The sequence below is a fragment of the Mesoplodon bidens genome (assembly GCF_964165515.1).
Source record: "Mesoplodon bidens genome assembly, chromosome: 13".
NCBI classification, from domain to species: domain Eukaryota; kingdom Metazoa; phylum Chordata; class Mammalia; order Artiodactyla; family Ziphiidae; genus Mesoplodon; species Mesoplodon bidens.
Genome location: NC_138169.1, coordinates 89,450,203 through 89,670,501, shown reverse-complemented (window position 1 = coordinate 89,670,501; position 220,299 = coordinate 89,450,203). Strand labels below are relative to the sequence as shown.

The following is a 220,299-nucleotide window of genomic DNA, read 5'->3' as shown; positions in this document are numbered from 1 at the left end:
TCATTCATCTAATATACTCTGGTCAAAGCACACAATGAATAACAAAAATCTTTAATCCAGCAGCATCCACCCTCATGACAATCACCCTTGTCGCAAAAGTAGGGCTTTCCCCATTTCACTTCTGGGTGTCTGAAGTCACACAAGGCATCCCATGAACAGCAGGTCTGATGCTATTTACATGACAAAAGTGCACCCCTATCAGTTTTATACCACATGTCACCATCCATCAATCTAAATATACTATTAATCATAGTGATATTATAAATCATAGCTGGAGGCTGAGGCACACTAAGCCATACTCACCTGGAAAAAATTACACCCTCCTCATCAATTGCCCATAGAGGATGAATAACAGCTATTATAATGTATATTCAGATTATAACAATCCAAAACATACGAATTTATATCATAACAACACTCTCTTCTTATTTATGCCCAGATCATGTACTACAAGAGTACCATTATCACACACATGAGATAAAACACCTCCCATCACAATCCTTTTCCTCACCATTATAGTATCATTAGGACATCACCCATCACTATCAGCGTTTTTACCCAAATGAATAATTACCCAAGAGACAACAAAAATGATAACATCATTCTACCAACACGGATAGCCATCATAGCAGTCCTCAGCATATATTTCTACTTGCAGCTAACATACCCCACATCACTATGTTCCCTTCATTAAACAACACAAAAATAAAACAATTTGAACATACAAAGAAATAACCTTCCTATCATTACCAATCATAATATCCACACGATTCCTACACATAACACCCATTCTATCAGTGCTGGACTAGGAATTTAGGTCAGTTCAGACCAAGAGCTTTCAAAACCCTAAACAAGTAAAATTTACTTAATTCCTAAAAATAAGGATTGCAAGACTTCATCCTACATCAATTGAATGTAAAGCAAACATTGTAATTCAGCCAAATCTTTAGGATATTGATGAGTTTTAACCCCAGGAAACTTCAGTTAACAGGCAAATCCTCTAGTCAACTGGTTTCAGTCTACTTCTCCTTCATTTGAGAAAGAAAGAAAAAAAAAGGCAGGAAAGCCACCGGCAGAATTGAAGCTGCTTCTCTGAAGTTACAATTCAATTTCTTGATTCATCACAGGGTTTGCCAGAAAGAGGGCTCAATCTCTGTCTTTAGATTTATAGTCTAAAGCTAGCTCACTCATTTTACCTCTGTTCATACACTGCTGATTATTTTCAACAAATCACAAAGATACCAGCATTTTATATTTACTATTTGGTGCTTGAGCTGGAGTAGCAGGCAGCACCTTAAGTATATTAATCCAGGCTGAGCTATGCTAACCTGGAGTGCTACTTGGAGATGCCCAAATCTGTAAGGTAGTCATAACAGTCCCTCCACTTGTAATAATTTTCTTTATAGTTGTACACATTATATTGCAGGGTTTGAAAATGGACTTGGGCCACTAATAACTCAGACACCTGTGGTAGCATTTTCCCAAAAAAATCATGTAAACTTTTGAGTACTTCCCCCATCATTCTTACTCCTATTCATATCACCAACAGTGGAAGCTGGTTCTGGTACCAGTGGAACCGTGTATTCAGCTCTAGCCTGCAATCTGGCCCACGCAGGAGCCTCTGTCGACCTAACCATTTTCTCCTTACATTTAGCAGGTGTCTCTTCAATTCTTGGTATTATTACTTTTATCACTATAGTCTTTCATACAAAACCAGCAGTCATATCCCAATACCAAACACCATTATTTGTTTAATCTTCCCCAACTACAGCCATATTACTATAATTACCAACGTCAGTCCGAGCAGCCAGAATTGCCACACTGTTAAGAGATAGAAATCTAAACACTACTTTCTTTGACCCTGCAGGAGGAGACCGAATCCTATACCAACACCTATTTTGATTCTTTGGTCACCATGAAGTCTGTATTCATGGCCTACCAGGGTTTGTTATAAACTCACATATCATTACATACTATTTAGGACAAAAACTGCCTTTCAGCGATTTGGGAATAGTATGAGTCACGTCTACTGGCTTTTTAGGATTTCTCTTGTGGGCCCATCGTATGTTTACCATAGGGATAGCTGTTGACTCAGGAGCACACTTTGCATCAGCTACCATAATTACTTCTATCCATACAGGAGTAAAACTATCTAGCTGATTAGCAACTCTTTCTTTAATTGTTCTTTTTTTTTTCTTTTGGCTGCGTTGGGTCTTGGTTGCTGCACGTGGGCTTTCTCTGGTTGCGGTGAGCGGGGGCTACTCTTCGTTGCGTTGCACGGCCTTTTCATTGCAGTGGCTGCTACTGTTGCAGAGCACGTCCTCTAGGCACGTGGGCTTCAGTAGTTGTGGGTTGCGGGCTCTAGAGGGCAGGCTCAGTAGTTGTGGCGCACGGGCTTTTTGCTCCGCGGCATGTGGAATCTTCCCACACGAGGGCTCGAACCCATGTCCCCTGCATTGGCAGGCGAATTCTTAACACTGTGCCACCAGGGAAGTACCTGATTAGCAACTGTTCACGGAGATAATATCATATGACCTCCCACCATATTATGAGTTTTAGGCTTTAGTTTTTCTTTTTACAGTAAGTGGTTTGACAGGAATCATTTTAGCCAACTCATCCCCAGACATTGTCCTCCAGGACACATACTATGTAGTAGCACACTTCCATGACGTAGTGTCCATGGGAGCAGTCTTCACTATTATAAGAGGCTTCCTACACTGATTCCCACTATTCTCAGGTTACACAGTTAACTCAGCAGTAGCAAAACTCACTTCACAGGTATATTGTACTAGTAAATATGACTTCCTGCAGCACTTTCTTGGCCTCTCAGGGATGTCACTACGTTAGTCTGAGTACCCTGAGGCACACACAACATGAAGTGTTTTGTCTTTCGGCTCATTCTTCTCAGTAGCAGCAGTAATGCTAATAATCTTCATACTTTGAAAAGCATTTGCGTCTAAACAAGAAGTCTCAGCAGTGGAAACTGCTACTCCTAACGTAGAATGGTTGCACGGATGCCCTCCACCATATCCTATATTTGAAGATCCTACCTATGTAAATGTAAAATAAGGTAGGACTCAAGTCCTTTTCAACCAGTTTCAAGCCAACACCATAACAATTATGTCTTTCTCAATAAATGATATAAAAGTAAAAAGTGATGTAGCTTTGTCAAAGTTAAATCATAGGCTAAAATTCTGTATATCACTAAGGTATATCAATTTCATCTAGGCTCTCAAGATACAACATCACCAATTGTGGAAGAACTTTTACATTTTCATCACACACATTGTGATTTTAAAAATAAGTTCTCTAGTCCTCTATTATTTCACTAATATTGACATCTAAACTAACTCATATACATACAATAGATGCACAGGTAGAGAAAATGTGAACAATTTACTAGCCATTATTATAATCTTAGTTGCCCTATCATCATTGTGAATCCTTTACATGATACATGAAATCAATAACTCTAACCAAACCATAAAAAACTATGGGTCAGTAATGATACTGAAGCTACAGATTCACAGATTATGAAGATTTAAATGTTGATCCTCTGTAATCCCCACATCAGAGCTAAAACCAGGAGAATAATGACTAATAGAAGTCAACAACCGAGTATACATAGTCAATGAATATTAGTTTCATCTGAAATTGTTGTACACTCCTGAGCTGTTCCTTCTCAGGCCTAAAAAGAGCTGCTCTCCCAGGACGCCTAAATTAAAGAATCCTAATACCGACAGGACCAGGCCTATGTTGTGGAAAAGAGAGCTCGTTTTCCTGAGGTCAAAGACAGGACAGAGGGATATGGCTGAGATATGGGGGGAATCTGGAGCCCATGGGGATGCACTCTCCAAGCTCCAGGGTAGGAATGGGGCCTCTGGAGTCCCAGGCCACCCACCACGCCCTCCCGAGCAGCATCTTGGCAACATTCCCTGTCAGTGATGAGGCAGCCCTAGCACTTGTCACGCCCCGATGTTGTGTCCTATGTGGGTCCCATGCTCTTGGGACCACACCCACACTCTGCAGGTCCACGCTGCAGGGCCCTTCCTGCCTCAGGAGTACAGACCCCACAGCAAGCAGTTTCCTCCCCAACCAGCAGGAGGAGGGGAGGAGAGCAGGGGCACCAGGGGAATCTCACTCAGACAACACCCCAGGGGTGCCAGCGGGAACAGTGATGATGCAGATGAGGCACAGACCAAGAGATGGGTCCAGAGGACCCAAAAGGCAGCTGGTCAGGTCCTGGCTCATCTGTACCCCAGACACCTTTGTCCCTCATACAGCCCCTTCCTCATACACACTCTCCTTAAATGCAGATTCTTCAGATGCAAACAGGCAGAGCTTCAGACTGAAAGTCAGCTCTTCCAAAGTGACCCCTCAGCAAACACGGCAGGATTCCACTCCAGTGGGTGCCCTGGAGTCCACAACTCAGGGACTGAAGTGGATATCGGTGCCAGGGGAAGTGGGAGAGAATGGGGAGTGAGACGTTCGTGGTTGTGGAATTTTGGTTTTGCAAGGTGCAAAGTTCTAGGGATGGTGGTGATGGCTCCACGAGAAAGTGAATAGATCTGATGCCTCAGAAACGTGCATTAAAATGTTGAAGATGGTAAAGGGTATGTGACGTGTGTTTTATTTCACTTAAAATAAATTCTTAAAATAATGTCTTGTTCATTGAGATTCCATTTCCACTCCCCTTCATCACAGATGTCGGAGGCCCAGACACAGTCCCCTACCTTAGGGGCCATCACGGTACCCTCACATGTCACATGGGAGACCATTCTTAGGGGGGGCTAGCCTGTGCTCACCTGACCTCTGTCCAGGGGGACCCAGGCAGTGGTGACCCGCATATATTAGACTTATGATATGTGATGATATTAATATGATACCACCAAGTGTTGTCACTCACTAGAACACAGAGCAGCAACCCACTCAAACATGCCTGACCTCATATGAATGTGAGAAGATTAAGAGAAGAAAAGGTACCACAGGTTAATCAGGGCAACACCCTGGAAATCTCAAAGGGGAAAAGACACACTGCAGGCAAAGAGCAGATATGGGGTCTCCCCGTACATGTGATCCCGACCCATGCAGATGTGGTGAGACCCACACAGTCTCCGCACCCTTTACCTGGAGTCGCACATCCACACTCACCACGGTGACCCACCTCCCCAGACCCTGCACCTAAAGTCACTCGTTCTCTCTCAACAGGTGACCTCTCCTCCCCAGACACTTCCACCTGGGTCACATGTCCACAGTCCCAGTGTGACCTCACCTCCCCAGACCCTGCACCTGGGGTCACACGTCCCCTTGGTCAGGACACCATGGCTTTGCTGGTGGCTCCCCTACTGTGGAAACAAGCTGCGTCCCTGGGACCTCCTGGGATGGAAAAAAGTGTAAGGTGGGTCTCCTCTCCCCACATTTGTCCCAGAGAAGTCCTCCTCTTTTCTCTTTGGTTCTGTGTGATTTTACCTGTTTTTAAAGCTTTCATGCTAAAGTTGAGCACACTACTTGGTTCTGGCAGGCTCAGTCCTTTCTCGTCTCACATACTTGTTGAGATAACTCACAGGACAGCAGGGCTGAAAGCAGGGGGCAGCTCTGGACGCTTCTGAGTAGGGACGGTAGACTGGAAGGAGAGCTCAGCAGCAGCCTCAGCTGTTACCCATCGGGCTTTTGCCCGACCTGCGTGCCCTGCAATCAATTCACCAGCTAAACCTGCCTCCCTACGCACCATGCACGTGCTGGTGAATTGGAATTATTGCCAGGTAGCCCTCCTGCGGATTCTCCAGGAGACCCAGGGAAGGTGAACCTTGCAGGGATTAAGACTAAGGCCCCGACCATAGCACTGACCCTTGGGAGGGCCAGGTAACCACACTCAGAGGAGAGGCTGTTACATAGACAAGCCCACCTCAGCTCCAGACCCCAGACATCTAAGCACTGACCTTCAGATGCAGGCATGGAGCTTCCCAGTACTGAGGCTAGGCCAGGTTTCTGCCCAGGTTCCCATAGTCCTAGCACACACAGAACATGGTCAGCTCTAAATCTTCTTATTATAGATAACACATGGTCAACTCTAAACAGAATCAGTAGACAGGACATGCAGAGGTCTAAATCTACTCTGTAGACAGAACTTGATCATGTTTAAACTAGCTTAGGGCTGATCTCATAGGAGGTACAGATCACACCCAGGGGTCTCTCATCTTTGGACACCCACATCAGGAAAGTGAACAAAATCTTTGTCATTAAACATTTCAACAGGCAAAACAGAAATGTTACCAATATCTCTGGCCACCAGATGGTCAGGATCCACGGGTTAGCCACGAACTTCTTAGAGTGCAGCCCAGTCTCCTACAAGGACAGACAAGAAGTGGCCTGATTCCAGCTTCCCAGGCTTCCAGAAGGAGGCGGCTGCACTGGAAGCCCAGGCAGGACAGTCCTGCATGGTCTGGGCCGGGAGATCCGGTCTGTCCATTCCGCTGGCCGATTCCGGGTGGGGCGTTCAGGGCCGCTGAGAACCCTGCACTCAGGTCCTGCTTCCCTGCAGTGTGTGTGTGTGTGTGTGTGTGTGTGTGTGTGTGTGTAGAGGGGGCAGTGGCTGACGGCTCCTATGGCTCCCGGTCAGGTGACCTCATGCCCTGGGGCTGACACCCAGCACGGGCACCGAGCTGTCTTCAAGGGGAGACACGGGGAGAGGTTGGGGCACAGAAGCCACTGGAGAGGAGAACCCACCATGGAACTCCTTGCACATTGGCTCCTCCCCACCCAGGGAACTGCCTGCCCATCGTGGGCCCCATGTCACCCGCCAGCTCCCCCCACAAGGGCAGGGTGCCTGCTCTTTCAAAAGCACAGGGTCTCACATGAAGAAGACATGGGTGTGCTGTCACCACCCCCCACTCCTGATGCTCAGTTTGGGAGAATGCACTGCCTTGACTGGGCAATGGGACCCTGTGAGGAATGGCGGCCCCATCTAAGTTGGGGCCTGGTTGAGAAATGGGAACACAGGAGCCAAGTTCAGGGCCTGGAGGCCAGGCCAACAGGAGGGACACCTCAGGCCCTGGTCGGGCTCTCCCACTGTGACATTGTAGCTTATAGGGCCCTGGGACAGGTGACTGAATGTAATTGAGGCCTCAGCTGGACCCTGAATGGGGCTTAAATAAGGTGTGAAGGATGTTACTGAGACAGTGACAGTCATTGGAAGACAGACTCTGTGTCAGGACATCCTGCTCCATCCATTTAAATCCCTGAGATCTGTGATACATTAAACAAATTGACTTAATTGATATTTAATTGATAATTGATATTTATAGGACATTCCATCAAGAAACAACAGAACACACTTTCTTCTCAAGTGCTCATGGAACATTCTCCAGGATAGATCATATCTTGGGTCACAAATCAAGCCTTGGTAAATTTAAGAAAATTGAAATCATATCAAGCATCTTTTCCAACCACAATGCTATGAGATTAGAAATAAATTACAAGGAACAAAAGGTAAAAACACAAACACATGGAGACTAAACAATACATTACTAAATAACCAAGAGATCACTGAAGAAATCAAAGAAATTTAAAAATACATAGAAACAAATGACAATGAAAACATGATGACCCCAAACCTATGGGACACAGCAAAAGCAGTTCTAAGAGGAAAGTTTATAGCAATTCAAGCTCACCTCAAGAAACAAGAAATATCTCAAATAAACAATCTTACCCTACACATAAAACAACTAGAGAAAGAAGAACAAAGAAAACCCAAAGTCAGTAGAAGGAAAGTAATCATAAATATCAGAGCAGAAACAAATGAAATAGAAATGAAGAAAACAATGACAAAGATCAATAAAACTAAAACCTGGTTCTTTGAGAAGATAAACAAAATTGATAAACCCTTAGCCAGACTCATCAAGAAAATAAGGGAGAGGATGCAAATCAATAAAATTAGAAATGAAAAAGAAGAAATCACAAGTGACACTGCAAAAATACAAAGGATTATAAGAGACTACTACAAACAACTATATGCCAATAAAATAGACAACCATGAAGAAATGGACAAATTCTCCGAAAGGTACAATTTTCCAAGACTAAACAAGGAAGAATTAGAAAATATAAACAGACCTATCACAAGTAATGAAATTGAAACTGTAATATAAAATCTTCCAACAAACAAATGTCCAGGACCAGATGGCTTCACAGGTGAATTCTATCAAACATTTAGAGAAGAGCTAACACCAATCCTTCTCGAACTCTTCCAAAAAATTGCAGAGGGAGAAACTCTCCCAAATTCATTCTATGAAGCCACCATCACCGTGATACCCAAACCAGAAAAAGATATCACCAAAAAAGAATATTATAGACCAATACCACTGAGGAACATAGATGCAAAAATCCTCAACAAAATACTAGCAAACAGAATCCAACAGCACATTAAAAGGATCATACACCATGATCAAGTGGGATTTATCCCAGGGATGCAAGGATTCTTCAATATACACAAATCAATCAACATTATACACCACATTAGCAAATTAAGGAATAAAAACCATATGATCATCTCAATAGATGCAGAAAAAGCTTTTGACAAAATTCAATACCGATTTATGATAAAAACCCTCCAGAAAATGGGCATAGAGGGAATTTACCTCAACATAATAAAGGCCATATATGACAAACCCAGAGCAAGCATCATACTCAACAGTGAAAAACTGAAAGTATTTCCACTAAGTTCAGGAACAACACAAGGACGTCCACTCTCGCCACTCTTATTCAACATAGTTTTGGAAGTCCTAGCCACAGCAATCAGAGAAGAAAAGAAATAAAAGGAATACAAATTGGAAAAGAAGAAGTAAAACTCTCACTGTTTGCAGATGACATGATGCTATACATAGAAAATCCTAAAGCTGCCAAAAGAAAACTACTAGAACTAATCAATGAATTTGGTAAGGTTGCAGGATACAAAATTAATGCACAGAAATCTCTGGCATTCTTATACACCAACAATGAAAAATCAGAAAGAGAAATTAAGGAAACACTCCCATTTACCACTGCAACAAAAAGAATAAAATACCTAGGAATAAACCTGCCTAAGAAGGCAAAATACTTGTACTCAGAAAACTATAAAACACTAATGAAAGAAATCAAAGATGACATAAACAGATGAAGAAATATACCATGTTCTTGGATTGGAAGAAACAATATTGTGAAAATGACTGTACTACCCAAAGCTATCTACAGATTCAGTTCAATCACTATCAAACTACCAATGGCATTCTTCACCACTGAATTAGAACAAAAAAATTTACAGTTTGTATGGAAACACAAAAGACCCCAAACAGCCAAAGCAATCTTGAGAAAGAAAAATGGAATTGGAGCAATCAGGCTTCCCGACTTCAAACTATACCACAAAGCTACAGTAATCAAGACAGTATGGTACTGGCACAAAAACAGAACTATAGATCAATGGAACAGGATAGAAAGCCCAGAGATAAACCCATGCACATATGGTCACCTTATCTTTGATAAAGGAGGCAAGAATACACAATGGAGAAAAGACTGCCTCTTCAATAAGTGGTGCTGGGAAAACTGGACAGCTACATGTAAAAGAATGAAATTAGAACACTCCGTAACACCATACACAAAAATAAACTCCAAAGGGATTAAAGATTTAAATGTAAGACCAGACACTATAAAACTCTTACAGGAAAACATAGGAAAAACACTCTTTGACATAAACCACAGCAAGATCTTTTTTGACCCACTTCCTAGAATAACAGAAAGAAAAACAAAAATAAACAAATGGGACTTCATTAAACTTAAAAGCTTTTGCATAGCAAAGGAAAACATAAACAAGACAAAAAGACAACCCTCAGAATGGGAGAAAATATTTGCAAATGAAACAACAGACAAAGGATTAATCTCCAAAATAGACAAACAGCTCATGGAGCTCAATATCAAAAAACAAACAATCCAGCTAAAAATTGGGCAGAAGACCTAAATAGACATTTCTTCAAGGAAGACATACAGATGGCCAAGAGGCACATGAAAAGATGCTCAACATCACTAATTATTAGAGAAATACAAATCAAAACTACAATGAGGTATCACCTCACAACGATTAGAATGCCCATTATTATTATTATTTATTTTTTTTTTTTGGTATGTGGGCCTCTCACTGATGTGGCCTCTCCCGCTGCGGAGCGCAGGCTCCAGGCGCGCAGGCTCAGCAGCCATGGCTCACGGGACCAGCCGCTCCGCAGCATGTGGGATCTTCCTGGACCGGGGCACAAACCTGTGTCCCGTGCATCGGCAGGCAGACTCTCAACCACTGCGCCACAAGGGAAGCCCTGGAATGCCCATTATTTAAAAATGTAGAAACAGTAAATGCTGGAGAGGGTGTGGAGAAAAGGGAACCCTCTTGCACTGTGGGTGGGAATGTAAATTGATATAGGCACTATGGAGAACAGTATGGAGGTTCCTTAAAAAACTACAAATAGAACTACCATACAACCCAGCAATCCCACTACTGGGCATATACCCTGAGAAAACCATAATTCAAAAAGAGTCCTGTACCAAAATGTTCACTGCAGCTCTATTTACAATAGCCAGGACATGGAAGCAACCTAAGTGTCCATCGACAGACCAATGGATAAAGAAGATGTGGGGCCTCCCTGGTGGCGCAGTGGTTGAGAGTCCGCCTGCCGATGCAGGGGATACGGGTTCGTGCCCCGGTCCGGGAGGATCCCATATGCCGCGGAGCGGCTGGGCCCGTGAGCCATGGCCGCTGAGCCTGCGCGTCCGGAGCCTGTGCTCCGCAACGGGAGAGGCCACAGCAGTGAGAGGCCCGCATACCGCAAAAAAAAAAAAAAAAAAAAAAAAAAAAAAAAAAGATGTGGCACATATATACAATGGAATATTAGTCAGCCATAAAAAGAAACAAAAATGACTTATTTGTAGTGAGGTGGATGGACCTAGAATCCGTCCTACAGAGTGAAGTGAGTCAGAAAGAGAAAAACAAATACCGTACGCTAACGCATATATATGGAATCTAAAATAAAAACAGAAAAGGGCTTCCCTGGGGGCGCAGTGGTTGAGAGTCCGCCTGCCAATGCAGGGGACGCAGGTTCGTACCCCGGTCCGGGAAGATCCCACGTACCGCGGAGCGGCTGGGCCTGTGAGCCATGGCCGCTGAGCCTGCGCGTCCGGAGCCTGTGCTTCGCAACGGGAGGGGCCACAACAGTGAGAGGCCCGCGTACCACCAAAAAAAAAAAGAAAAAAAAGAAAAGACAAAAAATGGTTCTGAAGAACCTAGGGGCAGGACAGGAATAAAGACGCAGACGTAGAGAATGGACCTGAGGACACGGGGTGGGAGGGAGAAGCTGGGACGAAGTGAGAGAGTGGCTTGGAGCTATATACACAGCGAATGTAAACTAGACGGCTAGTGGGAAGCAGCCACAGAGCCCAGGGAGATCAGCTCGGGGCCTTTGGATGACCTAGAGGGGTGGGAAGTGGAAGGTGGGATAGGGAGGGTGGGAGGGAGGCTCCCGAGGGAGGGTATATGGGGACATGTGTATGCATATGGCTGATGCACTTCGGTGTATGACAGAAACTAACACAGTACAGTGAAGCAATGACACTCCCACAAAGATGTATTAAAGGAAACTGAACCAAGGATGTGAAGCACACTGAGACATGTACAACCCTGATGACAGGGATGAACAGACACGAATACGTGGAAAGATGCAAAGAGCACCGTTAAAATGTCCAGTCTGCCCAAACCAGTGCTCACATTCGAAGCGAGCCTGCTCAAAACTCCAATGGCATGTGTCACAGAAACGGAACAAACATTCCCGACATTTGTGGGGAAACACAAAGGACCCTGAATAGCCAAAGGGATTGTGAGAAAGCAGAACAGGCTGGAGGCATCTTGCTCCCTGACTTCACACTTCATTACAAAGCTACAATCACCAAAAAGTGTGGAATTGGCACAAAAACAGGCACGTGGACCAGAGGAACAGAGCAGAGAGCCCAGGAATCAACCCACAGGTATGTGGTCAGTTAATTCACAAGAAAGGAGCCAAGAACATACACCAGGGAAAGGACAGTCCCCTCAATGAACGGTGCTGGGAAAACCCGACGCCACACTCCAAAGAACAACACTGAGCTCTGTCTACACCACACACAGAAGTGGCCAAAAACCCAGTTTTCCACATCAAGCCCCTCCTCTCCTGGGTCCTCTGAAGACAGACACCCTCAGCGGTCAGCCACGCACAGGAACCTTCTCCCCACTTTTCCTCACCTTCTCCCTCAGCGGCATCACCTTCCGGCAGGTCCTGAGGAGACCACGGTCCTGTCAGCATGAACTGCACCCCACAGTGTCCCAAAGCCAAAGCCCCAGCGGGTCCTGAGGAGACCCAGCTTCTGTTACTGTGGACTCGACCCCGGCTTGTCCCGAAGCCAGGCCGTCAGCGTGGACTCGGCCCTGCGTGTCCCAGAAGCCAAAGCCCCAGCGGGTCCTGAGGAGGCGAGGCTCCCGTCAGCTGCGCGCGGCGCCAAGTCCGCAGGCAGAATGCGCCTTCCCGCGGAGGGTCAGCGGGGCGGGCTCGCGTTCCCTGCCAGCCAATGGGAACGTGCAGACCAAGCCACCTCCCAGTTCAGTGGAGGCCCCGCCCCCCTGAGGGCACTTCTGCAGCATTCACTAAAATGTGGAAATTCAAACTGAAATACAGTCAAGTATCCCATGACTTCTCCAAAATAGTTAAGGAACAATTAACTGGAAACTGTATGAAATGAAATGACTGTAGACACAAACTTTAAAACTTACACCAAATTCATGCAAATTTATTATCAGACATTTAAAATGCAAAGCTATCAAAATTACATAGAAACACAGAAGAAAATCTACATGACCTTGGATTTGGTCTGTAGATCATGAGCTTTGAGTTTTAACACACAAACAGCCAATCCACAAAAGAAAAAACTGTCGTGGACTTTATAAAAACTAAAGATTTCTACTCTGAAAGACCTTATTCAGAAAGTCAAAAGGCAAGCCACAAACTGGGAGAAAAATATTTGTAAACCACATATCCGATAAAGAATTTGGACTAAAAACAGGCAAAGAGTTCTAAAACAATCCCATTTAAAAAAAAAAATGGGTTAGGATTTGAACAAGACACCTGGCCAAAAAAGATATACAGATAGTAAAAATCATACAAAAATATCATATACTATTAGGGAATTACAAATTAAAATCATGAGATATCACAGCACACCTATTAGGATTGCTAAACTCCAAAAATATGACAATATCAATTGCTGGAGGGTGAAGAACAACAGAAACTATCCCTCATAGCTGGGGGGATGCATGTACAGCCACTTTGTAAGACAGTTTGGCAGTTTTATTTTCCAAAGCTAAACAAGTCTCACCTTGGGATCCAACAATCATGCTTCCAGTATTTAGGCAACTGCTTTGAAAATCTATGTCCAAATTCAAACAAGGATGCAATTATGCACAGCAGCACTATTCATAATGGCTAAAAACCTGAAGAAATCAAGATATCCTTCCATAGATGAATGCATAAGCAAAGTGGAGTACATCCATGTCAAGGTGAGTGGAATATGCCACCCCAAACTGTGCCTCTCTGTCATAAGGATTATTTCAGTCTGGTTGAAAAAAAGAAAGAAAAAAACCGAGTAGAGATTGTCCTTTTGTGAAGGACATTTACAATAGAGCAGTCTCCATTTATAAGGGTATGTCCCTCTTTGTACCAGAAATAGAAGGATAATGAAATCTCAAGTAACTCTTATCAGTGGAGAAGTCCTGACTTAAATCTGCAAACAACCATACCTTTGTTTACTGTGCTTTGCATGATAACCTGCCATAACTGGCTTCTCCCCTTCCTCAGCATCTTTCTTCTGTTTTTAGCTGAAGATGATGGTATTTAAGGGGATGGCTTTGGCCATCTCAGGGAGTGACTCAGTTTTTCTTGGTATGCCCCCTGTATTCAGAAGGTATACATGTTTTTAAACTTCTGCTTTTCTCCTGGTAATCTGTCTTTTATTACAGGGGCGGGGGGGCCTCAACCAAGAACCTAGAAAAACAGAGTGAACATTGCTTTTCCTCCCATACACATGCAGTGGAATACTACTCAGCAATAAAAAGGAATGAACCATCGACCCATGGAAAGACATGGATAAATCTTCAGTATATATTGTTAAGTGAAAGAATCCAGTCTGAGGAGGCTGCACACAGTATGATCCCATTTTGGGAAAGGCACAGCTACATAGATGAGATGGGGTGGGGAGTTTGAAGTAGCCCACGTGATACTCTAGGATGGATACCTGTCACTATGCATTTGTCTAAGCCCATAGATTTGTATAGCCCAAGGAGTCAATCAAAATTTATTCAAATTTAGTTATTTAGGGTGTAGGAATATTGCAGGATGGAATATTCAATGTGACAGAATCTAACTGTATTAGAAATGCATGGAAAAAACTCACTGTAGAGGATGGGGTAAAAGGTGCTGACCTAAGTTAACTTTGGAAATGAACAGAATCTGTAAACTAAAGGCAAAATGGACCATATATAAACAGTGGGCTTTATTTTACGAAGTTCTTTCCAGGGTGTAGTAGCTAACAATTCTGAAACCTCTGCACATGTAACCTGGAAAGGAGCACTGCACACGTAAATGGCAGATGGTGGGAGCCAGGCTCCTTGCTGTGGGAGCGGGAAGTTACAGATAAGCAAGGGGAGAGCCTCTGCCCTCGTAATCCTGGATCTGGGCTTCCTGGGAGGATGCTGACTGGCTGAGGGAAACATACACATGTTCACACTGGAAAGACCCTGCAGACATAGGAAACTCACACCCCATATTTCCACCATAACTGCTGGAAACACTCATCCCTCCATAATCAGTCAATTGCAGCTTTTTAGACATTCTCACCCCCAGGCGGATAAAGGAGCATGAGGGTCTTTCTTACCCCTCAGCTGTCCCAGAATCCAGGCCCTGGGGGTGGAGCCAGGTTGGGGGTTCCTGGGCCTCTGACCAGCAGGTGTGAGGAAGGAGGAAGACCAGTCCTGAGGACAGAGGTTCCCTGAAGTCTGTGAGCCCTGGTGCCCTGATGGGATTCATTCCCAGTGAGGACATGGGCAGGGCCTGCAGTGGTTCTCTGTTCCCCCCTGGGGCCTTTGATGAAGCCATGGCAGCACTGGGCCCGGACGTCTCCTGGAGGTGTCTCAAACTCTGACACAGTGGTTTTACAAAGGAACAAGAGAATGGAGCTGAGCCCCTGACGGCCACTCCTTTCTGGCTCTAAGTTGCTTCCAACAGGACTGCAGTCACCTGCACATAGTCTGCTGTGACCTACCTGCCTCCATTGGCCTTTCCTCTCCCTCCCTGTGATGATTCCCGTGACATTTCCAGCCTGGACCCCTCTCCGAGGCCAGACGCCTCTGTCCAGCCACTGCACCCCCATCTCACCTTGGGGGCTAACAGGGCCCTCAGAGGACTGGGATCCCGCAGCTCCCCACAGCCAGGAGCAGCCCCACCTTCCCAGGTTGCTGAGCCCAGGCACCGGGTGTAACCAAGCAGGACCCTATGGGGCCTTCCCAGGACAGACCCCTCCCCCATATCCTCTGCTGTAGGTCCTCTCTGAAGTATCTGATAACAGTGTCTGATGCACGCTTCCTGAGTTGTTTTACAGAGGCTAAAACCACCACCAAGTGGAAGGAATTAACTACTTGATGATCATGAACAGGTAGCCCTGGAGCTTCTGGTGCCTAAGAATTTACAATGTTAACCGCCTGTTACCTCACCATCAGCCAGAGAATTGTGCACCAGCTGATCACATACCCTGCGACCCCTCCTCCTTCACCTGGCCTTTAAAATTGCTTTGCTGAAAACTTTCAGGGAATTCGGGGTTTTAGAGCACAAGCCACGTGGCCTCCTTGTATTGGCGCTTTTACAACTAAAGCTGCACTTTCCTTCACCACACCCGGTGTCAGTAGACTGGCTTTACTGCACTCGGGAGGGCCGATCCAAGTTTGGTTCAGTAACACTGGGGTCTCCCAGGCTCCCACCCTCCTTGTACCCCAGTGACTGTCAGGTCCTCCTCCAGAGTCTGTGGCCCGACCCCACACCGATTCCCCTCTACACCCGCAGCCCTGGCCCAAGCCCGATCTTGTGCCTGGTGCCTCCGTCAGGCCTGACAAAGCTCCCTGCCCCCACGGTGCGTCTCACATCCCACCCCAACGTGGTCTTCCTGAAGTATAAACGAGACTGTGACTCTCTCCCACCTGTAATCCCCCAAATGTTTCCCCACTTTCGCTAGGGTATCTGCCGGGAGAGACATCTGCCAAGGCCCTGAGAGTCCCCGGCATCCCCACTAGGCTGCTGGCTCCTGAGTTCCCTGACAGTGAGCACCTCAGCAGGCCAGGAGACACGGCAGGAAACCCCAGAACTGCTCACCTCAGGAGGGGACTGGCACTGCCACTGCCTGATCAAAGAGAGCAGAGAAGGGCTCCCCTGCTGGGACACAAACTCTGCACGAGTGGCCTCTCCTTGAGACATTACATCACCTCGTGTGACTTGAGGGAAGGAAGGACCGAGGCACCCTCGGTTCCTGAGGAGGATGGAACAGGCTCAGCCACGTCCCCCCAAATTCACATGCTGAATCCCTAACCCCCAGGACCCCAGGACGTGGCTGTATTTGGAGATGGAGTTTTTAAAGAGGTGATCAAGGTAAAATGTAGTCACTATGGTGGCTCATAATCCAATAGGATTGATGTCCTACAAGAAGAGACTAGGACACAGATAGGCACAGGGGGAGACCATGTGAGGACCTGGGGAGAAGACAGCTGTCTAAGCACCAAGTAGAGAGGCCTCAGGAGAAACCAGCCTGCAGACACCTTGATCTCAGACAGCATCTAGGACTGGGAGATGTCTGTTGTTTAAGCTGCCCTGTCTGTGCTATTTGTTACGGCGGTCCCGAGCAGACTCACATGCAGGGTACCTCAGGGCTCAGACTGGACAGAGCCCACTCTCCATCCCCCTGTACATGAGTTACAGGAGCCCCAGGAACTGAGGAGGGGGTCCCTGATGGGAGGCACGAGATAGAAGATGCCAGGCATTAACATGAGTGCATTCATGTTAAACGTGCCTGAACTACATTCACACGAGATGGTCTTGTCCTGTATGTACATCGGCACCTTCAGTCTGAACTGCGGATCTTTGGCTTCACCAGCTCCACCGAGAGCATTAGCTTCACCTGCTATGAACCACCTCCTATAGGATTTCCAGAACCACAAAGCATCGAAGAGCTCATGCTGATGTGTAATCATGTTTCACAGGACCCAGAGTCTGTGCGCTAGCTTCCGGGCAACCTTCACAGCAGAGCCGCGCAGCTGCCCACCAGATCCCATTTCCCTTTTTCCTGCTCACAGCTACCATGCCCCTCCCAGCTTTCCCACCCCTGGCAACTGGGACCCAGTGTCTCGTGTTACCAAGGGGAAATGGTGGAGGTGGTGAGGACCTTGACAAGCCTGCATCCTAGGACGGAGGACATGATGCCCACGTGGACACCCCACCCTGCTGGGGGGGACAAGGGGGGACAGAGCCTGGGCCCTGACACCCACCTGCCCTGGACGCTTACATGAAGCGGACAGAGACATCTTGAGCTTCAGCCCATTTCTATGGGGGATACTTTGTTCTAGTAACAAACCTTTGCCTTAAAAGCCAAGGTGCTTTACAAACCCCTCCCCAGCTTTAACAGAAAGTAAGGCTTCTTTTCATCACACAATAAACTTATGAAGAATTTACAAGTCAAAGAAACTTAGGTTTTGGATATTCAATTCGTGAAGAATCTGAACAAAGTTTGGGCTTGGGGCAGTAAAGTAAAGAAGTACCAAGGGTTGTTTATATAGGCTTCTGCACCTTTCACATGAGAGATTTATTTCCTTCTTTCAGGGAGATAGAGAGAGCGTTCCTCTTGCATCAGCAGTTTATTAAGTAACTTTAATTCAAAATAATCAGTACACCATTGTGAAGCAGCCCTCTCTGAGACCCAACAATACACAGAGGTGGGAATACATGCATATATTTATTTTCCTTGCATTATCAGCTGAGCACTTTTACCTCCTATATGTAACTTTTTTTTTTTTTTGCGGTACACGGGCCTCCCACTGCCGTGCCCCCCCACCCCCCCCGCCCCCCGCTCCCCGCTCCCCGCTCCCCGCTCCCCGCTGCAGAGCACAGGCTCCGGACGCGCAGGCCAAGCGGCCACGGCCCACGGGCCCAGCCACTCCGCGGCACGCGGGATCCTCCCAGACCAGGGCATGAACCCGCGTCCCACGCATCGGCAGGCGGACCCTCAAGCACTGCGCCACCAGGGAAGCCCCTATATGTAACTTTTTTTTTTTATAAATTTATTTATTTATCTATTTATTTTTGGCTACATTGGGTCTTCGTACGTGCTTTTCTCTCTAGTTGCGGCGGGGGCTACTCTTCGTTGCAGTGCTCGGGCTTCTCATTGCGGTGGCCTCTCTTGTTGCGGGGCACAGGCTCCAGGCGCACAAGCTCAGTAGTTGTGGCTCACGGGCTCAGTAGTTGTGGCTCACGGGCTTAGTTGCTCCGCGGCATGTGGGATCCTCCCGGACCAGGGCTCGAACCCGTGTCCCCTGCAGCAGCAGGCGGGTTCCTAACCACTGCGCCACCAGGGAAGCCCCCTGTAACTTTTTAATACCATTCTCTAGTAAAAGGAACCAGAGTTCTTTGAAAAAATGGCTGACACTAAGACTGACACAGTAAATATATGAGCCAGGAGAATCTTGAATCTTATATCAGAAAGTAAGGAAGTACCAAGAAAAAAAAATCCACAGGATGGAATTATGTCAAAGGAAAAGAGGAGCCAATGGAAAGAGCTCTCAGTAGCCAAAGTGGGAATGAACTTAGCAACCAAGTCTGTACTGCTGGATTATAACACAAATTCTAAACAAACAAACAAAAAAACTATCCACAGGTGTCCATGCTGGTAAAAATAAGTAACTGCATAGAGTTTTTGTGTTTTTTTATTTGTATGTTTGTGTTGTGAATGGGGTTGAATACAAGTCTCCTATGTAGAAGAATGCCAAATAATTGATGTGGACACTCAGCCAGCCATGGAGTGTGGAGGTGGAGCTAACTCCTGTCTCCATAGTTGCTGGTTCCCAAAGTGACTTCCTCCTAAAGAACGCACACAGTATGGAAATGGGAAAAAAATTAATTTCATTATGGGGAAATGTGACAAATACTACCTAGCCAGGTGACCAACGTTCACATTAACAGTGATAAGTTGCCTTGAGAACCTGTTGCCTTGATAGAAAGTGATGAGAAAGCAGTTTACCAGGCTCCCCTGGTGGCGCAGCGGTTAGGAGTCCGCCTGCCAGTGCCTGGGACACGGGTTCGAGCCCGGGTCTGGGAAGATCCCACATGCCGCGGAGCAACTAAGCCCCTGCGCCACAACTACTGAGCCTGCGCTCTAGAGCCCGCGAGCCACAACTACTGAGCCCGCATGACTAGAGCCCTTGCTCCACTACAAGAGAAGCCACCGCAATGAGAAGCCCGCGCGCAGCAATGAAGACCCAACACAGCCAAAAATAAATAAAGTTTAAAAAAAAAGAAAGCACTTTACCTCTGTGATCTGCTTACTCAAAACCCATAACTCATACCTAATCATGAGAAAAACACCAAGTAAATCCCAATGCGGGACAGTCTACAAAATACTGACCAGTCCCCCTCACCAATGTCAAGGTCATAGAAAAAAGCGGAGTCCGAGAAACTGCTAAAGCCGAAGAGCCTAAACAGACATGATGACTAAATGTCACATGATACCCTGGATGGCATCCTGGAAGAGAAAACGTTAGAATGAAGGAAACCCAAATGAAATATGGATTTCAGTTAATAATAAGATATCAATATTTGTTCATTAATTGTGACAATTCTGTAGAAAACTAGAACGAGAGGAAAAAATAAAAGTGAAATAGGAGAAACCTATTGCATCGCACTAGAAATCTAGAGCAAATGGGCAACTTCCTAGTAAAAACACATTAACAAAATGGAACGTAACTATGGAAACTACAAACAGAACAATTTGCCATCAAAGGACCTCTTCCCCACGCTGCTCCTCCTCTCATTGTTCTGAGACTTCACTCTCCTGAGACGGGAGGAACAGAGAACAATTGGCAGCTCCCCTAACATCTGACCACATTCAGGGTCTTCCTCTCCCCCAGCCATGCCCCACCCAGTAGGACACCCAAGGGAGTCTCAGGGATTATTGGTTCTGATGTGTCAGCTATGAACTTTTGATTCCAAGGGACTGGACACACTTACTAAAGTAAAATAAATCAATATTTTTTTTAACAATTTATTTATTATTTATTTACTTTTGGCTGTGTTGGGTCTTTGTTGCGGGCTTCTCTCTAGTTGTGGCAGTGGGTTTTCTCTTCTCTAGTTGTGACGTGCAGGCTCCAGAGTGCGTGGGCTCTGCAGTTCGTGGCAAGCAGGCTCTAGTTGAGGCAGGTGAGCTCAGTAGTTGTGGCACGCAGGCTTAGTTGCCCCGCGGCATGTGGGATCTTAGTTCCCTGACCAGGGATCGAACCCACATCCCCCGCATTGTAAGGCAGATTCTTTACCACTGGACCACCAGGGAAGTCCCCAATATTTTTAAATGATAGAAATAAATTAATAATGGTAAGAGACAGGTTTAAGAGTGGATTTGGACCTGGCAGTTTCGGGGGCTCACTCTCTTGCAGTGTGATCTGGTCTCTCTCCAATCCTTTGTCCTGCTAAATGCCTTTGGGTGGCCCCATTCACAGGAACAGTCTCTCTCACTCCATCCAGGGCTTCCTGGAGCAACTCCAGGCTGACACCCAATCAATGTCCATTTTACCAGAAAGGAAGAGGTTCAGTTAAGGTCATGGGCTGTGGTCACCCATCCAGGGCTCTTGCTGTCTTCCCTTGATGGCAGGAAGCTCTTCCACTTGCTAAAATAGCAACTTTGCTGTTGGTGGTAAACTCAAGGTTCTTGCTTTGGGCATCGGCGCCTCACATCAGGGGCTGGCCCTGGTTGCCTGTGTACCTCAAAAGGCACACAGACTTCATTCGTGTCCCTGGGAGCTGGAAGCCCAGAAGTCACACCTGCCCTCTGTCTGTATGAATCACCCAGCTCCACAGAACACATTTGCTCATTTTCCAGTTTCTGCTCTCTACTTTACAGAGACCAAAAACCAAATGGTAGGTGGTAAGGGAACTGTTACTCAATGGAGCATTGTCTCAAGGATTATTCTATACCATGGAACCCACAGTTGGCTGGCTTTCCAGAGGCCACAGGGACTGGGCCCGAGATGCACATGGCTCCTGGAAACCACGTGGCCTCAGTGTGAGAACACCGGTTGGGTAGCCACTTGCTCCCATACCTTTGATTTTTAATGAGTATGAATGTCAAAGGTTTGCAACAACCCGAAGGCCAGAGGATTGCAGGGCCGCGGTCTGCTGTATGCTGGTTGTGGCCAGGGCCACACTCAATGTCTGGAGGGTTATTTCCTCTCGGAAGGCTAGGAAGCTATGAGGGAGGAGGCCCTTTTCTCAATCACATAGATGTAGGGAACTGAAACACCCCAAGGGGCCGTGTACCCTGACCAGGTAGCTGTTCAATTGCCCAGCAGCAAGGTCAGCTCAGTGATTGGCCACAGGGGCTTGACAGGGCCCAGGCAGGCCTGAGCTGGAGGACCACAGATGCCTGCTTGGATGGTCAGGGGTCAAGGGATATTCTGAGATTTTATTATCTACTACTGCCCACTCAAATAGGATGAAGGATGCAGCCAGTCCTGAAGGGCACCACCAGCCCTCAATAAGGCAGCATAGGGGGGCTGGCAGCGCCACAGCCTTGCATACATGCCAACACGTCCCACTGAGCGCACTGCGTGTCAGGGCTGTGCTGGAACCTGCGTCCAGCCCCACCCTCCTCATGTTGGCGGCGGCGGACCTTCCTGACTTCTGAGACCCTCCACAACCACAGACTGAGGTTAAGTTGGAGATGAAACGGTCAGCAACCAGAGCAGACATTTCATTCATCTTCTTTAGAGTCCCGGATGCGGAGAGGAAGCAGAGGCGGAGCAGAAAACCAACAGTCCAGCTCGACCCCGCATCACTTGCGCCAGGTGAGTCCTGTCCATCGTGGAGGCTCAGATAGACGAGAGAGGGCAGAGCGAAGCAGGCCCATCAGATCGTGAACACTAGGTGTGTAAAGCACGAGTACTTTCTGGTTTTCTTTTTATTTACAGGAATTTCTATTTTTCAATCATTAAGATGTACTATCAGTAAAATAAAAAGATTAAAATTGTGTACACCTTTTCACATGCCCCTCACTAAATGTGAATTCTGTAGAAGGTACATATCTTCAGACATCTCTTCTTACAAGAGTCATGGATTTACTTACTAAAAGCTGGCTGGAATCAATACAGGTGACTTTGCAGTTTCAGGAATGCCTGGGGCCCTGGCTTGCTGGGCTGCAGCTCCTACTTTCCACCTCTGTAAGATGCAGGTGGAGAAGCAAGGGTGAGACCTATCTCCCTATTAGCTGTTCAGCCAGGACTTTGAGGTACTTACCTTGTGCAGTATGTTGTAGAAGAAGCACGGGTCACAGCAGGAACAGAGTACTTGGTCTCGGCCCTTAGATGACCCAGGGTGGACATTACATACTCAGCCAACAACTAGAAAAGAGAGTCCACACATCCTTCCCCCCTTCTACAAGTACGTGCCGCTCAAGAACACAGGACACAGAAACTGGGTGGATATAGAGTTTAAATGCAGAATCTCTGGGACTTCCCTGGTGGTCCAGTGGTTAAGCCTCAGCGCTTCCACTGCAGCGGGGGCAGGTTCAGTCCTTGGTTGGGGAACTAAGATCCCGCATGCCGCACGGCCTGGCCTAAATAAATAAACACACAAATGCAGAATCTCTGTTCTCAAGGTGCTGGCTGATGGGGGAGACAGAGAATAATTCATGTTCGCCTCCCCAGAGTGGAAGAGTCGGAGCTAGCCACAGACGAGCATACCTATATGGGATGCCGGGGTAGGAGCGGGCAGCTGCAGGGGGAGGAAGTTTGATGAGGAAGGGAAGCGACCCAGGGGTCCAGCCAGCGAGGCTGCCTCACAAGGCAGGCCCGGGAGACCACTGTGTGGACAGGACCACAGGTCCCCTGAGGACTGGGGCTGAGCTGCTGGTGGGAACAGGGGGGCAGCCCTGATAGAGGGTTGGGAGGCTCCAGAGTTTAGAGAGAGCCCTGGGCCCCTGTGAGGAGGATGCAGGGGAGCAAGGCCCTGCAGAGACCAGCTAGGAAAGGCTGCATGGATCCAAGCAGATGCCAGAAAAAGATCGCGCCAGGGGACCATGTACAGGCGGTAGAGGAGACTGGGTGACTGCTGGGCAGGTGGGGTGGGATGGCCGACAGGGGGCGCATCACGGGGAGAGCCTAGGAGCAGCAATTTGGGGAGAGAGGAGGGACGGCAGAAACGATGAGATCGGCTGTATAGGTCAAGCCATAGTGACAAGTATCCAGACGGTCTGCCTGAGGCCTGAGTGCATGATTTAGATCTTGCGAAATATGAGTAGGAAGGAAGGAGGAGAGAGGATCCCAAGTTCTGCTACTTGCTTACCACTTTGAGGGTATGAGGAATATGAAGATCCCGCAGTGAGTGAAAGTCTGGGCAGTTATTCTCCCAGTAAAATGGGGAGATCCAGGACTAATCAAGGAGAAGAAGACACCAGAAGGGGATGCAGACATGTGGATATGGGGAAATGAACAGGACCAGAGATCAGAAGAGGATGGTCCGAGGGAACCCAGTGGGCTTCCAGTTTGTCCTTGGGGTTTTTAGTAGGACACGCGAGAACAGCTAGATCGGGTGCATATTGAGGACAGAAGGGCCTCTGGGTAAAGGACTGGGCATCAAACTGGGTGTTGCCTGAATCCAACCCTTGTCTTCCTTAGGCTAAGGAAGTTCCTTGTTCACTTTCTGCATGTGCTACTGTGAGTTTTATAATCGCGTACTGGAGCACCACCTCCTAGGAAGATTTCCACCCAGTTCTAAGAGTGCTGGGTTAACCCATAACAATCTAGAATGAATAAACTGTATCCAGACAAGGACAGACAGAGAGACAGAAAATGACAGTGTGGTGTGACGAGTGCTATGACAGGGACCATTCAGGGGAACAACGAAGCCAGCAGGAGGACCAAGGGGCTGTGCTGGGCTGGCCAGACCGGGGTGTGGGGTGGAGAGCCTCTGCGAGGAAGGACGCAGTTGTTTCCTTGAACAGCTACAGGTGTTGGTTTGGCGGGAGGTCACCGGACCAGAAAATGACCAGCAGGGGGCGCTGAGGGGAAGACCAGGCACCAGGAAAAGGCAACTGCTGCCCCAGCTCAAGACATTCAGCCGGCACCTCGGGTTCACCCAGGCCTGCTCTGGCCTTCTGTTCCCCCTCTAACACAGGCCACCAAGACAGCTCTGGGCAAAACTGTGCCCTCGCTCACCTCCCACCCAATCCCCTCCTCACCCACTTTGGGTCTTGATGAACCCAGAGCAGCAGGGATGCCTACCATCCTCCCAGCGGGGGCCAAAGTCTATAAGCTCATCCCAGCAAGCCAGCCCACTCCTTCCAGCACACTCCCGAGGGTAGCGATGGAGATGCAGCTGGAATCCAAATTGCACAGCCTGCTCACTTCACCTTCCGTCGTTAAGAAAAAGGTCTTTACCCGTGGAACATACTTTGCATTTACACATTCACCCCATTTTTGGTCCTTTAAAAAATACGTTTTCTTAGGGACTTTTACAGCAAAGTATCTTCTGGAAAGCAAACCTTCAGTAATAAGATTTATTTTCAGTACAGTTTCATTTTATGTACATATATGTGTACTTAAAGAGGGCCGTGTATAAAGTGATATGCTTAGTTTTGCCATTTCTTTCAAGTCTGAGGCATCTGACGGTGAGCGTGCCTGGTGTTTATGATTGTTGCTTTCATAGAGTACTTTTTCCCGCCTTTATCTCCAGACCCAAGGATGGGGAACAAAGGCAAAACAGGTCTGCACACTGCAAAATGTCTTCAGGAATCTGCAAACCCCGCTTCTTACAGGAGCTAAAGGTTAAGGACTGGGACAGTGAAAGGGTGTGCGGGGCAGGGAATAGCAAGGAACCAAAGCAAGGTGTCTGCGACCAGCCCGCCTCCCCCATCAGGAGCTGCACCTGGAGCTGGTCTCTGTGTTTGGGCAGCCCTTGTGCTTCACAGAAGCAGTGCTGAGCCAGAGTGGAGCAGCTGGCCACAGACACCACCTGCCAAGCACCCACTCTCAGTCCTGAGCTAAGGTTAAAACATAATTACATTTATTTGCTTACTTACTGTGACAGGCAATGTGCTCAGTACTTGGAGTGACTATATTCTCCCCTATTTTATTTTTTTAAACCACTTTATGAAGGTATCATTGACATACGGAAAGCTGTACATAATTAATATATATGCAACTTCGTGAGTATGGAGACAGATTACACCCATGAAACCATCACCACAATCTACACCGTAAACATATCTGTCACTCCAAAGCTTTCCTCCTGACCCATTCATTCCTTTACTTATTATTATTCCTATTATCATCAGCATTTGTGTGTATGGTAAAAACTCTTAAGAAAGGAACCACCCTCTTAGTAAATTTTAAGCACACGATACAGTATTGTTAACTACAGGCACCGTACGACTCAGCAGAGCTCCAGAACTTGCTTATCTGGCGTAACTGAAACTGTGCGCCCTTGGATTAGCAGCTCCCAATTTCTCAGGGACTCAGAAGGGGTAACCTATTGCCTCGGACCTTGACAGCTGGGAGGAAGCAGAGCCTTGGTGTCTTCCTGCTCTGTCCAGACCTGTGCATGGTCGGTAAATGCTCTGTCCTGGCTGCAGCCCCTTGCTCACACGCCCTAGTATAAAACCCCAAGTTTGGATCCCAGGCCACCCATGCATGAGTGGCAGAAACCCTTCCCAAGGACCTCCCTCTGCCAAGTTTTCTTAGTCTTCTCCCTCCCACCCTCCCATGCCTTTCCTTGCTTCCCCTAAAGAAGGAGTTAGTGGAGAAAAGCGAAGCCCCGCGGCTACAATCATACACACACACACACACACACACACACACGCAGTGCTCCCTGCTGTGAGCCTCATGACAACCTTGGGAGGGGAGTCCTCACTGTACCCCCATTTCACAGATGAGGGCCCGAGGCAGAGAAGAGCAGTAGCACATCCACCTCACACAGGATGAGGCCCAGACGCCCCTAACCTGTGGCTCACCTGGCTCCAGCCACAGCCACCTCGGATTCTAGGAGACTCTGCTGGGTCTTTTCCACAAATCCCTTCGAGACCTACAGGCTCTTAACTAATCTACTAGGGCAAGCTACTCAAAAACGCCCCTGGCAGGTTTCTAGCCAGCTGTGAGCACATGAAAAACTGAAGACAGAGGGGAGAGCCCAGGTTACAGAAGAGGACGAAGCAGCTGCTTCGCTGGCAAAGCAGGAGACAGGGAGCTTCTACACGCTTCCTTCAAGGAAAAGATGTGTGGCTGGGAAGGAGGGGCGTGTGGACCCTCTCAAAGCCCCGTCCTGAAGAAGGCGTACACCCTGGACCAAGGCCAAGTTCCAGCCAATGTCTTCAGAAGGGAAGAAAAATATAAAATAGGTAGCTCTGCTTGGAGTGTTTGAGATTGAGCCGTGAGGGGCAGACACCAGCATCATCACACTCCAGCACATGTTCATGCCCAGAGGTACATTCTCCACGGGGAATTGTGGACATCTGTAGAACATACCTGCCCTTTTTCTCCACAGATGAAGAACCTGAGAATCACAGAACTGAAGTCTCCTGTGGAGGAGCACGCACCGTTTACAGGTTGTAAATAGTTTCAGGAGGTCACCACTGCTGACAAAGCCCCCAACTTCACGTGCATTTAGGCACACAGGTGGGTCAAGAGTCAGGCAGGATCCTTTTGCAAAGCTGTCCCACTAAGCTTCCACTCTAGTAAGGTTTTGTTTACAGAAATGCATACTTATGGCAGAAGTTTTTAAAATGCAGAAGATAACTGAGAAGAAGTAAAAATTCCCTGTGATTCCCTCCCAAGAGATACCTGCCACTCACCTAGTGATCCATCCACCGCCTTTCAGCCTCAGGCTGAGCCCCTCTGACCTGGACTTTAGTCTGGCGTGGACACCACACCCCGCACTACCCCTAGATGTCCAGTGTAGAGTTGGCAGCATGCTGGGGCTTGCGGATGGGGTTGTCTGTGCCTGGGAGAGCCTTCTGAAGAGGTCAACTCTGAAAGGCCCAGGCTGTGGAGTAGGGTGTGAGGCTGTGTCTTCGTCACACCTCTGCTACTTCTCAGTTGACCCTGGAATCTCGCGACTCAAGGGTGCTCCACAGAGCAGGCACCACCTCACTACTAATTGGCCTAATTTGTCTCTTTCTACCCCAAATATACATTGTACATTACCAGTGAGACCAAGACCAAGCCTGCTAGTGCCAAATCCAGCAGCCACTCCCTGTTTTTTCAGACCCTGCTCTACAACAGAGGGGAGGGTGGGGTAAGGTGCAGTCTGAGTCCATGGAATTCAGGGAGCTGACAAGGCCCTCAGTTCCCAGCTCCTAAGGCCAGGGTACCGGGTCACTCACCAAGAGTGGACAGCAAAAGGTGCTACAGGAGAGGACCATCCCCCCCTTGTGGGCAGGAAGAGGGGTGGGCTGTCTCCTGAGCTTCTCCTGGAGGCCAGCATTACCACTTACATAGGTTTCTCATCCTCAGCACTGCTGACATTCTGGGCTGAATCATTCTCTGTGGTGGGGTTTGTCCTGGGCATTGTAGTGTGTTTAGCAGCGTCCTGGCCACCTGCCACTAGCCCACCTTCCAGACATTGCTAGGTGTCCCTGAGGAGGGAGGGTAAAACTGTTCTGTTCAGGAACCCCTGCACTTATCCTGCTGCTCTGGCCAGCCCAGGGGCCACCATGTATGCAGGACTCACCTCCTAACCAGGCATACTGGGGAGGGTGGGCAGGGAGGGTACAGGCTGGAGTCTCTTCTCCACCAGAGTTGACATCCAAAAATCCTAACTGCTGATTCTGCAACTCCCATGAGGTTGACATTTCTCTTCTCTCTTTTCAGGGTCTTGGAAACAAATTATCTCTCTGTGCTTTCATTATTAAATCCTTTTTCTTTCTGATGAAAATGCCTTTGGTCCCCGAGTACCTAGAAGTTTAAGATTTTAAGCCTACTGCTACTTCCATTTTAGATACTGATGACTGTGAGGGCAAACCTAGGCCTTTTGGGAAACACATTTTCGGGGTCTATAGCATGTTTCCTTTTTGGTACTGGGGGGCTCGGCTACCAGTTTGGGATGGATTATTTGAAGCCAAAGATTTGAGGAGGACTGCACCCTTACACCTGCTTATTTTCCAGTCTCCATGTGAAACTAGCCTGTGTACATGGCAAGTGTGGACCTCTGCAGCCCGGGCCTCAGTGAAGGAACACCTCTGGCTGGGCTGTGTTCGTTCATCTCAAGGACAATGTGCTCACTCCTGACACCCGCTCCACCCCAGACCAGGTGGGGCATTGCTGGGAAGGTGCAACCTCCAGCCACTTTTATTGGCAGACCGCTTTAAAGATTTCAAAGTGGGCCCACATGGTGTCCTCTTGTCGCCAGGATATCGCCTTGAAGTAGGCGAGGGAAGCACTGCGGTGCCTACCTTACGAAGAAAGAAAGCTGAAGCTCAGTTAAGTGACCTGTCCAAGTTGACCTAGATCCACGTCCTTCATAAGATGCCTGCAGGACGCACGATGGAAATATAAGGCCTCCACACCCTCCCAACACTTCTGCTGAGAGACTCCAAATTTAACTTCATTTCAATCTCTGGACACCTGACTGAGGCAGCTAGCTCAGAGACAACTAACGGAACAGCAATCAACATCTTGTATCTGGCCTGTGGGGCAAGCATGCACCTTCCAGCCATAGACAGCCTCCCATCGAGGACTCCCAGGGCTCTGTGACCCCATGGTGTATGTCAGGCCAGGACCTGTGGAGAGCTTTTCAATTATGCTTCTGAACTTTGAAGAGATTTTTCCACCTGAAGGCTCCACTAGGCAAGTTGGTTTGTCTACACCCAACCCACTCACAGACTTGAAGCCCTAAAGGACCCTGTTCAAGTCTCAGCTGGACACTCAGGTTCCACATGCAGCCAGGCAGCTTTCCCAACCTTTCCTCCTGCTGACCACGCCAACCAACAAGTGACCGGCAACAGATGAGATGAGAGACGGGTGAGAAAGGGTGCAGATGTTCAGGTGCAGATCGTGCTGCAGCGGGCCTGGGGGATCACTAACAAGTGCCACGGGATCACGTGTTATGGGGCCTCGGACCACACGGGCCACAAACGTGGCAGAGATGATCTCTCCTCCACCAAGCCTGGAATCCTGTGGCTTCCAGCCTTTCCTCTCTTCTGCCCCAAGGGTGCTGCTCATCCCCCCTCTGCCTCTATCCCTCCTTCTTAAAATGTCTGGGTGGGAGTTCACCGTGAGCATGCCCGGAGCCTCTCCTACCCACACCAGATGAAGATGCCCACTGTCAGCCATAACCTGTGACTCTCCTCGGAGCCAAAGACCTGCATTCAGTTTAGGAAATTTCCCTTTGAGAGAAAGTCAGCACCTCTGTACACAGTTTACTCTCCCACTTGCCCACTGTGTATCTCTTTGACATTTTTTTGTTCTACCTGGAATTTATTAAGTTTTGCATAGATGGCAAACTAATATACCAGGTCCTTTCTAGCTTTCAGACATCCTCAACCTGCTGTCTGGAACAGTTTTCTCCTGACTTCCTGTGGAAATTTCTCAGCATTTTGTTTGCATGCTTACTTCACTTGTGCCTTGTTGTGGAACTCTGTCTACATGTCTGGACCACTGGCCACCCTTCCCTTAAGGGCAGGGACCGTGAATTGTTGCCTCTCTGATCGTAGTCCCTGGCATGTAACAGCATATTTAGTGAAAGGAAATGAAAATTAAATTTTGCGTACTGGAGCTTGGCAATCTATATCGAAGGGTTTAGGGATAGGTGTGCTTTATGGCCTAGAAATTCCACTTTTAGGAGTTGATTCTAATGAAATCAGAAGTAAGAGAATTCAACAAACACAGCATTATATAAAACCTAAACATTGGAAACATTCTAAATATTCAATAATGGAATGATTAAAAATTATATCTGTATTCACATATGCAGTTGTTAAAAATTATATTTTCTAAGAACATTTAATGAAAATGTTTTTTATATAACATGAGGTTAAAAAAAAAGCAGGTTGCGAAGCTGGTTAAACAGCATGATCAAAATTCTGTGAAATATATAAATATATATGCAGAAAAATGAAATAGAGGTAAAATATACCAAAAAGGTAATAAATACAGTTGATTGCTGAGTAGTATGATTATGGGTGATTTTAACTTTTTTCTATTATGTGTTTGGATTCTCCTGATTTCTTTTACAATGAACTTATGGTACATTTATAATTACATAACTTATAAATTATAGTCATTTATAGTATATTTGATAATAATTTTTTAATCGGTTAGGTTACCTAATATTTATTTGTTTTTTTCAAAAAGCCACCTCCTGCATTTATTTATTGATTCTATTATTCTTTTCCTAATTCAATCTTTCTACTTCCCATCCTACAATTTTATTTTATTGTTATTGTTTTAAAATTTTTAATTTGATCTTTTATTCATTTATTTTCATTCTCACTTATTTATTAGCATAATTACTTACTATAACATTTTCCTCTGAGCACTACTTGAACTATATCATATACAGTCCAATCTATGGTTTTTCATTATTACTTTAGATATTTTAATCTGATTTTTATTTACTCATTTATTCAAGGTGTGTGTATTTTCGTAACAGTTTGAGTTCATAAAATTAGCTTCCAGACAGTAAGGGTTTTTGTTGTGGTGTTTATTTTCTAATTTTTTCTTTCATTCCTATTTTTAAAACATTGTGACCACATATACATATCAATATCTATCTGTCTATTGATACGTATATATTAATACTCTTTTTATACTTTGGAATTATTAGTGTTTACAAACTAATTTAGGGATCAGCAAACTTTTTGTATAATGGGCAAGACTGCAAAAGTTTTTGAGTTTGTGATCCATGCAATCTCCCTCTCAGCGATTCAGCTTTGCACCTGGAGCACAAAGCCAGCCACAGACATGAAAGAATGAGCATCCCTGTGTTCCAATAAAACCTTATTTACAAAATCAAGCAGCAGAGCAGATTTGGCACATGGGCCATAGCGTGTGGCCCTGTCCTAACATATGTCCTGATACACAGTTATTTTGTGGATGTTCTATGAAAACTGCAAAAGGACCATTGTCTGTATTTAGGCACAGAATTCAATAGTTATATAAGTTCAAATGACTAAGTTTACTATTCTTTACCTATTACTGTGCATTTTAACAAAGGCACATTAGTTAATTTCTCATTCTATTTCCTGCCATGTTATTTTATGAATGCTGATCCATGTAGTGTTCATATATATTAGATCTTCATGTTGGCATACCATTTTTCATTATGAAGGACCATTTTCATTATGAAGGCTCATTTCCTTTTGCGTGTGTGTCCAAAATATAAGCCTTTTATTTAAATATCATGTAAGAGATGTCTGAAGTCTGTACAATGACTGAGTAAGCTTAATATAACAGGAGTAAGGAATAACATTATTCCTAAAGAAAAATTTTGCCCATATGACTTGTTTTCCTCAAAAAAAAAAAAACTCCTCTCATCTGTGGTATCTGAAGGCTCATTTTCATTAAATGAGGTAATGCCTTTGTCCCTAAAGCGACATAATCTTAAATTAAGAACCCTCATTTTCTCCCTTTTACTGATATTTTAAATTTCATCCTTTCTATGTCACTTTGTTGTAGTTACGTCTCTTGTTTACCGTTTTTTTAGAAAATATTTATTTATTTATTTGGCTGCGTCAGGTCTTAGTTGCTGCACGCGGGGATCTTTGTTGCCCCTTGGGGATCTTCGTTGCAGCGTGCGGGATACAGTGCCCTGACCAGGGATCAAACGTGGGCCCCCTGCATTGGGAGCGTGGAGTCTGAGCCACTGGACCATCAGGGAGGGCCCCTCTTGTCTACTGTTTTTGACTGGGTATTACTTAGTGAACAAATCTGAAAGTCTTAAAATAGGTGAATTTTATCTCACTCACATTTATAGGCATGACAGATGTATATATATATACTCTCAGTTCCTATCTACTTTGTTATTTTTTCTGTCTATAGAATTTAATAAGTATTTCACAACGTGTTTGCATTCATTTCTCTCTCTCTCTCTCTCTCTATATATATATATATACATAAAATGTTCTGAAAATTTGAGGGGTTATATTGTTTTCTATATTTGTTCTTGATTAGATTTATTTTTTTACCGTAGTTTAATTTTTTTTTTTAGAAATTTATTATTTATTTATTTATTTTTGGCTGCGTTGGGTCTTTGTTGCTGCACGTGGGCTTTCTCTAGTTGCGGCGAGCCGCGGCTACTCTTCGTTGCGGTGCGTAGGCTTCTCATTGCGGTGGCTTCTCTTGTCCCGGAGCACTGGCTCTAGGCGCACGGGCTTCAGTAGTCGTGGCACGCGGGCTCAGTAGTTGTGGCTCACGGGCTCTAGAGTGCAGGCTCAGTAGTTGTGAGGCATGGGCTTAGTTGCTCGGCGGCATGTGGGATCTTCCCGGACCAGGGATGGAACCGGTGTCCCCTGCATTGACAGGCGAATTCTTAACCACTGCGCTACCAGGGAAGTCCTTGATTACATATAAAACCATACATTTAACTAACCCTTCTGTATGTATAATAATTAAATTAGCATGTGTGTACTTCCTCTTCCTTTTCCTCCTATGAATTTACACTAAGAAAAATAATATAATAAACTAAAATTGGATTGCGAACTCGTATAGTATACTTTATAATAATTTTGAAACACCTATTTGTCCTGTGTTCTTAACTTCATTACAAATTCCTCAAGAGCGAGGATGTTGGTTTTGGCAGCCCCGCTTCCAGAGCTCTCTAGATAATAAGTACTCATGTCATTGCTAACAACTGATGACCTCTTTCTCCTAACATGTTCTTTTTTCTACCAGCCGTGGCAGAAGTCTTCCTTCTCATCAGACAGGCCTATGAGATGCTTCTGACCCTTCCCTATCCCTTTACTTCGGCCTATGCTAGACTATGCCTTAGGAGTTTGCCTCCGGCAGAACCTTCGCCCAGACCAAATACCACCTGGCAGCTCCTACGGACACTTGGACCCAAGGGCGTCACGCCTCCGATGATTCCCCTATTATCAAAGACAACGTTAAAGATCACCCCAAGTCAGCCCCCTTCCCTGGCCGACGGGTGGAGGCAAACAAAATCTTGGCGGGAGCGAGCAAGGGAGAAAAAGCGTGGGCGCCGAGGTGGGAATGAGGCGCCCCGCGTGGGTCAGCGCGGCGTCTCTTCCCCGCTCTTGATTTTGCGGACTGGAGCACGCACCTACCCGGGCGCGGCGTCTTTGGGGGCGGGCCCGCGGGGCGGGGCTGGGGGAGGGTCTTCGGGGCACAGGGCGGGGATTGACGGCGGGTTCGGGGGGGCGGGTCGGCGAGCCCTGGGCGGGGCGTTGGGTGAGTCCTCGGGGCAGGGGGCGTGTCCTCCAGGCTCGGGAGGTGGATCCTCAGGGCGCGAGTCTGGGCCTTGAGGCTCGTGGGGCGGATCCTCGGGAACGTGAGCCGGTTTTCTCGGCGTGGGGCGTGTCCTCGGGGAACAGATCCTCGGGTCGGGGGGCGGGGATTGGCGACTGATCCACGGGGCGCGGAGCAGGACGTGGGCCCTTGGGGCTCGTGGGGGCGTGTCCCCCGAGCTCCGGGCGTGTCCTCGGGGTACGAGTGCTGGCGACGCGGGGCAGGTCTTCGGCGCGCGGGGCGGGGCGTGGGGCCGGGTCCTCTGGGTACGGGGCGGGGATTGGCGGCGGATGCTCTGGGCGCGGGGCGGGGATTGGTGGCGGATACTCTGGGCTCGGGGCGGGACGTAGGTTCTAGGGACTCGGGGGGCGGGTCCTCGGGGCGGCGCGCGCCGGCTTCCCCTGCTCCTCCCGCGCGCGGCCCCTGGAGTGCCTAAGGCGCGCGGCCAGCCCAGCTCGGGCCGCTGCACTCGAGCTGCCCCGCGGCCGAGCGAGCGCGGGCCGGGGTCGGGGCCGCGGCGGCGGGTATTGCACCCAGGGTCCTTCTGCAGCCCCCGTAGCGAGGAGCGAGGGCGAAGACGAGGCTAAGCGGGGCCGGAACCATGAACCGGAGTTTCCACAAGTCTCAGACCCTGCGCTTCTACGACTGCAGCGCGGTGGAAGTCAAGAGCAAGGTGAGCCGGGGGCCGGCGATCTGCGCCCCCCACCCCCGCGAATGAATGGGCACCCCGAAGGGGACTGGGAGGTGCGAGACGGGCCGGCGCCAACTTTGGAACGCGGCGCCGTCCGTGGGATGTGCAGGGGTCCCGCGATCCTTCCCGCCCCTGCGCGCGCACAAAGCCCGGCAGCCCGATAGGGTTCAGCTGGAGCCCCGGCGCTCGGAGGGCCGCGCGGCCGCCTGACCCTTCGCGAGAGCGGCTCTTTTGTTCCACAAGCTGGCGGCGACCCGGCGCGCCGCACGGTGGAGGGGCGACATTTCCGGGGCGACCCGGGGGCTGCTCGGACTCAGGGCCGTGGAGGGGCCTCGGGGGCCCGGGCCAGGGGAGGGCCCTCGCCGCGCCGCCTCCTTCATTGCGGAGGAGTCTCGGAACCGGTGAGGGGAGACGGGCAGCCGGTCCCCGGTCCCCGATCCCCGGACCGGACCCCCAGCCCCCGGCCCGGCCCTCTGTACCAGTCCCTCAGCCTCCCGGCTCGCCCCAGGCCCAGATTGCCCGGGCGCGCCGGGCCGGCGGCCCCTCCCGCTGCCCGCGCCCCGGCCCCAGCGTGCCCGAACTTGCGGGTTGCTGTGCGCGTTTGGGTAATTGGCTGATAGGATCTGGCGCTTCTACCCTTTGCGGGGGCGGCTACTTCGCGGCAGACGCTTTTGTCTGCGAGGGTCTCAGTGGTGGACCCCGCGGCAGAGGAGGAGTTGCAGTTGTTCAGGGTCCTGGAGGGAGGGGGCCCAGCTTACCGCTGCCTGGGATCCGGCTCTCGCCCGTTCTCTGCGCGCCCCCCGCCTCGGTCAAGCAAGGCGGAGGCAACTGAGTGGTTGGTGGGAGGGGGCCGGACCCGAGGGTGGGCTCTGACCTCCAACTCTGCGCACGCTTGGGTCGCGGGGCGTGTGTGCCCCGGTCCGGTCTCTGGGAAGACGAACCCGGCGGCCCCCTGTCTGGGCTGCCCCTGCCGGCCAAGGGGGGTGCTTTGGCGTAGGAGTCCAGGGCTTCCTCCGAGGATGGGGGATTCTCTGCGGGAACCCCACTGCAGTGAGTTGCGGCATTTCATCACCATCTTGTTGGACAGTCTTTTTAGGAACCCCTCATCTCTAACTACCCCGTGTGCTAATTCTGGGACCCTCGCCCCACACTCCTCCCCGCTTTTAGCCCCAGAGTGCCTACACCCCGGAATCAGAAGTGCCCGCTGTGAGTTGCGTGAGGGAGAAGAACCGACAGGCGTGAGTGGGAGCCCCAAATAATTGACGTTTCTTCAACTCAGTGGGAAGGTGGCTTTGTGGAGCTCATTGTCCCCTGCAGTAGCCACTGAGCCCGTGTGGTGTTTCGTTTTAATTGTTTATTTTGAGATCATCATAGATTAACAGGCAGTTGTGAAAAAGAATACAGAGGCTTCCCCAAAAGTAACGTCTTGTATCACAATGTCACGTCCAGGACTTCATCAGACTTGTTCACTGGGTGTTTTGGGGTCACACACTTTTGTCGTGTGCTCATTCCTGAGACCTAGCACGGTCACAACACAGACCACTTCGATCGCAAGGGTACCTCCTGCTGCCCTTTCACGGTGGCAGTTTGGTTCTAAGTGATTAACATCACATGCTGTTCCTGAGTCTCACTGGCCACGTTCCCTGTGCTCAGTAGCCACAGGCGGCTTGCAGCTGCCTGACCAGATTCAACTCCGGAGGGTCCGTCCAGAGGGACAGCCCTGGAGGAAATGCCCTCACCAGGCCTTATCTTGCAGTTCTGCACTGTGGACACTGTGAGGACCCCTGGGGACTGGAGAATAGGCATCTGCCTTTGCCTCTCCTGGGGAACTGTGGGCTGTGGGCGTTCGGGGGGCCCAGCGGGTTGCCTCAGGCTGCCCCACCTTCTTGACTCCCCAGTGAATGTTTGCCGCATGGCCCAAGCCTGGGTTCAAGTTCAGATGCATTGACTGCTCCACCGGGGGTGAGCGGCAGAGCGAGAGTTTTGGTTGGATTTGGGAGCACCCCTGGCAGGCCACACCAGCCTGGGCCCTGCTGGGCTGGCTGGTTACACACACACCACCACGACCGACCCCCGCCCTTTTGGAAGAGGGGGCTTGCCTTACTGTTTGTCCAGAGGGTCCACGTGGCTCATCTGTCTGTACACGCCCTCCCACCCACCCACCCACTTGGTAGGGAATACGTGCATGGAGTCCATCTCTACAGGGAGCCTTAGTCCAGCTGCTGATGTCAAAATATGGGAGGCCAAACGTTACGACAGTGATGTCTTTCTACCATCTAAAGGTAGCACCGTAACACCTGGGTTTGTATGTGGAGAAAGTGGTACCCGGGAGCTGAGTCCGGCTGGTTCTGCCACCTACCCTTTGGAGTTTTCAGGCAAGTTATTTAACTTTTCTGAGCCTTAGTTATTTCATCTGTAAAATGGTCGTTGAACCTATTCCGCTAGCCTCCCAGGATCAAATGAGGTAATGAATGTGAAGTACTTTTAAACACAGAGCACCCACAATTGTAAGAGTTAAGCACTGCAGGTCAGGATTCTGTGGCATTTCAGGATATCAGCTCTGAAAATCTGATCCTCTCAGAATTTTTGGCCTTAGCCACCTGCCACAGCTGGTCAGTTCCCAAAGCCTCGGAGACAGAGACATTGTCTTGACCTGGTGGGTCTTCCCCATCGTATAGCCCCGGCTCTTCCCCAGCATTTCTGCTTTAATACCTGTGATGTGTCTATTTCTCTACCCACCAGCTGCATTTCTCAGCACTTCTTTTTTTTTTTTAACATCTTTATTGGAGTCTAATTGCTTTACAATGGTGTGTTAGTTTCTGCCTTATAACAAAGTGAATCAGCTGTATGTATACATATATCCCCATATCCCCTCCCTCTGTGTCTCCCTCCCACCTTCCCTATCCCACCCCTCTAGGTGCACGCACTTCTGATTCCCCAGTTTTGGTTAATGGGGCCGCCATTTCACACTCACTCTGACTTTTTCCTCTCTCCCTGTAAGACCTGCAGTGGGGAGGGGCTGTGCAGCTGTCTGAGGGAGCATGTTTCAGGCCGAGGGGAGCAAGTCTCGGCCCATCAGAGGGGCAGCAGGACGGCCAGTGCTGGGGGGGTGGTCCACAGGGGCAGAGTAATTGGGATGACTGGTTTGAGGAGAAGGCAGAAGGCTGCCCGGGGCCATTGTGAGCCACATGCCCGAAAAGCCTGGAGGAACACAGCTACCCGTGTCCGCAAGTTGCTGTTCACGGAGCCCTCACCCTTTGGCTGGAGGCCCCTGTGTTAAATGAGGCCCGTGTTGTCCCGGTTTCCTTACCCCTCAGGCCTCATCCGTGTTCTCTTCAGCCTCTGGGCCCCGTTTATGTGGCTTTCCCCCCACCTGAAATGTTTTCTCGAAGAATCTGCCCTATCCTGACGACCCTTTCCTGCAAGGCCCATCTGATGTCTTCACCAGGCCAAGCTTTCTGCATCCTCTGACCCCTTCCCCGTGTTTCTCTCATCTTATGGCCTTTGTCACGGTGCTGGTGACAGGAACCCAGGACTGTGTTTACACCCCCATGACTTGTTGTGTTCATTGTGTGAGGGGAGAATAACACCTCTAAAGGTTTTAATCCAGTTTTGGCTGCTTCGTTTAGATAATGTTGGAGACTTTTCTGCATTCTAGACAAATACATTATCACTGTAGAAAATGTAGAAACCATAACAGACGCAAGGGGATAATTCTCACATCCAGAGTGTGGTCGCATGTCCTTCTGACCCTTTATATGCATGTATACATGCAGATGTCTTTGTTTTACAGAATCAGAGTCATATTTTATAGGTATATTATTCTGTAGCCTTCAAGTTTCCACCTTGAACTTAACAGTGACGTGTTAAGTGTTTTCTCATGTCATTAATAATTTTAGAAAACATATTTTTGAAATGATTACATAGTATTCCATCTTATGTGTAAACCATAATTAATCTAACTAATATCCTATTGGGTTATTTCCAGTTTTTTCCTAGAATAAACAATGCTGTGAATAACAACTTTGCATTTAAATCTTTATATAAAGAGTACATATAGAATGTATATCATAAAAAGTATACAGAGAATACTGATTCCCTTAATTCAATGCAGAACTTTTATTATTTCTTTAGGACAGATTCCTAGAAGTGAAATTACTAAGTGAAAAGTATGCACATTTTTAAGGCTTTGAGTACATATTGCTGAATTTCCTTCCAGAAAGTCTCTTCTGTAAATGTGTATACCTTGTTTCATGTCTAGCCCTCTCTCTCCCTCCAGTACTGGGTATTTTCTTATTCTTTCCCATTTAGATAAGTGAAACACTACCCCATTTAATTTGTATTCTTGGGTTATTAGTGAATAGAAAATTCTTATATTTGTTAGCTATTTGTATGTCTATTTTTAGCTGCCTGTTTCTTTCCACCCTTCTCTTTTTTTTGGTTAGTGTTCTTATTTTTCTACTGAATGGAGCTGCTTGTCCACAGGAGATTTTCCAATCAGTGCAGATGGTGCTAGGTGACAGTGTTCCCTGTGGTCCCAGATCTTGTCTCTGCTGAGGTTGTTGGCTGCCTGGCCATGCCCTTCCATCTGGGGGCTGGAGCCTGGGCCAGGCCCTCCCCATGGGGTGGCTGGGCACTTGCCTCCTGTGGGCCAGTTGAGAACCGCCTGACACAGTTTGACTCACCTGTGTGTTTGGCTACACCCTTTTAAGATTCCGGTTTTGTTGTATCTGTGCATGTCTGTGTTTAAACAGGTTCGGTAACTTGATTTGGGAAGTTGCATCTAGAGGAGGCTCTCATCAGGGACCCAGGTGGGGAGTGTCAGTCTGGTGGGCATGGATGGTGTTGCTGCCCACCTCCTGTGGGTCTGTGACCCGTGAGCAGCAGAAAGCCCTATGGGCCTTCCTAGGGGCACCCCAGTTAGCAGGGGTTCAAGCCCTTTCCTAGGACCCATGACATTTCAGATAGATAGAGGGCTCTTCCAACTTTAGGGAAGGAAAGGAGTGTCAGGGCCTGGGAGATGCAGCCATTCAAGGTTGCTTCTAGGTGTCAGAAGCTCAAATGTTTGTGAATCATATCCTGAATCGGCGAAAATAGAGAGGCATCCTGCCCCTTTCCCATGAAGGGGCCTCCTGGACTTTTAGAGGCAAGCAAGGAAGGAGCTTGGAATGACTAGGGCAGAGGCATCTGTGAAAGGGGCCTCAGGGGTCTGGGAGTTGCATTTGGTCAACTGGCTGTTTCCATGTTTATAGGCTCCCCACTTCCTCTCGGCAGATTTCTCCTCAGCTGTGAACCTGGGGAGCAATGCAAGGTGCTGTGCCCCTTTCTAGCCCAAACACACACCCTGTAGCCCTCCTCTGAGGCTGCCCTGAACACACTGGGGGTATAGAGATGGTCCAGGCTGGACACTGCCCTCTGGGTATAGGTTGCATTCAGAAGTATTTCTTAATATTTGGTTAACCACATACATATATATTCTAAATACATTACAAATAATAATTCATTAACAGATCGGTTCTGTTATAACCTCCGTTACACAAGAGAACGCTGAAAAATCAAGGTGGTTCCACTAAGCTGGCCCAGGTCAGAGAGCCCAGGCAGTTCGGCTCGAGACCCCGTGATCTTTACCATGAACGGTCTGTGGCCCCGTTGGAGGAGGGCTGCTGCCCCTGCCCCTCTGACAAGCCCTCAAGTCCAGGTCCGGATACTGACGCAGGTGCTCACAGCTCACCCCGTGTAGAATGAGCCAGTCCCTCTCGGGCTTTCTGGATCTGGAGTTTGGAAGGGTTAGGCCTAGTGCTTTGGGGGAGGAAGTTCTACTTTTCTTCCATCCCGGGAGCAGTTTCTAGCCGTGTGGCCTTGAGGGGAGTCCAGTGTTCAGTAGTCATTCTTAAAAGCCTGTCATCCATTGATGTATTCATGTATTGAGCAACTACAGTGTGACAGGTGTGGGGTTTGTGCTGGGGTACAAAGGTAACCAAGACAGCCAGTATCCCCACCTTAAAAACGTAGGATCCAATGAAGGATCAGTCGCTGATGGGCATATCGGAGTGGGTGGATGCGGGGGTCCTTCATTCTGATATCCAGAGTGTCACCAAATCCACAGTTTCACATCTTGAGACCAGAGGTTTCCGGTGCATCCTGGCCATCTTGCCCATACAGCAAGACCAGTCATGGTGCTCGGGCACCCAGGACCTGCTCTTGTCTTCTCTGGCGTCAGCAGCAGCGGCGCCTGCGCGGGTCGCTTTGAGGCGAGTCAGAGCATCTTCCGCCCTCCTTGCTTCCAGAAGCAGCTGGGCTCTGGTCCCCACTTCTACGCATCTGGGGACTCTAGCTCTCCCCCTGTGCTGCCTTTCTCAGTAGCACGCTCCAAGGAAAAAATTCAGTGGCTAAAATGTGACAAGCAGTGCTTTGCATGCAGTAGGTACCCAATAAATATTAGTTGAGTTGAAATCAGATGATTTTCCTGATAGCTGCTAGTGCAGAAGTGGTCTGTCAGGGTACTTTCAAAAAGAACTGCTTTTTGAGGAAGGTGACCAAAGCTGGATTCACCAATTGACTTATTCCCAGGGCATCTCTGAGAGGGGTCAGGGGCCTTGTCCCCTGCCTGCTAGTGCCACGGAGGGGAAGGGAAAGAATGGGGTAGAAGATGAGCTGAACAAAGACGAGAAAGTTTGGAAGTGCAAAGGAAGCTGATGTAAAAGTCCACGTGGACATTGCTGCTGTGGTTAGTGTCTCCTTATTTCCTTAGTGCTAAATTGTAGGCTGAGAGCTGCAGGGGCCCAGCTCGGGGCACGTCGTCAGAGCCAGCTCCTGTGCATCTCCACGAGCGGTGCTCACCCCTCTTCCTTGTAAACCCCATTGGCCCTACCTGCTTCCTCCGCCAGAGCCGCCTGGGCAGCCCTGTGTTACCCATAGGATAGGGGGAGCAGGACAGGGCACTCACTGTTACAGCTGGGACAGCAGTTACCTTTGATGCCTCCTTTCTCTGTCCCCTAAATTCAGTGCTTCTCAGGTTCCTGGGGTCCAGGGATATGTGTCCCGCACCCCGCCATCCATCTGTCCGACTCCCCAAGACTGTTCCTCTGGGGCTCTGCAAAGATGCTTGCTGGCAGAGGAGACCACGGGGGTGGGCTCCTCTCAGCATCCCCAGCCAGAGCATGTGCTCTGTATTTTGGGGTACATGTGTAGCATTTTACTTGAGGAAAGTGAGAAAAGCTTTTGCCGCTTAAAGAGTGTGAAAAGCACCCAGAGCCTCCTGCGTGGCCCATCCCTGTTAAATTCTTAGTTTGTCACCCTCCCCGGGTCCACGGTCTGACCTTCTGCAACCTGATCCTCTCCTACACTTAAGCAGGAAGCTCTGCCATGCCTCAAGGCTGAAACAGCTGCCTTTTCAGGAAACTGTTCCAGCCCCACCTCACACCAGGGAATCTCTCCTGTGTGGAGTGCGGTGTGTGTGACAGACAGTACAGTAATCTCAGGCGTGTGGCTTGATGAAATTTTACATGTTTGCACACCCGGTGAGCACTGTGCACATCACAGTGTGGAGCATTTCGGCATTCAGGAAGTTCCTTCGTGCCCTATACAGTCAGCACCCATCCCCATTGTAACCACCATCAGGGTCTCTGTCACCAGAGATGAGCGTGCCGGTTCTCAGGCGCTATGTCACAATGCAGTCTGTGTCCGCGGGGTCCATCCGTGTTGTGTGCATCCAGAGATCTGTTTTTTATGGATTCAAAGTATTCCTTTGTGCAGAAGGTGTGGCACATATATACAATGGAATTTTACTCAGCCATAAAAAGAAATGAAATTAAGTTATTTGTAGTGAGGTGGATGGACCTAGAGTCTGTCATACAGAGTGAAGTAAGTCAGAAAGAGAAAAACAAACACCGTATGCTGACACATATATATGGAATCCAAAAAAAAAAAATGGTCATGAAGAACCTAGGGGCAGGACAGGAATAAAGACGCAGATGTAGAGAATGGACTTGGGGACATGGGGAGTGGGAAGGGTAAGCTGGGACGAAGTGAGAGAGAGGCATGGACATATATACACTACCAAACGTAAAATAGATGGCTAGTGGGAAGCAGCCGCATAGCACAGGGAGATCAGCTCGGTGCTTTGTGACCACCTAGAGGGGTGGGATAGGGAGGGTGGGAGGGAGGCGCAAGAGGGAGGGGATATGGGGACATATGTATATGCATAGCTGATTCACTTCGTTATAAAGCAGAAACTAACACACCATTGTAAAGCAATTATACTCCAATAAAGATGTTTAAAAAAAAGTATTCTTTTGCATCCGTCTGTGTGCTGGAAGTCCTGGTGGCCAAAGCCTCCTGTGAGCTCCTTCAGCGTGCTTGTGAATTTCACTAGCCATTCTCGATGCTGCTGGGGGCCGGCTGGTGGAGGCCCTGGTCAGGCTAGCGCACAGCCCACTGTGGCTCTTCTGGAGTGTCAGCTGTGCGGGCTCCAGCCCTGGACTTGGGTGGATTTGGGTGGGGCAGCTGTTGTAGGGTTCTGAGGGTTAAGGAGTTCCTGAAGGCCTTGAGCCACAGCTTATTAATTAGTTGTTGATTACTGAATCCAAACAAATCAGGAATTAGTCTTACAGAATTGAAGGGCCTTCCTAGTCCTTCCTGTATTTATTTATTTTAAAAACTATTTATGTATTTATTTATTTGGGTTGCGCCAGGTCTTAGTTGCAGCGCGCGGGATCTTTAGTTACAGCATGCAGACTGAGATGCGGCATGCAGACTCTGAGATGCGGCACGCACGCGGGATCTAGTTCCCCGACCAGGGATGGAACCCGGGCGCCCTGCATCGGGAGCGTGGAGTCCTGCCCACGGGCCTGCCAGGGAAGCCCCCCCGGCCCGGTCCTTCATTTAATTCTGCAGTTTGAGCTGTTGCCGTCCTGCCTTCCCCTGCCCCGCTCTACCCCGTATTACCTTGTGTGGGCCCTTCTGGTGGGCCAGGTGCTCGGGGAGAAACTGAGACATGACATGAGCAAGGATGGGCCTGGTGCTGCTCAACGGGTCCAGGATAGCTCATGCCACAGTCTCTTTTTTTTCTTGAATTTTATCTTATTTATTTTTTATACAGCAGGTTCTTGTTAGTCATCTGTTTCATACACATCAGTGTGTACATGTCAATCCCAATCTGCCAGTTCATCCCACCACCGCCCCCGCCACTTCCCCCCTTGGTGTCCGTACTCTTGTTCTCTACCTCTGCCACGGTCTCTTTTGTGACAGTGCACAGTTGTCCTTTTGAAAACTGTCTGAGTTTCCCACACGGAACGAAGACCCCCCACGGCGGCCTTGACCGTGGCGGGCTGTGGAGCCAGGAGCTTCACGTGGCCTTCACCTAGGGGTGTCCCTGTGTCGCCCTGCAGCTCACCACTCGCACACCTGAGGATGTTGGTGAACCGCACCCTTTGCCTTCGGGAATTTCTTCGCTCTCCCTAAAAGTCCTGCCTAGTGATCCGGCTTGTTTATTTTCCGTTTCATGGCGTGAGTGTGCCTGTCGAAAGCTGGATTGTATGTCCGTCAGTCTATAGAGCAGATCTCTCTGTGCCTTTGCTTCCGAGACAGGATGTGGGGCACTGATGCACAGGGGCAGAAAGTCCCCCCGACGGCCTCCTTTGGGGGTGTGTTGCTGTGGTCCACCTGGGGTCCCTGGTTAAGGGCTGTGGAAGAGAACTGTGAGGTCCATTAAGTGGCTGTCTTTATGTGGTCAGCTATGCTAGAGGAATTGGGAGACTAAAGTAATGTTCGTGTCCTGTTTTCCACGCTTGGGGGCCTGAGCGACTGCTTCCCCACCCACAAGCCCTGCCCTTACTTCCCTCGCTGGCCTGGAATAATAACGGGCTGCTGCTATGGGGCAAAGCAAACTACTCTGCCTGCAGGAAGGTCCTTCACACAGAGGAGGAGGTGGCCCCTGGCTCCTGGCAGCAGCTACAGGTGCAGGATGAGCAGGGCGCCCAGATTTCACAAGAACGTGCTCCTTTGGCCTGGAAGGGGATGCAGAAGCCCGTATGTCTGGACGCTCTTGTGGGAAGCAGCATGTCGAGGGTTCTCCGGAGAGGAGATGCCCTGGAGCAGCTTTGTCCCTGCTCGTCTGGAGCTCGGAGTCACCGGTCCTGTGCGCCGCCTCCCCGAACTGGGAGCAGTTTCCCAGGAATGCGACCGCACTGCTGATCAGTGGTGCCTCCTCTCAGCCCACCCGGTGGAGGGTCACAGACTCTGGTCACCGCCAGGCCAAGGATCAGCAGGGACCAGCCCTTGAGAGTGAGCAAGCGTGTGCTATCGGGGTTGCCCTGCAGTCCTTCCTGGAGCGAGTTTCTGGGGAGCACACAGTCTCTGGGCTCCCTCCCTGCCCTAGGAGCTAGGTCCAGACTGGTGGGAGCAGTTGCCACCCAGGTCACCTCACCTGGAGGAGAGTCCGGGCAGGCGTGACCTTCTCTCGTCAGTTTCAGTGGCGTCTCATGGTTGCAGCTTCCTTTCTTGGAGCATCAGCTGTGTACCAGCTTCCTGCCAGCCCTTCTGCGGGGTACTCGTCACAGATGTTTTCCTTGATGCTCATGACACCTTATGCATGGGCTGTAGAGGGGAGGACCTGGAGTCTTGACCAGGCTGTTAACTCGCCCAGCCAAGGCCCCAGCCAAGTGGCAACATCAGATCTTAAACCCTCAGTTGCTATGCCATCCTGCTTCCCATCTAGTTCTCATTATCCACCTCATGGAAAATAGACAGCACCTACCTGGTCGAGACGTGCTCTGAAGTCACAGCATGTGTCACTCCACCTTCCTCCCCAGCACCTCCTGGACACCAGCTCAGGGCTGCACTGCTTCTTAAATATCCCTCCTGCACCCTGTGAAATCCCCTCTCCTAGGCAGCCCCATGAGCTCTGGCCCGTGTACAGTCTGATTGGAGGGAGATGGGGAGGGTATAGGGAGGGCCTTTTCCTCTGTAGCACTGCAGAGGCTCTTGCAACTGTGGTCAGTGTTAGCGGTGACCTCCCAGGTACCTAGCACACTGGACATGTGACTCAGTGGAGGCCCCTTGGATTGCAAGGCTGGGGGTGGGCAGCGCCTGCTCAGCTTAGCTCTGAGTCCCCATCCAGAGATCGGGATTAGGGTCACACTCCTGAGCACAGGTTTTCTCTCACAGAGTTATAAAAAGGTGGTTTCATTGTGAAAAATGCCCTGAAAAATAACTGCCTGCCAGTGACGGAAGGGACAGGGCCTATGGCAGCCGTGACTCGTATTCGGAAGTTAGGAAGGTGGCTCAGCTGAAGGAGGGAACGCTGCCATTGGGGGCCCACGAGCTTCCTGCTCTGTCTTTTATAAACCCACGCCGGCAAAAGGTCTCACTTTATGATGCTGTGGCAGGTCTGGCTCTTTGAGGAGGGCTCAATACAGCCCTGGGAATGCGTGTGGAAGGTCTAGCTCAGTGCAAAACGTGTGCACCTTCTCCACGCGTGCTTGGCCGAGAGGAGCAAGAGCTCCGGGAGCAAGCTGGTGAATAGCTGCTGTCTGCTGGTATCTCGCTCAGAACAGCACGTGGTTGTGGAGTCGGTTCTCACAACAACCCTGTGAGCAATATACCTTGTCCCTCTTTTACAAAGGAGGAAGTAGGCTTGGAGAAGTTGAAATTATCGAGTCCCCCAGCCAGTCAAGGTGAGTCAGGAATTTGGACCTAGTACACTGGTCCAGAGCCTGCCTCTCGGTGACTCTGCCTTTTGTGTGATAAGCTACCCCCCTGACCCAGGCAGCATCCCGCCTCAGCCCATGCCCTCCCTGGACACTGACTCTTTTCCGTGCATCCTGAGGTCGTGTCCGAATGTGACCTTGCTTCCCTGCTCAGGCTGGGGTCCCAGTCCTCTGCCTGAGTGGATTTCTGTTCCAGGAAAGTTCTGTGGAGGCAAAGACACATGAGGAGCTGGCATTTGCCTCCACGCTCTGGCCCAGGTGGACCTTCCAGTCCGCCAGCCCCACCTCAACACCAGGCTCTCCCTGCACGTCTACCCCCAGCTTCGAGAGCAGCCCGGCTCTGGTTCATGCTGCTAGCCCCACCATGGCCCCCCTTTGTCCTCGCTCTCAGCTGGTCTGGGTGCTGTCCCTTCCCACGTAGGGCGTCCCTGTCCCTTGGAAGTCTCACCCGCACCATGGGCGCTCTTTAGGTCTTGTCTAAATTCTCCCCTGTATTAGCCTCAGTTCCTTCATTTACTAGCCTTGTACCCGTGCACTGTTATAGAATCCTTCCAGGCCTCAGTCTCCTGGTCTGTAAAATGGGAACAGTGACACCTCGGGCTCGCTGTTAGGGTCACGTAGAGCATGCACGCAAAGCTTGGCGCCCACCACACCTTCTCTGCCACAGTGGAAACCCCTGCCAGGCAGGCACCACAGGCCATATTCCTAAATCTCTCTGGCCTCTATTCTCAGCCCTGCCCCACCGCTACATTTAGCAGCACTGGGTCCACGGGTGCCAGTCACGCGTTCGTGAGCAGAGGAGTGTGTGCCCACCTGTCTGGAGCACACGGGGGGCTCATAGAGGTGACCACAAGCGCAGTGGGCTCTCAGTCCCCAGCAGCTGTCTGGCAGCCTCATGCGGGAATCGGTGCTTGTCTGAGCAGTCCTGCAGGTGCTGACAGCTGTGCCATCATTGCTGTGGATTGAGGTGGGTGGACGGGGCACAGCAAGGGGCCAGGCTCCCCTGTCGGCTCCACCCCATCTGACTCACAGGCCCGTGGCCCGATTTTAACCTCTCCCAGCGTGTCAGCCCAGGAGGTCGTCCCTTGGCGGGTCCCACGCTCTGACAGATACCTCGTTAGGACGCCAACCTGTGCTGCCTGACCATCCCATAAAGGGAGGTCTCTCCGCAGTTTTCCACGTGGCATGCTTGTGGACACATGTCCCTTGGCCCCGCCCTGAAATGGTCCCGAGGTGCTGGCATCGACCCTATGAGTGTACGCTCCTGAGATCTTTTATGGTTGGAATGCCATGTTGATTGTGACTCCAGGACCCACCCCGGCGGAAAGCAGGACATAGGAGGTCACAGCCCACAGGGCCGCCCTGGCAGCCTCCTGGTGCACACAGTGAGGGCCTGCCCCCCCGGTGCCTGGGCTGTTGGGAGCTCCTTCGGGCCACGTGTGGGTGATGTGCTGCAGCCCTTCTCCATCCATCTGTTTGTTGCTTTCCTCATGCACACAATTTAAACCAGGGCCTGTGTCATGCGGCTTCTTTGTTTACGTTTCTCAGCTTGTCGTTACACATTTGCACATGTGATTACTGTTCAACGTCTCAGTGCTGGGCTCTCAAGCTAAAGCATCAGCCTCACGAAGACGCTCATCACTGGCGCAGGGCCTGGCCCGTACTGGGCATTCAGTGAAATCTTGTTGAATGAATGAATGAGTACTAAAAAGTAGCCCATAGTGGTTACTGGCATGATGCTTACTGGGATGTTTATGACACTGCTTTTGAGACTTTAGTGTGCACCTGGGTTACTGGGAATCTTGCTAGAATGCAGATTCTGATTCCCTGTGCCTGGGCCCAGCCCAGAGAGCCTGGCTTCACTGGCCAAAGGTGGGCCGGGTGTACACAGCTCCCTGGGCTCTTGGCTTAGGCAGGAGTCCCAGGCCCGGGGTGGGGCCTTGCTGCTTTGTTCTGTGTTGCACCCAAGTCATTTTCAACCTGTTGGGATCACATTGTGGATTTTCCGATGGGTTGTGTTTTCTTTCACTTTCCATATTGTAAAGGCTTCCTTGAGCGCTAAAACAGCACTTCTGTTGGCTTCATCGTATTTCATCCTGCGCGTGTGCTTCATCTGTCTGACGAGCTTTTACAGTTTCCGTTTTTCACCATATTTTGATGAAGATTTTCCATCAGAATCTACCTGTGCTTCTGATGACTTCCTGTGATTGCTCTCACCTGAGAGGCGGGGGCGGGGGTGGTGGCCTCGGTATGGGGTGGTGCCTCGGGGTGGGGTCGCCTGGGGGCGGAGCCTCTACCGCAGGGTCCAGAGTGCTGGGCTGGGTCGCTTCCTGCATTGAGCTGCTCAGAAGGCTGGGTAACGTGTGTGCGTCGCTTTAAGTCTGCGCTGTAAGACAGACTTGACTTATAAGGGGTCGTTCGTGTGTGGAAGAACATAGTAGCCCCCTGGATAACCCTCAGGAGTATCTTAAGAGAAACACAACATTTTACAATAGGAAAATGAGCCGAGGAATCCTGGATGCTTCAGCCCCAGGCCCCTGCCAGGGAGCAGTCAGTGGGTATTGGAATGAGAAGATTTAGCATCTAGCGTCCTCCTTGGTCCCTCAAGATTAGGGCAGAGTCTCGGGATCACTGGGAAGAGTCTAGCCCTGAAGATTTTTCAAGGAAAGTACTGCTTTCACAGTAATGGTTAAATTGTTACAGTGGTCAGAAGCAGCTAACCTGCTCTGTGTGCATAAAACCTTACGGTAGCCCCATCCTACAGATGGGGTAACTGAAGCCCAGAGAGCTGTAGCGCCGGGGCGACCTGTCCAGGCCCTGTGGAAGGGATCCAGCAGGCCTTTGAGCTGCCATGGTCTGTGCTCCCATGTAGCTTCCGGCAGGTTATGGAAAACACGTGGCTTCCATCAGCCCATCTCCTTACCATTCTCTCCTCCTCCCCGTGGCGCTCACCACTTCCTCACACACTCTAGGATCTGCTTATTCACTATTTGTACTGTTTGCTGTCTGTCCTCCCCACTGGTATGTAAGTCTCATGAGGGCAGACATTTTTTCTGTTTTGTTCACTCACGTGCCCCAGTGTGAGGGGTCGTACCTGCTTCTGGGAACCTCTCCGTGGATATTCTCTGCGTGACTGAGAGCAGGGGCCATGCCTTATTACTAGCTGTCCACTCGGCGGATGTACTTTGAGTGCCTGCTCTATGCCAGGCTCAGTGGGGATAAAATGGAGACCATATTTTTCTTTTTGCAGCTATAAAGTCCAGCTCATGAAAATATTTTTTCAATGAATAAGTTCCTCCTTGGGGTACTTCCCTGGCGGTCCAGTGGTTAAGACTTCGCCTTCCAGTGCAGGGGGTGCGGGTTCTATCTCTGGTCGGGGAGCTAAGATCCCTCACACCTCGAGGCCAAAAAAACCAAAACATAAGACAGAAGCAATATTGTAACAAATTCAATAAAGACTTTAAAAACGGTCCACATCAAAAAAAAAAAAAAGTTCCTCCTTGGTAGTTTGGAGGAGTGAGTTCACGTGAATGAAGAGACACATGTCACATGAAACGACACTTCTGTAAAAGTGTCCTGGTGGTTCCTGGGGCCTCTCTTGTGAAAGGGAGCAGCAAAAGCAAACGATGCTTCTTGGATGCTCTCCTCTTTCTAGGGTCAGTTCTGCTGCAGGGAGGGTGTGGGGCGGGCAGTGGTAGGAGCGGCCTGGAGGCTCGGGGTCTACCTTCCTGCCGCAGGTGCAGGGTGCCCACCGCGTGGTCTCTAGCAGAGGGTACAGCTTCAGGCAGCCACTGGGTCTGAGACCCACTGAGCCTCTGTGGCCTAAAACTGGCACTTGATGTTGAGCTGTGCCCTCTGAAGCAAAGGCACAGTCAGAGTGTGTTACACCTGCCAGGTCACACCCCTTTGCAAATATGCATTGAAACAGTGCCTTTGCTGGTGAAGATGTCTTCACTTTTGGGCTGACACGTGGTGGGCAGGGGCGGGCTGGCACTCAGCTTCAGGTTGCTGGGATGCGGCAGGGCTGGCGTGAGGCGCGGGGCCTGCTTCGTGACTCCGTGCTCACATCTGCTGCATTCCTGTTTTGTCCCGTAATGTCAGCTTATAGAGTTTTATTTTGAAACTGGTTAACACAGGTTTATTTCATTAATTCAATAAAGATTTGAGCGCCTACTGTATACCAGGGACCGTGGTAGGCTGCAGCAACCAGACCCTGCGCTCATGGGTTTGTGGTCTGGTGGCAGTTTCCTGCTCCCGCTCATATGGTAATTGAAAGTTTGTGGCTGCTTGGGGTTTGGGGGGTAGCTTATAAGTGACTCAGTTACTAAGCAGATTTCAACAGGTAAAGAAAGACTCCTCCTTAGTGCCTGGCTCCTCTGGCCTTGCCTGGTGAGTCTGACAATACCTCATCACGTCCCTGTGGGCACCTTGTGGGCACCTTACAAGCCAGCAGCCAGATGACGTGCAAGTTTGAGGTGCCTACCTCACAGGACCTCAGCATTCAGTAAAATAATGTTTTTCAAGTACAGCAGATAAGTGGAAAATGTGTACAGTAGAGCAGTGCATACGGTACAGTACTGTTTAGAACAGAGGGCCCATGGACACAAGTCACAGATACTGCTTTTACATGCAGGAGACGCCTTTTGAAGGCACATACAAGGGAAGTCATCGGTTCCTGTGGAGGGGACACTGGGTGGCTGGGATTCCTTTTGAATTTTGGGCTGTATGGTTCTATCCCCTTCAAACCATAAAGATAAATGTACCAAACAGTGTAATCCTAATTGTTTAAAAGCACACACGTTGGAGAAGCCTGGAGGAGCGTCCTCTCCCCCAGCGCAGAGCTCTCTCAGTCAGCTGTCCCTCCCGGCCCAGGCAGCACTGGAACGGCCGCAGGACAGTGAGCCCTGGGCTCCAGCGGCACCTCAAGTGTCATACCAGACACCAGCCCTTGGCGTGTCCGCCTCTTTTTCGGTCCAGCATGAATCTTGCTGGTTTCTCCAGAGTGACGGTGTTCACAGGCACATGCGGTCGGCTTTGCTGACTGCCTCTGAGGCGAAGATTACCGTGAGTTGCATGCAGGAGAGGAAAGGATGCTTTCTTAAGAACAGCAGAGTATCTTAAGGAAATGATGAAGAAGGATAGAACTTCAGAGTTATAGACCTTTGTCCTGAAAGTTCAATTCCCCCTTTTTGTGAAAGCCAACCTGAAAGGGGAGGTGAGCTGGGGCTTGGGGGTGGCTGACTCAGACACTGTGGCAAAGAGTGACCAAGAGCACCTTCGCCTCTGGGTTTTAGCTGCCTACATCTAGGAGGGGGCAGCTTGAAAGTAACAGTAGTGTGGTGCATTTCCTGCCCCCAGATAGTTGTTAGAGACACAGCCACGGGTGTACCTTTACCTCCCACGGCCTTTCCCCAAGTGATGGAAACGGTGATTGGTTGGCCCCCCCTGGGGCCGTCGGGGGACATCACGTGGGGTTCAGGCTCTAGGAGCTGTCCCTAGTTAGAAAGACAACGGTGGGAAAGGACCTAGGTGAGAAGAGAGTACCATTTATAATTCTCCTACCCTTGCCTTTGGCGTTAGACCACAGGAGATGGCAGCTGCTTTTACTCAGACTCAGTTTCTTTGGGAATGGTATTAAGCCAGAGCTGCATCTTAATTATCAAAGCTGTGCCATTTTAGAGTTTTTAAGTAAATAGTAGCTAAGTGAGTTTAAGATGAAACCTGGGACCATGATTTCAGTTGTAAAAAGAATGAACTTTTTGGTTGGCTTGAAGTGGCAGCAGGTGGAACACAGGACCAGAGTCAGGAAATGGGGTTTATTTCCAGCCTGGAATCAAGTAGCTCTATGGCTTTGGGCAAATCTCTCTCTCTGAGACCCTCAGCATAGGAGCTTGGAAGTGCACTTCCACTGGGGAAGCTTATGATTTAATTGTGGGCGTGAAGACAGCTAACAAGACTTGCAGTGCACACCAAATGAGCCTTTCACGCTCTGAATTAAATATGTTTCCATACCAAAGGGATTTGTTTAAACATGTGGATAACTGTAGAGAGAACTCCTTAGGTATCAAGAAAAAGAAAATTTTACATTTTTAATATTTTTAACCTGGAAAGTAAGAGAGAATTATGGTAATGGTAATCAACTAACCTTGGAGTCACGTGACATTGAATGGTGAAAATACATTTGTATTGCCAGAGCCTTGTGGCCCCAAAAACATCATTCATGTGAAGTTTTAGCTTGTAACTTGGATGAGAGGGATTGAGGGCCTTTTGCAGTTTGGGGTCAGGGTGGAGATGGGCGTGTGAAGGAGGCAAGTTCTGCCCTGTTCAGAGTGCCAGCCCTCTGTCTTCCCTACCAGTTCTACGCTGTTGGACCAATTCGAACTGGAAAAGCTTGCCCTACCAGCTTGGACGAAGTCTCACATCCTGTTCTCCTCTGCAAGGGCCAGCAGTAGTGGCGGCGGGGCAGGGGGCGGGCTTCCCTGAGTTCTTTGTAAGTCTTCATCTTCTAAACTGAGGTGTGCTGGCAGCTGATGCTTGGACCCTTGGTCTCTTGGGATTTCCTGGGGCACAAGCAGAGCCTCCGTGTGCACCAGCCAGTCCACCGCCGTCTTCCGGGGTTTCCATATTTCTTAACGTAACTGCCAATAAGCCTTCAATTGGCGGTTTAAAAAAATTATTCTTTGAAGTGAAAGTTACAAAAACAGCTCTATAAGCTGTAATTTGTATGAAATAAAATTCATACCTTTAAAGTATAAATTCAGTAGTTTTTAGTATTTTCACAGGGTTGTGCAATCATTACCATTATTTAATTTTAGAACATTTTCTTCACCCCAAAAAGAAACCCCCTACCGATTAGCAGCCGTTCTCAATTCCTTTCTACTTCTAGTCCCTAGAAACCACTAGTCTACCTTCTTTATGAATTTGCCTATTCTGTACATTTCATATAAATAGAATCATACAGTATATGGTCTATGTGTCTGACGACTTTCATTAACCATAATGTTTTCAAGGTTCAAATTTGTTGCAGCATTTATCATACTTCATTCCTTATTACGGCTGAGTAATATTCACCAATAAGGGTATATACCACTTTTTGTTTATCCATTCATCAGTTGATGGACATTTGGATAGTTTTCACTCTTTGGCTATTGTGAACAATGCTGCTGTGAACATTCATGTGCAAGTTTTTATGTGTTCGTTAATCTTGGGTACATACCTGGGGGTGACATTTCTTGGGCCACATGGCAACTCTTTGTTCAACGTTTTTCGGAGCCACGCTGATGACCAGAGCAGGCACGTGTTTTATATTCCTACCGGAAATGCACGAGAGAGTTCAGACCCCTTCACATTCCACCAGCACTCATCGTCTAGCTCTTTTTTTTTTTTTTTCTGGCTGCACCTCATGGCATGTGGGATCTTAGTTCCCTGACCAGGGATCTAACGCATGCCCCCTGCAGTGGAAACGTGGAGTCTTAACCACTGGGCCGCCAGGGAAGTCCCTGTCGTCTGTCTCTTTGATTGTAGTCATCATAGTGGATGAAATATGGTGGCTTATTACAGTTTTGATTTGCATTTTCCTAATGACTAATGATGTTGAGCATCTTTTCATGTGTTTATTGGCTGTGTGTATATCTTCTTTGGAGAAATGTCTGTTCAAGTCCTTTGCCCATTTTAATAGGGTTGTTTGTCTTTTCATTGTTGAGTTTTAAGGGGTCTTTATATATTTTTGGTACAAGTACATTATGTATGATTTGCAGCATTTTCCTCCCAGTCTGTAGATTATCTTTTCACTTTGTTGATGCACAACATTTTCAGTTTTGATGAAGGCCAATTTATCTAATTTATTCTTTTGTTGCTTATGCTTTTAGTGTCATATCAAAGAAATCATTGCCTAAGTGAAGTAATAAATTTAATCCTATGTATTCTTCTAAGAGTTTTATAATTTTAGCTCTCACATTTACGTCTGTGATCCAGTTTTAGTTTAGCTGTATCTGATATGAGGTAGGAGTCCAACTTCATTGCTTTGCCTGTGAGTATCAGATTGCGTCAGCACCATTTGTTGAAAAGACTGTTCTCTTCCACTACTGAATTGCCTTAGCATTCTTGTCAAAAATCAATTGATCACAAATATAAGGGTTATTTTCCTTGACTCCCAGTTCTATAATATTGATTATATGTCTACTTCTTTGCCAGCATTAGTCTGTAACTTTTGAAATTAAGAAGTGTTGAGTCCTCCCTGTTCTTCTTTTTCAGGCATCTTTTGGATTTTCTGGATCCCTTGCATTTCCATATAAATTTTAGGAACAGCTTGCCAATTACTGCAAAAGGGCAGCTAGGATTTTGATAGGGCTTGAAATGAATTTGCAGTCAAGTTGGGGATTATTGCCATCTTAACAGTATTAAGTCTTGCACTTCATAAGCATTGAATATCTTTTTTCCTTCCCTCCCCGCTTCCTTTCATGCCATAGGTAGCCATCTGCTCCCTGGAGACATCTGCCGATAACTTTGAGAAAAATATTTGACAAAATGGGAACTCATCAGGGAATTGTTGTTAATGTGTTGGAAATGAAGAGCAAGATGACTAATATTCCCAGTCGTCTTACTTTATGAATTAAAAGCTGTTTTGTTTTGTCCTTTTTACATGTCCATATATGTGCTCACACTATTTATGTCTTCTTTAACTTTTCAGCAATATTCTGTACACTATTCTGTAGTTTTCAGCATGCAAGTCTTTCACTTCTTTTGTTAGATTTATTCCTAAACACTTTAATCCTTTTTGATGCTATTGTAAGTGAAATTTTGTTAATTTCATTTTCAGATTGTTCCTTGCTAGTGTACAGAAATAAATTTATATTTGCGTGTTGATCCTGCAACCATGCTGAACTCATCTATTAAGTCTAATAATTAATTCTTCCAGATTCCTTAGGACTTTCTACATGTAAGAACATATCAGACGGGGACAGACGTATTTTTAATTCCTCCTTTCCAATCTGGATGTCTTTTATTGTCTCCCCTAAGCGCCCTTGGTAGCACCTGTAGAACAGTGTTAACTAGTAGATGTGAAAGTGGAAATTCTTTTCTTGTTCCTCATCTCAGGGTGAAATCATTCTGTCTTTAACCGTTAAGTATGAGGTGTTAACCTAAAACAATCAGTTATTTTACCAACAAATAGGGTTTGCTTGGGAACAGCAAAAAAATTTGCAATTTGAGACATGCAGTCTATGGCAAACCACAGGCATGTCCAGAGAACAAAGGGAGTCTGCCTTTATGGGGAAAATGGGGAAGCTGCAGGGGTTGTTCTAAATGAAAGTTCATTGGAGGAAGGAAGGAGTTCAGGATGGTGATGGCTTCTCCTTGGTCGAGCTGTGATGTTTCTCATTGGCTGAACTGTTGCCGAGCGAGGAGAAATTCTTCCTTTCGGATAGTGATGTAGTCACTTCCTGTCTGCTTCTTCCTGTGGGGCAAACACATGACGTTCAGGGCATGCGAATGATGGTGAGTGAGAATGTGTGAGCGCTCCCTCTACAGGTCATTCCTGACTCTAATTTTAGTTGAGGTCTCCTTTATTAATTTCCAGAGGTTACCTATGAGTTTTCTTGGATGCCCTCTATCAGGGTGGAGAAGTCCCCTTATATTCCTAATTCCTTGAGTATTTTAGATCATTAAAAGGTGTTAGATTTTGTCAAATGCTCTTTCTGCATCTATTGAGATGATCACGTGGCTTTGCTCTTTATTACTATTATGTACTACATTGATTTTTAGGTGTTAAACTGACCTTGTGTTCCTGTGATAAATCTCACTGGTCATGGTGTATTGTCCTTTTTATACAGTCCTTTGCTGGATATAGCTTGCTAGTATTTTGTTGAGAATTTCTGTGTTTCTATTCACAGTGGATATTGATTTGTTGTTTTCTTTTCCTGTAATGTCTTTTTCTGGCTTTGCCAGGGTAATACTGACTTCATAGAATAAGTTGGAAAATGTTCCTTCCTCTTTTACTTTTTAGAAGATTTGTGAAGGATTGGTATTATTTTTGTAAATGTTTACTAGAATTCTCCAGTGAAGCCCTATGGGCATCGGATTTTCTTTGTGGGCACTTTGAAAATTAAATAAATACCTTACAGTAAGTTTAATCAGATTGTCTATTCTTGAGTCAGTTTTGGTAATCTGTGTATTTCTAGCAATTTGTCCTTTTCATCTTGGTTATCAAATTTGTTGAGACAACAGTTATTAGTAGTATTCCCTTGTCATACTTCTAAAAAATAAACTTTTAATTTTAGGACAGCTTTAGATTTACAGAAAAGTTGCAAAGATAGTACAGAGAGTTTCCATATATGTGCCACATCTAGTTTCCTCTGTTATTAATGTCTAATGTTAATAAAATAAAATCTAATGGTACATTTGTTATAATCTGTAAATATTGATACATTTAAATGAAATACATACTTTATTTTTCCTTAGTTCTCACCCAGTATTCTTTTTAGCCTAATGTTTCAAAATCCTGTACAGGATACCACATCATATTTGTGTGATGTCTCCTTAGGCTCCTCTTGACCATGACAATTTCTCTGACTTTAATTGTTTTTTATTACCTCTATGAATTGAATGTTGAATTCAGTTCATATGTTGAAGCCCTAATCCCCCAATTTGACTGTAGGCATTTCGAGGTATTAGGCCTTTGGGAGGTAATTAGCTTTAGATTAGGTTATCAGGGTAGAAGCCTCATGATGGAATTAATGTCCTTATAAAAAGAGGAAAAGATGCATGAGCTCTCCATCATGTGAGGACACACAGCAAGAAGGCGGCCATCAGCAAATCAGGAAGAGAGCTCTCACCAGATACTGAATCTGCCAGCACCTTGATTCTGGACTTCCCAGCCTCCAGAACTGTGAGGAAAAAATATTTGTCGTTTAAACTACCCAGTCTATGGTATTTTGTTTTAGCAGCTCAAGCAACGACCTCAGCAGTTTGAAGGAGTAATGGTCAGATACTTTGTGGATTATCCTTCAGTTGGGATTTGCCTGTTGTGTTTCTCATTATTATACTGCGATTATAGGTTTTGGGGAGGAAGACCATAGAGGTAAAGTGCCATTTTCATCACATCATATCAAGAGTACATGCTGTCAACATGGCTTATCACTATTGATATTGACCTTGATGACCTGGCTGAGAATGTTTGCCAGATTTCTCCACTTAAAGTTATTCTTTCTCTCCCTTTCCACACTGTATTCTTTGGAATGAACTGTGTGTGCAGCCTACTCTTAAGGAGTTATGTTCTATTTCCTTGAAGTTGGTGTATCTACATAAATTATTTGGTGTTCTTCTGCATGGGAGATCTGTCTCTTCTCCCCCATTTATTTATTCACCATTTATTATGTCATTCTGGACACATGAACATTTATTTTGTATGCTGAGTTATAATCCAGTATACTTTATTGATTTTGTTGCTCATATGGTTCCAGCTTCAGCAATTGGGAGCTTTTGCAATTGGTTCCTGTTTCCTTTGACATACCCCCGTGATTATGTGTTTTGTTTCTGTTTTCGGCACTTTCTTACTTTCTGGTATTATAAAATTTCCTAGGCTCATCTTATGTGTTTTGTGTACCAGTTCTAGAATCAGTCAATTCTTCAGGGAGTTTCTTGGGTGTTAGGTGTGATTGTTACTACTGGGATGCTTATGATCCTTCTTAATTCCTTAAGCTCAATAGTAATGTTTCCTCCTCTTTCATTCCTGGTTTTAGTAGTTTGAATCTTCTTTTTTTCTTGGTCCACCTACTTAAAGATTTGCCAGTTTTGTTGATCTTTTCAAAGAACTGATTTTTGGTTTTGTTATTTTCTATATTTTTTTCTATTCTCTATCACATTCATTCTGTTCTAATCTCTATAATTTCTTACTTTCTGCTTGCACTGGGTTATTTTTGTGCTTTTTTAGTTTCTAATGGTGGTAGTTTAGGTTATTGTTTTGATATCTTTCTTCTTCTATTACTATGGGTGTTTATAGCTGTGAATATCCTCTAAGCACTGCTTTAGCTGATTTCCATAAATTTTGGTATGGAATGTTTTCATTTTCTTTAATCTCTCTGCATTTGCTGATTTCCCTTGTGATTTCTTCTTTAAACCATAGGTTATTTAGGAGTATGTTGTTTAATTTCCACATATTTGTGAATTTCCCCAATTTCCTTCTATTATTGATTTCTAATTTCATTCCATTTTGGTTGGAAGACATATTTTGTATAATTTCAATCCTTTTAAATTTATTAAGACCTGTTTTAGGGTCTAAAATGTGATCTATCCTGGAGAATGTTCCATGTTCACTTGAGAAGAATGTGCATTCCACAGTTGTTTGGTGGCATGTTGTATAGACTGTTAGGTCTAGTGTTGTCTTCTATTTCCTTTTTGATCTTCTGTCTAGTTCTATTCTGTAATGAAAGTGGGATATTGAAGTTTCCAACATTCATTGTTTTTTTAATAGTTTTTTTAAATGTTTATTTATTTATTTATTTGGCTGCACCAGGTCTTCGTTGTGGCATGCAGGATCTTTTAGTTGCAGCATTCGGGATCTTTGGTTGCAGCATGTGAACTCTTAGTTGCGACATGTGGGATCTAGTTCCCTGACCAGGGATCGAACCTGGGCCCCCTGCATTGGGAGCTCGGAGTCTTAGCCCCCGGACCACCAGGGAAGTCCCTCCAACATTCATTGTTGAATTGTCTATTTCTTCCTTCAAGTTTGTCTCTTTTTGCTTCATGTATTTTGGATCTCTGTTGTTCGGTGCATAAATGTTTAAATTTTTATGTTTCCCTCATGAAATGACCTTTTTATGATTGTAAAATATTTTTCTTTGTCTCTAGTAACAATTTTCGTCTTAAAGTTTATTTTGCCTGCTGTTAGTATAGCCACTTAGCACTCTTTTTGTACTGTTTGCATGGTATATTTTTTCCCATCCTCTTTCAACCTATTTGTTTCCTTGAATTTAAAGCATGTTTCCTGTAGGCACCATCTGTTTGGATCATGATTCTTTTTAAAATTCATTTTGCCAATCTCTGTCTTTTAACTGGAGCATTTAACATTTACATTTAATGTAATTATTGATAAGCTAGGAGGATATACTCCTGTCACTTTGCTTTGTGTTTTCTATACGTCTTATGTTTTTTTCTTCCTTTCTTCCTGTATTACTGCTGTCTTTTGTATTAACTAGATATTTTTTAGTGTACCATTTTAATTCCCGTTTTGTTTCTGTTACTGAATTTTTTCTGATTTGTTTACTTAGTGATTGCCCTGAGGATTACAATTAACATCTTAATTTAAAACAATCTAGTTTAGATTAATAGCAACTTAATTTCAATAAAAAACAAGTACTTTGCTCCAATATATCTGTTTCCACCCCTCTCCTTGGTGTTATTATTCTCATACAAAGTACATTTTTATTTAACTTTATCAAACACTTGTATAACTATTGCTTTCTGCAGTTGTCTTTTATTTATTTATTTTTAAATAAATTTATTTATTTATTTTTGGCTGTGTTGGGTCTTCATTGTTGCACGTGGACTTTCTCTAGTTGCAGTGAGCGGGGGCTATTATTCGTTGCAGTGCACGAGCTTCTCATTGCGGTGGCTTCTCTTGTTGCAGAGCACAAGCTCTAGGTGCTTGGGCTTCAGTAGTCGTGGCACTCAGGCTCAGTAGTTGTGGCTCATGGGCTCTAGAGTGCAGGCTCAGTAGTTGTGGCGCACAGGCTTAGTTGCTCCACAGCATGTGGGATTTTCCCGGACTAGGGCTCGAACCCGTGTCCTCTGCACTGGCAGATAGATTCTTAACCACTGCACCACCAGGGAAGTCCTTGCACTTGTCTTTTAATCAGAGAGAAGAAAAAGTTACAAGCAAACAACAACACATTTGTACATACCTATGTAGTTATTTTTTTTCTATGTAGTTACTTCTAACAGTGCTCTTTATTTCATCATGCGAATTTAAGTTAATATAGAGTGTCCTTTCCTGTCAGCCTAAAGGATGGCTTTAGTATTTTGTAAGGCAGTTCTGCTAGTGACAGATTCTCCCAGTTTTTGTTTATTTGAGAATGTCTCATTTCTCCTTCATTTTGAAGGATAGTTTTCCTGGATATAGAATTCTTGGTTGACATTCTTTTTTCCACCCACAAGTTGGAACATGTCATTCCGCAGCGTTTTAGCCTCCGTGGTTTCTGATGAGAAGTCAGTTGTTAATTTATTGAGGATCCTTTGGACATGACAAATTGTTATTCTCTTGCTGCTTTCAAGATTCTCTCTTTGGTTTTGGGTTTGGTAGTTTGACTATGATGCATCTAGATGTGGGTCTCACTGAGTTTATTCTCCTTGTAATTTGTTGAACTTTCAGATATGTACATTAAACTTTTTCATCAGATTTGGGAAGTTTGGGGCCACTATCTCTTCAGATATCCTTTAGCCTTTTTCTTTCTCTCTCTTCTCCTCTAGGATTTCTCCAAGATGTGTTTCTTGGTATGCTTGAGAGTATGGCACAGATAGTATGTCATTGAGACTCTGTTCATTTTCCTTCATTCCTTTTTCTTTTGCTTCTCAAACTGGATACTCTAAATTGACCTATCTTCAAGTTTGCTGATTCTTTCTCTGCCACCTCTAATCTACTGAGTCCCTCTAGGGAATTTTTTATTTCAGTTATTATAATTTTCAACTCTAAAATTTCTGTTTGGTTCTTTTTTAAAAAATGATTTCGTCTCTATTATTTTCTAGTGGTGAGACATTGTTTTATGGTTTCCTTTAGTCTTTATACGTGGTTTCCTTTAATTTGAACATGTTTATAGTAGCTTATCTAAAAATGTTTGTCTAGTAAGTGCAACTTCTGGGCACCCTCAGGGACAGTTTGCATTGACTGTTTAATTTAACTCTGGCCATTTTTTCCCACTTCTTTGTATATCTCATAATTTTGTTGGAAACTAAACATTTTAAATAATATGACATGATAACTCTGAAAGCCAGACTCTTCCCTCAGGGGTTTGTGGTTGTTGCTGCTGCTTGTTTGTTGAGTGACTTTCCTGGACTAATGCTGTAAAAAAGTGTATTCTTTCTCATATGTGACCACTGAAACTCTGCTTAGTTAGCTTAATGGTCATCTGATGATTGGACAGAGATTTCCTCAAGTGATTTTAACCAATAAGTCCCCATTCCTTTTGGTTATATGTACCAAAATGGGCACATATTGGGGCACATATTCAACACTTCAGTAGTTTACAACTTTGCTTTAGCCCTCACTTCCTGATTGCACAGAATCTCAAAGTCAGCCAGATATGAGAGATTACAACCTTCTCATGTCTTTCCTGACCGTGCACACAGTCCTGCACATGAATGTGCCCTTATATTTCCAGGAATATATCAGAGCTTATCAAAGCCTTCTATGGATACCTCATTCCCCAGCATTTGAAAATTTTTCCTCCATTTTTCTATTGTAGTAAAATATACATAACATAAAATTTACCATCTTAGCCATTTTTAGGTGTACAGTTTAATGGAATTAAATGCAATCACATTGTTGTGCAATCATGCCAGTATTTATCCTCGTAACTCTTTTCATCTTGTTAAACTGAAACTCTATACCTGTTAAGCAATAACTTCTGGGAATTCCCTGGCGGTCCAGTGGTTAGGGCAGGGGGCACAGGCTCAATCCCTGCTTGGGGAGCTAAGATCCTGCATGATGCATGGCGCAGCCAGACAACAAACAAACAAAAAAGAAGGTGTACTAAGTGACCTCCCTTCAAAAAAAGAAAAAACCAATAACTTCCAATTTCCCCCTCCCCCAACCCCTGGCATTACCATTCTACTTTCTGTCTCTATGATTGTGATAACTCTAAGTACATCATGTAAGTGGCTCATTTCACTGAGCATACTGTCTCCCAGGTTCATCCATGTTGTAGCATATGCCAGAATTGCCTTCTTTTTTAAGGCTGAATAATATTCCATTGCATGGATAAAGCACATTTTGCTTATTCATCCATCTGTTGATAGAAACTTGGGTTGGTTCTGCATTTAAACTGTTGTGAATAATGCTGCTATGAACGTGAGTGTACATATATCTCTTTGAGACCCTGCTTTCAGTTATTTTGGATGTATACTCAGAATCTGAATTGCTGGGCCATATGGTAATTCCTGATTTTTTGAGGAACCTCCATACTATTTTCTGCAGTGGATGTATCATTTTACATTGCTAACAACAGTGCACAAGGGTTCCACTTTCCCCATATCCTCACTAATACTTGTTTTCTGTTTCTTGACAGTAGTCATCCTAACAGGTGGGAATCCCCAGCATTTCTTTTTATTGTGTTTGTCCCAGCTGGTACTTGACTCGGGTACTTTTGTAGAGATTCCTATACCCTAATGCAGTAATCTTCATATGTTACAACCCCCCTAAAAGAATTTTGAGAATTACCTCTATAGAACAGATAACATATGTTGAAGTTTACATCTAAGTTTTCTTGTATTAAATATAGTTACAAAGGATATAATTTCCTTCATGTTGTAAAAATTCCATTTAAAAATGGAACTTTTATTGTATAATCTTTAATCATTAAACAATTGCTGCTGATTGTTCTTAACAAATGTCCTGAGGAAAGGGCTTTTCCCAGTGAGTGATCTCTGACTCAGGTCACATAGAGACAAACCCTGTGAACCGGGCTTTTCCAGGGACTTGTGAGACAGGTTTAAAGATGACAGTTATATAAGGATGGGGCTTTTGGGTGAGCTCCAAACCAGTTCTGCCCCCTGTAAAGCTATTAGGCTGCTGGTTTTCAAAGCTGAGGAACGGGGGAAGTTCAAACACTGTAAAATTTGCTGTTCTGAGATTCAGCTGCTTTTCTGGAATAAATGCACCTTGGATTATTGCTTGCAAACCTTTGGTTAATTTCCAGAATTCTCAAAAAGTTGCTTTTTTACTATCTTTGCCAGAGTTCTCATGGCTTTTATGGAGGAGCAGATTTTTGCAGATCATGACTCCACTGCTCTAGAAGTACTTCAAGATTCATTTAGAACAACAAATAACTTGTACTTCCCCAGCTCTTAGCTATCTTGGGTTTCTACCACTCTTTTTTGTCTCCTTGCTTCTTGACCAAGGAAAGGCTTCTTGTTGACAAAGAACTTTATCAGTAACATAGGGCACTCAATAGCGTATTACTTGTGTAGCAACCAAGTTCTGGGTATTATTCATTCAACAAGCATCTGTCAGAAGTCTCCCTTCTTCCTGAAGGGAAGGAGCGTCAAAAGAGATGTGTAAGTAAATCTTGGTTTTCTAATTATAATGATCATTGTATTACTTATGTAATATTTTTAAAGGAAATAAAAGTAAATTTCATTTAGAGGCCAATTCAGTTTTGCTTACTGACTTCCTTATTTCATATTTGAGATAACTAAAAAATTTAAAGAGGTGAACCCCCTCCCCCATTTTTACTATCCTGTTGTAGGAATAACAGGTGGGGTCAGCTGTAAAATTCAGTAAATATTATCAAGATCATAATGGAATAACAGTTTATTTATCTGCAAGCTTTGGGAAATAAGGAGTTGTTACATCTGTTAATTTCCCAATAATTAATGATGTTTCTTTGGGGAAAATGCTTGATTCTTTCCTTTTATCTACTTATTTTCAAAGTAGTAGGTTGGTTCCCTGGCACCCTCCAAAAAGTAAAAAATAAAATTGTGGTTCTCATTATAAACAAATATGCATTATTTATGCATATTGGATGTGTTCCAATCCATAGCAGTTATTATCCTTATGGATGATAAATGCACAAATGTCCCATCTTCAGCTGTTGGGAGATCATTCAAACTAGTTCCTGAGTCCTTTTGATATGACCCTAACAGTCTTTGATAATTCCTTGCTTCTTAGAAGGATGAGATTCATGGGCTCATATAAAGTTCTTGACTCATATCTAGAATTAGCCATTTTGACAAGGAACCCTAGATCTTTTTTAAAAAATTTGTGTTAAAATGCACAGAACAGGGACTTCCCTGGTGGCGCAGTGGTTGAGTGTGTGCCTGCCAATGCAGGGGACACGGGTTTGAGCCCTGGTCTGGGAAGATCCCACATGCCATGGAGCAACTAAGCCCATGAGCCCAGGTGCCACAACTACTGAAGCCCGCACGCCTAGAGCCCGTGCTCTGCAGCAAGAGAAGCAACTGCAATGAGAAGTCCTTGCACCACGACAAAGCATCTCCCCCGCACTCGCCGCAGCTAGAGGAAACCAGCGTGCAGCAACGAAGACCCAACGCAGCCAAAAATAAATAAATAAACAAACAAACAAATAAATAAATAAAATTGAAAAATACACAGAACATAAAATTTGCCATCTTAATCATTTTTTAATTTAGTGATATTAAATTCATGCACATTGTTGTGCAGCCATCACCGTTCATCCCCATAACTCTTTTTATCTTATAAAATTGAAACTCTATACCCATTAAACAATAACTAACCATTTTCCCCTCCTCCTAAGCCCCTGGCTACCACCATGGGACTTCCTATGATTTTGACGACTCTGAGTACCTCATATAAGTGGAATCATACAGTATTGTCCTTTTATGACTGACTTATTTCATTGAGCATGGTGTCCTCAAGTTCCCATGCTGTAGCAAATGCCAGAATTTTGCTCTTTAAGGCTGAATAACATTTTGCTTAGGAATTCTTTATATATTCTGAATACAGTGGACCCTCAGTATCCACAGGTTCTGCATCCATGGATTAAACGAACTGTGGATAGAAAATATTCAGAATAACAACTACAGAAATTTTCAAAAAGTAAAACTTGAATTTGGTGTGCACTGGCCACTATTTACATTGTATTAACAACTATTTACATAGTGTTTACATTGTATTAGGTATTATATGTCATCTAGAGTTGATTTAAAGTATGGGGGTGGGGCATGTGCGTAGGTTATATGCATATAATGTGACATTTTATAAGGGACTTGAGCTTCTTAGGATTCTGCTGATAGAGAGGTACGACTGTATTTATCACTGTTGAAAGCCTTTTTACTCTGTGGATAGTGTCCTTTGATGCACAAAGTTTAGTTTTTAAGAAGTCCAACGTCTATTTTTTTAATTCTGTCACCTGTGCCTTTGGTGTCATATCGAGAACGCATTATCCAACCTCATGGACTGAAACTTTTGCCCTACGTTTTCGTCTAAGAATTTTATAGTTTTAGGCCTTACATTTAGGTCATGGATCCATTTCGAGTTAAGCTTTGTAATGGTGTTAGGTAGGGGTCCAGCTCTATTCATGCAAAACTATTTTATTTGTTAACACTCTTGGCATGTGGCACTAATTTTATATTGTTACTTCCCCATTCTATCATATCAGACAGGTTGCCTTTAAATGAAGGAATTAGCCGGCACAATTCATTGTCGTATAATTCTTGGTATAGTTACCAGAAATTGAAAAAGTGAAAATGGCTCTAATGACGGGGCAATAAATCTTCCAAGTCAAGTATTTTCCAATTCTTTGTTTTCAACAAACTTGAAAGTGGTCCTAATTGAATTGTCAGCTAATAGATTGTTTGAAATAATTCTAATGATAGGCTGCTCTGTGTTTACTTCTGGCCCAAGACTTGGTGAGACTCACAGGGCTGAGCATCTTTGTGTCTATCTATGTCCTGCTTCATGTGAAAAGGCTTCTCAGTGCCAACACCACAATAAGAAACAGCAGAAGAATCGATGCTACCCTTGCCTCATTTAGCAATAAATACTTTCTATTAAGCAAAAGATTTTTTAAATGTTTACTTTGGAAGGCTAATAATTATTTGTCAAGTTTTATAACTATGTTCCAACTTGATTTAATTATTGTCATGACTCAATCTAGAAACTTTTTTACTGTAAAAATCTATTTTTGTTTATTTTATATTACTTGATTTATAAACGTGATAAAATACACATACATAAAATTTACCGTCTCAGCCACTTTTTAGTGTACACTTTAGTAGTGTTAATTACATTCACGTTGTTGTGCATGCACTCCAGAACACTTTCCGTTTTTCAGAACTAAAACTCTATACCCATTAGAAACAACTTTGAAATATTTTTCACAAAGAGAGCCTTATGGCCTTGGGGAAAATGTTTAATTTCAATTTATCTAATTTCGTTGTAGAGAAGAGTGATAGGGTAATCAAGCCTAAATTATTAGGATAAAATATCAGGGTTAAATTCTCTTGGAGCATTGTAATGGAAACAAGAGATCAAAGAGAAAAAGGAACCTTGTTGAATTTCTTTTTTTTGGCTGCGTTGGGTCTTCGTTGCGGTGCATGGGCTTTCTTTTCTCTAGTTGTGGCGAGCAGGGGTTTCTCATCCTTGTTGAATTTCTGATTTTTATAAAAGAGCTTGTTCATTCTATTTTAAAATGCATGATAGTAGTATCAAATCACTATGGCATTTAGATTTCACTGACTATATTTAAAAGATCATATGATAAAATATTTTTAAATGAAATATTTACAGCATGCTGGAAATTATATCCTTTGCAACTATTTATTTTTCTTATGAAGAATTTAGATGCCAACTTAAAAGTATATTATCCTCTTCATGGTGGTAGGTTTTCCAAAATTCTTGAGGGGATATGTGACATTTGGAGACCACTGCATTAGGGTAGAGGGATCCCTATGAAATGCCTGAACCAACATTGAAGTTCACTGGAGACTCACCACCCCTTTAAGGTGTTCAGCGTCTCACTGGACTGTGTTCCCACGGCAGGACTCACGAAAGGGTGACCGCTGAGCTTCACTCCTTCACTTATTATCCGATAACCAGAGCCGTAAAAAGGCTCACTCCATTACCAATTTCAAATGAAGTTCAATACTTACTAAGGAAAGTTTTAAGAAAAACTTGCCTTAACTGTGCCTGACCTAGGTTAGGAAGCAAGTTACAGAACTGTGTCAAAAGTCCAGCTTTAAAATAAATAAATAAATAAAAAGTCCAGCTTTCCCTCCCAGCACCCTGGTTACTTAAAGGACCCAGATCCACAGAGTAAAAGACAGAATGGGAGGAAATGTTTACAAAGCATGTATCTGATAAAGAATTATATGCATGTGTGTGTATGTGTGTGTGTGTGTGTGTGTGTGTGTGTATGTATATATATATATAGAGAGAGAGAGAGAGAGAGGGAGGGAGGGAGGGAGGGAGGGAGGGAGGGAGGGAGGGAGAGAGGAAGCACAGTGGTGGTTGCCAGGGTCTGGGGGGCAGGGAAATGTGTTGTTATTGCTTAACGGGTATAGGCTTTCAGTTTTACAAGATAAAGAGTTAAGGCAGATGGATGGTGGTGATGGTTGTAAAACAGTATGAATGTACTTAATGCCACTGAATTGTACACTTAAGAATGGTTAAGATGGTGAATTTTTTGTATATTTTGCCACAATAAAAAAAAGCTTGAAAAAATGCTTTTATCATATTACATTTCACACCTCTTTGCCCAACTGTGGAACTCATTCAGCATATGAAGCATATTCAACATATAACTGGATTGACAGAACCAGCCTCTTTATCCAACAGAAATCAGACTTCTGTCAGGAAGAAGTCAGAGCTCATTTGCACTTCAAATTAACATGTATTTTGAGGAAAATTATTAAAAGAACTGAGAAACAAATTAAATTTCATCTGAAGTTAATTACCAAGTACAGTTAGGACTAAAACATCGCAGAACTAACTTATTTAATGCATGCTGTTTCTCATTACTTAAATTGCAGGATGCGGCGTAAGTCTAGCATGAGGGAGAGGAATGAGAGTCCCCTGGTGTCCCTTGGATGAAAGTGAGTGTGTTGTGTCCAGTTTGGGGGAATATTCAACTGGGAATCATATATAAGTCAAAAATACCTGGTTTCATTAGACATGATGAAGCTCTTCTCGTGTATTTAGTGAAAATAAGGCATATACTGATAAAAACTAATTGCTCTGGAAGTCAGCATGTGTGAGATATATGAGACTGGAAAGATGGTGGTTGACTGCTATTGAAATAAACATTCGTGATGTGACTGGATAACTGATTATGAAAAATCCCATTAACCTTGTGTCGTCTGCTTGTCTCTTGTGTCTGGAAAAGTTTTGCCGGCCGGGATGTCTCCCCTGTGTGTAAGGGGTGGGGTGTGCCTTGCTTACTGTGAGCCTGTTCTTGTGAGTGCTTGGAGAAAATACTGAGAAGGAGAACGGTGCTCGTCTTTTAAGTAAAAGGGAGAGGGACCCCGTCTCAAGGGGAGGCATCTCTGGCAACAGCAGGGGACGAAGGAGAGTGCTCCCCTGGGCCCTGGCTTGCGGAGCCAGGCTTTCGTTTCGATTAGCCATTGAAGGTGGTTTTCCCAAACTTGAAGTTTTTCGTTCCTGGGGCAGTGCAGGATGGGTGTTGTCCTTTGCTTTTTAAAAGGGAAATGGGATCTGAGGCTCCGTTTCTAAGAGATCTGTGGAGGTTGAGGTCTGAAGGCTGATTCCCTTTAAATCTGTGGTTTTGTCTGTGTGCTTTGCAGACCAGTACCATCCGCTTCTCCTGGGAACTTGTTAAAAATGCACATTCCTGGGCTGCATTCCAAATCAGGCAATTCCAGAACTCTGGCATCCTCCAGGTGATTCTGATGCCTCCCCAAAGTTTAGAACCACTCACACCTGTATGGTTTGAGTCGCATTGCCCTTGAGTAGTTGACATAATGTCTAGATGATGTAACTATTGGTTTGTGTAAACGTTAGACATTTCATTTTTATGTATTTTGGAGCCAGTATAATTAGTTGTCAGTTATATACAAGGGCACAGAATCTGTCCTGCCTGTTGAATAAAGGCCCCTTTGGCAAGTGAGGAACAACAGCATGTCCTAAGCCAGCAGCCTCAGGCCAAACAAACAGGCGGTGTCCTGAGATCGCTGGACAGTCCGGCCGTGGGAGCTGACCCAGGGTCCTCTCCTGAGATCGCTGGACAGTCGGCCCATGGGAGCTGACCCAGGGTCCTCCCCTGGCAGGTGGCCTGGAGGTCTGCAGGCAACTCTGTGGGCATCTGAGCCAGAGCCAGGGGCTGACAGGAAGGAGGTGGGCCCTGCGTGTTTCCTACAACAGGAGAGTGCATAGCATCTTTTTTTGAAAAGACCTGCTCTGTCCTTTTGGCCAGTCCAGAACCCATCCTCCTGCCCCAGAGATTTGTGAAGCATCTGATCCTTTTGAAGGGCAGCCGTTTGGTCTTTTTAAAAATGCAAATCGTATCAAGTCGTTTCCTTAATGTTACAATTGTTCCAGGACTTCCCATTGCCCTTAGGAAGGAGTTCAGAAGCTGCAGCTGGCCTTTGCTTCCCTCCCACCTTTGAGTGTCTAAGGCTGCCCCAGGGTTGTGCTGTTGCCTGGGCCTGGAGATGCGCCCCAGCGTCCTCAGATGAGGTGAGGGTCCCCCACAAACGGAGCTCCAGCGCCTGTCCTGCACTCAGGACGTGGTCCATGCTGAGTGAGCTGGTCTCTCCCCTCTGGGCTCGCGTAGCCCTGAGGACTGGGGTGCCGTTCGCAGCTGTGTCCCAGGCCTCCTGGTGGCTCTGTAAATGCTCCTTTGTCAGGTGAACAAGCCACAGCTCTGCTGCCCTTTCCCTGCTGTTCGCGTACCCGCTGTCTATTTCGTTGTAGTTTGGAGCCGAGTTCCGAAGGTTCTCCTTGGACCGTCAGAAGCCTGGAAAGTTCGAAGACTTCTACAAGCTGGTTGTGCACACCCACCACATCTCCAACACTGAGGTGACCATCGGCTACGCAGACGTGCATGGCGACCTGCTGCCCATCAACAACGATGACAACTTCTGCAAGGCGGTCTCCAGCGCAAACCCCCTGCTCAGGGTCTTCATCCAGAAACGAGGTACCGAGGAGGCTGAGCTGTTGCTCTTGCTCGGCGCTCATTTAAAAAATAAATACAGTTTTCTATTTTGTCTGTCATTTCAGAACCATGTTATTCTGTTTTCTAGCCTTTGGTGGGAGACTAAAGAAATTAACATCTGTTGGGTCAACGTTAATTTCTTAGAAAGGCTTAACAATATTTGAGCTGCATTTTCCACCTGAAATCGTGTTGACTTATGATTTTTAAATACCGAGGAAAAATAATATCGATATTTTCAGTATTTTAACTGGATGCATTAGCCAGTAACCCAAGAATGAAACTTCAGGTTATTAGTGTATGTTTTCCACTGCCTTTTTAGGGTTGGAAAAAATGTTAGCTTTAGAGTATAACTTTGGTTAACTTTTAGCTCTGAAGGCCTAGCTTTGCTGTAAGTAAGAACAGTATCATTTTATGTGAGAATAAGTCACTAACACAGGTTAACGGCTGACAGGTGGGGCACTCTGCTGTGGAGTCACTTCTCAGAGCTGCGTGTTAGATTTGTTTTATCGTCTCTGAACTTGGGAGAACCCTAAGGATTCTACATAACGTACTGGAGAAAAGAGCCACCTGCAGGCGAGGCCTGAGGTTAAAGAAAGAGGCACCTTATGATTGCCCTGGTCACAACCGTCCCTCCTTCCCTGAGCAGACCTCTGTGCCCCCAGCAAGTGCTGACCACCCCGGGGGAGCAGCATGGCGGTGGGGACACCGTACTCGCCGTCGTGGACTTCCGGCGTAGGGGAGGAGAGAGAACGGTCTTAGCCTCTGGGGCAGTGGGGCAGCTTCACGGACACTGGAAGCCGCAGCACAGCGTGCTGGGCGGGGCGCCCTCCCGGCTGCGGGAGCCCGAGCCAGGCTTGGTAAGCGTGAGACTGCGGGAGGCCGAAGCGCGGCCCGGGTGCCTGGCGCTCTCTGCTCCGCCCGAGTCCCCGCCCCCGCCTTGCGTGACGGTGTTCGAAGAGTGCTCGCCCGCCGAGCCGTCCCGAGGTTGGGAGGCCGCACGTGCCGAGCGCTTAGAGCGTGCTGGCCGGCAGCCCGTGCTCTGCACGCCGGCTGCTGCTGTCCTTTCGTCTGCGGCGCTGGAAGGGAGTGCGTAGCAAGGGACCGGCAGGGGTCTGCTGACCTCACTTCGGGCTGGTCCCCTGGCACTAGAGCAGAGAGCTCTGCATCTGCAGCCCTGGTTTAGCCTGGGTGTCCTGCTGATGGCACCGAAAGTCAACACAGTTGTCACTTCCTCACGGTGGCGGGGGGAACTGGCTTTCGCCCTCCTGTGGAGTTGCTGGGGCCGCAGGGAGCCCGCCGCCGCTCGCGCCGTTTGGGTGCCTCTTCTCGCCCACCCTCTCAGCAAGGCCTGGTCTCGATCGGCCTGTGGCCCCCCCGCCCCCAGCCCCTTGTCTCTTTATTCTGCTCTCTCTGTGTCGTATCATCAGTTGCTCCCAGGGCTGGCGCGTGGTCCAGATCCCACGTCTACAGCTGTGCCCCGGCCATCCCAGGTCGCGGCGTTGTCTCACAGGGTGCGGAAGGATGAGTAGTGGGTGTGAAGCCCTGTGAGTGACGGACGTGCACACGGGCTTTGCCACCTGTGTAGGAAACAGGCCGCTCTGTACGGCTGCACTGGGAGCACCGCCGCAGGCACTCCTGCCCTTTGTGAGGGCAGCCCTAGGGACACTCGGCAGCCTGTGCCGTCGAGTCACCGAAGCTCAGGTGAGGTAGGAAGCCGCAGGCGGGGACGTGCCAGCTTGCACGGGTCGCTCGGACGGCTTTGCTGCTCAGCTTGCTGGCTCAGGCCCTGCCCCCTGTCTTTATTATTTTCTTTCCTCTTTCCCTTGGCCTCAGAGGAACAGCCCAGAGTTTAACTAGCTGCCTTAGGGTTTCTAACCGTCCTGTGTTGTAAGGGTGCAGGCTTCGCCTCCAGCCCCTGCCTTTCTCTGTTAGGTGACGGCAGGGAGCCGCATTCATACCCTGCCCCCAGCACTTTCTCGCGGCTCGACGACCCCCGACCCTAATGTTCTCACATCTGTACAGTGGGAGAACCTACCTCAGGTTATTGTCAGGCTTTGAGAGGAAAATGTTCCTGATGTTCCCAAAGCCTGGCCCCTCGCTCCGTCACTGGGGAGACTGGGGCTCTCCTCTCACTCTCCTCAATGGAGTCCAACTGTAAAGACTGCATCGCAGTGGGAGAGGCAAGGGCAGTCGTGTTTCTGTGGACGGTGGCAAGCAGGAGCCATCCTGGTGCCCTACGTGTTCAGGAAAGACTCGCTAACCGTGTGACAGGGGCTGTCCGTCACGGGTGGGGCCGAGCCGAGGTCCCTCTGGAGGTGGCACTCAAGTCCCATGTCCTTGTCCTACAGCGCGGGTCCTGAGATTTGGGTCACAGTGATGCCATTCTCATGATCTTACTGTAACCACACCCGGTCTGTAGTTTACTTAATAACTTTCTGTACATTGATGTGTATTGTAAGAGGAAATTGTTTGACCATCACAAATGAAGAGTCATTCTTCTAATAGGTGTTGAAATACACCCACAGTGATGTTTAGGAAAATGAATTTGTTTGCCACTTACTAATCCCCTCCCCAAACCACACAAAGACACCACAGTAAAACTACAGACCAACACCCCTTATGAATATAGATGTAAAAACCCCTCAGCAGAATACTAGGATATGGAAAACATGTTTCCGTGGTGGATGAATAGATAAACAAAATGTGGTATATCCATCCAATGAGATATTATTCAGCCATAAGCAGGAACAAAGTACTGAAGGGTCCAGACTGCAGTACAGATGGGAAAGAACGCCAGGTGGATGAAACAGCCGTGTTATAGGATTCCATTTATGATCTGTCCTCATCCTGTGCAGATTCTGTGTTTGTGAACTCAGTCCAGTTTCAGTACGCGGGGCCCTTTCACAATCGTTTGCAGACGTGCACAGGTTGCCAACGCATGTTCCAGACGAGGCTAAGTAGGCACTGCTCTGCCTGCTTGTTTCAGCTCACGCTGTGAACAAGCGTGCTTTTCATGGTCTATTTAGTGCCACATTTTCCACATTTTTGTACTTTTTTGTTTTGTGAAATTGTATTAAAATACATACAACATAAAATTTAGCATCATAACCATTCTTAAGTGTTCAGCTCAGTGGCATTAAATACATTCACAGCGCTGTGCAGCCGCCACCATCCGTCCCCTTTTCATCTTGTAAAACTGAATCACTCTGCCTTTTAAACAGTAATTCCCCACTTCCCCTCCCCCAAACCTGGCAACCACCATTCCACTTTCTGTCTCTAGGATTTTGACAACTCTGAGTACCTCCTATAAGTGAAGTCATACAGGATTTGTCCTTTTGTGCCAGCTCATCTCATTGAGCATCATGTCCTTCAGGTTCATCCATGTTGTAGCCTGTGTCACAATTTAGTCCTCCTTCCATTCCATGACAATACCACATTGTGCTTATCCACTCATCTGTTGATGAACACGTGAGTTTCTTCCACATTTAAGCTATTGTGAATAATGCTGCTGTGAACATGAGTGACAAATATCTCTTTGAGACCCTCTTTGAGTATAAACCCAGAAGTGGAATTTCTGGGTCACGTGGTAATTCTATTTTTTATTTTTTTTGAGGAACCCTCATACTGTTTCCCACAGTGGCTGTTCCATTTTCATCCCCACCAACAGTGTGTAATGGTTCCAGTTTCCCGACATCCACACCAGCACTCGTTGCTTTCTGGTTTTTGGATCATAGCCATCCCGGTGGGTGTGAGATGGTAGCTCATTGTAGTTTTGATTAGTGTTTCCCTGATTACTAGTGGTGTTTAGCATCTTTTCACTTGCTTAATGGCCATTCATATGTACTCTTTGGAGAAATGTCTATTCAAGTCTTTTGCCCCTTTTGTACGAGGTTGTTTGTTTTTGGTTGTTGAGTTTTAGGAGTTCTCTATTTATCTGGATATTGATCCCTTATCAGATATATTATTTGCAAACATTTTCTCCCATGCTGTGGGTTGCCTTTTACTCTGTGGATTGTGTCTTTTGGTGTACAAAATTTAAATTTTTAGGGGCTTCCCTGGTGGCACAGTGGTTGAGAGTCCGTCTGCTGGTGCAGGGGACATGGGTTCGTGCCCCGGTCCGGGAAGATCCCACATGCCGCGGAGCGGCTGGGCCCGTGAGCCATGGCCGCTGAGCCTGCGCGTCCGGAGCCTGTGCTCCACAGCAGGAAAGGCCACCATAGTGAGAGGCCCGCGTACCGCAAAAAAAAAGAAAAAAAAACCAAAATTTAAATTTTTCCCGAGGTCCAATTTGTCTAATTTTTCTTTTGTTACCTGTGCCTGTGGTATCATATCCAAGAAATCGTTGCCAAATCCAATGTCATAAGACATTTGTCCTACGTATTCTTCTAAGAGTTTTATAGTTTTAGGTCTTCAATGTAGGTTCTTGACCCATTTTGAGTTAATTTTTGTGTACGATGTTAGGTAAGCATTCAACTTTATTCTTTTGCATGTGGATATCCTATTTTCCAACACCATTTGTTGAAAAGACTGTCCTTTAAACATTTAGTGGTCCTGTCACCCTTGTAAAAAATCATTTGACTATATGTGAGAGTCTATTTCCAGGCTCTCTATTCTATCCCATCAGTCTCTATGTCTGTCTTTATCTCAGGATCACACTGTTTTGATTTCTGTAGCTTTGTAATAAGTTTTAGAATCAGGAACTGTGAGTCCTCCAGTTTTAGTCTCCTTTTCAAGATTGTTTTGACTACTCAGAGTCCTTTGAGATTTCATATGAATTTTAGGATGGTTTTTCTATTCCTGCAAAAAAAAGTAGCATTGGGATTTTGATAGGGATCACTTTGAATCTGTAAGATTGTTTTGGGTAATCTTGGCATTATAACAATATTAAGTCATCCAATCCATGAACATAGGATATATTTCCATTTATTTATGTCTTTAATTTTTTTCAGTAGTGTTTTAAAGTTTCATTGTATAAGACTTTCATCTCCTTGGTTGTTAATTTCTAAATACTTGATAAATTTTGATGCTCTTGTAACTGGAATTGTTTTTGTAATATCCTTTTCAGATTGTTCCTTGCTTATATATAGAAATGCCACTGATTTTATGTGTTGACTTTGAATCTTGCTACTTTGATGAATTCATTTATTAGATCTAACAGCTTCTCTGTGGAATCTTTAGGATTTTCTGCATATAAGGTCATATCATCTGTAAACAGAGGTTATTTTACTTCTTCCTGCTCCGTTTGGATGCCTTTTATTTCTTTCTGTTGCCTAATTGCTATGGCTAGACTTCCTGTGCTTTGTTGAATAGAAGTGGTGAAAGCAGGCATCTATGCCTTCTTCCTGATTTTAGAGGAAAAGCTTTCAGTCTTTCACCATTGAGTATATGTTTGCTGTGGGTTTTTCACATATAGTTTATTATGTGGAGGTAGTTTCCTTCTATTTCTCATTTTATGAAGTGTTTTTATGATGAAAGGATGTTGAATTTTGTCAGATGCTTTTTCCGCATCATTTGAGGTGATCATGTGTTTTTGTTCTCCCTTCATGTTGTTGATTGATTGATTTTTGTGTTTAACCATCCTTAAATTCCAGAAAAAAATCCCACTAGGTCATGGTGTACAGTCCTTTTACTTTGCTGCTGAATTCTGTATCCTAGTATTTTGTTGAGTATTTTTGCATCAGTGTTCATAAGGAATGTTCATAAGGAATGTTGGTCTGTAATTTTCTTCTCTTGTGGTATCTTTGTCTGGCTTTGGTATCAGAGTTATGCTGGCCTCCTAGAATGAGGTGGGAAGTGTTCACTCCTCTTCAGTTTTGGGGAAAGTTTGAGAAGGATTGGTATTAGTTCTTCTTTAAATGTTTGGTAGAATCCACCACTGAAGCCATCAGGTCCAGAGCTTTTTGGGGGGGGAGATTTTTGGTTACTTATTCAATCTCATTACTAGTTATAGGTGCATTTAGATTTTCTGTTTCTTCTTGACTTCGTCTTGGTAGGTTTTGTATTTCTAGGAATTTGTCCATTTCATCAGGGTTATCCAATTTGTTGGTGTAAAATTGTTTATAGTACTCTCTTATAATTTCCTTTATTTATGTAGAAATGGTAGTACTGGTAGAAGTGGTAGTCTGCACTGTCATTTCTTATTTTAGTAATTTGAGTCTTCACTCTGTTTTCTTAGTTTATCTAGCTAACGATCTGTCGATTTTCTTGATCTTTTTGAAGGACCAGCATTTAGCTTCAATGATGTGTTCCACTGGTTTTCTATACTCCATTTCTTTTAGTTTTGCTCTACCCTTTCCTTCCTTCTGCTAGCTTTCAGTTTAGTTTGTTCTTATTTTTCTAGTTCCTTAAGTTGTAAGTTAGGTTGTTGATTTGAGACTTTTCTTGGTTTTTAATGCAAACATTATAGCTATAAATTTACCCTTAGCACTACTTTTGCTGCATCCCATAAGTTTCGGTATGTTTATTTTCATTTTCATTTGTCTTTAAGTATTTTCTTTCTTCCCTTGTGAGTTCCTCTTTGACCCATTGGTTGTTTAAAGGTGTGTTGTTTACCTTCCACAGTTTTGTGAATTTTCCAGTTTTCTGTTTGGTTTGTAACTTCATCCCGTTGTAAATAGAGAAGATTCTTTGTATGATGTCTTTTTAAAATCTTCTGCGACTTACACTGTGGCCTAACATATGGTCTATCCTGGAAAATGTCCCATGTGCACTTGAGAAGACTGTGTATGTGGTTGTTGTTTGGTGGAGTGTTCTGTGTGTATCAGATCTATTTGGTTTATTGTATTAAGTCCTCTATTTCCTTAGTTATCTTCTGTCTGGCTTTTGTATCCATTATTGTGAGACGGGTATTTCAGTCTCCAACTATTCTTGTAGAACTGTCTGTTTCTTCAGTTCTGTCAGGCTTTGCTTCATATATTTTGATGATCTGTCATTTGGTTTATAAATGTTTATAATTGTTATATCTTCTTGCTGTATGAACCTTTTATTAGCATAGTGTTATACTTTGTCTCTTGTAATCTTTTCTGATTTAACATCCATTTTATTTGCTATAAGTATAACTACCCCTGCTCTATTTTGGTTACTCTTTGCATAGAGTACCATTTTTCATCTTTTCACTTTCAACCTGTTTGTGTCCTCGGATCTAAGGTGAGTCTCTTGCAGACAGCCTATAGGTGGAACATATGTTTTTATCCATTCTGCCAATCTCTGTCTTTTGATTGAAGAGTTTAATCTGTTTTCATATAAGGTGATTACTGATAAGAGGGGCTTACTTCTGCCATTGTGCTATTTGTTTAGTATATGTCTTATAGTAATATATAAGACATATGTATGTCTTATATGTTACTCATTTTCTGTAATCCTATCTTTTGTGGGGTTTTTTGGTTATGAATGTTTAACTTCACTTCTCATTTCCTTTTGTGTATATTATACAGCTATTTTCTTTTTGGCTACCATGACAATTACATTTAACATCCTAAAGTTATAACACTGTAATTTGAATTCATACCATCTTACCTTCAGTAACATACAGAAACTCTGTCCTTTTACAGCTCTATCCCTACTACTTTTGTTGTTGATGTCACAAAATTACATCTTTTTACATTGTGTGCCCCCAGACATAAATTAATAATTCTTTTAAATGCATTAGACTCCTAAATTATGTAGAAAAAAAGATTTGGAGTTACAAATCAAAGTTACCTTACTACTAGCTTTACACTTACAATTATTTTCTTTTTTTAAAAAATGTGTTAGGGCTTCCCTGGTGGCGCAGTGGTTGAGAGTCCGCCTGCCGATGCAGGGGACACGGGTTCGTGCCCCGGGCCGGGAAGATCCCACATGCCGCGGAGCGGCTGGGCCCGTGAGCCGTGGCCGCTGAGCCTGCGCGTCCGGAGCCTGTGCTCCGCAGCGGGACAGGCCACGGCAGTGAGAGGCCCGCGTACCGCAAAAAAATAAATAAATAAAAATGTGTTAATGTTTTGAATCATGTAGAAAACAAAAAGTCCAGTCTGAAACGTTGTCACAATACTATAGCATTTATAATTGCCCATACATTTAATTTTATAGAGATCTTTACTTCTCCAGGTGGCTTTGAAATTCTGTCTACTGTCCTCTCATGTCATCAGCAGGACTCCCTTGAGCACTTTTTGCAGGGCAGGTCTAGTGGTAATGAACTCCCTTAGCTTTCGTATATGTTGAAATGTCTTGATTTCTCCCTCACTTTTGAAGCACAGTTTTACCAGGTATAGGATTATTCATTGACAGGTTTCTGTCTTTCCACATTTTCAATACATTGCCCTTTGTCTACTTGCCTCCAAAGTTTCTGATGAGAAATCTGCAGGTAATCTTATTGAGGATGGCTTGCGTGTGATGATTTTGCTTCTCTCTTGCTGCTTTCAAGATTCTCTGTTTGTCCTTGGCTTTTGAAAGTTGGATTAAAATTTGTCTCAATGTGGGTGTCTTTGAGTTCATCTTATTTGGAATTTGCTGTGCTTCTTGAATTTTATATTCATGTCTTTATTCAAATTTGGAAAGTTTTTAGCCATTCTTCTTCAGATAGTCTCTCTGCTCTTTTCTATCTCTCTTCCTCTTCTGGGACTCCCATAATACATATGTTGGTCCTCTTGATGGTGTACCACAGGCCCCTTAGGGTATTTTCTTTTTTTCCCCCCAATCTTTTGCTTTCTAGTCCTCAGCCTTGATGATTTACATTTCCCTGTCTTCTGTTCACTGGTTCTTTCTTCTGCCTGCTCAGATCTGCCTTTGAATCCCTCGAGGGAATCTTTCAGTTCAGTTATTGTACTTTTCAGCTCCAGGATTTCTTTTAGGTTTATTCTTAGGTTTTCTATATATTTGTTGATATTTCCATTTTGTTCATACTTTGTTTTCTTTACTTTCTCCACATATTCCTAAAGTTCTTTGAGCATTTTTAGGACTGTCGTTTTAAAGTCTTTGTCTAATATATCTGCCATTAAATCTTTTCAGGGACAGATTTGGTTTAATTATTTTCTCCTGTGAATGGGCCATACCCTCTTATTTCTTTGTATGCCTTGTGATTTTTTGTTGAACACTGGACATTTTAATCTAATAACATGGCAACTCTGGAAATCAGATTCTACCCCTCCCCCAGGGTTTGCTGGGGGGTTTTTGTGGTTTTTGTTTTTGGTTTTTTGGTTTTTTAAAATTATTGTTGTAGGCTTTCTCTGCCAAGCCACCTGCATGAGGTGTAAAATTAATAACTTCGGAGGTCTTTTCTGAGACTTTCCTTGGGCACGCACAGTCACTTTCTGATTTTCGCAGTTGTCCTAGTCTTTAATGTCTGGTTCATGAAAGGGGAAAAGAGAAAAAGGGGGGATAAAAGGGCACTCACTTTTGAAATCCCCTTCAGGTCACATCAGCTTCTTGGGGAGGGGTTTGCAACAGTGGGGGAAAGTGTAACAACAATGGCCACCTGCCTCTGGCTGCAGCTTTGCAATCAGACGCAACAGTCAGCATCAGAGCACAGATTCCTGGTATTTGCAGGGCAGAGTCCTCTTTGCCCACCCTGGCTCCTGCAAGCTGCTCCAGACATACATGCGGAGCTGCCTGCTGTGTGGCTGGGGGTGCGATGGGTGGGTGCTAAGACCTGAAATGAACCAGAGTTGAGGGCAGTAACCTTCTAGTTCTTCCCCTTGGAGTCGTGAGCCTTCAACAGGCCTCAGATTTCCAGATTAGTTACCCCAGCAGGTCCTGCCGTTGTTGTCCAGGTGGGGGGTGTCCCTGGTGCTCCCTTCTCTACCGTCATCCCAGAACTCTTCTGTGTGTGCGTGTGTGTGCGTGTGATTTCACTGTTTAAAATTGCCCCAAGCATAGTGCCAGAGTGCTGTAGGGCTTCTCTGAGCCCAAGGTGGATGGGATGTGCTTTACTTAGGAAATGCTCTTGGCCATGAGTTCGATGTTAATGAATCAATAGTATATATGAAATCAGGCGTCTCAGCCAGAAACACACTAACGCAAGTTTACTGCTCAGTGGATGAAAATGTTGTGATCAGAGGCTCACAGGACCCTGTATTTCCTGGCAGCCGTGGTTCAGTATTCAGTAATGCGGTGTTCATGGAGACGCTGTGAAACGTAACTACTGTGGATAACGAGAATCAACTGTATATGAAAAGTCTAGAATGGGCAGTCTGTAGAGACAGAAGGCACATTCATGAGGGTAGGAGGTACAGGGTTTCTTTGCTGGATCATGGAAATCTTCTGAAATTCGATAGTGATGCTGGTTGCACAGCTCTGTAGATATACCAATAACCATTGAATTATACTCTTTAAATGGGTGAACTTTATGGGATGTAAATTATATCCCAGTAAAGTTGTTAAGAATTAAAAGTATGAGATGCAAACCAGACTCTCCTGGATCTGAGTCTCGGCCCTGAGTGAAGTCATCTGGGCTCGTCTCCAGCCTTTATTTCCAAACTTCAGCCATCCTCAATCCGTGTGAATACTTTGACTTTTTAACTCATTTATTTGTGCAGATTTTTTTTTTAAATCATCTTTTCCCCGGGTAATAGGGACTTTTGTTCTTCACTTGTGGCCTCAGCTGTGAGCAGCACCTGCTGTCCTGATGCACTGGCTTTGGGACTCAAGATAGCGCTCAGGACACCCAAGTTGGCTCCCAAGGGGCTTCCCTGGCTGCCATCCTTGAACTCATTAGGAATGTCAGTGGCAGGCACAGTAAAATTAGCAGGACCTGCAACTTTGTTACCAGTAGAAATCACAGATAGCATTCTCATAGGATGTGATCATATCAGCCAGAGACCTTGAATATCATTTACAGTAATTATTTTTAAATAGTGCAGACTGTTATTGTGAATGCATTAGTAAGAAAGCATATGTAGCGTTGTATCCCCCACTTGCTTTAGTGTTTTGATCATTGCCTTCAAAGTAATTTCTTTCTTTTATCATCCCATGTCTCTTACTTTATGCGTTTAAGAACATTATTCTGAGAAGGCATTCCCAGGCCTCGTCGGATTGCGGAGGGTTCTTGGGACTCAGAGTTAAGAACCCAGCTGTGGATAGTCTGCATTCGGGCGCTCAGACAACAGGCCAGCGCTGACTGGGATTTTGCCCTCCTGGGACCCAGTCAGGGGCATCTGTGTCCACAGGGGGCAGAGAACCGCGCCTTTGGCCTTCACATCTGCAGACTTCTTTCCTTCCGCATTTAGTAGACTTTGTCAGTCCTCTGTCCTGGGCTGGCTGCTGTTACCAGCTGTGGGGTTTTTCCCTTGGGTAAATAAAGGATGTCATTACGCCTTTCACGTTAATGCTCTGCCCATTTAAGTGAAGAAGAAGAGCAGTTACCAGGATGAAGTAGTCGCAGTGGGGAACCCGGACCACAGATCCTCTCCATCCCCTGCATACCCCTGTCCTCCCCGAGCATGCAGGAACCCTGGGGAAACGGCCCAAGTCAGAGGGAATGCAGGATGAGACCAGCAAAGGAGCTGGGAGTCTATTTTTAGCAGAATAAACAGGAAGTGCTGACACTCACTTGTCACCACTTACCCACCAAATAAACCCTCCCAATACTAGCGACCCCTGTGTTCTCATCATTTAAGAGATGGCCCTTTTACCCCCAGGTCCCAGCCAGGACCAGGGGAGGAACCCTGATGGAATTTCAGTTGCTTTCTGTCCCTGGGGTAAGGGGCCTCCCAGGGTGTCAGAGGAGGCTTGTTGAAGACAATTATACCAAAAGATTTCCAGCACAATTAGAGGGCTCTCAACTATTTACTTTTAAAATAAACATAAATGTTGCTCATTTACATGTGTCTGTTAACTGCTCTTGGCATTCTAGCATTCTTTGGGGTTTCTAGAATGAGGAAGACACATTTTAAAACTTTTGACTTATCAGAAGTGGCATGACTCAGGGCAGGGTGGGGAGGTAGGGGTATTTGCTTGTGATGTCACTTAAGCGTGTTGCCGGAAAAAGTAATTAAGGGAAGTTCTTCAAAGTAAAACGTATAGAGTCATTGACAATTTGGTTATAGACACTGGCAGACTCTTAAAGTATCAGGCCTGCAAATTCTGCCTATAAACGCTTTCCTTGGATTCGTCCTTAATTGGCAGGAGGCGTGTTTGACTTTTACGTTGGTGGCTTTTACTGCTCAGCAGGAATCACTCAGCGGGTCTAACAGTTTAGCTGCCACAGCCGAATCTCTCTATTTCTCTCCCTGTTTTACTCTCTTTCCTCAGATGCTGCCTAAGGTTTTGAGGCTGTGTGTTGAGGGCAGGGTAAAGATGTAGTTTGGCTGAATTAGCTGCATCTATGCGCCCACGCGTATAGGAACAGGTGTGTCAGAACCTGCAGTTAAACACCCCTCTGCTCTGGGAGCTTTTTCATGAGACACATTTGCTTTTTTAATTGTCACTGATTCCTGGAAGTTCGTGTGTTTGGAGAATTTCCTTTTTTTTTTTTTTCCAACTGTGAAAAAGGGCAAAAACTCTCCCACTGCTCTACCGTGGGAACATGCAGAAAACAAAATGCCTGAAGCCGGTGTTCACCCCTGGAGTGGGAGTGGATGGGGGGAGAGAATGTGCTGATGTTAGCTCATTAAAAAGCAAACAAAGCCAGAGCCGCCCACCGTCCAGAAAGAGCTTGTCCTGGAAAAGCTGGCCACTCTGTGCAGGCGCTGTCAGGCAGCCTGGGCCTCGCCGTGTCCTGGACGTGGCTCACGCCACCCATGTCACTGGGTCTCCAACTTCCCCTCCAGTTGAGCCTTTGGGAGGGAGGGGAGAACATCAGAGGCTGATTTTATTCTTTGTCCCACAGAACACCTTGTGTATAAACAGTGAGAGTTTACACAGATGGAATTTTGGATTCTCCTCTTTCCTTATTTATTTGCAAGTCATATATACTTTTTTATGTATTCAAGCCCATAGTATACTAATAATTTGGATTCTTTTTAAAATCCTTACATATCATAAACATATCCTATGTCATTAAACCCTTTGTGAAACTTTTGTTTTAAAAGATGTTTTTTCTGTTTATAACGTGTTTGTAAAAGAAAATTCAAACAACATGGAAATAACTTCACTGCCCTGAGGTGACCATTGTTAGCAGTTTGGTGAGCCCCCTCCAGACCCCTTGGTGTAGATACAACTAGTTGGATATAGTTTCACATAAACAGGGTCATAATACACATACTATAGAGATTATTTTAGCCTAGCATCTTTTTTTTTTTTTTTTTTTGCGGTACGCGGGCCTCTCACTGTTGCGGCCTCTCCCGTTGCGGAGCACAGGCTCCGGACGCGCAGGCTCAGTGGCCATGGCTCACGGGCCCAGCCGCTCCGCGGCATATGGGATCCTCCGGACTGGGGCACGAACCCGTGTCCCCTGCATCGGCAGGCGGACTCTCAACCACTGCGCCACCAGGGAAGCCCCTAGCATCATATTTTTGACTCCTTGTAGGTACATAGATATACACCATCTTTTTAACAGACATAGCAGTTGTATGAATTTAACAAAATGTAACCAATCCCATAATAATTTATATTTAAACTGTTCCAATTTTTCATTATAATAAACTGTGTTGTACCTTTTCATGTACATGTCAGATTCAGGATTAATTGGTAGAAATGTTCTTGCCGGATTAAAAGGCATGCATATCTTTAACTAAAGTATATTTTTGCCAGTGGACCTCTCTTTAGCAGGGCATTAGAATGACATTTGAATTGGGTCTTTTTAAAACACATCTTTGAAGGCCGTTCTTGTGTGGCATGGAAGCTCGTGAGCTTTGAATTTACTGTCTTGAACGCTGCAGCAAAGGCCAGTGAGGGGCTGGCAAACGGTGTGGGGGGAGGGCTGCCCTCCTGCTAGGACAGCAGCCGCCGTGGACTCGTGAGTCTGGTACCTTGCAGGTCCCAGCCTGCCCCCGCGAGCTGATTATCCTGCTCCAGACTCCTGAGCTCAGGGAGCCCCTCCCAACCTGGCCTCCCTGGGTGGGAGCTGAAGACCGGCAGGACGTGAGCTCCAGGGGGGGAAGCCGCCCGGGGGGGTGGGGGTGGGGCGGACGGTACCAGCTGAAGCCGTTTGCTTCCACGGAGGCCAAAGGACCGTGTGGCTGCACGTGGGCGTCGTATCGTTTCTTTCCTGTCTTATCAGTGTGGCTCGTTTGTGAAGATCCACACATGTATTTAAGCCAGCTCAGTGAGGACGAGCTCAAGGAGTTCTGCTTTGATGGGAAATAAGGCCAGGAACGGAGGCACGGTTTGGGGCTTTCTTTTCCTGTTTCAGCTGATAATCCTGGTTGTCAGGCTGCCTGTGTTAGTAGGATTTCTTTTTTTTTTTTTTTTAACATCTTTATTGGAGTATAATTGCTTTACAGTGGTGTGTTAGTTTCTGCTTTACAACAGAGTGAATCAGCTATACATATGCATATGTCCCATATCCCCTCCCTCTTGCGTCTCCCTCCCTCCCACCCTCCCTATCCCACCCCTCCAGGCGGTCACAAAGCACCGAGCTGATCTCCCTGTGCTATGTGGCTGCTTCCCACTAGCTCTCTATTTTACATTTGGTAGTGTATATATGTCCATGTCGCTCTCTCACTTCGTCCCAGCTTACCCTTCCCTCCTCCCCGTGTCCTCAAGTCCATTCTCTACATCTGCATCTTTATTCCCGTCCTGCTCCTAGGTTCTTCATAACAAGTTATTTATTTATTTTTTAGATTCCATATGTATGTGTTAGCATACGGTATTTGTTTTTCTCTTTCTGACTTACTTCACTCTGCATGACAGACTCTAGGTCCATCCACCTCACTACAAATAGCCCAATTTTGTTTCCTTTTATGGCTAAGTAATATTCCATTGTATATATGTGCCACATCTTCTTTATCCATTCATCTGTTGATGGACACTTAGGTTGCTTCCTTGTCCGGGCTATTGTAAATAGAGCTGCAATGAACATTTTGGTACATGACCCTTTTGAATTATGGTTTTCTCAGGGTATATGCCCAGTAGTGGGATTGCTGGGTCGTATGGTAGTTCTATTTTTTGTTTTTTAAGGAACCTCCATACTGTTCTCCATAGTATTTCTCTTTGAAAACTCTTTTTAAACGTAAAGCAACATACTCCTCGGGTAATGTAACAGGGCTGTGTTTCTGTTTCCAGGGTGGGTGAGGGTTATGTGGTGTCACCTGCTTTTAGAAGGGAGGGGTTCTTTGGCCTTCTGGAGCAGCCCAGCCTGTACACCCTTGCATCCGCACCCCAGCCCCACATGTGTGCCTGAGGCCTTGGAGGTGCTCAGAGCCTGGCACTCAGGCACCTCCCGTGGGGCCCGCCTGCGTTCAGGCTGGCAAGTGGTCATTCCTTCTTGGACTCGCTGACTCTCACGCCCTGCCAGTGCTGCGGCACGCAGGTTGGGTCATGTTCCTGCTCTCTGGGTGCAGGTTCTACTAGGAGGCATGTTGCAGGGAGGCATTGTAGCCCCAGGGATGGGCTGGCTGCTGCAGGGCCGTGTGGGTTGCTCCAAGGCTGATGGAGAGCCGTGGGGAGGTTGAAGCAGACGCCCTGTGGGGCCAAGGTGCCCTGTGGGTGGTGCCTTGCCCACCGCACCTGCTTCCCCTGCGGCCCGAGGGAACCCGTGCCCGCTGCGTGTCCTGGGCCACACTCTCCGTGAGGTGGGGCCCCGCTCCTTTCCATCCGGAAGGCCTGCTGTGCTGAGCAGGCTGGCAGCGTCCCCGCAGCAGGTGTGCAGCTTTGGGGGGGCCCTGTGCCTGGAGTTAAAACCGGGTTTTACCGAGTGTTTCTGAAGGCCAGCAGGTCGAGAAGCGCCAGCCCCCGTGGGCGTTTGTAAGCAAGGGGTTAAGGTTGAGCTTTCCTGGCCCTTGTTGGGGACGGGTGTCCACAGGTGTCAGCACAGAGATCTTGGAGAGGTGACCTGGCCTCTGGCCGCTTCCAAAAGTCAGGTCCTTGCTTCATTCCCCTTTGATCCGGATAGTGGTTCCCAGGTCAGCCAGCCCTGGCTCTGCACTGGGAAACGCAGAGCCCCGGCTAAAGACGCGGCTTCCAGGCCGTCATTCCTAACGGTCACAGAGCCTACCAGCTCTTTGCTGACTCACTCATTCGGCTGACGTGACCCACGGACGGGCTCACCTCGCTGATGGGCACCTGCTCTGTGCTCAGCACAGCCAAGTCCTGGGGCACAAGGTCAGGTCGTGGCTCCTGCACTAACAGGGGACCCGCAGCCCCACAGTCTGCCGTGAAAACAGCGACCACCCAGGGGGTTGTGCTCCGGGAACTGGGAAGAAGTGCGTTAGGTGGAGAGTCCAGGAGGGCTTTGTGAAGAGGCGGTGCCAGAGCTGAGTGTCGACTAAAAAGCATGCGCAGGGTCACGGGAGAAGCAGGAAGTTGGTGGGCTCCGTTTCGCAGTGCCAGGCTGAAGTCTGTGACGGGAGGAAATGGTGGGAGGTGACCAGGGGTCTCTGAGCTCCAGGAGAGCCTGGGGATTGCGTATCGCCACCTGCAAACAGGAGGGGCTCACTCGTGAGCTGGTGGCTACATTATGAGCTTCTGGCCAAGGATGCGGTCAGATGACAGATCCCCCTCAGAACCTGCAGATGAGAGAAGGGTGCACGTAGGAGAAGCCCTTCAAGGTCTTGATAAGATCTGGGGACCAATCACACATCCCTTGTGAGATCTATATTCCAGTTGCCTTCTGTCGAGACCATTTTTTTTTAGCGTGTTTACAAAGTGGCTGGCTAAAACATCTTTTGTGTAGGTGAGAAGTAGTTGATCGGTATTAATCTTTTTTTTTTTTTTTGGCTGCAGTGGGTCTTCGTTGCTGCACGCAGGCTTTCTCTAGTTGCGGCGAACGGGAGCCACTGTTTGTTGCAGTGTGCGGGCCCCTCATGGCAGCGGCTGCTCTTGTTGTGGCTCACGGGCTCCAGGCGCACGGGCCTCAGTAGCTGTGGCGCACGGGCTTAGTTGCTCCGCGGCATGTGGGATCTTCCCGGACCAGGGCTCTAAACCCATGTCCCCTGCCTTGGCAGGCAGATTCTCAACCACTGCGCCACCAGGGAAGCCCGGTATTAATCTTAAATTGTGTTCTTTTAAGCATTTTGCATTTGACGTGTTTTTGCTAGAAAAAAGCTCCAGGTTACTCAAAACAGTGAAGTCTTCCCTCTTAGCTAAAGGCTAGCCCATCTAATCTACACCTACCTGTATCCTTAGGGTCACTGGGCTGGGGAAGCTGTTTATGTTCCTGTTAGTAGTCATTTTGAATCCAATTAAATGCCACTCCATTTGGAAGAAATTCTTTTGGGGAGAGAATGAAGACAGCTGGAGGAGAGCCTGCAGTTGGTGTGGGCCCCATGGAAGCCCCAGGAAGGAGACTGGACCCCGGGTGCAGCTCCCATGAAAGCACACCACACGGAGATGCTCAAGGACACTCTTGTGACAGGTTCCGCTAGGTCTATGTGGCCATTTCTGTTTAAAAGGGCTTCGCATTGCAGAGGACAGCTGTGGAGACTGGAAGCTGGTGGTAATCCGGGTGGGCTCGTCTGAAGCCCCCCCGTCCGCTGTGATCTGTCCTCAGTGGAATTCACCAGTGAAGAGGAGGGAACCATTCTAAACAGGCAGCTGGAGGCGAAGAAGGATGCTCTGTTGTAGACAAATGGTTCCAAAGCCCTGAATGAAATTGCTTTGGTGCCACCTTTGTCCAAGGCCCTTAAACTCACAGCTCGGGAGATGTTTCCTTGCTGGTTTGTTCCTTTTCAACTCTCTTTCTCCTTTCTTCCCAAACTCTGGCCTGTCTTCCAGCTCTGTTGACTACTTCTCCACGTTCTGCCTGCCTGACCCCTCCTCTTGGTCTCTGTGGCTCCACTGGGCAGCCTGTGGCACCCCCGGTGGGCTGAGCTGGCCTCCTACCTGTCACTCCCTCCTTCTGCCCAGACACCTGGTTCAGCAGCTTAGAGGCTGGACTGACCCCTGACGTACAGCTCACGCCCCACAGCAGCTGCGAGCATCCTCAACACGTTTTTCGTTACAGCGCATCATGGCTCCTTACGCCAGCATCTCGCATGTTGGCTTCTGTGTTTGTTTATGTCATTCCCTGGCTCAGTCATAGCCCGCTTGTTTCCCTTTACCGTCCATTCCTTCTTAAGGTCCACCGCTGTTACCGTCTTACTTGAGGAGTCCTTAAAAGTAATTCCCATGTGGCCTGGGGGCCACCGGCCTCAGAACCCCAGGGAGGGGAGGAAGCTTGTGAGATGCAGATTCTGGAGCTCATCCCAACCCAGGAACCAGAACCTCTGGGGTGAAGGTCAGAGCCGGCTTCTCCAGTGACTCACGCACACAGCCTCAGAACACATATATCCCTTCTGCTCTCAAGACAAATGCTCATTTAACGGTCTACTGTTGACCAAGGACTCTGAAGCTATCATGTGCCTGTCACAACAAACCAAGTTGTGTAATTGTTCTCGTTTTGAAACTGAAGCTTCAAGAAAGGTTAAACATTCCAAATATGGTTCTCAATTGAAGTTGTTTGGAATTTATTTAAAATACCCCCTGGTGAGGGCTTATCTGGCACCTTTCAACAAAGGATGTAGAAGCGGTGACATCCAGCCATTTCACTGTAATGGGTGTGCCATGTGACTGTCCACAGCTCAGAACAAGCAGTCAGCCTTGGGAACTGGAATTGATTAAGACCACATTAAAGACCGTACTGCGTTCCCAGAGCCAGAAGAATCCTTATTTAGAACACAGTAAACTTCAGTGGTGCCTTAGTGCCAAGTAGTTTACTGTACGAATGATTTACCTGTACTCGTTTGGAGTCCAGAGGTTAAAATTTCCATCATGAACTTTTTTCTTTTCCAGAAGCGTAAGCAAGATTTGGATTTCCTCTTGCATAGTGATTTGTCTTCCTGTTTTTGCCCTGTATCTCTGTAGTTTCCATCCTCTCCTGTGGGAAAGTGATTCAGCACAGAGGCCACCATCTCTAGCAGACTCCACCTGCACCCGGGCTCTCGTAAAGCCCCGAGCCACTTTGTGGCATTTAACAAATGCAGGCAGAGAATTAGGATGAGACTGACAGTTGGATTTGGAGCTGTTTACTCCTGTGTTGTTTTCTCTGGGGACGTGAATGCAGGATACGCCCCCTAGGCCCTGCCCCCCGCCCCCCCCCCACCCCGTATTCCAGCAGCCCTCTAGAACCACGGACAGGGAGAGGCTGCGGCTGGGAGTTCTGTACCTTGTTAAACTGTAAGGGAGAGTGTTGATACAGTACATGCCAACTAAGAAAGGCTGTTTTTATTGTGGTAAAAAGTAAAACATATGTAACGTAACATTTACCATTTTAACCATTTACGAGTATGCAGTTCAGGGGTGTTCAGTACATTCGCGTGGTTGTTCAGCCACCGACCACCTCCTGAACTTTTTCATCTCCCAGCTGAAACTGTACCCACAAAAACATTATGTGTTTGGGTGAGTTAAAGTCAAACGCCAAGAAGTACCTCCGTCTGTGAAAGTATGAATGCCTATAAAATGCCCATGGGGCACATTTATAACTGAGTGTCTATGGTCTTCTTAGAATTTCAGATCAAAGGGTGAGGGATTATACTTTTGCAAAAAGCAAATCACTTAGGAAATAATTGTCACTTGCTAGTGGCGTCATCGTGTCCCTGCAGTGACCCCAGGCCTTCCCTGGGGGCTGTGTCTGCGGCCCACCCTCATCCCTCTGGTTCCCGTGCACTGACCACGCCTGGACCGGAGGCTGGCAGTGAGGGCCGGGCTTCTTGGACTTCAGATCGCATGTGGAGAACCTCAGGTTAAATTAATCCAGCTCCTCTGGACACGTCAGGGCATCAGCAGTGACTCAGAAGGGTCAGCCAGCCTCACTTGTCCTCCTCCTGCTTGGGACCCCTCTGAGCTGGGAAGTGCAGCGTGCAGCGTGACGGGTGTCTGTGTGTTGGGGGCGGGATGCCCTCTGCCAGGGCGGCAGCAGTGTGGCAAATCTGCTTTCCTGCAGACGTTTCTCCCTGTGCCTCCCAGACTCCAGTGAGGGGAGCCTGGAGATGGCCGGGCCCCCGTGGCTCCTCCTGTGGCTAATAGGCCTGGGACTCCCTGCTGGCAGACAGAAGAGCAGGAGAATGGGGAGGCTGGGGCTGGCGGCTGTCCTTGCCCAGGCCAGTGTGCTGGTCGCGTCTTCCTGGTCCTCCCTGCAGCCCAGCCTGTCCTGGCGGTGGTGGACGCCGGGGGGGGGGTGCGAGCATGTCCTCACTCCCAGCCCCAACAGCCACTCTCCGCAGCCTTGGGCGTGCGCCCACCCCTGGCCTTGGCTGGCTCTCGGGTGGACTTTGGGTGGGGTGGACGTTTGGTTGAGGCCCCTTGGGGGGAGGGGGGCTCCAACACAGATCTGCCCCACGTGGCCCCTGCCCATCTCCTGCCAGCTTCAGAGACCACCAGAAAGTGTGCTTGCCTTTGGGAGCAGGTGCCAAGCAGAGGGTGCGTTGTCTCCTGATGTCACCTTTGACCTTGGAACCATCCCAGTCTTTTTGAGCATCATTTAGTGGATGGAAGTTCTTGGTGCGGTTGACACTGGAAACACGGTTCTGATGCTCAGGATCATCAGAAGGCAGAGCCTGAGGCTGGCCCACGTTTAGATTTGGGGTGTGTCCGCCCGAGGACGCGACCCTCCTAAACCCTCCCTCCAGCAGCTCCTTCTGGCGGCCCTCACTGCCGAGCGTGGGGGCACGCTTAGCTAGTGAACCCTGATGGGTCTCCTGCGCTGTCAGGGTCCATCAGAGGGACTGCCAAAGCTTGACAAGCTCTCTGGCCCAGGCACTCACTGACCGGCAAGGAAGACCCTGAACTTCGTGCTGCAGGTTCCGGGGCTTCACACAGGGAGATTTACAGGTCCTTTCGCTGTGGATCCTGCTCGAGTTCCTGGGGGATTCCTGCCGACCGCAGACCATGGCGAAGGCGCTTCTGAAATGAAAATGCGCCCTCCTGACCCTTCGTTCCTCTTTAAATCCTCGTCCACCTGGCGCTCCCGACCCAGTTGATCCTCTTGTGCTGTGTGCTGCCTGCGTTGCTCTGCCAGCCCCCTGGTAACGGGCAGACGTTCCCAGGACAGTGGGTGAAGGGAGCTGCAGAAGTGGTGTCTGTTTCACAGGGGCTTGGGAGTATGGTTTCAGGGTCCGTTGTTACAGTGGGAACTTAATGAGCCCTGCTTCCTGCGTCAAGATGGTGGTTTGGCGTGTGGGCCGCCGGGACCACTGAAGACTCCAAGGGCTGCGGAGCCCTCACGGTCGAGGCAGGCATCCTCAAGTCCGTGGTCTCCCTGAGTGGGGTGAACTGTCCCTTCTACAGAGGACAAACCTGAGTCCCAGAGAGGTCCACACGACTGTCCAGGTTTCTCTGGTTTCCTCCCACGGCTGAAGTTGGGAGTGAAGAAGGAGGCTGCAGCTCTCCGGAGCGGTCAGCAGAGGACCTAGGCACTTGCACAAACCCAGCCTGCAGGCTGCGTTGTCCACTGGCCCGAGGGGCGGCGTCAGGAAGTGCCCCCGGACGGACCACAGATTCCTCTGGACGGGAGAAAGATGCGCACTGTGGTTCCTGGTCCCCATGGTTTGCCCATCTTGGACAATCCTGCCGGTCAGGACCCTCTCCTGACCCAGACTGTCGCTGGTGAACTGGGCAGCTCCATAGAAAGAGCAGGAAGATGACTCGTTCAGCTCTTAAAATCCAGGGTCTTCAAGATGTATTAAATGGAAAACCTAGGTGCAAAATTGTGTGTATAATTTGTTACGCCCTGAAACAAAATGAGGGAGTACGAATCTTTGTTCATATTTGCTTGTAGTTGCATAAATAGACCTGGAATGACGGATAAACTAGCAAAAGTCACAACCTCGAGTACGGGCTGGGGAGTGACTGCTGACGTGTCTGGGGTTTCCTTTCGGGGTGATGCAAGGGTTCTGGAATTAGGCAGTGGCGATGGTTGCACAGCCGAGTGCGCCAAAACCGTTGAACTGTACCCCTTAACGAGGGGCACTGTGGAGGCCAATCACGTGGCGTGTATCTCAGCCCTGTGGTTAAAGCATCTTCCTGAAGCAGGCATCTCGCTTGGCTTTGAGCCTCTCTGAGCCAAGTGTGTAACACTAGCGGAGCTGCACTGGTCTCCGCCCCGTCTCGATTCGTGGACTGAGGGCCCGTGAAGCTGTGTCTCTTGCAGGGTCTTCGGGGGTGAATCAAGCGGAGGGCCCAGGGCAGGGCTGGCCCCTGGGTGCTCTGTGGTAGGGTCCCGGGAACTGCTCCCTGGGATTCACGCTCAGGAGCTGTTGGTGAGAGAGACAGCTGGAGCCGGGGCCTTGGCTGTGGGCTCGCGCAACAGAGACCTCTCCCCATCGTCGTCACTGCCCAGCGGCCGCTGCTGCAGAGGCGCAGCTGCCGTGGGTGGGACTCAGCTGACCGGGTGCTGTGAGGCTTGTAGTGCCGGGTGGCGCAGAGACCGGCGCAGAGACCTGGCCGCTGAGGGCAGGGGTGAGGACCTGTGACCCTCCGCCAGGCTCCCGTGGAGCTTCCGTGACCCCCTCTGCTGTGCTGGCCGGGCCTGCAGTGTGGAGGGCTGGCCATGGGAACTGCTGAAGGAGGTCTGCCTTAAGTACAGGCTTTCCTGCCAGCAGTTATTTTCGGCTGTTTCAATTACAGTTGTCCCCTCTGGTAATCGCTGTAGCGTCCCGTAAATACAGGCTGAATCACAGCCCCCGGCTGTGGAGCCAGCGCGGGGAGGGTGGACACGTGGATGGCCCCGCTCCTCCTGGAGGGGACGGCGACCCCGTGGGGCTTTTGAGTGGCCGCTCGGAGGAAGGAGAGCCAGTGCACGACGCCCCCTTGTCTCTGATTCGATCACGCTGTTCTTCCCACATCCTCTGCTCAGCACCTGGAATCACCTTGTGTTCAGGAGCCCGCTGTGAGCTGGGGGCGGAGCCACCGACTCTGTTGGGCGTCGGGAAGCTGGCTTTTCGGAAATGCCTGACCCTGTTCTGCCCCCGGCGATCCAACCCTGCTCCTGAGACAGGCTCCTGAGAGGCCCTGTGTTTTCCTTGGAACTTGGGGGTTCATATTTCCTTGCTTTTTATCTGATCTCCTTTCTCCTACGTCATAACAAAGGTTAAGTATGAGAGGGCGGGGAACGGGGAGAGCTCTTCCTCGGGCCGACCTCCGCGAGGCTGAGGGACTGGGAAGGGCTGCCCGCCGGGGGCCCGAGCCGGGCTTAGCCGCCAGCGCACCGCCCTGGGGCTGGTGAGGCCAGGCCGTTACTGTTAATCACGGGGGGATCGTGTCTGGGCCGCGGGTCAGCACAGCAGCCCCGCTTGGAGGTGAGGGTGGACTTGAGGGTGGAGGGAACTGCCGCTTGGACCCTCAGAACGGCTGGCATCAGTGCCCCTCGAGTCTAGGTTTCTGAAAGTGTTCTACTTGGGAGAGACACCAGCCCTGTCCCCTGGGTGTCCAGAGATGTGGTGGGTCTACAGGAGGGCCTGCTCACGGCCCACTTCTCGGTAGTTACTGAGTCTGGATCTTAATTACACCGGACCGCAGACTCGGGAGGGGCAGGAGTCCTGCAAAGTGAGTGGGACTGACCGAGTCCAAGCCGTCTCGCTTCTGGTGCTGAGCTTTTTCAGTTAAGCTTCTCGTCTGAGATCAGCCCCCAGAACTTGGAGTTTTTTCAGTCCGGCTCCCTTAGGACCACCAGCGTCCTCGCCCTTCTGGGTTAGTCAGTCGTGGTCCTCGGACGTGACGGTGATGAAAGTGAGTCCCCGTTCCTCACCCCACCAGCCACGTGGCCTCGGGCAGATCACTTCATCCCTCTTGTGCCTCAGTTTCCTCATCTGTTAAACCTCAGTTTGGGAGGATTAAATCTTCAGAACTGTGCCTGACCCCCTAGGGCATTTTGTGAGAGTTAGCTGTTACCACCCTCCCCTTGCCCATGGCACCTGGCTGAGGTGTGAGTGACGACGGGGTGTGTGTGACGGGGTGTGGGCCCAGGGGTCCTGGTCCTTGAGCATCTGGGGCGGGGCTGGGTGTCCTTCAGACCAGCAGCAGCCCAGCCGCTGCCCAGCACCTCCCTGGGTGCCGAGCAGCAGTGAGCCTCCCCCTCGAGAAGCTGGTTGTTTGGCCCGAGGGTTACGTGGCTCTCACACCACCCATCTTCCGTGTCCTGCCCACAGGACACAGTTCCCTCCACTCTGGGGCACAAGTTAAGAGCGGTCAAGGCTGGTGTTGCACACCCAGGGCTCTCTAGGAAGGGGCCCATTGAGCAGAACCCACCCGTGTGTTGCCGGTTCCTCCCAGAAGCCAGGCTGGAGCCTGGGGCAGTCCTGCGTCCTGAGCTGTCAGCCAGGCAACCCCACCATGGGACGCATTCTAATTGGGCTTCAGGGACATTAGAGTGACTCCTGTTGGATTCTTCCCCCATTCCTTAAGCTGGTTCTGAAGACCAGAAAAGATGAAAAGCCACTGGGCATGAAACAGGCTTTAGGGATGGAGGATAACATTTTATGCGTTAACTTCTGAAACAGTTGGAAGACGAGCAGCTGCAGATGAAATGCTTATTAGCGCTTGATCACAGCCAACGGTTGGCATGTGCCTGCGTGTGCACGTGCCCCTGTGTGTGTGTCCTGTTGTGTCCCGAGGTCTTTGGTTGTGTGCCTGGAATGATTTTGCCCCCCGGTGGTGTGACACTTAGGTACCTTTGGGCCCAAGTGTAGCTAGATAGGAAAGACAGTGAAAGTTAATTTACCTTCATTAAAATTAGTTTTAAAATCACTTATTCCTAACACACTGAACCTTAAATCACCTTCTGCGGATATAATTGGCCATTCAAAATGGATTTGTAAGTAGAGACATTGCCACCTGTGTGCTCAAGGGAACTGATTACTGATGTCAGCAAAGCGAAGCAGCATTTACTAGACTTTTATTAATCAAGATCAGTTACTGGAAAATACCCTGAAGAGGGCAGGACCTTCTAATTTCATAGTGACTACCTGATTTTCTGATAATGCACCAGAAAGACCAGTCTCCTTGGGTCCCAAGCAGGACCTGGGAGGACGAGACGCCCTGGTTTAAACACACTCACTGTCTCACGTCAGATCCTGAGCTCGACCTGGACCCACCGTGCACTTGCAGCCCGCCCAGCACAGGCAACGTGAGGAAGTAGCCCGAGAACAGGCCTGGCCCCGGTCCCCTGGGGGTATCTCCCTGGCTTTGGCTGTTTTCCCACCACGCCAGCAGGTCAGTCGCTGTCTGATCGGGCGTGCTCATTCTCGCTCAGCTTCCCAGAGGGCTGTGCCGAGGTGGGCAGCAGGGGTGCCAGCTCAGACCTGCCCCTGTGGGGGGTCAAGGCCAAGTGCAGGCTGCTTTCCAAGGCACGAGGAGTGGGCTCGGGCTCTCGGGGCTGCCCAAGGGGAATTCAGAGTGAAGGAAGCACTGGTCCCTTGTTTGCTGATCATCGTTCTGGCCTGTGTCAAGTCTTAATTTTTGTCTTCAACAAAATAAGGATTATTTTACTTGTCAGTTGCTTATCTGATAAAGGTGTTGTTAGAGTTAATGAAATAATGTTGGCAAATTACGGCGAGCTCCCGAGCGGCGAGGTTCTGTGTCCGCGTGAAGTGTCACTGAAGCTGCAGTAGTGAGCAGCTCCCTTACACCCGCCTCTCCTCCCGGGGACTGAAAACAAAAGCAGACGTTTGGGGTCACCCCTCAAACTGCTGCTCCTTCCTTCTGCAAAGCCCGCGGTCCTTACCGTTGCCTCCTCAGAGACCTGCACAGAAGCCAGAATGACCAAAAGCTCCAGGTTTGTAGCGAAAATGGAAGCAATCCAGAATAGTCAGGAGGAAAAAGAGCCTTCAGCGAAAGTGAATGGCCACCATGTTCACGAGCGTTACAGAGCCGTCCAGTCGTGGCGTGTGGAGCCTCACCAGGGGTCTCCTGGCCCTGCTCTTGCAAGGCCTCATCCTGGGGGATGGGTGCAGGTGAGCCTGTCTGGAAGCAGAGAATGTGGACAAGCAAGCTGTGGACCCGATAAAACGCAAAACCAGATAAAGGCAAAATGTTCAGGTTTTAATTCGTTAGTGTTGATTGTAGTCTAACTGGAGGGAGGAGAGTAGATTAAAAGTAGGGAGAAGATGAGAATGTCTCACAAATGTCTTCTTCTTAAAAGGCGTTCTGAGGATGCAACAACTAGGAAAGCGCTGGGCTGTATCTAGTATTTCTTTTTCTTCCCCCAAAGCTGGAAGGAACCATTTTATTTTTTGTTTTAATAAAAACTTTATTGAGAAGTAATTCCTGTCTCATATAATTCACCCATTTAAAGTGTGCAGTTCACTGGTTTTTAGGGTGTTCACAGAATTGTGCAGCCATCACAACAATTGTAGAACATTTTCATCACCCCAAAAAGAAACCCTGAACCCAGAAAGCGGCTTCTTCCCAGCCCCTGACAACCACTGATCTGCTTTCTGTCCCTGCAGATTTGCCTATCCTGAGCATTTCGCATAAATGGGTCCCATCACGTGTGGTCTTTTGTGACTGGCTTCCTTCACTTGACATCGTGTTCTTGAGATGCATCCATGTTGTGTCCTGTGTCAGTATTTCAGTCCTTCTTTATGGCTGAATAATATTCCATGTATGGATGTGCCACACGTTTTTCATCCATTCCTCAGTGGATGGACACTGGGGTCATTTCCCCCGTTTGGCTGCTGTAAACATTCCTGTACAAGTGTCTGTGTAGACATATGTATTCAGTTCAGTTTTGTGCTTCCTCAAAAGGTTCAACGTGGCATTACCACGTGACCCAGCAGTCCTACTTCTAATGATGGTTGTACTTCAAATTTTCCCACCTGAATGAATGCCTTTTCTTTCTTTTTCTTGCCTAATTCCCCTGGCTGGAACCTCCAGGTGCAGTGTTGAGTAAAAGAGTAGGTACTCTTGTCCTCTTCCTGATCTTAGAGGGAAGCACCCAGCCTGTCACCTGAGTATGAGGTTTGTGGTGGCTTTTTCATGAATGCTCTTTATCAGGCTGCAGACCTAGTGTTTCTTTTTACATCAGGGGCAGATGCATCTGGGAGTGGGTTCTTAATTTCATCTTCTTCATTAAAAACGACCAAAGAGAACACAGCTACTTGACTACTAACATATTTATAAGAAGAAAATCCATAAAAACAAGAGTTAAAGCACTTTTATCAGCGTCAGCATTCACGGCACACACGTCGTTGGAGTTACAGTTCAGTGTGTGTCTGTACTTGTGGTTTCGTTGTGTGCCGTGGGCTCTCAGCTAAGCCTAGGAAAACTGAGTTGATTTCCTGAGTTAGGGAATTGAAACTTTATACCACAGCTCCATTTAGAGGATTCATTTTGTTGTATTTTCCATTCTCTTTTATTTAAAAGTTGTGTGAAAGGTCGTTCAGGCTGGGTTTGATATGGAAAGGTCATTATGCCTGGTTTGGCTAAATGCATATCTTTGTGGTCTTGGGAACGTGCTGTGCTCAAGCCTAGGAATGTCTGCAGAAACAAATGTGGGGTTTCTCCCAGCACAGAGATGGAGGGGAGAGACGGCCCTGCCCTGGCGTGTGCAGCCTGCTCAGCTGCAAGTGGGCTTAGCTGGGGCCGCCCTCACCTCGGGAGCCTGCACTGCCTCTCTGACCAGCGTGTGCCCTCAGGGCCAGTGAGACTTGTCTGACTGCAAAGGAAGGAGAATGGTGCTGGCAATTTTGTCTTCTGGGTGTCTTTGTTTTCGTTTTTAGAAGAACCCGTGGGAAGAGCGGCGTGCTTCTCCACTCTGCCCGCGAGTGGCTTTCCCCGAGCTCTTTCGTGCTGTTTCACAGCATCGTCCCCCAGCCTGCGTCTCTCTGTTGTCCTCGGCTTCCACTCCTTCCTCAGTTTCCCCGCAGGTGCTCCTTCAGACGGCGCTCACGAGGGTGGGCTGGGTGCACCCCTTGAGCGCATCCTGCCACCTCCAGGGGAGGACGCCTGTGACGCCCCCCAGAACCCTGCCAACTGCCTCCCGGCCAGCCCGTCAGGGAGGCCCAGCCGCACGCGGCAGGGGGACACGGCAGGAGGGCCTTCGGCTCCTGGGCGAGTGCCACCTTCAGCCGGGTGTCTAGCCCTGCGCCCAGAGCTAAAGCATACAGCTGTCTTCTTGGATGTTTGTCCTGCCCAAACAATAAGTGTGCATTTTTAAAGAGTTAACCCAAGCTTTGTAAGCGCTGAGAATGTGCTTTGTCTGAGGCACTGCTGATGTGGAACCGGCTTCAGGCTGTACCTCCCAGGTGATTTCCAGAGAATTGGAAAAAGTGTTAGATTAGCACCTTTCTTTCCCTGTGAAAGCTGTCTTTATGCAGTTTCTGTTTGTTCTCAGAACACATTGGCCAAAATCATTACCTTAAAGTGTGAATTAATTTTTAGTGTGTATTTTCAGATATCGTTGGAAATAAATTCAGAGTGGAGGTGTCTAAACGTGGAAGATTCCTCAGCCATGGACAAACACATGTGTTTGTTATCGGTAGAAAAGCTAATCGCTTTCTAAGTGCAGTTCCAGAGTCTGCACAGCCACTACTTTGCAAGTAGAAGGAGGGGAGAGGGGGAGACGAGCCGCTGCACACCCACCACAAAGCCACCACCACCTGCAGGGACAAGGGCACGACCAGGGAGTCCGCCGAGCTGTGAGGACCGGTGGCCACCCAGCCAACCGCAGGACCCCGCCGCTGACTCCCCGGGGTGCCACCCGTGGGCGAGCTGGAGCCATGGCTCGCTCAGCTCAGCGGGAGGGAGCCCAGGTCCCTTGCTCACCCTCACAGCCACCCTAGCCTCTACCCACACCGCCTGCCCTTGACCTCCACACACACACTCACCAGCTTCTGCTGGTTACGGTAAAAGAAACACATAGAATTAGACACAGAACCTGTCCTTTGGCCAACTTCCCTTGCCTGGCGTACGTCTGCTCGTGGGGACGTCGGGGCGCGGAAGGGAAGCCAGGGCTGCTGTTTCTCCGAGGCCCTCAGCAGAGGCGGCCTGGGTGTTTCAGGAGAGGGACGCAGTGGCTCGAGGTCCAGGGCAGCTGTCAAGTTGCAGACAAAGGAGGGCTTTGAGTGCTCTGGGTGCCCGCTTCCAGCCTCAGGTTCCCCCTGACAAGGGGCAAAGGGGGCGGAGCCAGGGGCCAGGCTTCCCGCGGCCACGCATGGGTGCTCCCGGGTCTGGTTCAATGCGGGTACCGCCGGGCGGGGCCTGGTCTGATCTCTGGGGCAGCTCCACGGGCCAGCCCGCTCAGCAGACCCAGGGCCTGCTTCCCACGTTCATTCCGCACGAGGAGGGTGCCGGACCAGGCCCCCACCGGGAGGGGGGCGACTCCCGGCAGGCGAAAGGCCAGGCGCCCCTGTCTCGGCCTGCCACGGCCCCAGGCTGTGGCGAGCGGCTCTGACACTGGGTGGGGCACCGGGCCGGGAGGGCACCCCTGTGTCCCCAGTCACGACCCAGCACAGCTGGGGGGCGGGTCCTCAGAGGGTGGCCCGGGCTCACAGGCACCCGAGCGCTGCCCCCGTGTGTCCCACGTGTGCCGCCAGGTGGGGAGAGGACTGGGCGGAGGACGGCCACGTGCTGGTCGCCCGTCTGTGCCAGCTCGTCCGCCGCAGACGGCTTCCAGGTTTGCCCCCCAGCCCCCTTGGCCTCAGGTCCCGCCTGCAGGGTCGCCCGCTGGCCCACAGTCTTCTCCATCACATGGATATGGTGCCCCCGGTTCCCAGCGCTAACGGCAGCCCGGGGGCCCCCCGGCCCTCTCGCTGTTTGGGGTCCTGGCGGCAGGGAGCTGTGAGTGGACACGGCAAGGTCTACCCTTCAGGGAGCGTGCAGAGGAGAAGGGGTCTCTGGACACAGTTTTGGTGAGACTGCTAAATCTGGGGGGGGGCAGGAGCAAAGGCCTGCGGACTTCCTGGGTGCTTACGGCCCCACTTCGGCCAGTTCCTGGTGCCCAAGTGCGTGTAATGCACACGTGCGCCCCAGGCCTGATGTCCACCTCGGGCGTGTGCAGGACATGCCCGTCGGGGTCACTGAGGCCACAGCACCGGGAAACCAGGGGCCAGTACAGAGCCCAGTGGGGATGCCTCCCTGTGCCTGGCCTGGGATGCTCGGCCTGCCCTGCAGGCCCTGGTGTCAGCACCAGGGCTGGTCCTCACAGCGACCTGACCACAGACAGACCCTCTAGGCTGCACCTTCCCCCCGCCCACCCAGGCCGGCTGTCTCCTGTGACCCACATTTTCACGTCGCGACCACTCGTGTGTTACCACGCGCCTTAGATGGCCTGACTCTCCGGGGGCCCCTCCCAGCTGCCGGAGACGTGTGCGTGGCAGGTGTTGTCCCCTGCAGCACTGCTGACACTTGGGCCAGATAACCCTTTGCTGCAGGGTGTCTGTGCTTTGCGGGCACTTACCGGCGCTCCTGGCCCTCACCTACACGGCGCCAGTAGCACCCCTGCTGATGACAACCGCAAGCGTCTCCACCGTCGCCACACGTCCCCTGGGCGTCGGGACCCTCGTGGCCGTTCCCTGCATTGGGTGTCATTTTCTGTGCTGCGGTGATGAAGAAGGGGCTGTGCTCTCAGGCTGAGGGTCTGGCCTTCCCAGGAAAGGCTGGCCCTTGGGGTCTGGGGCGTGAGGAGTGTGTACTGACGTGGTAGGTAGGAGCTGGGCCAGGCCTACTTCTTACAGAGATGGAGCGGCCCCATCACACTGGGCACCCTGTCACTGTTGTGTGACAGAGACAAGCAAGCTTAACGTGAGACGGTCCTGCTGGAAACTTCTGGGGGCAGCTGCCTGCCCGGCCACGGGCGGCTCCTAGCTGAGCTTGGAGGGAAGTAAGTCCTGGTCCCCACCCAGGGACTGGTCTGAGGAGAGCCTGGAGCCCATGTTTCCAAAGACGTGGGCACAGACGTGGGCAGGGGTCCCACCCCTCGCAGGGCTGCCAGGGAGCCCGTGTGGACCGAGCGTCCCACTCCCCAGGGTGAGAGCTGAGCGCTGCACCATGGGCCCTGCTGCGAACTCCCCCAGCAAGAGCTCAGGCCGGTAGGGCTTCCAGGACCGTACCTTCAGGCAAAGTGAGCTCCAAGCCCTGAATCCGGGGCTGCCAGACCAGGCCTTCCGGTCACTTCCGCACGGGGCACCTCAGTCTCCTTTCTGCATCTCTCGGGAGGGCGCTGGACTTTGTTACCTCTGCCTATCTCTGCGGGGAGAGAGGACCAGCTGAGTGCAGCTCTGACAGCCAGGCACACCCCTACCGCTGCCGCCTTGTCGCACCTTCGCAAAGGCCCCCGCAGCCTGCTTTCTCCTTGTCTCTTGGGGCCTCGGGGCAGCTTCCTTGGCCCTCAGACCACAGGAGCATCTGTGTTAGCTGTGTTCCGAACCAGCACGCAAGCAGTGGAGGCTCGTTCTGAAATTTGCGTTACCCAGGCCGTTTGCTCTAACGAGACAGTGTTGGGCCTCTGCGTGTTCCACGTGGTGGCGGTGAGCACCAGGCTTCAGGGGCAGCCACCGGACACTCAGGTAGCCCACGGCATTGGGGTTTGTTGCCGTGCTCACATACCCAGTGAGAAAACGCGGCCTTGGGGCCGAAGTGGCTCCCAGGGTGCTATGGTTGGTGCGGTGCCTCAGGCCCAGAGGCAGGAGACCTCAGACGAGACCTGCCTGGGGACCTGGGGATGGGGGAGCGGGGCATTCACTGGCGGCTCCCACCCCCGTCAGCCCTTTCGCAGTGACGTTGAAGCCCGTGGCCTGCAGAGGGCAGGACATAGTCCTGGCGAGGAAAGGGATATTCTCCCTGCAACGGCCAAGGAGACGGGAGGCGTGTTGCTGCAGTTTGGGGCACGCGAGCCTGGTTGCAGAGGGGTGACTTCATCCCGCCCTGGCCTCAACGTGCGTCTGAGGCTGCTTCACCGAGACACACCTGAGTGACTTCAGTTCCCTGGATTTCCGAGTGAAAATGTTCCCCTCTAGTTAAAACTACGACTGCAGTCCTCCTAGAGGCCCCTCCCGCGGGGGACAGGCCACGGCACGAGGCCGGGAGGTTTGGCCAGAAGTCCTCCCACGTGGGCTTGAGGCGGGAACGCCGAGCTCCGATTGGTGCTTTGTGATCAGCCCCCCTTCGTGGCTTCTGCAAAAATGTAAGAATTCGGGGGGTTGGCTGTGTCTCTCCCTTGACTCGGCATGTTCTTTACTAGCTGTCTGCCCAGGTTGGGTTCGCCCTCCTCCTCCTCTCCCTCCCGAGGAGACACGGTCCCATAGGTGGCAGGACGGGATTGGGGCCACGGAAAGGGAGAGAGAGGACGCCTGATTCTCAGCATTGGCAGGCTTGGCTCGGGGAGAGACATTCAAGGAAACCATGCTGGATGCCCCCAAACGGTGCTTCTCACCCCTTCTGTCTTAGATCCGCGTCCTCTCGAAGCAGTGCAGAGCAGTCAGCCCTCAGCCCCTCCCATGGACCCCTCCCCAAGGCTGTTTCTCCACTCACCCGTATTTGTTGACTTTTGCTTCCCACTCTGTGTTATGTACGTAAAGGCTGGTTTCCCACAAGGGCTGGATAAGCGGGTTGTGCTGAAGGCGATGCTCCTTCGTGCTCTGAGGGCCTCCACCCTGCTCCGGTGAGCGGGGCAGCCCTAGAGTAAAGATGACCCGAGAGTCTGGCAGGAGCCTGTGTGTGTGTGTGTGTTGGCCGGGGCGGGGGGGGGCGGGGAGCTGGGAGCTGGCCAGCAGGACACGTTAGGAATTCTCCAGGAAGATTTCTGTGGGCTCTGGGCGTCTCTGCTCATCTTTGCATTGCAGAGAACAGAAGGTTTGGGAGAAGTTTTCCTGCTGTGAATGCAGCCGGGAGTGCGGTGCTGGGGCCTTGCAGCGGGGGCCCAGGGGCCCTCATGGCAGCACCCGACTCTCCCGAAGACACTGAGTTTGCAGAGCCTCAGCCGGAGTGGGAGGCTGGGCATGCGGGACCCTCCCCCTGCTGGCATGGGGTCTTATTGAGGTTTTTATTGAGATGGTTGCGGTTTTCAGAACTAATACAGAGATCCCCGTGTACTTCACCCAGTTCCCCCCAGTCGTGGTAGTTTACAAAACTGTCACAGGTCTCACACATGACACACCCCGCACCTTGTTCAGGTTTGCCTAGCTTTACTTGGCACCCAGTTGTGGGTGCTGGCATGATTTTTAAGAGCAAATCACAGCAATATCTGGTAAAATTGGACACAAAGACAAGCCACTTTCCCACCTGTGGCAGGATGTTCTGCCCCGTCAGACGGCATTTTACGCGTGCTTCCTACATCTTAGGGCGCGGTCACGGGCTACTCACATCAGCAGTGTGTGTCTGTGGGCCATGCCCGATACCTGTCAGCCCTCGCGGCCGCGGCCTCCCAAGAGTGCTTTCCACCCGCGTGGAGCTGTCCTGGGGCCTGCATCCCACAGCAGGCTGCAGAAGCAGCCCTCCGAAAGCAGGCAGGCAGCAGCTGTAAGGCTGACTGTGCTTTACTCCCTCCCATTCTCCCTGCCGACCCCTCACCCCCGTCACACAACCACAGCCCCTTACCCTGCTCCCCAGCCCGTGTTACCTGCTGTGCCCTCTCTTAGGCGAGGCCCACGTGGGCGCTGAGATCTCAGAGCAGATGCTAGGTTTTTTTCTCTGGGGTTTGGGGGCAGTTTTTCAGCTTTGAAGGAAGTGGGAAATACACATTATAAGTAGGATAACTGGTTCTGAAAAACACTTAACGTGTTGGAAGTTTAAATGTAACTTACAGGTATATATCCGTCAGTCTTTTCTCAGGGCGTGAAGTTTTCCAGGTAGAGACACTAGGAAAAACTTTATTAAAAAGCAGGTATGCTCATGCAACCCAATATTAAAAAAACAAACCACCCAATCCAAAAATGGGCAGAAGACCTAAATAGACATTTCTGCAAAGAAGACATACAGATGGCCAAGAAGCACATGAAAAACTGCTCAACATCACTCATTATTAGAGAAATGCAAATCAAAACTACAATGCGGTATCAACACACACCGGATAGAATGGGCATCGTCAGAAAATCTGCAAACCACAAATGCTGGAGAGGGTGTGGAGAAAAGGGAACCCTCTCGCACTGTTGGTGGGAATGTAAATTGATACAGTCACTATGGAGAACAGTATGGAGGTTCCTTAAAAAACTAAAAATAGAATTACCATAGGACCCAGCAATCCCACTACTGGGCATATACCCAGAGAAAACCATAATTCAAAAAGACACATGCACCCCAATGTTCATTGCAGCACTATTTACAATAGCCAGGACAATGGAAGCAACCTAAATGCCCACAGACAGACGAATGGATAAAGAAGATGTGGTACCTATATACAATGGAATATTACTCAGCCATAAAAAGGAACGAAATTGGGTCATTTGTAGAGACGTGGATGGACCTAGAGACTGTCATACTGAGTGAAGTAAGTCAGAAGGAGAAAAACAAATACCGTATATTAACGCATGTATGTGGAACCTAAAAAATGGTACAAGTGAACCGGTTTGCAGGGCAGAAATAGAGACACAGATGTAGAGAACAAATGTACGGACACCAAGTGGGGAAAGCAGGTTGGGGGTGGTGGTGGTGGTAGTGGTGGGATGAATTGGGAGATTGGGATTGACATGTAGACACTAATATGTATAAAACAGATAACTAATGAGAACCTGCTGTATAAAAAAATAAATTCAAAATGAAGAAATAAATAAAAAGCAGGTATGCAGCTACTTTAAGCGTGGTCGGGTGTCTGCTCTGATTTCTGTTCCTCACCTGTCCCTTTAGGCCGATATTCCCCCCTCTTTTAGACACTTGCTTCTGTCACCAGTCCTTTCCAGGTAAAATGTGAGCTCCACCCCCTCGCCGCTTTCTCTCTTCATCACGACCGTAGCTCTTCTCTCCTCGTCCACCTTCAAGGCTGGTCCTCATAAACCACAAACCTCTCCTCTCCTTGCAAAGCTCCTCCTCCAGGAAGCCTCTCAGGATTTACTGTCCTCTGACCGGAAAGACGTCACAGTGTCGCTGGTGCCGGTGGACCGTTGGGGTCATCGGATTTGGAGGCGCTGCCTGCGGCGGCGTCACAGAAGCAGGCCCGGCGTGGCCCGTTGTAAACGTTGACCCAAAGCTCGCAGCCCCGCTTCCAGGAAGAGCCCACTCAGAGGCACAGTGACGGTCTTAGGGTCATCGTAGAGCGGTTCGAGCGTCCAGGTGGGCATGCGGAGGCCTCTCCCTGTGGTGTGCACCTGATGACTATGACAGAGAGAGACCTGCCCTACCTGGAGAGCGCCCAGGGTACGGTAAATGAAGGAGCCAGCTGGGAACCGGGCACCAGCAACACGGACCGAGCTATGTCCCGAAGCCACACGCCGAAGCCCTCACCCCAACGCGAGGGTCTTCAGGAGGCGATTAAGGTTAAATGAGGTCCTGGGAGGGGGTCTGTGTCCTTCTAAGAAGAGGAGAGGACACCAGAGCTCCCCCTCTGCCACGAAGAGGCCTCATTAGAACCCACCACGCGGCGCCCCGAGGGCGGACTCCAGGCCCCAGGACTGTGCGAAGTAAACGTCTGCTGTTTAAACCACCCGGCTCGAGCTAGCGTAGGAAGTTCCCAGTTACTGAAGTGCTGTTTTATGTATTTTCTGTATGTGGTATCATGATGGTTAATTTTATGTGTCAACCTGATTGGCGTAAGGGATGCCCGGAGAGCAGATAACACATTATTTCCACGTGTGTCTGTCAGGGTGTTTGCAGGAGAGATGAGCGTTTGAATCCGTGGACTGAGTAAAGCAGGTCACCCCCGGCCCCCTGCAGTCGGTTAGGGGCCCAAATGGGACCAAAGGTGAAGGAAGGGCAAATTCTCTCTCCGGGACCTGTGGGGCATCGACCTCACATGTCTTTGCCCTCAGACATGGAGCTGCTGGGTCCCCAGCTCGCCTATGGCTGGGGGCCGCCTTGGCGCCCATAACCGCCGGAGCCAGTTCCCGTGAGAAGTCTCCTCTTACGTGTGTGTCTGTATGTGTCCCGTCGGCTCCGTGCCACCGAGAACCCCACGAGTACGGATACGTTTTAGTCGCGCTCAACAGCCTGGGAAGGTGTGCACGAGACAGTGACTAGGAAGGAGGGCCGTCGGGCCTTTTCTTTCTGTTTTGTGTGTTTAATCCGCTTGATCCACCCTGCGTGCTGTCCTGCCGCCAGCGCGTGCTGAGCGCTTTCTGTGCACGTTGTTTCAATGAATGAACCAGCAGAGGAGAGTGACTTTTCACGATGCTGCCTTTACCCCTGCCGAGGGGCTCACGCTGCTCCCAGCCACTGGCGCAGTGCCACAGGCGAGCACCTGGGTCCCGTGCCTAGTGGCGTCTGCCTCTAGCCTCAGTTTCCCCGTCTGTCAAAAGAAGGTACCCTGGGCCTCGGGAGCCGTGAGGCCTGAGGAGGACGGGGTGGGAAGCGCTTAGTCGGCTTGGCCTCCAGGAAGGTTTGTTCCCGGCTGACCCGGCCTCTCCAGGCCTCAGGAAAGCCGCCCGAGGGGCTCCTGGCCCGCCTGACTTGCCCGTGTCTGTGGGCCTGAAGGGTGGGCTCTGAGCACCCACAGAGGGTTGGAGAGGACGGCTTCCACTTCCTGGCTGCAGGCGTCTTTGCGTTCTTCCTCTGGAGCCCTGGGGGAGGTCGAGCATGGCTCAGAAACGGCAAACAGCTCTCCGGGCTGACCGGGCTGAGCGGGCTGAGCTTCAGCCCGGGCTTCTCCCGTGTCCTGAAGACATAAAGCTTCACTTGTCATTGACCTCAGTGGTTCTGCCAGCAGCCTGGACCCTGCATCTCGGTGGAGACTTTCGCGTGCTGCCCAGAACTGGCCACACAGGACCCGGCACTCTTCACTGTGGGCTTTGAAAGCATCTCAGCAAACCCTTCGGGGAGTGGCCCAAACATCTCCCAAAACTCGGGCATGGCTTCCTTTGGCAGAGAAAGGTATTTCAGAGTTGACTTTATTTTTACTTTGAGGTGGCTTTCAAGACCCGATCCATTGTTTGAGGCAGCTTTTAACAGAAAATACCAAGTGTTGGTCTGAGTCTTGTTTTCCTGGTAAACTTGTTCAGGCTCCCGGTGTAAACCACCCTCACACGAGGCTGGGAAACTGGAAGCTGAGCGCCATACTTAGCGTCTCAAATTAGGACTTTCTACATTGTGTGGTTGGTTTGTTCATGTTTACATCATGCTGGTTCCAGACAGCTTCTATTAACGCCTGGTATTTTGTGTTGGGCCTCTTCTCCAGAGAAGCCAGAAAAGAGCTCCTAAGACCAGACCCCACACACAGGGTGTTATTTATGTTTCTGTTTTTTCAAACCAGGGCCACAGCTACTTTTGTTTGCTGCTTTACTTAGAAATACACAGGGACATGACCTTGGGTTAGGGAATGGTTTCCTAAATATAATACCAAAAGCACAAGCAACAAAAGAAAAAATAGATAAATTGGACTTCATCAAAATTTAAAACTTTTGTGTGTCAAGGGACACTATCAAGAAAATGAAAAGATAACCCACAGAACAGAATATTTTAAAGTCATATATCTTATTAAGAGATTTGTGTCTAGAATATGAAGAACATTCTCATCAATGATAAAAAGACAAATTGAAATCTGAATTTGTCAGATTTGGCAAAGGATCTGAATAGATGTTTCTCCAAAGAAGATATTCAGATGGCCAGTAAGCACATGAAACGATGAAAGACAGATAAAAACAAATGTGGAGAAGCTAGAACTTTCGGGCACTGCTGATGGAAATAAAAAATAGTGCAGCCACTGTGGAAAACCATTTGGTGAGTCCTCAAAAAGGTGAAAGTATAGTTACCATACAACCCAGCGATTTCACTCCTAGCTATCTACCCAAGAGAAATGAACATATATGTCCACACAAAAACATACATAGCAGCATTATTCACAATAGCCAAAAAGTGGAAACAACCCAAATGTCCATCAAGGAGGCATGGATTTTTAAAATGTGGTCCATCCATACAGTGGTATATTTCTCAGCCATAGAAAGAAAGGAAGCACTGATAAATGCTACAGTGTAGAAGAACTTGAAAATATTATGCTCCGTGAAAGAAGTCAGACACAAAAAGCCACATACGGTATGATTCCACTTACATGAAGTGTCCAGAATTGGCAAATCTATAGAGATAGAAGGCAGATTAGTATTTGCTCGGGGTTGGAGGGAGGAAGCCGTTTTGCAGGGCGGTGTTTCTTTTTGGGGTGATGAAAATGCTCCAGAATTAGTGGTGATGTTTCCACAACACTGTAAATTTACTAAAAACTTCGGGACTGTACATTTTTAAATGGTCTAAATGGTGAATTTTATGTTACATGAATTTTATCTCAATTTTTTTTTAAAAAAACACCTTTTTTTAAGCCAGATGCACAGGGAGCAAACATGGGCTGGTGAAGTAAACAGCCGGGCGGTGCCTGTTTCATGGACCACTTGGTGCTCCCTGCTGACACCGCCCCCATGGACTGGGGCAGAGTTGGGGGCCTGGAAGCTCCTCTGTCTTAGAGGTTTTCTTGGGTGGGGTCGGGGGCCTGTGGGGGGTGTGTGTGGAAACACCCACCTGGGATGACGATGCCCTCTAGCTGTGTCCATGGTTACCTGCTCGAGGCTCACAGAGGAGCAGGTGGGCGTGGCCTGAGTCTTTGCTGAGACAGTTCTAGTGGGGAATGCTGGCACTGGTAACCTAGGAGTGGGGCTACAGCTTTGGGGGTTTTCTAATTATTCTTTGCTTCCATTTTTTCTATAATGAATGTGGATGGTTTGGGTTAGCTTTTTAATAGAATGAAATACTAGATGCCCAGAAGCAAAAGAAAATGTAAACTCTCTTCCTTTCCTTGCCCTGGACTTGGGGTGGGGGGCATTCCAGAAACAGCATCCTAAGTAAGCTAAGAATTCTATGCCCTCGTTACAGAAGACACTACCCAGGGGAAAACTAGTACAGTCGACCCTGTGTATCCACGGGTTTCACATACATGGATTGAACCAGCCGAGGATCGAAGGGGATACGGATGCAGAACCCACGGATACGGAGGGCCGACTGCACTGGGCCATTTTATGTAAGGGGCTTGAACATCGCAGATTTTGGTGTCCACGGGGGGCCCTGGAAGCAGTGCCCCTTGGATACTGAGTGAGGAATGACTGTACTGTGTTTTGTTTTTTGGTTTTTTGTCAGAAGAAAGCTTGTTGTCAAGCACCCAGGCTCTCTGAAGCTCATGTGAGGAGAGTTCATTTTGAAAGAACGTGCTTTAACGTGAGAGGGAAGGAGGGCCGGAGGACTGGCCACGTGACTAGCGAGGTTTCTCCCCGAGGCCCCTGATCGCGCGCTCATGCCTCTTTCCCTTCCTCCATCTGTGGCGAGTCCGAGGTGCCCCTGTTCCCCCACCTTCCAGCTCTCACTGGCACCTGAGTCCCTGCCTGTTTTCAGCGTTCTTAGACTCTCTGTGCACACCTAGCAGACAGGTGTGTCTCGGACCACCTGCTGGGAGCTTGGCCTTACCTGAGCACCGCATGGCATCCTGCTGGACCAGTCGCCTGCTTGGCAGATACAGGCCCCGGGGTCCTAGTCCACGTTGAGATGGGTTACAGATAAGTTAGTACTGCTAAGAACAAAGCACTGAAGATGTTTAGAGTTTGCCGAAAAGGGTGGACCCACAGATATGATTCTAAGGAAACTGTGTCGGTCAGTCAGCCTTTGGGGGAGGGTTATAGCCCTCCCAGACCTGACCCAGGTGGGGACAGAGGTGCTGGGAGCTGCTTGGGGTCACCAGCCTGTCTCCCAGTGCCAGCGGCTCCCAGGCTGGGGTGCCCTGCCGACCACCGTCTGCAGCTCGGCCAAGCCACAACCAGCCTCTGCGTGAGATGCACAGTAGAGCTCGTCCCGGTGAAGCTGGGACAGGAGGGCGGGAGGGCAGCTGGCGGCTGGCGGCTGTGCCGTGGACAGAGGCAAAGACCCAAGAAGAAACAAGCGCCTGGGAACAGAAAACAAGCACAGGAGACCCCTCTATGCCCGTTAGGACAGATCTCCTCACCTGAGAAGCACAAGCCCCAGAAGCCGACTCTAGTTCATGGACACACCCTGCCCTGGGGTGTCAGAGAGCTCACAGCCACGAGAAGGCCCCACCCCAGGAGCCCTGTGAGTGATGCCCAGGCCCCGCCTCTGGGTGCCCTCCTTCCAAGCCTCCTGACACTGGTCTGGGGGTCACTGCGGCCAGGGCTGTCTGTGGCGTCGTAGCATGGATCTGCCGCTCCCCGTCCCCTAGATGGGCCTCAGTGACCCAGAACTATCCGAGTTTCTCTGCTGGGATGAGTAGCAGACGCTCAAGACACATGCGAGTGGCCGTGCCGAGCCCCCCAGAGCCTGTGTGCAGCCCTGGAGGACAGGTCTGTGTCTGCTGTCGGCAGGGCTCCTAGGACCACGACTCTGAGAGGGGCCCCGAAGCTGTCAGGAGGCATCTCGCCCTGAAGCAGCGCCTCACAGCCTCGTCCCGAGAAGGACTGAAACGCGTGTTTACCTTTGGAAGGGGTCCTAGGACCACAGCTCCAGGGGGGCCCTGATGGCCTGAGCCCGACCCAGCCCCGCTCAAGTCCTTGTTTCCAGAACGGGCTGAATCATCTGGGGCAGGAAGAGACAGCCTGACACACACCGACGGGTGCTGGGCTGGAGCTGTGGGCTCCCGAGCCGCGCGTTCCTTGATCCTCCATCCCTGGAGCTGTTTACCGCCCTAGGCCTGATGCTGCATTCGTTTTGAGTCATTTCTTAGAAATGCTCTTTAAACTTCCTTTGAAGCCGGAGCCAGCCCCGATAGAAGCAACCGTGATGCCAGGACCGACGCTCAGAGCACATTCAGCCAGTTCCTGAGCTGTGGGCCCCCGGGTGCCCTGTGGAGCCGTCCCAAACCCAGAGGACTGCACTCCTGGGAAAGGTGGGGGACCAACCGGGACGGTGTCCTTTGAGGAAAACTCAGGGGGGTGGGGGGACAGCACCTGGGAGTGGCCCAGCTGAGTCCCTCAGCCCAGCAAATCGGATGAGCCGGGAGTGGCGAGAGGGCTGGGGGCGCCTGGGGAAAACAGAGCAAGGAGACAGGTCCCAAGTCTGCTCGACAAGGTTTGTGGGAAGGGAGAGAACTGCAGGACTTCCGGATTCCTTTTAATATGTGGCATGTTTTGTTTTTCAGCTTATGTGGCAGACTTTTAAAATGTTGACATTTCCAGTGTCTCTAAGAATGAAATCTTGCTCTGACTTGTGTTTTGATCTAGTGGTGCCGTTCTTCCGGGATGTCTTTTGTATGTGTCGGCAGTGTTTGCTTAATTGTGGGAAGGGGACCTGTTTGGCCGTAACTACCCGTGGACAAGCCAAGACTGGAGGAGGTGTTTGCGTGCAGCCAGGCTGATGGCTGATTAAAGTCACCCGTGTGAGCCTCCCGTCCCCGGTGTGGTACGTCACTGAAAGGCCCCCAGCTCTCTGCGGCCTGTTCTCCGGCCTCCCCCCCCACATCCCCCTCCCTCCTCTCACTTTTTGTTTCTAGAATCCTTTTACGTAGACGCCAGCAGCCGTTTGCTGGCACCACTTCCTGCACCACGTGGCCCGGGATGCTCCTCTGGGTGGCCACGCAGCAGACTCGCAGCAGCTCTTGTGATCCTGGTGGCAAATCGGGCTCGTTAGGGAGCGGTTCCTTCTTCTCCTCGTGGTGCTTTAAAGTCGGGTAACTGTCCTGGGAAGGAAGGAGGCCTCCTCAGCTTGTGTCTGGAGAAGCTGAGTCAGCGGCAGCAGGATGGGGGCAGTGGGGGCCAGCTTACTGGACAGAAGGCAGGGCGCCTGGAGAGGCCTCCCCTCCCCACAGCCCTGGTCTGTCTGATCCTGGAGGAAGGGCGCCACTGAGCGCCCGATGGGGCGGACGGTTTCTGCCAGGCTGAACGGCGCCTTGGTTTCTGCATCTGTCTGGCGTGTCCCCCCTCGAGCAGTTACGGGAACATAAGGGAGCTGTGGCTGGAGCGTGGCCTGCAGGCTCGAGGCGTCCAGGCGCTGAGGTCTGGCACTGCCTGGCCGAGGCCGCGCCCCCAGCCCCCTGCCCTCGGCCTGCCCAGCTTGCCTTCTCTGGACGCAGCCCGGCTCTGCGGAAAGTGCACCCTGAGCCGTTTCCTTGTACCACCGGCAGACACACAAGACCATTCCTGGAACTGCAAATTAAAGCGGCATGGGTGGTGTTTTCTCACGTTTGTGCTTCCATTGTGAGGCGCTGATTGAGTGCCTTCAGACTGGGAGTCCTGGTGATGCGCTGGCCAGCTGACCTGGCGACTCACGTCCGGGCATCTGCCCTAAGGAAATAGTCAGAGGAATGTACAGCCACCTCGTTGTTATTTGTAGGACTACAAAGTAATATCAAACCAAATATCCAATTGTGAGGGATAGATTAGACAGTTGCAGGCAAATCCATACACTGGTGTCTTATGTAGTCTTTAAAAGCAGAATATTTACTGAACAGATGTTCCTGACGTGCAGCATTAATAGGGAAAGCATCACAACAGGGATGCTGCACGAGCCACACACACACAGGGAAGCAGCACCAAAAGGTCAGAAAGAGCATCGCAGCGCCGGGGGCCAGATGAGCTTGATGCTGTGTGTGTGCACGGCTTGGGAAGTGTAGCAGTGAGCATGTATTGCTTCTGAAATCAGAAGAAAAAGTGTTATTGAAAGCACAACCAACACCCAAAAGAGCAGTGGTAGGGAAAACGGGTGTCCTTTCAGACAGGGATCCCCCAGACTCGGCCTGGGCTGGAACCGCAGGCCTGACCTCTGCTGGCCAGCTCGGACCGGGTTTCTTCCACGCAAGGGGCAGCCGTGGCAGTGGTGGTAGTTCACCGCCGCCCCCCGTCCAGTCTGGGTCAGTGGGGCCCCTGGGCGTGGACAAGGCATGACCACTCGGCACCGTGATCCGGCAGGTTGTGGTTCGGCCTCAAGCTGTGTCCAGGGTGCTGGGCAGTGTGGACTGAGGTTGGGCTGGAGCTTCTCGGGGCCACCGTGGACTGACCTCGAGGGCCCACACGAGGCAGCAGGAGAACACACAGACGCAGGGAGGTGGAGCGGCCCGGGGGCGCCCTGTGCTTCCCAGAGGGGACGGGGTTCCAGGCGCCGAGTGCCGGCCCCTCCGCGCACAGGCCCCTTCTCCAGGTCAAGCGTGTTAGCAAGCGGCCTGCAAAGCCAGACCCAGGGAGGGGGGAGGTTGGGTGGGAACTCTTTGTGGGAGAGGGGACGGAGAAGGGTGTGTGTGGTGACTCCTGGACTCCCACCCGGCTTCTGTCTGTCTCTTGGGGGTCCCCTGCCCACCTGCCGTGCATTACTTTAAAAGGAAAGCAGGCCTTTAACTGTGCCGCTGCTTACAGCACAGTGACTTGCAGCCTCCTGGCACTGCCTAGGCTAACGGCCTGTTCTGCCCGTCACAGAGAGCTGCTCCGGACCCTCTCCCGGGCCTGTTTTCTTCCTGGCACAGTTGCTGGACGTTGCTCTCAGCTGCTTGTTCTCCTGACTCTGACGCTGGACTGGGGCTCTGTGACATGGAGGTTCTGTCTGTCTGTCCTGTGGTCACAGGTGCGGGCAGGTGGCGGGGAGTGAGGGACCATCCCCCGGCCTCTGGGGCAAACCGAGGTCTCCTCAACCTGCCAGTCTGAGCCCCCATCTGAGCTCTGTGTCTGGGGTGCTCGCCCGGCCAGCTGGCCAGGGCTGGCCCTCAAGTCGGGGCTGCGAGGGCCACGGGGAGATGGTTCCAAGCAGTTCTAGCTGCTTCGACGGCTTTTTGACCACTAATACCTAGTTTACTTTTAAAGAAAATGGTCGGTGCTACTGAGGGAGTAGTTTGTTTTGCGTAAGAACCATAGACGGATTTCTAGCCTTTTATGCTTTAAGGCATTTTTTTAAATGAACAGACTTTATTTTTTAGAGCAGCTTTAGATTTATAGAAAAATGCAGCAAAAGTACAGAGAGTTCCCATTGCCCTCTCTCCCTACTGATGGCATCACATATTAACGTGTTACACTGTTACAGCTGGTGAGCCAGTATTGCTACGTTACTGTTAATTAAAGTCCGCAGTTTACATTAGGGCCCCCTCTCGGTGCTGTGGTGTTCAGTGAGTTTGCCACGTGCACGGTGACCCGTGTCCATCACAACAGTTCATGCAAAGGATTTTCACTGTGCTGAAGACCTGTGCTCTGTTTCTCCCTCGCCCACTCCATCCTGGGCAGCCACGGGTCTGTCTCTTCAGTGTCTCCACAGTTTTGTCTTTTCCCGAGTGTCGTCTAGTGGGAATCACACAGTGCGCAGCCTTTTTGGATTGGTTTCTTTCGCTCAGTTATAGTTATAGAACTTTTTAAAGTTCCTTCTTCTCTTTTCATGGCTTGATAGGTCATTTCGTTTTATTGCTGGATAATTCTCCATTGTCTGGCTTTACCACGGTTGATCTACTCACAGTTTGGTTGCTTCCAAGTTTCGGCAATTATGAATAAACCTGCTGTAAACATCCACGTGTCAGTTTTCGTGAGGACATAAGTTTTCGGTTCATCTGGGCAAATACCAAGGAGGGCTGGATCATATAGTTAGATTATGTTTAACTTTGTTAGAAACCACCAAACTGTCATCCTGCAATGGCTGCACCATTTTGCGTTCCCGCCAACAGCGAATGAGAGTTCCTGTTGCTCCGCGTCCTCGTGGGCATTTGGTGTTGTCAGTGTCCTGGAGTTTGGCTCTTCTATTAGAATGGCCAAACTGATAGGGGTGTGGTGGTATCTCATTGTTGTTTTACCTTCTATTTCCCCGACGATGTGATGTGGAGCATTTTTCAGGTGCTTATTTGTCATTTGTGTATTGGGCGAGGTATCTGTTCACACTTTTTGCCCATTTTTTCATTGGGTTGTTTGTTTTCTTATTGTTGAGTTTTGAGAGTTCTTTGTGTTTTTTAGAAACAACTCCTTTATCAGATGTGTGTTTTGAAAATATTTTCTCCCAGTTTGCGGCTCTTTTTTTTTTTTTTTTTCCGATCTCTGTGTCTTTAACGGAACAGAAGTTTTTATTTCAATGAAGTCCCATTCATGCATTCTTCCTCTCCTGGATCATGTTTTGGTGTTGTATTTAAACACTCGCTGCCAACCCAGGGTCACCAAGATTTTCTGTGCTGTCAGCTTCTAGGGGGTTTACAGTTTCACATTTACATTTAGGTCTGTGGCCCCTTTTGAGTTAGTTTTTTGAGGGTTGTGAGGTCTGGGTCTGAATTCACCTTCTGCATGTGGACATCGAACTGTTCCAGCACCGTCTGTTGAACAGACTGTCCTTTCACCATTGAATCACCTTTGCCCCTTTGTCAGAAAGATCGGTTGAGTGTCTTTATGTGGGTCTGTTCTGAGCGCTCTGTTCTGTTCGGTTGCTGTTTCTCTATCCCTTCACCACAACCTTATGGTGAGTCTTAAAGTCGGGGCGTCGGTCCTCCGGCCGTGTTCTCCTCCTTCAATTCTGGTCCTTTTGCTTTTCTGTGTAAACTTTAAAATCGGTTTGTTGACATCCACACAGTAAAATGTTTACTTATACTAAGGGAATAACTTGGTTTGATATATGTACCGTCTGATGATTTTTAGCCTTTTATACTTTAAGACATTGTTTCCTGTTCTTCTAATCAGAGGGTTTGGGGCTTTGGCAGGGGGCAGTTGCTAATCTTTATGAACTCCGTGATTGTTTTTTAAGCATTTTTACTGGTCATCTGGATTTTAAAAAAATTCTCAGTGAATTTTTAAAATAAAATTTCAATTTAATGTCCAGTTTCTAGTGAATTGCCAAAAAACAATTTGCTTGAAAGTTCCCGTATTTATAACATGGAAAATACCATGGATACCCTACGTGATTCTGCGTTTTCCAAATTTAAAAGTTTCAAGTTTAAAAATTTTAAAGTTCCTTTCATGTAACTTGGTCGATTTTCCAGAGTAGACCTGTCCCAAATGTGCATGAAACAGGGTAGCCAGCGGAGCTGCCCACGGCACGGCGCCTTCCCCGGCCGCGCGGGCGCCTTGCCGCTTCCCTCCCTCTGCCCGGCCCCCCTTCCTCCTACTGACCCTACCCCGGGGGCCCCGTCAGCCCCTCCCCAGCCTCCCCTCAGCTGGCCTGCGTCCCCGCGTTTCCCGGACACGGCTCCCTCCTCGCGGGGGAGGGCCGGTCCCTAACCAGCGCCCAGAGGCACTTCAGGTCACGGCTCAACCGAGCGGGAAGGGACCCCCTTCGCCCTCACCCTGCCCGTCTCCTCTCCGTCGCCTGAGGAGTGCTCCCGACGGGGCCTGCGCCCGCCTACCCGTGTCCTCGCATCCGCCAGGCCCTCAGGGCCTGAGCGCGCTCCACGCGGGCAGAAGTGGAGCACGTGCAGGTGGCGGCTCTCCGGCGGCTGTTTTGTGGCAGCGGGTTTGCGGCCGGTCAGCCGGCCCTCAGACCCAGGACGGCCCCAAGGAGCCCCCTCGCACCACGAACATGTGTCACGCGCGGCGCGCTGAGTGGCCTTGTCGCCCGTGAGGAAGGACTGCAGAGCCGTTCAGCCGGCCCTCCGCCCGGACACGAGCTGCCCGGCTGGACCTGGGCCGAGGAGGGAGACGCGCTCGGGAAGCGGCCAGGCTTCTGTCTCCCCTCCTCCGAGGGCGTCTGGAAACAGAGGAGGGGAGGGGACGTCGTTTCACGTGAGTGTAAAGGTGAAACAGGAAAGGGGGAGGGCGGGGGCCATGCGCCCAGAAAACGGGGGCCTCCCTTCATGGCTGACTGCGTGGAAAACATACGATCGAACACGCTGCGGGATAAAGAAGCCGTGACCGTGTTGCTCTGGCGGAAAGGTGTTCCGGGAACCAAAGCCGGGGTCTTAGGAGCGGGACATTCTAGACAACAAGTTTCGTGTTTGAGATGCTGGTGCCCGTGCGACGGCTTCTGTGTGAAACCACCTGAGCCGCAGGGCTGCCCCGCCGCTGTCGGCGCCGGGCGTCTGGCCGGAGCTTTGCCGTGCTGCTTAGGACGTGGAAGGACGGAGGGAAGCCGCCTGGGACCTGGGCGCGGGGCGCTGGCCACGGGACTCGGGGTGAAGCCTGCGCGCCCCGCCTCCTCGTGAGGCCGCCTGCTCTGATGCCGCCGCCGCCGAGACTCGTTTGCCTTCCGTTCAAACCGCTTGCCGGCCTCACGCCAGCCGCCTCGTCGTTCAGAAGCAGCCGTGAACCACGTGCATCACCTGAGGCTCTCGGGCTGCGTCCCAGGCCAGGGACGGAACCTGCCCGGCACAAGTCCCAGCATCAACCTGCCTGAAAAGCAGGTCCCCAGGACCCCGAACGCGCCCACCCGGGGTTGTGTCTGGCCCGCCTCACCTCGCTGCGAGTCCCCGCCAGCCACACCTGCGAAAGGAGGACAGGAGTCCCTGAGCCTGGAGGACACGTCGACGGCCGACTGCGTGTGCCAGCCTGGCCAGGCCACGGGGCCCAGAGGGTGGGCGTTTTGGAGCGTTTCCGGAAAAGGTGAGCATTCGAGTCAATAGACTGAGTGAAGTAGTGTGGGCTTCATTCAGTCCTCTGAGGCCTGGATGGAACGAAACGGTGGAGGAAGGGAGAATTCTCCCTCTTTCTGCTTGGCTGGGGAATCCTCCTCTGCCCTTTGACATCAGTGCTTCCGGGTCACCGCTGGCTCACCTGGGTCTCCAGCTTGCAGACAGCAGGTGGGCGACTTCTCGGTCTCCATAATTGCCTGAGCCACTATATAATAAATTGTTCTCTCTACCTACCCACCCACCCACCCACCCACCCACACACCCACACACCCACACACACACACACACTCTCTCTCTCTCTCTCCCCCTCTCTCCCTCTCTCTCTCTCTCTCTCTCTCTCTCCCCCCCCTCTCTCTCTCTCTCTCTCTCTCTCTCTCTCTCTCTCCCCCTCTCTCTCTCTCTCTCCCTCTCTCTCTCTCTCTCTCTCTCTATTGGTTCTGTTTCCCTGGGGAACCCTGACCAACGTTTCAGGGATCTGAGACACCTCCCTTCCAGAGAGAGGATCTGCACTGGACAAAGCACACAAGGACAGGGTCACTCCTACCCGATTCTCGCCAGCATCCTCTCCCAGCCCCCGGGAATGTGGTGAAGGCTCTCCTCAGGGCCCACCTCCCCCAGGCCGTTCTGGACCCCGTCCCACCCTCCAGGGTGCACTTCTCGGGGCCCCTGGACCCAGGCTTACTGCCCCATCCCCAGACCCCCGAGTCTTCATGCTTCCGTGCGTGTTCATATGTGTTTCCCGGTAGACGGGGCGCTCCCAGGATGGGAACCACACACCAGCACGTCCTCTGCTCCTGACACCCACAGGCCCATGAGGTCCCCAGATGGACCTGCTCACTTTGGACAGGGTCTTTGCTGGAAGGAACGAGCACCCGGTATGGTACCTTGGTTCCCTTTAGATTTGCTGACGCTCCTTTGGAGGCACCGCTGAATAAACCAGGGCAGTTGGGCACACAGGGTAGGGTCAGCATGAGTGTTAGTTTTCAGCCAGCATGATCCGGGTCAGATGCTGGGCCTTCCAGTGTTTGTGTTCAGAGGCTCCTCAAAGGAAGGAGGCTGAGTGGTAGAGAGGGGGCCGGGTCAGCCTCCAGGCTCCAGCCCCACCAGCTAAGCCCCTTCCCACTTCCCCCTCCATCCTCGGAGGTGAGCAGGCCTCCTCGCCAGCAGATGGAGAAAGGCTAGAAGGTGCTGCAGCTGGGACCCGGTCTGGCTAACAGTGTGATCAGGGCCCACGAGGCGGCCGCCCCCTCCGGCCCTGGGCCCGCAGCCCTGACCTCATACTCACTCCTGGTCTGCTTCTCTGAGGTCACCAAGACGATGGGAACAGGCTTGTACATCATCACCTGTGGCTGCAAGAAGCCGGAGTGGGCTGAAATAAGCAAGTTTCCCCCCACTTGTCTGATGATCTCTACTGAGGACATTAGCAGAAAATGGAAAATACTGTTTTGTTTGTAAATAATAAGCCACCACTGAGCAGCTGTGTTTTCTCATCTGGCAGCTAATTAAACCTCAGGATGGAAGCGTGGTTCCAGACCCTACCCTGAACAGGGAGATTGTAATTAATTGCTTACGATAAACTTTATTGAACTCTTTAGATTCTAAAGGAGCAGGGTGGTATGTGTAGGAATGTGCCTTTAGTTTGATAACACCGAGATTCAGTTTCAAACATTCATCTGGTTCAGCTTGAGAATTTTATCATTTCAAACAGATTAACAATCTTAGTGTTGAAAAACTAGTGTGTAACAATAACATGTTCACGGGAAAAAGTGTCAAAACAAAAACTGTGTCAAAAATGTCAGGGTCATTAAGGAAGTAACCATACCCTGCTGATGATATGCTTCCTGGATGGAATTAACAGCGATTTGAACAAAAAACCTGTGGCATATTATTTGAAAGTAAGGGCTGCTTTTTCTTACAGGAACTTTCTGACTTACGGTTAGACAAATATGAGAAATACTTAACAACAAACGGTAAAATCTCCCATTTCCTGAACTACGTTTTCATCAGTGACTGAGCGTGCCAGCTACGGCTTCCAGCCCTGAAAACACTAATAATTCACCCACGCCGAGAGGGTGCAGCTCTGAGGCCTTCCTGCCAGCTCTCCACCCTTCTCAAAACTATCTAATTCCAGGACATTCCACCAAGCTGAGGAGTCCTCCTTATGCCTGCAGGCTGGGGAGGCAGGTCAGATCAGCAGGGGCGTCCGCACACAGGTGCCCCCGCACACAGGTGCCCCAGGCTGTGTTGCCTCCTTGGGTTATCCAGGGCATGGGGCCAGGACTGCTGCGGAAAGACCTCGCAGTCGCGCTCCTGGGCTTGTTCTGTTTGGGGTGGGCGCCACTGGCTGGAGGGACACAGCGGTGATGCTTGGGCGGCGTGTGGCCTAGTGCCCGCCTGGCCGTACAGCCTCAGGTAGCGAGGCTGTGTTGTGTGGGCAGCATTGCAGGCGGGCCTGCCTTCATTTCAGAAGGAAAAATACAAGCGGAAGAGTCACAGCATTTGCTTCCACGTCCAGATGGTGACAGGGGTAGCTTTTTCACTCAGGAAATAAGTAGCGATGATAAATGATGGTTTCTGGCAACTTCCTAGAGGTTAGTCATTCAACACCATTAAAAACATTTATCAGCGTGAAGTTGGCTGGGATTTTTATATTGTTGTCTGTGGGCCAGCGAGGCCCCCTCATACCTGTCCTCTCCGTTAGGGTCCGGGAGGCCCAGGACCAATGGTTCTGTGCCCTGAGGCTGAGCAGCACTCACACACGACACTGGTGGGGAACAGTACGGACCCTTCAAAAAACACTCCCCGACAGCAAAGTGAAAAGCTGTAGCCCTCTAGGAGAAGAGAACGTGCCATGGAGGGAATGCCCTTGGACTCTGAAGGGTTTGGGTTCCAGAGGAGGGGGGACGTGCATCTGCTGTAGTTTGGCCTTGGCATGACGGTGGGGTGAGCGTGTCAAGAGCATGTAAGCAGGTAGGGAGGAGAGCTGTGGAGGACGCGCTCAGGCAGCTGGGCGTGGGGGCGGGGCGCGATGGTGCGTGAGCGCGGGGGGGGGCGATGGTGCGTGAGCCCCAGCAGGCCTGGAGCGCAGATGGGGACGCGGCCCAGGGCAAGGGCCGAAGGGGAGGGGGCCGGGACCACAGAATGAGAGCACCCCCATCAGACTGTGACGGACTCAGCTCCTAGTGTCATGGATTTTCTCTGTTGTTTTCAGGCTTGTTGAGTCACTTCTTATCTTTATTCCTTCCTTCCTTCCGTCCCTTGGGTTTGTTTTGCTCTTTCTCTAGGTGTGGGCCCTGACTGCTGACCAGAGGCTGCTCCCCTTGTCTGACGTGTTCTGGGTGCCTCTCCCGTCCCTGCACCCCGCACTCCTCTCCCCCCAGGCCATCCCGGCCGCCCCGTCTCATGTGCTTGGACGGCTGCACTTCGTTTCCACTCCAGCCAGTGCCGGGTTTTCTCCTCAGAGACGTCCGGTTTACCTGTGGATTATTTCCCCGCCGTTTGGAGACCCTCCCGTGGCCTCCCCGGTGCTGATCTCTGCTTTGATCGCACACTCGGTGTGACTCCAGCTGTGAAGATTTGTTGAGGTCGGGGCGCGGCCGTCCCGGCACGGAGCCCTTGGGCGCTTGGAAGAGTGGGTGTCCCCCCGGTGGGCTGTCCCCAGAGGCTGTCCTGCTGGGTCCTGTGCTGGGTCAGGAGGGTCGAGGGCCAGTCTCCAGCTGTGACGGGGCTTGTCGGTTTCTCCTGCAGCTCTTCTAAGGCGTTTTGCTCCGTTTTCGTTCTGTTGGTTTGCTCCGCCTCGCTGCAGCCCCGCTGGGGCACTTGGGGCTTCCCGGGTGGACTGTCTCGCGTGTGGCCCGTCTGTCCCTCTGCCCGAGGTATACGTTACCTATCAGAGCAGCTTCTGCTTTCCTCTGATTTAAGTCTGAGCGGCTCCTCCGTCCTTTTAACCCGCCTACATTAGGACATTGGATTGGACTTGCAGCTGACCCTGGGCGGGTCCTGTTCTGACGCTCCCGCCCAGGTTGGACATCCAGCCTCCGGGCCTGGCCTTCACCGACCTGCGGGGGCTTCTCCGGCCTGGGAGGGGCCCTCCTCCCTCCGCCTTTGCTGTCGGATGGGGGTAAAACGGCATTTTTCGCTTGGATTTGGACTGGGAAGAGATTCCTGAAAGTGCCGTCCCTTCAGGCTGCCCCCTTCCTGGTGCTTCGGATGGGAAGAGCGGTTTTGCTGGGCTTCGAGGTCTGTGCACACTGGCGTTTCCGGCTGCGGCCTTGGAAACAGAAAACCCAGGCACTGGACAGCGAGTGGTCCCTGGGGCCACGGTCCTGGGGACGCCTTCCCCTCACCACCCTCGGGGTCATCCTGCGGTTTGTGTGACAACGGTGAACCCGGAGTAGGGTGGGCAGGTGGGCATTTCCCCCCACCCTTGGGAGGCAGAAGCCCACTCCGTCTCGTGTGGGGGCCTCGTCCATCTGTGTACGTGGGGAGCCCTGCTGTCCTGTCCCCCGAGTCCTGGGTGGATGCACAGGGACACAGCCCTCGGGCCTCCGTCCGGTGACCGCGCCTGGAGTGCCCACTGCCCTGGGGCCACCCAGCCTGGGGACGCGGGGAAGGGAGCCTGGGGGAATGGGGGTGCTGGAAGGCCAGCGCCTCTGATGGAATCACAGCGCAGGTCCTGAGTCCGGGGCGAGGATGCTCTGAGCAGCAGCATCCGGTCCTCCACAGGCTCTGCCCCCGCCCCCGGCCCCCTCACCCCGCCCCGAGTCCTTCACACGTGGAATTGCCCAGGATGTTCCTGAGGGATATTGGTCTGTAGTTTCCTTTCCTCTTAAGTGTGTTTGTCTGGCTTTGTCAGGGTTATGCAGTCCTCATAGAATGAGGTGGAAAGGTTCCCTCCTCTTGAATTTTGGGAGAAGTTTGAGAAGGATTGGGTATTAGTTCTTCTTTAAATGTTTGGTAGAATTCACCAGTGAAAACATCAAGTCCAGAGCTTTTCCTTGTGGGAAGAATTTGGACTACTGGTATAATCTCCTTACTAGTTACAGAACTATTCAGATTTTCCATCTCTTCATAATTTAGTCTGGGTAGGTTTTGTGTTTCTAGGAATTTGTCCATTTCATCTAGGTTTTCCAATTTGTTGGTGTGCAGTTATTCATAGTAACTCTCTTAAAATCCTTTTTTTTTTCCTGTAGAAATGGTTGTAATGCCCCACAGTCGTTTCTGATTTTAATCATTTGAATCTTCTCTCTTTTTTCCTAGTTCATCTAGCTAAGGGTTTGTCAATTTCATTAATCTTTCTGAAGAACAAATTTTTTGTTTTATTGATTTTTCTCTATTGTTTTTCTGTTCTCTATTTCATTTATCTCTGCTCTAGTCTTTATTATTTCCTTCCTTGTGCTAGCTTTGGGTTTATTTTGTCCTTATTCTTCTAGTTCCTCAAGTTGTAAAATTAGGTTGTAGATTTGAGATCTCTTGGTTTTTAATGCAAGCATGTAACTATAAATTTTCCCCTTAGCACTGCCTTTGCTGTGACCCTTAAGTTTTGGTATGTTGTGTTTTCATTTTTATTCATCTCTAAGTATTTTCTAATTTCCCATGTGATTTCTTCTTTGATCCATTTCTTGTTTAAAACTGTGCTGTTTAGGTACACATTTTTGTGAATTTTTCAGTTTTCTTTACATTACTGATTTCTAACTTCATCCTCTTGTTATCAGAGAAGATAATTTCTGTGATATCTATCTTATTCAATCTACTGAGAAATAATTTGTGGCCTAGTATATGGTCTATCCTGGAAAAAGTCCTGTGTGCACTTGAAAAGACTCCCTATGCTGTTGGGTGGGGTGCTCTGTGTGTGTCTGTTAGATCTCATTGGTTTATTGTGTTACGTCCTCTATTTCCTTACTTCTGCCCAGGCATTGTATCCACTTTTAGGAATGGGGCACTGAAGTCCAACTACTCCTAAGAACTGTCTCTTTCTCCCTTGAATTCTGTCAGCTTTTGCTTTGTATATATGTAAATATATTTTTTACATGGTTGATTTACAAAATTATATTAGTTTCAGGTATACAACATAGTGATGCAAAATTTTTATAGGTTATACTCCGTTTAAAGTTATTATAAAATACCAGATATTTTCCCTGTGTTGTACAATATATCCTTGTAGTTTATTTATTTCATACATAGTCATTTGTGCCTCTTAATCCCCTCTCCCATCTTGCCCCTCCTCCTCCTCACTGGTAACTACTGGTTTGTTCTCTACTCTGTAAGTCTGTTTCTGTTTTGTTATATACATTAGTTTCTTTTATTCTTTAGATGCCACATAAAGTGAGAACATACAGTATTTTGTCTTTCTCTGTCTTATTCCACTGAGCATAATATTCTCTACATCCATTCATGTGGTTGCAAATGGCAAATTTTCATTCTTTTTATGGTTGAGTAATATTCCATTGAATATATATACCACATCTTCTTTATCCATTCATCTGTTGATGTACACTTAGGTTGCTTCCATATCGTGACTCTTGTTAATAATGCTGCAATGAACATTGGGATGCACTTATCTTTTCAAGTTAATATTTTTGTTTTCTTTGGATATATGCCCAGGATTTGAATTACTGGATCACATGGTAGTTCTATTTTTAGTTTATTGAGGAAAATCCATAGTGTTTTGCTCAGTGGCTGCACCAATATACATTCCCACTAACAGTGAACACTGGTTCCCTTTTCTCCACATCCTCACCAACATATGTTATTTGTGATTTTTTTGACGATAGCCATTCTGACAAGTGTGAGGTGCTATCTTATTGTGGTTTTGATTTGCATTTCTCTGATGATTAGTGATGTTGAGCATCTATTCATGTGCCTGTTGGCCATCGGTATGTCTTCTTTGGAAAAATGCCTATTCAGGTCTAATGCCCATTTTTTAAAAGGTTGTTTGTTTTTTATTGAGTTGTGTGAGCTGTTTATATATTTTGGATATTAACCCCTTATCAATCATATCATTTGCAAATATTTTCTCCTGTTTAGTAGGCTGTCTTTTTATTTTGTCAATGGTTTTCTTTGCTGTGCAAAACCCTTGTAGTTCACTAATGTCTCCTTTCTTTGTTTCTGCTTTTCTTTCCTTGGCCTTAGGGGACAGATCCAAACAATCATTGCTACAGTTTATGTCACGGAGTGTTCAACCTGTGTTTTCTTCCAAGATTATTATGGTTTCTGGTCTTACATCTGGGTCTTTAATCCATTTTGAGTTTATTTTTTTATATAGTGTGAGAAAATCTTCTACTTTCGCTCTTTTACACGTGTAGCTGTCCAGGTTTCCCTGCACCGCTTACTGAAGAGACTGTCTTTTCCCCATTGTGTATTCTTGCCTCCTTTGTTATAGATTAATTGACCATAAGCATATGGGTTTATTTCTGAGCTTTTTATTCTGTTTCATTGCTCTATGTGTCTGTTTTTGTGCCACTACCATACTGTTTTGATTACTGTAGCTTACAATAGTCTGAAGTCAGGGAGCATGATACCTCCAGCTCTGTTCTTTCTAAAGATTGTTTTGGCTGTTCAGGGTCTTTCGTGTTTTTATACACACACACACACACACACACACACGTATTTGGCTGCACCAGATCTTAGTTGCAGCACATGGGATCTTTAGTTGCAGCACGTGGGATCTTTAGTCTTGGCAGGCAGGATCTTAGTTGTGGCATGCATGTGGGATCTAGTTCCCTGACCAGGGATCAAACCCAGGCCCTTGCATTGGGAGTGTGGAGTCTTACCCACTGGACCACCAGGGAAGCCCCTCCATATATAATTTTAAATTATTTGTTCTAGTTCTGTGAAAGGTCTCATGGATATTTTGATAGGGATTGCATTAAATCTGCAGATTGCCTTGAGCAGTATGGTCATTTTAATAATATTAATTCTTCCAATCCATAGCACAGTATATCTTTCCTTCTGTTTGTGTCATCTTCAATTTCTTTCATTAGTGTCTTCTAATTTTCCAAGCACAGGTCTTTTACCTCCCTGGCTAGATATATTCCTATGTAATTTATTCTTTTTTCATATGATTATAAATGGGATTGTTTGCTTAACTTCTCTGATAGTTCATTGTTAATGTATAGAAATGCAACGGATTTCTGTATATTAATTTTGTATCCTACACCTTTACTGAATTAATTGATGAGCTCTAGTAGTCTTTTGGTGGCATCTTTAGGATTTTCTACGTATAGTATCATGTCATCTGTAAATAGTGACAGTTTTATTTCTTCTCCAATTTGGATTCCTTTTTTCCCTTTTTCTGGTCTGATTGATGTGGTCAGGACATCCAGTACTGTGCTGAATATAAGTGGTGAGAATTGGCAATGTTGTCTTGCTCCTAATCTTAGTGAAAATGCTTTGAGCTTTTCACCGTTGAGTATGATGTTATTAGCTGTGGGCTTATCCTACATGACCTTGCTTATGTTGGGGTAGGTTCCCTTTATACCCACTGTAGAGAGTTTTTATCATAAATGGCTGTTGAATTTTGTCAAAAGCTTTTTCTGCATCTACTGAGACACTCATATGATTTTTATTCTTCAGTTTGTGAAAGTGGTATATCACATTGATTGATTTGTGGGTGTTGAGCCATCCTATGTATCCCATTTAATCATGGTGTATGATCTTTTTACTATATTGTTGGATTTGGTTTGCTAATACTTTGTTGAGAACTTTTGTGTCTGTGTTCATCAGTGATACTGGCCTATAACTTTCTTCTTTGTCTGGGTTGATGTTGGTATCAGGGTGGTGCTGCCCTTTTAGGACAAATTTAAAAGTGTTCCTTCCTCTGCGGTTTTTTGGAAGAGTTTGAGAACGACAGGTGTTAACTCTTCTCTAAATGTTTGGTAGAATTCATCTGTGAAGCCATCTGGTCCTGGACTTTTGTTTGAATTAGTAATCAAAAAACCTCCAACAATTTCATTACTGGTAATTGGTCTGTTCATATTTTCTGTTTCTTCCTGGTTCAGTCTTTGCAGATTGTACACTTCTAGGAATTTGTCCATTTATTCTTGGTTGTCCATTTTATTTGCATACAGCTGTTCATAGTAATCTCTTTATGACCCTTTGTTTTTCTCTGGTGGCAGTTGTAACTTCTTTTTCATTTCTGATATTATTGATTTGGGTCCTCTCTTTTTCCTGATGAGTCTTGCTAAAGGTTTACCAATTTTGTTTATCTTTTCAAAGCAGCAGCTCCTAGTTTGATTGATCTTTTCTATTTTTTTAGGTCTCTATTTCGCTTATTTCTTCTGATCTTTATTATTTCTTTCCTTCTACTAACTTTGGGTTTTGTTTGTTCTTTTTCTACTTCCTTTAGATGTAAGGTTAGGCTGTTTGAGATTATTCTTGTTTCCTGAGGTAGGCTTGTATCACTGTAAACTTCCCTCTTAGACCTGTGTTTGCCACGTCCCATAGATTTTGGATCATTGTTTTTTCATTTCCATTTATCTCCAGATATTTTTTAATTTCTTCTTTGATTTTTTTCAGTGATCCATTTGTTGTTTAGTAGAATATTGTTTAGCCTCCACATGTTTTTGTTTTTTGCAATTTTCTTCTTGTAGTTGATTTTCTAGTCTCATAGCATTGTGGTTGGAAAAGATGCTTGATATGATTTCTTAAATTTACCAAGACTTACTTTGTGGCCCAGCATGTGATCTATCCTGAAGAATGTTCCACATGCACTTGAAAAGAATGTATATTCTGATGCTCTTGGATGGAATCTATATATATATACAAAAGTCCATCTGGTCTATGTGTCACTTAAGACCAGTTTCCTTATGGATTTTCTGTCTGGATGGTCTGTTTGTTGATGGTAGTGGGATGTTCAGGTCCCTCACTATTACTATGCTACTGCCAATGTCTCCCTTTATGTCTGTTAATATTTGCTTTATGTATTTAGGTGCTGCTCTGTTGGGTACATGTATATCTACAGTTGTTATATCTTTCTCTTGGGTGATCCCTTGATCAATATGTAATGTCCTTTGTTACAGTCTTTGTTTTAAAGTCTATTTTGTCTGATGTAAGTATTGTTATCCTGGCTTTATTTTCATTTCCATTTGCATGGAATAACCTTTGTCCATCCCCTGACTTTCAATCTGTGTGTCTCTTTAGATCTGAAGTGAGTCTCTTGTAGGCAGCATATACATGGCTCTTGTTTTTGTATCCATATACAGCCATTCTGTATCCTTTGATTGGAGCATTTAGTCCATTTACATTGAGAGTAATTATTGATAGGTACATACTTATTGCCATTTTAGTTGTTTGAGTTGTTTTGTAGTTCTTTTTTGATACTTTCTTCTTTTGTTCTCGTCTTGTGATTTGATGAGTATCTTTAGTGTTATGTTTAGAAACTTCTCTCTTTTGTGTGTATCTATTATAGATTTTTGGTTTGTTGTTACCATGAGGGATGGTAAGTTGCTGATCTTGTAGTTTCAAACACATTTAAACAACCCTGCATTTTTACTCCCCTCCCCTCACAATTGTTTTGACATTATATTTTACATTTTATTTTTGTATCCCATAACTACTTATTGCAGATATAGGTGATTTATTACTTTTGTCTTTTAACCTTCTTACTACCTTTGTACATGGTAGGTTTGCTACCTTTACTGTATATTTCCTTTTACTGATGAGCTTTTTCCTTTCATAGTTTTCATGTTTCCAGTTGTGGCCTTATTCTTCTTTGCTTAAGGAAGTCCCTTTAACATTTCTTTTTTTTTTTTTTTTTTGCAGTACACGGGCCTCTCACTGCTGTGGCCTCTCCCATCGCGGAGCACAGGCTCCAGACGCGCAGGCCTAGTGGCCATGGCTCACAGGCCCAGCCGCTTTGCGGCATGTGGGATCCTCCCAGACCGGGGCACATACCTGCACCCCCCGCATCGGCAGGCGGACTCTCAACCACTGCACCACCAGGGAAGCCCCCCCTTTAACATTTCTTGTAAGGCTGGTTTCATGGTGCTAAACTCTTTTAGCTTTTGCTTAGCTGTAAAACTTTTGACCTCTCCATCAGATCTGAACGAGAGCCTTGCCAAATAGAGTATTCTTGGTTGCAGGTTCTTCCCTTTCATCACCTTAAATATATGGTGCCACTCCCTTCTGGTTTGCAGAGTTTCTGCTGAAAAGTCAGCTGATAGCCTTACTGGAGTTCCCTTGTAGGTAACTTGTTGCTTTTCCCTTGCTGCAGTTAATATTCTCTCTTTATCTTAATATCTGCCATTTTAATTACAATGTATCTTGGTGTGGTCCTCTTTGCATTGATCCTGCTTAGGACTCTCTACCTCCTGGACCTGGATGTCTGTTTCCTTTCCTAGGTTAGGGAAGTTGTCAGCTAGTATGTCTTCAAATATGTTCTCTGCCCCTTTCTCTCTCTCTTCTCTTTCTGGGACCCCTATAAAGAGAAAGCTAGTACACTTGATGTTGTCCCAGAGGTCTCTTAAACTGTCCTCATTTCTTTTCATTCTTTTTTTCTGTTCAGCTTCAGTGGTTTCCACTCCTCTTCCAGCTAGCTGATCCATTCTTCTGCATCATTTAATCTGCTATTGATTCCTTCTAGTGTATTTTTCATTTTAGATATCGTATTCTTTGTCTCTGGTCCTTCTTTGTGTTTACTCTCGGTTAAAAACTTCTTTTTACTCTGCTCATCCATTCTTATCCCAAGTTCTCTGATTATCTTTATGATCATTACCTTGAACTATTTATTGGGTAGATTGCTTACCTCCACTTCTCTTAGTTCTTCTTTTTTCATTTGGAACATGTTCCTCTGTTGCCTCATTTTACCTAATTTGCTGTTTTTATTTCTGTGTATCTCATATGTTGGTTGCATTTCCTGATCTTAGAGAAGTAGTCTCTTTTAGGAGATGTCCTATGTTCCCTGCGGCACACTGCCCTCTAGTCACCAGAGCTGTTTGCTCTAGGGCTATATGAGGGCTGCGTTGGTCCTTCTGTTGTGGCAGGATGACTATTGTGGGCAGTCTGGTAGGTGCAGCTGGCCCCGTCTGGTGGTTTGCCAGGCCCTGCCTTGTGTGGAGGCTGCTGGCCTCTGGTTGACAGGACCAGGTCACAAGGTGGCTGGCTGCAGAACCCAGGGTGGTCCCAGATCTAGTGCTCACCGTTGGGCAGAGCCTGGTTCTCACACAGATGGCTGCAGGACCAGGGCTCCTGGATCTAGTGTTGGCCTGTTGGTGGGTAGGTCCTGTTCCTGACATGGCTGGCTGTGGGTTCTACAGTATCCCAAGGCTGGTACTGGCCCACTGTATCCCTGGGCAGCTAGCTGAGGATTCTAAGGTATCTCAGAACTGGTGTTGGCTTTCTGGTGGGTGATTCTGGGGACTGGGGGGTCCACGGGCTAGTTCCAGCTCACTGCTTGGTGGAGCCAGGTCCCGAAACCTCTGGCTGAAGGGTCCTTGGGGTCCTACAGCTGGTGTCATCCCACTGGTGGGTGGGGCTGAATCCTGGGGTATCCTGATACTGTTGCCAGCCTGCTGACATGTCGCCTGACACCTGAAAAGGCAAGCTGCAGTGATCCTAGGGCCAGCGACCTCCCACTGGTGGGTGAAGCTTGGTCCTGGAGTCTCTGGCTGCAGTGGTACTGGGGCTGGTGTCTGCCTGCTGCTGGTCGGAGCCGGGGCCCAGGGAGTTCTGGGGCTGGTACTTACCCCACTGGTAGGCAGAGCTGGGTCCTGCAGTCTCCGGCTGTGGATCTAGTCTCTAGTCTCTGGCTAGATCCAAGACCCCCTCTGGCAGGGCTGTGGGGGTCTTGGATCTAGTTCCAGGGTGTGGTGCCAGGGCCTAGGCCCTCTGGTGGACGGGGCTGTCTGCAGGAGTGGCTGGGGGCTCGGGAGGTCTTAAGGCAGCCTGCCTGCTGGTGGGGGTGGGGCTGTGTCCCTGCCTGGCTAGTCGCTTATCCTGAGGCCGCCCAGTACCAGTGCCTACAGGATGCTGGGCAGGGCAGGGCTGGGTCCTAAAGCTGATAAGCTATACGGAGAATTCAAAAACAGCAGTTTCCAGCACGGGTGTCCATGTGGTAGGATGAGTTCCCCAAGGTGGCTGCCACCAGCGTCTGTGTCCCCAGGGTGAGCTGCAGGTGCCTGCTGCCATTCCAGGGGGCGCTCTGAGATCAGCAGGTGGGTGTGACCCAGCCTCCTTTCAAATTACTGCTCCTGCCCTGTGTCCTGGAGTATGTAAGATTATATTGAGTCTAGTTTTTTTTTTTTTGATACATCTTTATTGGAGTATAATTGCGTCACAATGCTGTGTTACTTTCTGTTGTACACCAAAGCAAATCAGCCATATGCATACACATGTCCCCATATCCCCTCCCTCTGGAGCCTCCCTCCCACCCTCCCTATCCCACCCCTCTAGGTGGTCACAAAGCACCAAGCTGATCTCCCTGTGCTATGCAGCTGTTTCCTACTAGCTAGCTGTTTTACATTTGGTATGTTTTTATGTCCATGCCACTCTCTAACTTCGTCCCAGCTTACCCTTCCCCCTCCCCGTGTCCTCAAGTCCATTCTCTACCTCTACATCCTTATTCCTGCCCTGCAGCTAGGTTCATCAGTACCATTTTTTTCTTTTCTTTTTTTTTAGATTCCATATATATGCGTTACCATACGGTATTTGTTTTTCTCTTTCTGACTTACTTCACTCTGTATGACAGACTCTAGGTCCATCCACCTCACTACAAATAACTCAATTTCATTTCTTTTATGGCTGAGTAATATTCCATTGTATATATGTGCCACATCTTCTTCATCCATTCATCTGTTGATGGACACTTAGGTTGGTTTCATGTCCTGGCTATTGTAAATAGAGCTGCAATGAACATTGTGGTACATGACCCTTTTGAATTATGGTTTTCTCAGGGTATATGCTCAGTAGTGGGATTGCTGGGTCATATGGTAGTTCTATTCTTAGTTTTCTAAGGAACCTCCATGCTGTTCTCCATAGTGGTTGTATCAGTTTACAATTCCCACCAACAGTGCAGGAGGGTTCCCTTTTCTCCACACCCTCTCCAGCATTTGTTGTTTGAAGACTTTTTGATGATGGCCATTCTGACCGGTGTGAGGTGATACTTCATTGTAGTTTTGATTTGCATTTCTCTAATGATTAGTGATGTTGAGCACCCTTTCATGTGTTTGTTGGCAATCTGTATATCTTCCTTGGAGAAATGTTTATTTAGGTCTTCTGCCTGTTTTTGGATTGGGTTGTTTGTTTTTTTGATATTGAGCTGCAGGAGCTGCTTGTATATTTTAGAGATTAATCCTTTGTCAGTTGCTTCGTTTGCAAATATTTTCTCCCATTCTGAGGGTTGTCTTTTCATCTTGTGTAAGGTTTCCCTTGCTGTGCAAAAGCTTTTAAGTTTCATTAAGTCCCATTTGTTTATTTTTGTTTTTATTTCCGTTACTCTAGGAGGTGGGTCAAAAAAGATCTTGCTGTGGTTTATGTCAAAGAGTGTTTTTCTCCTCTAACAGTTTTAAGTGTCTGGTCTTACATTTAGGTCTTTAATCCATTTTGAGTTTATTTTTGTGTATGGTGTTAGGGAGTGTTCTAATTTCATTCTTTTACATGTAGCTGTCCAGTTTTTCCAGCACCACTTATTGAAGAGGCTGTTTTTCTCCATTGTATATTCTTGCCTCCTTTATCAAAAATAAAGTGACCATATGTGCGTGGGTTTATCTCTGGGCTTTCTATCCTGTACCATTGATCTATATTCTTGTTTTTGTGCCAGTACCATACTGTCTTCATTACTGTAGCTTTGTGGTATAGTTTGAAGTCGGGGAGCCTGATTGCTCCAGCTCCATTTTTCCTTCTCAAGATTGCGCTGGCTATTCAAGGTCTTTTGTGTTTCCATACGAATTGCAAAATTTTTTGTTCTAATTCTGTGAAGAATGCCATTGGTAATTTGATAGGGATTGCATTGAATCTGTAGATTGCTATGGGTAGTAGTCATTTTCACAATATTGATTCTTCCAATCCAAGAACATGGTATATCTCTCCATCTGTTTATGTCATCTTTGATTTCTTTCATCAGTGTTTTATAGTCTTCTGAGTACAAGTCTTCTACCTCCTTAGGCAGGTTTATTCCTAAGTATTTTATTCTTTTTGTTGCAATAGTAGATGAGATTGTTTCCTTAATTTCTCTGATTTTTGTTGTTGGTGTATAGGTATGCCAGAGATTTCTGTGTGTTAATTTTGTATCCTGCAACCTTACCAAATTCATTGATTGATTAGTTCTAGTAGTTTTCTGGTGGTATCTTTAGGATTTTCTATGTATAGTATCATGGCATCTGCAAACAATGACAGTTTTACCCCTTCTTTTCCAATTTGTATTCCTTTTCTTTTTCTTCTCTGATTGCCGTGGAATAAGAGTGGCGAGAGTGTATTCCTGATCTTAGTGGAAATGCTTTCAGTTTTTCACCATTGAGTGTGATGCTTGCAGTGGGTTTGTCATATATGGCCTTTATTATGTTGAGGTAGGTTCCCTCTATGCCCGTTTTCTGGGGAGTTTTTAATCATAAATCGGTGTTGAATTTTGTTGAAAGCTTTTTCTGCATCTATTGCGATGATCATATGGTGTATCACATTGATGGACTTGCGTATACTGAAGAATCCTTGCATCCCTGGGATAAATCCCACTTGATCGTGGTGTATGATCCTTTTAATATGCTGTTGGATTCTATTTGCTAGTATTTGGTTGAGGATTTTTGCATCTACGTTCATCAGTGATATTGGTCTATAATTTTTTTGTGACATCTTTTCTGGTTTTGGTATCAGGGTGATGGTGGTTTCGCAGAACGAATTTGGGAGTGTTTCTCCCTCTGCAATTTTTTGGAAGAGTTTGAGAAGGATTGGTGTTAGCTCTTCTCTAAATATTTAAGAGAATTCACCCGTGAAGCTGTCTGGTCCTGGACTTTTGTTTGTTGGAAGATTTTTAATTACAGTTTCAATTTCATTACTTGTGATAGGTCTGTTTATATTTTCTAATTCTTCCTTGTTCAGTCTTGGAATATTGTACCTTTCCAAGAATTTGTCCATTTCTTCCAGGTTGTCCTTTTTATTGGCATATAGTTGTTTGTAGTAGTCTCTTATTACCCTTTGTATTTCTGCAGTGTCAGTTGTGATTTCTCCTTTTTCATTTCTAATTTTATTGATTTGCATCCTCTCCCTTTTTCCTTGATGAGTCTGGCTAAGGGTTTATCAATTTTGTTCATCTTCTCAAAGAACCAGCTTTTAGTTTTATTGATCTTTGTTATTGTTTTCTTCATTTCTATTTCATTTATTTCTGCTCTGATCTTTATGATTACTTTGCTTCTATTGATTTTGGGTTTTCTCTGTTCTTCTTTCTCTAGTTGTTCTAAGTGTAGGGTTAGATTGTTTATTTGAGATTTTTCTTGTTTGTTGAGGTGACACTGAATTGCTGTTAACTTCCCTCTTAGAACTGCTTTTGCTGTGTCCCATAGGTTTTGGGTCATGTTTTCATTGTCATTTGTTTCTATGTATTTTTTAATTTCTTCTTTGATTTCTTCAATCATCTCTTCGTTATTTAGTAGCTCACTGATTAGCCTCCATGTATTTGTGGGTTTTTTACAGTTTTTTTTTCCTGTAAGTGATTTTCAATCTCATAGCGTTGTGGTCAGAAAAGATGTTTGGTATGATTTCAATTTTCTTAAATTTTCTGAGGCTTGATTTGTGACCCAAGATGGGATCTATCCTGGAGAATGTTCCGTGTGCACTTGAGAAGAAAGTGTATTCTGCCACTTTTGGGTGGAATGTTCTATAAATAATCAGTTAAGTCCATCTCATCTATTGTGTCATTTAAAGCTTGTGTTTCCTTATTTATTTTGGATGATCTGTCCATTGGTGTAAGTGGGGTGTTAAAGTCCCCTACTATTATTGTGTTACTGTCGATTTCTCCTTTCATGGCTGTTAGCATTTGCCTTATGTATTGAGGTGTTCCTATGTTGGATGCATAAACATTTATAATTGTTATATCTTCTTGGATTGATCCTTTGATCATTATGTAGCAGCCCTCCTTATCTCTTATAACAGTTTTATTTTAAAGTCTATTTTATCTGATACAAGTATCACTACTCAGCTTTCTTTTGATTTCCATTTGTATGGAATATCTTTTTTCCATCCCTTCACTTTCAGTCTGTATATGTCCCTAGGTCTGAAATGGGTGTCTTGTATACAGCATATATATGGGTCTTGTTTTTGTATCCATTCAGCCAGTCTGTGTCTTTTGATTGGGGCACTTAATCCATTTAGATTCAAGGTTATTATCGATATGTATGTTCCTATTACCATTCTTTTAATTGTTTTTGGGTTTGCTTTTGTGGGTATTTTTCTTTTCTTGTGTTTCCCACCTAGAGAAGTTTCTTTAGCATTTGTTGTAAAGCTGGTTTGGTGGTGCTGAATCCTCTTCGCTTTTGCTTGTTTTTTGGGGGGTCTGTTTGTTTGGTTTTGGTTTTTTTGCATTACGCGGGCCTCTCACTGTTGTGGCCTCTCCCGTTGCGGAGCACAGGCTCCGGACGCGCAGGCTCAGCGGCCATGGCTCACGGGCCCAGCCACTCTGTGGCATGTGGGATCTTCCCGGACCGGGTCACGAACCCGCGTCCCCTGCATCGGCAGGCGGACTCTCAACCACTGTGCCACCAGGGAAGCCCCGCTTTTGCTTGTTTGAAAAGCTTTTGACTTCTCCATCGAATCTGAATGAGATCCTTGCTGGGCAGAGTAATCTTGGTTGTAGGTTTTACTCCTTCATCACTTTAAGTATATCCTGCCACTCCCTTCTGGCCTGCAGAGTTTCTGCTGAAAAATCAGCTGATAACCTTATGGGGTTTCTTTTGTACGTTATTTTTTGTTTTTCCCTTGCTGCTTTTAATATTTTTTCTTTGAATTTAATTTTTGTTAGTTTGATTAGTATGCATCTTGGTGTGTTTTTCCTAGGGTTTATCCTGTATGGGACTCTGTGCTTTCTGGACTTGGGTGACTATTTCCTTTCCCATGTTAGGGAAGTTTTTGACTATAATCTCTTCAAATATTTTCTCAGACCCTTTCTTTTTCTCTTCTTCTTCTGGGACCCCTATAATTCGAATGTTGGTGCGTTTAGTGTTGTCCCAGAGGACTCTGAGACTGTCTTCAATTCTTTTCATTCTTTTTACTTTATTCTGCTACTTGGCAGTTGTTTCCACCATTTTGTCTTCAGCTCACGTATTCGTTCTTCTGCCTCAGTTATTCTGTTATTGATTCCTTCTATATATTTTTCATTTCAGTTATTGTGTTGTTCATCTCTGTTTGTTTGCTCTTTAGTTCTTCTAGATCTTTGTTAAACATTTCTTGTATTTTCTCAGTCTGTGCCTCCATTCTATTTCCGAGATTCTGGATCATCTTTATTATCATTACTCTGAATTCTTTTTCAGGTAGATTGCCTATTTCCTCTTCATTTATTTGGTCTTGTAGGTTTTTACCTTGCTCCTTCATCTGGAAATATTTTTTGCTGTCTCATGTTTTTTGTTGTTGTTGTTGTTTTATGAGTGAGATTGTGTTCCTTTCTTACTGGTTGTTTGGCCTGAGGCTTCCAACAATGGAGTTTGTAGTCTATTGAGTAGAGCTGGTTCTTGGTGCTGAGATGAGGAACTCTGTGAGACCTCACTCCGATGAATATTCCCTGGGGTCTGAGGTTCTGTTAGTCCAGTGGTTCAGACTCGGGGCTCCCACTGCAGGAGCTTCGGCCTGACCCCCAGCTCAAGAACCAAGAGCCTGCAAGCCGTGTGGGGTGGCAAAAAAAAAAAAGTACAATAACAAAGCCCAAAATAAAATTAGACTAGGAAACTAACAGATATGTTAGAAATAATATGAGTAAAAATATAGATGGATCAGCAACCAGAAGGTACAACAGTACCACAATAGTAAAAAAGAGGAGGATAAAAGGAGGAGAAAGGCCTCGGCTGTGGAGGGCAGGGCCTAAGCAAGAGTGAGGTTTGGGTGGTGGGAGGGGCCTATGCTTAGGACCCACAGGGCTGGAAAAGGCCCTGGGGGCTGTGCGGGGTGGGGCTTAGGCTCAACGGAACAGAAGGGGCCAAGGCGTGCCCCCCACTCCTGGTCTCAGAGGGCAGGGGACTTCACCTTGGAGCACAGCAAGCTTCCCGGGCTTGAGTGGGTGGGGCAAACACCCTCCTCTCCTCTCCTGCTCCTCCCACAGGGCCCCTCCCACCTGCCTCTCCTGTTCTCCTCTCGGCCTCCTTCCTATGCCTCCAGGACCAATGCAGCCGGTGGGGGGGTTGCCCTGGAGTGCAGGGACCAGCCTGGGAGCTCAGCAGTCTCCCTGGCCCAAATGGGCGGGCGATCTCCCTCTGCTCCTCTCCTGCTTCTCCCACAGGGACCCTCCCCCTGCCTCTCCTGATCTCCCCGGCCTCAGGGGCCCCATCCTGTCTGGCCTCCACTTCTCCTCCCCTCTCAGCCCCCCCACATCCTACCGGTTCACTTGAGGGTTCCTCCCGTCTCCTTGGGCATCAGGGTCCCCCATCAGTGGCAGGCAGGAGCCCTAGTTGTGGGGAGACGCTAACTTGGTGTCTTCTCATGCCACCATCTTGACTCTGCCCCCTATACTGTGTCTTTATTAAGTTTGATTATTTTTTAATCTTGTGTCTCTTTGACTTCATCTTACTTAGAGATTGTTGAGCTTGGATGTTTACATTTGCACACTTAATCAAGTCTGGGGGTTTTCAACCATTATTTCTTCCAATATTCCCTCCACCCCTTTCTCTTCTCCTTCTCAGACTCTCACAAGGCATATATCAGTTTGATTAATGGTTTCCCAGTGATTGTTTACTCTCTGTTCTCTTTTCTTTAACCATTTTTTGTTGTTGTTCCTCAGATATGATCATTTCTATTGTCCTATCTTCAAATTCACTGATTCTTTCTTCTGCCTGATCAAATCTGCTTTTGAGTCCCCTGTTCAATAATTTCCATTGTACTTTTCATCTCCAAAATTTCTATTTAGTTTCCTTTTAGGTTTTCTGTCTCTCTGTTGATATTTCCATTTTGTTCACACATTGTTTTCTTGACTTTACCCACATCTCTTTTTTTTTTTATCATGTCTTAGGCCATTGTTTTAAAGTCATTGTCTAGTAAATCTGCCATCAGGTTGTTTCAGGGACAGTTTCTATTACTGTTTTCCTTTGGGGCTCACTCTCGTTTCTTTGTCTTGTGACTTTTGTTGTTGTTGTTGAACACTGGAGATTAATCTAATAACATGGTAGCTCTGGAAATCAGATTCAACCCCTTCCCCAGGGTTTGCTGGGTTTTTGTTACTGTTTTGGGGGTGTGTTTTTTTTTTTAATTGTTGGAGGCTCTTTACTGAGTATCAACATTAAGGTGTGAACTTAAGGTCTTCTAAGGTCCTGAGTCTTTCCTTGAGCATGCACAGTCACTTCTAACTTTCCCCATATATGCAGTTGTTTTTAATGTCCTAGACTTTAAGGTCTGGCTCCCAAAATGAAAAAAGGTGAAAAATGAAAGGAGAGAAAGCGTGCCAGTCCTTTAACTCTCCTGGACGTTCCTTCAGGTAGAAGGGGAGGGGCTTGCAACAATGCAGGGAGGTGCAATAGCCACCTACCTCTGTCTACACCTTTGTGATCAGAAGGAGCAGTCCGTAATCAGAGCACGGATGCCTGATGCTTGGAGAGCGGGGTCCTTTTTGCCCACACACTCTCCAGGAACAGTGCACAGCTGCCTCCCAGGGTGCTGGGGGGTCAGCTAGGTAGCTGCTACTGTGCTAAGAGTTGAAACTGAGCAAAATTGACTGCAGTTACCATCCAATTCTTCCCCTGGAAGTTGAGCCTTCAACAGACTCTCAAGTTCCAAATGAGTTACATCAGACAGATTCTGCCCCTGCAGCTGTTGTCCAGGTTGGGAGACGTTCCTGGTGCTTCCCGCTCCACTGTCATTGCAGAATCCAGTCAGGCACTTTTAAACCTTTCATCTATTGTTAATTCTCTTAACCTTTCAGCCATTCTGTTGGTTGCCTGGAGAGCTAATGTTAAGGAGGTGATTGTGCTTGAACTTGGCATCAAACATTTACCTGAATATTTGAATACTGTTTGAATATTGAATATTTGAATATTGTTGGGCCAGCTCACCTGAGGCCAGGATTGCTGTGGGCTCAGCAAAACAACCCATAAAGTTACTGCATTGTGTTTGCATATCATCCAGGAGGTTGAGACTTTCCCCAAAACTGAAGTGTGACAAAATGAACCGATCATTCAGCTCCTGGGCATATGTGGGAGACTTGTCTTTCAGTCAGTTCTTTATACGGTTTGATTTGCCCATTGCCTCAGTCTTCCCTGGGGTCACATCACAAGTCAGAGAAGCGGTGGGAAGGTGAGCTGCAGAAGGCCAGGCCTTACCTGGACAGCCAGCCTCAGGCTCCGGGTGTTCGATGCTGTTTGACTTGTGCTTCCCCGTTGCCCGCGGGGTCTCTCCTCTGACTGACTCCTCTGTGCTCTTCCAGAAGAGGCCGAGCACTGCAGCTTCGGGGTGGGCTCACTGTCCAGGCGGCGGCGCCCCCTGGCCCTGCGGGAGGACGGCCCTCGCCGGCGCGCACACCTGCACATCGGCCTGCCCCACGACTTCCGCCCCGTGTCCTCCATCATCGACGTGGACATCCTCCCCGAGACACACCGCCGTGTGAGGCTGTACCGGCACGGCTGCCAGAAGCCGCTGGGCTTCTACATCCGCGACGGCACGAGCGTGCGCGTGGCCCCGCAGGGGCTGGAGAAGGTGCCCGGCATCTTCATCTCCCGTATGGTGCCTGGCGGCCTGGCCGAGAGCACTGGGCTGCTGGCCGTGGACGATGAGGTCTTGGAGGTGAACGGGATTGAGGTGGCCGGGAAGACACTGGACCAGGTCACGGACATGATGATCGCCAACAGCCACAACCTCATCGTCACGGTCAAGCCGGCCAACCAGAGGAACAACGTGGTGCGTGGCAGCCGTGCGTTGGGCAGCTCCGGCCGCTCCTCGGACAGCACGGCCAGCCGCCACAGCCTGCCTGCAGCCCACGTCCTGCAGAACTTGCCCCCTGACGAGATGGAGAGCGACGAGGAGGCCGACGTGGTCCTCGAGGGCGTCCTGGAGCCCCGGCTGGTACCCAGGCTGCCACCAGGCAGCCTCACTCGGGTCAACGGCGCTGGCCTGGCACCTGGCCTGCACAGCCCTGGGCGGGAGGGCAGTGTCCAGAGGCTGCTCAGCTCCCTCCGGTCCGACCCCCGCCACAGCCTGGCCCTGCCCCCTGGAGGGGTGGAGGAGCACGGGCCGGCAGTCACCCTGTAGGGCCAAGCGTCAGACAGGTCAGTTTCCCGAGGGGAAATACTTCTTAAAGTTTTATTCCAGTCTTAAAATAAGAAAAAATTGTATACTGCACGCCTCCTTTTTGTTGTTTTTACTTATCCCTCCCTTTTCTCCCACAACCCTACTCTTTATTCCAACTTATGGAGAGAAAAGAATATTGTATTTTTGTAGAATTTCTCCACAGAACGTAAAATACATACACATGCACCGTCTGTACGAGGCTGGGTGAGGGTCTAGCACCTTTGTCAAGTGGTAGAAAGGATCTGACCAAGTGCAGAAAATACTTCATTTTTAAATTTTAAAAATATACTTTTTTAAATGAAGCTTTAAAATTACTTTTTTAAAATACTCGAATTCATGTTTTCACTGTGCTTCCTGCCGACTTGCACTGATTCTGCTGACGGGCCAGAGGCTATGAAGATGGGACGTGGCAGGAAGGTGGAGGCAGGTTTTCAAGAGCAAATGCACCCACACCTGGAGTAATAATCATGGCGGTAGAGGATGAATTTCAGAACGTTGCACTGTTTGCAGTCCTGTCTCACATAGCATGAAGTGGTCGTGGTGGCCGCAGCGGTGGACCCTCCCTGACAGGCAGTTTTGTGAGGCCGTCAGAGGTGGCCTGTTTAGCCTCTGAGGTGAATTTAATTTTGGGAAGAGAGTGGAAGGCACAGCGCACCAGTACCATCTGTGATCAAAAGCCAGCATTTACTCTGAGGTAAAAACCAGCCTTTTCCTGTGGATTGTGACTCTGAGGGCAGTTTTTGAAGTGTTTCCAACACTTCACACAGGCCTTCGAAAGGTCAGTCATTTGGATGTATGGGTTCTGTTATCTTTGATTTTAAATAACAAGTCACATGGAATGTAAAGATTTTTAACACAGGTTAAATTCATTGTCACTTCGTTTGGTATCCTAGCAATATTCACATATTTAGTAATTTTAAAGGTTTATTCATGTTTCAGCCAATCAAACTTTATATGACCTATATTTTCTACTTGAATCCAGTGTCGAGGAGAAAATGTTACACTTGTACTTTGGAAACTAAACTTTCACCCAAAAAAGTTTTCATGTAAATACAGGTAAACGTATTTTTGTAGGTTGCCTTTTGGGAAACTATGTGGCTGCTTCTCCTGTGGTCAGGCACCCCCTGCTGGTAGTGGCAGAACTGACGTTATGGATGGCAGGTTGATAACAGGTGGAAAACAGTGTATCTCAATGTGTTCATTTCTCTTGAATTCATTTCTCCTGAATTCATTAAGTGAAAAGCAAATTATTTTTCTTTCGGAAACTATTTATTGGGCATAAATAGCTTTTATTGAGTAGTTGTGGTCTCCTGCACCTTTGTTTTTGTTATTTGTATGCCAGGATCACTGTCTGTTTTGGTCCTAAGTACAGGGAAGACCAAAGATGCTCCCCTTTGAGGTCTAGGACTCCCAAATTTATGGGCTCCAATGAACTGTACGAGCATTTTTGGGCCCCAGGAGTCAGAAGTTTTTTTTTTTTTTTTTTTTTTTTTTACTATGACACATATTGTAGAAGCAAAACTCTTATGCTAACTTACTATCACAAAGGAAATGTTCTTTTATTAAGTTATTGCTGGTTATTGAATATCTTGTCAAATAACTAGGTGTGTTTTTTAAGTAAATGTGAATACTTTTTTAAAGGAAAAAAAGGCTTATGCTGAGATTTGTGTGCTATTGTTCATAATTTTAGGAGTTATGAATTGTCTTGAGCAGCTGCTTGAGTGTATTTTTCTACCCAGGTCTATATTTCTGCAATTTTCTTTTTTTAAAAAAAAAAGGACAAAAAAAAACTGTGTTGTATACACATTAAAGTTTTCTTTTATATCAAAGAATAAAACTTTTTCTTTGCTGCTTTCAGCTGTGTTCTAAATACTGGAGAGAATGTCTGTTAACGATCAGCAGAGATAAACTCAGCCTCAGGATGAAACACCTAATATTTACCAAGTGCCTCTTGTGTGCCTTATTTTTCTTTTTTCACATAATCCTCACACTTCCTCCACAGGCAAGTAGTAGTAGCCCCATTTTACAGATGGGAAAATGGGCTCAAACTCAAGCAGGTAGTAGGGCATTTCAGATAACCAAATTATACTCGTATTTGATAGGAGATAGATGCGTCGTCGGTCCAGAACCTTCTTTTGAAGTCCTTTTGAAAAAGCTTTTCTGAATACTTACTATACAGCTTTTTCTAAATATACCCTGGTCTGCAAAATCTCCGTTAACACTGTATCATCACTGACATTACTACATGTATAATACATCAAGATCTACTCATTCAGTAAATTACAGATGTCAAAGTAACAGCAGCAAATAACTTCCAATAACTCTTGGAAGAAAGAGGCGCAGCTACCTCAGCTTTACCAGCTGCACCACCTCGCTGAATCCCCTCACTGACGCTGATCTGCAGGCAGCCCTTTTCCATTTAGAGTTGGGGGGACGCGAGCATTGGGACAGTCACCCCTGCAGCCTGTGAGGTGGAGCTGAGGCAGGGAGGTACTGAAGCTGGATATATGCTCTGAGTTAGCTCCTGCAATGGAGTCGGAGATGCAGGGGCAGATACCTGGCTGACCAGCCAGGGAGCACAGGTCACTTGACCTCGTAGTAATGCACATTGCCAGCCCCAGAGCCTGTGACATCTCAGGAGGGCCAGCCTTTCAGGTGATAAGGAGACCCTGTCCACGAATCAGTGAGGTTATATAGTATCTCACAGTTTTACACAAAGTAGCCAGAGACAGGGAGCGGGGTCTTGTTGCAGGTCACAAAGATACCTGGATAATGCTGGTACTGAGACCCTAATATCAGGTAGCCTGCAAAAAGTATTTCCTGATGGGCAGAAATACTGTTCTGTGGTTTACTTTTTATTCCAGCTACACCTGTTCCTCCTGTCTGCCTCTGACATCAGTCTCCTAAGTATTTCTTATCCCAAACTCATCCCAAGTCAATATACAAATTCTTTTTCCCTCTTATGTTTCCGCACTTATTTTGTTTTCTTCTTTATCTTCACAAAAAGATAACTTTCAGGGATTGAGAACTTTGCATTACTGAACAACGTTTCCAAGGAATGGCATAAACTGTTATTATGTTAATAAAAAGCAAACAAAATGATTCACCATGGGCGTCCCCAGCCCAGGAAACAAGTGCCATTCTCCACATTCCCTTCCCCAGGGAGCTCTGAAAGTAAGCACATTTCTTAACCTGAACCCTCTTGACCCCAGGCTAATGTGCAGGGGGAAGAGCTCTTTTCACACACGTTTTACTTCTAGTAGACCCCAGTGATCTGTTGAGCAAGACTACAGGTGTTTCATGGCAAACTGAGTTGTCTGCCTTATTGCTCCAGGACCAAGTTACATTCTTCATATGAACCCCACCCGAAGCCCAGACCACAGGTGAGAAGCAGCTTCCACAGATCAGCTACCAGGGACTCCAGGGAAGCACTGCAAACCCTACGCAATGTCCTCAGGTTTTTGCTGTTTTGGTTCTATGTGCTCCATCTCCTAAACCAGCATGAGCTCTTTGTTCAGAGGTTGTTACATTCTCTTAAGTTTCTTATTTAGTGAGTGTGAGCATACAAATGTTTCCATGGACCTTACACTTTAGAAACAGATAGTAACAAATGAGTATAAGATGCAATATTTTGTTTGCCAGTAACTGCTATGAATAAAAACAAAACCAGAAGGAGGATACTGTAAATTTTTACCATTACTTTTTAAAACGAGGAAGTAAAGGTAGACTGGTATTTCCAGGATCACATGGTAATTTCAGAGCCATAATTCACACCCATATTTTTTGACATCCAGTACTTTTCCTGCCCCATCTATCTGCTTTGAGAAATGCAACATTCGGGGCTTCCTTGGTGGCGCAGTGGTTGAGAATCCACCTGCCAATGCAGGGGACATGGGTTCGAGCCCTGGTCCAGGAAGATCCCACATGCCGTGGAGCAACTAAGCCCGTGCGCCACAACTACTGAGCCTGCGCTCTAGAGCCCGCGAGCCACAACTACTGAAGCCTGCGTGCCTAGAGCCTGTGCTCTGCAACAAGAGAAGCCACCGCAATGAGAAGCCCACGCACCACGCCCCTGCTCGACGCAACTAGAAAAAGCCCGAGCACAGCAATGAAGACCCAACGCAGCCAAAAAAGAAATGCAACATTCATCCACACTAAGGAAAAACACCACTCTCCTCCTTGAATTATTCTGGACTGAGCCATAAACCTCCAGTCCATCTAACAATAGTAGTTCCAGGATCTGTCATCCAGCGTAAGTGACATCAAGAATATAAACTGAAGGGCTGCTCATACCAGGATCACTCAGGTAGAAAATATCAAAAGGAAATTTCCCTGTTCTGGGCCACTGACCATAAACATCCTTCCTCTTCCCTTCTTCAGAATCATGATTTCTGTGTTTAAAAGCACCTTCGAGAACTGAATGCTGCTAGGACGGTAGCCTATTTACGAGGCCCAGCCGTCCTCCGCAGCAGCCAGCTTACCCTAACCACGGCCCATCTTCCTCTGGCTCACTCACCCCGGCTCCTCCTCATGCCCCAGGGTCAGGGGTCAGGCTCCCCCGCGTGGGACAGGTGTGTTTATTAGTGATAACTTTCTTACTCCTGTATGTTGTTCCTCATTTGCTCATTCTGCTCCCTCGGGGGCTGCGTGGTTTCCACTCCCACCATCCCGGCCCCTTGTCAATATCCCAGGTTGAACTCGGGTTCAAAACGCAGAAGAGGCTACGTTCGTGGTCAGGATGTTTAGTGCTGACGAAACATCATCCCACTGCAGCCGCAGCTCAGGGCTGGGATCAGTCTGACCTTGCGGGTGAGCCACACAGAGCCCGATTTTCCCAGCCCTGCACTTGTGCAATGTGAAAGTTCTCAGACTATAAATGCAGGTTCGGGTACAAATTAAGATCAAAGAACACATGCATTAAATAAACACAGTAAATGAGAACGCACACGTGGGGTCGGCAGTGCCTTACTGCTCCTAACTTAGGACACTCACCCGCCAGGACTGGTGACACTGTACTAGACATGGAAAAGGCCAGCTTTGTCCACACGGGTAGATGGTGGAGCTCCAGGCCACGTGCCGCTCCAAATCCAGCATTAGCCAGGGCAGTGGGGGTGGACCCTGGATGTGGAGTCCATCTTCACCACGATGGGAGGACTGGCCACCCAAACAAAACCGGGGCTTTGGCAGCGAAGAGGGACGTACCACACCGGCCGCCTGGCAGCAGTGCCGCGACCTGAGGTGAGTGGACACCACCTGCAGTTGCTAGTGGCTCAGCTTCCGCTCTTCGGGTGCAGGCCCGCCCTCCCACGCTCTGTGGGGCCGCGGAGAAGCGTGCCAGCCGGCGCTGGACCCCGAGACACCGGCCTCCATGCGGTCTCTGGCGTTCCCGTCCTCGTCACCTGGCTTCCTGCCTCTATAGCCCAAACTGGTCATCACCCTGTTCTATTCCACCTGCCCCGGCTGGCGGTGGGGTGGGGGGCAGCTGTAATCAGTTCCCCATGTGAAATCTCCTCTGTTTGAAATGTCTGGCAGAGTGAAGACACTTTGGCAGGGAACCTGGAGGTCCCTGTGGACCCTCAGGCTGGCGGTGGGGTGGGAGTGACGGAAACAGCGCCTCCCGGGGCTGCTGGCAACGGATTAGACCCCCGTGGACGACCCCCTGCTGGGAGCGCGGAAATGGCGCTGCTGGGACTGCACTGCCAGCGCTGCTCCGGTGGGAAACACTGTGACCCCAGGACAAGCCTCCGCTTGCCGACTGCAGCTGTTCCCTCCGTGCAGACGCTTCATCCCCATCCCCACTCACCGTAGCAGCTTCACCAGCCGACACAGCCGACAACGGGACCCCTCACGGCCCTCACAACGCCTCCCTCACTGCCCGGCTGAGCGAGGCCAACCGAGACTAAGTCGAGGCTTCCGGCTCAACGTTCGTATTCCTGCCCCTGCACAGACCTGGTGCTATCGGAAGCCTCCCCTGCACCTTTTTCCACTCGGGCTCTCTGGGTGTTCAGGCGGGAGCCCTGAAACGCCACAAGTACCTGAGCCCATTCAGAAGTGCACATCAGACACCTTCAAATGCTGAACCTAGATTTCTACCCACAGAGCCATTTCCTTCCCCCTTGTCTTCAAGTGTACCAACCCAAACTATCCACAAAGTGCTTCACAAAGTGTGACTCTCAAAAATATAACCCCTGAAGAAAGATGGCCCCGTAGGCATCTGGACAGTTCAGCACTGAAGTAACAAAGTGTAGACACACGAAAAGCACAAAGGCCCTGAGATACGGGGTTATTTACAGTGTTTATATTACAAAAAGTATGGAAGCTTTACACATCAATTGTGGCTTAGATTTCTGATTATTTCTCTAGGATAGATTCCTAGATGAAATCACTGAATCAAAGGGTATGAACATTTCTGAAGTTCTCTTTCTCTTTGGAAACAATCTCATGGAAAAGTTGCAAGTACAGCAGGAAAAAAAAAAAAAGCTGAAACGCTGCCAAACTGCAGCCATCGGGACCCAGAGTGGGGTGACTCAGGAAGACCCTGAGCTCACCTCCTCCAGACACGCGTCTACAGCTGCAGGTGCGACCATCTCCTCTGAAAAAGACCTTCAACTCGCCAAGCGGCTACCTCACGTTGACAAACGAGACAAGAGCCACGTGGAAGTGGGTGGGAGAGGCTGACGCAGTCTCCCCATAAACCTACCCCTGGCACAGCTGCCCACCACCGGGAGGGAATCACAAACCCGGTGCTTCTCCCTGAGGAGCCAGAAGTTGCGCCCCACAAAGGGCACCCCGGCGAGAGACAAGCCCCCAAAACATCTGGCTTGCAGCCCACCCAGCCCCGCATCCGCGAGACCCAGCGGGCTTCAGGAAGCCCAGAGGCACCCTGACACGCAGGCTCACTCAGCCCAGGGCCCAGACTTGACAACAGAGGCTCACTGGCTGATCTCAGAGCCTCGGCCCGAGGAGCCAGGCCTGGCGGGACACTCTCCAGCGACAGGGGACTAGCACTGCCGCTGTGCTTCCTCTTGCTAAAGCTGGGGGTGACCTCTTGGTTAACTGAGACCTTTTTCCTTTTTCTCTCTGTGGGAGCCATCTTGGCGCTCTCTCTCTCTGCCTCGCGAGAGCCTGCAAGCTCCACCATTTTTCCTGTTTCCTGGGAGGGTGCACGTCTTCACCGCTCTCTCTGCCACGCCCACAGCACCAGCACCTCTGGGAGGGGAGCTCTTGCACACGCCAGTGCCCTGGTTCTTACGTTGGGTGCCTGGTTCTTGAGGCTTCAGCCCAGGGGATGCCCCTTGATCCCCTGGCTCTGAACACCGAGGGCTTGCGTTTCTGGGTCCCCTGGGACTGTAACATTGGAGAGAGTTCTTGGCAGGCTACAACCCAGGGCACTGCACAGATAACAGACCAAAACATTCGCCCATCTTTGTGAGATAGAGGCCTATTTGCTGTCCAGGGGCTCTGGCCTGAGGGGCAGGCCTCTGAAATGGCAGGCTTGCAGGGGCCCAAGAGGTGCTCCAGGGAATGGAGGCTGGTGGATGCAGTCTTCGTGCCCGCCCCCTGCCTTGGGCACCTCACTGGTATCTCCCAGAGAGGAGTTTATACCCTCTGGCGCCCTGATTTTTGCAGCTGCTGCCGGGCAACACCTCCACATCACCCGGCTCCAGCTGCCAGTGGGCCTTACATGGGCAGGTCCCGCACTATAACCAGTGGAGGGAGAGTCTCAGACAGCTGCCACCCCAGGGCACGACGCGAGGCGGCGGGCTCAGGAGCTCAGTCTTCCTGTGCAAGAGGCCCCACCGGCTCAGCAGCGAGGCTGAGGCCTGAGGAGCAGGCGTCGAATGACACACAACATCTAAGGGCTGAGCGCAAACCTTTCCAGAGGCCTCGAGAGCCGGGTGTTTGCATCCTCACTCCAGCACGTCCAGAGCCCACGGCTCGGGGGGAGCTCCTACATGCCGCTGGTGTCCCACTGTGGCTGCCCCGGGATGCCCGTGAACCCCTGGCTCTGGCGGCCAGTGGGCTTGTGCTCCTGGGCCCAGAGGACTGTGACGGTCAATGACAGCTCTTGGCAGGGTCCCACCCCAGGACGCCGCACAGACACCACACCGGAACGCACCCCGACTCTCTCCGTGAAAGAGGCCTACTTCCTGTCCCGGAGCTTCGGCCTGAGGGTCAGGCTCCAGGTGTGGCTCAGCCCGAGGCCCTGGAGCAGAGGTGCTCTCAGGGACCGCGGGCTGGGACACCATCCTATGCACCCCCTCTGCCTCACTCCCGCTCACCAGCATCTTCCAGAAAGGAGCTTATAAACTCGTCTTGAGCCCCAGTTTTTGCAACTATTGCCCAGGGGACACCTCAGATCACCTGTCTGGTGGCCAGCAAGGCCTCCGCAGCAGTCCCACAAGACTACATAGTTCTATACTTCAAAAGCTACTGCCACAGATAAACAAGGTCCTACCGTAGAGCACAGGGAACCATATTCAAAATCCCGTGTCAAACCATAATGGAAAAGAACTGAAAAACAATATATATATGTATAACTGAGTCACTTTGCTGTACAGCAGAAATTAAACACAACATTGTAAATTAACTATACCTCAATACAATTTTTTTAAAAAGCTTTTTCCAGAGGAGACCAAGACGGAAGAGGAAGAGGACACGGGGCTCACCTCCCCCCACAAACACATCAAAATATATCTATATATGGAGCAATTCTCACTGGAAACCAGCAGAAGGATTCTTCTATAACCAAGGCTGTAAGACAGAGCCCTACAGGGCTGAGTACGAAGGGGGGAGAAGCGACGGGGTCGGGACCTGTGCCCCTGGGAGGGGACACAAAGGAGGAGGGGGATTACACTGACTCGGAGATCCTCCCTGGGAGCGAGCAGTTGGAACCACATCTGGGCACCCGAGCCCTGGGTTGCAACACGAGGAGGACAAGTCCCCTTAGCTGGTTTGAAAACCAGTGGAACCAGCAGTGGGGACGTGACAAACCTAGACTCTACTCGTGAAGAGTGGGCACATGCTTGCTCACTCCCAGGGAAAGGTGGAGGACGCAGACAGAAACTGCCCGGGCTCTGGTCAGTTTCCACAACCAACCCGGGCCACGCCCCGGCCCACACTGAGCACCCCACCCCCTGCAGCCCCTCTTGCTCTGCGGTGCAGCCCCTCAGGAGGGTGAAGGCCGCCGCAGCCGAGGAGAGTGCTTGGTTGAGGAGCCAGAGCTGACTCAACCAGCATAGCACCTGAACAGGGCGAGGATGGCTATTACTGGCATTCACAGCAGGTCAGGATTGGCTGCAACTGTGACTGGTGCCCATGCTGCTCAGGCACCCCCCAGCAAGCCCTGGGTGCCCGCTCCAGTACGCTCCCCTCTGGAGCAAAGGTGCTGATGCCCGGAGGGGAGGGCACACACCTACAGGGAATGAACCAGCTCAGACTGACCCTCAGGGTCTGGGATCCTGCCTCACCCCTGAAAGGTGGTGCTGGCCACTGAGCAGAGGAGTGGCCCCAGCTCACACCTGACTCTGCCACCTCCACTTCCAACCCCACACCTCCTACCAAGGTGGTAGCTGCCAGCACACCCTGGGGGAAGATGTGACTCATGCTCACATCAGACCCAGCTCTCCCAGCAAAGCAGCTGGCACACGCAGACTGTGTCGGGACATCCCCACACAAGGCCACCCCTCCAAGACTGGGATCGGTAACTGCTTCATCTAGTTTCATAGAGATAGAGAAAGATGAGCAAAATGAGAAGACAGGAATTTGTTTCAAATGAAAGAACACAAAAACCCTTGTGAGAACAACTAATGTAACACAGATAAACAATTTACCAGATGAAGAGTTCACAGCATTGGGAATAAGAATACTGACGGAAAAAAAGAGATGAACACATGACAAATTTAACAAGGAACTAGAAAATATTAAAAGAACTCCTCAGAACTGAAGAATACAGTAACTGAAATGAAAAATACACAAGAGGAATTAACAGCAGACTAGGTGATACAGAAGAATACTAAGTGATCTGGAGGATAGAATAATGAAATCACTCATTCAGAACAGCTAAAAGAGAAACATAAAAAAGAAAACAGTTGAAGGAACCTTTGGGGCAACATCAAGCATACCAACATTTGAATTATAGGGGTCCCAGAAGGAGAAGAGAGAGAAAAAGGGGTCAAGATGTGTTTGTTTATGGCTGAAAACTTCCCAAACCTGCAGAAGGAAACAGATATTCAGGTACAGGAAGAACAGTCCCAGACAAGATGAACCCAAAGACACCCACACAAAAACATGTCATAATGAAAACAGCAGAAGTTAAAGATAAAGAGAGAATTCTAATGGCAGCAAGAGAAAAAGCAAGAGTCACATACAAGGGAACTCCTAAAAGGCTATCAGCTGATTTTTCTGCAGAAACTTTGCAGGCCATAATGGAAGGGCATGATATATTTAAAGTGCTGAAAGGGAAAAATCTACAAACTAGGATACTCTACTCAGCAAAATAACCAGTCAGAATTGAGGGAGAGATCAAGAATTTCTCAGATAAGCAAAAACAAAAAGAGTTCATCAATACTAAACTGACCCTAAAAGAAATGCTAACGGGTCTTTTCTAAGCAGAAAACAAAAGGCTACAAGAACAAAGAATCCATCGGAAAGGAAAAATCCCACTAGTAAAGTCAAATGTATATTAAAGGCTGTGGATTGACCACTTCAATAAGCTAGTACAAAGATTAAAAAGCAAAAAATTGTAAAATGAACTATAATAAACAGTTAAGGGATAAACATGAAGATGTAAAGTATGACATCAAAAACTCATAACATGTGAAAGTTAAAAAAATGTAGCTCTTTCAGAAGAATCTTTTAGATCTTTTTGAACTTAAATGACTACAAGTTTAAAACAGGTAGATATAGTTATAGGTCGAAATATATGAACCCCATGGTAACCACAAATCAAAAACCTACAATAGATACAGAAAAACTAGAGAGAAAGGAACACTAAAGCAAATCATCAAACCACAAGGGAAGAAACTAAAGGAAGACAGAGAAGAACTACAAAAACAATCAGCAAACAAGTAACAAAATGGCAATAAGTACATTCCTATCAGTAATCACTTTAAATGTCAATGGACGAAAGGCACCAATCAAAAGTCATAGGTTGGCTAGGGACTTCCTGGCAGTCCAGTGGTTAAGACTCCACGCTTCCATTGCAGGGGGCATAGGTTTGATCCCTGGTCTGGGAACTAAGATACCACATGCCACACAGCACAGCCAAGAAAACAAAGACCCATATGTATGCTGCTTACAAAAGACTCATTTCAGAGCTAAAGACACACACAGACTGAAAGTAAGGGATAGAAAAAGATATTGCATGCAAATGGAAATGTCAAGAAAGCTGGGGTAACAATACTCATATCAGGCAAAACAGACTTTAAAACAAAGTCTACAAAAGACAAAGAAGGGCATTTTATAATGATAAAGGAATCAACACCAGAAGAGGATATAGGGACTTCCCTGGTGGCACAGTGGTTAAGAATCTGCCTGCCAATGCAGGGGACATAGGTTCGAGCCCTGGTCCGGGAAGATCCCACATGCCGCAGAGCAACTAAGCCTATGCACCACAACTACTGAGCCTGCGCTCTAGAGCCTGCGAGCCACAACTACTGAGCCCGAATGCCACAACTACTGAAGCCCGCGTACCTAGAGCCTGTGCTCCACAACAAGAGAAACCACTGCAATGAGAAGCCCGCGCATCACAACGAAGAGTAGCCCCCGCTCGCCACAACTAGAGAAAGCCTGTGCGCAGCAACAAAGACCCAACGCAGCCAAAAATAAAATAAATTTATTTTTTAAAAAACGAAGAGGAGGGCTTCCCTGGTGGCGCAGTGGTTGAGAGTCCGCCTGCCGATGCAGGGGACACGGGTTCGTGCCCCGGTCTGGGAAGATCCCACATGCCGCGGAGCGGCTGGGCCGTTGAGCCTGCGCGTCCGGAGCCTGTGCTCCGCAACGGGAGAGGCCACAACAGTGAGAGGCCCACATACCGCAAAAAAAAAAAAAAAAAAAACGAAGAGGATATAACATTTGTTAACATAAATGCACCTAATATAGGAGCTTCTAGATACATAAAGCAAATACTACTTCTAGATATATAAAGCAAATACTTCTAGATATATAAAGCAAATACTGAAATACATAAAAGGAGAAACTGACAATAATAAAATAATAATTAACACCCCACTTACATCAATGAATATTTCATCCAGACAGAAAATCAATAAGGAAACAGTGGTTATAAATGACACAATAGACCAGTTGAACTTAATAGATATCTACAGGACATTCCATCCAAAAACAGAAAAATACACATTCTTTTCAAGTGCATATGGAACGTTTTTGAGGACAGATCACATGCTAGGCCACAAAAAAGCCTCACAAATTTAAAAGAAATTATATCAACATTTTTTTTGGACCACAACAGTATAAAACTAGAAATCAATCACAGGACAAAAAATAGGAAAAGCACAAACATGTGGAGATTAAACAACATGCTACTAAAAAAACATTGGGTCGGGCTTCCCTGGTGGCGCAGTGGTTGAGAATCTGCCTGCTAATGCAGGGGACACGGGTTCGAGCCCTGGTCTGGGAAGATCCCACATGCCACGGAGCAACTAGGCCCGTGAGCCACAACGACTGAGCCTGCGCGTCTGGAGCCTGTGCTCCTCAACAAGAGAGGCCGCAACAGTGAGAGGCCCGCGCACCGCGATGAAGAGTGACCCCCGCTTGCCACAACTAGAGAAAGCCCTCGCACAGAAACGAAGACCCAACACAGCCAAAAATAAATAAATAAATAAATTTAAAAAAAAAAAAAAAAAAAAAAAAAACATTGGGTCAATGAAGAAATCAAAGAGGAATTCAGAAAATACCTCAAGACAAATGGAAATAAAAACACAACTTTCCAAAATCTATGGGATGCAGCCAAAGCAGTTCTAAAAGGGAAGTTTAAAGTGATACAGAAACAAACAAACAAAAATCTCAAATAAACAACCTAACCTACCAGTGAAAGGGATTAGAAAAAGAAGAACAAAGACCAAAGTCAGCAGAAGGAAGGAAATAAAAAAGATCAGAGAGGAAACAAATAAAAATAGAGGCAAAAAAAAGAAAGAAAGAAAGAAATGAAAGAAGAGAAATAACAACCAATAACACAGAGATACAAAAATTCATAAGAGAACACTAAGAATACTTATATGCCAACAAATAAGACAACCTAGAAGAAATGGATACATTTCTAGAAATATACAATCTTCCAAGACTGAATCGGGAAGAAATAGACAATCTGTGAAACATTAATAGTGAAATTGAATTTGTAGTAAAAAACAAACAAACAAAAAAACAAAAAAACTGCCAACAAACAAAAGTCAGGACCAGACAGTGTCACAGAGGAATTCTACTAAACATATAAAGAAGAGCTGATACATATCCTTCTCAAACTATTCCAAAAAACTGAAGGCAGAACACTCCCAAATTCATTCTGCGAGGCCACCATCACCTGACACTAGAACCAAAGACAATACAAAAAAAGAAAATTACAGGCCAATATCTTTGATGAATATAGATGCAAAAATTCCCAACAAAGTATTAGCAAACTGAATACAACAATATATAAAAGGATCATATACCATGATCAAGTGGGATTTATTCCAGGGACATAAGAATGGTTCAATATCCACAAATCAATCAATGAGATGCACCACATTAACAAAAGGAAGGATCAAAATCACATGATCATCTCAATAAACACAGAAAAAACATCTGACAAAGTGCAACATCCATTCATGATCTCTCCTCAAAGTTGTAGACAGAATATATCTCAACATAATAAAGGCCATTATGACAAACCCACAGCTAACATCATACTCAATGGTGAAAAGCTAAGAGCTTTTCCTCTAAAATCAGGAAGAAGACAAGAATGCCCACTCTCACCCCTTATATTTAACATAGTACTGGAAGTCCTAGCCACAGCGATCTGACCCAAAAAGAGAAATAAAAGGTAACCAAATTGGAAGGGAAGAAGTAAAACTGTCAGTATTTTCAGAAGATATGATACTATCCATAGGAAACCCTAAAGTCTCCACCACTAAATGATTTGAGTGAAGTTACAGGTTACAAGATTAACTACAGAAGTCTGTTGCTTTTCTATACATTAATGATGAACTATCAGAAAGAGAAAGCCAAAAAAATCCCACTTAAAATTGCATCAAAAAGAATAAAATACCTAGGAATAAACTTAACCAAGGAGGTGAAAGACCTATACTCTGAAAACTATAAAACACTGATGAAGAAAACTGAAGATGATACAAAGAAATGGAAAGATACCCCGTGCTCTTGGATTGGAAGAATTAATATTGTTAAAATGGCCATCCTACTGGGACTTCCCTGGTGGTCCAGTGGTAAAGAATCCACCTTACAATGCAGGGGACACGGGTTCGATCCCTGGTCAGGGAACTAAGATGCCACATGCTGCAGGGCAACTAAGCCCGTGCACCACAACTACTGAGCTCGTGCACCGCTACTAGAAAGCCTGTGTGCCGCAAACTACAGAGCCCATGCACTCTGGAGCCTGCACGCCACAACTAGAGAAGAGAAAACCCGCACACCACAACTAGAGAGAAGCCCGCGTGCTGGAACGAAGAGCTCACGTGCTGCAACAAAAGATCTCACATGCCTCAATGAAGATCCCGCATGCTGTGACTAAGACACAATGCAGCCAAAAATAAATAAAATAAAATTTAAAATTTTTTTTAAAAAAGAGCTGAAACAGCTATAAAAATAAATAAATAAATGGCCATACTACCCAAAGCAATCTACAGATTTAATGCAACCCCTATCAAAATAGCCATGACATTTTTCACATAACTACAACAAATAATCCTAAAATTTACATAGAAACACAAAAGACCCCAAATAACAAAAAAAATCTTGAGAAAGAAGAACAGAGCTGGCGGTATGATGCTCCCTGGCTTCAGGCTATACTACAAAGCTACAGTAATCAAAATAGTATGGTACTGGCACAAAAACAGACACATTGATCAATAGAACAGAATAGACAGCCCAGAAATAAAACCACTTACTATGGTCAATTAATCTATGACAAAGGAGGCAATAATATACAATGGAAAAAAGACAGTCTCTTCAATAAGTGGTGCTGGGAAAACTGAACAGCTACATGTAAAAGAATGAGATTAGAATATTTCCTCATCATATACAAAAATAAACTCACATGAATTAAAGACCTAAATATAAGTCCTGAAACCATACAACTCCTAGAAGAGAATATATGCAGAACATCCTTTGACATAAATCATAACAGTATTTTTTGGACCTGTCTCCTAAGGCAAAAGAAAAGTATTAAACTTAAAAGATTTGTACAGCAGATGAAGCCACTGACAAAACGAAAAGACAACCTAGTGAATGGAAGAAAATATTTGTAAATGATATGACTGACAAGAGGTTAATATCCAAAATATATAAACACATCATACACCTCAATATCAATAAAAACAAACGTCTCAATCAAAAAAGGGGCAGAAGACCTGAATAGGTATTTTTCCAAAGAAGACATACAGATGGCTAACAGGCACATGAAAAAATGCTATCACTAATTATTAGAGAAATGTAAACCAGAACAACAACAGGTGAAATATCACCTCACACCTGTCAGAATGGCTATCATCAAAAAGTCTACAAATAACAAATGTTGGCAAGGATGTGGAGAAAGGGGAACTTGTACTGGTGAGAATTTAAATTGGTGAAGCCACTGTGGAAAACAGTACAGAGCTTTCTCAAAAAACTAAAAACAGAACTATCATATGACCTGGCAATTCCACTCCTGGGTATTATCCAGAAAAAAATCAAAGCACTAATTTGAAAAGATACATGCACCCCAACGTTCAGAGCAGCATTATTTACAATTGCCGAGATATGGGAGCAACGTAAGTGTCCATCAAGAGACAAATGGATAAACGATACAACACATACACACACACACACGGAATATTACTCAGCCATAAGCAAAAAATGAAACACTGCCATTTGCAGCAATGTGGATGGACCTAGAGAATATTATGTTTAGTGAAATAAATCAGACGGAGAAAGACAAATACCGTATGATGTCATTTACTTGTGGAATCTAAACAATAAAACTAATGAATGTATATATCAAAACAGAAACAGGCTCACAGATATAGAAAACAAACTAGTGGTTACCACTGGGGAGAGGGAAGTGGGGAGGAGCATGTTAGGGGGATGGGATTAAGTTATAGAAACTATTGAATACTATGTGTAAAATAATAAGCAACAAGGATATATTGTACAGGGAATTATAATCATGATTCTATAATAATTTTTAATGGAGTATAATCTATAAAAATATGTATTCACTATGCTGTACACCTGAAACTAATGTAATATTGTAAATCTACTATACTTCCAAAAAAAGCGGCAAGAGAAAAACAACTTATTACATACAAGAGACCCCCCCATAATACTATCAGCAGTATTTTCAGCAGAAACTTTGCAGGCCAGTAAGGGGTAGCACAATATATTCAAAGTGCTGAAAGAAAAAAATTTCTAACCAAGAATATTCTACCTGGCAAAGTTATCAATCAGAATTGAAAGAGAGATAAAGAGTTTTCCAGACAAGCAGAAGCTAATGCAGTTCATCAGCACTAAACTGGCCTTAAAAGAAATGTTAAAAGGATGACTTTAAGCTCTAATTATTAAGAAGAAAACATATGAAAGTATAATTCTCACTGATAAAGGTAAAGGTAGTGCAGTAATCACTTACAAAGCTAATATAAATGTTAAAAGACAAAAGTAGTAAAAGCAACGATAACTACAATAATATTAAGGGATATACAAGATGAAAGATGTAAAATGTGACTTCAACAACATAAAATGTTGGGGGGGGCTTTAGAGATGTAGAGCTTTAGAATGTGTTCAAAGTTAGGTTGTTATCAACTTAAAGTAGACTGTCAAAAATATAGATTGTTAGATGTGAGCCTCATGGTGATCACAAAACAAAAACCTATAGCAGACACACAAAAGATAATGAGAAAGGACTCTAAGAACAGCACTAAGGAAAGTAATCAAACCACAAGGGAGAGAGCAAGAGAAGAAGAAATAGAGGAACTACAGAACAGCTAGAAACCAGTTAACAAAATGGGAATAAGTACATACCTATCAATAATAACTTTAAATTTAAATGGATTAAATTTTCCAACCAAAAGACAGAGTGGCTGATGGATTAAAAAAAACAGACCCATCTATATGCTGTCTCCATTACACACAGACTGAAAGTGAAGGGGTGGAAAAAGATGTTCCATGCAAATGGAAACCAAAAGAAAGCTGTGGCTGCTATACTTATATCAGACAAAAGAGACTTTAAAACAAAGTCTGTAATAAGAGACAAAAAGGGCATTACATAGTGATAAAGGGGTCAATCCACAAGAGGATATAACATTTGTAAATATTTATGCACCCAACATAGGAGCTCCTAAATATATAAAGAAAATATAGACAGGCCTAGTGTAATTATATACATATAATTCTCATTAATATATATTTACATAAATACACACACATACATACAATGGAATACTACTCAGCCATAAAAAAATAAACTCTTGCCATTTGTGACAACATGGATGGACCTTGAAGGCATCACACTAAGTGAAGTAAGTCAGAGAAAGACAAATACAGTGATCTCACTTATGTGTGGGTCAATTGGATTTAATCACCTTTCCCAACAGTAGCACTGTTAGATGATACACTCCTTGTATTTTTAAAGAACTAAATAAACGCACTTTAATTTTAGAAAATTTGTAAAATACAGAAAAACACAAAGAAGGGAGTCACATCTCATCTCGCACCAGGTGCAGCAAGGGCTTCTGCAGCCCATCTCCCCGGACACATAGAGGTCACAGCTGAGCCTCACAGGAGCCCAGACATGCTGAGCGTTAACTGAAAGCAAATGAGCATGGCATCTTGGCACCCATGTTCACAGCAGCTTTGTTCACAGTAGGTAAACCGTGGAAGTAACCCCAGTGTCCATCAAAGGATGAACAGATAAACAAAAAACGGAAATACATGTGACCAAATATTCAGCCTTTAAGAGGAAGGACACTGTGACACACACCACAACATGGATGAAACTGGAGGAATTATGCTGAGTGAAATGAGCCAGTCACAAAAGGACAAATCCTGAATGATTCCATTTAAAGGAGATCACTAGAGTTGGCAAAATCATACATAGAGACAGAAAGTAGAATGCTGGGTTCCAGGGGCTGGGGGAGGGGAAATATGGGAGTTAGTGTTGAATAGAGACAGCGTTTCAATTTGGGAAGATAATAATGTTCCCTGGGGCTTCCCTGGTGGCACAGTAGTTGAGAGTCCGCCTGCCGATGCAGGGGACACGGGTTCGTGCCCCGGTCCGGGAAGATCCCACATGCCGCAGAGCAGCTGGGCCCGTGAGCCATGGCCGCTGGGCCTGCGCGTCCGGAGCCTGTGCTCCGCAACGGGAGAGGCCACAACAGTGAGAGGCCCGCGTACCGGAAAAAAAAAAAAAAAAAAAATTCCCTGGATGGATGGTGGTGACAGTTCCACAACAATGTGAATGTATTTAAATGCCACCAAACTGTACACTTAAGAATGGTTAAGATGGTAGATTTTATATTACAAGTATTCTAACAATTTTTTAAATTGGGGGAAAAAAGGAATGAGTACAAATTTCTGGTCATAAGCAGTCTAGAAATAATGCTTTGGATTCTTAGCTGATTTGTTCATCCAGGCTCCTTCCCTCTCTTTTCAGGTGCCTGTGTACAAACATTCTTTTGCACACACACACTGCCCTGCTGACCTGTGGTCTGATAAGAATATGTGGAGCAATGAATAATTTTGGGGTCTGTGCATGAATGGGCCTTAAAGGTCACAAGACACGTTCCCAGATTACATTAATTTCTCGACAATGAATATAAGGATCACGCTGGTCTTAGTTTGAGGAACGAAAGGAGTAGCTGCTTTAAGTGTGGTTTGGAGCGTTCCAGGCAGAAAGGTGAGGGCAGTGAGGTCTGGGGACAAGGAGTAACTTGAATGCGATGCTTCCTAACTGAATGCAGAATTCATTACCCAAAGGAGAAGCACGGGATGAACCCCAGACCCTTGCAGCAAAGACAGGACTCATGTGCCACTTACACTCTACAGGTTTGTTTTTTTTTTTTTTTTCCCCTGCGGTACGCGGGCCTCTCACTGTTGTGGCCTCTCCCGTTGCGGAGCACAGGCTCTGGACGCGCAGGCCCAGCAGCCATGGCTCACGGGCCCAGCCGCTCCGCGGTACGTGGGATCTTCCCGGACCGGGGCACGAACCCGCGTCCCCTGTATCGGCAGGCGGACTCCCAACCACTGCGCCACCAGGGAAGCCCTACTCTACATGTTTTAAAGAACAAAGCCTTTCACACTGTCCTTGCACAAGCCCAGCTGGCACAGCGATTAGTGAGACACCATCACCCACCTTGGAAGGGCAGCCTGTGTCAGGAGAAGGTGCTCCAGCCACCCTTGGAGGGGTTCCTCCTCGCCACTGGGCTGTGCCTCTGCTGAAGGGGTGGAGCTAGTGTCGTAGGGTTTTGGTGGAGCCGGAGACTTGAATTTTCTCTGAACCTGAAATGAGGTAAGGCCGAGGTGTCAGAGCAGGCAGGCTCCAGGGCCACGGAATCACTCACATCCTCTCAGACAACACTTATCCTGACCTCTTCAAACAGCAGAACGCTTTCTTCAAGTAAGTTCTGGGCCGTCCAGAGCAGAATCCGTCCTTGCTGAAGACCACGGGAAGGTTTGCTGACGTCAGGGTCGGGGGTGGAGATCCCGCAGTCACGTGCACTGCTGATAGCAGCTTGCGATTCGCTTGGGCTTTAGGGCTGTCCAGCTTTGAAAGTGTTTCTTTCTCACCCTCCTTAATCTTTGTAGGGTGTTCAGCCCTTCCCAGGTTGAAAAACACTGTTGGAGAATCTGAAAGTCAAATACAAGTTGCGTCAGGTTGCCGTTTCCTTCAATTTGTGGGAATCACATCAGTTTGAAGCAGCAGGCCTGTTGGATTCCTGTTCCAAGGACCCCACTCTCAGGTGCTGCTTCAAGTGCTCCCAGGTGTTGCCGGCCTCTTCTCCCTCCCCTCCACCAGTGAGCAGCCTCGGCTGCACCTGGGTTGATTGAGCAGCTTCCCCATTTCTCTCTCACTGAGGTCATCTGTTATCACACGTTAAAACATTATTTTTTAAAGACTTATCTTCATGGGGAGGTAGCGCATGCTAGAAAATAAGTCAGTAACTCCAATTTAGATCTGGCTCTGCCAACCACTGTATCATACGGCCTAAGAAAAGTCGTTTACCTCTCTGGGCCGGTTTGCTCATCAGCAAGAAGCAAAGCCTAACTTATCTCTTCCACAGGATTGTCAAGAGACTCAGGTGGGCAGACTGCAGGTACTAAGCAAATGCAAAATACATACTCTCAGAACCATTTTCTATTGAAACATCAAAAAAAATCACACCTATTTCTTATTGGAACTCTCAAAACTTGCCTTTAAAGAAAGCCTCATTTACCATCAAACAACGCATAGGGCCCAAGGAGTATGAACCTTCGTTAAGGAAGCAGCTCAGGAAGGCACGGTTCTTAGTTGACAGGGCACAGGTGCTGGATTCGGGCTCAGGGCACACCTGAGGCAAGTCTGCTCCCTCTGGCATCACCACTGAAGTAGCTGGGAACGACGAATGGATGAGTGAGGTACCTCGTGGCTACATGTGCCCATCTACAACCACACTGGTCGCCATCTTCAGTGGCTGCATCGCATACTTAGCATGGCACCATTGCACGTGATCAAGAGGTTTTGAAAATGTAGCCTTTAAAATTAATACAAGTCAGAAAGCACCTCAGCCCCTGCTCATTTGTAAAATTCCTGTCAGGTTTTACAAGTGGCGATAATGGAAACAAGTTAATCAAACTGAATTAACAGTTACTTCTATTAAGCAACGCTATCAACTTAAAAACATAAGCACTCCATGTAAAAAGTTTTGCAATTCAAATTACCAAGTTAATAACCAACATTATTCTTTGCACAGTCGTTAAAAACTTAAAAAAGAATTTTTATTCATAAATCAAATGCACAAATTCAGTTAATCCTAAACTAATAGTTTCTTTATTACAGAACAAAGATTCAGACAGGAGTCTTGAAGACTTCTAAGGACAGCTGATGAGTTTGCGGGTATGTTGGATTATATCTCAAACATTGCTGTGATTTAAACACTAAGACACAGTCATATATTTAAATTACCAAGATATTTGGATTTTTAATTAATCAATCCAGATATTCAGATGCCAACCGAATTTGCAACAGAAAAAAAGAGCTATTTGATCTATTTACCATCTTTTCATTTCAGGTTATGATTTTGTAACTAGCACCTGGCAGGGAATCAATGTTAGGATTTAAATCTCTAAGGCAGTTCACGCTTCAGTCTGTGGCAATTTAATGCCAACTCACAGGTGGGCTCAGGTGAAAATATGAGAATGAACCAGGGGGAAGGGGCTGAAGCCATGTAAACACAGACCCAAGTCACACATGCGTGAACAAACCCCCGGAGCCTCCAGTGACGAGGGACGGAACCACTGAACGCAAAAGGTCCAACATGAAAGGCTGATTTTGACAAATTTTAGAAACCTATAATACGTTATGCAGTAATGAAGACCACATTTATCCAAAATTATGTAATCAGAGTAACTTGTTCTAGCCTCACCCTTTTCTTTTAGATTTTAGGTTTGTAGGGACTCTGCACGTCTTGTACGTGAAAGTGCACCTCCCACTTCCCTAGAGCCCCTGAAGTGAGGCAGACACACTTGATGTGTGTAACATATTCTGACAGCTTCAGATGAACTCAACAGTCAAAGCACTTCACCTTGTTTTACTGGGACTCAAGTTGCCCTTTGCATTTTTATTAGCATCTTTCTACTACTGGACATATCATCTCAATCAATATAAACTATGATAGGCAGACAGATATATATAGCACATACCCAGGAAAACCTGGTCCAAAGGTACTTTACTGCTTTAGGAAGAAAAGTCTACAATACTATCCCGATAGTGAAATACTTACAAAATAATGTTGCTGATAATCTTAGACTATGCACACAAATAGCGTCTTAGCAGTGAGAAACCACTACTGGAAGAATATAACATTACCAAATGTAGGTAGCAGCTTAATTTTTTAAATAAATGAATATTAAATTTTAAATCAAAGAAAATTAATCATTCTGCCACTGTCTTCCTTCACATTGCTTATCCTCATGGGCAAAAGGTCCTGACCATGCGGGGTGCGTGGAGAAATGTAATGAAAGACAATCCCTTAGACTTTTATGCCAGTCTACATAGTTTGAGTTACAACCAAATGATCTAGATTGAGGTGGACTTTATATTAGAAGGCAAAAGACTCTTATGGTTACCCTCAAGAATATACTGTGTTCTGAACTCTTTGTCTGGTCTTTTTTTTAATTGAAGTATAGTTGATTTACAACATTGTGTTAGTTTTAGGCATACAGCACAGTGACTAGGCTTTTTTGCAGATTATATTCCATTATAGGTTATTACAAGACATTGGGTGTCTAGTGTTTTTTGTAGACACTCTGGCAACCCTGCAGGACAGGAATGCACTGATGCCAACTAATAATCTATCCTTACACAAGTCATCGCAAGGAAGCAGTTAATTACTAACTGTCCAGGAATTGGCAAAGACCCATTCTCTATTTCTAGTGCATTGAAAATAAAACATATGATTATACTGAGGCCATTTCTTATGACACACAGAAGGAATCACCTCTCCCCACCTGCCATTTTGTGAATGGAAAAACAGGCACAGTACAGCCAGAACCGGCGTAGCTTCTCAGATGGCAGAGTAAGGTTAAGTAGTTCACACCCTGAACTTCTTAAGTGTTGAGAAATTAGATTGAGGATATCATTTAATTACACTGCAACCCTCAGACATTATGGGTATTTTGATCCTGGAAATAAGATATGTTTCATTTGGACAACAGTGTACAATTCTGGGAATTCCCCAGTGGTACAGTAGTTAGGACTCCATGCTTTCACTGCGGAGGGCGCAGGTTCAATCCCTGGTTGGGGAACTAAGATCCCACAAGCCGTGTGGCACAGCCCCAAAAAAAAAAAAAAAAAAGTGTGCAGTTCTAAACATATATTTAAAGATTCATTTCTAAGTGGGACTCAGATAGATAAGAACCTGTAATCACAGTAATGTCAATCTACTTTGATTACTGAATAGATCTCATAATGAATTTACCAAGATTTTCCATTTTCGTTTTTAAAATTCTGAGTTGATTCCATGTTGTCAATAACAATACATCTATTTTTAGTATCCCAGCTTCACCTTTAGTCATCAAATCATGTAACACAGAATGTTATGTAGAGGCCAAAAAATTGGCAATGCCAATAGCTAGGATATGGTTAGAAAACTCTACGTACTGCGTGTTGATATATGTGTATCCTGCTTACTTCTAAATTAGTGACTTATTGGACCAAGATGGTCACTACCACCACCTGTATAAAAACAGGTATAAATAAAATAAAAACAAGGTCAGCAGTGAAATATATGGCAACAAGGAAACAGGGCACCAAGAACTACTGTGATAACAATGTGAGTTCTGGTGCGAGGCTACTGATCTTCTGATAAGTTATTAGAAGGGCACTCACCTTAGAGCTGAACGTAGTGAGAAGGCCTCTGCTAACATGCCTGGAGTCATGTGACTGGAGTGGGGAGCAAGCCACTGGCAGGGCTAAACTTAGGCTTCCCCAGTGAGCTTCAGAAATTCCTGCATCAGCTGCCCTCCTTCTCCTGTGTAAGTTGTCTTACTGGTGTACGTAGCCACTCCAGTTAGTTATTTGAAAGCACATATAAAATCTAGACAAAATTAAATTTTAAAAATAACCAAAAATTACCTTCCCTGCAAAATGCATAATTTCTTTAAAATGATCTCATGACTTTCCCAGTGTTTTCTTAAGTCATCTTCCACAAGACAACAGCAAACTGAGGGTAAATCTCCTGTCCTTTTTAGGACCAAAGGTGCTTTCCTTGTAATGAGAAGACCTTAAATCTAAGTCTGCATAGAAACTCCTTCTAGAATCTGTGAGATGTAGTCTAAGTTTGATATCATATTAACTTGTGTATGCATTTGTGTGTGTGTATGTGTGTCAGTATCACTATTTCATAGACAATGTAGGATTTTCTGGGTCTTCAGTCTAACAATTCTGAAAGCTGCTCCACAGAGGATTGGGGAGGCAAAATGAGTCAACTTATCTATAAACTCTAACAAAACTGTTGTTTTTACGGATTTTACAACTCAGCTAACGCTCAAGATAGATCTATATAGAAACGTTGTTTTAAGAAAAACTACCGAACCATTATTCGTTGCTATTATTCAATTTTCTCTAGATTATGTTTAGGCAAATGGTAAATTAATACATTAAACTTTCCATATCGTGGATTGTAAACTGTAAGCAACTAATTTCTGAAAAAATATATTCATTTATGACAACTAATTCTGAATTTGCATTTGATAGTATGACCACAGGATCTTATAGTTTGTTCATAGCAAACATACCTATATGGCTGAAGTTTGATTTAGAATTTAAATATTATAAAATTCTAAATTTTAATTGTTAAAGTTTTCCTTCTGAAAAGGAATTTATGTAATTTTTTGTTTGTTTAAAAGCAAACAAACACTGCTCATGATTTTATGAGTGGGATAAAGAAAAGTGGTTTGGGAAGCACCTTCTTTAACAGGCTGTGAAAAACAAATGTCAACTACTATTTAGCAGCGTTATATACGTTTTCCCTCTCAAAATGTGAGCTAGGGGACTTCCCTGGCAGTCCAGTAGTTAAGACTGCCTTCCAATGCAAGGGGTGTGGGTTTGAACCCTGGTCAGGGAGCTAATATCCCACATGCCTCCTGACTAAAAAACCAAAACATAATACAGAAGCAATGTTGTAACAAATTCAATAAAGACTTAAAAAAAAACAAAAAAGTGAGCAAGGTCATCTGAGTGAATGGTGTTAGTATTTGTTTTCCACCTGCCAATATGGTGGCCTTAAGAGATCCCTGTCAGATACAACAGATTTTGATTTGGATTTTAATCTACTTTACAAGGTAACCCTCCTAGATATCTGATCCCAAATAAGCATAAAATTTAGGCTGTTTTCCTGTGTCATTAACATAGGCCTTTGAGGCTGATAGTGCCAGTAAATTGTAATCTTATCTGTATATTATGAAAAATCTGATAATATAATCTAGACTTTAACTTTCATCAGTGTTTACACTTTTTACTCAGATGGTTCATGGACCACAAATTAAGAAAATCCTAGGTTTCGAATCTGAAAGAAAGTAACTACTCGGCACTGTTACAAGTAGTATGTTCTTAGGGCACATTCACTTACTATGAAGAGTTTCCCTCTAGAACATCTTTATTGCTAAAATGATTTTTAAACTTTTAAATTTTAAAAACTAAGTAGTAATTAGGACAGGTTATCAAAAACTAGAAAAATTCTAAAGCTGAGAGTTAATAACTGCATAACAGAAAAAATAGATTCCATAAGTATAAATCAGCAGGTGTGCTACAAGGTGAAGCTTTATGTTAAGGAATGCATGTTTAGATATTTACTCTCAGCACCTATGAAAAAGGAATTGGTTTGAGAACATTAAAATTATAACTATCAGTAAGAGAATGAAATTAAGTTTTTAAGACTAAAGAAAAGTGGGCCTTCCCTAGTGGTCCAGTGGCTAAGACTCTGAGCTCCCAATGCAAGGGGGCCGAGTTCAATCCCTGGTCAGGGAACTAGACCCCACATGCTGCACCTGAGTTCGCATGCCGCAGCTGAAGATCCCGAATGCCTCTACGAAGATCCCGCATGCCACAACTAAGATCCGGCCCAGCCAAATACATAAATAAATAAATAAATATTAAAAAAAAAAAAACTAAAGAAAAGTTTTCTGGCAGTACCTCATAGTTGGAATTTTTATTCCTTAGTTGATAGTTCAGCAGAGACTCTATTTAGTAACATGGGGAGACATTCTAAGGTATCTAAATAGCAAATCTGTGTGTACTTCTTTTATTGTTGCTCTAACCAGGACTTCCCTCCTTTCACTTTTCATTCACAACATACCATGTCATTGAGTTCATTACGCAAAGCATTCAGAACACCACCTGGCACCCGGAGGGCACTGTTACTGTTGGTGCTGTAACCATTTAGGATCAGGAGACCCTGTATCTCTCGACACCTAAAGGGCTACGTGTGCGTCTAGAGAGAGCAGACAGAGATTTATTACAACCAGTACTGCATCCGTTAAGGGACATGTCACCGTGGGGGGTGAACTGACCTCTGAGTAGGGTGACCAACTTATCCCCACCTGCCTGGATGCTCCCAGTTTTGGTACTGAAAGTTCAGAGAAATCCCTCAGTCCTGAGTAAACTGGTACAGCTGGTCACTCTACCTTGGATCCCATTTCTTCATCTTTAAAATGCAAGTAAAATAAAACCTACATCCTAAGAGTATTATGAGGCTTAAGTGGGGAAATACGTGGACAGAGGAATGTATCATCCCAGCTAAGAGCGGCCCTCAGGTATCGCCCTATAGCTCCTTTCACCTAACTAGCTCCCTGCCTTGGGCAACTTACTTAACCTCTCCATGCCTCGGTTTCCTTTTAGGCAAAACGAGATACTACCATTTACCTTGTAGGCTTGTTGAGAGTTAAAATGCATGTCAGCTGTGCACAGCCTGAGTAAGCACTAAGTAGATCATTATCATTGTCCTTAAAATACTCGGCCCATTTCCTAGCAATAGTAAACTGTTGATAAATGTTTATTATCTACTAGGAAGGTCTGTTTAAAAACAATGTAAAAACTAGGTTAGTGTTTGGGCGCCGTTTTTTCTTTTCTTAATTGGTCAGGGTTGTTGCTTTCTTTAGGGAACTCTTAAGACAGCTGCACATAACCATATGTGAAGAGCTGTTGGAAAAGGGTAACAGGAGGTGGGCGACTGCCCTCCCTGGCCACACACCCCTGGGAACTCGGGGGCAGAAGAGCAACCGTCTACTGCAGGCCTGGCCCAGCTGCTGCCCAACTACAGCACAGCGTAGGATTTCCAGAGGTCTTATTTCAAAACGGAATGAAGAACCAGAACCACATGGCTTCTGCAAGGGAGACTGAACTGGCCTGAGCTTGAGGGAGAGGATGATGTGTCCACAGCACCAGGGAGGCCAACTGACAAGTCTCATATGATCAACAGCCCTTTCCTGAGAACCACCCGGACCAGGGATTCCTGGAAGAGCCCCTTGGCCCGGGAGTACCAGTCCAGTGTAGTGACACAGAAGGCTAGTTTTTTTGTGGTTATCTGGTGGTATGTGGATGAGGGTCTTCTGGCCCCCGTTGGCTTTTCAGGACCGGCCTGGCTTCTTCACTGATTGGCTATGTTTTGTTTGATCTCACTGATGAGGGTGAAGGGGCTAGAGTGGGCGGACACCACCTATACCATGTAGTCTTCAAGCCACTGTGGTACCAACACTGCCCTCGCACCCAGCACTGTCCTCGACACAGCCATCTCTGCTGTCTGCCTGCCCTCATGCCAGCCCTGTGGCCCACATCACAGAAACTGAAGGCAGGCACTCCTGCAGCTGTGTCGGAGTCCCACAGCTTCTTGCACGGTCAGACTCCGAGGCCTACTGTCCTCGAGAGCCGTAGGGTCCACACTCAGCCCTTCCTACCTCACTCGCCTGCAGCTTTCTAAAGAAAACATTCATGGGCCTTAGGACAAGGTGAAATCAAAGCCGACTTGTTCCTCAGCTCAGTTGCTAAGGCAATCCGACAGACTGAGATTTGCTGGCAGTTTCATTCTGGAAGCAGCATGCTGAGGGACACGTGGGAGAGCAGTGACCAAAAGAATTAACCCAAGGTGTGGGTGGTGAAGGTGCTTATCCTATTTGGTGGATGAAAAGCTTTCTGGAGCACTCCTGAATTACTGTCTCTCATTTATTAGTCACTGTAACAAATGAAGTGATGTGGTTCCTAGTTATTAAAAACTAACACATCCAAAACAAGGATGTGTTAACAGAATTCAGAAGCTAAAATAGTATCCTACATTCTAATTTGTCTTTCACTGAATAGACTTCAAATATGTAATCTGGGGGGAAGAGGGTAGGAGAAGGGAGGATTTATTACTTGCAGCAAGGAGAACACGGAGGATCTTTCCCAAGCAGTGTCTCCAAATATGAAATATTTTTAGAGTTCATGCTACATAGATTAAAAAATTTTTTTAAGTATACAACTATTCATAACCGTGGTCATAAAAAGGATTGTCTCCTTTCCTTCTCAATTTCTAATCTTTTAATGGAATACTTTTAAAAGCCTCCACCACTATTAATCTATAGTTTTTCATTTTCAAATTATACATTTAGGGACTTCCCTGGCAGTCCAGTGGTTAGGACTCCACGCTTCCACTGCAGGGGGCACGGGTTCCATCCCTGGTCAGGGAACTAAGATCCCGCATGCCACACGGCAGAGCCAAAAACAGTAATAAATTTACTCATTTTTCACATTTGCAAGAACTCCCATGTGCTTTTTGAAGCTCAGCTTATATCAGATTTTGATCCATAAGCCTAAAACCTTATTTAGTAACCAGTAACTAGCATACTATGAAAAGACTCCACATCAAAAGCTGAAATCCAATTAGAAGTCAGAAGTCCTTCATCACAGTGGTTCTCCTCAGGGGCTGATGCAGCCCCACAGGGACACCTGGCAGGGACACATCTGCCAGCCCGGGGGATGAGTGGAGGTGCTACTGACTTGGAGGGCAGAGACCAGGGATGCTGCCCCGATCCTGCAGTGGGCAGGACAGTCACCCGAGCAAAGAATGATCAGGCCCCAATGCCAACAGAACCCCTAACGTGCACAGCTGAAGGAGGGTCAAACCATGCAGACGGCAAGCTGCGCCGTTCGGCACAGAGCACAGCCTGGAGAAAGGCCGACTCCCAGCCACCGCCAGACACGGCAAGGATCTCTAGCCACATCTATTTTGTGACCCTGTAATTAGTTAGCCCCTCTGGGTTGTGCTTATTTTCACAATGACAAGTAATGTTTTTTAGAAAGTAAGTATGGTATCTACTTCCACGTTTAGATTGTTCCTGAGTCACCGTGATGTTTTAACAGTTAAAAGAATTAAACAATTCTACTTGCAGTGGTGTAACAAGTTTTAATTCAAAATAGACACTCTGAAAACAATAGGTAAAAAAAAAAAAAAAACTTGAACAAGCTCTTTGAATTTACAACAGAGCACACCAACAATCACACACCAGTTTCACGACTGCCTCAAAAATGCACATTATAGCAATGACATGCAGCTATTATATTTTAAAAATCCGTACGGTAACATTATCTTATTTCCCAGAGACTGTCTTATCTTCTGAGTATGTTGCACAGGTGCCTCTGCTGTGTATCACCAGCACTACGACTTAAGGTCTAAACTGGATGGTCTCCATTACTGCTTCTGGTGCTTTAAGTTATTTTATATTGTGTGAAAAAACCGAGGCTTAGCTGTCCAAAGGAGAGTAATACACTTGAGCTCCTTGGCAATACCCCAACCCACTAACCTGGACAACTAGGCTATGGGAAAGCCCATTTCCCCAAAATGAATACATTTACCTCTAGGAAACTGTCAGAGATTTAATACACCAACCAGGAGCCTCGCTCCGGTCTACTCATTTCACCTTGACCCCTGAAAACCTGTGTTTAAATTTCAATTAGTAGCCACACCCAGGGGCCAACATTTTATTCCTGAGTAACAACACAGTCCTTCCCTTTCACTGGTTTATGAACAGTTAGGTTAGGAGGAGAGCTTGTGTGTGTGTTTTCAGTGTTTGTTCTAAAGGCACTAAAGATTTATTGTCATATCTTTGAATGGAAAAAAGACTTATCAGCGTATCAAAAAGAGGGGAAAAGTCTACACTGAGAAGTATTTTTGTACCTACAGAATTACTTTATTTGTAAAATAACTCTTGACTTGTGAGCTTTAATACCAGACTTCAGGTTCAGTATATTTTTAACAAATGAAAACATTTGGTTTTCTGAGTTACAGTCAAAAACAGCTATTAGGACAAACCTGAAAAAACGTAAATCAAAAGTATAATCTAATAAGCAAATACCTTACAAGAAGAAATCAGCATAAGTTAATGCAGTGCATCCTTAAGGAACCAGACATGTCACAGGGGCTTCTACTCACTTCTCTAAACATTTACTGTATCATCTGCTGCTACTTGTGAAGCTGAGGGAGAGCAGTTTTAATTCGCAGTTAATCAAGTATTCTGAAACAAGCTGAAATTTCCTTAAATGAAAAACAAACATATATAGATTTCAGTTTTTATCATACGATACTGACACTACTGGGAAAACAAGGCATGCATGAAATATCAAAAGATTTCGTTTACATGACAGGAAAAAATGAAAAACAACTGTTACAAAATCAAGCTGCAGGAAACAATAAATTTGAAAGAACTATTCAGTTCTTTATATAGAAGTCTTTCTGAGCACCTGAAATAAATCTAAAGAGCAGCATAAAGACCACTGAAATTGATTAGTTCAACATACAGTGAAGAAAATAACATTTTAAAAAATCTCAATTGAAAAAGACTACTAATTATCTAGTACTTCAGATTTCCTAATTTTTTTTACAAGTTTTGTGGTTAATAGTCAAATTTCAATCTGTGTTTAACATTTTTAAGTTCAGACATATCAAAGCCTAACAGTACAGAAGGCTTATGACTTTTTATTGCTTTCATGCAAATATACCTTCTTTTTCCAAAAAATGAAGCCACGTCAATTTTCCACACCCATAAGAGTGAGGATAACAGTTCTATTTCCTTTTTACTGGGATATGGTCTCTTGTGGAAATAATCTCTAAGAAACTGCTTTTTTTCTTCGTAAGAACGGTCTTCGTATCTTTTGGGATTTAACGCTAAAACCTGGAGAGCGTCGTCGTGCACAAGGGGCGCCTCCGTCCTGCCTTCGTTCCTCTGTCTCTTAGAAGGCACGGCGCTCGCCTTCTCCGGGGACGGCTCTGTGTCAGCGTTCGTGACGAGAGGCCGCTCCGCGCCGTCCCTCTGCTCTTCAGCCCCAAACTGGCCATCAGGCATCTTCCTCTTTACAGAAAAACTGGAGTCGTGTATCACCTCACCGTTGACTAAAAGCAGTTCACTGTTCTCAATAAAATTAGGCTGGACCTGCAGGCCTGAGCTGCTGTCCTTTGGAGCACTGCGGCAGCGCAGCAGATGTATGGCAATGGCTGCCAGAGTCATGTTGCCCGTGTAAACCCCACAGCAGTGGATGCACTTGAAAGCCGGAGATTTCAAAATCGTGTGGACTGTTGGCATGATGTGGTGCCGCTCCTTCAGATGCAGCTCGTACGCCTCAGCCGTCACAAAGGTGCCGAAGCAAAAGGGGCAGGTCAGCGCCTGGTTGCCAGGCCTCCCGGGCGCACCCTCGGTCTGCGGCCTCACTTTGATGTACACGGGCACCAGCGACTTGGAGTGTATCCCAGCCAGGACGGCCAAGTAGACCTCCCGCTCACCCAGCTCCTCCCTGGGCAAGATGGTGATGAAGTCAAGGTGGGGAAACAGCAGGCTGCCATTGGCATCAACATCCAGCTGAAATCCTTTGTCACTATAGTCCCCGGGCAGTCTCCTCTTCCCGAGGTGCATAGCCCTACTATGCTCTGAGAGGGCTTTAATATCGTGGAAAGTGCACGGGCAGAACACGCACCCCAAGCCGTGCACCAGTAAGTGGCGGATAAGCTCCTCCTCAGAGACTAAGCACTTACAGGACAAACACCGAACTGTTTTCTCTCTCATCCACTTTAGAAACGGTGCACATGCCGCCAGCTTTTCCGGCTCCAGGGTTTCGGCGGATTTGGATTCGCTGTGCTTATGTGCCACTTCCATGTGGACCTGGTAGACATTGGAAGGGAAGAGCTCGTTGCAAACTGGACAGGTTTTCCACTGCTTTGCCTGTCTGAGCACCTGATTTGCCTCTGCCACAGACGAAGAAGGCTGAACGAACATATTCTGAGTGGCATTTACCACCACTGGTGGGGAGGGCAGGCTGGCCATGGAGCTGGCCATCTGTGCAGCCGTGCCCGACTGCAGGAGCTGGATGGGCATCTGTGGGGGGGCAACAGTGGCGACACTTCCAGGGGGCACAGGCAAAGTGACAGATACTGGGGCAAGTGTGTATGTGGGGATCCCATTCACTTGTTTCCCTGTGGGTATCAGCTGTCTGAGAATAGAGCCTGACGTTAGGAAAGCGGTGTTTGGTGAAGCCCCGGGTCTAATGGGCTGATGTGCAGGCAGGATGTTGGTACTCACGGACTGATTAAGCTGCAGGACCCCCGGCCTCACCGGCTGGCCCACAGGGAGGACCCCTGACACGACAGGCTGGCTGAGCTGAAGAACACCAGAGTTCATGCCCTGGTTCACAGGGAGAACCCCTGATGAGACCGTATGGTTGGGAGGAAGGAGCCCAGGTGGGACCACCTGGCCTGCAGGGAGAACCCTCAGTGGGACCGTCTGGCCAGGAGGGAGCACCCGCGGCGGGACCGTCAGCCCCGTGGGGAGCACCCCCGACGGGGCCGTCTGGCCAACGGGGAGCACCCCTGACTGAACCACCTGGCCAGCAGGGAGAACCCCGGAAGTTGCTGTCTGTCCTGAAGGGATAACCCCAGCAGGGGTCATCTGTCCCGCAGGAAGGACCCCTGACGGGACTGTCCGACTCACAGAAATCACCCCTGGAGAGACCGCCTGAAGAACTCCAGGGGTGACAGAGGGGTTGACAGGAAGGACACCAGACGCAACAGGTCTATTTACCGAAAGAACTCCAGGCCCAACTGGTCTGCTTATGGGTCCAACAGGCTGGTTGAGGGGCAAAAGCCCCGGGCGGATGGTCTGGTTTATGGGGAGGACACTGGCTCCGACAGACGTATTTACAGGTCGCACTGGCTGAGTCAAGGGAAGCACGGGAGGCTTTGCTGCCTGATTCAGCGGAACTCCACGAGAGAGAAAGACAGGCTGAGGCGCTGCGGGCGGCAGAGGGAGGCTGCTCTGGCCCACCTGCAGAGGACTGGAGACCAGAGTCACGTGAGACTGGGCAACAGCAGGCGGGGAGTGGGTGAGGCTTCCAGAAGCACCCGAGGCCACAGTCACCGGAGGGGGTGCACCCTGAACTGGCTGTACCACAGTCTGGCTCTGACTGTTCGGCGGCAAGGCAAGGTGGAAGCAAGGAGATGCGGCTGGGGTGCCCGGAGCACTGCTGTTGGGTGGTACAGCCACACGTGCAGCTGGTTTTGGAGCAATATGCATTTGCTTCAAAAGTCCAGTCTTCTTAATATGTTCTGAGATCACAGACCTAAGCTTATTCTCCAAATCCCTGTGTATATCCGACGTCAAGATGTGGTACATTAAAGCATCCTGGCTGCTGGCATTGGCATTGCACTTTTTACAGTAATACCTGTCGGATAGGGGCATCTTCTCTGTAGAACGGGGGTCGTCAGCTCTTGGTTGCTCACCCATCTCCTCAGTTTTCAGGCCAAAGTAGGAATTAATTAAGTGGTGAAAATGGGCTACCAGCACATGCTTCTTCATGCTGTAGTACAGAGTGTTTGAAAAGTTACATTTTAAACATGTAAAACTTATCACATCGCTCCTAGATGATTTAGTTTCACCTAAAATATTCACAGTGTAGTTCTGGACTTTCCGAGCAGGTGCATGAAACATTCTGAAGTGCCTTCCCACAACTCTGGGTTGAGAGGAAAACACACAGTTTGGACAAGGGATCACCAGCTCTTGGTCAATTTCATCTTCATGGTAACGATGTAAATGATTTTTGAATGAAGTAAGCACTTTTGTGGAGTATTTACAGAGGCTACAACAGTATGGTTTTGTTCGATATCTCTGTTAAAAGAAAAGAAAGTCAAGCATAGTTTAATAAAACTATCAGATGCTACACCTTCTACAGTTGACAAGTATATGATTCTTTTTCTTCGAACTGTCTAGATCTAGTGCTGTGTTGTAAGGGAAAAGTACCCACGGATAACGTGTAAATAACACTAGAGACCCTAATTCAAATTTTCACATGTCACAAAACAGTATTCTTTTCATTTTCTTTCCTTCTCAAACATTTAAAAATGTAACAACTATTCTCAGCATGTAGGCCATACAAACAGTTTGGTCCCAAAATCACAGCTAGCTGAACCCTGTTTCCAAGCCAGCCATTAAACCACAAATCTCATCACTTAGTCCTATACTTTGAATTGATGCAGTCCTAACTGCAATAATTAAAATAAACTCAATTTTCTGCATGAAAAAGTTATTTTCTCCCCTTCTCATCCCACTTCTCTTACTTCCAATGTCGTTTTTAGTCCAAATTCTAAAACTCCTGGAATTTATCTAATATAACCAAACCTGCAAACTGTTAACCCCATCACCACTGTCTTCCATTTCCCAGATTCCTGGAGAAGGCAGGAGACACACAGACGGCGCATGGCACAAGCAAGTAGCCAATAAACCATGCGACAAGCTCTGAAGAAAGAGGGACTGTGCCTAACTCACTGTGAATAATCCTGAGGTAAGTTCAGGCCACGCTGTAACTCTGACAGTATGGTAATTCTCTGTAAGGCAAATACGGGAAATTCAACAAGCTTGGGGCACAAGAACAGACATCTGTACAGCAGCTGGCCAACTGAGGAGCACAGTCTGTTCGAGCATCCAGGAAACCTTGCTGGTCTGACAACCTGGAGCAGTATGACAGCCTCCGGACCCCAGAGCTGGTGCCCCAGGAAACACGGGCCCTAGTTTCACAAAGGAGGAAGGTTAAGGTGAGGACAGGTTAAACGCTGGGGCAGAGGCCTTCCCGTTCTGCAACCCTTTTTCCAGCTATTGCAGTGGCCACAGGCCACCCCGCTCCCTCTCAGATCTGTGCTCTCGTGACCACTTTCATACACACACACGCACATACTCCCCTCCTGTGGGTTTTGTCGCCTTCTTTCCTAGTCATGCCGTTTTCCTCTTGGGTCACTGCTCAGAGGAATCACCCAAACTCATTCAACAACATGTTACTACTGCTTTCCCAGCAATTAGAAATCCCAGGTTCTGGCACTTCCAGGAGGATCTATAATAAACCTGGGCAACAGCCAACCACAGATCCCCAAGTAAGAAAAACATTTTTCACTGATTCTGACACACTCTTCCCCCCATATTTTAATATCTCTGAAATCTGAAAACACCTTACAACTGACAGTTCAATGCTGCAACACAGCTTCAGTGTGAAGTATTACTTCAGTTTCATTAGTGGTTCATTTTAAAACGGTGCATCTTATACTCCACAAAATGCTATACTGAAAAACCAGATACCTAATGAAAATTACACCCAGTTAAAGAGTCAATAGCACTTACTAACAACTTGTTACTATCTGTTAGTATTGAACACATCTTTGGGTTAAGAAAAGGTTTCTTAAATATGACACCATAAGTATGATCCATAATAGAAAACAATGATAAACAGGACTTCATCAAAGTAAGAAATCTGCTCTTTGAAAGGCACTGTTTAAAAGATAAAAAGACAAGCCACAAGCTAGGAGACAGTATTTGCAAACCACATATCTAATAAAGGACTTGTGTCCAGAATCACTTTTGTGGACATGTTCAAGTCTCAATAAGAAAACATATAACCCAATTTTTAGAAAACTGGCAAAACATTTTAAGCATCAAATACTTTAAAGTAAAGAGGGATCCAGATGCCAAACACACGAAAAGATGCTCAACATCATTAGTCACTAGGGAAATGCAAACTAACACCAGAGCAGATACCACTACAAACCTATTAAAATGGAAAATAAACAGTAAGTCCATAAGCACAAAATCCCTGACAAAATGTTCAGAGAAAAGCTTGTATGTGAAAGTTCTAGGACAGTGACCAGTCAGAAACAATTTGAGCGTGAGACCTTGGTTCACTGTAACAGAGTTAGAAAAAATAACCAAGGAGAGCAGCAGAAAAGAAGTGGAGCCAGGTGTTCTGGGTGCTGGTGGAAATCCTGTCCCCGTGATAGTCCCTGTCTCCCCGTCAGCCTAAGGCCTCAGCCTCAGGTCCCACAACAGCTGGGCTCCATCACCTGATATAACCTGAGCATCTTCATCCCAAACCCAAAAGTCCAGCACATCTCATTTCTGTGCAGCATGAGCCACATAATCCAGCAGGGTCACACTTTTCTGCTACGGTGCCCGAAACTGTCTCTGTTCACACATCCTATTACCCAGAGACAAATTAAAGCAAGAAGCTACCTACGGCACAGAGAGGGGTAAGGGACTAAACCGAGCAGACAACACAGCCTCCACCAGGCCAGGCAACGGTGGTTTATGGGTTTTTTTCTCAATATGGTATCTACTTAACAAATTCAATCTCCACTCTTTCATATTGTTATTTAACTTTTTATGCCAGGCCCTATTCACCCGAACAAAAAGATAAACTCCCTGAGGAAAAGAACCCTAACTTTCACCTCTTTGTATCAAGCACTCAAAGTTTTACCTACTTTGTAACAGGAATTCAAAATATGTTTCTTGATGAAAAGCATATCATTATACATTATACTGCATGTTATGTTACAGAATCTTTTAAGAATTTGGATGAGAAAAATCAGGGAGGCCCAAGAAAATATTCACAAAGCCAGGGTCTTCAAAACAAGGCATATTTGAATAGCCATGAGCTGTTCTGAGCAGAATAACCAAATCAAAGCAGTTTCAAGGAATCCTGTATCTGTGGGTAGAAAGGGGAGTTCCGGGTTAAGGAGGAAAAGAGACACAAAATAGAGGCAGAAAGCAGGACTCAGGAGGACAAGGTGACAACGGAAATTTTTTTAAGTAAAATTCTGACAGAAAAATGACTCACTGGCTACAGGAATTTGTTTTTAAAGCCAAAATTCTTAAGGTCAACACGATCTGGCCAAATGGGGTGGGGGAAGCGGTGAGGGGAGACAGTGAAGTCGTATCAGGGACACGCTGGTTTGATGCTGATGAAGGTGCTAGTCCAGCGGCTGGGGGGTAGGAAGGGTTTTCCAGAAGAAAACACTTTAAGGAGGAGAATTCAGCAGTATGTCACATATTTTACCTCGAATCTGCTTAAGTATGAGGCTTCAAATTATTATAAACTGTGTTCCTCGATTCAAACTCCATATTCTTATTTTAATTTTTGAAACCAGGATGTACCTTCATTACATATAAAGTCATGACATTTCTTTTTACTGAGAATAGTTATATAAATCAGAAGCCCTTCTTACATCAGGGACATATAATAATCAAGGACAAATAATAGTTTCACTACATCACTTTACCAACTTGATAGGCGGAAAACTCTCAAAGCATCAATAATCCTATATTACAAAACGTTTAACTTTGTTTTTCTTTCTACTTCCCTGAATATTTACACTACACCTCCTCCTCCTCCCATTCATTCATCTGCAACCCCAAAACATATGATGTTCCTCAGAACCAAGTTGACACTTACCCCCAGGTTCTTAGGAAACATGAAAATCAAAAATAAAAATACATACCACTTTCTTTCCAGAAGGTTCCCAGAGAGAAATATCTCCCCATGATGTGTTATAAAAGTACTTCTCTCCTGGATCAAAGCCTTTAAGGTCCTTTTAAAAAGGGAGAAAAAGAGAGATTATTACATAATTTCAGAAGATAAAGAAATATTTAATTAGGACCTGATGGGATTACGTGGCACCTAAGAAATCTACTTGGGAAGAGTGAGATGAAAATGCAGCCCATGGCAAGTTGTGACAGAGTTCCCATCAAGTTGGAGACCTGGAGAAAATGTTGAAATAATCCAAGTTAATATTACAGTCTTTGTACCTCAGCAGCGGCCTTTTAATTTATGCCAAGTACTTACTGAGTTTACACTTGAATAGTAAATGAATATGTCTTCCGAGTTTTTACAGTGTCTTAAATTCAATGCACATTTTTTTCTTCCTTTCCCATCCTTTCTTGTTTGTAGTTCATTAAGTCCTATTACAGAGTTGATTTCCTTCCTGGCCGTACTTGTTAGGGTGCTGGATTTTTTTCCATGTCTTTAGTCTTCCGTAAATTCAAAAATATATATAAATATATATATTTTTTAAAGAGTAACAGTTTTGTAAGAAATAAACAGATGAGATTTCCACAAGTAAGTTCTGAAAGACAGAAACTGCATGAGCAGACACTGTCTTCCACCAGCGCGAGCACCACAGAGAAGAGTGTCAGGGTGGGGAATGACGTAGGGGCTCAAGTGTGTGGCTAACACCACCACAGGGACGGCAAGAGGGAAAGGGACGTGACTCTAAGACCGTAAAGCCAGATGCAGCAGGGTCCAGACTGAATTCCATTTCAAAGAGACAGAGTGTGAAAAATATTTGGGGGGAACTGGAGAAATCTGAATATGGACTGGGTATTAGACAGGATGAACATTTAATGACACAGAAAGATGAAGGTAACTGAAAAAAGCATGCAATAAAAGAGTGTGAGCGATATGAGCTCACTGTGGTAAACACTACACACATTTACATTTATATGTTTACACATATAAAGAGAAAGCTAAACCTCTGAATGGTAGGTACGTGGCATTTAATATTTCTATTTTCTAAAGAAATGATAGGGCTTCCCTGGTGGCGCAGTGGTTGAGAGTCCGCCTGCCGATGCGGGGGACACGGATTCGTGCCCCGGTCCGGGAGAATCCCGCGTGCCGCGGAGCGGCTGGGCCCGTGGGCCATGGCGGCTGGGCCTGCGCGTCTGGAGCCTGTGCTCCGCAGTGGGAGAGGCCACAGCGGTGAGAAGCCCGTGTACCGCAAAAAAAAAAAAAAAAAAAAAAGAAATGATAACCTGTACTTTCTAACTTTCACAGTATATATTACTGGGGTTTTTTAAATAATAAGATTATTTTAATATAAAATAATTAGTTAAGCCAAAGAATGACAATATCACATCTGCCTTGGACTACACCTAGGCTAATACACTGCTACCAAGTCAATTCAGAACTAGAGAAAAGTGCAAATTATTACAAGGATTTAAATTGGATAAAACACTGCTTTTATTGCGAGGTTTCTAACATATATAGAGGTAAAATATATGACAGCAATAGCACAAAGCTGGAAGGGGAAATGAAAGCTGCTTGCTGTAAGGTTCTATACTATACATAAAGCAGTATTATATGAGGAAGGTACCCACAACGTACAGCTGATAAGCCAGAAATGGAGATAATATGGAATCATAAAAATATTCATCCAAACGAAAGCAGAAAAAGAATAAAAAGCACAAAGAACAGATGAGATAGGTAAAAACAAACAGCGAGATGGGAGATTTAAACCCAATCATGTCAACAATCACATTAAATAACAGGGGTTGGTAAACTGTTTCTTAAAGAGTCAGACGATACATATTTAAGGCTTTGACAGCCATGCAGTCTCTGTTTGATACAACTACTCAATCCCACCATCGTGCACAAAAGCAGCCATAGACAATATGTAAACACTAATAAGTATGGCTATATTCCAAGAAAGTTTATTTACAAAATGGGCAGCAAGCCAGATTTGGCCCATGGGTCATAGTTTGCCTACCTCTGGTCTAAACACTCAAACAAGAGGTAGAGAATGTCAGATTGTGTTAAAAACCACAATCCAATCATGTGCTGTCTACGAAAGTCTCACTTCAAATACAAAAACAGCAAATTTATCAATGCCTGCAACTTTCTTTAAAATGCATCAAAAAATAAGATAAAATGATGAGTGTAGATATATATTCATGTTAATTTTGTAGACTTTACGTGGTAGGTACATGGGTTTTCACAGTACAACCCTTTCAGTATTTCTGTAGGCTTAAATTTTTCATAAGGAAATACTGCAAAAGGAAGAGGGAAGCAGTAATGTTCTATCACAGGCGATGAGAAGGGTTTAAAGGAAAGAGCGCTTTCCATTCTCAGATGCAGGAAAAGAAGAGCAGTAAGAAAAAAACACAATTATTAGGAAATAAATGGATTAAGAATATTTCAATATATTTTTGTACATAAGATGTAGAAACATAGATGAACACATTTTTAAAAATCTGTTTATACATATATAGGTCTCAGAAGATTGACATGGGGTGGGTTCAGTGCACTCTTTTTGTTTAAGCTTCCCTAATTTAGATGCAGCAACCCCAAATTTGTAAACATTGGTTGAAATGTTCTCATCTAATCTGTAACTTGATGCAAAGAAGTTAAATGCACGAGTTGCCTGAGAAATGGCAGCTCTGAGCAGAACAGCACAGAAAGGAACGTGGTGCAGTGCAGTGAGAAGCAAGTGCAAGAGTGGTCAAGCTTTTGCACCGAAGGCAGACCCTTGGGGCTTCTACGAGGGGAGAACAGTACCTCCAGGAAGAGCCTCAGAGTAGACAGGATGCAACAGAAGACTGGTAGGAAAAAAAGGCTTACAAGGTAATAACCCACAAGGCGACAAAAAGGCGAAAATGATCATGGATCCAAATTTCTACTAGACAGTCAACATTAATTCCTTCTATCTCATCCTCCCTCAATAAATCTGATAGATACTTTGAAACTCTAACCTAGGGACCTTCTTTTTTTAATCCCCTTTTTCCCTACCGCTTCTTCAAAGGTTTCTGGCCTCCATGTGACAGTATTTGTATCTCTGATAGCTGTTAATTGAGAAAACAGAGGATGACAAAAGCTGATAGGAAGAGTAATACTTTTAAATAAATTTGGATAATATTAATCACCTCAGTATCTATGAACATTTGATATATAACAGTAATTTAATGGGAGAGATTACTTTCAATTCTCAGACAATGCTTCATTTGAATTTGCAGCCACCAGAGAAATTGGAGTAACTCCCTAATAACTTCATGATTCCTCAAGGGTCCACATCATACATTAGAAATCTCTCCTCTAAGCAACATACACATCATACACAGAAAGAACATCCAATGTCTCTTCCACTTTCCCACTGATTACATTTGTGGTTTTTTTTTTTTTTTTTTTTAATCAAGCAACCCAGTACTAGTTTCCTGTACATTTTAATGAGATTCAAGGGATGGGCCTGCCTAATGAGGCTGACCAAGCAATGAAAAGGATGGTCAGGACTGATCCCTGATGTGGGTCCAGCACACTCAAGACATGCCACATACTCTCCTAGCACGAGTTCTGAAAAAAAACTTCCTTTAGGGTTTTACATGGGGAAACCTGAGTAAAATAATGAAGGTAATCGAAAACACACTAAGGGCAAGTGCAGAAGAAACTAACACACCACTGTAAAGCAATTATACTCCAATAAAGATGTTAAAAAAAAAAAAAGAAAAAAGTTGGAGAGCTCACACTTCCCAATTTCAAAACTTATCACAAAACTACGGTAATCAAAACAGTGTAATACTAACATAAGGATAGACACATAGATTAATGGACTAGAATTGAGAGTTCAGAAATAAATCCATGCATCTATGGCCAAATCATTTTCTACAAGGCTGCCAAGTCCATTCAATGTGGGAAAAATCAGTCAAATAAATGGCACTGAGACAACTGGATTTCCACATGCAAAAGAATAAAGTTAGACCCCTATATCACACCATATACAAAATTAATTCAAAATGGATCAAAACCTAAACAAAAAGAACTACAACCATAAAACTCTTAGAAAAAAACAAAGGAGAAAATCTTCTTGACTTGAATTTGGCAATGGATTCTTAGATACTACATAGAAAGCATTGCAAACACAAAAATAAATTGGACCTCATCAAAATTTAAAACTTTTGTGCATCAAGATATTGTCAAGAAAGTAAGAAGAATGGGAGAAGATATCTACAAAACATATCTAATAACGGTTTAATATCCAGAACACATAAAAAACTACAACTCAACAACAAAAGGACAAACAATCCAATTTAAAAATGGGCAAGAGTTGAATACAAATCTCCAAAGATACACAAAGGTGCAATAAGCACATGAAAAGATGCTCAACATCATTAGTGGCCACAATGGCGAGGACGGGAGAGAAAGAGGGAGAGACTGAAAGAGAGAACAAATGTTAGCAAGGCTGTGGGTAAACTGGACCCCTCATTCATGGCTGGTGGGAACTGAAAAAGGTGCAGCCACTGTGGAAACAGTTAGGTGGTTCCTCAAAAAGCTAAACAATTATTACATGACCCAGCAATTCTCTGAGGTATATACCCTAAAACTGAAAACAGGGACTCAAACAGATACCTGTGAGCCAAAGTTCACCGCAGTATTATTCACAACCGCCAAAAGATGGAATCAACCCAAGTGTCTATCAACAGATGAACTGATAAAATGTGGTATATGCTTACATAATGCAATATTACTTGGCCATAAAAAGGAGTTAAGATTTTGACACATGCCACACATAGATGAACTTTGAAAACATTAAGCTAGTGAAATAAGCCAGTCACAAAAGGACCAATACTGCATGATTCCACTCACATGAATTATTTTTAATAGGCAAATCTATAGAGACATAAAGTAGATTACAGGTTATCAGAGGCTGGGGTGGGGCATGGGGAGTTACTACTTAAAGGTTACTGAGTTTGTTTGAGATGATGAAAATCTAGTTGCAAAATAGTGTGAATATAATTAATGCTACTGAACTGTACACTTAAAAATAGCTAAAATGCGGAATTCCTTGGTGGTCCAGTGGTTAGGACTAAGAGCTTTCACTGCCAGGGCCCAGGTTCGATCCCTGGTCAGGGAAATAACATCTCACAAGCCGTGCAGCGCGGCCCCAAAAAAAGGCGAAAATGGCAAATTTTATGTTATATATATCTTACCATAATAAAAAAATTCTATAAATACACTTGGAGGATTTAAGAGAAAAAAGAGGTTAAAATGTTTCATTACTTATTTTATACTGATTACATACTGAAATAATATTTTCAACATGAGGTTAAATAACTAAATTTTTTTTAACTAAATTAAAAAAATAAAGAACTGGGAAAGTTTTCAAAACGACCGATGCAGTTGCACAGAGCCCTGTGCTCACAGGCCAGTGCTGGGGTGTAATCCCTGTTGTCAGCATTTTGAAAGTGTTAATAATTTCATCTTTGAATTTGTTTTATAAAGTGAAGTCTAATAGGACCATGGAGCGTGTGTCAGGGGCCTGAAGCATCAGCTCACGTGTGGTCCTACCTCCACTGTCCTAGGACAGATTCTGTCCCTGCTCTCGGTCTCCACAACCCTCCAAACTCCCCTCACCCTGCAACCACTCCTAGACTCTTGTCCACCACCTGGGGCAATAACCAAGTTGTCAAGAGGTCCATATTCCCCAGTCGCCCTGGTGGGAGCCAGGCATAGACTCGGGGAGAGGAGGAGGAAGGTGGTAACCAGCCCAGCCCTGGACTGGCAGCACCAAGGTGTTTGGCAGATAACTTGGGGCCTTGAGCCCACCCTGGATCCAGGTAACAGAAGCATCCTGACACAGAAGTTGCAATCTCTTGGGAGTCACCCATCTGCTGTGGGTTGGGACAGTGCGCCTGTGGGGCCTGTCCATGGCCCCGCATTTTCATTTTGCACAGTGCCCTCCAAATTATGTAGCTAGCCTTTAATTTAACTGATCAAATGTTAACTTTTTTTAAAATATCTTGATCTAATTTATTTTATTTTTAGAATTTTTATTTTATTTATTTATTTTTGGCTGCATTGGGTCTTCATTGCTGCACGTGGGCTTTCTCCAGTTGCAGTGAGCAGGGGCTACTCTTCGTTGTGGTGGGCAGGCTTCTGGTTGCGGTGGCTTCTCTTGTTGTGGAGCATGGGGTCTATGCACGCGGGCTTCAGTAGTTGTGGCACAAGGACTGGTAGTTGTGGCTCACGGGCTCTCGAGCGCAGGCTCAGGAGTTGCGGTGCACAGGCTTAGTTGCTCCGCGGATGTGGGATCTTCCTGAACCAGGGCTTGAACCCATGTCCCCTGCCTTGGCAGGCGGATTCTTAACCACTGGGCCACCAGGGAAGCCCCCAAATGTTAACTTTTTAAAAAACCCCTCAAGATACTCTAAGGAGTAGCAGGGTTTAGATCTATTTTTAGAAAAGGAGATAAGGTTCTTGGAAGAGCCTATTTCCCCTAAGATTCACTTTTCTCAGCCAGGCTTTTGACAAGAATTGTACAGCCTACAATTTGAGGGCCTAAATCTTAGGATAAGTGGAGTTGTATACACCTTGGAAATCAGAGAAGGCAGAGTGATTTCTCACTATGAAACCTGAAATGCTGGCTAAGGAAACGGAAAGGACCACGTGGGCAGGTGTTCCCAGGGCTGACTCTCTGTAAGCGCCCACAGACTTCAGATAAATTCCCTCTTGCTTAACTTGGTCAGTACTGGTTTTCGTTGCTTGAGACCAAGAGACTCTAAATAATACAATGGATTAAGAATAAATGCATTTGACATGGAAAGAAGTTCTTCATATGAGATTCAGTGAAAAGTAAGAACAAAGCTACTAGGACAGTATTTTATATAGTTAGATCAAGTCCTGTTTCTAAAAATCTGGAAAGATATAACAGTGTTTACCATGGAGATTCTGGGGTAACGGTTTACAAGTGAGTCATTTTTTTCCTCTCAGTTTGTGTATATTTTCTAATTTTTCTATAATGAACTTCTACATTGCTTGAATTTTCAAACATTTTTCAAAATATAGGACCAGCTACAAATTAATAAAACAAAAATCTTCCCCCAAAAGAATTAGTAAAATTTAACCCAATAGTTAATTAACTAACAATTCTGATATGCCATTCAAATCTCTTACTTTTCTCTTGTGAAGTATGTACGTTTCTGTGTCACTATAGTCTTGGAAAGAAAAAGTAAACAGTCCTGAACAAATTCAGATGAGTAAACAATTCTTAGGCTGACTGAGGAAGCAAGTTAGTGAGGAATGTCCAGTTTTTACGCCATGTCAAAAACAAAGGACTCCAGGATGAAAAATTTTAGTTGTTACTGGCATTTTACCTAAAAATAAAACTAATTCTGTAACAAAATTCCATTTAAAAAGTAAATTCACATTAAAGGAGACTAAAGACAGATGACAACCAAAGGCAACACCTGACCCTAGATTGGGTCCACCAATGACAGGGGGAAAAATGCTATAAATGATGAGACAAAAATGTCATACCAATGTTAAATTTACCGAAGTTGATAACCATCCTGTGGCAATATAAGAAACTAATCTTATTCTTAGAAAACACACACTTTAGGTATTTAGGTAATAAGGGTCATGAGATAAGCAACCTACTTAAGTGGCTCAGGGAAAAATACTACACACACAGCACAAGCAAGAGTGTGCAAATATTAAAGCAAATGGGAGAAAATGTTAACAACTGGTAAGTCTGGGTAAAGGGTAATGAGTGTTCCCTGTACTATTTTTATTCTTGTAACTATTCTGTAAGTTTGAATTATTATTTCCAAATAGAACACTTTTTTAAAAAACTGAATTCACTTAGCCTAGTTTGATGGGGGTTAATCAACTGGGTTGTGATTCTAAATTCCATGTTCCTGAAATACTCTTTCTAATTCCACTGGAGAATCCTACCCTATCTTTAAAAACACGGGGACTTCCCTGGCGGTCCAGTGGTTAAGACTCTGTGTTTCTATTGCAGGGGGCACGGGTTCTATCCCTGGCTGGGGAACTAATATCCCTCATGCCATACGGCACGACCAAAAATAAATAAATAAATACACAAATAAAAACAAACAAAAAACAGTTCAAATCCCATCTCCTCCATAAAGGCTGTTCTAGCCTCCTCAGCTAGAAGTGATCTGTCTGTTTCTCGATTGTTTCAAGTTTGTCTCAGCTCCTGCTAGACTGTCAACCCCCTTCAACGGTAAGTATCCTGACTAATTCTCTACATTCCTTAGAATGAGGACACTGAGGCCCAAAGAGTAACAGATTTGCCCAAGGTCACACCATTAGCTACTAGCCAGGACTAAAATGAAAGCCATGCCTTTATCCCCCAAATATTCCAAAAAGAGTTTCAGTCTGTTACTGAAGGCACTGCTATACCTTCAGGGTACATTTTTTGAGCATCTACCACGTGCCAGGCACCATTCCAAAAACTTTCTCATACGTTATCATTTGAAATTTCCTCAGTCTATACATGTTGTGCTCTTAGCTTGTTATTTTTATATTCTCTGCAAATATTAAACTCGCATACTTATCTATTATTAATGGACAATGTGTCCACTATCTACCTTCTCAAACCTGTCTCCAAAAAATTATCCTGCTTTCTTCCTCATGCATAAAATATGACTTACAGACAGAGCTACAAGAACAATGACAGTACTCTCACTTTAAGGCTGTTCTTGAACAATGTGTCTAAGAGCTTCCAATTCAGTATCTCTCCCAACCTTTTATTTCCAAATAAACTTTCAGGCACAGTCTGCGATTAAAAGTACTTCTCTACTTGGGTTTTACTTTCATTCATTCATTTGAAAAATATTTGTTAAAAAAATATATATCTTAAGCATGTACAGGTAATAGAGTGGATAACAAAACAATGTGGTCCATGCCTTCTTACATTCAAGTGAGGGATACAGATAAACAAATAACATCAGGTATTGCAGGAGTTCTGAAGAAAAACAGAACAGGTAAGATAACAAAGTGAAAAGGGCAGCATTTTAGGGGGAAGATCTCTCTGGGGTGGTAATGTTTGAAGATAACTATTTGAGGTCTTTCTTTCAGAAATTTTACTTTAGAGCAAAAATCAATTCTGACCATTAATGAGAATCCTGGTTAAGTATTGGTCTTTCAGCATCAGAACACCTGAACACCTTTTTATAAATAAAAGTCAATCTGGTTCAAAGTCTGAGATTTGAAATTTTAGAAACTGAACTCTTCCCAGGCCAATAACACCTTGAATTGAATTCTTCACAAGTCTGAAAAATTCAAAGCAGACACGGTCCCTATTTCAATAGCTATGAATTAAACATGCATAGAATTATAAGTGGCTATAAAGCTACAAAGCAAGCTTTATTTAACAATTTTTATTTCTTTATGCCAGCCATATATTCTCAAGTTATAAGAAAAGATAAAATCATATGAGAACATAATTTATCAATAAAGTGTGTGACTGTGACCTTAGTTTTTAAACTTTTATAAGACTGAATGTATTAAATTCACAAATCAGAAAAAAACAGAAGAAAACAAACAACCTTATCATACAAGTATGCATCCCCATTTGACGATCACTCTAACAATACTGGAAAATTGAGTTAGTTTTCTTCTGCTAAAATAATTTATATAATTCAAGACATTCCCCTCAAAGATCAAGAACAAAGATATGTTGCAACTAATGACTATAAACGGTCCCTCCTAAAAGTAAGGTTAAAAACTGGAAGAGCCTCAAGTAGCCCACTTTAAGTCAAAGACATGAATAAAAACGAATGCTATTCCCATGCCTCATTTCAAGAGTCGGCAATCTCCATCTTGAGGCATCTTACCCATTCTCCAAAACTTCCCAGTTCAAATCTCACCACCCCCAGTATCTCCAATATTACTGTTTTCTCTTAATCTGTTACTTATGTCTTCTTACCTTCAGCAACTCCTTGCAGGTGTCAAGCCCAATATCCACAAGAATACTTTTCACCTTTTTCCGTACCTTCCTGATGTTGTCAAGATTCTCCACGGGAATTTGAAACATTTTTGAAATTTTCCTTAAAAGGGAAGAAAACAAAACTGTAATAAGTGCATATACACATACACGCACACACACACACACACACGTAAAAAATTTTAAAACAGGGCTGGTAAAGCAGAGTAATTTTTGTTCTGGGACAATTAGATTTCCACATACCAAAGAATGAAGTTGGACTCTTCTCTTATACCATACACAAAAATTAACTCAAAATGGATCATACATGCACATGCACAAGGTGAAATTTTAAAACTCTCAGAAGAAAACATAGGCATAAATCTTCATGACCTTGGATTTGGCAATGGATTCTTAGATATGACACCAAAAAGCACTAGCAACAAAAGAAAAAATAAGATAAGTTGGACTTCATCAAAATTAAAGACCTACCGGCTTTGAAGGAAACCATCAAAAAAGCGAAAAGAGAATCCACAAAATGGGAGAAAATATTTGTAAATCTTATTTCTGATAAGAAACATATCCAGAATACATAAAGAACTCTTATAACAATAATTAAAAGGCAAACAAATAACCCAACTTAAAAATGGGCAAAGGGGACTTCCCTGGTGGCGCAGTGGTTAACAAGCCGCCTGCCAATGCAGGGGACACAGGTTCAATCCCTGGTCTGGGAAGATCCCACAAACCGCGGAGCAACTAAGCCCGTGGGCCACAACTACTGAGCCCATAAGTCACAACTAAAGAGAAGCCCTCGTGCCTCAACTAAAGATCCCACGTGCCTCAACGAAGATCCTGTGTGAGGGAACATTATGCTATGTGAAAGGAGCCAGACACCAAGGACCACATATTATATGATTCAATGTATATGAAGTATCCAGAACAGACAAATCTATAGAGACAGAAAGGAGAATACTGGTTGCTTAAGGCTGAGGTGGACTGGAAGGTGATGGCTAAGGGGAACAGGGTTTCCTTTTGGAATAATGACAATATTCTAAAATCGACTGTGGTGATGTATGCACAACTCTGTGAACCTACTAAAAGCCACTTAGTAAGTACACTTTAAATAGGTGACCTGGGGACTTCCCTGGTGGTCCAGCGGTTAAGACTCCACGCTCCCAATGCCGGGAGCCTGGGTTCGATCCCTGGTCAGGGAACTAGATCCTGCATGCCGCAACTAAAGATCCCGCGTGCCTCAATGAAGATCCCATGTGCCGCAACTAAGACCCGGCAGAGCCAAACAAACAAATAAATAAATAAATAATTTTTTAAAAAAAAGGTTAAGTGTATGGTATGTAAATTACATCTCCATAAAGCTGTTTTTAAAATACCTGAAAAAGCATAAAATTAAAATAAATCCTGTGGTACTTGACCATGATAAGAGGTATAGCTGTGACCTCATAATTCTTAACACATACATAGATTAAAAATAAATACATTTGTTAATGTGTCTGTGTATATTGTATAGCTCTGTCCACTGAGAGAGCCTGGAAGCAGTTACACAGCCCAGTAGCAGTGAGCACTCCTTGGCCCCAAATCTTTTTTTTTTTTTTTTTTTAATTTATTTACTTATTTTTGGCTGAATGGGGTCTTTGCTGCTGCGTGCAGGCTTTCTCTAGTTGCGGACAGAGGAGGCTAGTCTTCATTGCGGTACGCGGGCTTCTCATTGCGGCGGCTTCTCTTGTTGCAGGGCATGGGCTCAGTAGTTGTGGCAGACGGGCTCAGTTGTTGTGGCTCACAGGCTCTAGAGCGCAGGCTCAGTAGTTGTGGCTCATGGGCTTAGTTGCTCCACAGCATGTGGGATCTTCCCAGACCAGGGCTCGAACCCGTGTCCCCTGCATTGGCAGGTAGATTCTTAACCACTGTGCCACCTGGGAAGTCCCTCAAATCTTACTTTCTAAATACCACTTTCCATTAAAAGGAAACAGGGCTCCTTGGAAAAAACGGCTGATTCTAGGGCTGGAGCACATAAAAGACAAGATGAGCCTAGAATTTCTTATGCCAGAAAATAACGAAGTTGCTCAAAGAATGGTGAGACATGTCAAAAGGACTCAAAAGAAGTCAGCTTGAAGAAGTTCCCACAAGCCAAATATGGGACAATGTGGGTACCAAATAAGTAATGACAATAACAGATTAACCTGTGGCACTGAATTTTCCAAAGATAGTGTAACAGTATCTCCCATCCCACATGCTTTCCTTAAAATATGTCCTTGACACTCCTCCCAAAAAGTAGGGGCATCTATGCTCCCACCCTTTGAACCTGGGCAGAACTTTGTGGCAACCTCAACCACTGAAGTATGGCAGAAGTAATGCCATGTGAATTCCAAAGGTAGACCATAAAAATGCCACATGCTTTTGCCTGCCCTCTGGGTACCATTACTCTTGGAATCTAGACTCCTTATTGTAAGAAGTTCAACTAGCCCACATGGAGAGGTTCCACATCAACCAGCAGACACAAGAGTGAAGATGCTCTACAGCCTGCAGCTGTCCAGTCACCCTGAGCCTTTGAGTCTTTCCAGATGAGGCCCCAGACATTGTGGAATATAAACAAGCCATCCTCCCTGCTCCCACCTGAACTCCTGACCCAAAGAACTACTGAGATTTTTAAATAAAATGTTTCAGTCTACAAAGTTTTGGGGTGGTTTGGTATTAAGAAATAGTAACCAAAATATAACCCACTAGAATATAAACTTAAGTCCATGGTAACATAAACAATTTAATAAATTGAAAGTTTAGTGAGGAATGGGATATGTTACATGGTTTCCAAGCATCTCCCCACAAAATACTTGTTAATAACCAAAGGGGAAAGTGTAATTCACAGAAGTCTGGCAGACATTCAGTTAAGAGACACTACAAAATACCTAACCTGCAATCTTCAAAAGTGTCCAGATGATACAAGGGAGCACTATTCATAATAGCCAAATGTGGAAACAACCCAAGTGTCCACCAAATGGTGAATGGATGAACAAAATATGGCATACCCATACCACAGAATACTATCTGGCAATAGAAGTAACTAGGTACTGATGCACGCTACAACATGAATGAATCTCGAAAACATGATGCTAAGTGAAAGAAGCCAGACGCAAAAGTCCTCATACTGACTGATTCCATTTACATGAAATGTTCAGAAAAGACAAATCTACAGAGATAGAAGGTAGATTAGCAGTCAGCTGCGGGTGGGAACAGGTAGTAACTGCACATGGATAGGTTTTTGGGGAGAGTGCTGAAAATGTTCTAATATTAGATTGTGTTGTTAGTTGCACAACTCTGTAAATTTACTAAAAATCAACTAATTATACACTTAGAAAAAGATCATGGAAGGAAAAACTAACAACTGTTCCAGATTGAGAGAGACTAAAGATAGCTAAATACAATGCGCAATTCTAACTAGATTCTTTACTATAAATGATGTTATTGGAACAACTGGCAAAACTTCAATGGAGTCTGAGGATTAGATGGTAATAAACTGATATCCTAATTTTGATGGTTGTGTTCTGGATATATATGAGAATGTTCTTATTGTAGGAAACAGACAACATTAGGGGTAACGTGGCATCATTTTTGTCAACTTAGTTTCAAATGATTCAGGGGAAGAAGTTCTTTGTACTGTACTTGCAACTTTCTATAAATCTGAAACTATTTCAAAAAAGGTTTTAATGTGCAAGCTATAAAACAAAATCAGTTAAGCTCGAGTTAAAGAAATGCCAGGTAAAAAAATGAATGCCAATTTTCTATCATCGAAACAGTAACTTAAAGATTGATAATACCCACTGGTAGTGAGGATAAGTAGAAAAACCGTAATTTCTACATGTTTAGAGGACAACCGGCAGTATCTTCCAGGATTTTAAATAACCATTTCTGTAAGTCTGCAATTCCACTTCTATACCCTCTTATAACCCCTTCTCCCTCAAGGATAAGCTTGGTGCCCCTCCGAGGAATTCCCAGAGTGGCCAGTTTATACTTATTTCATCGCACTCACCTCACTACGTTGTAATTATTTACTTCTATACCTATTTTCCCTATTGGACTGAACTTCTTCAGGGCAGGAATCGTTTTCTTTGCACATCTGGGCCTATCACTGAGGTTCAAAATGCAAAGGATATGGAGGGTTGGTGAGTTGGAGTCCAAGATATTCCAAGTGAATAGATCAGCATCAGAAAATAACTGAGGTAAGGTAGTAAAAGTCTGAATATACTGGGCAAAAGGTAAGTAAAACCAAAAAGGTGGACTGGAATAAAACGAGATGAGTAGGGCAGGGAGGGTTAACAGTGGGAGGACCTTTTCGTGGGTAATAAAGAAACATGAAGTATTTGAGAAGCTGATTTGGAATGGACACGCTTTTCAGACAAGTTATCTATGTGAAAAGTATATCTCAGGCTCAGTAGAAAGTGAGCTTGAAGGATCATTTATTATTTTAGAACTGGGAGATATAAAAATCATAGGAAGTAAAGTTAAAAATAATAAAATTAGGGCTTCCCTGGTGGCACAGTGGTTGAGAGTCCGCCTGCCGAAGCAGGGGACACGGGTTCGTGCCCCGGTCTGGGAGGATCCCACATGCCGCGGAGCGGCTGGGCCCGTGAGCCATGGCCGCTGAGCCTGCGCGTCCGGAGCCTGTGCTCCGCAACGGGAGAGGCCGCAACAGTGAGAGGCCCGCGTACCAACAACAACAACAACAAAAAACCTAATAATAAAATTATTAACAATAAAATTCACTGAATTGGGTTCTAGGCTTCAAAAGCATAATTTAACAGAGGAGCTGTCAAGAACCTCGTGGTGGCATTCCTAAATATTAAGCACAAGGTCACTTTCAAGCCCAGACTGGCCTCCTTGGCCAGAGCAAAGCCTCAACAAAAAGCCTTCTTCACGCTTCCCACTCACTCTACCAGACCTGCCGTTATCTCCCCCTTGAAGCCCCACTGTCCTCTCTATCCTTTGGGGTCCTTCTTTCCCCAAAGCTGGTAAATAGGATTGTCCAAGGTTAAGACCACCATCCACATATATCCAAAACAAAAAAGCTAAATTTTTTGCTTGCAAAGAAATCTGGCCTTCCGTAGCAAGTGCTGATCTTCTCACAGTTTTGACAAGCAAGGAGCACAGGGATCAGTACACTGTCACGCAGTTTAGGGATTGGCCGATTTTCACAGCATGGTTCCCAAGGCTGCTACTGACAGGCCGGCCCTCAGGAGGAAGGCACTGAAGAGAGGCTTCCAGTGACTAGGCAAGTTTTAGAGGGCTCTGCAGTTACTTGTTCAAGGCTTGGGAGGAGGGCCAAGGAAGTCTGTCTTCTTGAATTTGGAGAATAGGAGCTTTTTATTCTCAACTGTAAGTGCCCCCATTCCCTCATCATTGCTATTGTGGTTGCCCGCCCCCTCCCAAAACAAACACACAGATCCATTCTTAATTTAAAAAAAAAAAAAAAAGTTTCCCCTTTTCAGCAGTTTGCTGTTTTAGGGAAACCAAGTAAAGATAAAAAATAAAACATCGGTAAATCACAGAAGTGTCATAACCTTAAAGCAATTCTTCAAAATCCTGGTCTACTGTTGCCAATCACTCTGGGGAACAGAAGGTGACTTTTACCATTATTTCTCCATTCTAAGAGATGAAAGATTCCATAGAGGACCTAGTGGATTAATTAACTAGGAGAGAAGTTGTTCAATGCTTCCATATCTATAGATCCTTTATTGATGCTGTTCTCTATATATTCTTAGTACTCAATTAAATCTGTATCTTCACCATTAGGAAACAGCAGGCTAATGCAGCTGCACTAATCTATCAACCTCTGTTCACAGTAAATTACCTTTAATTTCACAGTGTGTGGTAGACACTGAACTACCAAAACTTGCGCTGATGTGCACAAGAAAATATTACTTCCCAAAGAGGCACTTAAAGGGTTTCTTTTGTTGCTTTTTAGTATCATGATTTAAGAATATTCCATTATTGAAAAAATACACTACAAAAAAGAAAATCATTCAGGTAATAAATAATACTTTTTAAAGCCACAGAACTTTCTTTTGCGTTCCTGTGAAATCTAAGTTCTAAAAAGACTTCACTTCAGAAGCAACCCCACACAATCATCTCACGAGCAAAAGATTCTGGAGCTGCGCTGCCTGAGTTCAAATCAGCTCCACAGTTGACTAGCTGTGTGATCTTTGACAAGTCACTTAATCCTGGGGCCTCAGTTCCTTCTGTGAAACGGACTGCACAGCTACTCTGAGAAGTGCTTTTGAGAAAGAACAGTCTAATTACAAGAAAAGCACTTAGAACATAAGACTGTGAGTTTGCCATTATCTAACTCCAAAAAATCTAAGTGAAATGTCCCAACTATTGGAATACAGGTTTGTTGTTTTTTGTTTTTAAGTAACTTTAAAAACACATAAATATTCAGGGATTTCCCAGGGGGCGCAGTGGATAAGAATCCGCCTGCCAATGCAGGGGACACGGGTTCGAGCCCTGGTCCGGGAAGATCCCACATGTCGCGGAGCAACTACGTCTGTGCGCCACAACTACTGAAGCCCGGGAGCCACAACTACTGAAGCCCGCACGCCTAGAGCCCGTGACCCGCAACAAGAGAAGCCACTGCAAAAAGAAGCCCACGTACCGCAAGGAAGAGAAGCCCCGGCTCGCCGCAACTAGAGAAAGCCCGCGCGCAGCAACGAAGACCCAACGCAGCCATTAATTAATTAATTAATTGATTAATTTTAAAAAAACACACATAGTATTTATACAATGCATGAAAGCAAGATTCAAAAGTCTGGGTTCAAACACAGGAAGACCCCTTCTCAGACTTGTGGCCTTCAGCAAGTCATCATCTTTCAGTCAGTCTCCCCACTTGTAACACACTGCCCTAACAGGTGTGTGACATCCAGAGTGGCGGCCACGGCAGAAAGCTGGGGCGTGACCCCTCAAAGGGACTTCAACCACAAATTCACCAAAAGCATATCGCAAACCTGGGATCAACTTAAAAAGGTGTCCCAGATCTCTCCGGCTAAAAATCCTGTAACAACTCCACCTTCACCTCCCGTCACCGACCTTCAATTCCTAACCCTAAATCCAGCTCCCACGTCCTCACCACTGCTCAGACGGACAAGTGAGCATCTCCGCCCCACTCCGGTCCATCCTCCAGGCCAGCACCAGTTCCCTTCCTGCACACAGGTCTGTCACTTGCACGCCTAAAGACCACTGGCTCAACACAGCTGCATCTCCAACCAGAATATCAAAGTTCGTTCAGCCCTAAGTAAGTCACGCATGCATTACTTGACTTCCAAAGATGAACACGCACTTCCCACAAGACGCACTTTTCACGCGGTCCTCTCCCCAAGACGCTCCCCACAACCTTGACTCTCCGCCCCACCTATCTGGCGAGACCTGGGTACCCGCCGGTGTCCGCCGGCACTTGCCCATCTGCATTGTAAATCACCACACAGAAGAGTCCTTCAGGTCTCAAGAGGCTGCCATTACCCATTCCATTCAATTAGAACGAGTTTTAAGAGCATTCAGGTAAGCCTCCCATTCAAATTCAAAGAAAATACTTTAAATATTTAACTACTTATCATTTTGCAACTGTGTACAGGGTGAACTGGTGGCTACAGGTTTGGACGTTCCAAAGCCAAGTGAGAGGAGAAATTCTGCACACAGACTGTACGTCAACGCAGTAAGCGACGACATATGAAAAGTTAAAACGTTCATGTCAACAACTGCATGTGGTCAATATGCAGGGGTGGAGGAACTGGGCTTTGCTACCGGCTGTTCTCTCCTCCTGAGAGACAGCCGCCACAGGGCAGGCCGGGTGAGCTCGCATCCGCTCGGCCCGCGTCCGCACTCGCTCCGGGCGGCTCCCCGGGTCCCCGTCCCGCCGCCCTCCGCACGCCCGGACCTCCCCTGCCGCCGCCCAGTCCCCGAGTCCCCCTCACCCCGGTCCCGTCCCCCCGCCCCGCCCCCCGAACCCCCATCCCCGCCCCCTCCCCACCCCCGGCCCCCACGTGACTCGGAGGAACGACGGGCGCCCTTCTGGCGGCGAGCCCCGCGCCGGGAGAACGTCGCGGGATTCGTGAGGCGGCCCCGGGCCGCGAGGTGTGGGCGGGATGGGGCGGGGCCGCCGCCGGGACTTCGTTGGCCGGGCCGGGCCGGGCCGGGCCAGGGGCGTCGGCGCAGGCCGGGGTTACCTACCGCTGGGCGACCGCAGCGGCGCTGCGTCCCCCGCTGCTCTCGCCGCACCCGCTGGGGCCCCGCGCCCGCCCGCCTCAGCCCCGCGCGGCGGGACTCCGGCTCGGCGCGCGCCCACCCCGCGCGACCCCGTCCCCTCCTCCCAGCTCGGCCAGAAAGAGAAAATGGCGCTCGATTGGCCTCCGGAAGTGACGCGCGCCCTCATTTGCATGCCGGTGCAGCCAGCCAATGGGGGAAGAGTGTGCATGGGACCCCTGGGCACTGCCCCACAGGCCCCTAGGGGCCCCTGTCTTAAGCTGGACTGGAGACTCAGCAGTGGGAATGGGGGTCTGTATTGAAGCTCCCTCCCCTCACACCCCTCCTGCCACAGTGGACTGGCCTGCCAGCCTCTCACCAGCATCTGTGCAAACTCTCGTGAGAGTTTGAGAGGGTGATGATGTCATTTGAGGGGGTGGGGCGAGTGTGTCGTACCACGTGACCAATCACGTGGGTTCACCAGAGCTTTGATTTTATTTGCATGGGGTGGGGTGGAGCTAGTGGCAGCAGCAGGAATGGGTGGCCCCGCCCACATCTCAGAGCCAATGGGAGACCAGCTGTGAGGAGAAGCCTGCCCTGCCATTGGAGGATAGAACTTGGACTATCAGAACTTTGACAAGTATGCCCTTGATTGACACATCTTGGTGAACTGACTGGATAGGGTCTCCTGACTTTGTAATTATTTTCTAAGAAAATTAATGTCACACCTTTTCTTGAGAATTCTGATTTTTAAGTTAGAGCTACTACATGTTGTGTAGGAAAAAAGTTAATTGCATACATTTGTTAAATCTCTTAAACGGCCTAGAAGTTCACTTCTGCCCAACTCTTTAAAAAATTGTGAAGCAATAATTATTTTTCAAAATGAATGAAATCATGGAGTAGGAGGCTTTCAAAATGCCTTTGGGTCTTCCTCCGTGGAGTCAAGAGCCCAAGGGGGAAGAAAAGGGCCACATCGCCCTCAGAGAACTTGCAGTTTAACGAGAGGCCTGGTGTGTGTGCAAACTAATTTATCGCTCGTCAATGACTATTCCAGACCTTTCTCACTTCACTGAAGCTGCCGGGATAATCCTCAGCTTCCTTTTCAGCAGAAGACCATGTCTCCTCCTTCTTCCAGAACACCAAGACCATCAGACCTGGTCTCCCTGGAACCCCCTCCTGGCCCCACGTACACGCCTTTTTCCTCAGCAGCCACCCTGATCAGAGGATGTGTCTGCTCACGCTCATGGCCAGCGCCTTCATCCTTGGGCCTCGTTTGCCCTACCCAGCACCTCATTGTCCAGCCATCCCTCTCCCATAATTTCAGCTTCTCTCTTTCTACTGGTAACTTCTGTTCAGTTTAGCCCAGTGACTAAAAACATAACAGGCACTAAATAAATTTAGTGAGTTAATTTAAAAATTGTGTTGAGGGCTTCCCTGGTGGCGCAGTGGTTGAGAATCTGCCTGCCAATGCAGGGGACACGGGTTTGAGCCCTGGTCCGGGAAGATCCCACATGCCGCGGGATCCCACATCCCACATCCCACATGCAACTGAGCCCGTGCGCCTCAACTACTGAGCCTGCGCTCTAGAGCCCGCGAGCCACAACTGCTGAAGCCCACGCGCCTAGAACCCGTGCTCCACAACAAGAGAAGCCACCGCAATGAGAAGCCCGCGCACTGCAAAGAAGAGTAGCCCCCGCTCGCCACAACTAGAGAAAAGCCCGCGCGCAGCAACGAAGACCCAACGCAGCCAAAAATAAAAAAATACATACATAAAATTTATTTTAAAAAAATTGTGTTGAATGCTGGGCTGATGTTACTTAGCCACAATTTGCTTTTTTCCTACAGGAATACAAGCCATAATTGAAGGAGAATTTGCTGTTTATAGTTATTTATGAATCATGATTTAATTTGATAATAAATCACAGCAGTAAATGGGTATGACGTCCCTAGATATCTTTCTTCAAGTAATTATGGGTGTGATGAAAAGTTAAAGCCTTCCCGTCACCCTTGATCTAGACCACGGCGCTCTGGTATGGAGCAATTGTGTCACATTTCTCCCGATGCCTCAGCTGCTTCCACTCCTCACCCTGTGCTCTCTTGTCCCCACCCTCTGCACTCTGCAGATATCCCTTGGCTACCAGTGACCTCCCAACTGGTACACCCAAGAACAGATTTTAGTCTCATCTTTTATTTGTAACCTCCTCCCTGTCCTGAAACACTTCCTTCCCAAACATGACCTTTAATCTTCTCCACCCTCTCTGATCGGTCCTTACACCTTTACCAGCTTCCCTTTCTCAGCCCATCCTTGAATGTTTGTCCCAGAATTCTTCCCACTTTTGTTCATATTCATCACCACGTCCTATGTGCCAGGCACTGTTCCAGGTATTGGAAACCCCATCCCTTTCATTTATCACTCTCCAGACTCTCCCTTGTTAGTCTCAACTGCAGATTCAAACTTCATTATTTCGATCCCAGTAATGAAGTGTATCCACCTCTTCCCTAAGTTTCAGCTTTGTTTCCTGGCTGCCCACTTGGCAGCTCCACTTGGGTGCCCCAGGTGTTCAAGGCTGAGCCCATCATCCCTCCTCAACAGCCCCTCTAACCGTAAGCAGCATGCTTACCACCCTTCATCTTTCCCATCTCCAGTTTTCTAATTTTACATCCTAATGCTCCTCAAATCTGTTCCCCCACCTACAGCCCTCTTACCACGTGTGCATCTCCTGACAGGAACACCTGCACAGTCAGGCACCGACCTGACCTCCAGCTTTGGCATCTCAGGGATGCTCTGCAGTCAGCTAGGTAGAGACGCAGCAAAAAGCGAATCTGACCCTGCCGTTTCCCTTCTTACCTTCAGCCATTCCACATCCCCCCACCACCAAGGAGCAAGCCCAGCTGGCCAGCTTGGAACACAGGCTCCCCAGAGCTGACCAGCCCGGCCCATCTCCCGCTGCCGCAAACACTATACAGGGTTTGTTCATGGAATTCCTTCCTTCCCTACTACCTGACCTGATCTCTATCCCATTGCCATTCGAGGCTGAGTTCTGGTGGCTTCTCTTCCAGGAAGATCTCCCTGACCACCACCACCACACACATACACATGGCAAAATGTGGTGGGTTCTTCTTGACGTGCCCAGAGCTGTCTGTGTGTATCTATCATGTCACTCACCATGCTGTTTGATCATCATCTGCTAACGTGTCTGTCTCTCAGGGAGTGCTGTACCAACAGGGGCCATGTCTTCTGATCATCACTGTATCCCTGATGCCTAGGTTACTTTAATAAAATTTATATTAATAAATAGTTTAATAAATATCATCAGGTTTTAATAAATGTTGAATGAATTTTCTCCCAACATCTTATGCAAAATTTTGAACATACTGAAAAGTTGAAATAAATGCACAGTGAACACCATCACCTAGATCTTTTTTTTCAATTATTTTTAAGAGTATCCAGTATTCTTTTCTTTTTTTAATTAATTTATTTAATTAATTTTTTGCCTGAGTTGGGTCTTCGTTGCTGCGCGTGGGCTTTCTCTAGTTCCGGTGAGCAGGGCTTACTCTTCATTGCGGTGCACGGGCTTCTCATTGTGGTGGCTTCTCTTGTTGCGGAGCAGGGGCTCTAGGCGCGTGGGCTTCAGTAGTTGTGGCACACAGGCTCATTAGTTGTGGCTCAATGGGCTCCAGAGCTTGGGCTCAGCAGCTGTGGTGCACGGGCTTAGTTGCTCCACGGCATGTGGGATCTTCCTGGACCAGGGCTCAAACCCGTGTCCCCTGCATTGGCAGGCGGATTCTTAACCACTGTGCCACCAGGGAAGCCCAACATCACCTGGATCTTATAATGAACAATTTTACTCTATTTGCTTTATCACCCAGCTATCTAACTACTCATCTCTTTCAATTCTTTTATATTTTTATTGAAGTATAGTTGATTTACAATGCTGTGCCAATCTCTGCTGTACAGCAAAGTGACTCAGTTCTACACATACAGATGTTATTTTTTAATATACTTTTCCATGATGGTTTATCACAGGGTATTGAATATAGTTTCCTGGGCTCTACAGGAGGTCCTTGTTGTTTATCCATCCTATATACAACAGTTTGCATCTGTTAATCCCAAACTCCCAGTCCCTCCCTCCCCCACCCCCCTCCCCCTTGGCAACCCCAAGTCTGTTCTCTATGTCTGTGAGTCTGTTTCTGTTTCGTAGATAGGTTCATTTGTGGTATATTTCAGGTTCCACATATAAGTGATATCATATGGTATTTGTCTTTCTCTTTCTGACATCACTTAGTATGATAATCTCTAGGTCCATCCATGTTGCTGCAAATGGCATTATTTCACCCTTTTTAATAGCTGAGTAATATTCCACTGTATATATATATATATATATATATATATATATATATATATATATACCACATCTTCTTTATCCATTCATCTGTTGATGGACATTTAGGTTGTTTCCATGTTTTGGCTAATGTGAATCAACTATTCATCTCTCGTTCCATCTTTTTTTTTTTGTTTTTTGGATGCATTCAAAGGAAATTGCAGACATTGGTCTACTATGTCACTAATGTCGCTAAACACTTCAGCATGCATGGATATGTAACAAATGATGTTTAAAACTACAGTCAACGGCTTTGATGTTGAAAGGACTGTCCCTCCCCATGACAGAGGAATGAGCAACATGACCCAGAGGGACTCAGTCATCAAATCATTCAAAATCAGAAGTTAGACCTGAGGACTTACATGCTGGGCACGTCATAGCACAAACAAGTTTGTTCTGCTTCTCCTCAACCTACTTGGTGTCAGTACGAGTACAGATGCTTTGATTTCAGCTTCAGTTGGGTCTAAAGATGTGCTGGACTTTTCCGACTCTCTCATCTGGTTCCTTCTATAATCAGCATCCGCTTTTGCAAAAATAATTGTCCACCATAAAAAGAGCAATCTGGGTGACCACAGAACAGAGAAAAATCTTAAACTGGCCCCAGAGCCTGACACGCTGGCCCACAGAGGGAGCGCTTGGGTGTGTGCTGCCCTGAGGGCCCCACCCAGCTTCCAGACAAAGAAAGAAAGAAAGCAAAAGGAGTGTCCCTTCCTCTGGGCAGAGCTGGGCCAGCAGAGTGGGCTGGATTTCCAGGCCGCGTAGGCACCCTCTGCAACTGCATCTGGCAACACACAGAGACAACTGTCCATGTGCTCACCTACAATAAAATTAATTGCTACGATTAATCCAAATCCACTGAAATTTCTATAGAAAGGGGAGATGATATTCTTTGTGAACCCCTGGCATGTGATCTTGCCTTTCTCACCTTGGTTCTACGTTTATTTGTGTGTCTACTAGACGCCAAGGAGACAGTGATGAGCAGAAAACAAAAGCAGCTCAATCCCTGCTTTCACAGAGCTTAGAGAACAGTGAGGGAGATTGTCATTAGTGAAATAAGTACACAGTGAAAGTTTAATTACCAACTGAGTAAATGCTCCTGAAGAAGGTAGGCTCTCCAGGTATCTACAGCCCAGAGACCTGATCCGGCTGAGCAGTCTTGATGCAGTGGCAACCTGAGGTCAGAAGGGCAAGAAGGCATGAGTGGATCAAGGCAGAGAGAGATGGTGAGAGGAGATGACTCCAGGCAGTGGGAACAGCCCTGCAGAGCCCGGTGCCTGGAGTGGGTGTGGCACAGGCTGACCAAGGAAACCAGAATGACTGAATTACAGGTCAGGTCACAGGAAGAAAAAACATTATGAGGGGAAGCTAGAAGCCAGATACGTAAACCATTTTGGTCTTTTTTAAGACCAATGAGAAGCCAGTGAAGTGTTTTCAGTGCGTGGGATGACAGGATCAGATGTGCTCTTGGAGAGCACAGCTGGCTCTAGTGTGGAAGCGAGCAGGGGTGGGAATCAGAGGAGAGTGCCTGGGATGTGCAGGGGGAAGACGATGGCCATTTGGAACCGAGATTTGGCGGGTAGCCCTGGAGATGAAGAAGAGCAGATAGCTGCAAGAGGCACTTAGGAAGTGACGTGCACCAGACCTGACAGTTTGGACAGGGCTGTGAGTGAAGTGTCGAGAATGAGGGCAGTGAGGACAGGTAGTGGAAGCACTGGAAGGAGAATGAAGGGGTCACAAGTTGGTCTTGACCGTGTTCAAGATGGCCGTTGAGACCTCTAGATGCTAAAATCAAATAGTTGGAAATGCAGGTCTGGATCTAAGAATGCAGGTCTGGGTTAGAAATATAAAGTCACCATAATACAGACAATAATTGAAGCTGTTACTGAACCAAACTTGGGTCAGCTGGCCTACGCACAGCAAAGCCAATCTACTGACACTGGGTTGCACTGAAGGAAAGTAAAGCATTTATTGCAGGCACCATACAAGGAGTCCAGGCCAGCTGGTGCTCAAAAAACCCAAACTCCCTGAAGGGTTTCAGCAAAGCATTTTTAAAGGCCGGGTGAGGGAGGGAGTGGGGGTCGCAGGGTATGTGATCAGCTGGTGCACAATTCTCTGACTGGTTGATGATGGGGTACCAAGGTGGTGTCACAGGGGTTCACCTTAGGCTCAATCCTTAGGCTCCAGGAGGTCATCAGGTCGTTAATTTCTTCCACTTGGTGGTGGTTTTAGCATCTGTAAAACAACTCAGGAAGCGTGCATCAGATACTATTATCCAGATACTTCAGAGAGGACCTACAGCAGAGGATGTGGGGGAGGGGTCTGTCCCGAGAAGACCCCATAGGGTCCTACTCAGTTACAAAGCCATGAACATGGGTGAGAGAGAGTAAAGAGTGAACCAACACAAAGGGAGGTACTAGATGGAAATTGTTCTTGAAGTCACGTCTACCCTGAGATTCTATGATTTTAATATAATAATAAAGTTAAAATACAAAACACTTTGTAGACAACTGTCTTCCTAGGTTAGTTATGACAAATAAGATAATGGAAAAGTTAAACTGTACAGTCAGTTGGTGGTACTATGTAATCAGCAAAGCATTAGATCCCATACTGATAGAAAATAATTCTAGAAATAATTTCTTCAGAGGAAAAGTTTCAGATATGTTCATTCAGGTTACCTAGATAAGGAATTGCAAAACTACTGTGAGGGTTGATGGGATTAGGCTTGGTGTGGTATATGACCACTATAGTTTAGCTTACGGTTTAATGGTGAACACAACCAAATAATCAGTGGGAAAAGGGTGTATTATGCTAACAATAGGAGGAGCAATTCACACAGGCAGGCATGGAGGAGAGCTGGCCAGAGAAAGTGATGTCCGTGCGCAGACCTGAGGGGTAGTGAGGATGTATCCAGTTGAAGAGAGAAATAGGGGAGAAATCCAGGTAGAAGAAACTGCCTGCCCCAAAGCCAGGAAGGAAAAGAAAGCAAGGCACATTCCAGAAAATAAAAGGTCCATTTGGTTACCAGTGTAAGGGAGAGAGGCTGGAAGCCAATCAAGATCGCTAAAAAGAGCAGGGGCAGGGGAGCCAATAAAGGCTCTAGAGCAGGGCGGGGGCGGTGATCTAAATAAGAACAGGCTTTGGAAAGGTCACTCCAGTTTCAGTTGTCAGCATCCTTCTTTTTCAGACAGTTTCACCATCTACTAAGTCCAGTTTGTCACGTGGAAATAAATGAAGATCCCCCAAATGAGAACAAACAGAGGCTATTTATCTGGGTCTTGCTGTAGCAAGCGTGTCAGCCACCATCACCTGTGTTTGGTAGAGACTCAGAGGCGCGCAGATGAGTGAGAAACTTCTGGAGTGAAAAGGGAAGGCTTCAGGTAGGTGCCCTGGGGAGCTGAAGGTGGCTAATTAGAATTGGGACCCCTTATGTTTGTGGAGCAGACTGGGCTAGGGAGCACATTTGGCTTTCTCTGGCTGGTCCTAAGTTGGAAGTGGAAACAAAAAATAATAATAAGGAAGCTGGCAGTCACTGACCAAGTCCTGATCATTCCGGGCTGATTGCTGCAGAGGTTGTGAGTCAGAGACTGTCATAAATGGTCTGACCCTTGTCCATTTGTGTATTTAGTCTCTTGGTCCCCTTGCCACTTGGGTCTCCCTCTCACCTGTGGGAAGCTGGTCAGTTCAGGGAAGGTTAGGGATCCAGATCTTCACAGCTTGGGGATTCTCTGGCTGTCTCCATCATCAATCATATCATGAGATTTATTTTTTCTTTTAGTTGTTGTACCGTCATGGCAATCATCTGAGCTGATGAGGGAGCAGCTGCACAGAAGCCTGTGAGGCTGGATAGAATGTCATGCCCACAACAAAAACAAGAGCCATCAGTAGTCCCTGTAGGTTGCTTTGAACTAGGAACACAAACTGCCCAACCTAGGCCGAGAGAAAAAAGTCCCGTAGGCCATGAGGATTAACCCTAAAGAGACAAATAGCTTTTTCTTTAAGGTGACGTATCGTGTGTTCTGCTTGGCCTGTTTCATTGATCCAAGCACAGCAAGTATTAGCAGTGGTACATGACTGGCCAACCCAAGATCCAGAGCACTGTGGTCACCTCTCTCTGCCCTGCCAGTCTGCAGTTCCCGGGGGTGGGGAGGCGGCAGGGTGGTGGTCATAGCTTCCCCAGAGTTAATGGTAACTCTCTTAGAGCCTTTCTCTTTGTATGGTCCCACATTTGGGAACACTGCTCTGGTTGCTGGCATCAGAATGAGTCTGATTCCTCCAGGAAAAGTGCCTGAGTAATCAAGGTGTCCTCATTTCAGAACTCATGTCTGTTAGAATTTCCAGCCTTGGTGACTTCTAGATTTAGGGCCTCTGTGTATAGAGAAGTCTGAGAATACTCTTCCTACAGTTCATGAGGAGTGGGTCTGAGGCAAGCAGCACCAAAGGTCCTGGTCCCCCAAAACTAGTACCCAGTAGGGGCACATGGAGACCCAGTAAAAGAGAATTTGCCTGGGACGCAAGGCCTTACCTCAGCTGGTTATATGCTTTGGTCTCTTTCACGTGGCAAGTGTTCGGCCCATTGCTCTATGAAGGTTGTTAAATTCAAATTTATAATTACCTAGAATCTGATCAATAGATTGTCATAGGGCTTCCCTAGTGGTGCAGTGGATGGGAGTCCGCCTGCCGATGCAGGGGACACGGGTTTGTGCCCCGGTCCAGGAGGATCCCTCATGCCGCGGAGCGGCTGGGCCCGTGAGCCATGGCCGCTGAGCCTGCGTGTCCGGAGCCTGTGCTCCGCAACGGGAGAGGCCACAACTGTGAGAGGCCCGCGTACCGCAAAAAAAAAAAAGATTGTCATAATTAGTTATTTATCTGAGAGAAGGGGACATAAGAAAAGTCACAAGAAGATTTATTATGAGGAATTGGCTCACCAAATTATGGAGGCTGAGAAGTTCCACAATCTGCTGTCTGCAAGCTACAGACCCAGGGAAGCCAGTGGTGTCATTCTGTCTGAGGCCCGTTGGTGTAAATCCCAGGAGCAAGAGAACAGGGGTGTCCCCGTTCAACAGGCAGAAAAAGGGACAAGTTCCTCCTTCCTTCTCCTTTTGTTCTATTTAGGCCCGCATGGATTGGATGGTGCCCACCCACACTGGAGAGGGAAATCAACTTTCCTGAGTCTACCTTTCAAATGCTAATACGCTCACAGACACACCCAGAAATAATCTTTCATCTGGACACCCTGTAGCCAGTCAGGTTCACACATAAAGTTAACCATCCCAATGGGACACAGCCAAGAACCAAAGCCTCAAGGGCGCTCTGAATACCTTCAGATGGACTTTATATGGCTTCCATGGGTTTCGAATGTTTTAGTTATTGAATGCATATTTTCAGAATGGGTTGAAGCATTTCCTTCCCAAAAAGCTTTAGTCCTTACAGTTGCTAAAAATTGTTTGATTTTGTGTTTCCAACGTGGGGTATCCCAACTTTCATATCACGTAATCAAGGCATACATTTTATAGGAATGTTGACTGAAAAAAAAAAAGCACAACCTTAAAGTTGTGAGTTGTGTTTTATTCAGGGACCTTACTGAGGACTACAGCCCAGGAGACAGCCTCTCAGTAGCTCTGAGGAGCTGCTCCAAAGAGGAAACGGAGGAACCAGGATACATGGTCAGGTTTTGCTGAAACAAACAAACCAACAAAAACACGTAATGGAACATCAAAAGATTACGGCTAATCACAAAAAAAACATATCTCAAGTTAATGACTTTAGTGTTTTCCTATGTCTGGGAAGATGCAAACGTCTGGGCTCATTGAAATTATTCAACTGATATGCATCTTAACTATCTAGGGCCAGCATCCTGTGTCCCTCCCTCCTGAACTCCCCTGAGGGCCCTCCGATGGAGGCAGCTGCGGCGGCTGATGGCTTGATGCTGGGCAGCATTCTTTGTCCACAGGAACCATTATGAGAGAACTCTGTAAGGTGTTACTCCTCACTCAGCAACTACACTACTTTTGCCCCCCAAATATTCTGGAAAGGTTGAACGAACCAATGGCATTCTTAAATTAAAACTAGCGGGGCTCCCCTGGTGGCGCAGTGGTTGGGAGTCCGCCTGCCGATGCAGGGGACACGGGTTCGTGCCCCGGTCCGGGAAGATCCCACATGCCGCGGAGCGGCTGGGTCCGTGAGCCATGGCCGCTGAGCCTGTGCTCCTCAACGGGAGAGGCCACAACAGTGAGAGGCCCACGTACCGCAAAAAAAAAAAAAAAAAAAAGAAACAAAAGAGTGGAGCCCAGTCCCCCTTGCTGACCTCCCACAAGGGTTTCTGTGGGGACCATAGCTGGTCAGAGGCAGGGGTCCGCGGTGACAGGCAGGACAGACTGGAAATGAGAGCAAGCAGAGGCTGGGTATCAGAGCTGCTGCGGCCAGGGGTCAGCCGCCCCCGTCACAGGCTGGCAGGGCGTGGGAGAGCCTCGGAGTGGGTCACAGGGAGGCCTCCATGCGTTGCAAGGAGGCTCCGGGACCGGGGTGCTGCAGGCGGCTCCTTGCAGCAGGGCGCCCCGTGTCGCAGGCTTGGCCTTCTCTGAGCCGGAAGAAGGGTGAGAGGCCAGGTGGCTGCGTCACTGGCCACGTCCCACCTCCGCTCTCAGGCCCTGGAGCCGGGGCTGAAGCTCGGGGTCTTTGCGCTCACCTGGCCTGTGAGCAGACAAAGGGGCATAAGTCAGGGGAACCTGGCCTCCCCTGAGGCATCTGTGCTTCAACCCCAGAACGTCCTTAAGACGCAGGGAGTGAAGTCATGATGGTGGACTGGTGGCTCTCGGGACCTGCTCGCCTGAGAAAGGGTCCGTTCCTCCCGACCCCTAGGGCCGTCCAGGCCCCTTTGCGGCCGCGTACTAACAGCCCGGGGACGGGCAGCCTCACCCTGGGCGTCCAGTCCTCCGCCTTGGACGCCCCTCTGGGCGGTGACCGCGGCGGGACTCCACTGCCACCGCCACATTTATGAGTTGGGGATCAGATTTATCCCAGGATTTTGTGTGAAGGTGGAATGAGATGTCGCGTTTAAGTATCTGGGCACAGTGCCTGAAACCAGCCAGCACTCGGGTGACCTGTCTCTCGGCTTGCAGACGTGTATCTGTGTCAGCTGAGTGCTGTCGGCCTCAGTTCTAGAGAACGGGAGCACCAAAGATAAGTTGTAATTGTCCATTACTGATTGAGAGGTGGCAAAAGAGTCCCAGTAATTTACTTGATTACCTGATTTTACAAGATTATGTAGATGGAGAAAGGAGAATGGGGGGGGCGGGCTTCAACACATAGCAATATGTCATGGCAGTGTTTACGTAGGGTCAAAAATCTAAGAGAAATTGTAATTTTTGAGTGAAAATGATTAGATGAAGGCAGAGGATGATCCGTGGATCACTAATGTTTTCTTTTACTGTGGTGAAATTTATATAATGTACGCTGAATCATTTTAAAGTGAACAATTCAGGGGCATTTAGTGCATTCAGAGTGCCATGCAGCCACTACCTCTTTCTTGTTTAAAAACATTTTAATCCCCCCAGGATCACATTCGTATCCATTAAGTAATCACTCCTCCTCCCCCACCCCCAGCCCCTGACAACCACTAGACTTTTCTGTCTATGGATTTGGCTATTCTTGACACTTCATATAAAAGGAATCATACAATATGTGATCTTTTGTAACTGGCTACTTACATTTAGAATAATGTTCTTGAGGTTCATCTGGAGTATAGCATCTATCGTAATTCATTCCCTTTAATGGCTGAATAGTATCCCACTGTACATATGCACACTTTTTTTTTTTTTTTTTTTTTTTTTTCTTTTTGCGGTATGCGGGCCTCTCACTGTTGTGGCCTCTCCCGTTGCGGAGCACAGGCTCCGGACGCGCAGGCCCAGCGGCCATGGCTCACGGGCCCAGCCGCTCCGCGGCATATGGGATCCTCCCAGACCGGGGCACGAACCCGTATCCCCTGCATCGGCAGGCGGACTCTCAACCACTGCGCCACCAGGGAGGCCCCATATGCACACTTTTTAATCCATTCATCCACTGATGAACGTTAGAGGTATTTCCATGTTTGGCTATTAGGAATAATGCTGTAATAAACATTCATGTGCAAGTTTCTATGAGGATATATGTTTTTATATCTTTTGGTTATATATACAGGAGTGAAATTGCTGGATCATGTGGTAATTCTGTGTTTAACTTTTTGAGGAACTGCCAAACCCTTTTTCTATAGTGGTTTCACCATTTTACAACAATTTAGGAAAGCTCCAGTTTATTCACATGCTGCCAATGCCTGCTATTTTTCATTGCTGTTATTGTTGCTGCTGCTGTTTTTGTTGTTGTTACCATCCTCATGGATGTGAAGTTGTATCTCATTATGATTTGCATTTCATTAATGACCAGTGATGTTGAACATCTTTTCATGTACATGTTGGCCATTTATATACTTCTTTGGAGAAACATCTACTAAGATTCTTGACCCATCTTTAAAGTTTTTATTTATTTTATTTATTTATTTTTGGCTGTGTTGGGTCTCCAGTGCTGTGCACAGGCTTTCTCGAGTTGTGGCAAGTGGTGGCTACTCTTCGTCATGGTGCGCAGGCTTTCCCTTGCAGTGGCTTCTCTTATTGTGAAGCATGGGCTCTAGGCACACGGGCTTCAGTAGTTGTACCACTCAGGCTCAGTAGTTGTGGCTCACAGGCTCTAGATCGCAGGTTCAGTAGTTGTGGCGCACAGGCTTAGTTGCTACACGGCATGTGGGATCTTCACGGACCAGGGCTCAAACCCGTGTCCCCTGCATTGGCAGGCGGATACTTAACCACTGCACCACCAGGGAAGCCTGTCTTTACCCATTTTTAAACTGGGTTGTTTGCCTTTTGTTGCTGAGTTGTTACAATTCTTTACATGTTATGAATACTAAACTTATCAACACATGATTTGCAAATATCTTCTCTACTCTGTACTTTTATTTTTATTTGATGATGTCCTTTGATATACAAAAGTTTTTAATTTTGATGAAGTCCAGTTATTATTTCTTATGTTGCTCATGTTTTGGTGTCAAACCTAAGAATGCCTTGCCAAATCCAAGGACAAAGAGATTTACCCCTATATTTTTTACAAAGGGTTGTATAGTTCTAGCTTTCATACTTTAACTGTTGATTTTGAGTTAATTTTTGTATATGAAGTGAGGTAGGAATCCAACTCTATTATTTCCTGTGTGTACATCCAGTTGTTGCAGCACTATTTGTTGAAGAGACTCTTCTTTCTCATACTGAAGGGTCTCAGCACCCTTGTTAATTGGTCATAAATATATAGGCTTATTACTGGACTCTTCTATTACATTAGTACCTGTGTCTATCCTTATGCTAGTACCAATACTGTTTTGATTACTGAAGCTTTGTGATCAGGTTTAAAACCAGAAGTATGAGTCTCCCAAATTTGTTTTTCTTTTTCTATTTGTTGTTGGTTATTTGGAAACCCTTGCAATTCTTTTGAATTCTAATGAATTTGAGTAGTGGTTTTTCCATTTCTGCAAAAAAAAAAAAAGGCCATTGGAATTTTTATAGGGGTTGCATTGAATATGTAGTTTGCTTCTGGAGTATTGTCATCTTAACAATATTGTCTTCCAATTCAAGAATATGGCATATTTTCTCACTTATTTAGGTCTTCTTTACTTTCTTTCATTAATGTTTTGTAGCTTTCAATAAACAAGTCTTTTACCTCCTTGGGTAAACCAGATCCTAGGTATTTTGGAGGGATGCTACTGTAAATAGAATTGTTTCTTAATTTTCTTTTAGACTGTTCATTATTGATGCAGAGAAACACAACTGCTCTTTGTATGTTAATCTACAAGCAACTTTGCTAAATTTATTTATTAGCTCTACTTTTTTTATTATTCTTTGGGATTTTCTATATGTAGAATCATCTGCAATTCGAGATAGTTTTACTTTTTTCTTTCCAATTTGGATGCCTTTTATTTATTTTTCTTGCATAACTGCTCTGGCTAGGACATAACAGTACAATGTTGAATAGCGGTAGTGAAAGGGAGTATCCTTGTTTTGTTTCTTATCTTTGGGGGAAAGTCTTTTACCATTGAGTAGGATGTTGGTTTTTAGTAGCTGTGGATTTTTCATAAATGTCCTCTATCATGTTAAGGAAGTTTCTATTTCTAGTTTGCTGAGCATTTTTATCGTGAAAGAGTGTTGTGTTTTCTCTGCATCTATTGAGGTGATCATATGGGGGGGGTTCCTTCATTCTATTAATATGGTGGGTTACATTGATTGATTTTCTTATGTTGAGCCACCCTCACATGCCTAGAATAAATCCCACTTGGTCTTGGGGTATAATTCTTTAATGTGCTTTTGGACTCAATTTGCTCAACTTTTTTATGAATTGAATTCTGTTGCCCTCAAAAAAAGGTATGTTGGGGCCTCCCTGGTGGCGCAGTGGTTGAGAGTCCGCCTGCCGATGCAGGGGATACGGGTTCGTGCCCCGGTCTGGGAGGATCCCATATGCCGCGGAGCGGCTGGGCCCGTGAGCCGTGGCCGCTGGGCCTGCGCGTCCGGAGCCTGTGCTCCGCAACGGGAGAGGCCACAACAGTGAGAGGCCCGCATACCACAAAAAAAAAAAAAAGAAAAAAAAAAAAAGGTATGTTGAAGTCCTAACCCCAGATACCTATGAATGTGACCTTATTTGGAAATGAGCTCACTGCAGATGAAATTAGTTAAAATGAGGTCATACTAGAGTTGAATGAACCTCTAATTCAATGTTCCTGATGTCCTTATAAGACAGCCATGTGAAGATAGAGACAGAGGGAGAATGCTAGGTAAAGATGAAGACAAGAGACTGAAGTTATGCAGTGCAAACCAAAGAACACCAAAGATTTCTGACAAACCACAAGAGGCTAGGAAGAGCAAGGAAGGATTCCTCTACAGGTTTTGGAGGGAGCATGGCCCTGCTGACACTGACTTTGGATTTCTAGTTTCCCAAACTTTGAGACAGTGATTTGTGTTGTATTAAGCTACTTAGTTTGTGGTACTTTGTTATGGAAGCCCTAGGAAACTAATACACTCTATTCATAAGAGATATTGGTCTGTAGTTTTCATTTCTTGTAGTATATTCATCTGGCTTTGGAATCAAGGTAATAGTAGCCTCAGAAAATGTGTTAAGAAGTGTTCCCTCTTCTGTTTTTTGGAAAAGTTTAAGTATGATTGGTGTTTAAGTCTTACTTAAATCTTTGGTACAATTCATCAGTGAAGCCATCTGGTTCTGGGCTTTTTTTTTTTAACTAACTAACTAACTAATTAATTAATTTAGTTAGTTAGTTTTGGCTGTGTTGGGTCTTCATTGCTGCACGTGGGCATTCTCTAGTTGTGGTAAGTGGGGGTTACTCTTCGTTGCGGTGCACGGGCTTCTTATTGCGGTGGCTTCTCTTGTTGTGGAGCACGGGCTCTAGGCATGCGGGCTTCAGTAGTTGTTGCAGGTGGGCTCAGTAGTTGTGGCTCATGGGCTCTATAGCACAGGATCGGTAGTTGTAGTGCACGGGCTTGGTTGCTCTGTGGCATGTGGGATCATCCCAGACCAGGGCTCGAACCCATGTCCCCTGCATTGGCAGGCAAATTCATAACCACTGTGCCACCAGGGAAGCCCTGAGCTTTTCTTTTGGGGGGAGATTTTTGATTATTGATTCAATCTTTACTTGTTATAGGTCTGTTGAAATAGTTTCTTCTTGAGTCAGTGTTGGTAATTTGTCTGTTTCCAAGAATTTGTCAAATTCCCCCAGATTATCTAATGTGTTGGCATACAGTTGTTTATAGTATTCTCTTCTAATCCTTTTTATTTCTATAAGTTAGGTAATAATGACCTCCCTTCATTTGTAACTTTAGTTATATGCAACTTCTCTGTTTTTTCCTTTGTTGATCTAGCAAACGTTTGTCAGTTTTGTTGATTTTTTCAAAGAACCAACTTTTGGTTTCATTGACTTTATCATGTTTATATTCTCTGTTTATCTCTGCTCTAATCTTCATTATTTTCTTCCTTCTGCTGGCTTTGGGTTTGGCTTGCTCTCTTTTTCCTCGTTCCTAAGGTGTATAAGTTAGACTGTTGATATCTTTCTTTTTTTAATAATGTAGGCATTTGTAGCTATAAATTTCTCTGTGAGCACTATTTTCACTGCAGGCCATGAGTTTTGGTATGTTGTGGTTTTGTTTTCACTCATCTCACATTATTTTCTAATTTGCTTAGCTATTTCTTCTTTGGTCCATTGGTTGTTTAGGAGTATATTGTTTAATTTCCACATATTTGTGAATTTTCCAGTGTTCCTGTATTACTGATATCTAGCTTCATTCTACTGTAGTCAGAAGAGATACTTTGTATGATTTCAATCTTTTAAAATTTATTGAGAATAGTTATATGCCTTATATATGATCTATCCTTGGAAAAGTCACTGTACAGATGACTGAACCCCTCGACAAGCAACATCACCAATCCCTGTGGAAGGGGAAGAAGCTGATTTTCAGAATTACCACATAGCAATGTTCAAAATATCCAGTTCTCAACAAAAAATTTACATGGCATACAAAGCAACAGAAAAGTATGGTGTATTCACAGGGGGAAAAAAGCAACTGGCCATAAACTTCTCTGAAGAAACCAAGACACTGGAATTACTAGATGAAGACTTTAGCTGTCTTAAATGTGCTCAGGAAGCAGAAAGAAACCATGCACAAGGAACTAAGGGCAATCAGGGAAACAATGCATAAACAGTAGGAAATATCAATAAAGAGATAGAAATTATAAAAAAGGAACCAAATGGAAATTCTGGAGCTGAAAAGTACAATAGCTGAAATTAAAAATTCACTAGAGGGACTTCCCTGGTGGTCCAGTGGTTAAGACTTTGCCTTCCAGTGCACAGGGGTGTGGGTTTGATCCCTGGTCAGAGAGCTAAGATCCCACATGCCTCGTGGCCAAAGAAAAAATATAAAATAGAAACAATATTGTAACAAATTCAATAAAGACTTTAAAAATGGCCCACATCAAAAAAAAAAAAATCCAGGCTTCCCTGGTGGCACAGTGGTTGAGAGTCCACCTGCTGATGCAGGGGACACGGGTTCATGCCCCGGTCCGGGAAGATCCCACATGCCGCAGAGCAGCTGGGCCTGTGAGCCATGGCCGCTGGGCCTGCACGGCTGGAGGTTGTGTTCCGCAATGGGAGAGGCCACAACAGTGAGAGGCCCACGTACCACAAAAAAAAAAAATCCACTAGAGAGATCTGGCAGCAGGTTTGAGCAGGCAGAAGAAAGGATTAGCAAACTTGAATATAGGGCAGCTGAAATAACCCAGTCTGAGGAGCAGAAAGAAAACAGGACATCAAGTGTATCAGTATCCACATTATGGAGTCCCAGAAGAAGGAGTAGGATAGAAAGGAAGCAGAAAATATTTGACGAAGTAATGGCCAGAAATTTCCCAAATGTGAATCTACACACTCAAGTTCAATGAACTCCAAGCAGGATAAGCTCTAAGAGATATCACCGAAACATGTTACAATCAAACTATCAAAAGACAAAGACAGGGCTTCCCTGGTGGCGCAGTGGTTGAAAGTCCGCCTGCCGATGCAGGGGACGTGGGTTCGTGCCCCGGTCTGGGAAGATCCCACATGCCGCGGAGCGGCTGGGCCCATGAGCCATGGCCGCTGAGCCTGCGCGTCCGGAGCCTGTGCTCCGCAACAGGAGAGGCCACAACAGTGAGAGGCCCGCGTACCGCGAAAAAAAAAAAAAAAAAAAAAAAAAAGACAAAGACAAAGAGAAAATCCTGAAAGCAGCAAGAGAGAAGCAACTTGTACAAGTGCTCTTCAATAAGGCTAACAGTCAATTTCTCTTCAGAAAGCATTGAAGCCAGTAGGTAATGGGAAAATATATTTACATTACTAGGAAGAAAAACCCTGTCAACTAAGAATTTTATGTCCAGCAAAATTATCCTTCAAGAAGGAGAAATTAAGAAATTCTCAGAGAAACAAAAGCTAAGAGAATTCATCACGAGTAGACCTGCCCTACAAGAAATTCTAAAGGAAATTCGGGTGAAATGAAAGGAACCTAGATGGTAACACAAAGTCACACAAAGAAATAAAGATCTCTGGGAAAGGTAAATATATACATAAATATAAAAGTTAGTATTATTGTGCTGTTGGGTTATAACTCCTCTTCTTGTTTCCTATATGATTTAGGAGACACATGCATAAAACAATTATTCTACACCTATGTTAATGGGTACACAACATATATAGATGCAATTAGCTATGACCGCAACACAAAGGGGAGATGATGCTGGATCAGCGCAGAGTCAACATATGCTATTGAAGCTAAGTCTGTGTTTATTTAGTCCAGAGTCATGTAAATTTAGAATTTCACTCTAATCCCCATAGTAACCATGAAGAAAAGAACTAAAAATTATACAGAAACAAAAAAGGGAACCAAAAGCAGTCCCCAAAACAGGTGACAGTATCAGAGGAATGAAAGAGCAAAAGTAATCATGACTCTAGGAAACACACAGCAAATTCGCAGAAGTAAATCCATCGTTGTAAGTGATCACTTTAAACGCAAATAGATTCAACTCATCAATCAAAAGGCAGATATTGGCAGAATGGAGTTTAAACCATGATTGAACTACGTGTTGCTTACAGGAGACTAACTTTAGACGCAAAGACAAACATAGGCTGAACGTGAAATGATGGGAAAAGATATTCCATGCAAACAGTTACCACAAGAGCCAGGGTGGTGGGTTATACTAATACGAGACAGTAGATTTCAGTCACAACTTATTACCAGAGAGAAAGAAGGGCAGTACACAGTGATACGACGGTCAATTCATCAAGAAGATACAAGAGTAACATTCACCGTAGCCAAGACATGGAAGCAACCTAAATGTCCATCAACAGAGGAACGGATATAGAAGATGTGGTATATATACAGATATAACATGGAATACTCTTCAGCAATTAAAAAGAATGAAATAGGTTGGCGCTGCTGTGGGTGGCTGACATGTAGGCTGTGCCTGCTCCACCCCCTCCCTCCTTGCCGGGTCTGTGGATCTGTCGGCAGTCAGGCTGTCTTTGCAGACACTGCCCCAAGACTGGGAGGGACCTGGCAAGCCTGGCGTGTGGTGTGGATGAGGACGCGGAGGGGCAGCTGCCTGCAGGCATTCTCTGCACTGCCCTCCGCCCCCCACCTGGCATGGGAAGTAAAGATCAAACCGAAAGGGAGGGAAGCACAGAGGCAGGAGCTGGAAGAGTGATGGGAAGTGCAAGAACCAGGGCCGAGAGCCCTGTGGCTTACAGGGTCTTGGTGCTCCGGCCAGTTGTCAGGCCTGAGACTCTGAAGTGGGAGAACCGAGTTCAGGACATTGATCCACCAGAGACCTCCCGTTTCCTCATAATATCAATCAGCAAGAGCTCTCCCAGAGATCTCCATCTCAACACTAAGACCCAGCTCCACTCAACGACCAGCAAGCTACAGTGCTGGACACCCCCATGCCAAACAACTAGCAAGACAAGAACACAACCCAACTCATTAGCACAGAGGGTGCCGAAAATCATAATTTCACAAACACCCTAAAACACATCAACGGACACACTCCTGCCCACCAGAAAGACAAGATCCAGCCTCATCCACCAGAACACAGGCACCAGTCCCCTCCACCAGGAAGCCTATATAACCCACTGAACCAACCTTGCCCACTGGGGGCAGACACCAAAAACAATGGGAACTACGAACCTGCAGCCTGCAAAAAGGAGACCCTAAACACAGTAAGTTAAGCAAAATGAGAAGACAGAGAAACACACAGCAGATGAAAGAGCAGGTAAAAACCCACCAGACCAAACAAATGAAGACAAAATAGGCAGTCTGCCTGAAAAAGAATTCAGAGTAATGAGAGTAAAGATGATCCAAAATCTTGTAAATAGAATGGGGAAACTACAAGAAACACTTAACAGGGACCTAGAAGAATTAAAGAGCAAACAAACCATGATGAACAACACAATAAATGAAATTACAAATTCTTTAGAAGGAATCAATACCAGAAAAACTGAGGCAGAAGAACAGATAAGTGACCTGGAAGACAAAATAGTGGAAATAACTACCACAAAGCAAAATAAAGAAAAAAGAATGAAAAGAATTGAGGACAGTCTCAGAGATCTCTGGGACAACATTAAACACACCAACATTCGAATTATAGGGGTCCCAGAAGAAGAAGAGAAAAAGAAAGGGACTGAGAAAATATTTGAAGAGATTATAGTTGAAAACTTCCCTACTACAGGAAAGGAAATAGTCAATCAAGTCCAGGAAGCGCAGAGAGTCCCATACAGGAAAAATCCAAGGAGAAACATGCCAAGATACGTACTAATCAAACTATCAAAAATGAAACACAGGGCCTCCCTGGTGGCGCAGTGGTTGAGAGTCCGCCTGCCGATGCAGGGGATACGGGTTCGTGCCCCGGTCTGGGAGGATCCCATATGCCGCGGAGCGGCTGGGCCCGTGAGCCGTGGCCGCTGGGCCTGCGCGTCCGGAGCCTGTGCTCCGCAACGGGAGAGGCCACAACAGTGAGAGGCCCGCATACCACAAAAAAAGAAAAAAAAAAAAAAAAATGAAACACAAAGAAAAGATATTAAAAGCAACAAGAGAAAAGCAACAAATAACATAAAAGGAATCCCCATAAGGTTACCAGCTGATCTTTCAGCAGAAACTCTGCAAGCCAGAAGGGTGTGGCAGGACATATTTAAAGTGATGAAAGGGAAAAACCTACAAACAAGATTACTCTACCCGGGCTTCCCTGGTGGCGCAGTGGTTGGGAGCCCGCCTGCCGATGCAGGGGACACGGGTTCGTGCCCTGGTCCGGGAGGATCCCACGTGCCGTGGAGCGGCTGGGCCCATGAGCCATGGCCGCTGGACCTGCGCGTCCGGAGCCTGTGCTCCGCGACGGGAGAGGCCGCGGCGGTGAGGCCCACGTACCGCAAAAAAAAAAAAAAAGATTACTCTACCCAGCAAGGATCTCATTCAGATTTGACAGAGAAATTAAAAACCTTTACAGACAAGCAAAAGCTAAGAGAATTCAGCACCACCAAACCAGCTTTACAACAAATGCTAAAGGAACTTCTCTAGGCAGGAAAGACAAGAGAAGGAAAAGACCTACAATAACAAACCCAAAATAATTTTTAAAATGGTAATAGGAACATACATATTGATAATTACCTTAAATGTAAATGGATTAAATGCTCCAACCAAAAGACAGACTGGCTGAATGGACACAAAAACAAGACCCATATATATGCTGTCTACAAGACACCCATTTCAGACCTAGGGACACATACAGACTGAAAGTGAGGGGATGGAAAAAGATATTCCGTGCAAATGGAAATCAAAAGAAAGCTGGAGTAGCAATTCTCATGTCAGACAAAATGGACTTTAAAATAAAGACTATTATAAGAGACAAAGAAGGACACTACATAATGATCAAGGGACCAATCCAAGAAGAAGATAGCGGGGCTTCCCTGGTGGTGCAGTGGTTGAGAGTCTGCCTGCCGATGTAGGGGACACGGGTTCATGCCCCGGTCCAGGAAGATCCCACATGCTGCGAAGCGGATGGGCCCGTGAGCCATGGCCACTGAGCCTGCATGTCCGGACCCTGTGCTCCGCAGCGGGAGAGGCCACAACACTGAGAGGCCCACGTACCGCAAAAAAAAAAAAAGAAGATATAACAATTGTAAATATTTATGCACCCAACAGAGGAGCACCTCAATACATAAGGCAAATGCTAACAGCCATAAAAGGGGAAATCGACAGTAACACAATAATAGTAGGGGACTTTAACACCCCACTTTCACCAATGGACAGATCATCCAAAATGAAATAAATAAGGAAACACAAGCTTTAAGTGACACATTAAACAAGATGGACTTCATTGATATTTATAGGACATTCCATCCAAAAACAACAGAGTATACTTTCTTCTCAAGTGCTCATGGAACATTCTCCAGGATAGATCATATCTTGGGTCACAAATCAAGCCTTGGTAAATTTAAGAAAATTGAAATTGTATCAAGTATCTTTTCCGACCACAACGCTATAAGACTAGATATCAATTACAGGAAAAAAACTATAAAAAAATACAAACACATGGAGGCTAAACAATACACTACTAAATAACCAAGAGATCACTGAAGAAATCAAAGAGCAAATCAAAAAATACATAGAAAGAAATGACAATAAAAACACAATGACCCAAAACCTATGGGATGCAGCAAAAGCAGTTCTAAGAGGAAACTTTATAGCAATACAATCCTACCTCAGGAAACAAGAAAAATCTCAAATAAACAACCTAACCAATTAGAGAAAGAAAGCAATTAGAGAAAGAAGAACAAAAAAACACCAAAGTTAGCAGAAGGAAAGAAATCATGAAGATCAGATCAGAAATAAATGAAAAAGAAATGAAGGAAACAACAGCAAAGATCAATAAAACTAAAAGCTGGTTCTTTGAGAACATAAACAATATTGATAAACCATTAGCCAAACTCATCAAGAAAAAAGGGAAAAGACTCAAATCAATAGAATTAGAAATGAAAAAAAGGAGAAGTAACAACTGATACTACAGAAATACAAAGGATAATGAGAGATTACTACAAGCAACAATATGCCAATAAAATAGACAACCTGGAAGAAACGGACAAATTCTTAGAAAAGCACAGCCTTCCCAAACCTAACCAGGAAGAAATAGAAAATATAAACAAACCAATCACAAGCACTGAAATTGAAACTGTGTTTAAAAATCTTCCAACAGGGCTTCCCTGGTGGCGCAGTGGTTGAGAGTCCGCCTGCCGATGCAGGGGACACGGGTTCGTGCCCCTATCCTGGAAGATCCCACATGCCGCGGAGCGGCTGGGCCCGCGAGCCATGGCCGCGGAGCCTGTGTGTCCGGAGCCTGTGCTCCGCAACGGGAGAGGCCACAGCAGTGAGAGGCCCGCGTACAGAAAAAAAAAAAAAAAAAAAAAAAAAAAAAAAAAATCTTCCAACAAACAAAAGCCCAGGACCAGATGGCTTCACAGGCGAATTCTATCAAACATTTAGAGAAGAGCTAACACCTATCCTTCTCAAACTCTTCCAAAATATAGCAGGGGGAACAACACTCCCAAACTCATTCTTCAAGGCCACCATCATCCTGATACCAAAACCAGACAAAGATGTCACAAAAAAAGAAAACTACAGGCCAATATCACTGATGAACATAGATGCAAAAATCCTCAACAAAATACTAGCAAACAGAATCCAACAGAACATTAAAAGGATCATACACCATGATCGGTGGAGTTATCCCAGGAATGCAAGGAATCTTCAATATATGCAAATCAATCAATGTGATAAACCATATTAACAAACTGAAGGAGAAAAACCATATGATCATCTCAATAGATGCAGGAAAAGCTTTTGACAGAATTCAACACCCATTTATGACAAAACCCCTCCATAAAGTAGGCATACAGGGAACTTACCTCAACATAATTAAGGCCATATACGACAAACCCACAGACAACATCGTTCTCAATGGTGAAAAACTGAAACCATTTCCACTAAGATCAGGAAGAAGACAAGGTTGCCCACTCTCACCTCTATTATTCAATATAGTTATGGAAGTTTTAGCCACAGCAATCAGAGAAGAAAAAGAAATAAAGGGAATCCAAATCAGAAAAGAAGAAGTAAAACTGTCACTGTTTGCAGATGACATGATACTATACATAGAGAATCCTAAAGATGCTACCAGAAAACTACTAGAGCTAATCAATGAATTTGGTAAAGTAGCAGGCTACAAAATTAATGCACAGCAATCTCTTGCATTCCTA

General features: G+C 46.4%; 2 protein-coding genes and 1 long non-coding RNA gene across 8 annotated transcripts; 1 reads left to right on the top strand and 2 right to left on the bottom strand.

The window, feature by feature from the left end:
- The first annotated feature begins 34,251 nt into the window (after nt 1-34,251).
- Nucleotides 34,252-142,365, top strand: PARD6G (par-6 family cell polarity regulator gamma). 4 transcript variants are annotated; one of them, XM_081251882.1, is made up of 4 exons: nt 34,252-34,460; nt 69,432-69,569; nt 69,807-70,029; nt 139,200-142,365. In XM_081251882.1, the coding sequence occupies exons 1-4, from the start codon at nt 34,389-34,391 to the stop codon at nt 140,018-140,020; spliced, it is 1,254 nt and encodes a 417-aa protein (XP_081108008.1). In that variant the 5' UTR covers nt 34,252-34,388; the 3' UTR covers nt 140,021-142,365. The 4 variants fall into 4 exon arrangements, with proteins under 4 accessions (XP_081108008.1, XP_081108009.1, XP_081108010.1 ...); XM_081251884.1 differs by lacking the exon at nt 69,432-69,569 and adding an exon at nt 67,907-67,969 and having other exon boundaries at nt 34,373-34,460; XM_081251885.1 differs by lacking the exons at nt 34,252-34,460; nt 69,432-69,569 and adding exons at nt 55,655-55,681; nt 67,907-67,969.
- Nucleotides 139,931-159,964, bottom strand: LOC308626611. 2 transcript variants are annotated; one of them, XR_014017280.1, is made up of 3 exons: nt 159,853-159,964; nt 159,618-159,763; nt 139,931-140,014 (listed from the first exon to the last, which is right to left on the bottom strand). It is a non-coding gene; the product is annotated as an uncharacterized lncRNA (long non-coding RNA). The 2 variants fall into 2 exon arrangements; XR_014017281.1 differs by lacking the exon at nt 139,931-140,014 and having other exon boundaries at nt 156,211-159,763.
- A 9,048-nt stretch (nt 159,965-169,012) lies between these two features.
- ADNP2 (ADNP homeobox 2) lies at nt 169,013-196,083 on the bottom strand. 2 transcript variants are annotated; one of them, XM_081251881.1, is made up of 5 exons: nt 196,012-196,083; nt 187,789-187,909; nt 177,793-177,882; nt 170,991-174,142; nt 169,014-170,526 (listed from the first exon to the last, which is right to left on the bottom strand). In XM_081251881.1, the coding sequence occupies exons 2-5, from the start codon at nt 187,894-187,896 to the stop codon at nt 170,445-170,447; spliced, it is 3,432 nt and encodes a 1,143-aa protein (XP_081108007.1). In that variant the 5' UTR covers nt 187,897-187,909; nt 196,012-196,083; the 3' UTR covers nt 169,014-170,444. The 2 variants fall into 2 exon arrangements, with proteins under 2 accessions (XP_081108006.1, XP_081108007.1); XM_081251880.1 differs by having other exon boundaries at nt 169,013-174,142.
- Between the last annotated feature and the right edge of the window lie 24,216 nt (nt 196,084-220,299).

Coding starts and splice junctions, on each gene's coding strand:
- PARD6G (XM_081251882.1), top strand. CDS start 34,389: ATGAACCGGAGTTTCCACAAGTCTCAGACCCTGCGCTTCTACGACTGC. Junction 34,461..69,431: donor CGGTGGAAGTCAAGAGCAAG/GTGAGCCGGGGG, acceptor CAATTGTTCCAG/GACTTCCCATTGCCCTTAGG. Junction 69,570..69,806: donor CCCCAGCGTCCTCAGATGAG/GTGAGGGTCCCC, acceptor ATTTCGTTGTAG/TTTGGAGCCGAGTTCCGAAG.
- ADNP2 (XM_081251880.1), bottom strand. CDS start 187,896: ATGTTTCAAATTCCCGTGGAGAATCTTGACAACATCAGGAAGGTACGG. Junction 177,883..187,788: donor CCTGCAAGGAGTTGCTGAAG/GTAAGAAGACAT, acceptor CCTTTTTAAAAG/GACCTTAAAGGCTTTGATCC. Junction 174,143..177,792: donor AACCTTCTGGAAAGAAAGTG/GTATGTATTTTT, acceptor TTCTTTTAACAG/AGATATCGAACAAAACCATA.